Source organism: Hemiscyllium ocellatum, chromosome 2, assembly GCF_020745735.1.
Source record: "Hemiscyllium ocellatum isolate sHemOce1 chromosome 2, sHemOce1.pat.X.cur, whole genome shotgun sequence".
Taxonomy (NCBI): Eukaryota; Metazoa; Chordata; class Chondrichthyes; order Orectolobiformes; family Hemiscylliidae; genus Hemiscyllium; species Hemiscyllium ocellatum.
The window spans coordinates 8177082-8451980 of NC_083402.1; the positions used below are offsets into that span (position 1 = coordinate 8177082).

At 44.5% G+C, this 274899-nt stretch overlaps 2 protein-coding genes and 1 long non-coding RNA gene across 6 annotated transcripts; 1 reads left to right on the forward strand and 2 right to left on the reverse strand.

Annotated features, from left to right (window-relative positions):
- Positions 1–102100: 102100 nt before the first annotated feature.
- LOC132821696 (sialic acid-binding Ig-like lectin 15) lies at positions 102101–158165 on the forward strand. 2 transcript variants are annotated; one of them, XM_060834405.1, is made up of 4 exons: positions 102101–102481; positions 148891–148992; positions 150289–150328; positions 151495–158165. In XM_060834405.1, exons 1-4 carry the CDS (start codon positions 102118–102120, stop codon positions 151619–151621), a joined length of 633 nt encoding a protein of 210 aa, XP_060690388.1. In that variant the 5' UTR covers positions 102101–102117; the 3' UTR covers positions 151622–158165. The 2 variants fall into 2 exon arrangements, with proteins under 2 accessions (XP_060690388.1, XP_060690395.1); XM_060834412.1 differs by lacking the exon at positions 102101–102481 and adding an exon at positions 131594–131885.
- Positions 158166–168790: 10625 nt separating this feature from the next.
- LOC132826572 (uncharacterized) lies at positions 168791–243398 on the reverse strand. 3 transcript variants are annotated; one of them, XM_060842539.1, is made up of 11 exons: positions 243296–243398; positions 229559–229945; positions 218583–218930; positions 197008–197130; positions 194515–194554; positions 188973–189034; positions 184823–184870; positions 184694–184729; positions 170457–170510; positions 170326–170361; positions 168791–169803 (listed from the first exon to the last, which is right to left on the reverse strand). In XM_060842539.1, the coding sequence occupies exons 1-11, from the start codon at positions 243354–243356 to the stop codon at positions 169766–169768; spliced, it is 1233 nt and encodes a 410-aa protein (XP_060698522.1). In that variant the 5' UTR covers positions 243357–243398; the 3' UTR covers positions 168791–169765. The 3 variants fall into 3 exon arrangements, 2 of the variants coding, with proteins under 2 accessions (XP_060698522.1, XP_060698515.1); XM_060842532.1 differs by having other exon boundaries at positions 170317–170361; XR_009645892.1 differs by lacking the exons at positions 168791–169803; positions 170326–170361; positions 170457–170510; positions 184694–184729 and adding an exon at positions 211971–212031 and having other exon boundaries at positions 184853–184870.
- Positions 243399–256639: 13241 nt separating this feature from the next.
- Positions 256640–258241, reverse strand: LOC132826593 (uncharacterized). Its single transcript, XR_009645893.1, has 4 exons — positions 258184–258241; positions 258054–258095; positions 257516–257552; positions 256640–257353 (listed from the first exon to the last, which is right to left on the reverse strand). It is a non-coding gene; the product is annotated as an uncharacterized LOC132826593 (long non-coding RNA).
- Between the last annotated feature and the right edge of the window lie 16658 nt (positions 258242–274899).

Consider the following 274899-nt stretch of genomic DNA (forward strand, 5'->3'; position numbering starts at 1 on the left):
TATTTTCAGATATTGTATCAGTGAATAGTTTTGGGTACAATGACAAAACTTTATGTTGCTTTAGAACTTACAACAGTGTTGTGACATTAATGGGATTATACTTGTATGTTTAAAAATCTTTGAATTTTTGTGAGAAGTAGATAGATTAAAAAAAACTATTTTATTTCCTTTTTATTACAAATAAACTTCTGTTTTACTATTAAAGCAATATGTGCAGCATAGTGTGTTTAACTTTCACAGAGAGACCATTTCATAATAATCCAACAAAAATCTAAAGATGATCCAGCAAGCCAGGCTCAATATCTGAGATTTGACATGTCCAGTCATCAGCTGGAGTTATATTAATATTTTTATAAAAATATTATTAATATTTTTCTCTCTTACTTTGTCTCTGCTGTTTGACATTTGACCCCGAGTCCCCACTCATTATTCTAAAACACTCTAATCTGACTTGGTCACTGACTGATCTTGGACTGGGCTATGTAGGACACTGCTGAGTAAAGTGTTCAGATATCATATAACATTCTAGAGTTCCCAGTATCTAAGTGTGATATGTATATATTGTTGATAAGAAATGACATTGCTTGAGACACTTACAATATGAAGACAATGTGGCAAATTTGTCTATAGTTCAAGAAAATATTTCCTAATCAATTTTGCTCCCTTAGGGTGTTCACAACAAATCAGGCAGACCACATCTTTGTAAAGGTAAGAAAATTATTGGTTGAGTTGAGTGTGATGCTGGAAAAGCACAGAAGGTCAGGCAGCATCTGAGGAGCAGGAAAATTGACATCTCGGGCAAAAACCCTTCATCAGGAATAAGGTGGATAGATAAATGGGAGGGGGGAGTGGGGCTGGGGGAAGGTAGCCGAGAGTGCAATAGGTGGATGGAGGTGGGGGTAAAGATGATAGGTCAGAGGGGAGGGTGGATTGGATAAGTGGGAAGGAAGATGGACAGATGCGACAGGTCATGAGGACGGTGCTGAGTTGGAAGGTTAGAACTGGGGTAAGGATGGGGAAGGCGAAATTAGAAAACTAGTGAAATCTACATTGATTTGATGCCAAGGGCATTCTTTCTCCAGGCATCAGGTGGTAAGGGAGTGGCAATGGAGGACGCCCAGGACCTGCACATCCTCAGCAGAGTGGGAGAGGGAGTTAAAGTGTTCAGCCACAGGGCAGTGGAGTTGATTGGTGCAGTTATCCCAGAGATGTTCTTTGAAGTGCCCTGCGAGTAGGCGTCCTGTCTCCCCAATGTAGAGGAGATGACATCGGGAGCAATGGATACAGTAAATGACATGTTTGGATGTGCAGGTGAAACTTTAATGGGTGTGGAAGGTTCCTTTTGAGGCCTTGGGTGGAGGTGAGGGGGAGAGGTGTGGGAGTAGGTTTTGCAATTCCTGTGGTGGCTGGGGAAGGTACCAGGAGGGGGTGGTGTGGGGTGTTGGGGGACATAGACCTGACGAGGTAGTCGCGGAGGGAACGATCTTTACGGAATGCGGATAGGGGTGGGGAGGGAAACATATCCCTGGTGGTGGGGTCCATTGTCTTGGTTGTAGAAATGTTCTAGTTCAGAATTACATTGAATACCCGTTGCTCACAGACAGAATGAGGCCCCCTGCTGATAAGCTGCTGATGTGATTTTTCCTTTTAAGAAGCTGCTCAAACACTCAGTGTGGGATGGTGATGTCAATTTACCAAGAGGGAAATGACCGAATAATTGTTTCTATAAGTAGAAAGTGTCTATTTTCAGCTATTTGTAAATCTCCAGCTCCAGAATCACCTGCAATCTGCCTTCACTAAATTAACCTGCAATTCACCCACTAAATTGTTCCTCATTTTTATCACAGAGAACACTTTCAGCTATAATGAAGGTTTTATGGAGGAAAAGATTGAAATGTTATCACTAGCAGTCAGTGCTGAGGATAAAATGAAAGTTTTTGTCAGTCCTATTATTTTTTCCCTTGCTCCCCAAGCAGCTGAATTATCAATGGGTGGGCATGAGATCATTCTCAACTTTTGCAATATTTCCAAGCCTTGTAACTTCCTCCAAAGTTCCAACAGATGAGAAGCTCCTCCTGCAGGAATTTTCCTCTCACCTCCAATACCCTCCCTCTCTGCCCTGTGAGTAGTTGCTCAAAGCTGAGCCAGAGCTGCCTGGAATTATCTGTCACTGTGATTCCTGACAGTTTTGACAGCCATCCCTGTGTTACAGCTGTTGACTACACCTTGGGCTATGAGTGCCAGCTATATTCTGGTGCCAAGGCAACATTGTTTCTGATGATGACTTAGTCAAAGGTGATTAGTGTCTAAATCTGAACATGTTTTTTATTCATTTGTGAGATATGGTCATCTCTGCTTGGGCCAGAATTCATTACCTGACCTTAGTTGGCCTTGAGAAGGTGATGGTGAGCTGCTTTCATGAACTGCCACAATCTGTGTGTTGTAGATAGAGCCACAAAGCCCTTAGGGAGGGAATTTCAGGATTTTGATCCAGCAACAGTTCCCCACCACCTTCTCATGGACATCTAGGAGCAGCCAGCCAGACCCATGACCTGCGAGAGGATAAGCAAAAAGATAGGATTCTTGTTACTGTGGCCTGAGATTATGCCATTAACTTCCACTGAATATTTATGTTCCTTGTATATTGTTCAGGAATGATCCAGGGTCGTCCAGCATTCCCAAGACTAATCAGGCCCAGCAGCTGGCTGGACTTAAACTGGCCAATCACCATCCATTTCAGACATTGTAACATAGAGTGTGTGAATCATCAACACATTGGACAGACATGCAGTGACAGAGTATCACCATCCCTGTACAGCCTGACCACTTTGATGGACTAACTTTCTCCCCATTCAGTGTGATCTAGTGAAAATCAGCATGTTTCCCACTGAGAGCATCACTACTTTTGTTTTGGTTTGCTCACTTTTTTGGTTTGGAACTGTGATTTTAAAGTCAAGAATTAAAGCTTGAAAAACAGGTTGTTTGACGAAAGGTGAGAGAACAAAAGGGAAATATTTGCTGTTGGAATATGGTCTGGAAAAGTAACGCAGATTAATTCAAGGTCATTGTCGTTATCAGTGATTAATCACTAATGAATGTTATCATCCACTGAGAATATTTGTGCCACTGGTAATGGGTTCTGTGGCTTTTTATGTGGATCCTAGAGCTACATCTCCAACCAATATATTTGATAGGTGTTTCCCAGATGTGGAGCAAAGAACAAAGAAAATGTACAGCACAGGAACAGGCCCTTCAGCCCTCCAAGCCTGTGCCGATCCAGATCCTCTATTTCCTAAGGATCTGTACCCCTCTGCTCTCTGTCATTTCATGTCTCTGTCTAGATACATCTTAAATGATACTATAGTGCCCACTTTTACCACCTCCGCTGGCAACCCGTTCCAGGCACTCACCACCCTCTTGAGTAAAGAACCTTCCGCACATATATCCCTTAAAGTTTTCCCCTCTCACCTTGAATTCATGATCTCTTGTAACTGAGTCCCCCACTCTGGGAAAAAGCTTCTTACTGTCCACCCTGTCTTGACCTCACATGATTTTGTTGACCTCAATCAGGTCCCCCTCAACCTCCATCTTCCTAATGAAAATAATCCCAATCGATTCAAAGTCTTTTCATAGCTAGCACCCTCCATACCAGACAACATCCTGGTGAACCTCCTCTGCAACCTCTCCATAGCATCCACATCTTTTTGGTAATGTGGCAACCAGATCTGTACACAAGATTCCAAATGAGGCCGAACCAAAGTCTTATATAACCATAACGTGACCTGCCAACTCTTGTACTCAATACCCCATCTGATAAAGGAAACCATGCCTTTTACCTTCTTGAGCACTCTATCTTCCTACCTTCAGGGAACAATAGATCTGAACACCCAGATCTCTATGTCCATTTACCATATAGTTCGCCTTTGAATTGGAACTTCCAAAATGCATCACCTCGTATTTGCCCAGATTAAATGCCATCTGCCATTTCTCTGCTCAACTCTCCAATTTATTTATATTCTGCTGTATTCTCTGAAAGTCTCCTTCACTATCTGCTACTCCACCAATCTCAGTGTCATCTGCAAACTTACTAATCAGCCCTTCATCAGGAGAGCCATGTACCATAACATTCCATAAAGGGAGTTGACTGGATTCTTTCGTTTATTGTCCAAGCAATGGAGATGAAAATACTCTCCTCAGTCACTAGCTCTGGATGGATTCATGGACAGTAATTATTTCTGATTTCCTGAATCATCTGGCTGAGTGACTGACTAGGCCATGTCCTTGCTGTCTCGAGCTGTTCAAGGCCAGTCTGTGTGCTGCTTCTGTATGGGTCAAGGACAAGAGACCAGTTGGGTGTCATGCATTCCAAACTACTCTAAGTAGCTGAGATTTTGAGGGAAGCCTGAAGATCAGGTTCATGCTCTGGGGAGAGGGATTCAATTCTCACCATGGCAACTTGTAGAATTTGCATTTAATTAATAAATCTGGAATTGGAATCTGGTGACCATCTGAACTATCATCAATTGTTACGTTAAAAAAAAATCTGCTTCACTAATATCCTTCAGGGAAGCAAATCTATCATCTTTCCCCCATCTGCCTGATGGGTGATTTCAGATCCCCAATTCAGGACAGATTGCATGCAATGTGTTTGACTCTGTCCTTGTCTCTGAAATGGCCAAGCAAGCCTCTCAGTTCAAGGGTAACAAGAGATGGGCAACAAATGCTGGCCTTGACAGTGAGACCCACATGGGTCGAAAGATTGAAAAACATCTATCTCATCAATTCTCACTTTCTTCTCAGCTCCTGCACGGTTTAATATTTGCCCCAGCCTCATCTCACGCTCTCTATCCTTGTTTCCCTTCAACTGTCCCTGAGCATCCAATATCCCACCTGCTCCAATCACATCTCTCCCGAATGTTTCAAACAGTCTGTGAGGCCTTACCCAGAATGAAACATATGACCATAAGAAAAAGGGGCAGAGGTAGACCATTCAGCCCTTCAAACCTGCTCCAACCTTTAGGAAGACCACCATTGAACATGATGAGCTTGTGATCTTTAGGTCATCTTGCAGGACATTTTATAATGTTTCAATTTACAAACACATTGGTAAATACAGATGAATCTGAGGCTCAGAGCTCATCAATACTCTGTTCCAGTCTCTGATGGGTACAGATCACAGTTAACTCTCATGTATCACACATGTCTCTTCTGGAATGTCTGTGACACCATTCACCTGCACTGAGTGTGTCAAGAAATATACACAATCATCCCAGCTGCTGAGCTTACTATGATGAGAGACCTTTTAAAAGTTCAAACTGTGGAAAATGCTTTAAAAGGACTTGATATTCCATCAACTTGTTCACTCTGATGAGAGAACATTGAAATGCTCAGATTGTGGAAAATATAATAAACATTCTCATCATCTGATGATTCATCGACGTGTTCAGGCAATCATCTCACCTCACTGCACACCAACAAGCTCACATGAGGGAGAGACCATTTACTTGCTCAGAGTGTGAGAAGGGATTCAATGTCCCATCCCCCATGCTGAAATATCAATAAGTTCACTCTAATAGGAAAATTTTAAATGTTCAAATGGTAGCAAGTGTATTAAGTGTTCCAGATAACTGATTTCCCATCAATCTGTTCACTCTGATGACAAACATTGAGACAGCGAGTTCACAAGTAACTACAAAGACTGGATTTTGAAATGAGTCCATTTTTTGAATGGAGTCTTTTTCATCAGAATCTGTTTTTGATGCAAGGTCTCTGCTACATCCCTCACTTCCACTAGCTCACTGGGCCAAACCCCTTCACATGTTGCTCCTTGTCTTAATCTTGAATTTATTTAAGTTTCTCTCTGATCTTTCACTATGTCTCATCTAGGAAATGTTGACCAATTCTCATTTAATTTCAGATTATGCAAATCACCAATACTAACTGATAATGTGAATAATATTTTATCTCTCTCCTGATTTTGCTTTTTATTTACATTCACCACTGCATGGCGGCACGGTGGTTAGCACTGCTGCCTCACAGCGTCAGAGACCTGGGTTCAATTCCTACCTCTGGCAACTGTCTGTGTGGAGTTTGCACATTCTCCCCGTAGTGTCAGGTGAAGGGGTAAATGTAGGGGAATGAGTCTGGGTGGGTTGCCCTTCAAAGGGTTGGTGTGGAGTTGTTGGACCGAAGGGCCTGTTTTTACACTGTAAGTAATCTAAATCATCATGCATCCTGAGAGAAAATCACCTTTGACCCACTCAAAGTCCTGTTCCATCTCCATCCTTGTCCTTCTACTTAGTGTCCCTTGGTGTTCTATTCATCACCCTACCTATTTCTCGTCCACACTCTGCCACCTTGACATATATCATGTTGGTTTTCACATGTGGATAACACTCAGCTTGATGTCATCACTGCTCCTCTGTATTCTTTCACAGTCAATAAATTGACAAACTGCTTACCTCATATCCAGAAGGCCATTTCATTCAGTCACCATTACAAATTTTGCTCCCTGAATACCAACTCCATCCTGCTCCCTGGGAACAGTTTGATGCTAAACTAATCTCTTCACAAACTTGCTGTCATTTCTGATCCAAGGCGCGCTTCCAATCACATATCCATGCAATCACTAAAATCAGAAAGTTCAATCTCCAAGAAGTTCTACCACCTCACTCCAGTTTACCAGTGTATCTGCTGCTGAAACCCTCACCCGTGTCTGTGTTGCCTTTGACTTAGATCCAATACATTACCAGTCCTGCTCACACCTGGAAGCAGGTGATCATCCACAGCTCTGCTGCCTGTGTCTCGCACAAAATTCCCTGCATCCATCACTCTGGTCTTCACTGACAGACTTTGTCTTCAGTCAAAAGGTGTGGTACTGGAAAAGCACAGTCGGTCAGGCAGCAACCGAGGAGCAGGACAGTCGACGTTTCAAGCATAAGCTCTTCCTCAGGAATGAAAATTTTGTCTTCTGGGCAAGTAATAACTCAGATTACTAGGTAACAAAACGTCTGGAAATGAACCTTTCAGCTCAGCGAGCAAACCTACATCCAAAATCTCTCAGATTTAATTACTGAACCAGTGCATCCATACCTGGGTGTGAAGCTCTCAATTTCCTTTCCCAAGCCTCTCCTGTTTAAAGAGACATTTAAAAAATTGCCTCACTGACTAAGCTTCCTTTCTCATGTCGCCCTCTCCTGATGTATAATATTTCTTCAGGAAACTACTCCGAATCACCTGTATTAAGCCTGTTAAGTAAATCACGTTGTGAATGTCATGACACGGGTAAATGTATAGCAAGATTCCAAAACACATTCATCCAAATTGAAACTGACAATACCAGTTTTAGATTAGATTAGACTTACAGTGTGGAAACAGGCCCTTCGGCCCAACAAGTCCACACCGACCCGCCGAAGCGCAACCCACCCATACCCCTACATTTACCCCTTACCTAACACTACGGGCAATTTAGCTTGGCCAATTCACCTGACCCGCACATCTTTGTGACTGTGGGAGGAAACCGGAGCACCCGGAGGAAACCCACGCAGACACGGGGAGAACATGCAAACTCCACACAGTCAGTCGCCTGAGTCGGAGAATTGAACCCGGATCTACAGGCGCTGTGAGGCAGTAGTGCTAACCACTGTGCCACCGTGCTGCCCACTGGAGGGAAATAAAGGGTAGAATATCTTTTGGTGACTTTGGTTTTAAAATGAATGTTGATCGCTGTACACCAGAGAACTCCCCTGTGGCCAGTGTGTGCAGTTGAAGCCAGCTTTCAAAGAATGGGGACAAACTCCTGCGTGAAGATAAGGAGATGATTGGGCTCTGATAGTTCCCGGTATCTGCAACACTGGCGTCCCTATGAGGCAGATTCCCAGCCAATGAGAAAGCCCCAGGCACAGTCCCGCCCCCTTACACTCCCATTGGTTGGACTGATTGATTGATGGCCTTCAATGCTTCAGGAAGACTCAGTTGTGTTCGAGCATGCGCTGATCACCCAGAAAAACGCCAGGCCTAAAGATAGAGTGATTCCGGAATTTCATGGAATTGTGGGTATTACAATAGCCATTGGAGTACATAGCTCGGATGTGTACAACTGAATGGAAAAACAGTTATTGAAGATAAAGAATGCAAAATGAGAAAAGATTTAAAACGCAGCACTCTGCGTTTATGGTTCTGTTCACCAACTAAGCAATTCAATTAGTCTGTACCAGTTCTGAAACATAAAAGAATGTGCTGGAGAAACACAGCATCAGGAGAAAAAATACAGAGAAACAGCTTGGGAAACAAACATCATGGTGTCTGTTCTCCATGTTTCCTCCAGTCTCCATGCACCTTCCACTGATGTTTCATGAGGATTTAATATTAGTGACAGGAAAGATGGCATACTAGGGTGGCATGGTAGCTCAGTGATTCACACTGCTGCCTTACAGTGCTAAGGTCTGGTTTGATTCCTCCCTTGGTTGACCGTATGTCTGGAATTTGCACATTCTCCCTGTGTCTGTGTGGATTTCCACCATGTGTTTCAGTTTCCTTCCACAGTCCAAAGAAAATCAGCAATAAACATGGAAACCAGGAACAACAGGGATAAGATTTATGAACATCTAGATAGGAATAACGTGATCAAGGATAGCCAGCATGGTTTTGTGAAGGGCAGGTCGTGCCTCACAAACCTTACTGAGTTCTTTGAGAAGGTGACTAAGGAAGTGGACGAGGGTAAAGCAGTAGATGTTGTGTATATGGATTTTAGTAAGGCGTTCGATAAGGTTCCCCATGGTAGGCTAATGCTAAAACTACGGAGGTATGGCATTGAGGATACATTAGAGGTTTGGATTAGGAATTGGCTAGCTGGAAGGAGACAGAGGGTAGTAGTTGATGGACTATGTTCATCTTGGAGTGCAGTTACTAGCGGTGTACCACAAGGATCTGTTTTGGGACCATTGCTTTTTGTTATCTTTATAAATGATCTAGAGGAAGGGCTTGAAAGCTGGGTGAGCAAGTTTGCGGATGACACAAAAGTCGGTGGAGTTGTGGATAGTGAGGAAGGAAGTGGTAGGTTACAGTGGGATATAGATAAGTTGCAGAGCTGGGCAGAAATGTGGCAAATGGAATTCAATGTAGCTAAGTGTGAAGTCATTCACTTTGGTAGGAGTAACAAGATGATGGATTACTGGGCTAATGGTAGGCTACTTGGTAGTGTGGATGAGCAGAGGGATCTTGGTGTCCATGTACACAGATCTCTGAAAGTTGCCACCCAGGTAAATAGTGCTGTGAGGAAGGCATATGGTGTACTGGGCTTTATTGGTAGAGGAATTGAGTTCCGGAGTCCTGAGGTCATGTTGCAACTGTATAAGACTCTGGTGCGGCCTCATCTGGAGTATTGTGTGCAGTTTTGGTCGCCATACTATAGGAAGGATGTGGAGGCATTGGAACGAGTGCAGAGGAGGTTTACCAGGATGTTGCATGGAATGGTAGGAAAATCTTATGAGGAAAGGCTGAGGCACTTGGGGCTGTTCTCATTGGAGAAGAGAAGGTTTAGGGGAGATTTGATAGAGGTGTATAAGATGATTAGGGGTTTAGATAGGGTTGACATTGAGAACCTTTTTCCGCTAATGGAGTCAGGTGTTACTAGGGGACACAGCTTTAAATTAAGGGGTGGTAGGTATAGGACAGATGTTAGGGGTAGATTCTTTACACAGCGGGTTGTGAGTTCATGGAATGCCCTGCCAGTAGCAGTGGTGAACTCTCCTTCTTTATGGTCATTTAAGCGGGCATTGGATAGGCATTTGGAAGTTATTGGGCTAGTGTAGGTTAGGTAGGATTTGGTCGGCGCAACATCGAGGGCCAAAGGGCCTGTACTGCGCTGTATCTTTCTATGTTCTATGTTCTATGTAACAGTAGGTATCTGCCCCTTTGAAATTGCAGCTGATTAATATTCTTTCAACCTGCCATGCCACCTTCAAGGAACAATGAACCTGCTCAGTAACACTCCCCTCGACCCTACCATAAAATATATAAGTCCAAACCTGGATTGCCTTGCTAATATGTAACATCACACATTTATCTAAATTAAACTTTATTGACCACTCGTCAGCTCATTGGCTCATCTGGTCAAAGTTCTCCTGTACTGTGTGATAACTTTCTTCACTGCCCACAACCTCACCAGTTTTGGATGACCTGCAGACTTACAACCATTCCTTCCATATTCACATCAAAATCACAGTGGACCCAGCACCAACTGTTGTGTTGCACCACTGGTCACAGGCCTCCAGTCTGAAAAACAATCCTCCATCACTACCCTCTGTCTCCTATCTTAAAGCTAATCTTTAAGATAGCTTTCCCTGGATTCCATATGATCTAACCTTCCTAACCTGCCTACAATTCAAAACTTAGTCAAACAACTAGCTGAAGTCTATACATACAATATTCACCAATCTGCCTTCATCAACCTTCTTTGACATTTATTCAAGAAATTCCAGTCAAGTTTGTGATGCATGATTTCCCACGTTGACTATCCTTATTCAATACTTTCCTTTCCAAATACATGTCGACTTCTGAACTCCAGTGAGTAGAGTCCCAACATTTTTGCCTTGGCTCATAAGGCATTCTCTCCATATTGGAATCATCTTCATGAATATTCTCTAAACTACCTCCAATGAAATTATATATTCCCTCATCTGAAGAGATGAAAACTGCTCACAGTACTCCAGATGTGCTCTCAGCAATACCTTGTATAGTTGCAGTCGGACTTCCCTACTTTGTACTCCAACCCCTTGAAACTATGAATGGTATAGTTAAGGTGAATATCAAAGGTATTTTCCCTTGAGTGGAGGAGTTCAAAACTAGACGGCATATTTTTAAGATGAGAGGAAAAAGATTCAAAATGCTTCTGAGGGGAAACTTTTTCATACAGAGATTGGTTCATACATATGTGATGAAGCTGCTCCTTTAACAATATGATGTTGTTCTTAGCTTTTTAGAGGGAGGTTGTAAAAGATACAGACTCTGAAACATCTGGGGTTGAAGGGCTGCAGGGCCAATTTGTTTGTAGCCAACAGATAATGCCCCAGGCAGAAGGCTCCCAAGTTACAAAAACACACTTGTACAATGAAAGGGAAGTTACCACTTCCCTGAGCTCAGCTGTTCTCGGTTTGATTTGGTTTGGAAACTGCTGGACCTAAAGAAGCAGGTCCATGCTGGTATTCTCTCTGACATCGTTCCTGTCAGACTCTGTATTTGACTTTTCCTTTTGTGTCAAGGGATTTTTATGGGGATTGTTGCAAGTATTTGGAACAGCATCTTTAGAACAAAGAGAGCAAAGAACATTACAGCACAGGAACAGGCCTTTCAGCCCTCTATTACTGCTCTGATCCATATTCTTTATCTAAATCTGCTGTCTATTTTCTAAGGATCTGTATACCTTTGGTCGCTGCACATTCATGTGTCTGTCTGGATACATCTTCAATGATGCTATTGATCCTTCCCCTACCACAACCACTGGCAATGCATTCCAGGCACCCACCATCCTCTGTGTAAAGAACTTTCCATGTATATCTCCCCTAAACATTTCCCCTCTCACTTTTAACTTGTGATCCCTAGTAATTGAGTCCTTCACTCTGGGAAAAAGTTTCTTGCTATCCTCCCTGTCTACACCTCTCATGATTTTATTGCCTCAGTCAGGTCCTCCCACCACCCCCCCCCCCCCCCCCCCCACCAAAAACCTTCTTTCCTATGAAAATATTCCTATTCAACTCAACCTCTCCTAATAACTTGCTCCCTTCATACCAGGCAACATCTTGGTGAGCCACCTCTGCACCCTCTCCAAAGAATCCATATTCTTTTGATAGTGTGGTGCCTAGAACTGTATGCAGTATTCCAGATGTGGCTGAACCAAAGTCGTATACAATTGTAACATGACCTGCCAACTCGTACTCAATACCCCACCCGGTGGAAGAAAGCATGCCTTCTTGACCACTTTACTGACCTGCATTGCCACCTCCAGGGAACAAGGGCTCTGAAAATCCAAATGTCTCTGTACACCACTTTTCCCGGGACGTTTCCATTTGCTGTTGAGTTCACTCTGGAATTGCATCTTCCAAAATGCATCACCTTGCATTTGTCCAGGTTGAAATCCATTTGCCATTTCTCTGCCCAACTCTCCAATCTATCTATTTTGTGCTGTATTTTCTGAAAGTCCACTTGACTACCTGCTACTCCACCAATCTTCCTGTTATCTGCCAAAATAACTGATCAGGCAACCTACACCACCCTCCAAATCATTTATGTGTATCACAAACTTCAGTGGTCCCAGCATGAATTCCTGTGGGACACCACTGGTCATAGGTCTCCATTTTGAGAAGCTCCCTCCCACACCTACTCTCCGCCTCCTGTTGCCCAAACAGTTCTGTATCCATCTAGCTAGAACACCCTGGACCCCATGTGACTTCACCTTCTTCATCAGCCTACCAAGGGGAATCTTATCAAACACTTTTCTAAAGTACATTTAAATGACATCTACATTCCTTCCCTCATCAATCAACTTTGTCACCTCTTCAAAGAATTCTATTGGGTTTGCATGACTTGACCTTTCTGCACAAAGCCATGCTGCCTATCACTAATCAGCCCATTTTCTTCCTATCCCTTGGTATCTTCTCCAGTAACTTCCCTACCACTAATGTCAGGCTCACAGGTCTGTAATTACCTGGATTATCCCTGCTACCCTTCTTAAATAAGAAGACAATATTAGCAATTCTCCAGTCCTCTGGGACCTCTCCCATTTTCAAGGATGCTGCAAAGATATCTGTTAAAGCCCCAATTATTTCCTCTCTCATTTCCCATAGTAACCTGGGATAGATCCCATCCAATCCTGGGGACTTGTTCACCTTAATTCCTTTTAGAATACACAATACGTTCTCCTTCGTTATGCTGACTTAACCTAGAGTAATCAACGATCTATCCCTAACCTCAACATCTGCCATGTCCCTCTCCTCAGTGAATACTGATGCAAAGTACTCATTAAGAATTTCACCCATTTTCTCTGACTCCACGCATATCTTTCCTACTTTGTCCTTGAATGGCCTAACCATTTCCCTTGTTACCCTCTTGCTCCTTTTATATGAATAAAAGGCTTTGGGGTTTTCCTGAACACTGCACGGTAAGGATATCTCATGACCTCTTTTAACCCTCTTAATTCCTCATTTCAGATATTCTTACAAAGCTTCGTCTGACTTTAGACACTAAGACCTTATGTACGCATCCTTTTTCCTCTTAGCTAGTCTCACATGATTCATGATTCCCTAATCATCCATGATTCCCTAATCTTGCCATTTATATTCCTAATTTTCACAGGAACATATCTCTCCTGAACTCGAATTAACCTCTCTTTAAAAGTCTCCCATATATCAAATGAGGATTTACCTTCAAATAGCTCCTCCTGCTGAACTTTGGTATAGTTGGTCTTCCCAATTTAGCACTCTTCCTTTAAGATCACTCTCATCTTTGTCCATAAGTATCATAAAACTTGTGGAACTGTGATCATTATTCCCAAAGTAATCCTCCACTGAAACTTTAACCACCTGGCTGGGCTCATTTCCTTGCACCAGGTTCAGTATGACCCTATCATGAGTTGGACTACTTACATACTGCTCGACAAAACCCTTATGGATGCTCCTGGGTCATTTAGTTGCCAATCATGCCCTTCACTCAACCAAGTTTTAGTAATAGCTGTAACATCATACTCCCAGGTACTAATCTAAGCCTGAAGTTCATTTGCCTTACCTACTATACTTATTGCAGTAAAACAAATGCACTCAGACTACCTGTCCCTTTGCTTTTGTCTATCACTTCCTGCCTACTCTACCCCTTAGTCACGCTGAATTCATTATCTAGTTCCTAGCAGGCTATATTACTACTTCCTTCCTGTCCACTAACCTTCTCATTTAGCTCCCATCCCCCTGCCACATTAGTTTAAACCATCCCCAACAGCATTTGCAAAAGCACCTCCAAGGACTTAAGTTCCTGTCCAGCTCAGGTGTAGACCATCCAATTTGTAATAGTCCCACTCAACCAGAACAGGTCCCAATATCCCAAAAATCTGAACTCCTCCCTACTGCACCATCTCTCAAGTCATGCTTTCATCCTGAATATTCGATCATTCTTAATCTGACTTGCACGTGGCACTGGTAGCAATCCTGAGATTACTACCTCTGAGGTCCTACCTTTTAAACTTGGTTCCTAACACCTTAATTTCTTCATGTAGGACCTCATCCCATTTTTTACCTGTATCATTGATCATCAAGTTTATTCAGTATTCTGTTCTCTTTTGTTTGTATTTTATTTGGTAATCTTGTAAATAAATTCTGCTTTGTGGTTCGACCAACTGCATCCCTCTTGGAATATCCACGTTACACCTGCTTAAAACAACTGGCAAAGTTAGGGTCTGGGCAACTTTCGTGAAATATTTTGAGGGAGTGTGGCCTGGTCATAACATAGTGGGGGCTCTTTGCAAGATTTATTCTATAGTTCCTTTTTGGGATTAGAGTTGTTGGACTCAGAAGCAGTGAATGGTAGGTATTAGTGATTTTCGTTCCAGGTGTTGAATTCGGTTGGTTTAAACAATATTTAGGATAGCAATGGCTCTTTCAGTCACTAAGAGTTTTCTTGGGGTGGAAGAAGTGACTTTGGGAGTTTTGCAAAAGGTGATTAAAGACAAGCTGCTAGAATTAGCAGACAAACTGGGGTTGGAGTTGTCTCCTTCTGTGAAGAAAGGAGAGATAATTACAGCAATACCTCAGCATTTAAATTTGGTGTAAACGCCACCAGTATCTTTAGAGAGAGCTAAAACCCAGTTGAAAATGAAGCAACTTGAGTTAGAGCCAAAAGACAAGGAATGGGCAACAGAAATGAAAGAGTTTGAATTGTGATTAAAAGCAGAGGAAAGAGAAAAAGAGAGAGGGAGAGAGAGAGAGAGAGAGAGAGAGAGAAAGAGAGAGATAGAGAGAAGAAAGGAAGAGGGAGAGGGAGCCTGAACCTCATAATTTGGCACTGAGACAGGAAAGTCAGCTTAAAAGGGGGAGATGAAGGCTAGAAGTATGTTTAATGAGGAAGAGAGTGAGGATGAGCAAACCAATGGTAGCCAAAGGGCTGGTGAAAAACTGTTTAAATATATTCAAGTATTGCCTACATTTGATGAGCAGTTGCGAAAGCCTTTTATATCTCATTTGAAAAGCTGGCTAAACAAATGCAGTGGCCAGTCACCATAAGGGTTTTATTTATCCAAGCGAACTTGTAGTTAGAGCTAGTGAAGTATTCACATCACTATCAGAGGAGGGATCTGGGGCATATGAGGAGGTGAAGAAAGCCATCTTAAGTGCACATGAGCTTGTGTCAGAAGCCCACAGACAATGTTTCAGGAATCTAAGGAGGGACCCTGGTCAAGCTTACATTTAGTTTGAAAGAATCAAACAAAATAATTAGTGGGCGGCACGGTGGCACAGTGGTTAGCACTGCTGCCTCACAGCGCCTGTAGACCTGGGTTCAATTCCCGACTCAGGCGACTGACTGTGTGGAGTTTGCACGTTCTCCCCGTGTCTGCGTGGGTTTCCTCCGGGTGCTCCGGTTTCCTCCCACAGTCCAAAGATGTGCGGGTCAGGTGAATTGGCCAAGCTAAATTGCCCGTAGTGTTAGGTAAGGGGTAAATGTAGGGGTATGGGTGGGTTGCGCTTCGGCGGGTCGGTGTGGACTTGTTGGGCCGAAGGGCCTGTTTCCACACTGTAAGTCTAATCTAATCTAATCTAAAATTTTGAATGGTGGATAAGGGCATGAGGGTCTAGATTAGAGTGGTGCTGGTAAAGCACAGCAGTTCAGGCAGCATCCGAGGAGCAGTAAAATCAACGTGCCGGGCAAAAGCCCTTCATCAGGGATACAGGCAGCGAGCCAGAAGGGTGGAGAGATAAGTGAGAGGAGGGTGGGGGTGGGGAGAAAGTAGCACAAAGTACAATAGTGAGTGGGGGAGGGGATGAAGATGATAGGATGGAGTGTGGGGGGGGGGGTGGGGAGGGTGGAGTCGATAGGTGGAAAAAAAGATAGGCAGGTAGGACAAGTCATGGGGACAGTGCTGAGCTGGAAGTTTGGAACTGGGGTGAGGTGGGGGAAGGGGAAATGAGGAGATTGTTGAAGTCCACATTGATGCCCTGGGGTTGAAGTGTTCCGAGGTGGAAGATGAGGCTTTCTTCCTTCAGGCGTATGGTGGTGAGGGAGCGGTGGTGAAGGAGGCCCAGGACCTCCATGTTCTCAGCAGAGTGGGAGGGGGGGTTGAAATGTTGGGCCATAGGGCGGTGAGGTTGATTGGTGTGAGTGTCCCGGAGATGTTCCCTAAAGCACTCTGCTAGGAGGCATCCAGTCTCCCCAATGTAGAGGAGACCGCATTGGGAGCAACAGATACAATAAATGATATTGGTGGATGTGCAGGTAAAACTTTGATGGATGTGGAAAGCTCCTTTCAGGCCTTGGATGGAGGTGTGGGCGCAGGTTTTGCAATTCCTGTGGTGGCAGGGGAAGGTGCCAGGATGGGAGGTTGGGTTATTGGGGTGCGTGGACCTGACCATGTAGTCACGGAGGGAACAGTCTTTGCGGAAGGTGGAAAGGGGTGGGGAGGGAAATATATCCCTGGTGGTTGGGTCTGTTTGGAGGTGGCGGAAATGTCGGTGGATGATTGGATTTATGTGAAGGTTGATAGGGTGGAATGTGCGCACCAGTGGCGTTCTGTCCTTGTTACAGTTGGAGAGGTGGGGTCTGAGGGCGGAGGTATGGGATGTGAACGAGGTGCATTGCAGGGCATCTTTAACCACGTGGGAAGGGAAATTGCAGTCTCTAAAGAAGGAGGCCATCTGGTGTGTTCTGTGGTGAAACTGGTCCCCCTGGGAGCAGATACAACATTAAAATGGAGAAAACCTATGATGCTCTTAGAGAGACAATTATTTTGTAGGAGTTGAAAAATTCACTTCCTGAAGTATGGGAACTCATGTGGAAGAGCAGAGAGTTAAAACAGCAAGATTAGCAGGTGGAATGGCTGATGATAATAGAGACATACAAGATAATCAGAGGGTTAGATAGGGTGGATAGGGAGAGCCTTTTTCCAAGTATGGGGACAGCAAACATGAGGGGACACAACTTTAAAGTGAGGGGAGATAGGTATAAAACAGATGTCAGAGGTAGTTTCTTTACTCGGAGATTAGTAAGGTTATGGAATGCTTTGCCTGCAGCGGCTGTAAATTTGCCAAGTTTAAATGCATTCAAGTCATCATTGAACAGGCAAATGAACGTACATGTAATAGTGTAGGTGGGATGGGCTTCCAATTAATATGACAGGCCGGCGCAACATCGAGGGCCGAAGGGCCTGTACTCTGTTGTAATGTTCTATATGTTCTATATGTTCTGTATGATTATGAATTGGTTGATAAATGAAAGTTTGGCTTCCAAAATTAATTTCAGTCTGTGAGGAATAGAAATTGGGGAAAAGAGAGAACCCCACATGGAAAGGGAAAGGGAGATCTTGGTGAAGATCATAATGATAACTTACCACAGGGCAAAAAGAAAACCCTTGAAGGGGACAGGAAAGTCTGGTGTTTTCACTGCAATAAAGTATGCCATATGAAATCACACCATTGGTGCGTTAGGAAAGGCACTAGGAAGCCAGATGTAGCAAAACAGGATAAGCCAATGAATTTTTTCGAGGGGAACAGAAAGCACAGTGGATGCTAGAAAGCTGCACCAGAATGTACAAGCTGGTCAGAGATTGGTTCAGGAGAAAATGCCAGATTTTCTTAAACTATATACCTGCCAAGGTAAAGTAAATGTACCGGCATTGGCCAGGAACAAAGGGTAAGGAGATTATGATCTTAAGAGACACTCTCAATTTGTGATGCTGAAAGATGAGGAGATATGTACTTCTGAAGAACTATTGCCAGAAAAGGTACTAGTAATGGGAATTCACAGTGAGACAAGAAGCATTCAATTATGTAAAGTGAGGTTAGAGTATCTTGTGAAGTGTGGTGAAGTCATGGTTGGTGGATTGGATAAACTCTCAGATCCAGGAAAATAATTTGACCTTGCTAATGATATAGCAGATTCACAAGTAGGAATGCTGCCTAATGTGTTGAAAAGCCAGTGGAAATTCAGGCCACTGAACTAATGCGGGATCCATATCTTGGGATTTTTCCTGATTGTGTAGTAATGAGGTCACCAAGCCATCAGTTGAAGCAAGAGAGCTTAAAGAGTACAGATAAGAAAGTTGAAGTGGAATTAACAGAGACCCTGTTTGATCATATGGTTGAGAAAAACCAGGAGCAGACAGATGACAATGCAGACATGTTTAGCTCAGATAAATTAACTGAGTTACAGCAGAGGATCAAAATTTAAATCAATTTAATCAAAGGGCATACACAGAAACAGAGTCCAGATGTATCCCTGTGGGAAACAAAGATCTGCCATTCCACCCACCCACAGCATTGCCATTTAAAAACACAGAAGCTGGTCTGTGAATTACAGAAATCAAGTCTGCCAACACATACAGAACACACCCACAATGTCCCTGTCTTGGTCAAACAGGCTAACAAGGAAACCAGACATGGCCAAGCTATTCCCAGACCAGAGAATAGACTTCCAAACAACTTTCACAGTAAATCTCCTAGCCCTGATGAACTATTGGGTATTGGGTCCCAATACCCAAAAGGCAGGCTCAATTCCCATTGAAACCAATAAATAAACAGGCAAATCTAGAGACCCCGGAAGACTTCACTCACAGGAGGAAAGCAATGTACACACCTGAATGCCAGGAGAAAGGAAATTTACAAATATTCATGCAGATGGGAAATATAATGAAGAATCCACTAGACAACAATTTCACTCATTCACTGATATGGTTAGAATCTCCTGTGTCAATTACAAATGAGTTGCTACTGCTGGACACTTGATTAACTTCCATCCAGTTTATTATTGTTTTAATCACTTTACAATTCTCACCATTGTCCTGTAACTGCTTTACAATTATGACCTTTGTATTGTACCCCTATAAAGCATGCCTGCACCTTCAGTTCTGGGAAGAACATTCTGGCCATCTGTGCAGAGAATCAGGTCTGTGTCAGCCTGGTCAATTTCTCTTCCATGATATTATTTTGTTTCATAAACTGCCTGTCAATTTCACTGTGATTCACATTTGTGTTCACTGAATCATTGGTCAGAATTTCTCCGACGGTGCGGCATGGTGAGCAGGATTCAGACCTGTGCGGGGAAGCATTCTGGCAAAGAGTAACACAGTCAATATCTGCACAGACCCCAGATATGCCTTTGGAGTCATTCATGACTTTGGCACAATACGGAAGCAGAGAGGGTCCGTCACCTCGCAAGAAGACCACTCCAACATGCTGCACTCATTGCCAACCTCCTAGAAGCAGTCCTGCTAACCTCTGCTATAGCAATTATAAAATGTACCACCCAGACATCTGCCACTGATCCCATCAGCCAAGGAAATGACTCAGCTGATGCAGCAGCCCAGGAAGCTGCACTACACCCGGTCACTAATGTCATGCATATCCCTCCAGTGTGACAAAACCTCCGGAGTCCCCTGACCCTCTCAATGTAGTCCGAGCAGCTCAGCAAGCTGTCCCACCAGAACAGAGGGCCTCTTGTACCCACATTGGGGCCATACAGTCACCCTCCCTACAGGTTCTTATCCACCCTGATGGCTGTATCATCTGCCCAAAAGCCCATCTGTACTTACTGGTCCTGGTGGCACATGGAATCAGACACACAGGCAAGAGAGGCATGATACATGTTGTCAGCTGTTCCTGGTGTGCACCGGGATTCACTGCAGTTGCCCAAGCCCTGCTGTCACAGTGCCTCCACAGTGTCTACAGAACAACGCAAGGAAGCCTGTGGCCAAATATAACCACGTACCAGTTCCTGAGGGGCCCATTCACCCACCTGAAGACTTATTTTGCCCACATGACTCAGAAACAGGTATACAAATATGTCCTAGTTATTGTAGACATGTTTTTAAAATGGGTTGAGGCATTTCCCACCAAAAAGATGAAGCCCAAACATGGCAAAGTGTCTTCTGTTGGATGTTATTTCAAGATTTGGGATCCAAGGGAACATAGAAACAGACAGGGGGACCCATTTTACCATGAAGCTCATTACTGCAGTCCTTCCTAATGGAAGGATGTTGTGAAATTTAAAAGGGTTCAGAAAAGATTTACAAGGATGTTGCCCGGTTTGGAGGATTTGAGCTATAGGGAGAGGTTGAATAGGCTAGGGCTTTTCTCCCTGGAGCACCAGAGGCTGAGGGGTGACCTCATAGAGGTTTATAAAATCATGAGGGGAATGGATAGGATAAATAGACAAGGTCTTTTCCCTGGTGTGGGGGAGTCCAGAACTAGAGGGCATAAGTTTAAGATGAGAGGGGAAAGATATAAAAGAGAACTAAGGGCAACTTCTTCACTCACAGGGTAGTATGTGCATGGAATGAGCTGCTAGAGGAAGTGGTAAAGGCTAATACAATTGCAACATTTAAAACGCATCTGGATGGGTATATGCATAGGAAAGGTTTGAGAGATATGGACCAGGTGCTGGCAGGTGGGACTAGATTGGATTGGGATATTTGGTCGGCATGGACAAGTTGGACTGGAAGGTCTGTTCCCATGCTGTACATCTCTATGACTCTATAAAGCCGTAGGGATACCCTGGAGACACCAGATCCCCAACCAGCCCGAATCATCAGGAATGGTGGAAAGAATGAACCACACTCTCAAAACCACCCTCCCCAAAATCACCCAGGACACAGGATTGACTTGGCCAGACACCCTGCCACTGGTGCTGTGTACAAGGGACAGGGAAACTGAATGACAGGACTTACACACTTTCAGGTGCTAATGGGAGGCCCATGCCCACAGAACCAGACCTCCAAAACTCGACACTGACACAGCACTGCCCTTAACACAGGAGGTTCTCTTAGATTATGTTCAAGCCCTTAATAGAAGGATCACTTTAAACCATGATTTGGTAAAAGCTGCACTCCCCACACCACAGCAGGAACCACTTCACCCATTTAAACCTGGGGACTGTGTAATGACACAGTCACTGCTGAAAGATGCTCTCTCCCCAAGGTGGAAAGGACGTACACAGGCTTGGTCTCAACCAGGACAGCAGTCAATCTCCAAGCGAGACTGGAATGAACGCATGCGACCCAGTGCAAGAGGGTTGCACCTCCACAGAAGGATGACCAAGCCGGACAGGATGCAGCTCCGGACACCGTGGCAGGATCTAGCTGCTCTCCACAGCCATCGGGATCATCACCGTCTGACATGCACATCACCACAGATCAGTAACAGGGGACACGGAGCGGAACACTTAATCCACCGTGAGCTGCGGATGAACACTTTCCTTCACATGACCCACAGATATGCCCAGAAGGTGAACCAGACCGGCTGCTGGGTCTGTGCGCACGTCCCTGCCCATTTCCTCTGGGGCATTCCTTTTAACATTGCAGAGATGGCAGAATGGTGGCTGGACCCGGACAGGTCCTCTGGGGTCACAACATTCAGCTGGGTAACCTCCTGGCTGGGCTCATGGGGCACAGCCCTGCTGCAGGGTCTGATATCCCTTACTGACATTCTTGTGGGTATTGTAGTCCCGGTCATGGCCCTCCATGTGTGCTGCTCCTAGTTGTGTACAGCATTGTTATCCCCTGCCCCCCTCACCACCCAGCTAATACAAGTCCACTGGAGTGACATCCAAACCCCTGACACAGTCTCCACCCTGCCAGATTTAGACACACTGACAATCCCCCTGGATCTGGTACATTGCCCCCTTTTCAACCCATCTCAAAAAAATAGGGCATTGTGGGAACAAGATCTGCCAACCTGCCCACCCACAGCACAGCCACATAAAAAGCACAGAAGCTAGCCTGCGAATCACAGAAATCAAGCCAGCCAACACATACAGAACACACCCACAATGCCCCAGCATTGGCGAAACAGACTAACAAAGAAACCGGGCATGGCCAAGCTACTCCCAGAGCAGAGATTAGGCTCTGAAGGGCTCTGGCCCGAAATGTCGAATTTCCTGTTCCTGGCATGCTGCCTAACCTGCTGTGCTTTAACCAGCAACACATTTTCAGCTGAGAATACATTTCCCAAACAACCTTCACAGTAAAGCTCCCAGCCCCGGTGAGCACTGCGGTCCCAATCCCCGAAGGGCAGGCTCAAATCCCATTGAAATCGATACCGCAGAAACAAACAGGCAGACCGTGAGAACCAGGATGACTTCACTCGCAGGAGGCGCACAACGGACACACCTGAGTGCCAGGAGAAGGGACATTTATACATATTCATGCAGACGGGAAATACAATGAAGACATTCTCACCTACTCACGGAGATGGCTGGAATCTCCTGTGTCAATTACAAATGAATTGCTACTGAGGGATGCGTGATTAACTTCCATTCAGTTTATTCTTGTTTAAATCGCTTTTTAATGTTCACCATTGTCCTGTAACTGCTTTACAGTTATGACCTTTGTGTTGTACCCCTATAAAGCATGCTGCATCTTCAGTTCTGGGAGTAGCATTATGGTCATCGCTTCTCGGCCTTTTGGCTAAGATCAAGTGTCTGTTCTTATCAGGACAGGTGTCGAGGTGCGAGTCATCAGAGCTAGTAGAGATCATCGCTGGATCATGATCGTGATTGGACGTTGGAGGATCGCTTCTCGGCCTTTTGGTTCGGAAGATGTGTAGTTCCTGAGGACCAGAGGAAGAGATTCTGCGCGAGAGTTGCAGGTTCGATGCTGCGGATGTGCGCTGGCCGGGGAGAAACCATGGGGATCGTGTTGCGAGTCGTTGGAGCTGCTGGAGTCCATCACTGGATTGTGATTGGACGCTGGAGGATTGTTTGGTTGTGCTGACCTGCTCTTGGTGGATCTTTATGCTGGCTTCGGCCTAACGCCAATTCAGGTATCAGCCAACCTTAGAGCTACGGCCTCAGCAGACGCTCACAGCCCTGGCCAGGGTATTCGCAACACAGTCAGGGTGACTGTGAAGAAGGTGGAGGAACACACACCAGTCGATCAGACAACTGTTTGTGAAGAAGATTTTGCTGGAGTGTTGTGGGTTTGTAGCTGCCCTCGAAGCCGATGTTGGGGGGATGAGACTGTCACACCCCTCCTTCTGGAATGTGCCTATGCAGAGGAAGTCTGGAGAGGAATGAAGTGGTATTTGTCGAGGTTCGTCCCGAGCAGCGCTGTGACGCGGGACTCCGTGTTCTACGGCCTGTTCCCCGGGATGCACACCGAGACGAACATCAACTGCGCCTGGAGGATCATCAACTCGGTGAAGGACGCTCTCTGGGTGGTCCGAAACCTGTTGATCTTCCAGCTGAAGGAGTTGACCCTGACTGAGTGTTGCAGACTGGCACATTCCAAGGTCCAGGACTACGTGTTGAGGGACGCGCTGAAGCTTGGGGGAGCTGCCGCCAAGGCGCGGTGGGGAAAGACCACCATATAACATCTGCCTGCCTAAAGAAGATGCGGGGGCCCTGCAGTCATTTGGGCTCTGCTGATGCCAGCTCAATATGTGAGTGAGAAATGCACAGATCTGTATGTAATAATGAAAGCTGTGTATGTAAATGTTGACATATGTATGGCATTACCAAATGTACAAGGTATCAAATATTTTATGAATATTTTATGAATAAAGTATATTTTTGAAATAAAAAAAAGAAGATGTGTGGTGCCTACAGGATTTCCCTGGGGCAGGCTACTTCGACGTGACCTTCAGGAGTGTGAAGCATTGTGAGCAGCTCCTGAAGGTCTTCAAGGAGAAGGAAGGGGAACCTCTGTTCTCCATCTTGTCGGTGGTCCCGTTGTGCGTGCTTCCTGTGCAAAGGAATAGGATTGTTACAATCCAAATGTACAACCCTTACATCCCAGCGGCAGATGTTCTCACCTTCTTGAAGAGGTATGTCCAGGTGGAAGGAGAAAGCACCGATGTGGTCAATCCTTTCGGGATCTGGACCAGCAAAAGACAGGTCAAGGTAACCCTGAGGGTCGATGGCAGCGGGAACATCCTCCACCCATTCTCCAGCTTCGCCATCAGAGGAAGCAGAGGCTACCTGACGTACGCAGGGCAGCCGAAGGTATGCCGAACCTGCGGGAGGTCAGGCCACATGGCGGCCGACTGTCAGGTGACCGTATGCCGAAACTGCAAACAGGAAGGCCACCCGACCAAGGATTGTAAGGAGGCCAAGAACTGTAACCTGTGCGGAGAGGTGGGGCACATGTACAAGGCCTGCCCAAGACGAGGAGCTGCCACCTACGCACAGATGGCCGGAGGTGGCAACACGAGCCGTGGACCGACAAAGACCAGCAAGGTACCACAACATAGCACGGAAACGGTGTCTGGAGGCACCCAGAAGGAGGAGCAGGCAGTAGCGGAGCAGACGGCAGACAGCAGGGAGGTGCAGCAGCTGATCCAAGCTCCGTCAAGGCAGATGGAGGAAATGGAATAGGAGGAATCAAAGGAGGCAGAGGATTGGATCACAGTCAAAAACAGGAAGAGGAAACCTCTCGGGGGCCCCAAAGCTACACAGAGAAGGGGGAAACGACACCTACCAGTCAAGGATACAGGCAGCTCTTTCGATGGTGAGGACGGGCGCAAGAAGGGTCGCCACCAGAGGAAGAGACAGAGCGCCGTAGGGAGAAAGGAGGGCAGCACCACCCAAGAAGGGAAAGACAATCCCTCTGTGGGGATGGGTAAAGGCCTCCTCCCACCCAGTGAGAACCAAGAGTTACCCACCAGCCCACAGCTCCAGGTAACTGGGAGAAGCGGTCCTTTGACAGCCCTGCTGTCAGATGGAGAACTGGACGGTGTCGACCCTGGGCTCGACACAAAGACACCAGAGCGGGGAAATGGTTCCAGCATGGAGGCGGACAGCTACCTCAGACATGGGATGGTCCAGCAGTTTGCCGTCACCACGGGGACGCACACAGCTACCCCAGAGGAGCAAGACCAGCAGCAAATGGACACTGTTAACCTTGTAAACAATTAAAATGGGGTTTAAAATTGCCAGCATCAATGCGTGTAGCATCAAATCGGCTACGCGACGTGTATCTACAATGGCCTTCCTGGCCAGCGTTAAAGCCGGCCTCCTGTTTCTGCAGGAGTGTGGGATACCGCACCTCAGCAGCTACAGGAGATGGTCAAGCTTGTGGGCCCATGGGCCGTCAGTTTGGTTGGGGGGCAACGATAGCCGCTCCTCCGGCCTGGGTATCCTGTTGCGAGGAAGCAACTTCACCATCTCCGAGGTTAAGGAGGTGGTGGGCGGGCGCCTCCTCGTCGCTGACGTTATGTACAAGAATGCTCCCCTGAGACTGATCAATGTATAGCCCCAGTGGGTAAGAGTGAACGGTTGGCCGTCCTGCAGCAGCTTCCACTGTTGCTGGCTACGTCCAGGCCGGTCATTCTGGCCGGAGACTTCAACTGTATCATTGATGCAGATGGACAAGCCAGACCATGCAGCAGAGACAAGGAATAAAGTGTCTTGACAAAATGATAAAAAAGTAAAATGGAAGTCTTTACAAAAAACGATGCATTCACGGAGAGGATTCATGGAGAGGAAAGACTGAGCAGAATTTCAGAATCTGCTCCTGAATCAGGAAGGCTGACTGATGGGGACGGTGAAAGTTATGAGATGTCAGATAGTACAGACAAGCAGGAAATGTGGAGGGACCTGAAACCAGGAAATATAAATATTCTAGTCACCACCAAACCACCAAGAGATTCAGGAAAACACAGGGAGTGGTTAGAATGTGGAACCTGCTCATACACCAAGTGGTTGACACAGTGACCATTGTTGTACTGAAGGGGAAGCTTGATTGACACTTGAGGGAGGAAGCAACAGAGGGAAGTGCTATCAAAGTGAGAAAAAGAAGGGTGGGGGAGGTGAACTTGTGCAGAACATGATCACCACCGAAGACCAACAGAATTCTTTAAGTTCCATTTACATGAGCCCTAATTTACTGTTCAGATTACTTCATATAATTCTCAACATGCTGAACATTTATTCGCTCATGGGGTGTAGGTGTTGTGAGCGGGTGTTACCTGTCCCACATTGTTGTCACAAAGGTACTAGCGAGCTGCTGCAGTCCATGATGTTATAACCCTCACTAATACTTCATTATTTTTATTTCATCAGTTTTACTTTGGAGCTGGGAATTAAAAAGATGTGAGCTGAAGGTGACAAACAAGTTTTGGTTTCTTTGTGAGGCCAGGCCTGGGAGTTATTTGCAGATTGCTTCTTGATCAGAACCATTCCATAGAACAGCTGTGAGCTGGGAGAGCAGTCTGTTTAAACAGATAGGAGATCTTGATCAGTAATTTTTTGTCATTACCTCGGTCAATCCGCTCTGGGGGAGACCTTCTGCTCAAGCTGATGGTAGATGTTGAATGGTAACTGGAACCTCGTGGGGAGATGGTCAGGGTGAGAGCGAAAGTGCACAGTCTTGAACTGGATTTTGGTCTGTGTTTTCAGGGAGCAGGAGTTTTGATGCAAAAACATGAAGTTTTGAAAGGTCCCTGATTAACCTTCCATTGGCACCGATTGGAAGCTCAGAGAATAGAAATTCAGTTCCAAGTATTACTGAATTCATCGGAGTGAGCTGAAACTTTGGCCCTGATTGATATCTCCAGAAAGTCAAACTAAGAAATAATCATCTCTGCCTGTGGAACTAAAGTATCATGAGAACCACTTGCATGATCTGGCCAGTTTTGTTATTGTATTTTATTTATCCCTTAACTGTGTTTTTCCATCCGTCAGTATTTTGTGTGATTGGGGCTGAAATGCAAAAAATTTGAAAATGGACACCGCCAACTATTTTGCTCTTTACTTTTGTTGAAATTTCACTCTGCTACAGTCACTGTATTGTTCATAAATTGCTAAGTATTTTGTTTAAGCTACAAATCAGTGTCACTTGGGTCAATTCTGAAGGTCTTTGAAGACAAATGGAATTGAGAAAATTGGAGATGTGAATTCCAAAGAACAGAGAAAGAGATAGAAAGGGAGGAGAAAGAAATAAATTTCAAAGAGCATTAAAGCTTAAAAAATTGGAACAAGAGTGGCAAGAGAAAGAAAAGTAACAGAAATTGAAAATGATGCCATTTCGGAGCAGTGGATCAGTGGTTAGCACTGCTGCCTCACAGCATCAGCAACCCAGGTTAGATTGCACACTTGGGACTGTCTGTGTGGGTTTGCTCCGGGTCATCTAGTCTCCTCCCACAGTCCAGAGACATGGGACATGCTAGGCAAGTTAAACCAAATGTTTGGAAGAGACTTAAAGAGGAAGGTTTGAGCCGTAATTCACAGTTCAGTCAGGAGATTTTTCAGATTGTGCAGGTGAAATGATTGCACAGAGGCCAGGATCCTATCACCAAGACACATTTTATTTTCATGGGCCAGCTCAGAACCAGTTCCAAGAATGAGGAGACTCTTTGAATCTCCTGTTTATATCTGTTCCCCAGTGCCTCCTGGCCCAGGTAACAACCCAATCAAGGACCTTCTAAAATTTGCAGCACGGTGGCTCAGTGGTAAGCACTGCTGCCTCACAGTGCCAGGGAACCAGGTTCAATTCCCACCTGAGGCAACTGTCTGTGTGGATTTTGCACATTCTCCCCGAGTCTGCTTGGGTTTCCTTCCAGTGCTCCGGTTTCCTCCCACAGTCCAAAGTTGTGCAGGTTAGGTGAACTGGCCAGGCTAAATTGCCTGTAGATCACCGGAGGATCTGAGCTACAGGGAGAGGCTGAACAGGCTGGGGCTGTTTTCCCTGGAGCGTTGGAGGCTGAGGGGTGACCTTATAGAGGTTTACAAAATTATGAGGGGCATGGATAGGATAAATAGGCAAAGTCTTTTCCTGGGGTCAGGGAGTCCAGAACTAGAAGGCATATGTTTAGGGTGAGAGGGGAAAGATATAAAAGAGACCTAAGGGGAAACTTTTTCATGCAGAGAGATTGGTACGTGTGTGGAATGATCTGTCAGAGGATGTGGTGGAGGCTGGTAAAATTGCAACATTTAGGAGGCATTTGGATGGGTATATGAATCGGAAGGGTTTGGAGGGAAATGGGCTGGGTGCTGGCAGGTGGGACTAGATTGGGTTGGCATATCTGGTCGGCATGGACGGGTTGTACTGAAGGCTCTGTTTCCATGCTGTACATCTCTACGACTCTCTGACTCTATACACCTTCTTGACCACCCTATCCACTTGTATTGGCACTTTCAGGGATCAGTAGACCTACACAACTAGATCCTACTGTGTGTTAATGCTTCGAAGGGTTCTACCATTTACTGTACACTTCCCTCTTGCATTAGACCTTATGCATCACCTCATATCTCTCCAAATTAAATTTCATTAGCCATTTCTGTGCCCTAGTCTACAGCCTTTATATGTCCTGCTGTATCCTTTGTCAATCTTCCTCACTATCCACAATTCCCCCAATCTTTGCGTCTTCTGCAAACGTACTAATCAGACCCTGACATTATTCTCCAAAATATTTATAAATGCTGTGAACAGCAGGGATCCCAACACTGATCCCTATGGAACAGCAATGGTCACAGATTTCCAACCAGAAAAACACCCTTTCACCACTACTCTCTGTCTTCTATGATTAAGCCAATTATATCTCCATCTTACCAGCTCTCCACGGATCCATGCGGCTTCAATTTTAGTATCAGCAAGCCACAAGGTACTTTGTCAAATACCTTACGAAAGTCCATGTGGACAACATCTATCGCCCTCCCCTTGTCAATCATGAAACCTGCTCAAAAGACTGAATGACTTTGTGAGACATAACCTTCCTGCAAGAAGCCATGCTGCCTCTTGTTAATAAGAAGATTTTTTTTTCAAAGGGGAGGAAGTCCTGTCAGTAAGAATCTTCTCCAATATTTCCCCTACCACGGATGTAAGGCTCACCAGCCAGTAATTTCCTGTCATTTGCTGCATTATCCCTGTTGCCATTAAACAAAGGAACAATGGTGGCTCTTCTCCAGTGCGCTGGGACCTGTCCCGTCAGGAAACAGAATCCAAAGAACCTTTCCAAGCTCCAAACAATATGTTTCCTCACCTCGAGGAGTGAGGGGAGACAAACCTCTGTTTCTTTATATGAAAATATCTGTTTCCGTACCCTCCATTTACCAAAGTAAATGGAAAATCATCCTGTACAATGTTTCTAAATGCATATTTGCTGCAGTGCAATCTTTGAGACTGGCTGCTGCTTTCCATCACTTCCTGATGACATTGGCTTCCTCTTTGAGCATGTGGCACCTTGTAGCTCTGTATAAATCTGCTCACTGACAGCCCCTCCCATTCTTCAACAATTACTGTACCTTACAGCAGTGTCCTTTTGTGGGACTGGAGTCACATGTCGGCCAGACCAGGTATGCAATGGGATGCATTGAAGAAGGAAATAAGGAGAGTACAGGGCTAAAGGGTGGGACCAACAAATCCAGTGAACCTTGAATACTGAGGAATACACAGCATGGGATGATGGGAAAAGGGAGGCTTATGGCAGATGCTGAGAATTCAAAACGGTTGCAATTTCTGGAGGATTATAAAATGTGCAAGTGGGAAATTAAAGTGGAGATTCGAAGTGCTAAAAGAAAATATGAAAGTATATTGACAGGTAATATAAAGAAACATCCAAAATGTTTTAAAGGAATATTAATCATAAAAGGACAGCAAAGACTATGGTTGTAATTGAAACTTGAACCCAGAGAATGTATGTCAGGCTGTAAATGAGTACTTTATGTTGGTGTTCAACAGTGAGAGGGATGATTTTGGTGTCGAAATCAGGAAGATAGTCTGTGACAAAGTTGAAGAAATGAACATAGACAGGGAGGAGCCGCTGAGTGGTATGAGCAGCTTAAAAGTAGATAAATCTCCAGGGCAGGATGAAATGTATCTCAGGTTGTTGAGTGAGGCAAGGGAAAAAATAGCAGGTGCTTTGGAAATAATTTTCCATTCCTCTCTGGCTGCAGGAGAGGTGCTGGAGGACAGGAGGCCAGCCAGTGTGGTACCTCAAGAAGGGAACAAGGGATAAACCAGGAAACTTCAGGCTAGTCAGTCTAAACTCTGTGTCAAAACGTGTAGCAGGTCAGGTTGATGAAGGGCTTATGCCCAAAACATTGTCCCTCCTGCTCCTCAGATGCAGCCTGAGCTGCTGTGCTTTTCCAGTGCCACACTGTTCAACTCTGACTCTCCAGCATGTGCAGTCCCCACTTTCTCTCAGTCTATACTCAGTGGTGTGGAAACTGTTCGAAGTAATTCTGAGGGACAGAATGGATCTGCAATTGGAGGAACAGGGATCAATCACGAACATGGATTTGTTCAGGAAGTTATATTGTAACAACTTCCATGAAGTTTTTCGAAGAGTTGACCAGATATGCAGATGAGGGGAATGAACTTGATACCATCGTTCTAATGCAAAGGGAGATAGATTTTAAATGAGATCTTATTGAATGAGGGAGCAAGTTCATAGATTCTCCTGCACCTTGGATGCTGCCTGACCGGCTGTACTTTTCCAGCTCCACACTCTTCGACTCTGATCTCCAGCATCCGCAGTCCTCACATTCTACTCGAGGGGTCAGATAGCCCTGCTCCTATTTTTATATTCTGTGTCTTCTTGGACTTCAGCAAGGCTTTTGAACAAGTTCCACATGGAAGAATGACAGCAAAGGTGAGAGCCCATGGGATCCAAGGAAATTTGGTAAATTGGATGCACAATTTGCTGACTGGCAGGAAACAGAGGGTGATGGTCAAGGGGCATTTTTGTGACTGGAACTGTGTGTCCAGTGGGATCCCACAGGGGTCACTTTTGGGGCCCTTGCTGTTTATGGTTTGTCGTAAATGATTTAGACTTGAATGAAGAGGGGTTGATCAATATGGTCCCAAATGATAAACAAGTAGTAGGGCGAGTAAATATTATATTAGATTTTTTATATTGGATTCCCTGCAGAGTGGAAACAGACCCTTCAGCCCAACTAGTCTACACGGACCCTCCAAACAGCAACCGACCCAGATTATTTCCCCCTGACTAAGCATCCAAATCAATGGGCAATTTAGGATGACCAATTCACCTAACCTGCACATGTTTGAACTGTGGGAAGAAACCGACACAGACACGGGGAGAACATGCAAACTCCACACAGACAGTTGCCCGAGGCTGAGAATCAACCTCGCGTCCCTGGCGCTGTGAGGCAACAGTGCTAACCACTGAGCACTGTGCCAGCCTGCACGGTGGATAGCTTTAGACAGCGAGAGGGTCCATACACACTGGTCAGATGCACTGACCAGTAGCAAGCAGTATTCAAACTGGATAAGCATAAAGTGAAATCCCTGGGGAGGACAAAAAGGGCAAGGGAACACATAACATACAGTAAGACTATGAGAAACACCAAGGATCAGAGCGACATTGGTGTGCATATACACCAGTCCGCTTAATGTATCAGGACGGGTGGATAATGTGGATAAAAAGCCCTATGGGATACTTCCCTTTATCAGCTGAAACATAAAGCTGAAGTAAGAGCAGTGAGGTTATACCAGAACTGTATGAAAAATTGGTTAGGTCACAGCTAAAGAATTGTGTGAAGTTCAGGAATCCACATTATGGGTTGGACCTGGAGAGGGTACAGAGCAGATTTGCCAGGATGTTTCCTGGGCTGGAGAGTTTCAGTTACGAAGAGAGTTTGGAGAGATTATTTTCTCAAGGGAAGAGGAGACATGATTGAGATGCATAAAATTATGAGGGACATAAATACGGCTGAAAGGAAAATCTTTTCACCATGATGGAGTGATCAGTGACCATGGGACATTAATTTAAGGTGAGGGGCAGGGAGTTTGTTTTTATTCTTTCATGAAATAAGCATGTCACTGGCTGGCCAGCATTCTTTGCCCATCCCTTGCTGGTGTCTTCAGAAGATGGTAATGAGCTGCCTTCTTAAACCGTTACAGTCCACGTGCTGGAGGTAGACTCATAATGTCTTTAGGGAGTGAATTCCATGAGTTTGATGCAAGAAGAGTGAAGCAATGATGATATATTTTCAAGTCAGGATGGTGAGTGCCTTGGAAAGGAATTTGCAGGTGGTGGTGCTCCCATTTATCTACTGCCACTGAATGTTTAGCTGGAGGTGTTAGTAGGTTGGGAAGGTGCTGTCTGAGGATTTCTGGTGAATGTTAGAGGTTTATCATGGATATGGGGGAAATCTTTTTTCATTCAGAGGATGGTAGGAATCTGGAACTCATTGCTTGTTGGGGGTGACACAGACAGAAACTCTCATAAGTGCTTCAATGTGCACTTGTAATGTCGATGTATAAGGAACTATCGCAAGTGCTGGACAATAGAATTGGAATAGATAGATGGTTGGTTTTGACCAACATGGACTCAGTGGGCCAAAGGGCCTTTTACTGTGCTCTAGATCTCTATGACTCTATGATTAAGACCATTGTGGAACAGTGGTAATGTTCCTCCTGCAAAGCCAGGAGTCCTAGGTGAAGTCCCACCTGATCCAGAGGTGTGTAATAATATCTCTAATCGCGTTGATTGGAAAATATCTCCAGGAAAATATTACTTGAAATACATGATAACGGGCTTCAAAATGCCACATCTTAGCATGGTGAGGGGATGGTAAGTGGGTTCTGGAAGCGGTGGCATTAAAGGCATGCCTTAACAAGGGGCACACTTCTAATTTAACACCCAATAAGTTCCCTCATGTAAACTGTGATCCCCAATATCTCTGAGACACTGTGAACCGTGATTCTTTAAAATCATGGTCCGCCTGGATGTACATTGTGGAGGAGCAGGATGTGTTTCCCTCTGCAATGGAGGGGATTGGCTCAGAGTGCTGGGTGCAGGGTTTGTAACCTGAACCATGGGACTGTGAGAAAATTTGAAAGCCTGGGATTGGGTTGGGAATCATGGAATCAGGAATCTCCATGGGAAGGCATCTGGGACTTCCCGGCTTGGAGAATGTGGAAAGATCGTTTATGCTCTTCTTTTCTTGAGAACTTCAAACAAATCATTCCGAAGCCTCCAATGCAAACATAATTTGTGTTAGAACATGCTGTAATTTAACTCTGTGAGACCTGATGTCATCATCCCACACCACATTATTTCTCAGGTCAGAATATCCTTCCCAAGGTGTGGTGCCCAGAACTGCTCGTGAATTGAAAAAGAAATAAAATGAAAGATTATCCTCCTCAGGTTCAAATTCTTCCACAGCATTGGGTCTGTCATCTTCATATACTCACAATATTTCCAAATCTGGCCCCTCCATATCCCTTATTGTAAATGTAAACTCACCATAGTCCCAGGGGGCATCGGGCTGTTCTCTCATTAGCAAGTGATGTGTGGTGGTGGTTTCACCAGACTGTAATATTAACATCACTGGTGCCTAACTTTCAATCTCCAAGACTGAGAATTCCTGCCCAAACCTCTCCAACTCTCTTTCCCTCTTTTAAGTCACTCTTTAAGACATGGAGCACCACCTGTCCAAATAACTCGGAATATGGTTTGATGTCTGATTCTCATGCAGTTCATCCAACATTTTCCAATGGTAAAGCTGTGATGTGAATCCAGGATTGTGTATGATTGTTTGATTCTAGAGTCAGAAAGCGAATGCAGTAAGGCAGTTTCAGAGTGAATCCTGTTTGTATTACAGCTCAGCCTGACTCCTGTCCCTATGCCAGCATCGTGTTTGACAGCAACAGAAAAGGTAACCAGCTACATATCGTTTTCCACATAGTGGTATTTCTAAACATTAAAAACATTTAAAATCCTCACTAACAGGCTGTTCTCTTTTCGTTCAAGGTGGCAAGATTCTCCTGGCTGCAGATTCAGAAGAGAGCGAGTCAGTTTTGTCCTTTCAAAATCCTAATCCTTACCTTAATCCTTTCTCATTTCCCAATCCCTAAAGCCCATTCTCCCATGTGTGGGGCAATGCTAGTTCGGCCTGTGTGATCCATTTCATTGTTATTTGAGACCCCAACTCTGTTTCGCAGCATTATGGAAATTTAATCACATGATGTTTGGGTAAATGTGCCCCATTCCTATAATTACCCTCAAACTGAAATTATAATTATCATCAGCTCTAATTTCTGTAACTTTCTAGCCGATGTAACCTATGCAGCTGTGGTGAAAACACATTAGGAGCAAATAAGAACTGAACCTGTGTAACTGAGGTTGCACTGTTTCCCAGATCAAATTCAAGCTTCATCATGGAATTCACCAGTTCATAACCATGACATTATTATTCTTCAAAAGTATTTTTTTTCAATTTTAGTCTTTGTATCTTTGTGTTTTTAAATGGGGAGTGAAATTGATCAGAATTGTTTGAAAGTCAGGGATTGTTTAAGGGTGACTGCATGTTTTTGAAAGCAAGTAACCTGACACTCATTGTCAGTGTTGTTTACACAGCTGCTGGGTCATACAGTAGCAGAAGGTGCAGTCGAGCTGGAGACATGCTCATGTACAAATGAAGATTCAGCTGGAAACAAGTATCTGATTGGTGTATGGACTAATGGCCAGTAAGCATTAAATTTTCTGATTCATTATATCGAAGTGCCTACAAGAAAAGGTGCAAAATTTGACCTAATGTTGGGAAATAAGACAGAGCAAGTGACTGAGGTGTCAGTGGGGGAGGACTTTGCAGCCAGTGACCATAATTCTATGAGTTTCAAATAGTGATGGAAAAGATCTAAAAATTGAGGTTCTAAATTGAGGAAGGCTAATGTTGACAGTATTACGGAAGAACTTTCAATAGCTGATTGGGGGCAGATGTTTGCAGGTAAAGGGATGGCTAGAAAATGGGAAGCCTTCAGAAATGAGATAACAAAAGTCCATAGATATTATATTCCGGTTTGGTGAAAGGAAAGGCTGGTAGGTATATGGAATGCTGGATGACTAAAGAAATTGAGGGTTTGGTTCAGAAAAAGAAGGAAGCATATGTCAGGTACAGACAGGATAGATCCAGTGAATCCTTAGAAGAGTATAAAGGAAGTAGGAGTATACTTCAGAGGGAATCCAGGAGGGCAAAAAGGGGACATGAGATAGCTTTGGCAAATAGAGTTAAGGAGAATCCAAAGGGCTTTTACAAATACATTAAGGACAAAAGAGTAACTAGGGTGAGAATAGGACCCCTCAAAGGTCAGCAATGCAGCCTTTCTATGGAGCGGCAGGTGATGGGGGAAATACTAAATACTAATTTTGTATCAGAATTTACTGTGGAATAGGACATGGAAGATAAAGAGTGCAGGGAAATAGATGTGACATCTTGCAAAATGTCCATATTACAGAGGAGGAAGTGCTGGATGTCTTGAAACACATAAAAGTGGATAAATCCCAAGGAGCTGATCAGGTGTACCCGAGAACACTGTGGGAAGCTAGAGAAGTGATTGCTGGGCCGCTTGCTGAGATATTTGTATCATCATTATTCATAGGTGAGGTGCCAGAAAACTGAAGGTTGGCTAAAGTGGTGCTACTGTTTAAGAGAGGTGGTAAGGACAAGCCAGGGAACTTTAGACCTGTGAACGTGACATTGGTGGTGGGCACATTGTTGGAGGGAATCCTGAAGGACAGGATGTATATGTATTTGGAAAGGCAAGGACTGATTATGGATAGTCAACATGGATTGGTGTGTGGTAAATCATATTTCACAAACTTTGATTGAGTGTCTTGAAGATGTAACAAAGAGAATTGATGAGGGCAGAGCAGTGGATGTGGTCTATGTGGACTTCAGTTGAGGAATTTGATAAGGCTTTGGACTGGGTGTGTTTAGCAAGGTTATATCTCATGGAATACAGGGTGAACTGACTTAATGGTAGAAGACAGAGGGTGGTGGTGGAGGGTTGTTTTTCACACTGGACGCATGTGACCTGTGGAGTGCCACAAGGATCGGTACTGCATCCACAACTTTTCATCATTTATATAAATGATTTGAATGTGAGCATAAGAGATATAGTTAGTAAGTTTGCAGATGACACCAAAATTGGAGATATAGTGGACAGTGAAGAAGGTTAACTCAGATTACAATGGGATCTTGATTAGATGGGCCAATGGGCTGAGAAGTGGCAGATGGAGTTTAATTTAAATAAATGTGAGGTGCTACATTTTGGGAAAGCAGATCTTAGCAGGACTTATACACTTAATGGTAAGGTCCTAGGGAGTGTTGTTGAACAAGGAGTCCTTGGAGTGCAGTTTCAGAGCTCATTGAAAATGGAGTCGCAGGGAGATAGGATAGTGAAGAAAGCATTTGGTATGCTTTCCTTTATTGGTCAGAGTATTGAGTACAGGAGTTGGGGAGGTCACATTGTGGCTGTACAGGACATTGATTAGGTGAATTTTGGAATATTGCATGCAATTCTGGTCTCCTTCCTATCGGAAGAATGTTGTGAAACTTGAAAGGGTTCAGAAAAGATTTACAAGGATGTTGCTAGGGTTGGAGGATTTGAGCTAGAAGGAGAGGCTGAACAATCTGGGGCTGTTTTCCCTGGAGCGTCAGAGGCTGAGGGGTGACCTTACAGAGTTTTATAAAATGATGAGGTCTCTTCTATGGGGTGGGGGGTTCCATAATGAGAGCGCATTGTTTTAGGGTAAGAGGGGAAAGATATAAAAGAGATCTAAAGGGCAACTTATTCATGTAGACGGTGGTTATTGATGGAATGAGCTGCCAGAGGAAGTAGTGCAGACTAATACGATTGCAACATTTAAAAGGCATTTGGGTAGGTATATGAATAGGAAGGGTTTGGAGGGATATGGGCCGGGTGCTGGCAGGTGGGACTAGATTGGTTTGGGACGTCTGGTTGGCATGGACTGGTTTGACCCAATGGTCCGTTTCCATGTTGTATATCTCTATGACTCTATGACTCTTTGACAAAGACCTTCTTGGTGCCAACAACTATGTGATTGGCTCCCAGGTAACTGAATAGCTTGTGGATATGAAAAAATAGGGAGAAGTCATCTGACCTCCACCATCTGAGGAACTGTTTATCATCAGCTCCATTCCCTGAGGTAAAAGCTACTTTAACTTGCAGGAAAACCAACTGACCTTCCTTTACATCAGTAGTTATAGTAAGCTCTAACCTTTAGTGAATAAGTCTGATCAGTTATAACTCACCCTGTATCTCTTGTAAACCAATGGCAGCACCTGGAGAAGGAACACTAAGAATCAGCATTCTGATCTGCACGAGAATCATTTCAACAGATCCTGTGTGCAGGACCACTGAACCTGTCTTGTGCATATGTTTTTGAGGATCTTAGAGTTGTGATGAGTAGTTGTCAATGGGTTGTCATTATTTCTCTGGAATTAGAGTTAATTTATTTCTAACAAATAGTAAGCCTTGTAAGTACAGAAAGCTGGTCGGTACTTTCTGTCAACTTGGGGCTAAGACTCAGGTAAACTGGAAAGTTTTGTGAACTTCGAAAAAAAAATTCACCATTTTTGATGACCCCATGAAGAGTGAGGCTTGATTTCCAATCTGCTACCTCAGTGAGGTGTAACCATCTCCATCTGTATGTAATATGGTATTGACATATGTGTGTGGTGTATCAATAAATTCTATATACATTTTCTGTATCTTTATCAATATCTTTTCCTTGATGTGGGGCAGCTTTTATTGCTTATTCCTTGGGAAGATTGTGCTGAACGCCCAGCTGTGTCGAGGGTGTTATTAATAATGGTGTTGTGGATCATTCAGTGAATATGAAGAAATGGAAAGATGGCATTTATATCATGCTAATGAGGTTGATACTCAACCTCTCTGACCCAGAAAAGGAACAATTATAATAACTGAGTCATATTTTTCAGATTTGTATGGAACAATCCACATTTATAAACTTCAGATTTAAGTTTGAAAATACATTTATTCATTTCAATCTCGTTCTTCTGTTTTCATTCCCCAACAAACAGCAATGCGCTAACAACCAGATATTAGTTTTAGTGACATTGATTCATGGATAAACATTGAGCAGGTCACCAGGGAGAACTTTGAATAGTCACCATTGGATCATGTGGGCCCACCCCTGTTGTCACAGCTAATGCTGCTGTGATTATGGGTGGAATCTTACAGGTGCCTGAGTGATGAGCCAAGATCAAATTTGTGGTGGAATAAGATGAGACGTCCGCTAAGGTCTAACTCAGTATCACGAACATCTCGCTGCATGCTTTGAGAAGCCCACAAACCCACTAACACACTAAAACAGCAGTTAATGAACTTAAAAGACCCTATACAGTCAGCATGCAAAACTAATGTCATTTACAAAATACCGTGCAAGAACTATAACAAACACTACATTGGACAGATAGGCAGAAAGCTAGTCACCAGGATACATGAACACCAACTAGCCACAAAACAACATGACCCTCTCTCTCAAGTATCCTTACATACAGATAAGGAAGGACATCACTTTGACTGGGAAAACACATCCATCCTAGGAGAAGCCAAATAGAGACACACACAAGAATTCCTAGAAGAATGAAAATTCCAACTGGAACTCTATCAACAAACACATTGAGTTAGACCCCATCTACCACCCCCTGAGAAAAAAAACAGAAAATTACTGCACCACAGGAAATGGCATCACCAACCATGTCAGCGGTAGGGAAGCTGCTGGAGATGATACTGAGGGACAGAATCTATTCCCATTTGGAAGAAAATGCTTTTATCCTTAATGGGCATCATGGTTTGGTACAGGGAAGGTCATGTCTTACAAAATAATAGAATTCTTTGAGTAGGTTACAAAATTGATTGATGGAGGAAGGGCTGTGGATGTCATATACATGGACTTTATCAAGGCGTTTGATAAGGTTCCCATGGTAGGTTGATGGAGAAGATGAAGTTGTTTGAGCTCCAGGGTGTCCTAGTTAGATTGTTAGAGAACTGGCTGGGCAACAGGAGACAGACAGTAATAGTGGAAGGGAGTTTCTCAAAATGGAGATGTGTGACCAGTGATGTTCTACAGGGATCTGTGCTGGGACCACTGTTGTTTGTGATATGTATATGAATTATTTAGAGGAATGTATGAGTTACCTGATTAGCAAGTTTGCAGATGACACCAAGGTTGGTGGAGTAGCAGATAATGAAAGAGACTGTCAGAGAATAAAGCAGGATATAAATCGATTGGAGAGATGGGCAGAGAAATGGCAGATGGAGTTAAATCCAGGTAAATGTGAGGTGATGCATTTTGGAAGATCCAATTCAATGGTGAACTATATAGTAAATGGAAAAGTCCTGGAGGGGATTTATATACAGAGAGATTTGGGTGTCCAGGTCCATTGTTTCCTGATGGTGGCAACGCAGGTCAGTAAAGTGGTCAAGACAGCATATGGCATGCTTTCCTTCAATGAACCAGGTATTGAGTACAAGAGTTGGCAGGTCATTTTACAGTTGTATAAGACTTTGGTTCAGACATGTTTGGAATAATGTTTACAGTTCTAGTCACCACATTACCAAAAGGATGTGGATGCTTTGGAGAGGGTGCGGAGATGGTTCACCAGGTTGTTTCCTGGTATGGAGGGAGCTAGCTGTGAAGAGAGGTTGAATAGATTAGGACTATTTCCATTAAAAAGTCAGAGATTGATGGGGGACCTGTTTGAGTTCACAAAATCATGAGAGGTATAGACAGGATGGATAGCAAGAAGCTTTTCCCGTGAGTGTGAAACCCAATTACTAGGGGTCATGAGTTCAAAGTGAAAGGGGAAAGATTCAGGGGAGATATGCGCGGAAAGTTCTTTACACAGATGGTGGTGGGGGCCTTTAATATGTTGTTAGCAGAGGTGGCAGAGGCAGGCACGATAGTGTCATTTAAGATGTATCTAGACAGATATATGAATGGACAGGGAACAAAGGGATACAGATCTTTAGAAAGTAGGCAGCAGGTTTAAATAGATGATCTGGATTGGAAGGCTGAAGGGCCTGTTCCAGTTCTGTAATTTTCTTTGTTCTTTGCTCTTTGTTCTTTGTTAACCAATGATCAGATCTATTCTCCGCAGTCCTGCCACTGTAAATGATGGTGGACAATTAAACAACTCTTAGGAGGAGGTATCTCTATAAATATCTCCAGCTTCAATAATGGAAGAGCCCAGCACATCAGTACAAAAGACAAGGCTAAAGCTTTTACATGGGGTAAAAAATGAGGTCTGCAGCTGCTGGAGATCACAGCTGAAAATGTGTTGCTGGTTAAAGCACAGCAGGTTAGGCAGCATCCAAGGAATAGGAAATTCAACGTTTAGGGCATAAGCCCTTCATCAGGAATGAGGAGAGTGTGCCAAGCACGCTAAGATAAAAGGTAGGGAGGAGGGACTTGGGGGAGAGGCGATGGGGATGTGATAGGTTTTACAGCAATGTCTGGCCAGAGGTGCTGAATGGATGATCCATCTCAGCCTCCTCCAGTGGTCCCCAGCATCACAGATATCAGTCTTCAGCCAATTGGATTCACTTCATGTGAATCAAGAAATGGTTGGAGGCACTGGATGCACAAAATCCAGGCAACAGCCTCCATCTGTGTTCTCCATTCAACAATACAGAGGGATCTGTATCAAGTCAAACTCTCTATCTGATCTGGCACGATTCCTGCCCTGGGGGTGTTTGATGGGGACAGTGCATCATGGAAATAATAGTGTTCCTGGAGTGTGGAACTAGGCCATTTGGCCCATTAAGTCAACATTGACCCTCCAAAGAGCATCACACCCAGACCCAAGCACCTACTCCATTGTTGCATTTCCCACTGGTAATCCACCAAATCCACACAGCATTGGACAATGGGAGGAAACCAGTGCACCTGAAGGAAATCCATGCTCAGTGAGGATGTCCAAACTCCCCACACACAATCACCCAAGAGTGAATTTGAACCCAATTCCTTGGTTCTGTGAAGCAGCAATGTTACCTCCTGAGTCACTGTACTGGCCATGAAGTATAGAGGAGCTATACTCTGTATCTAACCCTCTACTGCCCAACGTTTGGAGTGTTTGATGTTGACACTGAGGATTTTGAGAAATGTATTGGAAGCTGATGCAACATTTTCTTTTCTCAACAGTTGTTGTGGTTGTTACTTCAACTTTATAACAGTTATGACATTTGCTCAGCGTAAGAAGGAGGAAGTTTTGGGTATTCTAAAAGGCATTAAAGTAGACTTGGATGGGATATACCCCAAGTTACTGAGGGAAGCTAGAGAGGAAATAACTGGGACTTTGGGAGACTGATTAGCAAGGTTAAAACTCATGGAATACAAGGAGAACTAGCCAGTTGGATACAGAACTGGTTCAATGGTAGAAGGCAGAGGGTGGTGGTGGTGGATTGTTTTTCATACTGGATGCCTGTGACCCCAGTGGAGTGCCACAAGGATCAGTGCTGGGTCCTCTACATTTTGTCATTTACATAAATGATTTGGATGCGAGCACAGGAGGTACAATTAGTAGGTTTGAAGATGACAACAAAATTGGAGGTGTAGTGGACAGCGAAGAAGGTTACCTCAGATTACAACAGGATCTTTCTTAATTGTGTGCAATTCCATTTACTGTATAGTAAGGCATTTGATAAGGTTCCCCATGGTAGGCTGATGGAGAAGGTGAAGTTGCATGAGCTCCAGGGCGTGCCAGCCAGATAGGTATAGAACTGGCTGGGCAACAGGAGACAGAGGGTAATAGTGGAAGGGGGCTTCTCAAAATGAGACATCTGACCAGTGGTGTTCCACAGGGATCACTATTGTTTGTGATATATATAAATTATTTGGAGAAATGTATCAGTTGCCTGATTAGCAAGTTTGCAGATGACACCAAGGTTGGTGGAGTAGCAGATAATGAAGGGGACTGTCAGAGAATAAAGCAGGATATAAATAGATTGGGGAAATGGGCAGAGAAATGGCAGATGACGTTCCATTTCGATAAATGTGAGGTGACGCATTTTTGAAGATTAAATTCAAGAGCAAACTATCCAGTAAATGGAAAAGTCCTGGAGAAAATTGATGTACAGAGAGATCTGTGTGTTCAGGTCCATTGTTCCCTACTGACCATACAAAACATCCCATTTTTGGTCCATTTCATGGATGATTGATCAACATTTTTCGGTCAGGCAGAGGAAGTCAAGTAACTTCTGTCTTTTTTCTGTAAAAGGCCAAGAGTAAGTGAGCGAGGAGGGTGAAACACTAAAGTCCTGATGATGAAATCTTTCTATGTTTGTCTTTCTGCAGTCCTCCTGTCAGTCTCGGTGCAGTTCTAATACTCATCTTTCAAATTGCTTTCTCGTTGATGAAGAGGAAGTAAGGACTGTAGATGCTCAAGATTAGAGTCGAGGGTGGGTGCTGGGAAAGCACAGCAGGTCAGGTAGCATCCGGGCAGCAGGAGAATCAATGTTTCATTCCTTATGAAGGGCTCTTGCCCAAAACATAAATTCTCCTGTTCCTTGGATGCTGCCTAACTTCTGTGCTTTTCCAGAACCACACCCTTGACTCCTTGTTGATGACCCATCCACTGTCTGGTATTTTGTTCCCAAAGCTGCTGCTGTTCAGCAGATCTGCCTTTTCCTTCAATGTGGCTCCTTCATCAGGGAGAAATCGTTGACTTTAAAAAAAATGAAAGCAAGATAACATCGCTTACTTGAAGTTGACAAAATGTTCCCAACAGAGCTCCAAGTGCGACAGAGCCCACAGGAACTCATGTGACCTTCCAGAGAGTGAGGGGAGGTACAGAATACTGCAGGCACACCCAGGTTTCAGACAATAATGAGACTAAAGGTATTTGTTGTTACTTCTTACAAAAAATACCACAAATACAGAACATACACAGGCAAAATTTGCTGTTGGCTGACCATTGAGATTGACTGAATAATGTGAACTTGCAACATTTCTTAGGTAGATAGAAACTAAATGCAGCACAGAATGTTACATCTTGTCTATGTCAGCCTCAATGCTAGTTTATCAATAGAATGAGTATTAATTACTGTCAATCAGTGACAATCAACTCTTCATAGTGTGAAGATTCATTCCTTCAAATTTTCATTATAGATTCATGGACAGCTGGACATTTACAGCATAGGAAGAGGCCACTTGGGTTATCATGTCTGTGTCAACAAAGATCTGACTCTATTTCTCCCACCATGCAGCTTTTGGTCCATTTGCCTTTTTACCAACTTATTAGGGCTTTAAACTAATTCATGGGGCAGGTGTAGGGGGTGGGGGTGGAAGGTGGGTTTCAGTTGGAGGAAAGTTAAAAAATCCAACATAAATGAGAAAGCAGAGATGCAAGCAACTGAAGTGGAAAATGGAAATGCAAATAAGTATGTAAATACTACTTAAATGTTACCAGCATTTCTGACTCAACTGCTGTTTAAGTCATTGTGTGTCAGACACTTATCAACCTCTATGTTAAAATGTATGTCAATTCTCCTCTTACATTCCTCAATAATTTAACTTTAATCTATATTCCCTGGTCACTGACCCCTGTGCTGATGAAAACGTGTTTTATTATGCATCTTATTTGTGCACTCCATTTTATCAGGTTCCCTCTCAACCATTGAAAAAGAAATGAGGGAGCAGAGAGCACAGATTAGTGAAGAGATGAATGATAAAGTTTAGTGGGAAAGGGTAGAGAATGTACACAGGAGGGTGTACAGTAGTAAAAATTGGCACCAGGCTAAGAAATGATATGGAAAACATTAGACCTTTGGATTCTTTATCTATTTGGAAAAATTGACATGAATTGAAAGGAGGTGGGGTTGCATTGTTAATAAAGAAAGGTATCAGACTGATATGAGTAGCAATATTAATACAACAGATCATGATGTGGAATTGGTTTGGTTGGAAATAATGGATATCAAGGATAAGAAATTACTGGTGGGAGTTGTAGGAAAGTTGCCTCACTGCAGGTTAAATTATAAACTAGGAAATAGTGGAGGTATGCAGCAAAGGCATGACAATTGTCATTGGTGATTTTAATCTCCATATTCACTCAACAAATTAGATAGGCAAAGCTAACAAGGAAAATGAATGTGTAAAATGCAGAAGGGTTTGTTTTTTAGAGAGCTTGTTGTAGAATCTGCCTGGTAATAGATTGTTTTAGATTTAATAATGTGTAATAAGAGACAATTATGAAGAGTTCCTGCAATTGAGGTTTTTGTAGGGCATAGCAATCACAACATTGCAGAATTTCAAATCATTTTGAGGGAGAATAATTTGTTCTAAAAGCAATGTTCTCAACTTAAATAAAGACAATTACAGAGGCATGACGAAAACGAGTTGTCTAAAGTAGGATTGCAAATGGCAAAGTAGAAAGTAGGATGAGCAATGGCAGACATTTAAATAGATATTTCCCAAAGCTTGGAATTATTTATTCTGGTCAAAAAGAAGGATCGAAGAGAAAGATAAACCACCTGAGATTAACAAAGATGGTCAAGGAGAGTATCCAAACAAAAACTATGAGGGCACCAAATCCAGAGTTCCATGGATGTCTGGAAATAGACAAGACTAAAACTAAAGGACATGAGAACTATACAAGGGGGATGAAGTGAGCAAATAAACACACACTCCGGAGGCCTCTTGCACAACATCTATTGATTCACTCTTGTCCACTCTACTGTTCGCATCTGCAAACAAATTCAGAAGATTTGTTGAGTCTGATTTCCCTACAGTGAATGCATAATGATTTCGACTGATTCTGTCTCCGCTTTCCAAATGCTCAGTTATTACATCCTCAATAATTGTTTCCGGCACTTTCTCCACCATTGATGTCAGGCTAACCAGACTATAATTCCTCATCTTCTCTCTCCCTCTGTTTTTTCAAAAAGTAGGGTTACATTAGTTACCCTCTGGTCCATTAGAATGCTTCCAGAATCTATAGAATTCTGGAAAATGATCACCAATGTATCCTCTGTTTCTAAGGCTACTTTCTTAAGTCCTCTGGGATTCTGAGCATCAAGCCCTGGGGCCTTATTGGATTTTATTCCAACCAATTTCCTCAATAACATTTCCTGACTAATAAGGATTTCCTTCAGCTCCTCCTTCATGCTTGACCCTCTGACCCCTTGCATTTCTGGAAGGTCATTTGTGTCCTCTAAAGTATTTGTTCAACTGATCTGCCATCACTTTGTTTTCCATTAAAAATTCACTTGATTCTAAATGTAGTTTTCACCAGTCTTTTTCCCTTCACATATCTAAAGACGCTTTTGTAGTCATAGAGTCATAGAGATGTACAGCACGGAAACAAACCCTTCAGTCCAACTCATCCATGATGACCAGATATCCTAACCCAATCTTGTCCCACCTGCCAGCACCTGGCCCATATCCCTCCAAACCCTTCCTATTCTTATACCCATCCAGATGTCTTTTAAATGTTACAATTGTACTAGTCTCCACCACTTCCTCTGGCTGTTCAGTCTTTAGATGTACCACCTTCTGCATGATAAAAGTTGTCCCTTAGGTCTCTTTTATATCTTTCCCCTCTCACCTTAAACCATGCCCTTTAGTTATGGACTCCCCCACCCCAGGGAAAAGGCTTTGTCTATTTATCCTATCCATGCCCCTCAAATAATTTTATAAAGCTCTATAAGGTCACCCCTCAGCCTTCATGTTCCAAGGAAACAGCCCCAGCCTATTTAACCTCTCTCTAGCTCAAATCCTCCAATCCTGACAACATGCTTGTAAATCCTTTCTGAACCCTTTCAAGTTTCACAACATCTTTCTAATAGGAAGGAGACCTATTGCACACAGTATTCCAACAGTGGCTGAACCAATGTCCTGTGCAGCTGCAACAAGACCTCCCAACTCAATAGTCTGACCAATAAACAAAAGCATACCAAATGCCTTATTCACTATCCTATCTACCTGCAACTCCACTTTCAAGGAGCTATAAACCTGCACTCCAAGATCTTCAGTCAGTTTTTATTTTCTAGAAGCTTACTCCTGCATTCTATTGTCCCAATCCTCAGGTTTGCTGCTTTTTCTGGCCAATTAATCTGCCTCAACTTTGGCTTTAACACTATCCTTGATTTCCCTTGTTAGCCATGGCTGAGCCACCTTCCCTCATCTAATCTTATGCCAGACATTGAGGCATAATTGCTGAATTTCATCTATGTGTTCTTTAACTAAATGCCATTATCTGTCCCTGCCAACCCTTGGTTAGCTTATCATAGCCAATGCACGCCTCATACCAACAAAGTTAGCTTTCTTTAAGTTCAGGACCCTAGTCTCAGATTTGATTATGTCACTCTCCAGCTTATTGAATAATTCCACCACATTAAAGTTATTCTTCCCCAAAAACTCTCACACCACAATATTGCTAATCCAATACCCAATCGAGGATAGCCTGCTGTCCATTTGGTTCCTGGACATGGGATGGTGGAGGTACCATCCCTCATACATTCCAGGAAATCCTTCTCCAACGCATTGCTACCTGTTTGGTTAGTCCAATCAATACGTAAATGGAAGTCACCCATAATAACTGCTGTCCCATCACTGCACGCATCTCTAAGTTTCTGTTTGATGCCATCCCAAAGTCACAAGTACTCTCTGGTGGTATAAGAGTGACCTTCACTGAGGCAGTAACAACTCAGAGTTGGAGTTCGTTCAAGCGAATCCAGCAATTTATTACAAGCAGTAACAGGGAGAGGGCTTCCAGATAGACGTGCAGGAATACCGAACTCACTCTGATTCATGAGCAAGAGCTTTTTATAGGCAGAAATAAACAACTTGTCTAGCAATTATCAGCAGTTTGTTTCCACACCCCTCTCCCGTCCCCCCCACCCCACCCCCCTTCTGGTGTGGTCACTCCCTCGAGCACAGAATTTGGTCTCATTTTAGTTTAGTAATTTAATCAGTTATCTACTTTGTCAGCTATACTTCCTCTAACTAATCTCGACAATCAGCTGCCTAACGGTTAGTGTATATCCTCCAGTGGTCTAACTGAAATGTCATCAAGGTGTCGGCATGGTCAGTAGACCACATTGTTCTATCCGTATAAGCCTTGCTTAAGCATTCTCAGTTAACTATTTCACGGCTATTCTACTGTACGTATGTGTGTGTGTGTGTGTGTGCGTGTGTGAGTGCGCGCGCACGTGCGGTTGGGTCTGGAAGTGGTGTGTGGAGGGGAATTCCACCCTCTCAGTCCCCACTGTTGGCGCATGGCCAACCCATGGCTCATGGACACAAGATATATTCAAATCACTATCCAATGTTCCTCCTCCGCAGTTGCTGGAGCTGATGGGGGATTGAAAATATCATTCTTAAGAAAGGCTCTGTTAACAAGGGGAATGAGCTGTTTCTTGGTAGCTGCCTGCTTCAGCATCTTTTTCAATACCACATTATAGATTATTAAAATTATTAGCACAAGCAATTGAAAAATAACGAGCACATTGCAAACAATACGAACTTATGGATGAATGTTGATATTTAGTCTCCAATCCCAAATCCAGGGCCACCAGGATTAAGATTATAAAACAGTTTTAACAGTGTCTTTAGCCGGATGGATCTTGATAGATGGGTTAACGCATTCATGTTCCAACTCATAGAGTTAAAGAGATGTACAGCATGGAAACAAACCCTTCGGTCCAACCCATCCATGCTGACCAGATATCCCAACCCAATCTAGACCCACCTGCCAGGGCCCGGCCCATATCCTTCCAAATCCTTCCTATTCATATATCCATCCAAATGCCTCTTAAATATTGCAATTGTACCAGTCTCCACCATGTCCTCTGGCAGCTCATTCCATACAATTACCACCCTCTGCGTGAAAATGTTTCCCCTTAGGTCTCTTTTATATCTTTCCCCTCTCACCCTAAACCTATGACCTCTAGTTCTGGACCCATCAACCCCAGGGAAAAAAAACTTTGTCTATTTATCCTATTCATGCCCCTCAAAGAATTTTGTAAACCTCTATAAGGTCACCCTCAGCCTCCGACGCTCCAGGGAAAACAGCCCCAGCCTTTTCAACCTCTCCCTATAGCTCAAACCCTCCAACCCTGGCAACATCCTTGTAAATCCTTTCTGAACCCTTCCAAGTTTCACAACATCTTTCTGATAGGAAGGAGACCAGAATTGCACGCAATATTCCAACAGTGGCCTAACCAATGTCCTGGACAGCCACAACATGACCTCCCAACTCCTGTATTCTGTACTCTGACCAATAAGGGAAAGCATACCAAACGTCATCTTCACTATCCTAACTAACTGCGACGCCACTTTCAAGGAGCTATGAACTTGCACTCTAAGGTCTTTTTGTTCAGCAACACTCCCTAGGACTTTACCATTAAGTTATAAGTCCTGCTAAGATTTGCTTTCCCAAAATGCAGCACCTTGCATTTATCTGAATTAAACTCCATCTGCCACTTCTCAGCACATTGGCACATCTGGTCCAGATCCTGTTGTTATTTGAGGTAACCTTCTTCGCTGTCCACTACACCTCCAATTTTGGTGTCATCTGCAAACTTACTAACTGTACCCCTTATGCTTGCATTCCAATCATTTATGTAAATGACAAAATGTAGAGGGCCCAGCACCGATCCTTGTGGCACTCCACTGGTCACAGGCCTCCAGTCTGAAAATCAACCCTCCACCACCACGCTCTGTATTGTACCTTTGAGCCAGTTTTGTATCCAAATGGCTAGTTCTCCCTGTATTCCATGAGATTTAACCTTGCTAATCAGTCTCCCACAGGGAATCTTGTCGAACACCTTATTGAAGTCCATATAGAACACATCTACTGCCCTGCCCTCATCAATCTTCTTTGTTACTTCTTCAAAAACTCAATCAAGTTTGTGAGACATGATTTCCGATGCACAAAGCCATGTTAACTATCCTGAATCAGTCCTTGTCTTTCCAAATACATATACATCCTGTCCCTCAGGATTCCCTCCAACAGCTTGCCCACCACCGAGGTCAAGCTCACTGGTCTATAGTTTCCTGGCTTGTCCTTACTGCCTTTCTTAAACAGTGGCACCACGTTTGTCAACCTCCAAGTGTTCCGGCACTCACCTGTGACTATCGATGATATAAGTATCTCAGAAAGAGGCCCAGCAATCACTTCTCTAGCTTCCCACATAGTTCTCGGGTACACCTGATTAGCTCCTGGGGATTCATCCACTTTTAACCTTTTCAAGACATCCAGCACTTCCTCCTCTGTAATCTCGACATTTTGCAAGATGTCACCATTTATTTCCCTACAGTCTATATCTTCCATATCCTTTTCCACAGTAAATACTGATGCAAAATATTCATTTAGTATCTCCCCCATTTTCTGTGGCTCCACACAAAGGCCGCCTTGCTGATCTTTGAGGGGCCCTATTCTCTCCCTAGTTACCCTTTTGTCCTTAATGTATTTGTAAAAATCCTATGGATTCTCCTTAGTTCTGTTTGGCAAAGCTATTGCATGTCCCCTTTTTGCCCTCCTGATTTCCCTCTTCCCTAGCATACTCCAACTTCCTTTATACTCTTCTAAGGATTCACTCGATCTACCCTGTCTATACCTGATATATGCTTCCTTCTTTTTCTTAACCAAACCCTCAATTTCTTTAGTCATCCAGCATTCCCTATATCTACCAGCTTTCCCTTTCACCCTGACAGGAATATACTTTCTCTGGATTCTTGTTATCTCATTTCTGAAGGCTTCCCATTTTCCAGCCATCCCTTTACCTGTGAACATCTACCTCCAATCAGCTTTCGAAAGTTCTTGCCTAATACCGTCAAAATTGGCCTTTCTCCAATTTAGAACTTCAACTTTTAGAACTGGTCTTTCCTTTTCCATCACTAGTTTAAAACTAATAGAACTATGGTCACTGGCCCCAAAGTGCTCCCCCACTGACACCTCAGTCACCTGCACTGCCTTATTTCCCAAGAGTAGGTCACGTTTTGCATGTTGTCTAGCTGGTACATCCATACACTGAATCAACATATTGTCTTCTACACACTTAAGAAATTCTTCTCCATCTAAACCTTTAACATTATGGCAGTCCCAGTCGATGCTTGGAAAGTTAAAATCCCCTACCATAACTACCCTATTATTCTTACAGATAGCTGAGATCTCCTTACAAGTTTGTTTCTCAATTTCCCTCTGCCTATTGGGGGTCTATAATACAATCCCAATAAGGTGATCATCTCTTTCTTATTTCTCAGTTCCACCCAAATATCTTCCCTGGATGTATTTCCGGGAATATCCTCCCTCAGCACAGATTTAATGCTATCCCTTGTCCAAAATGCCACTTCCCCTCATCTTTTGCCTCCCTTTCTATCCTCCCTGTAGCATTCGTATCCTGGAACATTAAGCTGCCAGTCCTGCCCATCCCTAAGCCATGTTTCCATAATTGCTATGATATCCCAGTCCAATGTTCCTAACCATGCCCTGAGTTCATCTGCCTTCCCTGTTAGGACCCTTGCATTGAAATAAATGCAGTTTAATTTATTAGTCCTATCTTGTCCCTGCCTGCCCTGACTGTTTGACTTACTTCTGTTCTCAGCTGTAGCCGTCTCAGATCGATCTCTTTCCTCACTATCTCCCTGGGTACCTTCCCACTCCCCTCCTCCCACAGACACCCCGCCTCCTCCCCCCCACCACCACCTTACTAGTTTAAATCCTCCCAAGCAGTTCTAGCAAATTTCCCTGCCAGTATAATAGTACCCTTCGATTTAGGTGCAATCCGTCCTTCTTGTACAGGTCACTTCTACCCCAAAAGAGATTCCAATGATCCAAAAATGTGAATCCTTCTCCCATACACCAGCTCCTCAACCATGCATTCATCTGTTCTATCCTCCTGTGCCTGTCCTCACTAACTCATAGCACTGGGAGTAATCCAGATATTACAATCCTTGAGGGCCTCCTTTTTAAATTTCTGCCTCATTCTCTGTAATCTCCCTCCAGGATCTCAACCTTTTCCCTTCCAACGTCATTGGTTCCAATGTGGACAATGACCTCCTGCTGGCCCCTGACCCCGTGAGAACATTGTACACCCTCTCGGAGACATCCTTGATCCTGGCACCAGGGAAACAACACACCATTCTGCTTTTTCTCTGCTGGCCACAGAAACATCTGTCTGTACCTCTGACTACAGAATCCCCTAACACAATTGATCTCTTGGAAGCCGACACACCCCTTGTTGCATTAGAGCCAGTCTCAATACCAGAAACTTGGCTGTTCGTGCTACATTCTCCTGAGAACCCATCATCCCCCACATATTCCAAAACAGCATACCTGTTTGAAATGGGTCCATCCACAAATGTCTCCTGCCCTCGGTGCCGATCTCTCTCACCCTTCCTGGAGTTAACCCATCTATGTGACTGTATCTGAGACTTTCTGCTTGCTTCCTCAGCCAATTGCTCCCATGAGATATGCCAATATGGAAGCTGGGGAATCCTGTCCTAGAGCAATGTGATGACATTCCTCAAGGCCGTCGGTGAGAACCGGCTAAGATATTCTTGCCTCTTTTAGCTGAGAATGGGGTCAATGATGGTACCACTGGACAGAGTGATGGGCTTGATCAGATTCCAGATGCACGGATTCTGGCCTGCTATGTTACATCCTTTGTACAGTTTGGTCTGTTGTAGTGACGTGGATGGAGTCCAGGGCATAAGCCACTTGCATGCCGTAGCTCTTGACCCATGTAATATCAGAGTTCTCATAATGATGCAGGCCACAGTCAGGGGTGATGCTAACAGCATCTTTGGGTCACAGGAGGATGTCTCGATGATTGCTGCAGAGCTGAATGTCAATGGCCCGTGTCTGATTGTGTCGATGAACGACAAACCGAGCTCTAACGTGGAGAATTGATGGGAGGGTTCATTTGGAATGTCCACATGTGGATGTTCACGAGGCTGTAAGTTACTTGTATGTTTTGTGGAATGTGCAAGAATAAGGCAATGATATTATTTTGACTTAAAAAGCCTGTTCTGTAGCCAGTAAGCATGAGAGACATCTCTGAAACCTTGGGTGCTTTTCGTATTTGCCTGATTAGCCAAATATTGATTGGTTATCTAAATGGGGACAATTTATTGCCAAGTGCAAATAGGTGCAGTTGAACATTAGCTAAGGCCTGTGCCATAATCAGGGAGCAAAACTCAGCCAGTCCGATCGCTCCGATGTTGTCCTTAACTTGGTCAATTCGCTGGTTGATAGACTGCTCTATAGGCTTGACCAGAGTGATGGTGCGGATGTCGACACCTGTTCCCTGTGTACTGAGGTTTGTGGAGAATTATTGAAGCTTGAGATTGTCTTGTAGTAGGTCACGGACTATTTGCTGGACTCTTCCATCATTGAAGATGGGGAGATAGTCTCCCTTGCTCCAGTGAGTTGGTTAATTGTCCACCACCGTTCAGGACTGTCTGTAGCAGGACTGCAGAGCCATCTGATCCATTGGTTATAGGGTGGCTCTGTTGTGTGCTGTTTCTGATGTTTGATAAGCAAGTAGTCCTGGTGGTTGTAGTTTGTGTGTTGGCATCACTTTTTCTGTTTCCTGGTGTTGCTCACAGCATACTCACATGCCTCTTTGATCTCCCAGTCTGATGGGAATGGTGGAGTGGGGGGTCGGCTTGTGGATCATGAGGTTACAGATTGTGGATGAATGGGCTGACAACTTTATCTTTAAGTTGGGGACTTCATGTTGGGGAATCCTGGAGCAAATCCCTGCTGACAGTATGCCACTGTGCCTCCAGCTCTTCTGGGTCTGTCCTGCTAATGGGACAGGGCATATCCAGGAATGTGAAGCTGGTGTTTTGGATATTGATGATGTGGAAGAGCGGGTGTTTGACTGGAGTGGACAAAGTTAAAAATCACATAACACCAGGTTATAGTCCAACAGGTTTATTTGAATGCACTAGCTTCCGGAGCACTGTGGAGCAGGATCATAAGACACAGAATTTATGACAAAAATTACAGTGTCATGCAACTGAAGTGATACATTGAACAAACCTTAGTTTCGGATGTTATGGTTCTGTGATTTTGACCATGTGAAGCTATTAGTTGACCAGTCTGTGAGACAACTCTTCAACTTTTTGCACAAGCTCTCAGGTGTGTTAGTAAGAAGGACTGTTGGCAGGGTTGAGTTTGATTGATTGATTTTTACTTATTGTCACATGTACTTGTGCATGTATTTGTCACAAATACAGTGAAAGATTTTGTACAATGTCCAGAGCCAGCTTGACTGCATCATGATGACCTGTAGTAATCTGGATAAAGTCCTGGACTCCCTCAATGGAAATGAGGGGGAGCTCGGTGAGGGGGCACTAAAGAATCCAAAACTTTGCTGGATATGGACTCCACGTCATCCCCTGCGCACATCACTAAGTCATAGTCTTCCTCCTGTCAGTAGTCCTCGACTGCTGGTACCTCCCCCACCGTGAGAGTGGGGGCTGCTCCCGGTGCCACCAGTTGACTCCCACCTTCAGGCTCCCTGGCAAGAACCTCCTTGAAGCACCCCAATGGGTCTCTTCTGGACCTTGGCCATTGGGCAGCTGAGACTTGGTGCCCTGCTCTTCTCCTGACATTGGGATGCCTCAGCTCCTTGGGGAAAAGGTCCTTCCCTAGGGCCAAGGCAGCTGGGAAAACCTAGGAGTGAGGAAATCACCTTCCTCATCTCCATCTCCTGATGACCAGTGAGGATAGCATTTACACTGTTCACACCTTGGCATGTGCAGGGCTTTGGCTCATCCCCAGGAACTGGTGAAAGGCCTATTACAACCTTTGAGATTCTGGACTGGCCATGAAGGTCCCATCTTCTCAACCTTGTCCCTTGTCTGAGGCATAGTGACCCTCAGGCTAAATCACCACCAGTCATCTCTCTCTAATGAGACTGTAGTTCTCTGGGACGATAATGAGTTTACTTTTATACTTCATTTCTCCTTTATTTCTGTGTCGCTTCCTGCTGTATCTTCACTGTGTATCCATCCCTCTGTTACAACTAATGATTGAGCCAGGTTGCTGAAGGCTGGCTCAGTAATAGAACAGAAAGTGCTGGGCAATAGAAAAGATTCTGCAGGGAGTTCCCTGAGTCTGCTCTTCAGATATCTCAGCGTCTCTTGGAAAAATGGAGAGTTCAAAAAACTTTCAGGCACCAAATCTGTCATCTCTGCAGTGCCATCTTTATAAACACAGAAAATAAAGCAAGATATAAAATATGAAGTTAGAAATAAATTTAATAAATAAAGTTTAAAATTCAACATTATACTCCTCCTTGTTAAGTGCCTTAGCCAACAACCTGGATCCGAACTCTTCCACCTCGGTGCTGAGACCATCACCAATACAAAGCTGGTGACCAACCTCGAGTCCCTTCATCATGCCACCACTAGAATGAGTCGCCATACTTTGGCAACATCTTGCCTCCAAAAATGGCACCACCACCATGGGACCGTGCTGCACTGATCTTGACAATACAGCTGCTGCTGAAGCTGCCAGGTCCTGCACCAGGCACTGGGCCCAAACTGTCTCCCCTGCTGTCTCTGTCACTGCCACAGGGCACACCAACTAGCCACTGGTGATGCTGTCTGAGATCTTCACAGAAGGTAAGCTTTAAAAAAAAAGATTAAGTGGGCAGAGCAGATGAGCCCTGGACTCAGGGGTGTAAACGCTGAGCTGCTTACTCTACTGCCATAGAGTCCTAGAGATATACAGCACAGAAACAGACCCTTCGGTCCAATTCACCCAAGTTGACCAGATATCCAAAATTAATCTGACAGCATTTGGCCCATATCCCCCTCAAACTTTCCTATTCATATACTCATCCAAATGCCTTTTAAATGCTGTAGTTGTACCATCTTGACTGTTCTTGTTTTTGGTGCCTCTGTTAATGTGGAGTAATCTGGTTCCATTCTTACCATATTGCCATTCCTTCAGTGTTGCTGGGTTAAAATCCTGGAACCCCATCCCTAAAATTACTGTGGGTAACTCCTGCACCTCAGGGCTGCAGCAGTTCAAGAAGGCAGTGTCTCCTGGGCAATCAGAGTGGATAAGAAATGCACATAATCTGAGCCAGTGACACCTATGGCAGAATAGAAACAAAATTAGAGGAGAAATTCATAAAACTAAGAAGATTCTGAGGGGGTTTGACAAGGTGTATTCTGAGGGGATATTTACTCTTGTCAGCAAAAGTCTCAGTGGGCTGTAAGTAAGGGATTCCCTATTTAAAGTGGGGAATTAGGAGACATTTCTTGTCTCAACTCACCTTTAAAGTTCATGCAGTGAAGAGCCACATAGCTGATATTCCCCCTCCGCCTGACCACAAAATATCATAACTGGAGCAAAATAACTAGGAGAAAGTTAGGACTGCAGATGCTGGAGATCAGAGTTGAATGTGTTGCTGGAAAAACACATCATGCAACATCCAAAGTGCAGGAGAATTGACATTTTGGGCATAGACCCTTCATCAGTAATAATAATTAGACTAGAATATGAGTTTAAATTAACCTATGCTCATTTCAAAGTTCATAATTTGGAACTAGTGAATGGTCATGTTAGGAATGATATCAGGGTTTCTGCTTCATACAGAGTGTGGTAAATACTTGGAATGTTATTGTTGGACCGGGAAAGGATGGAAAATCCTCACTGTATTTAAAGATTATTAACTTTGAGCGATGGACAGAGGCAACTACATGAATGGTTTCAGGAGCGTTCAATGGACTTCCTGATCTGGAAGCATCTTGTGATCAAGGTTCTCAAATCAAGACGTGTGGAGACATTTTGATCATTTGTAAGAGAATGTCTGGGACAGATCTGAGAGGCATGAGTAGTGTATTTAATTGGGGTAAAAAATGAGGTCTGCAGATGCTGGAGATCACAGTTGAACATGTGTTGCTGGTTAAAGCACAGCAGCTCAGGCAGCATCCAAGGAATAGGAAATTCGACGTTTCGGGCATAAGACCTTCCTAATGAAGGGCTTATGCCTGAAAAGTCGAATTTCCTATTCCTTGGATGCTGCATGACCTAGTGTAGTTAATTAGCCATTTTGTTGTGAAATTGAAAGAAATGCAACAAATTGAAATAAGAACTTCTGCACAGTGACCTCATCCATTCTGATGTTTGTCCTTTCCTCAGCTGCTCAAGGAAATGTCTTAGTGCTGAGTGGGACAGAGGGAGATTCAGTTACTTTACCCTGTATCTTCGGAACCAGGTCCTACCTTCCCCTGACCACTGTTACCTGGATGAGGAAGGAGCCCTACCAACACATCGTTACATTTACAGCCCAATCACAGGGAACTCGGACAACTGGACACGGTGGAAATCGGTACGAGCTCATCGGGAACCCAGAGGAGGGAACCGCCTCGACCAGGATAAACCAGCTGAGTGTGAGGGACAATCACACTTACCTGTGTCTGGTGGAATACAGGTCAGAACCTGATTCTCAGTATCTGATCCCGAAGGAGACTCGGCTGCAGGTACATGGTAAGAAACCATTCAAACATTAATCAGCTTGTCGAGGGTGTGCAGTGATAGTGTCACAGATTCATGAACTTTACATGATTTAATTTTCTGGTGAAAGTTCACTGAACTAAAACATTAACCCTGTTTCTCTCCACAGGTGTTGACTGGTCCGCTGAATATTGCTGCACTGTGATTTTCATTTCACATTTCAGAATCTGCAGTATTTCACTTTTGTATTTGTGATTCAATTTTTGAAATATTTAATGTAATTTAATCTGCTGGATCCAGTAGGTGCATTCTGATGTCAGTATTGAAAGACATTGACACGCACAGAACATTCCGTTCAATCTCCAAGTGACTCAAAGTTATATTGACATTGAGATCATCTCCTTGAGCAGGAAGATGAGACAGTCTAATGTGTTCCTCTTGGTACCAATGAAAGTGTTCACACCTTCATCAAGAATAGTTCAATCAATGCAAGTACATTCCCCAGTGTCCATCTGATTGTGTGAGGTATCACAACTGTGTGGGACCTACCCTAGCCATACATTCGTAGTTGGGAGATGGTGTATACTGCTCTTGTCACTGGGTGATTAATCCAGATACCCAAGTCTGGGGCATGAGTTCAAATCCCATCACAGCAGAAGGTGAAATCTGAATGAAATTTTTAAATATCTGGAATTTAAATGAAAAACTACCTTAATGGCTGAAAGTGATCATTGTTGAGAGTTGGAAAAGTCCATATGACTCAACCATGCACCTTTGGAAATGAAATCAGCCATCCTTACTTGGCTTGGTCTACAAGTAGGGCACAGAACAGGGATGGGTGGTACATCAGTGTTCAATAACCAGGGTACACTGTTTTGGTGAGTCAGCACCGGATCCAGGAATTACCCTATGGAATAATTTAAAGTATCCATCTAACCTTATATTCTGTGTCATTGATTAGCAACTGCCTCCTTCAGGAGTTGTTCTGATCTGCAATGCACTGCTTAAAAGGACAGTGGAAATAGATTCAATAGGGGAATCTTTCAAGAGATAATTGTGTAAGTATTTGAAGGTGAGCAAATTACAGAGCTGTAGGAAAAGGCAGAGAAGAGTAATGAACTGGATTGCTCCATTACAGAACATTGTGTTTGTACATTTAACCTTATGCTCCCTAACCCTGCTACAAGTTTCGCTGCAGCAACGTGGAGGTATTCCTGACCAAGTCTGTTCTTGCTGTTTTACAGTGAAGAGGACTTGGCGAACAGAACCACAACAACGAGCACCCGAGCTACAAATCTTCTCACAAACTTTTGAAGAGGACTGAGTCCACCACTGTATATCTGCTGGTCATTCCAATGCTTCTTGTCTTATCCTGCCCATCTGCTTCATAATCTTCATCAACTTCAGGAACAAAAGAGGTAGGTTTATGGAGAATGAGTTTTAATAAAACATCTTTCTGAGTTTGAAAGAAAAAGACTGGAGAGGGTGCAAAGGAAATTCACCAGGATGTCGCCTGGAGATGGAGCATTTTAACAATGAAGAGAGGCTGAATAAGCTTGGCTTGTTTTCTTTGGAGCAGAGAAGGCTGAGAGTGACCTGAGACTGATGGATAAGATTATGAGAGACTTGGCCAGTGGTGGATAGGAAGCACATGTTTCCCTTAGTTGAAGGCTCATTAACTGTTATGTATGCATTTGATGTGCTGCTCCTGTAAAAGAGTTAGTTGGGTGACTCACAGGGTAAGGAGCCTCAGGCTCAGACGAGAGCTGGCTGTAGAGGTTTGAGCTTCATCAATGCAGTGTTCCCATTCATGATTTTACCTGGGCCTCTCTTGTGTAAAATTCATGATTCACAGAGAATTACAAACGTTACAAGTGACAGCAAGTGTGGGTCTGACCCATAATCTGTCTGCAAACGCTGTTTCTCCAGAGGGGACGTTGTCTGGAGTTTGGAACTTTCAGTGTGGGTTTAAGGATGTAATATCAAGGGAAGTGGTCATGAGGGGATTTGGGCCTGAAGAATGGCATATACCGGAGGAGTGAGCCAAGGGCAGTGGTTGTGAGGGGTCTCGGAGACAGCTGAAGAAGAGAGTACGTACCTGGGAGCTCCCAAAATTGTCACGGAGAGCAGTCATGAGGAGACCCGAGTTGTGGATGATGCCAGGGCAGAATGGTAGACTAACACATCTGTAAGGGAACAGCTGGCACAGAGATCATTCACAGAGGGAACTCAGGCAGTGGACAGTTTTCACATTCGAGAACAATTCCTGCCAGTGGGAAAACAGAATGACAGCCAATTTGAAGTGATAGGATTGTTGATGAAGAGTCAGAAAATTAGACATTATACACAGAATTCATCCTTAAAGACAAACAAAATGGCCAAGGATATTATGGTACTGTTTTTTCTAAGATGAAACTTAGAAAACATGAAGCCATCCAACAGAAGCTTGTAACAAGGAGAGCCCTGGATTTTCAAGGAAGCTTTCAAAATTGCTATCTCAGTGGAGTTGGCTGTCAGTGAAGCAACAGCAGTGATGCATGACATGTGATAGTCTCGAGTAGCAGAAACCCTGCAGAGTGCAGCTGCTGATATGGCAAAAGTGGCCACGAGGGGTCAATGTGTTGGACATGAGAAACCCAGTGCTGCAGGTGTAAGGACTGGCTCATCCTGCCAGAAATTGAACTCTGCAATTCAAGCAAGAGAATGGGTGGCTGGAGGAGACAATGCAGAGTACAAGGCATTAGGTACATGCCACCAGCCAGGAATAGATCGGGAGTTAGCCAAGTCTGCGGGAGAAGCAGAAGGCCCAGGGTCAGCACAGCTTTGGTTAAACATCCTGTTGGGGTGAAACTGATCATTCCTGGGTTCTTCCCAAATTGGAGGGGAAGACTGTAAAGTTGGAAATGGATATGTGAACAGCCATGACTGCCAAATTCATATATTAGAAAAAGTCAAAGGCACTGCCATTGAAGCTAGGAATGATTGCACTATGGACATATAGAACAAGTGGTGCCACTGAAAGTACAGGTAAGGGGCCAGTGCATAGAATTGCCACTGTACATTGTAAAAGGTGAATACCCAGCAATATTTGGCTGTTCCTGGTTACAGATATTAAAGTTGATGTGATTAATAGGTTGACTGCCTCAAACATGAGTTTGTAAGAGATCTTGGACAAGAGCAAAGATATTGGGGGACATGAAAGGTGTTGAAATTAAATTACAACTGAAGCCAGAGGCTTGTCCTCAGAGCCTGAAAGCATGTCTGGTACTGTACGCCATGCAGCCTGAAGTGGAGGTGAGACTGGAATGGCTCATGAATCTGGGAACCTGTAACTTCCAGTGAATGAGCAACTCCCATCATTCCAATCTTAAAAACATATTTTGCAGTGAAGATTTATGGTGACTTTAAGGTACCAGTCAAGCCAGCCCTCACTGAGGACCTATTCAATGGACAGGATGAGGGAAAGAAATTTTCAGAAATATATCTGTCACAGCCCTACTTGTAGATGGGGTCACGAAGAAGTGACAATAGTGACAGCCAGGAGACTGCTCCACGACAAGCGACTTCCTTTTTGCATCAGGTCAGCACTAGCTCAGTTCCAGAGGGCAATGGATCAAATGATAATGGATCAAATATTAAATTGGGTGGCAGAAGTCAGTGTTATCTGGGTGACAGTTTGATTACTAAATCCTTCACAGAAAAGCATTTGATAAATAGAAAGACATCCCTAAAATGATTGTACGAGTATGGCCTTAAAGTAATTTTTTTTTAAAAAAGACGTTGATGTGATTAATAGGTTGACACATCCTATCTTGAGTGCATTCTATCACACTCCTGACTTGTGCCTTTGTTGAGAGTGGACAGGTTTTGAGGAATCAGAAGATAAGTTATTCATTACAATATTCATAGCCTCTGGCCTGCTCTTGCAGCCAATGTGCATAAGTGATGAATCCAGTTGAGTTTTTCCTAACCCTTAGGATGTTGACAGTGTGGGATTCAGTGATGATAATATTGAATGTCAAGGGACTTTGGTTAGGTTGTCAGTTATTGGTGATGGTCATAGCCTGGCATTTGTTTGACATAAATGTTACTTGCCAAGCATTTTAATATCTGAGAAGACACAAATGGTGCCAAACATTGTGCAATCTTTGACAAACATCCCCACTTCTGACTTCACAATGGAGGGAAGGTCATTAATGAAGCAGCTAAAGATGGTTGGGCCAAGGACATGAACCTGAGGAACCCCTTCAGAAATATCCTGGAGTCAGAGCTGCTGAGTTTTTCCAGAAATTGTTTTGATTTTGTTTCTGATTATAGTATTCAGAGTTCTTTTAGATTTTATTTTCAGTCTTTATGTAGATCACTAATTAGGATGGCAAGGTGGCTCTGTGGTTAGCACGCTGCCTCACAATACCAGGGACCTGGGTTCAATTCCAGCCTTGTCTGTGTGGAGTTTGCACGTTCTCCCTGTGTCTGTGAGGGTCTCCTCTGGATGCTCCAGTTTCCTCCCACAATCCAAAGATGTGCAGGTTAAGTGAATTGGCCATGCTAAATTGCATCATAGTGTTCAGAGATACATAGGTTAGGTGCATTAGTCAGGGGTAAACATACAGTGATAGGGTAGGGGGATGGGTTACACTTCAGAGGATTGGTGTGGACTTGTTGGGTCAACAACCTGTTTCCACACCGTAGGGATTCTATGATTCAGTCAATTAATCCCATCTTGAATATTCTGCTTTCGTTTTGGCTCCAGAATGTGTTCTTTGAAGAAACTATTCACTGTATATTCACTGTACTCCTCATCTAGACTACCTTTACCCATCTATATTTATCTAAGATTTCCCACCTGGGGAACTCCATATGACTGCTCACTGGTTCTGTGGGTCATTGTGTGGCTGATGAGCCTAATCCCAGACTCACTTCTCCAAGCAATGTGTTTCCAGGAGGTGGAATTGGTTCTTGGCCATGGGTCGCTGGTATTCCTTTCCTTGATTCCTTTTCCATACTTTCTCTTTTTGATAGGTGTTTTCAAAGAATTGTATCCATTCACACAGGAGCTGCCCCCAAGTTGGTTGAATATATTTTCTGCTTGAATCATACTTCAGTGCATTTGCACACTCACTGAACTTGTACAAATTGCACTGAAGTATATCTCTGTATTCCTGACAGTTCACCCTCTCACCCAGCTTGGTGTATTTAATATTATTCATTCTAAGTTGGGTTTTTGTTTTTTAAGTTAGTAACATATAGATTTTCTAAGGTTAATAATTGGCATGTTAGAATGCTGTAGCCATGGTGATTTCTTCTAAAAACAATTTTTGAGGCCTAGCTTTAGAATTGATGCATTTTTGTTTATCTGTTTTATGGCCCAGCAAGATAATAATAGGCCCTCAAGGTTTGTTAGATATCTCAGGAATTTTTTTTTAAAGCTGAAGAGAAATATCAATAGTATGAAGAAAGCGTTTTTGCTTGTAAGTTTTACTCTGGGTTTGAGCAAACCTGTGAAATCCTTGGATGAATACGGTGGTATACAGCTGTGTTCCTGAGGAGGAAAGGATATAGTGAACTACTTTACCTTAAAGTGAAGGGTTACTGTTAGTCACAGACCAGAAAGATTGTGACAAAACTCTGAAGAGGTTACTTCAAACTGAGTGCACTTAAACTCCGCTATAAATAGTCCCAGGAAGAATCCATGTGCATGATTGTCCATAAGTTTTAAACCACAATGGCTGAGATCCACCAAAGCAATGGAGACATGTATTCTGGTGTGAATATTGCACAAATAGTGGTTTTGTGAATGGTACAAAGTGTGTATTTTCAGGTATTGTACCAGTGAATAGTTTTGGGTACAATGCCAAAACTTTATATTGCTTTAGAACTTACAACAGTGTTGTGACATTAATAGGATTGTACTTATATGTTTAAAAATCTTTGAATATTTGTGAGAAGTAGATAGTTTTGTTTATTCTATTTTATTTCCTTTTCATTATAAATAAACTTCTGTTTTACTATTAAAGCAATATGTGCAGCATAGTGTGTTTAACTTACACAGAGAGACCTTTTCATAATAAACCAACAAAAATCTAAAGATGATCCAGCAAGCCAGGCTCAATATCTGAGATTTGACATGTCCAGTCATCAGCTGCAGTTATAACAATATTAATATTTTTCTCTCTTACTTTGTCTCTGCTGTTCGACATTTGACCCCTAGTCCCCACTCATTATTCTAAAACACTCTAATCTGACTTGGTCACTGACTGATCTTGGACTGGGCTTTGTAAGACACTGTTGAGTAAAGGGTTCAGGTATCATATAACATTCTAGAGTTCCCAGTATCTATGTGTGATATGTATATATTGTTGATAAGAAATGACATTGCTTGAGACACTTACAATATGGAGACAATGTGGCAAATTTGTCCATAGTTCAAAAAAAAATTTACTAATCAATTTTGCTCCCTTAGGGTGTTCACAACAAATCAGGCAGACCACATCTTTGTAAAGGTAAGGAAATTATTGGTTGAGTTGAGAGGGTGATGCTGGAAAAGCACAGCAGGTCAGGCAACATCTGAGGAGCAGGAAAATTGACATCTCAGACAAAAACCCTTCATCAGGAATAAGGTGGAGAGATAAATTGGAGGGGGAGTGGGGCTGGGGGAAGGTAGCTGAGAATGCAATAGGTGGATGGAGGTGGGGGTAAAGATGATAGGTCAGAGGGGAGGGTGGATTGGATAAGTGGGAAGGAAGATGGACAGATGCGACAGGTCATGAGGACGGTGCTGAGTTGGAAGGTTGGAACTGGGGTAAGGATGGGGGAGGCGAAATTAAAAAACTAATGGAATCTACACTGATTTGATGCCAAAGGCATTCTTCCTCCAGGCATCAGGTGGTAAGGGAGTGGCGATGGAGGACGCCCAGGACCTGCACATCCTCGGCAGAGTGGGAGAGGGAGTTAAAGTGTTCAGCCACGGGGCAGTGGGGTTGATTGGTGCAGTTATCCCAGAGATGTTCTTTGAAGTGCTCTGCGAGTAGGCGTCCTGTCTCCCCAATGTAGAGGAGATGCCATCGGGAGCAATGGATGCAGTAAATGATATGTTTGGAAGTGCAGGTGAAACTTTAATGGGTGTGGAAGGTTCCTTTGAGGCCTTGGGTGGAGGTGAGGGGGAGAGGTGTGGGGGTAGGTTTTGCAATTCCTGTGGTGGCTGGGGAAGGTACCAGGAGGGGAGGTGGGGTGTTGGGGGACATAGACCTGACAAGGTAGTCACGGAGGGAACGATCTTTACAGAATGCAGATAGGGGTGGGGAGGGAAACATATCCCTGGTGGTGGGGTCCATTGTCATGGTTGTAGAAATGCTCTGGTTCAGAATTACATTGAATACCTCTTGCTCACAGACAGAATGAGGCCCCCTGCTGATGAGCTGCTAATGTGACTTTTCCTTTTAAGAAGCTGCTCAAACACTCAGTGTGGGAAGGTGATGTCAATTTACCAAGAGGAAAATGACCGAATAATTGTTTCTATAAGTAGAAAGTGTCAATCTTCAGCTATTTGTAAATCTCCAGCTCCAGAATCACCTGCAATCTGCCTTCACCAAATTAACCTGCAATTCACCCACTAAATTGTTCCTCATTTTTATCACAGAGAACACTTTCAGCTATAATGAAGGTTTTATGGAGGAAAAGATTGAAATGTTATCACTAGCAGTGAGTGCTGGGGATAAAATGAAAGATTTTTGTCAGTCCTGTTATTTTCTCCCTTGCTCCCCAAGCAGCTGAATTTTCAATGGGTGGACATGAGATCATTCTTAACTTTTGCAATATTTCCAAGCCTTGTAACTTCTTCCAAAGTTCCAGCAGATGAGAAGCTCCTCCTGCAGGAATTCTCCTCTCACCTCCAATACCCTCCCTCCCTACCCTGTGAGTAGTTGCTCAACGCTGAGCCAGAGCTGCCTGGAATTATCTGTCACTGTGATTCCCGACAGTTTTAACAGCCATCCCTGTGTTACAGCTGTTGACTACACCTTGGGCTATGAGTGTCAGCTATATTCTGGTGCCAAGGCAACATTGTTTCTGATGATGACTTAGTCAAAGGTGATTAGTGTCTAAATCTGAACATGTTTTCATTTGTGAGACATGGTCATCTCTGCTTGGGCCAGAATTCATTACCTGACCTTAGTTGGCCTTGAGAAGGTGATGGTGAGCTGCTTTCATGAACTGCCAAAATCTGTGTGTTGTAGATAGAGCCACAAAGCCCTTAGGGAGGGAATTTCAGGATTTTGGCCCAGCAACAGTTCCCCACCACCTTCTCATGGACATCTAGGAGCAGCCAGCCAGACCCATGACCTGTGAGAGGATAAGCAAAAAGATAGGATTCTTGTTACTGTGGCCTGAGATTATGCCATTAACTTCCTCTGAATATTTATGTTCCTTGTATATTGTTCAGGAATGATCCAGGGTCATCCAGCATACCCAAGACTAATCAGGCCCAGCAGCTGGCTGTACTTAAACTGACCAATCACCATCCATTTCAGACACTGTAACATCGAGTGTGTGAAGCATCAACACAGTGGACAGACATGCAGTGACAGAGTACCACCCTCCCTATACAGCCTGACCACTTTGATGGACTAACTCTCTTCCCATTCAGTGTAACCCAGTGAAAAGCAGCATGTTTCCCACTGAGAGCATCACTACTTTTGTTTTGGTTTGCTCACTTTTGGTTTGGAACTGTGATTTTAAAGTCGAGAATTAAAGTTTGAAAAACAGGTTGTTTGACAAAAGATGAGAGAACAAAAGGGAAATATTTGCTGTTGGAATATGGTCTGGAAAAGTAACGCAGGTTAATTCAAGGTCATTGTCGTTGTTATCGGTGATTACTCACTAATGAGTGTTATCATCCACTGAGGAAATTTGTGCCACTGGTCATGGGTTCTGTGGTTCTTTATGTGGATCCTAGAGCCACATCTCCAACCATGATATTTGACAGGTGTTTCCCAGATGTGGAGCAAAGAACAAAGAAAATGTACAGCACAGGAACAGGCCCTTCAGCCCTCCAAGCCTGTACTGCTCCAGATCTTCTATTTTCTAAGGATCTGTACCCCTCTGCTCTTTGCCTTTTCATGTCTCTCTCTAGATATATCTTAAATGATACTATAGTGCCCACTTCTACCACCTCCGCTGGCAACCCGTTCCAGGCACTCACCACCCTCTGAGTAAAGAACCTTCCACACATATATCCCTTAAAGTTTTCCCCTCTCACCTTGAATTCATGACCCCTTGTAACTGAGTCCCCCACTCTGGGAAAAAGCTTCTTGCTGTCTGCTCTGTCTTTACCTCTCATGATTTTGTTGACCTCAATCATCAATCTTCCTAATGAAAATAATCCCAATTGACTCAAAGTCTTTTCATAACTAGAACCCTCCATACCAGACAACATCCTGGTGAACGTCCTCTGCACCCTCTCCATAGCATCCACATCTTTTTGGTAATGTGGCGACCAGGTCTGTACACAAGATTCCAAATGAGGCTGAATCAAAATCTTATATAACCGTAACATGACTTGCTAACTCTTGTCCTCAATACCCCATCTGATAAAGGAAACCATGCTCTGTACCTTCTTGAGCACTCTATCTTCCTACCTTCAGGGAACAATGGATCTGAACACCCAGATCTCTCTGTCATTTACCATATAGTTCGCCTTTGAATTGGATCTTCCAAAATGCATCACCTCGCATTTGCCCAGATTAAATGCCATCTCCATTTCTCTGCTCAACTCTCCAATTTACTTATATTCTGCTGTATTCTCTGAAAGTCCCCTTCACTATCTGCTACTCCACCAATCTCAGTGTCATCTGCAAACTTACTAATCAGCCCTTCATCAGGAGAGCCATGTGCCATAACATTCCATAAAGGGAGTTGACTGGATTCTTTAGTTTATTGTCCAAGCAATGGAGATGAAAATACTCTCCTCAGTCACGAGCTCTGGATGGATTCATGGACAGTAATTATTCCTGATTTCCTGAATCATCTGGCTGAGTGACTGACTAGGCCATGTCCTTGCTGTCTCGAGCTGTTCAAGGCCAGTCTGTGTGCTGCTTCTGTATGGGTCAAGGACAAGAGACCAGTTGGGTGTCATGCATCCCAAACTACTCTAAGTAGCTGAGATTTTGAGGGAAGCCTGAGGATCAGGTTCATGCTCTGGGGGAGAGGGATTCAATTCTCACCATGGCAACTTGTGGAATTTGCATTTAATTAATAAATCTGGAATTGGAATCTGGTGACCATCTGAACTATCATCAATTGTTACGTTAAAAAAAATCTGCTTCACTAATATCCTTCAGGGAAGCAAATCTATCATCTTTCCCCCATCTGCCTTATGGGTGATTTCAGATCCCCAATTCAGGACAGATTGCATGCAATGTGTTTGACTCTGTCCTTGTCTCTGAAATGGCCAAGCAAGCCTCTCAGTTCAAGGGTAACAAGAGATGGGCAACAAATGCTGGCCTTGCCAGTGAGACCCACATGTGTTGAAGGAATGAAAAACATCTATCTCATCAATTCTCACTTTCTTCTCAGCCCCCGCACAGTCTGATATTTGCCCCAGCATCATCTCACTCTCTCTATCCTTGTTTCCCTTCAACTGTCGCCAAGCATCCAATATCCCACCTGCTCCAATCACATCTCTCCTGAATGTTTCGAACAATCTGTGAGACCCTACCCAGAATGAAACATATGACCATAAGAAATAGGGGCAGAGGTAGACCATTTAGCCCTTCAAACCTGCTCCAACCTTTAGGAAGACCACCATTGAACATTATTATCTTGTGATCTTTAGGTTTTCTTGCAGGACATTTTATAATGTTTCAATTTACAAACACATTGGTAAATGCAGATGATTCTGAGGCTCAGAGCTCATCCAGTCTCTGATGGGTGCAGATCACAGTTAACTCTCATGTATCACACATGTCTCTTCTGGAATGTCTGTCTTGCATGGCAGCAAAATAGGCAATATCTGCTTCCACTTTGGTAGTAACACACATGATAGGAGGAGCTGTTCAGCTCACTGTGCTCATGTTGGTTCTTTGAAAAAACAATCTAATTAGTCATACTCCCCATGTTCTCTCCACAGAGTCTGGTGCATTGACTTTGTCATGTGACCTCTGTACATTAGCACATTCACACTGAAGAGACACCATTCACCTGCACTGAGTGTGTCAAGAAATATACACAGTCATCCCAGCTGCTGAGTTTACTACGATGAGAGATCTTTTAAAAATTCAAACTGTGGAAAATGCTTTAAAAGGACTTGATATTCCATCAACTTGTTCACTCTGATGAGAGAACATTGAAATGCTCAGATTGTGGAAAATGTGATAAACATTCTCATCATCTGGTGATTCATCAACATGTTCACACTGGGGAGAGACTGCTCCAGTGCTCTCATTGTGAGATTGAGTTCAGGCAATCATCTCACCTCACTGCACACCAACAAGCTCACATTAGGGAGAGACCATTCACTTGCTTAGAGTGTGAGAAGGGATTCAATGTCCCATCCCCCATGCTGAAATATCAGTAAGTTCATTCTAATGTGAAAATTTTAAATGTTCAAATGGTAGCAAGTGTATTAAGTGTTCCAGATAACTGATTTCCCAATAATTTGTTCACTCTGATGACAAACGTTGAGACAGCGAGTTCACAAGTAACTACAAAGACTGGATTTTGAAATGAGTCCATATTTTGAAATGAGTCTTTTTCATCAGAATCTGTTTTTGATGCAAGGTCTCTGCTACATCCCTCACTTCCACTAGCTCACTGGTCCAAACCCCTTCACATGTTGCTCCTTGTCTTAATCTTGAATTTATTTAAGTTTCTCTCTATCTTTCACTATGTCTCATCTAGGAAATGTTGACCAATTCTCACTTAATTTCAGATTATGCAAATCACCAATACTAACTGATAATGTGAATAATATTTTCTCTCTCTCCTGATTCTGTTTTTTATTTACATTCACCACTGCACAGCGGCACGGTGGTTAGCACTGCTGCCTCACAGCGTCAGAGACCTGGGTTCAATTCCTACCTTTGGCAACTGTCTGTGTGGAGTTTGCACATTCTCCCTGTAGTGTCAGGTGAAGGGGTAAATGTAGGGGAATGAGTCTGGGTGGGTTGCCCTTCGAAGGGTTGGTGTGGAGTTGTTGGGCCAAAGGGCCTGTTTCTACACTGTAAGTAATCTAAACCATCATGCATCCTGAGAGAAAATCACCTTTGACCCATTCAAAGTCCTGTTCTATCTCCACCCTTGTCCTTCTACTTAGTGTCCCTTGGTGTTCTATTCATCGCCCTACCTATTTCTCGTCCACACTCTGCCATCTTGACAGATATCATGTTGGTTTTCACATGTGGATAACACTCAGCTTGATGTCATCACTGCTCCTCTGTATTCCTTCACAGTCAATAAATTGACAAACTGCTTACCTCACATCCAGAAAGCCATTTCATTCAGTCACCATTACAAATTTTGCTCCCTGAATACCAACTCCATCCTGCTCCCTGGGAACAGTTTGATGCTAAACTAATCTCTTCACAAACTTGCTGTCATTTCTGATTCAAGGCGGGCTTCCAACCACATACTGCAAATGTGTTGCTGGTCAAAGCACAGCAGGCCAGGCAGCATCTCAGGAATAGAGAATTCGACGTTTCGAGCATAAGCCCTTCATCAGGAATAAGAGAGAGAGCCAAGCAGGCTGAGATAAAAGGTAGGGAGGAGGGTCTAGGGGGAGGGGCGATGGAGGTGGGATAGGTGGAAGGAGGTCAAGGTGAGGGTGATAGGCCGGAGTGGGGTGGGGTGAGGAGGAGCGCCTCATCTTCCGCCTGGGAACCCTCCAACCACAAGGTATGAATTCAGATTTCTCCAGCTTCCTCATTTCCCCTCCCCCCACCTTGTCTCAGTCGGTTCCCTCAACTCAGCACCGCCCTCCTAACCTGCAATCCTCTTCCTGACCTCTCCGCCCCCACCCCACTCCGGCCTATCACCCTCACCTTGACCTCCTTCCACCTATCCCACCTCCATCGCCCCTCCCCCTAGTCCCTCCGCCCTACCTTTTATCTCAGCCTGCTTGGCTCTCTCTCTTATTCCTGATGAAGGGCTTATGCTCGAAACGTCGAATTCTCTATTCCTGAGATGCTGCCTGGCCTGCTGTGCTTTGACCCGCAACACATTTGCAGCTGTGATCTCCAGCATCTGCAGACCTCATTTTTTACTTCCAACCACATATCCATGCAATCACTAAAATCAGAAAGTTCAAACTCCAAGAAGTTCTACCACCTCACTCCAGTTTACCAGCGTATCTGCTGCTGAAACCCTCACCCGTGTCTGTGTTGCCTTTGACTTAGATCCAATACATTACCAGCCCTGCTCACACCTGGAATCATGTGATCATCCACAGCTCTGCTGCCTGTGTCTCGCACAAAATTCCCTGCATCCATCACTCTGGTCTTCACTGACAGACTTTGTCTTCAGTCAAAAGATGTGGTGCTGGAAAAGCACAGCCGGTCAGGCAGCAACCGAGGAGCAGGACATTCGATGTTTCGAGCATAAGCTGTTCCTCAGGAATGAAAATGTTGTCTTCTGGGCAAGTAATAACTCAGATTACTAGGTAACGAAATGTCTGGAAATGAACCTTCCAGCTCAGGGAGCAAACCTACATCCAAAATCTCCCAGATTTAATTACTGAACCAGTGCATCCATGCCTGGGTGTGAAGCTCTCAATTTCCTTTCCCAAACCTCTCCTGTTTAAAGAGACATTTAAAAAATTGCTTCACTGACTAAGCTTCCTTTCTCATGTCGCCCTCTCCTGATGTATAATATTTCTTCAGGAAACTACTCCGAATCACCTGTGACATTTTCTTGCATTTAGCCTGTTAAGTAAATCCACGTTGTGAATGTCATGACACGGGTAAATGTATAGCAAGATTCCAAAACACATTCATCCAAATTGAAACTGACAATACCAGTTCTTTTGGTGACGTTGGTTTTAAAATGAAAGTTGATCGCTGCACACCAGAGAACTCCCCTGTGGCCAGTGTGTGGAGTTGAAGTCAGCTTTCAAAGAATGGGGACAAACTCCTGCGTGAAGATAAGGAGATGATTGGGCTCTGATAGTTCCCGGTATCTGCAACACTGGCGGAACAATGAGGCAGATTCCCAGCCAATGAGAAAGCCCCAGACTCAGTCCCGCCCCCTTACACTCCCATTGGTTGGACTGATTGATTGATGGCCTTCAATGCTTCAGTAAGACTCAGTTGTGTTCGAGCATGCGCTGATCACCCAGAAAAACACCAGGCCTAAAGATAGAGTGATTCTCGATTTTCATGGAATTGTGGGTATTACAATAGCCATTGGAGTACATATCGCAGATGAGTACAACTGAATGGAAAAGCAATTATTTACGATAAAGGATGCAACATGAGAAAAGATTTAAAATGCAGCGCTCTGCGTTTATGGCGCTGTTCGCCAACCAGGCAATTCAATTAGTCTGTACCAGTTCTGAAACATAAAAGAATGTGCTGGAGAAACACAGCATCAGGAGAAAAAATACAGAGAAACAGCTTGAGAAACAAACATCATGGTGTCTGTTCTCCATGTTTCTTCCAGTCTCCATGCACCTTCCACTGATGTTTCATGAGGATTTAATATTAGTGACAGGAAAGGTGGCATATTAGGGTGGCATGGTAGCTCAGTGATTCACACTGCTGCCTTACAATGCTAAGGTCTGGTTTGATTCCTCCCTTGGTTGACTGTATGTCTGGAGTTTGCACATTCTCCCTGTGTCTGTGTGGATTACCACCATGTGTTTCAGTTTCCTTCCACAGTCCAAAGAAAATCAGCAATAAACATGGAAACCAGGAACAACAGTAGTTGTCTGCCCCTTTGAAATTGCAGCTGATTAATATTCTTTCAACCTGCCATGCCACCTTCAAGGAACTATGAACCTGCTCAGTAACACTCCCCTTGACCCTACCATAAAATATATAAGTCCAAACCTGGATTGCCTTGCTAATATGTAACATCACACATTTATCTAAATTAAACTTTATTGACCACTCGTCAGCTCATTGGCTCATCTGGTCAAAGTTCTCCTGTACTGTGTGATAACTTTCTTCACTGTCCACAACCTCACCAGTTTTGGATGATCTGCAGACTTACAACCATTCCTTCCATATTCACATCAAAAACACAATGGACCCAGCACCAACTGTTGTGTTGCACCACTGGTCACAGGCCTCCAGTCTGAAAAACAATCCTCCATCACTACCCTCTGTCTCCTATCTTAAAGCTAATCTTGTCTCCAAGTGGTCAGCTTACCCTGGATTCCATATGATCTAACCTTCCTAACCAGCCTACAATTCAGAACTGAGTCAAACAACTTGCTGAAGTCTATACATACAATATTCACCAATCTGCCTTCATCAACCTTCTTTGACATTTATTCAAGAAATTCCAGTCAAGTTTGTGATGCATGATTTCCCATGTTCACTATCCTTATTCAATACTTGCCTTTCCAAATACACGTCGACTTCTGAACTCCAGTGAGTAGAGTCCCAACATTTTGCCTTGGCTCATAAGGCATTCTCTCCATATTGGAATCATCTTCATGAATATTCTCTAAACTACCTCCAATGAAATTATATATTTCCTCATCTGAAGAGATGAAAACTGCTCACAGTACTCCAGATGTGCTCTCAGCAATACCTTGTATAGTTGTAGTCGGACTTCCCTACTTTGTACTCCAACCCCTTGAAACTATGAGTGGTATAGTTAAGGTGAATATCAAAGGTATTTTCCCTTGAGTGGAGGAGTTCAAAACTAGACGGCATATTTTTAAGATGAGAGGAAAAAGATTTAAAATGCTATGAGGGGAAACTTTTTCATACAGAGATTGGTTCATACATATGTGATGAAGCTGCTCCTTTAACAATATGATGTTGTTCTTAGCTTTTTAGAGGGAGGTTGTAAAAGATACAGACTCTGAAACATCTGGGGTTGAAGGGCTGCAGGGCCAATTTGTTTGTAGCTGACAGATAATGCCCCAGGCAGAAGGCTCCCAAGTTAAAAAAAAACACACTTGTACAATGAAAGGGAAGTTTCCACTTCCCTGAGCTCAGCTGTTCTCTGGTTTGATTTGGTTTGGAAGCTGCTGGACCCAAAGAAGCAGGTCCATGCTGGTATTCTCTCTGACACCGTTCCTGTCAGACCCTGTATTTGACTTTTCCTTTTGTGTCAAGGGATTTTGTGGGGATTGTTGCAAGTATTTGGAACAGCATCTTTAGAACAAAGAGAGCAAAGAACATTACAGCACAGGAACAGGCCCTTCAGCCCTCTATTTCTGCTCTGATCCATATTCTTTATCTAAATCTGTTGTCTATTTTCCAAGGATCTGTATACCTTTGGTCGCTGCACATTCATGTGTCTGTCTAGATACATCTTAAATGATGCTATTGACCCTTCCCCTACCACAAACACTGGCAATGCATTCCAGACACCTACCACCCTCTGTGTAAAGAACTTTCCATGTATATCTCCCCTAAACATTTCCCCTCTCACTTTTAACTCGTGATCCCTAGTAATTTAGTCCTTCACTCTGGGAAAAAGTTTCTTGCTATCCTCCCTGTCTACACCTCTCATGATTTTATAGGCCTCAGTCAGGTCCACCCCCCTCCCCCCAAACACCTTCTTTCCAATGAAAATATTCCTATTCAACTCAACCTCTGCTAATAGCTTGCTCCCTTCATACCAGGCAACATCTTGGTGAACCACCTCTGCACCCTCTCCAAAGAATCCATATTCTTTTGTTAGTGTGGTGCCTAGAACTGTATGCAGTATTCCAGATGTGGCTGAACCAAAGTCTTATTCAATTGTAACATGACCTGCCAACTCGTACTCAATATCCCACCCAGTGGAAGAAAGCATGCCTCCTTGACCATTTTACTGACCTGCATTGCCACCTCCAGGGAACAAGGGATCTGAAAATCCAAATGTCTCTGTACATCACTTTTCCCGGGACGTTTCCATTTGCTGTAGAGTTCACTCTGGAATTGCATCTTCCAAAATGCATCACCTTGCATTTGTCCAGGTTGAAATCCATTTGCCAATTCTCTGCCCAACTCTCCAATCTATCTATTTTGTGCTATATTTTCTGAAAGTCCACTTGACTATCAGCTACTCCACCAATCTTCCTGTTATCTGCCAAACTTGCTAATCAGGCAACCTACACCTCCCTCCAAATCATTTATGTGTATCACAAACTTCAATGGTCCCAGCATGAATTCCTGTGGGACACCACTGGTCATAGGTCTCCATTTTGAGAAGCTCCCTTCCACACCTACTCTCCACCTCCTGTTGCCCAAACAGTTCTGTATCCATCTAGCTCGAACACCCTGGACCCCATGTGACTTCACCTTCTTCATCAGCATACCAAGGGGAATCTTATCAAACACTTTTCTAAAGTACATTTAAATGACATCTACATTCCTTCTCTCATCAATCAACTTTGTCACCTCTTCAAAGAATTCTATTGGGTTTGCATGACTTGACCTTTCTGCACAAAGCCATGCTGCCTATCACTAATCAGCCCATTTTCTTCCTATCCCTTGGTATCTTCTCCAGTAGCTTCCCTACCACTAATGTCAGGCTCACAGGTCTGTAATTACCTGGATTATCCCTGCTACCCTTCTTAAATAAGAAGACAATATTAGCAATTCTCCAGTCCTCTGGGACCTCTCCCATTTTCAAGGATGCTGCAAAGATATCTGTTAAAGCCCCAATTATTTCCTCTCTCATTTCCCATAGTAACCTGGGATAGATCCCATCCAATCCTGGGGATTTGTTCACCTTAATTCCTTTTAGAATACACAATACGTCCTCCTTCGTTATGCTGACTTAACCTAGAGTAACCAACGATCTATCCCTAACCTCAACATCCGCCATGTCCCTCTCCTCAGTGAATACTGATGCAAAGTACTCATTAAGAATCTCACCCATTTTCTCTGACTCCACGCATATCTTTCCTACTTTGTCCTTGAGTGGGCCAATCATTTCCCTTGTTACCCTCTTGCTCCTTTTATATGAATAAATGGCTTTGTGGTTTTCCTGAACACTGCACGCTAAGGATATCTCATGACCTCTTTTAGCCCTCTTAATTCCTCATTTCAGATATTCTTCCAAAGCTTCATCTGACTTTAGTCACTTAGACCTTATGTACGCATCCTTTTTCCTTAGATAGTCTCACATGATTCATGATTCCCTAATCTTGCCATTTATATTCCTAATTTTCACAGGAACATATTTCTCCTGAACTCTAATTAACCTCTCTTTAAAAGTCTCCCATATATCAAATGAGGATTTACCTTCAAACAGCTGCTCCTGCTGAACTTTGGTATAGTTGGTCTTCCCAATTTAGCACTCTTCCTTTAAGACCACTCTCATCTTTGTCCATAAGTATCATAAAACTTGTGGAACTGTGATCATTATTCCCAAAGTAATCCTCCACTGAAACTTTAACCACCTGGCTGGGCTCATTTCCTTGCACCAGGTTCAGTATGACTCTATCATGAGTTGGACTACTTACATACTGCTCGACAAAACCCTTGTGGATGCTCCTGGGGCATTTAGTTGCCAATCATGACCTTCACTCAACCAAGTTTTAGTAATAGCTGTAACATCATACTCCCAGGTACTAATCTAAGCTTGAAGTTCATTTGCCTTACCTACTATACTTATTGCAGTAAAACAAATGCATTCAGACTACCTGTCCCTTTGCCTTTGTCTATCACTTCCTGCCTACTCTGCCCCTTAGTCACGCTGAATTCATTATCTAGTTCCTAGCAGGCTATGTTACTACTTCCTTCCTGTCCACTAACGTTCTCATTTGGCTCCCATCCCCCTGCCACATTAGTTTAAACCATCCCCAACAGCATTTGCAAAAGCACCCCCAAGGACTTAGGTTCCTGTCCAGCTCAGGTGTAGACCATCCAATTTGTAATAGTCCCACTCACCCAGAACAGGTCCCAATATCCCAAAAATCTGAACTCCTCCCTCCTGCACCATCTCTCAAGCCATGCATTCATCCAGAATATTCTATCATTCTTAATCTGACTTGCACGTGGCACTGGTAGCAATCCTGAGATTACTACCTCTGAGGTCCTACCTTTTAAACTTGGTTCCTAACACCTTAATTTCTTCATGTCGGACCTCATCCCATTTTTTTACCTGTATCATTGATCATCAAATTTATTCAGTATTCTGTTCTCTTTTGTTTGTATTTCATTTGGTAATCTTGTAAATAAATTCTGTTTTGTGGTTCAACCAACTGCATCCCTCTTGGAATATCCACGTTACACCTACTTAAAACAACAGGCAAAGTTAGGGTCTGGGCAACTTTCATGAAATATTTTGCAGGAGTGTGACCTGGTCATAACAGAGTGGGGGCTCTTTGCGAGATTTGTTCTATAGTTCCTTATTGGGATTAGGGTTGTTGGACTCGGAGGCAGTGAATGGTAGGTGTTAGTGATTTTCATTCCCGGTGTTGAATTCAGTTGGTTTAAACAATACTTAGGATAGCAATGGCTCTTTCAGTCACTATGAGTTTTCTTGGGGTGGAAGAAGTGACTTTGGGAGTTTTGCAAAAGATGATTAAAGACAAGCTGCTAGAATTAGCAGACAAGTTGGGGTTGGAGTTGTCTCCTTCTGTGAAGAAAGGAGAGATAATTACAGCAATACCTCAGCATTTAAATTTGGTGTAAACACCACCAGTATCTTTAGAGAGAGCTAAAACCCAGTTGAAAATGAAGCAACTTAAGTTAGAGCCAAAAGACAAGAATGGGCAACAGAAATGAAAGAGTTTGAATTGTGATTAAAAGCAGAGTAAAGAGAAAAAGAGAGAGAGAGAGAGAGAGAGAGGGAGAGAGAGAGAGTGAAGAAAGGAAGAGGGAGAGGGAGCCTGAACCTCATAATTTGGCACTGAGACAGGAAAGTCAGCTTAAAAGGGGGAGATGAAGGCTAGAAGTAAGTTTAATGAGGAAGAGAGTGAGGATGAGCAAACCAATGGTAGCCAAAGGGCTGGTGAAAAACTGTTTAAATATATTCAAGCATTGCCTACATTTGATGAGCAGGGTGCGAAAGCCTTTTATATCTCATTTGAAAAGCTGGTTAAACAAATGCAGTGGCCAGCCACCATAAGGGTTTTATTGATCCAAGCAAACTTGTAGTTAGACCTAGTGAAGTATTCACATCGCTATCAGAGGAGGGATCTGGGGCATATGAGGAGGTGAAGAAAGCCATCTTAACTGCACATGAGCTTATGTCAGAAGCCCACAGACAATGTTTCAGGAATCTAAGGAGGCACCCTGGTCAAGCTTACATAGAGTTTGAAAGAATCAAACAAAATAATTTTGAATGGTGGATAAGGGCATTAGGGTCTAGATTAGAGTGGTGCTGGTAAAGCACAGCAGTTCAGGCAGCATCCGAGGAGCAATAAAATCAACGTGCCGGGCAAAAGCCCTTCATCAGGGATACAGGCAGAGAGCCAGAAGGGTGGAGAGATAAGTGAGAGGAGGGTGGGGGTGGGGAGAAAGTAGCACAGAGTACAACAGTGAGTGGGGCAGGGGATGAAGATGATAGGATGGAGTGGGGGGGGGGAGGGGGGAGTCGATAGGTGGAAAAAAAGATAAGCAGGTAGGACAAGTCATGGGGACAGTGCTGAGCTGGAAGTTTGGAACTGGGGTGAGGTGGGGGAAGGGGAAATGAGGAGATTGTTGAAGTCCACATTGATGCCCTGGGGTTGAAGTGTTCCGAGGCGGAAGATGAGGCTTTCTTCCTTCAGGCGAATGGTGGTGAGGGAGCAGCGGTGAAGGAGGCCCAGGACCTCCATGTTCTCGGCAGAGTGGGAGAGAGAGTTGAAATGTTGGGCCATAGGGCGGTGAGGTTGATTGGTGTGGGTGTCCCGGAGGTGTTCCCTAAAGCACTCTGCTAGGAGGCATCCAGTCTCCCCAATGTAGAGGAGACCGCATTGGGAGCAACAGATACAATAAATGATATTGGTGGATGTGCCGGTAAAACTTCGATGGATGTGGAAAGCTCCTTTCGGCCCTTGGATGGAGGTGAGGGAGGAGGTGTGGTCACAGGTTTTGCAATTCCTGTGGTGGCAGGGGAAGGTGCCAGGATGGGAGGTTGGGTTATTGGGGTGCGTGGACCTGACCATGGAGTCACGGAGGGAACAGTCTTTGCGGAAGGTGGAAAGGGGTGGGGACGGAAATATATCCCTGGTGGTTGGGTCTGTTTGGAGGTGGCGGAAATGTCGGTGGATGATTTGATTTATGCGAAGGTTGATGGGGTGGAATGTGCGCACCAGTGGCGTTCTGTCCTTGTTACAGTTGGAGGGGTGGGGTCTGAGGGCGGAGGTGCGGGATGTGGACGAGGTGCATTGCAGGGCATCTTTAACCACGTGGGAAGGGAAATTGCGGTCTCTAAAGAAGGAGGCCATCTGGTGTGTTCTGTGGTGGAACTGGTCCCCCTGGGAGCAGATACGACATTAAAATGGAGAAAACCTGTGATGCTCTGAGAGAGACTATTATTTTGTAGGAGTTGAAAAATTCACTTCCTGAAGTATGGGAACTCATGTGGAAGAGCAGAGAGTTAAAACAGCAAGATTAGCAGGTGCAATGGCTGATGATAATAGAGACATACAAGATAATCAGAGGGTTAGATAGGGTGGACAGGGAGTGCCTTTTTCCAAGTATGGGGACAGTAAACACGAGGGGACACAACTTTAAAGTGAGGGCAGATAGGTATAAGACAGATGTCAGAGGTAGTTTCTTTACTCAGAGAGTAGTAAGGGTATGGAATGCTTTGCCTGCAGCGGTAGTAGATTTGCCAAGTTTAAATGCATTTAAGTTGTCATTGGACAGGCAAATGGACGTACATGTAATAGTATAGGTGGGATGGGCTTCAGATTAATATGACAGGGCGGCGCAACATCGAGGGCAGAGGGCCTGTACTGCGTTGTAATGTTCTATATGTTCTATATGATTATGAATTGGTTGATAAATGAAAGTTTGGCTTCCAAAATTAATTTCAGTCTGTGAGGAATAGAAATTGGGGAAAAGAGAGAACCCCACATGGAAAGGGAAAGGGAGATCTTGGTGAAGATCATAATGATAACTTACCACAGGGCAAAAAGAAAACCCTTGAAGGGGACAGGGAAGTCTGGTGTTTTCACTGCAATAAAGTATGCCATAAGAAGTCACACCATTGGTGCGTTAGGAAAAGCACTAGGAAGCCAGATGTAGCAAAACAGGATCAGCCAATGAATTTTGTTGGAGGGTAACAGAAAGCACAGTGGATGCTAGAAAGCTGCACCAGAATGTACAAGCTGGTCAGAGATTGGTTAAGGAGAAAATGCCAGATTTTCTTGAACGATATACCTGCCAAGGTAAAGTAAATGTACCGGCATTGGCCAGGAACAAAGGGTAAGGAGATTATGATCTTAAGAGACACTCTCAATTTGTGATGCTGAAAGATGAGGAGATATGTACTTCTGAAGAACTATTGCCAGAAAAGGTACTCATAATGGGAATTCACAGTGAGACAAGAAGCACTCAATTATGTAAAGTGAGGTTAGAGTATCTTGTGAAGTGTGGTGAAGGCATGATTGGTGAATTGGATAAACTCTCAGATCCAGGAATACAATTTGACTTGCTAATGATATAGCAGATTCACCAGTAGGAATGCTGCCTAATGTGTTGAAATGCCAGCGGAAATTCAGGCCACTGAACTAATGGGGGATCCATATCCTGGGATTTTTCCTGATTGTGCAGTAATGAGGTCACAAAGTCATCAGTTGAAGCAAGAGAGCTTAAAGAGTACAGATAAGAAAGTTGAAGTGGAATTAACAGAGACCCTGTTTGATCATATGGTTGAGAAAAACCAGGAGCAGACAGATGACAATGCAGACATGTTTAGCTCAGATAAATTAACTGAGTTACAGCAGAGGATCAAAATTTAAATCAATTTAATCAAAGGGCATACACAGAAACAGAATCCAGATGTATCCCTGTGGGAATAAAAGATCTGCCATTCCACCCACCCACAGCATGGCCACTTAAAAACACAGAAGCTGGTCTGTGAATTACAGAAATCAAGTCTGCCAACACATACAGAACACACCCACAATGTCCCTGTCTTGGTCAAACAGGCTAACAAGGAAACCAGACATGGCCAAGCTATTCCCAGACCAGAGAATAGACTTCCAAACAACTTTCACAGTAAAGCTCCTAGCCCTGATGAACACTGCGGACCCAATACCCAAAAGGCAGGCTCAATTCCCATTGAAACCAATAAACAAACAGGCAAAGCTAGAGACCCTGGAAGACTTCACTCACAGGAGGAAAGCAATGTACACACCTGAATGCCAGGAGAAAGGACATTTACACATATTCATGCAGATGGGAAATATAATGAAGAATCCACTAGAAAACATTCTCACTCATTCACTGATATGGTTAGAATCTCCTGTGTCAATTACAAATGAGTTGCTACTGCTGGACACTTGATTAACTTCCATCAGGTTTATTATTGTTTTAATCACTTTACAATTCTCACCATTGTCCTGTAACTGCTTTACAATTATGACCTTTGTATTGTACCCCTATAAAGCATGCCTGCACCTTCAGTTCTGGGAAGAACATTCTGGCCATCTGTGCAGAGAATCAGTTCTGTGTCAGCCTGGTCAATTTCTCTTCCATGATATTATTTTGTTTCATAAACTGCCTGTCAATTTCACTGTGATTCACATTTGTGTTCACTGAATCATTGGTCAGAATTTCTCCGACGGTGCGGCATAGTGAGCAGGATTCAGACCTGTGCGGGGAAGCATTCTGGCAAAGAGTAACACAGTCAACATCTGCACAGACCTCAGATATGCCTTTGGAGTCATTCATGACTTTGGCACAATACGGAAGCAGAGAGGGTCCGTCACCTCGCAAGAAGACCACTCCAACATGCTGCACTCATTGCCAACCTCCTAGAAGCAGTCCTGCTAACCTCTGCTATAGCAATTATAAAATGTACCACCCAGACATCTGCCACTGATCCCATCAGCCAAGGAAATGACTCAGCTGATGCAGCAGCCCAGGAAGCTGCACTACACCCGGTCACTAATGTCATGCATATCCCTCCAGTGTGACAAAACCTCCGGAGTCCCCTGACCCTCTCAATGTAGTCCGAGCAGCTCAGCAAGCTGTCCCACCAGAACAGAGGGCCTCTTGTACCCACATTGGGGCCATACAGTCACCCTCCCTACAGGTTCTTATTCACCCTGATGGCTGTATCATCTGCCCAAAAGCCCATCTGTACTTACTGGTCCTGGTGGCACATGGAATCAGACACACAGGCAAGAGAGGCATGATACATGTTGTCAGCCATTCCTGGTGTGCACCCGGATTCACTGCAGTTGCCCAAGCCCTGCAGTCACAGTGCCTCCACAGTGTCTACAGAACAACGCAAGGAAGCCTGTGGTCAAATATGACCACGTACCAGTTCCTAAGGGGCCCATTCACCCACCTCCAGACTGATTTTGCCCACATGACTCAGAAACAGGTATACAAATATGTCCTAGTTATTGTAGACATGTTTTTGAAATGGGTTGAGGCATTTCCCACCAAAAAGATGAAGCCCAAACATGGCAAAGTGTCTTCTGTTGGATGTTATTTCAAGATTTGGGATCCCAGGGAACATAGAAACAGACAGGGGGACCCATTTTACCATGAAGCTCATTACTGCAGTCCTTCCTAATGGAAGGATGTTGTGAGGGATTTGAAAGGGTTCAGAAAAGATTTACAAGGATGTTGCCCGAGTTGGAGGATTTGAGCTTTAGGGAGAGATTGAATAGGTTAGGGCTGTTTTCCCTGGAGCATCAGAGGCTGATGGGTGACCTTATAGAGGTTTATAAAATCATGAGGGGAATGGATAAGATAAATAGACAAGGTCTTTTCCCTGGTGTGGGGGAGTCCAGAACTAGAGGGCATAAGTTTAAGATGAGAGGGGAAAGATATAAAAGAGAACTAAGGGCAACTTCTTCACTCAGAGGGTAGTATGTGTACGGAATGAACTGCTAGAGGAAGTGGTAAAGGCTAATACAATTGCAACATTTAAAACACATCTGGATGGGAAGGGTTTGGAGGGATATGGGCTGGGTGCTGGCAGGTGAGACTAGATTGGATTGGGACATTTGGTCGGCATGGACGGGTTGGACTGAAGGATCTGTTTCCATGCTGTACATCTCTATGACTCTATAAAGCCATAGGGATACCCTGGAGACACCAGATCCCCAACCAGACTGAATCATCAGGAATGGTGGAAAGAATGAACCGCACTCTCAAAACCACCCTCCCCTAAATCACCCAGGACACAGGATTGACTTGGCCAGACACCCTGCCACTGGTGCTGTGTACAAGGGACAGGGAAACTGAACAACAGGACTTACACCCTTTCAGGTGCTAATGGGAGGCCCATGCCCACAGCAACCAGACCTCCAAAACTCGACACTGACACAGCACTGCCCTTAACACAGGAGGTTCTCTTGGATTATGTTCAAGCCCTTAATAGAAGCATCACTTTAAACCATGATTTGGTAAAAGCTGCACTGCCCACACCACAGCAGGAACCACTTCAGCCATTTAAACCTGGGGACTGTGTAATGACACAGTCACTGCTGAAAGATGCTCTCTCCCCAAGGTGGAAAGGACATACACGGGCTTGGTCTCAACCAGGACAGCAGTCAATCTCCAAGCGAGACTGGAATGAACGCATGCGACCCAGTACAAGAGGGTTGCACCTCCACAGAAGGATGACCAAGCCGGACAAGATGCAGCTCTGGACACCATGGTGGGATCTAGCTGCTCTCTGCAGCCATCGGGATCATCACCGTTTGACATTCACATCACCGCAGATCGGTAACAGGGGACACAGAGCGGAACACTGAATCCACCGTGAGCTGCGGATGAACACTTTCCTTCACATGACCCACAGATATGCCCAGAAGGTGAACCAGACCGGCTGCTGGGTCTGTGCACATGCCCCTGCCCATTTCCTCTGGGGCATTCCCCTAGCCGCTGTCCCTTTTAACATTGCAGAGATGGCAGAATGGTGGCTGGACCCGGACAGGTCCTCTGGGGTCACAGCGTTCAGCCTGCCAATCAGACCAGCCATTCATGTAACTAATAGCCCAGATGGCTGGAAATCTAAAGGGTACTTTTGAGACAAATTCACAGGATGGTTCTACCCAGCCTATAACCCCTCACATGAACCCCTAACCTTGACCATCACTGACACCACCACACAGGGACCGACCAGAGGAACCATCTGCCTGACAAGAAGCCAGCCATCTGCCTAGGAGGCTGGTTGGAGCCGGTGCACAAAGTCCCTGCTCTTGATCCCTGTAGTGTACCGTCCCACAGCAGAGGGTAGCATCCTCAATTCACTTGCCCCCAACAAGTCTGCCCACAATTTCACTTTCACTACCATCTGGACAGGAACCCAAACCCACCACCTCAGAACATACAATGGCATTTATTTTATCTGTGGCCACAAAACATACCCTTGGCTGCCATTGTCATGGACTGTGAGCTGTTTCATCAGGTAAATGATACCATTAATTTACCACTCCCAATCCTCTCCTTTCCGGTAGCTTACCCCGGAAAGTAGCATAGAGTAAATGGCCTGGGAGTTGCAGTAGGAGAAGGACTCCCTGAGATTCTTGTAGAGAGAGGAGGAAAGCTTCTTCAAGGCAGGCATCCTTTCTACTTTCTCCCCACCCCCACCCTCCTCTCATTTATCTCTCCACCCATTAGGCTCTCTGCCTGTATTCCTGATGAAGGGCTTTTGCCCGAAACGTCGATTTTACTGCTCCTCGGATGCTGCCTGAACTGCTGTTCTCTTCCAGCACCACTAATCCAGAATCTGGTTTCCAGCATCTGCAATCATTGTTTTTACCTACTCTCCCTACTTGTGCCCACTTACGTAACCCTGTGCCTGGACATAGAGGCACATCAGCTGGCCACCACACTCAAGGAGATAGCGAATGCCACGGCTGAAGCGCTCGCCCAACTGAATATAGAGGCTGTCGCCATTTGCACTGTTGCCCTACAAAATAGAATGGCCCCGGATTACTTGCTGGCTGAAAAGGGAGGCACTTGCTCCCTCATTGGTGCAGACTGCTGTACCTAATTCCCTGATCCCAGCGAAAATATAACAGACCTGATGCGCCACATCCAACAGGCTACTGCTGTCTGACATGGCCAAGAATCCCGCTGGGACTTGTGGAGCTGGGTAACCTCCTGGCTGGGCTCATGGGGCACAGCCCTGCTGCAGGGTCTGATATCCCTTACTGCCATTCTTGTGGGTATCATAGTCCCAGTCATGGCCCTCCATGTGTGCTGCTCCCGGTTGTGTACAGCATTGTTATCCCCTGCCCCATCACCACCCAGCTAATACAAGTCCACTGGAGTGACATCCAAAGCGCTGACACAGCCTCCACCCTGCCAGATTTAGACACACGGACAACCCCCCCCCCGGATCTGGTACATTGTCCCCTTTTCAACCCATCTCAAAAAAAAGAGGGCATTGTGGGAACAAGAACTGCCAACCTGCCCACCCGCAGCACGGCCATAAAAAGCACAGAAGCTGGCCGGCGAATCACAGAAATCAAGCCTGCCAACACATACAGAACACACCCACAATGCCCCAGCATTGGCGAAACAGACTAACAAAGAAATCAGACATGGCCAAGCTACTCCCAGACCAGAGAATACATTTCCCAAACAACGTTTACAGTAAAGCTCCCAGCCCCGGTGAGCACTGCGGTCCCAATCCCCAAAGGGCAGGCTCAAATCCCATTGAAATCGATACCGCAGAAACAAACAGGCAGACCGTGAGAACCAGGATGACTTCACTTGCAGGAGGAACTCAACGGACACACCTGAGTGCCAGGAGAAGGGACATTTATACATATTCATGCAGACGGGAAATACAATGAAGACATTCTCACCTACTCGCAGAGATGGCTGGAATCTCCTGTGTCAATTACAAATGAATTGCTACTGAGGGATGCGTGATTAACTTCCATTCAGTTTATTCTTGTTTAAATCACTTTTTAATGTTCACTATTGTCCTGTAACTGCTTTACAGTTATGACCTTTGTGTTGTACCCCTATAAAGCATGCTGCATCTTCAGTTCTGGGAGTAGCATTATGGCCATCGCTTCTCGGCCTTTTGGCTAAGATCAAGTGTCTGTTCTTATCAGGACAGGTGTCAAGCTGTGAGTCATCAGAGCTAGTAGAGATCATCGCTGGATCATGATTGGACGCTGGAGGATTGTTTGGTTGTGCTGACCTGCTCTTGGTGGATCTTTATGCTGGCTTCTGCCTAACGCCAATTCAGGTATCAGCCAACCTCAGAGCTATGGCCTCAGCAGATGCTCGCAGCCCTGGCCAGGGCATTCGCAACACAGTCAAGGTGACTGTGAAGAAGGTGGAGGAACACACACCAGTCGATCGGAGAGGATTTGTGAAGGTTTTGCTGAAGTGCTGTGGGTTTGTAGTAGTGGATGTCAGATCCACTGATGTCCAGCCGGTGTTCTTCTCTGACCACTGCCTCCTGCTGGCTGGCTGTCACTAGCAGCGGGTGGGTAAGGGAACGTGGAAGCTGAACACCAAGCTGTTGACCCCGGGAAACATTGAGGAGCTCAAGAGGGACTACGCAGGTTGGAGAAATGTGAAGCCCCTCTTTGAGTCTCCAGTGGACTGGTGGGAAACAGTAAAAGGGAACATCAAGCGGTTCTTCATCCTCAAAGGTGTTCAGGAGGTGAGAGAGAAGCGGGGAAAACTGTCCCTGCTCCAGAAAACTATGCAGAACCTGCTCCTGCTGCAGACGATGGGGGTCGATGTCACGGAGGACCTCAAGGAGGTGAAGGGCCAGCAAGCCTCGCTCTTTACCTCAGAGGACTCCAACATAATCTTCCGGTCCAGGGTCCGCTCTGTGGAGCAGGACGAGATGTGCTCACGTTTCTTCTTCCAGAAGGTGCACAAAGAGAGCTCTGTGCTCAGCAGCCTGAAGGAAGAAGATGGCTCGACAACGTCATCTCAGGCTGACGTCATGAGGATCAGTAAATCCTTCTATGCCAGTCTGTATGACGCGAAGCCAACCGACAGCGTGGCCTCCCAGTCGTTCCTGTCGTCTATCACGGAGGTCTTAGACGACAGAACACGCGAGAGGCTGGACCAGCCGCTATCTCTGGACGAGCTGACCAAGGCCCTCGAGTCCTTCGAAAAGAATAAAACTCCCGGAAGCGATGGCTTACCGGTCGAGCTCTATTCCGCTCTGTGGGACTTGATTGGCCAGGACCTGCCGGAGGTGTATGTCAGTATGCTTCAGGCGGGTACCATGAGCGAATCCATTAGGAAAGGCATCATCACCCTCATCTACAAGCGGAAGGGGGAGAGGGAGGAACTCAAAAATTGTAGACCGATCACACTGTTGAATGCAGACGACAAAAATCCTGTCAAAGGTAATCGCCAACCGGGTCAGGTCTGCTCTGGGGTCGGTGATTCACCCTGACCAAACCTGTGCTGTGCCGGGCAGGAAGATCGCTGAGAGTCTCGCACTCCTCAGGGATACGATCGCCTACGTGCAGGACAGAGAGTTGGACGCCTGCCTGATCAGCCTGGACCAGGAGAAAGCCTTTGACAGGATATCACACAGGTATATGAGAGATGTTCTCTCCAAAATGGGCTTTGGGGAGGGAATCTGCAATTGGATCAGACTGCTCTACACCAACATCGTCAGTGCAGTCTCAATCAATGGATGGGAATCAGATAGCTTCCCAGTCACATCTGGAGTCAGGCAGGGCTGCCCTCTCTCTCCTGCCTTGTTTGTGTGCTGCATAGAGCCATTTGCCGAGTCCATCAGGAAGGATGCGAGCCTGAGAGGGTTGACTATTCCTGGCAGCGGGGGCCTGCAGGTTATGGCCTCCCTGTACATGGATGACGTCGCTGTTTTCTGCTCGGATCCGCTGTCCGTGCGCAGACTCATGTGCATTTGTGACCAGTTCGAACGGGCCGCGGGGGCCAAGGTAAACCGAGGCAAGAGCGAGGCCATGGTCTTCGGGAACTGTGCCAACCAATCCTCGATCCCCTTCACCGTCAGGACCGACCACCTGAAGGTGCTGGGTATTTGGTTTGGGGGGGATGGGGCGTGCGCCAAGTCTTGGGAGGAGCGTATCAGTAAAGTGAGGCAGAAACTGGGCAGATGGAGGCTGCGGTCGCTCTCCATCACGGGAAAAAACCTGGTCATCAGGTGTGAGGCACTGTCATTGCTGTTGTACGTGGCACAGGTCTGGCCTATTCCCAGAACCTGCGCCGCTGCAGTCACCCGGGCCATCTTCCAGTTCATATGGAGTTCAAAGATGGACCGGGTCCGAAGGGACTCACTATACAAAGATCTGGACAACGGGGGAAAAAATACACCCAATGCCACCCTCACACTGATGGCCACCTTTGTGTGTGGCTGCATCAAGCTGTGCATGGATCCCCGGTACGCAAACACCAAGTGTCACTACGTACTGAGGTTCTACCTGTCCCCGGTGTTGCGAAGGATGGGCCTGGCCTCGCTGCTGCGGAATGCTCCGAGTAGTTGGACCGTTCCGTACCACCCGTCCTTCGTGGAGAAATTTCTGAAGAAAAACACCTTTGACCACAAGTCCATCAGGAAGTGGTCACGTTGCATCCTTGAGACCCTTCGGGAAAAGGAGAGGGCGGATCATGTCGAGTGGTTCCCTGAGCAGACTGTCAAAGCAATTTGGCAGAATGCCTCATCGCCAGAACTTTCCAACAAGCACCAAGACATGGCTTGGCTGGTGGTGAGAAGGGCTCTACCTGTGAGATCATTTATGCACGCCCGGACTCTCAGCCGCACCGCACGCTGCCCTCGAAGCGGCTGCGGGGGGGACGAGACTGTCACACACCTCCTTCTGGAATGTGCCTATGCAGAGGAAGTCTGGAGAGGAATGCAGTGGTATTTGTCGAGGTTCGTCCCGAGCAGCGCCGTGATGCGGGACTCCGTGCTCTACGGCCTGTTCCCCGGGACGCACACCGAGACGAACATCAACTGCGCCTGGAGGGTCATCAACTCAGTGAAGGACGCTCTCTGGGTGGTCCGAAACCTGTTGATCTTCCAGCTGAAGGAGTTGACCCCGACTGAGTGTTGCAGACTGGCACATTCCAAGGTCCAGGACTACGTGTTGAGGGACGCGCTGAAGCTTGGGGCAGCTGCCGCCAAGGCGCGGTGGGGAAAGACCACCGTTTAACATCTGCCTGTCAAAAGAAAAGCAGGGGGCCCATGCAGTCATTTGGGCTCTGCTGACGCCTCAGCTCAATATATGAGTGAGAAATGCACAGATATGTATGTAATAATGATAATTCGGAGCTGTGTATGCAAATGTGGAAATATGAATGGCATTACCTAATGTACAGTGCATCAAATTATTCTATGCATATTTTATGAATAAAGTATATTTTTGAAATAAAAAAAAAGTGTACTGCCTGCAGGATTTCCCAGTGGTAGGGTATTTTGATGTGACCTTCAGGAGTGTGAAGCATTGTGAGCAGCTCCTGAAGGTCTTCAAGGAGAAGGAAGGGGAACCTCTGTTCTCCATCTTGTTGGCTGTCCTGTTCTGTGTGCTACCAGCGCAGAGGAGTCAGGTTGTAACAATCCAGATGTACAACCCTTACGTCCCAGCAGCAGATGTCCTGACCTTCTTGAAGAGATATGTCCAGGTTGAAGGAGAGAGTACCGATGTGGTCGATCCTTTCGGGATCTGGACCAGCAAAAGACAGGTCAGGGTAACCCTGAGGGTCGACGCCAGTGGGAATATCCTCCACCCACCCTCCAGCTTCGCCATCAGAGGAAGCAGAGGTTACCTGACATACGCTGGGCAGCCGAAGGTGTGCCGAACCTGCAGGTGGTCAGGCCACATGGCGGAGGATTGTAAGGTGACCATCTGCCGAAACTGCAAGCAGGAAGGCCACCCGACCAAGGCATGTAAGGAGGGCAAGAATTGTAATCTGTGCGGAGAGGCGGGCCACATGTACAAGGCCTGCCCAAGACGAGGAGCCGACACCAACGCACAGAGGGCTGGAGGTGGCAACACGAGCCGTGGATCAACTAAGACCAGCAAGGTACCACAACATAGCATGGAAACGGAGTCTGGAGGCATCCAGAAGGAAGGGCAGGCTGTAGCAGAGCAGACGGCAGACAGCAGGGAGATGCAGCAGCCGACCCAAGCTCTTTCAAAACAGACGGAGGAAATGGAAGAGGAGGGATCAGAAGAGGCAGAGGATTGGATTACTGTCAAAAACATGAACAGGAAACCTCTCTGGGGCCCCAAAGCCACCCAGTGAAGGGGGAAGCGACACCTACACAAGGAGGATACAGGCAGCTCTTCCGATGGCGAGGACGGGCGCAAGAAGGGTCGCCACCAGAGGAAGAGACAGCGCCGTGGGGAGAAAGGAGGGCAGCACCGCCCAAGAAGGGAAAGACGATCCCTCTGAGGGGATGGGTAAAGGCCTCCCACTACCTGGTGAAAACCAAGAGTTACTGACCGGCCCACAGCTCCAGGTAACTGGGAGCAGTGGTCCTGTGACAGCCCTGCTGTCAGATGGAGAACTGGACGGTGCTGACACTGGGCTCGACACAAAGACACCAGAGCGGGGTAATGGCTCCAGCGTGGAGCCGGACAGCTACCTCAGCCCTGGGATGGTCCAGCAGATTGCCATCACCACAGGGATGCACACAGCTACCCCAGAGGAGCAAGACCAGCAGCAAATGGACACTGTTAAAATTGTTAAAATGGGGTTTAAAAATTGCCAGCATCAACGTGCGTAGCATCAAATCGGCTACGCAATGTGTATCTACAATGGCCTTCCTGGCCAGCATTAAAGCCGACCTCCTGTTTCTGCAGGAGTGTGGGATACCGCACCTCAGCAGCTACAGGAGATGGTCGAGCTTGTGGGCCCATGGGCAGTCAGTTTGGTCGGGGGGCAACGATAGCCGCACCTCCAGCCTGGGTATCCTGTTGCGAGGAAGCAACTTCACCATCTCTGAGGTTAAGGAGGTGGTGGGCGGACGCCTCCTCGTCGCCGACGTTATGTACAAGAATGCTCCCTTGAGACTGATCAATGTGTACGCCCCAGTGGGTAAGAGTGAACGGTTGGCCGTCCTGCAGCAGCTTCCACTGTTGCTGGCTACGTCCAGGCCATTCATTCTGGCCGGAGACTTCAACTGTATCATTGATGCAGATGGACGATCCGGCAGGGGGGACAGTAAACTGGACGCCACGTCCAGAGCCCTGATGGACATGGTAAAAGATGCCAAGCTGCACGACGTCTTCAGCACCCCTGCAGACGGAGCGCAGCGTAGATACACCTGGTCACGGGCGGACGGGTCTATCCGCTCAAGGATAGATTACCTGTTTGTGTCCCAAACGCTCTTGGTCAGATCCTGACCAAACCTGTGCTGTGCCGGGCAGGAAGATCGCTGAGAGTCTCGCACTCCTCAGGGATACGATCTTCTACATGCAGGACAGAGGGTTGGACGCCTGCCTGATCAGCCTGGACCAGGAGAAAGCCTTTGACAGGATATCACACAGGTATATGAGAGGTGTTCTCTCCAAAATGGGCTTTGGGGAGGGAATCTGCAATTGGATCAGACTGCTCTACACCAACATTGTCAGTGCAGTCTCAATCAATGGATGGGAATCAGATAGCTTCCCAGTCAGATCTGGACTCAGGCAGGGCTGCCCTCTCTCGCCTGACTTGTTTGTGTGCTGCATAGAGCCATTTGCCGAGTCCATCAGGAAGGATGCGAGCCTGAGAGGGAGGAACTATTCCTGGCAGCGGGGAGTGCAGGTTAAGGCCTCCCTGTACATGGATGACATCGCTGTTTTCTGCTCGGATCTGCTGTTCATGCGCAGACTCATGTGCATATGTGACCAGTTCGAAAGGACCTTGGGGGCCAAGGTAAACCAAGGCAAGAGCGAGGCCATGGTCTTCGGGAACTGGGCCGACCAATCCTATATCCCCTTCACCGTCAGGACCGACCACCTGAAGGTGCTGGGTATTTGGTTCGGGGGGACTGGGTCATGCACCAAGTCTTGGGAGGAGCGTGTCAGCAAAGTGAGGCAGAAACTGGGCAGATGGAAGCTACGGTCGCTCTCCATCACAGGAAAAAACCTGGTCATCAGGTGTGAGGCACTGTCATTGCTGTTGTACGTGGCACAGGTCTGGCCTATTCCCAGAACCTGTGCTGCTGCAGTAACCCGGGCCATCTTCCAATTTATATGGTGGTCAAAGATGGACCGGGTCCGAAGGGACTTGCTATACAAAGATCTGGGCAATGGGGGAAAAAATACACCCAATGCCACCCTCACCCTGATGGCCACCTTTGGGTGTGTCTGCATTAAGCTGTGCGTGGATCCCCAGTACGCAAACACCAAGTCTCACTATGTACTGAAGTTCTACCTGTCCCCGGGGTAAGATAAAGGAACCTTAGATGACGAGCGCGGAGGATATTCTCGCCAAAAGAAAGAAGGGAGCTTACGTAAGGTGGAGGAAGCTCTAAAGGATTACAGTCAGGCGAGGAAGGAGCTCAAAAATGGTCTGAGGAGAGCCAGGAGGGGGCACGAGAAAGGCTTGGCAGGAAGAATTAGGGAGAATGCAAAGGCATTTTACATGTATGTGTGGAATAAGAGAATGATCAACGAAAAAGTAGGGCTGATCAGGGATAGCATAGGAAACTTGTGTATAGAGTCTGAGGAGGTTGGGGAGGCCCTAAATGAGTTTTATGCTTCTGTCTTTACTAACGAAAAGGACCTTGTAGTGAATGAAATCATTGAGGAGCAGGTACGCATGCTGGAATGGATAGAGATCGAGGAAGCTGATGTGCTGAAAATTTTGACAAACATTAAGATTGACAAGTCGCCAGGGCCAGACCAGATTTGTCCTCAACTGCTTTGGGAAGCGAGAAATGTGATTGCTTCACCACTTGCGAAGATCTTTGCATCCTTGCTCTCCACCAGAGTCATACCTGAGGACTGGAGAGAGGCAAATGTAATTCCTTTCTTCAAGAAAGGAAATAGGGAAATCCCTGGCAATTACAGACCAGTCAGTCTCACGTCTGTCGTCTGCGAGGTGTGAGAAAGGATTCTGAGGGATAGGATTTATGACCATCTGGAATGTCATGGCTTGACTAAATGCAGTCAGCACACCTTTGTGAGGGACAGGTCATGCCTCACAAATCTTATTGAGTTCTTTGAGGATGTTACTCGACAAGTTGATGAGGGTCAAGCGGTGGATGTGGACTTCAGTAAGGCATTTGATAAGGTTCCCCATGGTAGGCTCGTTCAGAAGGTCAGGAGGAATGGGATACAGGGAAACTTAGCTGTCTGGATACAGAATTGGCTGGTCGACAGAAGACAGTGAGTGGTAGTGGAAGGAAAGTATTCTGGCTGGAGGTGAGCGGTGTTCCACAGGGCTCTGTTCTTGGGCCTCTACTCTTTGTAATTTTTATTAATGACTTGGATGAGGAGATTGAAGGATGGGTCAGCAAGTTTGCAGATGACACAAAGGTTGGAGATGTCGTTGACAGTATAGAGGACTGTTGTAGGCGCAGCGTGACATTGACAGGATGCAAAGATGGGCTGAGAGGTGGCACATGGAGTTCAACCTGGATAAATGCGAAATGATGCATTTTGGAAGGTTGAACTTGAAAGTTGAGTACAGGATTAAAGGCAGGATTCTTGGCAGCGTGGAGGAACAGCGGGATCTTGGTGTGCAGGAACATAGATCCCTTAAAATTGCCACCCAAAGTGGACAGGATTGTTAAGAAAGCATATGGCTTTCATTAACAGGGGGATTGAGTTTAAGAGCCATAAAATCTTGTTACAGCTCTACAAAACTTTGGTTCGATTGCACTTGGAATACTGTGTCCAGTTCGGGTTGCCATATTATAGGAAAGATGTGGATGCTTTGGAGAGGGTTCAGAGGAGGTTTACCAGGATGCTGCCTGGAATGGAGGGCTTATCTTATGAGGAGAGGTTGACTGAGCTCGGACTTTTTTCTTTGGAAAAAAGAAGGAAGAGAGGGGACCTAATTGAGGTGTACAAGGTAATGAGAGGCATAGATAGAGTTGATAGCCAGAGACTTTTTCCCAGAGCAGAAATTATTAACACAAGGGGTCATAGTTTTAAGCTGTTTGGCGGAAAGTATAGAGGGGATGTCAGAGGTGGGTTCTTTATGCAGAGAGTTGTGAGAGCATGGAATGCATTGCCAGCAGTAGGTGTGTTAGCGACATCATTGGGGATATTTAAGAGACTGCTGGACATGCATATGGTCACAGACATTTGGGGGTTCGTACATTAGGTTTACCTTACATGAGGATCAATGGTTGGCACAACATCATGGGCTGAAGGGCCTGTTCTGTGCTGTACTGTTAAAAAAAAATCACATTCTTGAGATAACTTACAGTTTTAGAGTAAAAGGTGGCATCTTAGTTCAGTTAATACAATAAAGGTGTGAGGTTAGAGTCTGTCTGTATTCCAATTTTGAGTCAGACTAGTTCTATTTCCAAAGTAGGAATTTATAAAGTGTTACATGGATTAGCTGCCTGCATTGACTGCCTGCAGGTTGTGGACTTTTTGACAAAATGGAATGTTCCTACAATTTTGCAAATTCACATTCACCCAATATAAATGTGTGTGAGCATGTGAGGGACAGAGAGAGAGAGAGTGTGTGTATGTATGTGAGTGAGAGAGCGAGAGAGTGTGAGTGTTTGCACTTGAGTGTGTATGTGTGGATGTGAATGTGAGTGCTTGAGAGTGTGTGTTTGCGTGTGTGAGTACTTGGTAGTCTGTGTGATTGTGACAGTGTATAAGCCTGTGAGGGGATTTGTGCTTGGGTGTGAATGTGGGGAGTGTATGTGTGTGTGTCTGAGAGAGAGTGGGTGTATGAGAAAGGCCCTTTGGTCATCTCCCTGCACTAACTGCTTTTTACTTGAATAAACGTTGGCCACGTGCCTGGATCCTGTCTGCCTCCTGAGTCTTTGTACCCATTCGGGGGGACAATGTAAAGGTGCTTTCCTTCTGGTTAATTTCAATTTTAAAAAGTAGAAGGAGTTTTACTCTGGATCCAACCCTGAGCTGTGGCTGCCTGGGAGTGTTTGATGGAGACAGTGCTGAAAGAGCTTTACTCTGTCTCTAACACTGTCCTGCTCCAGCTCACAGAGTGTTTGATGCTGAAGCTGATAATTTTGAGAATTATGTTGGAAGCTGATAGAACATCTCTTTTTCTCAACGGTTGCTGTGGTTGGTGCTTCTGTTTTAGAATAGCTTTGTCATTCTCTCAGCTCCTACTGACCATACACAGACTTCCCGTTTGTTGTTCGTATCGTGTATGATTGCCTCACATTTATTTGGCAGGAAGTCAAGTAACTTCTGTAAAAGGACAAGAGTAAGTGAGTGAGAAGGATGAAATGGTGAAATATTAACGATGAGGTCTCTCTATGTTTGTCTTTCTGCATTCCTGCTGTCAGTCTCAGTACAGGGTCACAGTAAGTACTTTCTAATACTGACCTTTCAAATCCACTTTGTTCATCATGGAATTGCCTCCTCCTTGATGGTCTGTTTGCTGTCTGGTATTTAGTTCCCAAACTGTTACTGCTCAGCACGATGTGCCTTTTCCTTCACTGCGGTTTCTACATCAGGGAGAAATCATTTGTTTTATCAAAAATGAAAACAGTGACAATTGACTATTCCGAGCGTGATGATTTATTCCTTCATGTTTTCCTTGTAGATTCATCAACCTTAGACATTTACAGTGTAGAAGGAGGCCATTTTGGGTGATCATGTCTGTATCAGTCAACAATGATTTCACTCTACTTCTCCCATTTTGCAGCTCTCCATCTAAAAGCCTTCTTAACCAACTTATTGAGGGCTTTAATGTAATTAGTGGGGTGGAGATCGCGGTGGGAGGTGGAATTCAGTTGGAGGGAATTTTGAAAATCAGAAAGTGATGCTGTTCAGAGGGTCAATGTGGATTTGTTGGGTCAATTCTCCTGTTTTCACACTGCAGGGATTCGGAAAAATAGAAATGACAGAGCAGAGGTGCAGGCTACTGAAGAGGCAAATAGAAATGCAAATGAACATCGAAGTACAAATGTTACCAGTGTTTATAACTCAACTTCCCTTTCAGGCAGTGAGTTCCAGACTCTTATTAACCTCTACATGAGGAAGAATCTGTTAAGTCTCCTCTCACTCTCTATCTCCGACCTTAAATCTATCTTTCCTGTTAACTGACCCCAGTATGAATGAAGAAAGGACCTTCTTCCCTATCCTATCTGAGCACTCATAATTATCCATATTTTATTAGTTTTCCTGTCAACCAATCAAAAAAAATGAGAAAGCAAATAATGCAGGGTAGTGAAGAGGTTAATGATAATCAAAGTGTGATGGGAAAGAGTAGGAGATGTACAGAGAAAGATACAAGAGGCGAGGCCACATTGGATTCGGTACTGGGCAATAAACTGGGCCAGCTGTTAGATTTGGTGATAGTGACCACAATTCAGTTAAGTTTATTTCAGTGATGGAAAGGTGCAGGTATATACTGCAGGGCAAGAGTTATAGCTGGGGGAAAGGCAATGAGGCAAGATTTATGAAGCATAAGATGGGGAAAGAAACTGCAGGGAATGGTCATAATTGAAATGTGGAGCCTGTTCAAGGAACAGCTCCTACGTGTCCTTGATAAGGATGTACCTGTCAGGCAGGGAGGACGTGGTCATGCCTCACAAACCTTATTGAGTTCTTTGGGATGGCGACCAAACATGTGGATGAGGATAAAGTCGTTGATGTGGTATATATAGATTTCAGTAAAGTGTTTAATAAAGATCCCCATGGTTGGCTATTGCAAAATACAGGGAGGCATGGGATTGAGGGTGATTTAGCAGTTTGGATCAGAAATTAGCTAGCTGAAAGAAGAGAGGGGAAGGTGGTTGATGGGAAATGTTCATCCTGGTGTTCAGTTAGGAGTGGTGTACTGCAAGGATCTGTTTTGGGGCCACTACTGTTTGTCATTTTTATAAATGACTTGGATGAGGGTGTAGAAGGATGGGTAAGTGTATTTGCAGATGGCACTAAAGTCAGAGGAGTTGTGTACATTGCTGAAGGATGTTGTAGGTACAGAGGGACATAGATAAACCGCAGAGGTGGGCTGAAATGTGGCAAATGGAGTTTGATGAGGAAAAGTGTGAGGTGATTCACTTCGGAAGGAGTAATAGGAATACAGAGTACTGGGCTATTGGTTAGATTCTTGGTAATGTGGATGAGCAGAGAAATCTCGATGCCGATGTGCATTATCGCTGAAAGTTGCCACCCAGATTGATATTTTTTAAGAAGGCTTACAGTGTGTTAGATTTAATTGGGAGAGGGATTGTGTTTCAGAACAAGAGGTCATGTTGCAGCTGAACAAAACTCTGGTGCTGCCACACTTGGAGTATTGCATACAGGTCTTGTCAGTACATTATAGGAAGGATGTGGAAGCTTTGGAAAGGGTTCAGAGGAGATTTACTAAGATATTGCCAGGTATGGAGGGAAGATCTTATGAGGAAAGGCTGAGGGACTTGAGGCTGTTTTCGTTAGTGAGAAGATGGTTAAGAGGTGACTAAGAGAGAATACAAGATGATCAAAGGATTAGATAAGGTGGACAGTGAGAGTCTTTTCCCTCGGATGGTGATGGCTAGCACGTGGGGACATAGCTTTAAACTGAGGGCTGATCGATAGAGGACAGATGTCAGAGGTAGGTTCTTTACTCAGAGAGTAGGAAGGGCACGGAATGCCCCATCTGCAACAGTAATAGACTGACCAACTTGAAGGGGTATTAAATGGTTATTGGTAAATATATGGATGATAATGGAATAGTGTAGGTTAGATGGGCTTCAGGTTGGTGCAACATTGAGGGCCGAAGGGCCTGTACTGCACTGTATTGTTCTGTGTTCTACGTTTTAAAGATGTAGTAGAAACTACCAGCAGCTTAACAAATAAAGTTAAAAAATTTCAACTTTGGGCTCTTTATCCCTGTCCGGAAAAACATTCAAAAAATGAAAGGAGTTGGGGTCACATTGTTCATAAAGGAGGGTATCAGTGTGGTGATGAGGAGTGATACAAGTACAAGAATTCATGATGTGGAATCGGTTTAGGTGGAAATTCGGAATATCAGGGGAAAGGAATTACTGGTATGAGTTGTTTATTGGCCGCGGAAAAGTTGTTTCACTGCAGGATAAATTATAAACCAGGAAATAGGAGAGGGGTGCAACAAAGGTACGACAATGGTCATGGGTGATTTTCATCTGAATATTGACTTGACAAATCAGATCAGCGAGGATAACAAGGAGAATGAATGTGTAAAATGCAGAAAGGATGGTTTTTTAGAAAAGCCAGTTGCAAAATCTGCCTGGTAATAGGCTATTTTAGATCTACTAATGTGTAATAAGGGAAGATTATGAAGCATTTCTGTAATTGAGGATGCTCTCGGGCGATCACAACATTGTAGAATTTCAAATCAGCTTGGGTCTAAGAATTGTGTCCTCAACTTCAGTGAAGTCAACCACAGAGGTTTGAAGAAAAGGAAAACCCACAACTTGTAAAAATTATTTGGATGAAAACTTGTGGTGTCATAACATTCAAGGCTATTGGCCGAGTGCAGGAAAGTGGGACTTGTGTTGGTGGAATATATTTTGGTAGTCCAGTCTTAATGGGCTGAAGGGCCACTTCTGCACCGTCTGATTCTGTGATTCTAAACCAACTGCAGATGCCAATAAAGATCGTAAAGGTGGAGACAATTGGGATGACAGTAACTGGACAAGCAATAGGGAAACTAACAGCAATCGTTGCTCTGGGCATATACAGAGAAAGAAAATAATTGTGGAACTGCGTGAGGGAGAAAGTTGGGAATTTAAAACATGGAACAGGGAAATGGCAGATAATTTAGAGTTACATGGTGATCTGCTCATAGAATTTAACAGCACAGAGGGCCATTCTGTCCATTGGGTCTGTGCTGGTCACCTATCTATTCTAATCCGATTATCTAGCACTTGCCCTCATATACCTCATGACCAGCCTGTTGATATTTTCTTTCTGCCCAAGGCTATCCTCCTCATTATTTATCACCCCACCAAGTTGTTTAGACTCTGTGAACATGTTGATCAATCTGCCTACATATAAGTTTATATCATTGATATAAACCACAGACAGCAAGGGTCCCAACACCTACCCCGGTGGGCCTCCAGTGGACACAAACACCCAGTCGGAAAAAGGTCCCTCATCCTTCATCTTCTACTGCCTGCCAGTGAGAAAATTGTGGATCCAATTTCCCAAATGTCCTTGGATCCCATGGGCTCTGACCTTTGCTGTCAGTCTCCCATGTGGAGATTGATAAAAGCCTTGCTGAAGTCCAAGTAGACAACATCAAAATCACTGCCTCATCTGCACACCTGGTCTTGGCTTCAAACAAATTCAATTATGTTGGTCAGATATAAGACCATAGGATATTGGAGTAGAGCTAAGCCATTTGACCAATCAAGTCTGCTCTGTTTGCGATCATGGCTGATATGTTCCTCAAACACATTCTCTGCCTTCTCCCCATAACACACTTGAACCCCTGACTAATCAAGAACCCTGTCAGAAATACACTCAATGACTTGGCCTCCACAGCCCTCTGCAGCAATGAGTTCCACAGAATTCTCACCACAGGCTGAAGAAATTCTTCCTCATCTCAAATCTAATCCTGCACTCTGCGGCTGTGCCCCTGGGTCCTCATCTCTCCCCCGAGTAGAAACATCTTCACGTTCATGATATCCAGGCCTCTCAGTATTCTGTAAGTTTCAATCAGATCCCCCTCATCCTCCTAAACTCCCTTGAGTACAGACCCAGAATCTGTACTCATCATAACAAGTCTTCGTCCCCTGGATCATTCTTGTAACTTCCTCGATCTCTTCCAATGCCAACAGCTCCATCCTCAGATATGGGGCCCAAAACTGCTGTCAGTATTCCAAATGTAGTTTGGCCAGATATAGCCTTATACAGCACAGGCAATACACCCCCTAGCCTTGTATTTACACCCTCTCGAATGTTTTCTGAACTGCCAACTGAACTTAGAACTTAGAACATAGAACATAAAAAAGTACAGGACAGAACAGGCCCTTCGGCCCACAATGTTGTGCCAAGGTTTAATCCTAATTTAAATTATAATAACTTCACCTACACATCCCTCAACTCACGGCTATGCATGTTCATATCCAGCAGTCGCTTAAATGTCCCTAATGACTCTGCTTCCACCACCACCACCACTGGAAATGCATTCCATGCATTTGCAACTCTCTGTGTAAAGAATCTACCTCTGACATCTCCTCAATACCTTTCTGCTAATACCTTATAACTATGACCCTTTGTACCAGTCAATCCTGCCCTGGGGAGAAGTCTCTGGCTGTTCCTCTCATTATCTTGTACACCTCGATCAGGTCTCCTTTCATCCTCCTTCTCTCAGAGAGAAAAGTCTGAGCTTGTTCAACCTTTCTTCATAAGGCAAGCTCTCCGGTACAGGCAGCATCCTGGTAAATCTTCTTTGCACTCTTTCCAAAGCCTCTGCATCTTTCCTATAGTAGGCTGACCAGAACTGGACACAATATTCCAAGTGTGGTCTCACCAGGGACTTGTAGAGCTGTAGCAAAACCTTACAGCTCTTAAACTCAATCTCCCTGTTAATGAAAGCCGAGACACCATATGCTTTCTTAACAACCCTATCCACTTAGTGGGCGGCACGGTGGCACAGTGGGTGGGCGGCACGGTGGCACAGTGTGGGCGGCACGGTGGCACAGTAGTGGGCGGCACGGTGGCACAGTGGTTAGCACTGCTGCCTCACAGCGCCTGAAGACCCGGGTTCAATTCCCGACTCAGGCGACTGACTGTGTGGAGTTTGCACGTTCTCCCCGTGTCAGCGTGGGTTTCCTCCGGGTGCTCCGGTTTCCTCCCACAGTCCAAAGATGTGCGGGTCAGGTGAATTGGCCACGCTAAATTGCCCGTAGTGTTAGGTAAGGGGTAAATGTTGGGGTATGGGTGGGTTTCGCTTCGGCGGGTCGGTGTGGACTTGTTGGGCCGAAGGGCCTGTTTCCACACTGTAAATCTAATCTAAATCTAATCTAATCTAATCTAATCTTATCACTTGGGTGGCAACTTTGAGGGATCTATGTACTTGCACATCCAGATCCCTCTGTTCCTCTACACTGCCAAGAATACTGTCTTTAATCCTATTCTCATTATTTGAGTTCAACCTTCCAAAATGCATCACTTCGCATTTATCCAGGTTGAACTCCATCTGCTATTTCTCAGCCCAGATCTGCAGCCTGTAATAATGTTCAATATTATCAACGGCACCTCTAAACTTTATGTCACCTGCAAATTTACTAATCCACCCCTCAACCTCCTCATCCAAGTCATTTATAAAAACTGCAAAGTACAGAGCCCTGGGGGACCCCACTCATCATTGTCTTCCAGGCAGAATACTTTCCGTTGACAGCCACTCTCTGCCTTCTGTTAGCCAAACAGGGTTCAGAGACACTGTGCTCCTGTTAGAGTGAAAGGTAAGGCCAGTAAAATGAGGGAACAATGGATGAATAAATATATTGAGGCTCTGGTTAAGAATATGAACGAGTCATGTATTAGGTGTCGACAACTGGGATCAAGTGAATCTTTTGAAGAATATAAGGGCGATCGGGGCATTCTTATGAGGGATATCAGGAAGGCAAAAAGTGGACATCAGATAACCTCAGCAGATAAGGCTGAGGACAAGCCAAAGATATTCTACAACGTCATTAGAAGCCAGAGAGCATCCAGGGAGGGAAGAGGGCCTCTTCAAGATCAATGAGGTCATCTATGTGTAGAACCAGAGGAGAGGGGGAGATATTCTAAACAAATAGTTTGCATCAGTTTTGACTGTGGAGAAAGAAATTGACGCAAGGGAGATTAAGGGCTACGGGGAGAACGCTGGTAAGTGGAGTTGAAATGCCCATCAGCCATGATTGAATGGCGGAGTGGACTCGATGGGCCGAATGGCCTTACTTCCACTCCTATGTCTTATGGTCTTATGGTCTTAACTCGGGCAAATAAATATTGATGTCTTGAAAGCAATTCACTTTACTGAAGAGGAAATGTTGGAGGTCTTGAAAAACATAAAAGTGGCTTTGTGCAGGGGAAATCATGTGTCACAAACTTGACTGAGTTTTTTGAAAATGTAACCAAAAGACCAGTGAGGGCAGAGGGGGAGATATTGTTTACATGAACTTGTGTAAAGCTGTTGTCAAAGTTCCACATGGTGGACTAATTAGTGAAGTTAGGTGGCATGGGATTCAGGGAGAGAATACCAGTTGGATACAAAATTTGCTTGATGCTAAGAGACAGAGTGTTGTGATGGGGGTTTGTTTTTACATTGGACCATGTGACCTCATTTTAAGAACATTCTAAGATATCATCCATCTTATGTCAGTGAGTAACTCCTTCATCAATGTTGCAACACCCTCTCCTCTTTGACATTCCCCCTACCCCTACATGCCTCATCTCACAGTTCGATAGCCCAGAACATTGTGCTGTCAATCCTGTCACACCCTCAACCATGTCTGTGTGATAACAACAATATCTCATCCTCATTCATTAATCTACACCCTCAGCTCATCTGCCTGACTCACAAGTAAATGCCATCCAGCCATGCCTCACTCCCTTATGCCCTCACTTGACGATATTCACACTGCCTTCTGGATTTACTTGGATTGCCATCTCACCGTCAGTTAGCTCAGTTGGCTGGACAGTTGGTCTGTGATGTGGAGTGATGCCAACAAGGGATGTTTAATTCCCATATTGTCTGAGGTGACCATGAAAATCCAATCTTCTCAACCTTGCCCCTTGTCTGAGGCAGAGTGACCCTGAGGTTAAATCATTACCAGTCATAACTTCCTTTAATGAGACAGGAGTTCTCTCGCACAATGATGAGTTTACTTTTTTCCTTCAGTTTACTTTTTTCCATCTTCATGTCTCTCTGTATCCACCCCTGCCCCCCACTCAATGCTTCCACTGCATCCCCCATCCCTCTGCTACGCCTGATGAATGAGCCAGGTTGCTGAAGGCTGGCTCGGTAATAGAGTAGAAAGCGATGGGAAATAGAAAAGGTTCCGCAGGGAGGGCCCTGAGTCCTGCTCTTCAGATCACTCTGGGTCTCCTGGAACAATGGAGAGTTCAGAAAACTCTCAGGCACCAAACCCTCTCTTCAACCAACAGCAACAAACACCCACAGTCTCACCTCAGGATGTTTACAAACCACCTGAAGACCTGTGTTGTATCCAGCCCGGAGTTCATTCCACACTGTCACTAGTCTGTTCAGGAATCACAATTGTATCATATTTTATCTTTTCTCACAAAATAACAGATTCAGTGTTTTACCTCACTGTTTGGTGTCTGTGCTGTGTTCATATCCTCTCTCTCTCTCTCCTCCCACAGCGGATTCTGCTAATGGTTGGTCAATGACAATCGCGGATGGAGTGAGGGCTGAGGAAGGAGGCTCCGCTGTCTTACCCTGCAGCTTCACCCACCCTGACGCTCACCTCACACTTACCGGCTCCATCTTATGGCACAAGGCGGAAACACAGGCTTTAATCTTTAAGTGTACATATCCTGGTCCAGACCATTCCCAGGGTGAGCTGTGTGAGAATGTGAGACAGCGGGATGGTAGGAATCGATTCAGATTCGTGGGGAACCTCAGCAACAAAGATGCCTCAATAATGATGGAGGGACTGAACCAGGAGGATGCTGGTTCCTATCGGTGTCGTGTGGAGCTCAATATTAACAATTTTGGATCTGGAAAAGGAACACGCCTGGAAGTGGAAGGTGAGGAACAATGTTCGGATGGTGTCACTGTCCTGACAGCTCAATGGGGACAGGCTCCACCAGGTCCGGGAGCTCTCGGGTTGGGTCCTTCTCCTGGGCTCTTCCAGTTGGTCTCAGGCAGGAGGCAGTGAGAAGGACAGAGAGAGAGACACACACAAAGAGGGGGGGGGAGAGAGAGAGAGAGAGAGAGAGAGAGAGAGAGCGATGACTGGGATTTAGAGACCATTCCATCACCATTTTTGAAACCTCCCACAGTCACACTCATTCATTATCACGGTCAAACTGGCTTCATTGCTCTGGGATGGGGAACAGAGAAAACATCACTGACAATCCAAGCTCCAAGATCCCCATCAATGAGTGTCCAGCTTTATCAGCATTGGGTGAGGACAAGAGAGACCTGGCACCTCCTGAGCCCTCATTGGATGAGCTCATCTCAGGGTGAAGGAACCCTCAGCTCACATTGGCCAAGAACCTCACTGTTGCTATCCTCCACCTCTACTGGCTGAGGAGATAATGGGGGGAGCTGTCCTTGCCAGAGGCTAATGTCCTGGGGATTGTGGCAGATTGTGAAATTTGAAATTGAAAATATTTAGAACTGAAAACTAGTCTAATAATGACTGTGTAACCATCACCATTAAAAAAGAATCTGCGTTAATCATGTCCTTTTGGGAGGGAAATCGGCTAACCTTACCTGATCTGACCTAGATGTGACTCCATACCCACAGTTATGTGGTTAACTATTAACTGCCCCTCAGTTGTGGATAAAGAGTGAACCCAGGAGTGCAAATGAAACTGTGGCTACAAGAGCAGGTCACAGGCTAACAATCCTATGAATTAATACACCTCCTGACTCCAAAGCTTATTGGCCAGTCAGGAGTGTGATGAAATACTTCCCACTTGCCTGGAACAGTGCAGGAAAATATATCACTGTTCTGTCATTATTACTGGGTCAAAATCCTGGAAATCCCACCCTCATATCACTGTGGTAAGAAAAATAACTATAAAATGCACCGCAGCAAGACAGCAACATTTCTCCACCAGCACCTTCCAAAGTAGGGACCTTGAAGACCTCAGTGAAAAATAACATCAGATACAGGCCATCCTGATGTGGAACTATCTTTTCATTGTCCAAGGGGATGTGGGTGTTCCATGCACAGTCAGCCTTTATTGGCCAGCCCTGGAGAAGGGAATGGTGAGCTGCCTTCTTGAACTGCTGTATTCCCTCAGCTGCAGACACATTCATGATACGGTTGGTAAAGGATTTCCAAGGCTTTGTCCCAGTGACACTGAAGGAATGATGAAATATTCCCCAATCAGGATGGTGAGTGTCTTGGAGGGAAGCTTGTAGGTGGAGATGTTCTCCTGTATCCCATGTTCATCAGTGAACAACCATCCCCATTGCTGACCTGATCGTGGAGGGAGGGGCAATGATGATGCAGCGAAAGATGGTTAGACCAAGGACACACTAACCTGAGGAACTCCTGTAGAGATGTTCTGGAGCTGAGATGACTGAACTCCAAGAACAACAACAATTAGCGTTGAGGTTAGAATATAGAACATAAAACATAGAACAATATAACACAGAACAGGCCCTTCGGCCCTCGATATTGTGCTGATATGTGAACTATTGTCAGTTCATCCCCCTACACTATCCCATCATCATCCATGTGCTGATCAAAGGATTGTTTAAATCTCCTTTAGAATTGGATCTAACCAGGGACATGGGGAAGCTGAAATTGTAAGGGAGTTAGTCAAGCACTTTGGTGTGTCAGAGAAACAGAGAAGTGCAGGAGAGTTAGAAACATTTAGTTTACAAATGAGGAAAATGGAGTTAGAAGGTAAAGAAAAGGAAAGAAGAGCCATGAGAGAAGAAAAGAAGAGAGAGAGAAGAAAGAAACAAAGAGAGATAGAATAAATGGAGGGAAACAGACAGAGAGAGAGAGAGATAAAGAGAAGAAAGGGAGAGAGAAAGAGTGAAGAAAGAGAAAGGAAAAAGAAAGAGAGAGAGAGAGAGTGAAAAAGAAAGAGAGAGAATGTTGTTAGCAGAACAAAGAGAGAGCGAAGAAAGAGAAAGAGAAAGGGAGAGAGAATTTGAACTTTGGAAGTGGTGAATGAGTCAGGAAAGCCAAGTTAACAGGATGGAGATGAAGAGTGAAGATCGTGATATATACAAATACATCAAACCTCTGCTACATTTTGATGAGAAAGATGTGGAAGCCTTTTTAATTTATTAGACAATTTTGCTCGGCAAAGGAAGTGGTCAGGGAACCTCTGTGTAATGCTAGTTCAGAATAAGCTGGTAGGCAGAGCTAGTGAGGTATTTGCAGTGCTGTCAGATGAGGGGTCAAGAGATTATGAAGATGTCAAACATGCTACTTTGAGTGCTTATGAATTGGTACCAGAAATATATAGACAGTGGTTCAGAAATATAAAGAAGGAACCAAGTCAGACTTGTATTGAGTTTGAAAGAGTTAATCAGTCATTTTGATAGATGGGTACGTGCTTTAAAGATAGATAAGACCTTTGAGGCTCTAGGAGAGATTATTCTGCTGACGAGTTTAAAAACTCACATCACTCAACTTGCACCAGATTGTGTTGCTGGTAGCATACAGACAGGAGATGTTCCATGGAACACATGAACTACCAGTAGGAGGTCACCTCAGTGTAAGGAAGACTCAGACAAAGGTACATAAGCCGTTGTATTGGCCTGGGATGCACAAAGATGTTGTTAACTTTTGCTGTACATGTCAGACAAACCAAGTGGTTGGTGAGCCAAAGCAGTGAACCCAACACCTTTGTTGCCAGTTCCCACATTTGAAGAACCTTTCATGTGGGTTAAGATGATGTAGGTTCCCTCCCTATAACTATAAGTGGGAACCAGTACTTGCTAACCATAATGGGTGTATCTCCCAGATTTCCGGATGTAATTCCATTACGGAGCATGAAGGCAAAATGGGTGGTAGAGGAGTTAGTAGCTTTCTTCACTTGGTATGAGCTACCCAGAGAGATTCAGTCAGACCATTGTCTCATTTTATGGCTCAGCTGTTTAAAGAAGTCATGGATAGATGAGGCATACAGCACATTAAACCAAGTGCATATCATCCTGAAACTCAGGGAGCTTTGGAAAGGTGGCATCAGACCCTGAAGCCCATGTTAAGAATGTGCTGTCAGGATTACCTGAATGATTGGGATGAAGGTATCCCATTCATATTGTTTGCCATTAGAGATGGCTCAAATGAATCTACTCAGTTCACTCCCTTTGAGTTAATATTCGGACATGAAGTGAGAGGTAAATTGAAATTAATTAAAGAAAAATTGACAGGACTGAAGACGGAGGTCACACACATGGACTATGTATCAGGGATGAGAGAGAGATTAAATCAGGCAGGTGAGTTAGCTAAACAGCACTGAAAGAGGGTGCAGTGTAGATTGAAGCAGGTGGCAGCTAAAAACTCCAGAATTCAGTAATTTTCCCATGGGGATGATGTGTTAGTATTGTTACCGATGACAGGATATGCTTTCAAAGTCAGGTTCAGTGGTCCCTGACAAATTGAGAAAAAAGTTGAGTCAGGTAAACTATCTGGTAAAGATGCTGGACAGGAAAAACATTGTATTGGGTATGTCATGTGAATATGTTGAAACATTATTATAATAGAGAGGGGGAACTGGAGGATCAGGTGTTAGTTACTGCCCCACAGAGTGAGGAATCAAATCTCATGTTGTGCAGTTTGATTGCCTTAAAATACATGAAACAATGAAGAAGTCCTTGAGGAGGGGGATAGGTTAGTGAACAATCTGTCCCAGTAACAAAGAACCAGCTGAAAGGATTGGTGCAGCAATATAAGGACATATGCAGGAATAAGATGGAGAGGCCTGATCCTATTGTGCATGAGGTAGAAGTAGGGAATGCTGTTCCAATAAAACAACACACCTACAGGCTTAATCCTTTCAACGCCACACAGATCCAGAAGAAGTGGATGCAATGCTCAATGAAGCTATCATCAAACCGAGTCAAAGCAAGTGTAGTTCGATGATTGTGTTAGTTGCCAAACCTGATGGGATTCAACAATTTTGCATGGACCATTGGAAGGTCAAGTCCATTACAAAATCAGACTCAGACCAATACTAATACTCTCCTTCTTTATGGTCATTTAAGCGGGCATTGGATAGGCATTTGGAAGTTATTGGGCTAGTATAGGTTAGGTAGGATTCGGTCGGCGCAACATCGAGGGCCGAAGGGCCTGTACTGCGCTGTATCCTTCTATGTTCTATGTTCTATGTTCTATTTGAGGACTGTATGGAGAAAGTTTAACAAGCCCCTTACATCACAAAGTTGGACTTACTTTTTGGGTATTGTCATCCCTTTATCAGAGAAAGTGAAATAAATTCCTGCGTTTGTCACCCCAAATGGGTTCTGTCAATTCAAAGTGCTGCCCTTTGGAATGAAGAACACACCCAGCCACATTTAAAAAGCTCGTGAACAGAGGTGTGGCTGTGTTAACAAACTGTGCAGTATATCTGGATGTTGCAGTGATCTTTAGTGAGTCATGGAAAGATCACATGGTACAGTTGGCACACAGCTCTTTGAACGATTAAGAGAAGCAAAATGGTAATAAAATTAAAGAAAACACAATTTGCGAAGGCAGAGGAGACATTATTGGGAGATAACATCGGTCATGAAAGGTTGACCCTCAGGAATGCAAAGACAAAGACCATCGAGGAATTTCCACAAACAACCTCAAAGAAAGAAGTGCTTTGATTTTGGGGACTAAGTGGATTCTATTGGAAGTTTGTTCCAAATGTCAGCAGGGTAGTGACTTCACTCACGGATTTCCTGAAGAAGAACACAACAATTCGGTGGATGGAACAATGCCAGGAGGCACTTGACAATGTAAGAGTTGTATTAACCGTGGCTCCAGTTTTAGCTGCACCAAATATTGCACTCAAAGTAGCAATCGATGCTCATGATATTGGACTTGAGGCTATACTGCTACAGGAAGGTGATGGTGGAATTGAATAGACAGTTGGTTACTTTTCAAAGAAACTCAACACCCACCAGAGAAAAATATTCTACCATTGAAAAGGAATTATTGAGTTTGGTACTGGCTATACAACATTATCGCAAGTTTAATGGATAAATTTTAAATAAAATTGAACAGATACCAATGTTATACATATGTGTGAGGAAATTAATATGAACTTAAGTTAATATCCTATGTATTTCATTGTCATGGGGTTAAGAATTAGGCAAAAAATGGAGACATCTTTTCATTATGATGGTTCATTTTTTTTCTTTGGGGGTGTTTGTTATGAAGTTGAAGGTGCGTACTGTACCTTTAAGCGAGAGTGTAAGCTGTTCTGCACTGAGAACGTGCAGGCACCTGTCATGTGACTGACGAGCAGTCTCAGAGTGTACTGGAAAATTGAAAATATGTAACATTTAGCTGTAAACTAGATACCTCAATTGTTTTGTCCATAATTTGAATCTAATCAATCAGTTTAAATTATGCCCCAGGATACAAAATGAGTTTGAATTTATTGTTTTTGCCAACTTCGAAACAATGAAACTACCTGATGTTTGGGGTATAAAAAAAAGCAAACATTTTGAAAGTTAGACAGAAAGAAATTGCCATTCAAAACATTCTCGATCAAAGGGAGGTTTCTCATATGAAACATCTTTGCAGTGAAAGACAGAAGACAACTCAGGGAGATCTTGAGCTGAAAGAAGAAACACACCAATAATAACAGCCACTGTGTGGTCTTGTAATGAAGCTGATGTAATTTTAATACAGGTGCTTATTGGAACAGTAGATTGTTATAGAGTTGGAGACAGATAGCAAGCGGTTTAGGGAAAGGAGGCTAAGAGTTGGAAATAGTTGTTGTTTAAGGTACACTTTGAGAGTTAAAGAATCCATTTTTTATATAAAAGTGAATTTTGGGAGTTCTCTGTTCCTCATACTTTAACAGATGGCGATGTGAGGTGGGCTTTTCTGGGTGTTTGGTTTAATTAGCAGAAGGCTTCAACGCCGTCTCATAACAGCAGCTTCACCTGGGCAATCAGGATGGACAATACATGCACATAATCCGGGCCAGCGACACCCATGATGGAATAAAACAAAAGGAGAAATAAATGAAACAAAGAACATCCTGAGGAAAAACCGAAAACAAAGCTGCTGATGCTGCAAATCAGAAACAAAAATGGAAATTGCTGGAAAAGCTCAGCAGGTCTGGCAGCACCTGTGGAGAGAAATCAGAGTTAACATTTCAGGCAGAGTGACCCTTCCTCAAGATCCTGAGGAGCTTGACAAGACAGATTCTGAGAGGATATTTACTCTTGTGAACAGAAGGCAAACAGGGGAACAATTACAAAATAACAGATTACTGATTTAAATAAGAATGAGGGAACATTTAATCTCATAGCTCCTCTTTTAAGTTCATGCAGCAAAGAGCCACATGGCTGGTTATCCCCCTCCTCCTGCACCCAAATATTTTACTCAGTGTAGGAAAATGTAATATGGACTCTGAGTTTAAATTAACCTGTGCTCATTTCAAAGGTCACAGGTTGGAGCTGGTGAATGGTTACATTAGGAATGACACCAGGGGGTTCCCCTTCACACAGAGTGTGGTCAATACTTTGAATGTGTTTGAGCAACAGAGTGATGGGGGGAGGCTGTAAAATCCTTGACCTTGTTGAAAGAAAATTAACTTTGAGCAACGGGCGGAGGGTTCTGCATGAATGAATTCAGGAGGGTTCAATGGATCCGATCTGTAAGTACCTTCAGCGGTCACACGACACCAGGTTTTACTCCAACAGGTTTATTTGGAAGCACTAGCTTTTGGAGCGCTGCTCCTTCATCAAGTGATTGTGAAGTATAAGATTGTAAGACACAGAATTGACAGCAAAGGTTTATAGTGTGATGTAACTGAAATTACATGTTGAAAAAGATCTGGATTGTTTGTTAAATCTCTCATCCATTAGAATGACCATGTTGACTTCAATTCTTTTATATGTAAATCACAAAACTTTTTTTATAAAAGCTCCATTCTCAAGTGAACTTTAACAATTGGTGTCTGTCAGCCCAGATAATGTATTGAAGGTGTGAGCTCCCCTGGGTGATACTGTCTGTGCCACAATGTTTAGACTGATTCTCATCTAAAAAATTGAATTTATCGAATCTTACATGGATTCATGCAGTTTTTGTGCAATGTAAAATGCAACTCTGCAGTACAAATTCACCCCCACAAACTTATATGTGCATGTGTGCGCGTCCACGTGTGTGTGTTTGTGTGTGTGTGTGTGTGTGTGTGTGTGTGTGTCGGGGAGGGGGGGTGGGCAGGGGTGTGGAAGGGGGGAAGGGTGTGTTTGTGAGTGTCTGTGAAAGAGTGTGTGCATGTGTTTGAGTATAAAGGGGTATACGTCTGTGAGAGGGGCATGTGTGATTGTGGGAGTGTATGTGTGAGCATATGAGAGAGGGTCTGCCTCATGTGTCCGTAGGAGTGTCTGTGTGTGTATGAGAGAGAGTGTCTGTGTGTGTGTGTGAGAGTGTCTGTGTTTGTTTGTGTGTGTGTGTGTGTGTGTGTTTGTGTGTAAATGTGTGCGTCTGTAGGAGTGTCTCTGTGTGTGTTTAAGAGTGTCTGTGTGTGTGTAGGAGTGTGTGTGTGTGTGTGTCTGTGTGTGTGTGTGTGTGTGTGTAGGAGAGTCGGTGTGTGTGTGTGTGGAGGAGAGTCGGTGTGTGTAGGAGTCTCTCTGTGTGCGTGGAGGAATGTCTGTGTGTGTAGGAGTGTGTGTGTATCTGTGTGTGTGTCTGTGTGTGTAAGTGTGTGTGTGTGTGTGAGTATGTGTGTGGAATGTTTGTGTGTCTGTGTGTAAGTGTGTGTGTGAGTATGTGTGTAGGAGTGTGCGTGTGTGCTTGTGAGTGTGGAGGAGTGTCTATGTGTGTCTGTGTGTGTGTAGGAGAGTGAATGTGTGTTTGTGTATGTGGGCATGTGTGTGTGTGTGTGTGTGATCATGTTTGTAGGAGTGTGTGTGTATCTGTGTGTGTGTCTGTGTGTGAAGGAGTGTGTGTGTCTGTGTGTGTAGGAGTGTGTGTGTGTGAGTATGTGTGTGGAATGTGTGTGTCTCTGTGTGTGTGAGTATGTGTGTAAGTGTGTGCGTGTGAGTATGTGTGTAGGAGTGTGTGTGTATGTTTGTGAGTGTGTAGGAGTGTCTGTGTGTGTGTAGGAGAGTGAATGTGTGTTTGTGTATATGGGTGTGTGTGTGTGTGTGTGTGTGTGTGTGTGTGTGTGTGTGTGTGTGTGTGTGTGTGTGTGTGTGTGTGTGTGTGTACAGTGTGTTGGGGGTCACCTGTAGTGTGACATGAACCCAAGATCCCGGTTGAGGCCATCCCCATGGGGACCGAACTTGGCCAAGAGCCTCTGCTCGGCCACTTTTTGTTGCTGCCTGTCCCGAAGTCCGCCTTGGAGGATGGTCACCTGAAAGTCCAAGGTTGAATGTCCCAGACTGCTGTATGTGGCAGGTACTCATGCAACTCAGCCAACGTTGTCTATCCCATTCGCTGCAGGCAAGGATGCCCTGAGGCATGCTGCATTGGTGAGACCAAGCAGGGGCTATGGCAACGGATGGGTGGGCACCGTACAGCAATCAACAGACAGAGGTGTTCCCCTCACCCCCAGTCAGAGAACACTTCAGCAGTCCTGCATACACAGACATACACACACATATACAGAGACACACATACACACAAGACACATACACACACACACACACACACTCCTATAGACACACATACGGACGCAGATCCTCTCTCATACACTCCCACACTCACACATGCACCCTCCTACAGACTTATACCCCTTTATACTCACACTCACATACATGCACACACTCTTTTACAGACACTCACAACCACTCCCGCACAAACACACACACACATATAAGTTTGTGGGGTGAATTTGTACTTTCAGAGTTTCATCATATTTTGCTCAAAAAACTGCAGGAATCCATGGAAGTTTCAACAAATTCATTTTTTTAGATGAGAATCAGTCTAAACATTATGGCACAGACAGTACCACCCAGGGGAGCTCACATCTTCAATACATTATCTGGGCTGACAGACACCAATTGTTAAAGTTCACTTGAGAATGGAGCTTTTAAAAAAGAATTGTGATTTGCATATAAAAGCACTGAAACCAACATGGTCATTCTAATGGATGCGAGACTTAACAAACTATCCTGGTCTTTTTCAACATATAATTTCAGTAACATATAATTTCACACAATAAAAATTTGCTGTAAGTTCTGTGACTTACAATCTTATACTCCACTATCACTTGATGAAGGAGCAGCGCTCCGAAAGCTAGTGCTTCAAATTAAACCTTCGGACTATAACCTGGTGATGTCTGATTTTTAATCTTGTAATCAAGGTTTTCAAATTGAGTGGCGAGGAGACATTTTGATCAGGATGACTCTTGTTGGGGAATGTCTAGGACAGACCTGTTAGAGATGTGAGTGGAGTCTTTAATTGTTAATTTTATTGTGAAGTTGAAAGGAATATAACATATTGAAATAAGAACTTCTGCACACTGACCTCACCCATCCTGATGTTTGTCCTTTCCTCAGCTTCTCAGGAAAATGTCTCAGTGGTGAGTGGGACAGAGGGAGATTCAGTCACTTTACCCTGTATCTTCAGGCGCTGGGACTCCCACGTACTGACCAATGTTACCTGGATGAGGAAGGAGCCTTACCAACACATCGTTACATTTACAGCCCAATCACAGGGAAATTGGACAACTGGACACGGTGGAAATCGGTACGAGCTCATCGGGAACCCAGAGGAGGGAAACGCCTCGACCAGGATAAACCAGCTGAGTGTGAGGGACAATCACACTTACCTGTGTCTGGTGGAATACAGGTCAGAACCTGATTCTCAGTATCTGATCCAGAAAGAGACTCGGCTGCAGGTACATGGTAAGAAACCGTTCCCACATTCTTCAGCCTGTAGAAGGTGCACAGTGAGAGTGGAACAGATTCTGTGAATGTTTTGTGATTTGATTTTCTGGTGAAAAGACATGGAACTAAAACATTAACCCTGTTTCTCTCCATCGGTATTGTCTGCCCTGCTGAGTGTTTGCAGCATTTTGATGTTTATTTAAAATGTCCAGCATCTGTAGTATTTTAGCTTTTGGTTTCAAATTTAATTTTTTTCAATATTTAAAGTACTATGATGTGCTGATATTTTTAGGTGCACTCTGATGTCAGTATTGAAAGACATTGACACACTCAGAATATTTAGTTCAATCTCCAAATGACCCAAACTTATACTGGCATTAAGATCATCTCCTTGAACAGGAAGGTGCTACAGACTAATGTGTCCCTCTTGGTTCCAACCTTCATCAGGAATAGTTCCATCAATGCAAGTACGTTCCCCCAGTGTCCATCTGACTGTGTGAGGCATCACAGCCACGTGGGACCTATCCTAGCCCTGCATTCACACATGGGTGATAACAGGAGTTGGTGGTATACTGTTACTGTTACTGTTATGTCACTGGGTGACTAATCCAGAGACCCAATCCTCGGGCCATGGGTTCAAATCCCACCACAGTAGAAGGTGATTTGTTTTAAAATCTGGAATTTGAAAAAAAAGCTAACCTAATGGTTACATGTGCCCATTGTTGAGATTTGGAAAAGCCGATCTGATTCAATCATACACTTTAGGGAATCTGGGCTTTGGTTAGTTAGCTGGACGGTTGGTTTGCAAAGCAGTGTGATGCCAACAGTGTGGGCTCAATCCCCACATTGACTCAGGTGACCATGAAGCACCCTCCTTCTCAACTCTCCCCTCACTGAGGTGTGGTGGCCCTCAGGTTAAACCACCACCAGTTGTCTCTCTCTCTCTCTCTGTCTCTCACTGTCTCTATCTGTCTGTCTGTCTCTCTCTCTCTCTCTCAAGAGAAAGCAGCCCATGGTCTGGTAGGAATATGGCGACTTGATTTAGAGAATGAAATCTGCCATTCACACTCAGTGTCATGTGTTGCCATATGCACAATATTGAGCCCTCTCTCTCCATCAGCACCACCTCACGCAGGCTCAGGGCTGCTAATAATCCACCAACTCTGCACAGTCCACTTCTAACTCTGTATTGGGAAAGCAAAACACAGACTGGATGATTACTTTGCAGAACAGAAATGTTCTGCCCACAAAAATGATTCTCAGCAGCCAGTTGCCTGCCATTTCCACACACCACTTTTTGGGGACCCAGTGACCTTCTGGACTCAATATTGAGGTGAATAATTTTAGGGCCTCAGCACCTTCTCCTACCTCCTTCCCCAACCCCCACACACCAGGCCTTGTCATCACATGGGCTACTACCAAAACAATCCATTGTCAGTGACGAATGGTCCCCATCAGCAGCTGTTCACTCTCCCAGGCCGACCTTTCCCCTTTCGTTTGTCTGTCCAATTGTTTTTCTCTCTGTCTGGGGTCCCTTCCCACTGAGTGTTTACTCCTGCCTCCTCCCCCCTCCCCATCTTCAGCATCTATACCAACCTTTCCGCAGCTATAATCAGTTATAGAGTCATACAGCACAGGAGCAGACCCTTCAGTTCAACTAGTCCATATTGACCATAATCCCAAACTAAAGTAGACCCACCTACCTGCGCTTTGTACATATCCCTCCAAACATTTCTTTTTCATCCACCATTTCCTCTGGAAGTTCATTCCACATGAACCACTCTCTGTGCAAAATAAAAACTGCCCCTTAGAGGCATAGAGTCATAGAGATGTACAGCTTGGAAACAGACCCGCTGGTCCAACTCGTCCATGCCGACCAGATATCCCAACCCAATCTCGTTCCACCTGCCAGCACCCAGGCCATATCCCTTCAAATCCTTCCTATTCATATACCCATACAAATGCCACTTAAATGTTGCAATTGTACCAGCCTCCACCACTTCCTCTGGCAGCTCATTCCATACACGTACCACCTTCTGTGTGAAAACGTTGCCCCTTAGGTCTGTTTGCTATCTTTCCCCTCTCACCCTAAACCTCTGCCCTCTCGTTCTGGACTTCCCAACCCCAGGGAAAAGATTTTGCCTATTTATCCTATCCATGCCCCTCCCGTAATTTTGTAAACCTCTATCAGGTCACCCCTCAGCCTCCTTCCTTATGTCTTTTTAAAATCTTTCTCCTCTCACCTTAAAGATATGCCCCAGTCTTGAAATCTCCCACCTGAGCAAAAAGACACCTGCCATTCACCTTATCTATATTCCTCATGCTTTCATCGATCTTGATAAGGTCACCTCTCAACCTAGTACACTCCAGTGAGAAATGTCCCAGTCGCTCCAGTCTCTTCCGGTAACTCAAGGCCTACTTTCTCGGCAACTTCCTGGTAAATCTCTTCTGAACCCTCTCCAGCTAAATGATATCCTTGTAATAACAGGGTGACCAGAACTGGACACAACAGAGGCCTCACCAGCATCCTGTCTAACCTGAACATAATATACCAACTCCGATAATCAAAGGTCTGAGCAATGAAGGCAAGTGTGCTGAACCACCGTATATATAGATGATGCAAACTTGGAAGAATTCTGTACCTGAATCCCTAGGTCTCTGTTCTACAGCACGACCCAAGGCCCTACTTTTAATTGTGTAAGTCTTCCCTTTGTTTGTTTTTCCAAAATGCAATACCTCACACTTATCTTCAACTCTATCTGTCACTCTTCAGCCCATTGAGCCATTTGATAAAGATCTTTTTGTATTCTAAGATAACCTTCTTCACTGTTCAATATTCCATCAATTTTGGGATCAACCACAAACTTGCAAAACATGCTTTTTGTAATCTCATCGAAATTGTTCATATAAATCAGTGACAAAAGTGGGCCCAGCCCTGATCCCCGTGGAACCCTGCTGGTCACAGGCCTCCAGAACAAAACCCTCCCTCCACCGTCACTCTCTGTCTTCTGCCTTTCAGCCAATTGTGCATCCACTTGCCAAGCTCACCCGGAATCCCATGGGATCTAACTTCACTAATTAGTCTACCATGCGGAACCTTGTCAAAGGATTAACCAAAGTCTAAGTAAACAATGTTAACCCCTCTGCCCTCATCAATTTTCTTGTTTACTTCTTCAAAAAACTCAATCGAGTTTCTGAGACACAATATCCCTTGCACAAAACCATGCTGACTATCCCAAATCATTCCTTGCCTCTCCAAATGCATATAAATCCAAAATTTTGGAACAACTTACTCACCACTGAAGTCAGACTCACAGGTCTGAAGTTCCCAGGCTTCTCCTGACATCCCTTCTTGAATATTAGCCACTCTCCAGTCATTCAGCACCTGACTGTTATTCATGGACGATACAAATGTTCCTGCAGGGGGCCCAGCAATTTCCTCTTCACTTCTGACAAAGTCCTGGGATTGAGTAGATCACGTCTCAGAGATTTATATTTATATTTTCGAAGATCTCTAACAATTCCTCTTCTGTACTGCACGCTGTTTTCAAAATGTTAATATTTATTTCTCAGAGTTCTCTCACCTCCACTTGTTTCTCCACAGTAAAAACTGACACAAAATATTCATTTGATATCTCTCCCATCTCCTGAGTGGTGGCATGATGGCTCAGTGGTTAGCACTGGCACCGGGGACCTGAGTTCAATTCCAGCCTCAGGCAGCTGGAGTTTGCATGTTCTCCCTGTGTGGTGAGGGTTTCCTCCCACAGTCCAAAGATGTACAGGTTAGGTGAATTGGCCATGCTACGTTGCCCATAGTATTAGGTGTATTAGTCAATGGAAATGGGTCTGGGTGGGTTACTCTTTCGAAGGTCGGTGTGGACTTGTTGGGCCGAAGGGCCTGTTTCCACATTAGATTAGATTAGATTAGTTACAGTGTGGAAACAGGCCCTTAGGCCCAACAAGTCCACACTGACCCGCCGAAGCGCAACTCACCCAGACCCATTCACGTACATTTACCCCTTCACATAACACTACGGTCAATTTTAGCTTAGCCAATTCACCAAATGTGCACATTTTGTGGACTGTGGGAGGAAACTGGAGCACCCAGAGGAGACCCACGCAGACACGGGGAGAATGTGCAAACTCCAAAATGAGGCGTAGAATTGAACCCAGGTCTGTGGCGCTGTGAGGCAGCAGTGCTAACCACTGTGCAACCATGCCCCCACATTGTAGGGAATCTAAAACACAAAGACAACCTCTTTGCTTTTTAAGGAGGCTTACACTCTATCTCTTGTTGCTGTCTTGGTCTTAATGTACTTATAGAATCCCTTTGGATTATCCTTAACCTTATTTGCTGAGCCTATCCCATATTTTTTCTTTGATTTCCAGAACTCTCTCTTATGAATGCCCCGACACTCATTATATGGTGCAAGAGATCCAATTGGATCCAGTTGTTTGTATTTAGTATATGATCCTTTTTTATCCCTGACTGGAACCTCCATCTCTTTATTCACACATTGTTCCCGAAAGCAGTACAGTTGAAACCATCCTTTGTGAATGGTCTTTTCTGCCTCAGAAGAGATCGCAGTGATCCAAGAATCTGAATCCCTGAACATTACACCACCTCTTCAGCCATTGATTTGTCTCCTTTCTCCTTTTGTTCCCTCATTTGAGTTCGAGTCTGGGAGTAAATTAGAGATTAGTACTTTTGAGGGTCTGTTTTTTAAATTTTCGACCTAACCTCTGATATTCACTTTGTAAAGCCTTTATTCTTTCCCTAACCATGTCATTCCCATCAATATGTACAAAAACTTCCAGTATCTCACTCTTCCCTTGAACAGTATGTGTCAAACATTTTGCAGTGTCCTTAATCCTAGCACCAAGAAAACAGTATAATATCCAAGATTCATGCTCACTGCTGCAGAGTCTCCTGTCTGTGCCCTTGACAGGAGAATCACCTACAACAATTATTCTTTTAAAAGGAGACTTATCTATTTTCGCGCTCTGCAGGGTTTCTAATACCTCTTCCTTGTGAACCTCAATCCCACCTAGTCTAGTAGCCTGTATCTCAGTATTCTCCTTGACAACATTGTCGTTTTCGAGAGTGAATACTGTTGAAAAATATTCGTTTAGTGCTTCCCCTGTCGCCTCTGACTCCACACACAACTTCCCACTACTATCCTTGGTTGGCCCTTGATTGGGCAATGACAATCGTGGATGGAGTGAGGGCTGAGGAAGGAGGCTCCGCTGTCTTACCCTGCAGCTTCACCCACCATGACACTAACCTCACACTCACCGGCTCCATCTTATGGTACAAGGAGGAAACACGGGCTTTTATCTTTACCTGTACATATCCTGGTCCAGACCATTCCCAGGGTGAGCTATGTGAGAATGTGAGACAGCGGGACGGTGGGAATCGATTCAGATTCGTGGGGAGTCTCACCAACAAAGATGCCTCAGTAATGATGGAGGGACTGAGCCAGGAGGATGCTGGTCCCTATCGTGTGGAACTCAATATTGATAGTTTTCAAACAAAGTCTCCAACAAAGCTGGAAGTTGAAGGAAAGGAACAATGTTTGGATGGTGTCACTGCCCCGATAGCTCAACGAGAACAGGGTCTACCTGGGCCCGGAGAACTCGGGTTGGCTCCTTCTCTTGGGCTCTTTCAGTTGGTCTCAGGCAGGAGACAGTGAGAAGGAGAGAGAGAGAGAGAGAGAGATGAGGCTGGGATTATGGACCATTCCACCACTGTGTCTGAAACTTCCCACAGTCTCCCAACAACTCCCTAATTTGTTGTGTTCAAACTGGCTTCAGTGTTCTGAGGTAGGGACCAGAGAAAACATCACCAAGGATGCAAGCTCCAAGATCCACCTGGTTCCATGTTCCCTATGGGCAATATGGAGTCAATGACAGGGATCTCAAGGATGGATCTGGATAAAGGAAGTCGGGGGTCAGAGTGCATCGGTTTTTGAAGATGTCAGGACATGTTGAGAATGTGGTTGGAAAAGCAAATGGGATTTACAGGTTTCAGAAATGGAGGTGTTGAGAACTGAGGCAGGTAGCCCATAAGACATAGGAACAGAGGAAGGCCATTCAGCCCATTGAGACTGTTCCACATTCAATGAGATCATGACTGAGATGATAAACATCAATTCCCCATTCTTGCTTTATCTTCACAATCCCTGATTCCGTGAATGATTAAAAATTTGTCTATCTCAGCCTTGGCTATACTTAATGACCCAACATGACCTCCTCTCTGTAGTAAAGTAGTCCAGAGATTCACTACCCTCTTAGAGAAGAAATTCCTCTCATCTGAAATGTGTAACCCCTCATTCTGAGCTGATGCCCTCTGTTCCTGACAAGGGGGACAACCACGCTGCATCCACCTTATCAAGCACCCGAAGCATCTTTAATGTCTCACTTTGGTCACTTGTCATTCTTCTGTAATCCATCAAGCACAGGCTCAATCTTGTCAAACGCTGCCCATAAGACCGCCCCTCCCGACCTGGCATCAACTAATTGAATCTTCTCTGGACTGCCTCCAATGCCAGTTTCACTTTCCTTTGATAAGGGAACAAACCTATCCACAATATTCCAGCTGTGAGCTAACTAGTGTCTGGTAAAACCTCCCCACTTTAAAATTCGATTCCATTTGAAATAAAGGTCAGCATTCCATTGCCCTTCCCTACTCTCTGCTGAATGTTTTTGTGAATCTTCCATATTCTTCTGTTCTGGAACTTTCTGCAGGCTTTCTCTGTTTCACTAATATTCAGCCTCTCTATTCTTTGTGCCAAATGTATAACCTTACATTTTCCACATTATATTCCAATTGCCAAGTCTTTCCCACTTATTTAACCTGTCGACATCTCTCTGCAGCTTCTGTATTTCATCCTCATCACTTGCCTTCTCACCTACATTTTTGTCATCAGCAAACTTGGCTACAGTGCATTCACTGACCTCATCCAAATCATTAATGTATATTCTCATAAATGTGGCCCCATCTCAGATCCTGTGATACACCACTAATTACAGTTTGCAGGCTGAATATCACTCCCGTGTTATCCCAACTCTCTGTTTTCTATCAGTTGGTCAATTCTCTATCCATGTTCGTACACTACCACCAGCACCATAGAATCTAATCGCATTAAGGAGCTTAATGTGTTGCACCTTCTGAAATATCCGCCCCGATTCCCGCCCCCACGCCTAACCCCACCTCCACTCCCAGCTCCAGCCCCACACCAGGTCCTAGCTCCCAGCCCTGCCGTGTTTTCACCATCCCTCCAGACCGCCCACTCTCTGAGGATGAACGATCGGTCCTCGGCAGAGGCCTCACCTTCATTCCCCTACGCTCTCGGATTAACGAGTTCAACACGCGGCGAGACATCGGACAATTCTTCCGCCGCCTTCACCTCCACGCCTACTTCTTCAAACAGGATTCTCGCCCACCCTCTGACGTCCCCTTGTCCCGCCTCCAACACACCTCATCCACCTGGACACCCTGTGCTGGCCTCTTACCCGCCCTCGATTTCTTCATTGCCAACTGCCGCCGCAACATTAACCGCCTCAACCTCTCCACCCCTCTCACCCACTCCAACCTCTCACCCTCGGAATGTGCAGCCTTCCACTCCCTCCGCTCCAACTCAACCTCACTATCAAACCAGCAGACAAGGGAGGCGCGGGAGTAGTTTGGCGCACCGACCTTTACACCGCTGAGGCTAAATGCCAGCTCGCGGATACCTCCTCCTACTGCCCCCTTGACCATGACCCCACCTCCCACCACCAAACCATCATCTCCCAGACCATCCATAGCCTCATCACCTCAGGGGATCTCCCATCCACCACCTCCAACCTCATAGTCCCACAACCCCGCACCGCCCGTTTCTTCCTCCTGCCCAAAATCCACAAACCTGACTGCCCCTGGCCGACCCATTGTCTCAGCCTGATCCTGCCCCACCGAACTCATCTCCGCATGCCTCGACACAGTTCTGTCCCCCTTAGTCCAAGAACTCCCCACCTACGTTTGGGACACCATCCACGCCCTCCACCTCTTCCATGATTTTTGCTTCCCCAGTCCCCAAAGCCTTATCTTCACTATGGACGTCCAGTCCCTGTACACCTCCATCCCCCATCACGAAGGCCTCAAGGCCCTCTGCTTCTTCCTTTCCTGCCGTACCAACCAGTACCCTTCCACTGACACCCTCCTTCAACCGACTGAACTGGTCCTAACTCTGAACAACTTCTCTTTCCAATCCTCCCACTTCCTCCAAACCAAAGTTGTAGCCATGGGCTCCCGCATGGGCCCCAGCTATGGTTTCCTCTTCGTGGGATATGTGGAACAGTCCGTCTTCCGCAGCTACACTGGCACCATCCCCCACCTTTTCCTCCGCTACAACGATGACTGTATCGTTGCTGCCTCGTGCTCCCATGAGGAAGGTTGAACAGTTCATCCACTTTACCAACGCCTTCCACCCCGACCTCAAATTTATCTGGACCATCTCAGACTCCTCCCTCCCCTTCCTAGACCTCTCCATTTCTATCTTGGAAGACTGAATCAACACGGACATTAACTATAAACCGACCGATTCCACATCTACCTAGACTACACCTCGTCCCACCCTGCCCCCTGTAAAAACGCCATCCCATATTTCCACTTCCTTCGTCTCCGCTGCATCTGCTCCCAGGAGGACCAGTTCCAATACCGAACAACCCAGATCGCCTCCTTCTTCAAAGAACGCAATTTCTCCCCCAATCATGGCCGACAATGCTCTCGGCTGCATCTCCTCCGCTTCCCGCTCCTTCGTCCTTGAGCCCTGCCCCTCCAATCGTGACCAGGACAGAACCCTACTGGTCCTCACCTCCCACCCCACCAACCTCCATAAACATCATATCATCCGTCGTCATTTCCGCCACCTCCAAACGGACCCCACCACCAGGAATATATTTCTCTGCCCTCCCCTATCAGCATTCCGAAAAGACCACTCCCTCAGTGACTCCCTTGTCAGGTCCACATCTCCCACCACCCCAACCTCCACTCTCGGTACCTTCCCCTGCAAACGCAAGAAATGCAAAATTTGCGCCCACACCTCCCCCCTTACTTCCCTCTAAGGCCCCAAGATTTCCTTCCATATCTGCCACAGATTCACCTGCACCTCCACACACACCATTTACTGCATCCGCTGCACCCGATGTGGCCACCTCTTTCTTGGGGAGACAGGCCGCCTAATTGTGGAACATTTCAGAGAACACCTCTGGGACTGCCAGATCAACCAACCCAACCACCCTGTGGATCAACACTTCAATTCCCACTCCCACTCCACCAAGGACACGCAGGTCCTTGGACTTCTCCATCGCCAGACCACAGCAACACGACGGCTGGAGGAAGAGCGCCTCATCTTCCGCCTTGGAACCCTCCAACCACATGGGATAAACTCAGATTTCTCCAGTTTCCTCATTACCCCTCCCCCACCTTAAATCAGTCCCAACCCTCGAACTCAGCACCACCTTCCTAACCTGCAATCTTATTCCTGACCTCTCCACCCTCACTCCCACTCCAACCTATCAACCTCACCTTAACCTCCTTCCACCTATTGCACTTCCAACGCCTCTCCCCCAAGTCCCTCCTCCCTACCTTTTATCTTAGCCTGTTTGGCATACTCTCCTCATTTCTGGAGAAGGGCTCATGACCGAAACGTCGATTCTCCTGCTCCTTGGATGCTGCCTGACCTGCTGTGCTTTTCCAGCAACACATTGACACCTCTGCTGTCAATCTTGCCCCACCCTAAAGGAGCCTTTCACATCCATCAAAGATTTACCTGCGCATCCAGCAATATCATTTATTGAATCCGTTGCTCCCGATGCAGTGTCCTCTACATTGGGGAGACTGGACGCTCCTAGTACAGCACTTCAGGGAACATCTCCGGGACACCCATACCAATCAACCCCACTGCCCTGCGGCCCAAAATTTCAACTCCCCCTCCCACTCCGCTAAGGACATGCAGGTCCTGGGCCTCCTCCACTGCCGCACCCTCACAGGAAAAACACCTCATCTTCCGCCTCAGAACACTTCAACCCCATGACATCAATGTGGAGTTCACCAGTTTCCTCATTTCCCCTTCCCCCACCTCACCCCAGATCCAACCTTCCAGCTCAGCACCGCCCTCATGAATTGTCCTATCTGCTAATCTTCCTTTCCACCTATCCACTCCACCCTCCTCTCTGACCAATCACCTTCTTCTCCACCCCCCCATTCACCCATTGTACTCTTTGCTACCTTCCCCCACCCTCCTCTCTGACCTATCACCTCCATCCCCACCCCCATTCCTTTATTGAACGAGATGCTACCTTCTCCCCACCCCCACCTCCCTCTCATTTGTCTCTCCACTCTGCAGGCACCCTGCCTCGATTCCTGATGAAGGACTTTTGCACGAAACATTGATTTTCCTGCTCCTTGGATGCTGCCTGACCTGCTGTGCTTTTCCAGCACCACTCTAATCTCGACTCTGGTTTCCAGCATCTGTTTTTATCTGTTTATACCCACCCTCAACTACATCCCTGCAATAACAACTAAATCACATACCAATGTGTTAATCTACACCCTCAGCTCATCTGCCTTTCTCACAAGTAAATGCCATCCAGCCATGCCACACTCCCTTATGCCCTCCCTTGATGATATTCACACTGCCTTCTGGATTTCCTTGGATCATCTGTTGGATCAGTTAGCTTGGTTGGCTGGACAGTTGGTTTGCGATGTGGAGTAATGCCAACAATGCGGGTTTAATTCCCATCCTGCCTGTGGGGACCATGAAGGGTCTCAGGTTCTCAACCGTGTCCCTGTCTGAGGCAGAGTGGCCCTCAGGTTAAATCACCATCAGTCACCTCTCTCTAATGAGACAGCAGTTCTCTGGGATTATGACTGATTTATTTTTTTACTTCAGTTCTCCTTCTTCATGTCTCTGTGTATCACCTTCACCCTCTGCAATACTTTCACTGTGTACCCCATCCCTCTGCTACGCCTGATGAATGAGCCAGGTTGCTGAAGGCTGGCTCGGTACTAGAGTAGAAGGTGATGGGAAATAGAAAAGGTTCTGCAGGGAGGGCCCTGAGTCCTGCTCTTCACATCACTCTGGGTCTCCTGGAAACTCTCAGGCACCAAAAACTCTCATCAACCAACAGCAACAAACACCCACAGTCGAACCACAAACCCCCTGAAACCTCCTGTTGTGCTCCAGCCTGTAGCTCATTCCACACTGTCCCAGGTTAGTTTATAAACCACGACTGAAAAATGTTATATCTTTTCTCATCATACAACAGATTCAGTGTTTTACCTCACTGTTTGGTGTCTGTGCTGTGTTCATATCCTCTCTCTCTCTCCCCCCTCACAGCTTTGTCTGCTAATGGTTGGTCAATGACAATCGCGGATGGAGTGTGGGCTGAGGAAGGAGGCTCCGCTGTCTTACCCTGCAGCTTCACCCACCCTGACACTCACCTCACACTCACCGGCTCCATCTTATGGTACAAGGAGGAAACACGGGCTTTAATCTTTAACTGCACATATCCTGGTCCAGACGATTCCCAGGGTGAGCTGTGTGAGAATGTGAGACAGCGGGACGGTGGGAATCGATTCAGATTCGTGGGGAGTCTCACCAACAAAGATGCCTCAATAATGATGGAGGGACTGAGCCGGGAGGATGCTGGTTCCTATTGGTGTCGTGTGGAGCTCAATATCGGCAACTTTCAATCATGGTATGGAACAAGCCTGGAAGTGAAAGGTGAGGAACAATGTTCTGATGGTGTCAGTGCCCTGGCAGCTCAATGGGGACAGGCTCCACCAGGTCCGGGAGTTCTCGGGTTGGTTCCTACTCCTGGGCTCTTCCAATTGGTCTCAGGCAGGAGGCAGTGAGAAGGACAGAGAGAGAGGGAGAGACCTGGCTGGGATTTACAGACCAATCCATTTCCGACTCTGAAACCTCCCACAGTCACTCATTTGCTGTGGTCAGACCGGCGTCAGTTTTTTTTGGACAGGGAACAGACACAACATCATCAAGGATTCAAGCTCCAAGACCCCCTTCCCAATGACAGTCCTGCTCTATCGGCATTGGGTGAGAAAAAGAGATCCATAAATTCTGAGCCCTCATTGGATGAGCACGTCTCAGAGTGAGGGAACCCTCAGCTCGCATTGGCTGAAAACCTCACTGTTTCTATCTTCCCTTTCTATTGGCTGAACAGAAAATAGATGGATGGGGGGAGAAGGAATCTGCAGAGGCTAATGTCCTGGGGAATACTTTCCAATCCATGGCAGATTGTGAAATTTGAATTTGAAAGGAATCTAGACTGAAAAGCCAGTTTAATAAAGACCATGTAGCCACCTCCGACAAAAAAAAACCTGGTTCACTCATTTCCTTTAGGGAGGGAAATCTGTATCCTTAATGGTCTGACCTACATGCGGCCCCATACCCACTGTAATGAGGTTGACTCTTAACTGCCCCCTGAATGACTCACTCTGTTGTGGACAAGGAGTGAACCCAGGTGTGTAAATGGAATTGTGACTCCAAGAGTAGGCCACAGGCTGGAGATCCTGTAAATTAACACACCTCCTGACTCCAAAGCATATTGACCAGTTAGAAGTGTGATGGAATACTCCCCACTTGTCTGGAAGAGTGCAGGAAAATATATTGCTGCCCTGTCACTGTCACTGGGTCAAAATCCTGGAACTCCCACCCCAACAGTATTGTAACAATAAAAATAACAACAAAATACACTGCAGCAAGACAGCAACACTTCCTCCACCAGCACCTTCCAAAGTAGTGACCTCTATGACCTCAGTGTAAAAAATGGCGTCAGATACAGACCATCCTGACTGGGAAATATAGTTATCTTTTCATTGTTCAAGGGGACATGGGTGTCACATGCTCGGTCAGCCTATATTGGCTATCCCTAATTGCCCTGGAGAAGGGAATGGTAAGCTGCCTTCTTGATCTGCTGCATCCCCTCAGCTGCAGGGAATTCACGATAAGGTTGGTTAAGGATTCCAAGGGCTTTGTCCCAGTCACACTGAAGTAATGATGAAATATTCCCAAATCAAGATGGTGAGTGTATTGGAGGGAAGCTTGTAAGTGGTGATGTTCTCATGTATATAGTGGAGGGAAAGTCATTGATGATACAGCAGGAGATGGTTAGGCTGAGGACTCTACACTGAGGAACTCCTGCAGGGATGTTCTGGAGCTGAGATGACTGACCAACAACCACAATCATAGTCCCACAACCCCACACCGCCCGTTTCTACCTCCTGTCCAAAATCCACAAACCTGACTGCTCCAGCCGACCCATTTTCTCAGCCTGCTCCTGCCCCACAGAAAAAACTTCCCACCACCAAACTATCATTTCCCCAACCATCCACAACCTCATCACCTCAGAGGATCACCCATCCACCGCCTCCAACCGCATAATCCCACAACCCCACACCGCCCGTTTCTTCCTCCTGCCCAAAATCCACAAACCTGATTGCCCCGGCCGACCCATTGTCTGAGCCTGCTCCTGCTTACACAGAACTCATCTCTCCTTACCTCGACATGATCCTGTCCCCCTTAGTCCAAGATCTCCCCACCTATGTTTGGAACACCACCCACGCCCTCCACCTCCTCCATGATTTTTACTTCCCTGGTCCCCAACGCCTTATCTTCACAATGGACATCCAGTCCCTGTACACCTCCATCCCCCATCACGAAGGACTCAAAGCCCTCTGCTTCTTCGTTTCCCTCCATACCAACCAGTACCCTTCCACTGACACCCTCCTTTGACTGACTGAACTGGTCCTCACCCTGAACAACGTCTCGTTCCAATCCTCCCACTTCCTCCAAACCAAAGGAGTAGCCATGGGCACCCGCATGGGCCCCAGCTATGCCTGCCTCTTCGTAGGATATGTGGAACAGTCCATCTTCCGCAGCTACACTGGCATCACCCCCACCTTTTCCTCCGCTACATCGATGACTGTATCGGTGCTGCCTCGTGCTCCCATGAGGAGGTTGAACAGTTCATTAACTTTACTAACACCTTCCAGCCCGACCTCAAATTTATCTGGACCATCTCAGACTCCTCCCTCCCCTTCCTAGACCTTTCCATTTCTATCTCGGGCGACCGAATGAACACGTACATTTACTATAAACTGACCGATTCCCACAGCTACCTAGCCTACACCTCCTCCCACTCTGCCCCCTGTAAAAACGCCATCCCATACTCCCAATTTCTTTGTCTCCGCCGCATCTGCTCCCAGGAGGACCAATTCCAATACCGTACAAGCTAGATGGTCTCCTTCTTCAAAGTCCGCAATTTCCCCCAGACATAATCGACGATGCCCTCCTCTGCATCTCCTCCACTTCCCGCTCCTCTGCCCTTGAGCCCTGCCCCTCCAATCGCCACCAGGACAGAACCCCACTGGTCCTCACCTACCACCCCACCAACCTCCATACACATCGTATCATCCGTCGTCATTTCCGCCACTTCCAAACTTACCCCACCACTAGGGATATATTTCCCTCCCCTCCCCTATCAGCATTCCAAAAAGACCACTCCCTCATCAGATCCACACCCCCCACCAACCCAACCTCCACTCCCGGCACCTTCCCCTGCAACTGCAAGAAATGCAAAACTTGCGCCCACACCTCCCCCCTTACTTTTCTCCAAGGCCCCAAGGGATCCTTCCATATCTGCCACAAATTCACCTGCACCTCCACACACATCATTTACTGCATCTGCTGCACCCGATGTGGCCTCCTCTATATTGGGGAGACAGGCCACCTACTTGCAGAACGTTTCAGAGAACACCTCTGGGGCACCCGGACCAACCAACCCAACCACCCCGTGGCTCAAAACTTCAACTCTTCTTCCCACTCCACCAAGGACATGCAGGTCCTAGGACTCCTACATCGCCAAACCATAGCAACACGACGGCTGGAGGAAGAGCACCTCATCTTCCGCCTAGGAACCCTCCAACCACAAGGGATGAACGCAGATTTCTCCAATTTCCTCATTTCCCGTCCCTCCACCTTGTCTCAGTCAAATCCCTCGAACTCAGCACCGCCTTCATAACCTGCAAACTTCTTCCTGACCTCTCGGCCCTCACCCCAACTCCGGCCTATCACCCTCACCTTGACTTCCTTCCACCTATCGCACTTCCAACGCCCCTCCCCCAAGTCCCTCCTCCCTACCTTTTATCTTAGCCTGCTGGACACACTTTCCTCATTCCTGAAGAAGGGCTCATGCCCGAAACATCGATTCTCCTGCTCCTTGGATGCTGCCTGACCTGCTACGCTTTTCCAGCAACACATTTTCAGCTCTGATCTCCAGCATCTGCAGTCCCCACTTTCTCCTCCAACAACCACAACAATCTGGGTTTGATTCCAGTCTGAGGTAACAGTCTGTGTGGAGTTTACACATTCTCCCTGTGTCTGTGTGGGTTTCCTCTGGGTACTCTGGTTTTCTCTCACAATCCAAAGATGTACAGGTCAGGTGAGTTAGCCATGCTAAATTGCTCATAGTGTTCATGGATATACAGGTTAGGTGTATCAGTTCAGGGTAAATGTAGAGTAATAGGTTCGGGTTGGGAATGGGCCTGGGTGGATCACTCTCTTCAGACGGTTGGTGTGGACTTGTAGGGCCAAATGGCCTGCTTCCACAATGAAAGGATTCTATGAACCATCTTCCTCTGTGCCAGGTCTGACTGAAACCCATGGAGGTTTCTCCCCTCGGCTTCCCACTGGCTCAGGTTCCTTGATGCTACACTCGCTCAAATACAGCCTTGATGTTAAAGGCAGTCACTGATACCTTCAATCAGTTTAATTGGTCTGGTCAGACCCACCTTGCTTTTTGTGGACAGGGTATACCTGGGTATTGTTGGGTAGATGCCAGTGTCATAATTAGAAGAAGAACAAATAACAATACAGCACAGGAACATGCCCTTCCATCCCCCAAACCAGCGCTGACACATTTTGCCTTTCCATACTCAAACTGTCTTCACTTACAGGATCAGCATCCTTTCCTATTCATGTATTCATCCAGGTGCTTCTGGAATGCTGCTATAGTGTCTGCTTCCACCACCTCCACTGGCAGTGCGTTGCAGCCACTCACCCACCTTTTGTGTGAGAAACCTGCCTTGTACATCTCTTAATACCACCACCACCACCCTCCCCCCCACCCTCTCCAAACCCCAGCCCCATATCTTAAACCCATGTCCTCTAGTAATTGACCCCTCTACTAGGGGGAAAAAGCCTCATATATTCCACTTTATCCCTGCCATTCACAATCTTATAAACTTCGATGAGGTCACCCCTCAACCTCCTGAGTTCCAGTGAAAAAAAAACCAGTCTATCCACCCGTTCTTCACAGCTAAAATCCCCCATTCAAGACAATATCCTGGTAAACCATTTCTGTACTCTCTCCAAAGCATCCATATCCTTCTGGTAGTGTGGTGACTAAAACTGCACCTAATATTCCAAGTGTGGCCGAATTAAAGTTCTTTAAAGCTGCAGCATAACTTTGTCTGTCGTTATACTCAATGCTCCTTCCAATGAAGGCAATGATGCTGTGGGCCTTTTTCACTCCCTTATCTGTCTGCTTTGTCACCTCCAGAGAGCTGTAGACCTGCACACCCAGATCCCTCTGCATATTAATCCTCCTCAGGGTTCTGCCATTCAGTGTTTAATTTCCACCTGCACTTGACATTCCAAAATACATCAGTCACATTTGTCTGGATTAAACTCCATCTGCTATCGAACTGATCTGTATCCTGCTGAATCTTCTGATAATCCTTCTCATTATCCTTAATTCCACCAATCTTTACATCGCCTGCAAAATTACAAATTAGATCAGACACATTTTCCTCCAAATCATTGGATAGGCCATGAACAGCAGACGTCCCAGCACTGATCCCTGTGGAACATCACTTGTTACAACCCTCCATTCCATTGTTACCCTCTGTCTCCTATGACTAAGTCAGTTCGGTGTCCACATTGCCAGCTCACCCCGATACCATGTGACTTCACATTTTTACCAGTCTGCAGTGAGGGATCTTGTCAAAGGCTTGACTGAAGTCTGTCTATAGCAGGACTGCAGAGCCATCTGATCCATTGGTTATGGGGTGGCTCTGTTGTGTGCTGTTTCTGTTGTTTGATGAGCAAGTAGTCCTGGGGATGTTGTAGATTCAGTGTGTTGGCCTCACACATTTGAATTTGCCTGGTGTTGTACACAGTCAAGGTTAGAGTGGTGCTGGAAAAGCACAGCAGGTCAGGCAACATCTGAGGAGCAGGAAAATCAATGTTTCGGGCAGAAGCCCTTCATCAGGAATGTAGCTGATGAAGGGCTCCGGCCCGAAAAGGTGATTTTCCTGCTCTTGGATACTGCCTGACCTACTGTGCTTTTCCAGCACCACTCTAATCCTGACTCTGATCTCCAGGATCTGCAGCCCTCACTTTTACCTGGTATTGCATGCAGCAAAATCATGTGTCTCTTCATTGATCTCCCAGCCTGACGGGAATGTTGGTGTGGGGGGTGTTAATGTGGATTGTGAGGTTACAGATTGAAGTTCAATGGGCTTACAATGTAGTCTTTAACTTGGGAACTTCATACTGGGGAGTCCCTGGGCAACTCCCACCTGATGGTATACCACTGTGCCTCCACCTCTGCTGGGTTAGTCCTGGTGGTGGGTCAGGCTGTGTCCAGGGACAGTCATCGTGGTGTCTGTAATATTGTAAGTTATGGTTCTGTGAGTTTGACCATGTGAGGCTGTTAGTCGACCCGTCTGTGCACTAGCTCCTAGATGTTACTGAGGAGGCCTTTGCAGGGTTGACAGGGCTGGGACTGTTCTCACTGTTATTGGGGCCTTGGTCAATGCAGTGTAGTCTGAGTCTACTTGTAGTCTATTGGCATTCCTTCACTGTTGCTGGGTCAAAGTCCTGAAACTCAATCCCTTAAATTACTCTGGATAACCCCGACACCTCAGGGCTGCAGCAGTTGAAGAAAGCAGCTTCTCCTGGGCAATCAGGATGGGACAATAAATGCACATAATCTGGGCCAGTGACACCCACCAAATAAAACAAAAGTAGAAATTAATGAAACAGCGAACATCCTGAGGAAAATACAAACAAAAAACTGCAGATGCTGCAAATCAGAAACAAAAATGGAAACTGTTGGAAAAGCAAGTCTGGCAGCACCTGTGGAGAGAAATCAGACTTAATGTTTCAGGCTGAGTGACCCTTCCTCAAGATCCTGAGGAGCTTGACAATGCAGATTCTGAGAGGATATTTGCTCTTGTGAACAGAAGTCAAACAGGGGAACAATTACAAAATAACAGATTACTGATTTAAATAAGAATGAGAGAACATTTAATCTCATAGCTCCTCTTTTAAGTTCATGCAGCAAAGAGGCACATGGCTGGTTATCCCCCTCCTCCTGCACCCAAATATTTTACTCAGTGTAGGAAAATGTAATCTGGACTCTGAGTTTAAATTAGCCTGTGCTCACTTCAAAGGTCACAGGTTGGAGCTGGGGAATGGTTACATTAGGAATGACACCAGGGGGCTCTCCTTCACACAGAGTGTGGTCAATACTTTGAATGTGTTTGAGCAACAGAGTGAGGGGGAGGCTGTAAAATCCTTGACCTTGTTTAAAGAATATTAGTATTGAGCATCGGGCGGAGGGTTCTGCATGAATGAATTCAGGAGGGTTCAATGGATCTGATCTGTAAGTACCTTCAGCGGTCACACGGCACCAGGTTATAGGCCAACAGGTTTATTTGAAATAACAAGGTTCAGAGCACTACTCCTTAATCAGGTGAAGTCCTGGTGCAGTGTGACTTCTGACTTTGTCCACCGCAATGCAACACTGGCACCCCCACATCATGGAAGTATCTTGTAATCAAGGTTTTCAAATTGAGTGACGAGGAGACATTTTGATCAGGGTGACTCTTGTTGGGGAATGTCTAGGACAGACCTGTTAGAGATGTGAGTGGAGTCTTTAATTGTTCATTTTATTGTGAAGTTGAAAGGAATGTAACATATTGAAATAAGAACTTCTGCACACTGACCTCATCCATTCTGATGTTTGTCCTTTCCTCAGCTGCTCAAGGAAATGTCTCAGTGGTGAGTGGGACAGAGGGAGATTCAGTTACTTTACCCTGTATCTTCAGTCACTGGTACTACCCTCCCCTGTCCACTGTTACCTGGATGAGGAAGGAGCCCTGCCAACACATCGTTACATTTACAGCCCAATCACAGGGAACTTGGACAACTGGACACGGTGGAAATCGGTACGAGCTCATTGGGAACCCAGAGGAGGGAAACGCCTCGACCAGGATAAACCAGCTGAGTGTGAGGGACAATCACACTTACCTGTGTCTGGTGGAATACAGTTTCGAACCTGATTCTCAGTATCTGATCCAGAAAGAGACTCGGCTGCAGGTACATGGTAAGAAACCGTTCCCACATTCTTCAGCCTGTAGAAGGTGCACAGTGAGAGTGGAACAGATTCTGTGAATGTTTTGCGATTTGATTTTCTGGTGAAAGGACATGGAACTAAAACATTAACCCTGTTTCTTTCCACAGGTATTCTCTGCCCTGCTGAGTATTTGCAGCATTTTGATGTTTATTAAAAATTTCTACCATCTGTAGAGTTTTAGCTTTGGGTTTCAAATTTAATTTTAGTCCATATTTAATGTACTATGCTGTCCTGACATTTTTAGGTGCATTCTGATGTCAGTATTGAAAGACATTGACAGACTCAGAACATTCAGTTATATCTCCAAAAGCCCCAAAGTTATACTGACATTGAGATCATCTCCTTGAACAGGAAGGTGCAACTGTCTGATGTGTCCCTCTTGGTTACAACCTTCATCAGGAATAGTTCCATCAGTGCAACTACATTCCCACAGTGTCCATCTGACTGTGTGAGGCATCACAGCCATGTGGGACTTATCCGCGCCCTGCATTCACCCATGGGTTATAAAGGAAGGTGGTGGTATACTGTTACTGTTGCTGTAGTAAAAAATGAGGTCTGCAGATGCTGGAGATCACAGCTGCAAATGTGTTGCTGGTCAAAGCACAGCAGGCCAGGCAGCATCTCAGGAATAGAGAATTCGACATTTCGAGCATAAGCCCTTCATCAGGAATAAGCTTGTGGGAGTCAGTCGGTTTATAATAGATGTCTGTGTTGAGTCGGTCGCCCGAGATAGAACTGGAGAGGTCTAGGAAGGGGAGGGAGGAGTCTGAGATGGTCCAGGTGAATTTCAGGTCGGGATGGAAGGTGTTAGTAAAGTTGATGAACTGTTCAACCTCCTCGTGGGAGCACGAGGCAGCGCCGATACAGTCATCGATATAGCGGAGGAAAAGGTGGGGGGTGGTGCCAGTGTAGTTGCGGAAGATGGACTGTTCCACATATCCTACGAAGAGGCAGGCATAGCTGGGGCCCATGCGGGTGCCCATGGCAACTCCTTTGGTTTGGAGGAAGTGGGAGGATTGAAAAGAGAAGTTATTCAGGGTGAGGACCAGTTCAGTCAGTCGAAGGAGGGTGTCAGTGGAAGGGTACTGGTTGGTGCGGCGGGAAAGGAAGAAGTGGAGGGCTTTGAGTCCTTCGTGATGGGAGATGGAGGTGTACAGGGACTGGATGTCCATAGTGAAAATAAGGCGTTGGGGACCGGGGAAGCGAAAGTCCTGGAGGAGGTGGAGGGCGTGGGTGGTGTCCCGAACGTAGGTGGGGAGTTCTTGGACTAAAGGGGACAGGACCGTGTCGAGGTATTGGGAGATGAGTTCGGTGGGGCAGGAGCAGGGGATTCCTGATGAAGGGCTTATGCTCGAAACGTCGAATTCTCTATTCCTGAGATGCTGCCTGGCCTGCTGTGCTTTGACCAGCAACACATTTGTTACTGTTGCTGGTTGACTAATCCAGACACGCAAGTCTGTGGCTATGGGTTCAAATCCCATCACAACAGAAGGTGAACTGTGAATAAATGTTTTTTAAAATCTGGAATTTGAAAGTAAAGCTAACCTCATGGCTGAGATTTGGAAAATCTGATCTGATTCAGTTGTACACTTCAGGGAATCTGGAGTTTGGTTCAGTTAGCTGGGCGGTCGGCTTGCTAAGCAGTGTGATGCCAATCGTGTGGGTTCAATCCCCACATTGGCTCAGGTGACCATGAGGGACCCTCCTTCTCAACTCTCCCCTCACTGAGGTGCGGTGGCCCTCAGGTTAAACCACCAACATTTCTCTCTCTCTCTCAAGAGAAAGCAGCCCATGGTCTGGTAGGAATACGGTGACTTGATTTAGAGAATGAAATCTGCCATTCATACTCAGTGTCATTTGTTGCCATACGCACAATATTGAGCCTTCTCTCTCCATCAGCACCACCTCACGCAGGCTCGGGGCTGCTCATAATCCACCAACTCTGCACAGTCCACTTCAAACTCTGTATTGGGTAAACAAAACACAGACTGGGTGATTACTTTGCAGAACAGAAATGTTCGTCCACAAAAATGAGGCTGAACATCCAGTTGCCTGCCAGATTGACACACCAGCTTTTGGGGACCCAGTGACCTTCTGGACTCAATATTGAGGTCAATAATTTTAGTGCCTCAGCACCTTCTCCTATCTCCTTCCCCCAACCCCCACACACCAGGCCTTGTCATCACATGGGCTACGACCAAAACAATCCATTGTCAGTGACGCATGGTCCCCATCAGCAGCTGTTCATTCTCCCAGGCCGACCTTTCCCCTTTCGTTTGTCTGTCCAATTGTTTTTCTCTCTGTCTGAGGTCCCTTCCCACTGAGTTTTTACTCCTGCCCCCTCACCCACCTCCCCATCTTCAGCATCTATACCAACCTTTTCCCAGCTATAATCAGTTATAGAGTCATACAGCACAGGAGCAGACCTTTCAGTTCAACTAGTCCACACTGACCATAATCCCAAACTAAAGTACTCCCACCTGCCTGCACTTGGCCTGTATCCCTCCAAACATTTCTTTTTCATGAAATTATCTAAATGTCTTTTAAGCATTGTAACTGTACCCACATCCACCATTTCCTCTGGAAGCTCATTCCACATGAACCACTCTCTGTGTAAAATAAAAACTGCCCCTTATGTCTTTTTAAAACCTTTCTCCTCTCACCTTAAAGATATGCCCCAGTCTTGAAATCTCCCACCTGAGCAAAAAGACACCTGCCATTCACCTTATCTATATTCCTCAGGCTTTTATCGATCTTGATAAGGTCACCTCTCAACCTTGTACACTCCAGTGAGAAAAGTCCCAGTCGCTCCAGCCTCTTCCGGTAACTCAAGGCCTACTTTCTCAGCAACTTCCTGGTAAATCTCTTCTGAACCCTCTCCAGCTAAATGATATCCTTGCAATAACAGGGTGACCAGAACTGGACACTATAGAGGACTCACCAGCATCCTGTCCACCCTGAACATAATATCCCAACTGCTGCTGAACCACTGTATATATAGATGATGCCTGAATCCCAAGGTCTCTGTTCTACAGCACTACCCAAGGCCCTAATTTTAATTGTATAAGTCTTGCCTTTGTTTGTTTTCACAAAGTGCAATACCTCACACTTATCTTAAACTCCATCTGTCGCTCTTCAGCCCATTAACCCATTTGATGACGATCTCTTTGTATTCTAAGATTGTTCAATGTACCATCAATGTTGGTGTCAACCGCAAACTTGTAAAACATTCTTTCTGTGTTCTTATCTAAATTTTTAAAACAAATGACTGACAAAAGTGGGCCCAGCCCCGATCCCCGTGGAACCCTGCTGGTCACAGGCCTCCGAAACAAAACCCTCCCTCCACCGTCACTCTCTGTCTTCTGCCTTTCAGCCAATTGTGCATCCACTTGCCAAGCTCACCCGGAATCCCATGGGATCTAACTTCACTAATTAGTCTACAATGCGGAACCTTGTCAAAGGATTTACCAAAGTCTAAGTAAACAATGTTAACCCCTCTGCCCTCATCAATTTTCTTGTTTACCTCTTCAAAAATCTCAATCAAGTTTGTGAGACACAATATCACTTGCACAAAACCATGCTGACTATCTCTAGAGTCATAGAGCCATAGAGATGTATAGCATGGAAACAGACCCTTCAGTCCAACCCATCCATGCTGACCAGATATCCCAACCCACTCGAGTCCCACCTGCCAGCACCCGGCCCATATCCCGCCAAACCCTTCCTATTCATGTACCCATCCAAATGCCTCTTAAATGTTGCAATTGTACCAGCCTCCACCACTTCCTCCAGCAGCTCATTCCATACATGTACCACTCTCTGTGTGAAACATTTGCTCCTTAGATCTGCTTTATATCTTTCCCCCTCATCCTAAACCTATGCCCTCTAGTTCTGGACTCCCCGACCCCAGGGAAAAGACTTTGCCTATTTATCCTATCCATACCCTTCATAATTTTGTAAGCCTCTGTAAGGTCACCCCTCAGCCTCTGATGCTCCAGGGAAAATAGCCCCAGTCTGTTCAGCCTCTCCATTTAGCTCAAATCATCCAATCTTGGCAACATCCTTGTAAATCCTTTCTGAACCCTGTCAAGTTTCACAACTTCTTTCCAGTAGGAAGGAGACCAGAATTGCACACAATCTTCCAACAGTGGCCTAACCAATGTCCTGTACAGCTGCAACATGACCCCCCCCCCCCCCCCCCGGCTCCTGTATTCAATACTCTGATCAATAAAGGAAAGCATACCAAATGCCTACTTCACTATCCTATCTAACTGCGACTCCACTTTCAAGGAGCTATGAACCTGCACTCCAAGGTCTCTTTGTTCAGCAACACTCCCTAGGACCTTACCATTAAGTGTATAAGTCCTGTTAAGATTTGCTTTCCCAAAATGCAGCACCTCGCATTTATCTGAATTAAGTTCCATCTGCCACTTCTCAGCCCATTGCCCCATCTGGTCAAGATCCTGTTGTAATCTGAGGTAACCTTCTTTGCTGTCCACTACACCTTCACTTTTGGTGTCATCTGAAAACTTACTAACTGTACCTCTTATGCTCACATCCAAATCATTTATGTATATGACAAAAAGTAGAGGACCCAGCACCAGTCCTTGTGGCACTCCACTGGTCACAGGCCTCCAGTCTGAAAAACATCCCTCCACCACCACCCACTGTCCTCTCCCTTTGAGCCAGTTCTGTATCCAAATAACTGGTTCTCCCTGTATTCCATGAGATCTAATCTTGTTGATCAGTCTCCCATGTTGACTATCCCTATTCATTCCTTGCCTCTCCAAATGCATATAAATCCCAAATTTCAGAATTATTTTCAACAACTTATCCACCACTGAAGTCAGACACACAGGTCTGAAGTTCCCAGGCTTCCCCTGACATCCCTTCTTGAACATTAGTCACTCTCCACTCACTCAGCGTCTCACTCGTATTTATAGATGATACAAATGTTTCTGCAAGGTGCCCAGCAATTTCATCTTAACTTCTGACAAAGTCCTGGGATTCATGAGATCAGGGCTCAGAGATTTATATTTTCAAAGACCTCCAGCCCTTCCTCTTCTGTAATGCAAACGGTTTTCAAAACATCAATATTTATTTCTCAGCGTTCTCTCACCTCCACTTCTCTCTCCACAGTAAAAACTGACAACAAATATTCACTTAAGATCTCTTCCAGCTCTTGAGGTTGAATACAAAGGCAATCTCTTTGCCCTATACTCTGTCTCTTGTTGCTGTCTTGGTCTTAATGTATTTATAGAATCCCTTTGGATTATCCTTAACCTTATTTGCTGAGGCTATCTCATGTCCTTTCTTTGACTTCCTGATCGCCCTCGTATGAATGCCCCGACACTCATTATATGGTGCAAGAGATCCATTTGGATCCAGTTGTTTATATTTAGTGTACGATTCTCTCCTATCCCTGACTGGAAACTCAATCCCTTTGTTCACACATTGTTCCCGAAAGCAGTACAGTTGAAACCGTCCTTTGTGAATGGTCTTTTCTGTCTCAGAAGAGGACACAGTGATCCAAGAATCTGAATCCCTCTTCAGCCATTGATTTGTCTCCTTTATCCTTTTGTTCCCTCATCTGAGCTTGGCTTTGGGAGTAAACCAGAGATTATTACTTTTGTGGGTCTGTTTTTTAATCTTCGACCTAACCTTTGATATTACTTTGTGAAGACTTAATCTTTTCCCTAACTATGTCATTCCCATCAATGTGTACAAAAATATCTGGTTTCTCATTATTCCCTTTAACAGTATGCTTCAAACATTTTGCAATGTCCTTAATCCTAGCACCAAGAAAACAGTCTAATATCCTAGATCCATGCTCACTGCTGCAGAACCTCCTGTCTGTCGCCTTGACAGGAGAATCACCTACAACAATTATTCTTTTAAATGTTGTCAAATCCCTTTGAACATAAGGTTCATTTTTAGCGCCCGAGATCTGACTGTCCCTTCTAATTTCCTCTGAGAGATTATCCTTTCAACAGTCCGAGAGATTTCTGAACTACCTTCTTACCTTTCCTGACAGTCATCCTATCTGACTGATCCTGCTGTGTTATCACCTCTCGAAATCTACTGGCCATCTAACTCTGTGTCTCTTGTATGTCCTCAATGTCATTAAGTCAAAAAAGAAGCAACTTACACTGACATTTTAACTCTAAAATAAACTACATTTCTTTATCAAAAGAGCTAATATTAAGCACAAGTGGTCAGCAGACAGCTATCAATGTTCTGATTAAAAATAAAATCCCACTCCAGAGCCAACCACGTGTTAACCTGTCCAAGAGTTCTGTGACCACAACTTGGTTTGAAACAAAACTTCCCTCAGCAATGATTTTCCATCAGCAAAACTTCCCACAGCCCACATGTGGGCCTATCCAAAAAGTCCATTGATAGGACTCTGTTTGATAAAATAAATTGTGCCTGTCCATTTTGGGAATTTCTTTTGTGTTATTGAATATAAAATAACTAAAAGTGAATCAAACAAAAAGCTTTTCTGACTGAAATGTAATAAATGTAAGAAAGCTGGAAGTAAATTTGAAAATAAATCTGAATCTCAGGAGCAGCTGCAAGACCCACACTCCTCTCAGTCCACTGTCATTGATCATTTTATTTCTGAAGAAGTGTCACTGGACCCAAAACATTAACTTTACTTTCTCTCCACAGATGTCACCATACCTGCTGAGTTTTTCCCACAATTTCTGTTTTTGTCTCTGCCATCCTTACTTGGTCAGGTCTCTCCAGGACAGGGGTGGACAGTACATCAGGATTGAAGAAGGGTGTTCACTGTGTCAGGTCAGTGGAAGTGAGTGTATGTCCTGGAGGTTGGGCCAGGGGCTGTGTGAGGAACAGCACTAGATCCCATGATTTCTGTCCCTAGCCCTATCTACACGTGAATGCTGACCCACTGAATTATATTTGCCGCTGGGTAAGGAATCTTCTATGAAGCTGGGGACATCTTCTGGGTCAAGTTAGGTGTGAATGCCACAGCCCTATTATTTGCACTGATGAGCAGGGCCCCCCCTCATTGAGGATGGGGATATTTGTGGAGACTCATATTCCTGTTAGTTGCTTAATTGTCCTCACCCATTCATAACTGCATGTGACAGGTCTGCTGAGCTTATATCTGATGCACTGACAGTGGAATCACTTCCCCCAGAGCATCAATTGTGGTTTATGCTGTTTGACACAGAAGTAGTTTTAGAGCTGACATCTCATTTTCAGGTTTGCTGGTGATGTTCCTGGCATCACCTCCTGCATTGTTCATTGAACCAGAATTGATGTTCTGACTTGATTGTAATGGCTGAGTGGGGGAGAATTACATGCCATGAGCTTACAGATTGTGTTACAGCTCACTCTGCTGTACTGATGGCCCACAGTGTCTCAGGGATCCCAGTCTTGACTTGCTCGATCTGTTCAAAGTCTGTCCCATTTAACACAGGCCTAGTGCCATACATGATGGGGATGTACCTCAGTGTGAAGATGGGAATTTGTCTCCACGGGACTGTGTGATAGTTACTCCTCCCAATTCTATAATAGACAGATAGACGACTGAGGACAAGGTCAAGCTTTTCTCTCTTGTTGGTTCCCTCACCACCCGCCACAGACCCAGTCCAAGAGCTATGTCATTTCAGATTCCACCAGCTCAGGCAGTAGTAAAGCTGCTGAGTCTGTCTTGGTGTTGGACAGTGACGTCTCCCACCCAGAGTACATTCTGTGCCAGTGTTGACCTCAGTGCTTCCTCCAAGTGGTGATAAACATGATCAGAAGCCTGGGAGTGGGGGGAATGTGGCAGTGGGTAGTCATCCAGAGATTCCCTTGCTCATGTTTGACCTGATGTCATCGGACTTCATGATAATGTTTCGAGTTCAGAAAATTCTGCTCAGCAACTGCTGTCTGATTGGTTGAACTGTGCTGTTACAAAGTTATATATTCCTGGAGTCTCTGAAAGTGGAAAGTATCTGGGGCCTACAGAGAGAAAGCAGCCAGCTCTGCCTCTCCCCCATCACTGGAGAGAAAAGCAGAGAAAACACAAGTAATCTGGAAAGAAAGAAGTCACATGTGAAAAGTTCTAAGTTCTCCTGAATGGCCGTTGAATTTGAAGCATAACCATCACTGTCCGGAACACAGCATCTCATTCCTGCTACAAAAAACACAAGAACTGTGAGAGAGAACGATCCTTCCATCTTGTGGTCAGGACTTTTATTTTCAGAGTTTTGTTTACCCTGTTACCCTGTCTACATTCTTTTGTCACTCATATAAATCGTCTATCTTTTCTCTGTCTTAAGTGTGTGTGTGTGTGTGTGTGTGTGTGTGTGTGTACGTGGCTTTGAAGGGATGCTGTTTCGGAGCATTAATTAGGTATCCATTTCTTTCACTGCTCTTATTACTGGAATTATTCATTCATGGAATTATTTAACTGTTACTGAAGAATCCTGGTGTTGCTCAGTTCTGTCCTGAGTAACAGTCTGTCAGGCACTTTGGGTGTTGGGGTCATCCTATTGGGATTCTTGTACATTTGTGTAGCTCCTGATAATGTGTGGATCAGTAGGACATGTTCAGCCATAACATGAATCATTGAGTTTAGTAAGGAGTGATGAAGATGATTGATGAATGGAGAGTGGTGGACATGGCCTAAATGGACTTCAGCAAGGTATTTGACAGGGTTCTGCATGATAGACTGGTTAACAAGGTTAGATCACATGGAATACAGGGGGAACTAGCCATATAGATACCTAACTGGCTTGAAGATAGGACACAGAGTGTGGTGGTGCAGGATTGCTTTTTAGACTGGAGGCCTGTACCCAGCGGTGTGCTGCAAGGATCGGTGCTGGATCCACTGCTTCTTATCATTTATATAAATGGCTCAGATGTGAATATCAGAGAAATGGTCAGTAAGTTTCCAGATGACACCAAAATTGGAGGTGTAGTGAACAGCAAAGAAGGTTATCACAGAGAACAATGGGACTTTGATCAGATGGGCCAATGGGCTGAGGAGTGGCAGATGGAGTTTAACTTAGATAATTTTGAGGTGTTGCATTTTGTTAAGGCAAATCAGGGCAGGACTTATACACTTCCTGGTAAGGTACTGGGGAGTGTTGCCAAACAAAGAGACCTTGGAGTGCAGGTTCATTGTTCTTTGAAAGTGGAGTCAAAGGGTAGACTGGTTAATGAAGGAAGCATTTGATAAACTCACCTTTATTGATCAATGCATTGAGTACAGGAATGAGGAGGTCTTGTCATGGCTGTACAGGATGTTGGTTGGCCCACTTTTGGAATACTGCATTCATTTCTGGCCTCCCTGCTATAGCAAAGATGCTGTGAAACTCAAAAGAGTTCAGAAAAGATTGAGGAGAATGATACCAGGCCTGAAAGGCTTGAGTTGTGGGCGAAGCTGAATAAGCTGGGGCAAGATTCCCTGGAGTGTTGGTGGCTGACGGGTGACCTTAAAGGTGTTCATCAAATCGTAATTTAAACATGATAAATAGTCAAGGTCTTTTCTCCAGGGTACGGGCGTCCAAAACTAGAGGGCACAGGTTTAAGGTGGGAGGGGCAAGATTTAAAAGGGACCGAAGGGACACCGTTTTCATGCAGAGTGTGGTGTGAGAATGAAATGAACTGCCAGGGGATGTGGTAGAGGCTGGTATAATTATAACATTTAAAAGGCATCTGGATGGTATATTAATAGGAAGGGATCTGAGGGGTATTGGCCAAATATGGCAAATGGGACAAGATTTATTCAGGATATCTGATGGGCATGGGCAAGTTGGACTGAAGGGTCTGTTTCGGTGCTGCACATCTCTGTAACTTCCCTTTCACACTTTATACTGGTTTTGTCCAACTCAGGGTCTCCCTTTGCCATTGATGTGGGAGTTTTAGAGTTGAATCTGTTGCTGTGGGACTGGAGTCACATGCAGGTCAGACTGGGTAAGGACGGTATTTCCCTTTTCTAAAGAACATCAGTGAACCAGATGGATTTTTTCCAACAATTGATCATGGTTTCATGGTTCCCATTAGATTGGTGTTTAATTCCTGATGTAATAACTGATTTGAATTTCCAGCAGCTGCCATGGTGGGAACTGAAACTCTGTCCCCAGTGTATTGGATTGCTCATGAATTTACATTACTATTTGTTCACTCCCTCTCATTATAGCTGTTTAACCTGTTCTCACTAAATAACATACTCAGAATAGAGTCTCCAAGTTTCACTTCCACACACTGATGTCTGTGTTCAGACACTATCTCCCTCTCTCTCTCTCCCTCTTCCCTCACAGTGGTTTCTGTTAATGGTTGGTCAATGACAGTCGCGGATGGAGTGAGGGCTGAGGAAGGAGGCTCCGCTGTCTTACCCTGCAGCTTCACCCACCCTGACACTCACCTCACACTCACCGGCTCCATCTTATGGTACAAGGCGGAAACATGGGTTTTTTCTTTAAGTGTACATATCCTGGTCCAGACCATTCCCAGGGTGAGCTGTGTGAGAATGTGACACAGCACGAGGGTGGGAATCGATTCAGATTCGTGGGGGGTCTCACCAACCACAATGTCTCAATAATGATGAAGGGACTGAGCCAGGAGGATGCTGGTCCCTATTGTGTAGAGCTCAATATTGAGAATTTTCAAACAAAGTCTCCAACAACGCTGGAAGTTGAAGGTAAGGAACAATGTTAGGATGGTGTCACTGCCCCGATAGCTCAATGGGAACAGACTCCACCTGGACCGGGAGCTCTCGGGTTGGCTCCTTCTCTTGGGCTCTTTCAGTTGGTCTCAGGCAGGAGGCAGTGAGAAGGAGAGAGAGAGAGATGAGGCTGGGATTTATGGACCATTCCATCACCGTGTCTGAAACTCCCCATGGTATCCCATCAACTCCCTAATTTGTTTTTGAAGATGTCAGGACATGATAAGAATGTGGTTGGAAAAGGAAATGGGATTTACAGGTTTCAGAAATGGAGGTGTTGAGAACTGAGGCAGGTAGCCCATAAGATATAGGAACAGAGGAAGGCCATTCAGCCCATTGAGTCTGTTCCACATTCAGTGAAATCATGACTGTGATGATAAACGTCAATTCCCCATTCTTGCTTTATCTTCACAATCCCTGATTCCGTGAATGATTAAAAATTTGTCTGTCTCAGCCTTGACTATTCTCAATGACCCAACATTAACTGCTCTCTGTGGTAAAGTAGTCCAGAGATTCACTACCCTCTTAGAGAAAACATTCCTCTCATCTGAAATGTGTAACCCCTCATTCTGAGCTGATGCCCTCTGTTCCTGACAAAGGGGGACAACCACGCTGCATCCACCTTATCAAGCACTCGAAGCATCTTTAATGTCTCAATTTGGTCACTTGTCATTCTTCTGTAATCCATCAAGCACAGGCTCAATCTTGTCAAACGCTGCCCATAAGACAGCCCCTCCCGACCTGGCATCAACCAATTGAATCTTCTCTGGCCTGCCTCCAATGCCAGTTTCACTTTCCTTTGATAAGGGACCAAACCTATCCACAATATTCCAGCTGTGAACTAACTAGTGTCTGGTAAAACCTCCCCACTTTAAAATTCGATTCCATTTGAAATAAAGGTGAGCATTTCATTGACCTTCCCTACTCTCTGCTGAATGTTTTTGTGAAATTTGCATGTTCTTCTGTTCTGGAACTTTCTGCAGGCTTTCTCTGTTTCACGAATATTCAGCCTCTCTATTCTTTGTGCCAAATGTATGACCTTACATTTTCCACATTATATTCCAATTGCTAAGTTTTTCTCACTTATTTAACCTGTCAACATCTCTCTACAGCTACACTGACCTCATCCAAATCATTAATGTATATTATAATAAATGTGGCCCCATCTCAGATCCTGTGATACACCACTAATTACAGTTTGCTGGCTGGATATCACTCCCACCTTATCCCAACTCTCTGTTTTCTATCAGTTTGTGTAACCAACAGAACTGAGGTGTAATCTAGGTAGCTGTGGGAGTCAGTCGGTTTATAGTAGATGTCCGTGTTGATTCGGTCGCCCGAGATAGAAATGGAGAGGTCTAGGAAGGGGAGGGAGGAGTCTGAGACGGTCCAGGTGAATTTGAGGTCAGGGTGGAAGGTGTTGGTAAAGTGGATGAACTGTTCAACCTCCTCGTGGGAGCATGAGGCAGCGCCGATACGGTCATCGATGTTGTGGAGGAAAAGGTGGTGGGTGGTGCCAGTGTAGTTGCGGAAGATGGACTGTTCCACATATCCTACGAAGAGACAGGCATAGCTGGGGCCCATGCGGGTGTCCATGGCAACCCCTTTGGTTTGGAGCTGTGGAGCCATAATCTATCTTGTTACAAGTCTGCTATTGTTCCTCATCTGTTTTTGCTGCTAAACTGTTTCTGCAGCTCACTCCAGCCAGTTCTGCCCCCATTCCCTTCGATAAGCTAAGCACAGTAGCTGCCAACCCAAGCTCCTCCCCCTCAAACTGAATATTCAATGCTATCGTGTTATGGTGACAGATTCCAGGGTATCTTTCACTCTGTCATCAGTTATTAAGCCTGAATCATGACACATCACCAAACCCAAACTAGCCTGATCCCTGGTTGGATCCACATCACATTGTTCTCAGAGACTGCCTTCAATATGTCTCTGAATTCTTCCTCATGGCTCCCTCTGCTAATCTGACTATCCCAATGTGCACGAAGATTCAAGTCACCCATGATTAATGAACTGCCTCTGTTACATGCCTTTACTATCTGCTGATTTATTCCCTTCCCCACTGTGACAATACTGCTCCTTTGACAAGGATATTCTGTTCTTGGTTTATTGAGAGGGGTTGTAAACAGAGAAGTTTTAGGGCCTATTTGATTATAGATAACAGATACTGCCTCAGGAAATAGGCTTTCAAATTAAAACAGAAAAGAATTATGCAATGAAAGGGAAGTGGCCAGTTAACCCAGCTTAACTTTTTCTGGTTTGGTTTGGTTCAGCAAGCAGTCAGTTTTTGGAGGTTGCTGGTCAAAGAAACAGCTCCATGTTGATCCTCTCTCTCTCTGACATCTCTCCTGTGTGAACCAGGGTTTGACTGTAGCTTTTTTGCCAAGAGAGTGTTTATGGGGACGTTCCAAGCATTTGGAACAGCATCATTAAGTTGCAATCGAGGCGATTGGGTTTTTAAATAGTTCTGGGATTCAAATGTGTTTTTCTTTTGTTCATGTGTGAATAAATACTGTTTTGTTTAAAAGTGAGTGGTTGGGCCATATGCATCTCTCCTGGATTATCCAATCGACATTTGCATAAAACAACTCAATAAGTTAGGGTCTGGGCGAATTTCCTGAAGTGTTTTGAGGGGGTGTGGCCTGGTCCATGACACCCACCATTTAGCTACTGCTATGGGACCCATGGTTTACTCCCACAACATCTTATTTCCGTTTTTGTTCCTTATGGAAGGAACCATAAGGAAGGCTGATCCATACAATTATAGAATTAGACAGGATGGAAGAGGCCCTTGAGCCATACAGTCTACACCAACAAAAACATCACTGTCAGTCTGCACCTGTCCAACCTTCCAGCATTTGGTCCATAGCCTTGTATGTTACATAGAACACAGAACAGTACAGCACAGTATAGACCCTACAGCCCACGATGTTGTGCTGACCATTTATCTTAACCTTAGATCAAAATATCCTCCACACCCTCAATCTTCTGCCATTCTTGTGTTTGTCCAACAGTCGTTTGAATATCCCTAATGTTTCTGACTTTACTACCACTGCCTTCCACATATCCACCAGTCTCTGCATAAATAAACTACCTCTGACATCTCCCCAATACCTTCCTCCAATCACCTTAAAATGATGACTCCTTGTGACAGTCATTTCTGCCTTAGGAAGAGTCTCTGGCTATCTACTCTGTCTATGCCTCTCATTACCTTGTATACCTCTATCAAGTCACCTCTCTTCCTGCTTCTCTCCAGTGCAAAAAGCCCTCACTCACTCAACCTCTCTTCATAAGACAAGTCGTCCAATCCTGTGAGTATCCTGGCAAATATCCTCTGAACCCTCTCTAAAGCATCTACATCCTTCCAGTAATGGGACAACCCAGAACTGGACATAATATTCCAAGTGTGGTCTAACCAGGATTTTATAGAGCTGAAGCAAAACCTCGCGGCTCTTAAACTCAATTCCACCTGTTAATGAAAACCAAACACCATCCGCCTTCTTCACAATGCTATCCACTTGGGTGACAACATTGAGGGATCGATGTACATGGACCCCAAGATCCTCTGTTTCTCCACACTGTCAAGAATCCTGTCTTTAACCTTGTATTCAGCATTCAAAGTCGACCTTCCAAAATGCTCCACTTCACATTTATCCAGGTTGAACTCCATCTGCCATTTCTCAGCCCAGATCTGCATCTGCCAATGGCTTGTTGTAGCCTCCAACAGGACTCTACACTCACTACAACACCACCGGCATCGGCAAACTTACTAACCAACCCTGACAGGTCTTCATTCATGTCATTTATAATAACTACAAAGAGCAGAGGCCCAAGAACAGATCCCTGTGGAACATCACTGGTCACTGACTTCTCGGTGGAATACTTTCCATTCACTATCACTTGCTGTCTTCATTCAGCAAGCCAATTTTGTATCCAGACAGCCACATCTCCCTGTGTCTCATACCTACTAACTGTCTGAATTAATTGACTATCAAATGCCTTATTGAAATCCATAAAAACCATACCCAATGCTCAACCTTCCACAATTTATCTCATCACATCCTCAAACAACCCAATCAGGCTTGTGAGGCATCACCTGACCCTCACAAAGCCACGCTGACAATCTTTAATCAAACTATGTTCTTCCAAATAGTCATAAATCCTTTCCAGGAAGTTGCTTACCACAGACATCAGACTGACAGGTTTGTAATTCCCAGAGATTTTTCTATTCCTTTTCTCGAACAGAGGAATAACACTCGCCTCCCTCCAATCATCCATTACTACTCCCATGGAGAGTGAGGATTCAGAGATCATCACCAGAGGAGCAGCAATCTCATTCCTCGCTTCCCATAGTAACCTTGGATATATCTGATCCGGCCCTGGACACTTATCTCTCTTGATGCTTCCCAGAATTTTTACCATTTTGATGTTCGTCCTTCCTCAGCTGCTCAAGGAAATGTCTCAGTAGTGAGTGGGACAGAGGAAGATTCAGTTACTTTATCCTGTATCTTCAGGAGCTGGGACTCCCACGCCCCTGACCACTGTTACCTGGATGAGGAAGGAGGCCTCCCAACACTTCATTACATTTACAGCCCAATCACAAGGAACTTGGACAACTGTACACAGTGGAAATCGGTACGAGCTCATCGGGAACCCAGAGGAGGGAAACACCTCAAACTGATTCTCAGTATCTGATCTAGAAAGAGACACGGGTGTGGGTTTATGGTAAGAAATCATTCTGGATGGGAGACAACAATTGATCATATAATCGTTGGATGGTTAATCCAACACCCAGGTAATGTTCTGGGAGTAGGATTCAAATCCTACCATGGCAGATGGTGGAATTTGAAATTAATAAAATTCTCAAAGTAAGAGTCAAAAGCTGACTATGTGACCACTGTTTATTGTTGTAAAAACCCATCTGGTTCACTAATGATCTTTCGTGAAGGGAACTGTCATCCTAACCTGGCCTGGCCTACTTGTGACTCCAGACACACAGCAATGTGGTTTATTCTTAACTAATAGGGATGAGTAATCAATGCTGCCCTACCCAATGTCCTTCTCATCCTGTAATTTAATGAATATGAAGAAGTATTCCGTCTGTAGAGGGTGTACAGTGAGAGTGCAGCAGGTTCTGTGAATTTTTAATGATTTGGTCATTGAAACTAAAATATTAACCCTGTTTCTCTCCATAGGTGGGGTCTGGCCTGCTGAGTATTTACAGCATTTTGATTTTTATTTCAAATTTCCAACATCTGCAGTATTTTGCTTTTGTGTTTGAAATTTGACTTTTTAAACATTTAATGTAATTTGATGTGTTGATCCTTTTAGGTACATTCTGATGTCAGTATTGAAAGGCATTGACACACTCAGAATATTCAGTTCAATCTTCAAACGATCCAAAGTTAAACTGACAATGGGATCATCTCCTCGAGCAGGAAGGTGCTGCAGAGTAATGTGTCCCTCTTGGTTACAATGAAAGTGTTCACACCTTCATCGGGAATAGTTCCATCAGTGCAAGTACATTCCCCCAGTTTCTGTCTGACTGTGTGAGGCATCACAGCCACATGGGACCTATCCTAGCCCTGCATTCACACATGGGTTATAAAAGGAGATAGTGGTATACTGCTGCTGTCACTGGGCAACTAATCCAGACACTCATGTCTGGGGCCATGAGTTCAAATCCTACCACGGCGGAAGGTGAAAGATAAATGAAATTTTAAACATTTGGAATTTAAATGAAAAAGTAACCTTATGGTCACATGTGACCACTGTTGACAGTTGGGAAAGTTCATTTGAATCAGTCAGGTCCTTTACAGTATGAAATCTGCCTTCCTTACTTGGTCTGGCCTACATGTAGGACACAGGACAGGGTGGGATGGTAGATCAGTGCTCAGTAATGGGTGCCCTTGTGTTGGTGAGTCAAGACTGGGTCCAGGAAATACCCTGCAGAATGTTTTAAAGTATCCATCTAACCTTATATTCTGTATCACAGAATTAAGCAGTTGCCTCCTTCAGGAGTTGTTCTGAACTGCAATGCACTGCCTGAAAGGCCAATGGAAATAGATTTAATAGAGTGATCTTTCAGGCGATAATTGGGTAAGTATTTGGAGGGGAGCACATTCCTGGTCTGTGGGAAACAGCAGGTGAGAGTGTTGAACTGGTTTGCCCCATTACAGAACATCCTGTTTGTACATTTCACCTCTTGCTCTGTAACCCTGCTACAAGTTTCACTGCAGCAACATGGAGGGATTCCTGAATAATGCTGTTCTTGCTGTTTTACAGTGAACAGGACTGAGCCCACCACTGTATATCTGCCAGTCATTCCAACACTTCTCATCCTGCCCATCTGCTTCATAATCTTCATCAACTTCAGCAACAAAGGAGGTGGGTTCATGGAGAATGAGGTTTGATAAAACAGTATGGTTCTGTCATAACAAGAGGGAGGGGTGCACAGGAGATTCACCAGGATGTTGCCTGGGATGGAGCCTTGTTGTGAGTGATTTAACATTGAGGCTGTTTCACAAGGAGATCCATTTAAACCCATTCCATTGAACTCTGATGGATCAATCCCCATTCTCCTCCCATCACTGTTGAATCTCAATGCGCTAAAATATCTTTTCATTCACTCCCATTTGACAGAATCACAACAACCCACATCTTTTGCATTCATTCCCACTTTGTACAGACTCTCAAACAGAACAGAAAGGAAGTTGCAGTTCACCACATTATTCTTATGTGATTTATTGTTCAAGTGGCTTTTGAGAGTTTGCTGGATAAAGGCATAGACACGGTGGCTCAGATAGTCTGAGTAACAGAGCTATATTTGGGGAGGAATGGTAACATGGACTCCTCTTCTGGCCTGTGCAGTGAGTGCAATGTTCAGGCACTGATCTGTTTTGGGACTGCCCTCATTACTTGTCTTTGCTCTGGCTGAACAAATTGAACAGGCAGGATGTCTGAGGAATATTGAAGGCCTCAGAATCCTGAGCTCAGTTATGTCAGTGCTGAAGACCTTGAGACGTTTAAATTCTGATCCTTATCTTCATGGCCTCTCCCTCCGTTTCTTTGTCAGTTGCATTTTGGCTTCATAGAGAGAAGTTTTGATACAGGAGCAGGAATGTCTTGCTGTAATTGTACAAGGTCTTGGAGAAACCACACCTGGAGGACTGGGTGAGGTTCTGGTCCCCTTATGGGAGGAAGGATGTTCTGGCATTGGACAGAGTGCAATGAAGGTTTCTCAGACAGACTCCTGGGATTTCAGGGCTGATGTATGAAGAGAGATTGGATCGGTTCGGATGGTATTCACTGGAGTTTGGAAAAATGAGGGGGATCTCAGGGAAATGTGTGAAATTTCAGTAAAACTCGACGAGGTAAATGTAGGAAAGATGTTTCCAGTGACCGGGGAGACAAAAACCAATGGTCACTGTCAAAGGATATGGGGTAGACCATTCAGGATTGACATGGAGAGTAGTCCCTTTGGAGTTACTGTGATCCTGTGGAGTTCTCTGTCACAGAAAGCAGTTGAGGCCAAAGCAAAGAATGTTTTTAAGAAGGCGTTAGAGTTCTTGAGGATAAAGGGATGAAAGTGTATGGGGGGAAAACATTTCCAATTGTGGAGACAATGTGACAAATTTGTTCATAATTTTACAAAATATTTATGAAACTTTTTTTTCTCTTCAGGGTGTTCACAGCAAATCAAGAGAACGACACCTTTGAAAAGGTAAGGTAGTCAGTGACTGACACGAGAGTAGCGGTAGAAATTCTCTGAGTCGAGAGTGTGGTGTTGGAAAAGCACAGCAGGTCAGGCAGCTTCCGAGGAGCAGGAGAATCGATGTTTCGGGCAAAAGCTCTTCATCAGGAAGCTCTCACTTTTGCTCTAGTTCAGGGTTGTATTGAATATCTCCTTTTCAGAGACAGAATGCAGCCTCCTGCTAATGATCTCCGAATGTGTTATTTTCCTGCTTACAAGTTGCTCAAACACTCACTGGGAAAATGAGAGGTAAATGACAGAGAAATAAATTCTGAACAGAATTGGTCAATTTCTGGCTGTTTGTAAGTTTTCAGCTCCAGGTTAATCTGAGAGCTCTATTCTGCAAATCAATCTACAATTCATCCTTGTATAAAACGAAAGTGTTCCCCATTTTTCTCACAGTGGTCACTTTGAGTTGTCATGGCTGTTTCATGGAGGGAAAGATTGGAATGTTATCACTTGCAGTGAGTGCTGAGGATAAAAAGGACCTTTTTTGTGAATCCTACTATTTCTCCCTTGCCCTCCGAGCAGCTGAATTTTCACTGGGTGGGAACGTGGTTTCCTGATCATCCCCCACTTTCCAAGATTTCCATGTTCTGTAGCATCCTCCAAAGTTACAGCAGATGGGAAGCCCTTGCAGGAATTTTCCCCACATCTCCAACACCCTCCCTCCCTGCCTTGTAACCAGTTGCTCAAAGCTGACCCTTGGGTGCTTTGGTACATTCTGGTACCAAGGCAGAACTGTTTCTGGTGGTGAATTCTTCAAGGGTGACATGGGTGAGTTGTGTCTAAATCTGAACATTTTGTTTATTCATTTGCCGGTCGTGAGCATCTCTGATTGGGCCAGCATTGACTACCTGTCCACAGTTGCCCTTGAGAAGGTGGGGGTGAGCTGCCTTCATGAACTGCTCCAGTCGGTGTTCTGGAGGTAAGAGCCACAGAGCCCTTAGGGAGGGATTTCCAGGATTTTGATCCAGCAACAGTTCCCCACCACCTTCTCATGGACAGCTAGGAGCAGCCAGCCCGACCCATGACCTGTGAGGGGATAAGCAAAAAGATAGGATTCTTGTTACTGTGACCTGGGGATTATGCCATTAGCTTCCTCTGAATATTAATGTTCCTTGTATGTATTTCAGGAATGATCCAGGGTCATCCAGCATTCCTGAGCCTCATCAGGCCCAGCAGCCGTTGGCCTCAGGTACTGGCTGTACTCGAACTGACCAATCACCATCCATTTCAGACACTGTAACATCGAGTGTGTGAAGCATCAACACAGTGGACAGACATGCAGTGACAGAGTACCATCCTCACTGTACAGCCTGACCACTTTGGACTAACTCTCTTCCCATTCCGTGTGACCCAGTGAAAAGCAGCATGTTTCCCATTGAGAGCATCACTACTTTTCTTTTGGTTTCTTCACTTTTGGTTTGGAACTGTGATTTTAAAGTTGAGAATTAAAGTTTGAAAAATAGGTTGTTTGACAAAAGATGAGAGAAGAAAAGGGAAACATTGCTGTTGGAATATGGTCTGGAAAACTAACGCAGGTTAATTCAAGGTCATTGTCATTGTCATCGGTGATTACTCACTCATGAGTGTTATCATCTACTGAGGAAATTTGTACCCCTTTTCATAGGTTCTGTGGGTCTTTGTGTGAATCCTGGAGCCACATCTCCAACCACATATTTGTTGTGTGTTTCTTAGATGTGGAACAAAGAACAAAGAAAATTACAACACAGGAACAGGCCCTTCAGCCCTCCAAGCCTGTACTGCTCCAGATCCTTTGTCTAAACCCGTCACCTATTTTCTAAGGATCTGTACCCCTCTGCTCTCGCCCATTCATGTCTCTGTCTCGATACATCTTAAATGTATCATGCCCACCTCTACCACCTCCGCTGGCAACCCGTTCCAGGCACTCACCACCAATCTGCGTAAAGAACCTTCCACACATATCTCCCTTAATCTTAGAACATAGAGCATCGAACAGTACAGCACAGAACAGGCCCTGCAGCCCTCAATGTTGTGCTGACCTGTAAAATATTCTAAGCCCGTCTGCCTACACTATCACATCATTATCCATGTGCTTATCCAAGGATTGTTTAAATCTCCCTAATGTGGCTGAGTTAACTACATTAGCAGGTTGGGCATTCCACACCCTTATCACTCTGAGTAAAGAACCTGCCTCTAAAATCTGTCTTAAATATATCACCCCTCAATTTGTAGTTATGCCCCCTCGTACAAGCTGATATCATTATCTGAGGAAAAAGGCGCTCACTTTCTACTCTATCTCATCCTCTGATCATCTTGTATGTCTCTATCAAATCCCCTCTTAGCCTTCTTCTTTCCAATGAGAACAGACTGAAGTCTCTCAGCCTTTCCTCATAAGACCTTCCCTCCAGACCAGGCAACATCCTGGTAAATTTCCTCTGCTTCTTTTCCAATGCTTCCACATCCTTCCTGTAATGGGGCGACCAGAACTGTACACAATATTCCGAGTGCAGCCACACTAGCATTTTGTACAGTTGCAGAATGACATTGCAGCTCCAGAACTCAATCCCTCTACCAATGAAACCTAACACACGGAATGCCTTCTTAACAGCACAATCAACCTGGGTGGCAACTTTCAGCGATCTATGTACATGGACTCCAAGATCCCTCTGCACATCCACACTACCAAGAATCTTTCCATTGACCCATTACTCTGCCTTCCAGTTATTCTTTCCAATGTGAACCACCTCATATTTTGCTGCAGTGAACCCCATTTGTCACCTCTCAGCCCAGTTCTGCAGTTTATCCAAGTCCCCCTGCAACCTGTAGCATTCTTCCACACTGTTCACCACTCCACCAATTCAGTGTCATCTGTAAACTTACTAACCCGTCCACCTATGCCTGCGTCTGAGTCATTTACAAAAATGACTTCCAATTAACCCTGTTGGACTATAACCTGGTGTTGTGTGATATTTAACTTTGTACACCCCAGTCCAACACCGGCATCTCCAAATTATAAAAATGACAAACAGCAGTGGTCCCAAAACAGATCGTTGTGGCACACCACGAGTAACTGGACTCCAGGCTAAATATTTTCCATCAACCATCACTCATTGCCTCCTTTCAGAAAGCCAGTTTCTAATTCAAACTGCTAAATCACCCTCAATCCCATGCCTCTGCATTTTCTCCAACAGACTACCATGTGGAACCTTATCAAAGGCTTTACTGAAGTCCATGTACACCACGTCAACTGCCCTACCCTCACCTACATGCTTGGTCACCATCTCAAAACATTCAATGAGGTTTGTGAGACATGACCTGCCCTTGGCGAAACCATGTTGAATATCTGCAATCAAATTATTGCTAGCTAGATGATGATAAATCTTATCTCTTATAATCTTTTCCAAAACCTTTCCTACAACAGAAGTCAGACTCACTGGTCTATAATTACCTGGTCATCCCTCCTGCCCTCCTTGATCAAGGGCACAACATTTGCAATCCTCCAGTCCTCTGGTTCTAAACCTGTAGACAGTGATGACTCAAATATCAAAGCCAAAGCTTCTGCTATCTCCTCCATAACTTCCCAGAGAATCCTTGGATAAATCCCATCCAGCCCAGGGGAACTTGTCTACTTTCACACTTTCTAGAATTGATCTTGTATCTCTTTCATCTCCTCTACAATGTTCTCCTTATCCTGAGTGAAAACCGATGAGAAATGTTCATTTAGCACATCTCTGATCTCCACAGGGTCCACACTCAACTTCCCACTTCTGTCTTTGACTGGCCCTATTCCTACCTTAGTCATCCTTTTATTCCTCACACATCTCTAGAAAGATTTAGGGTTTTCCTTTATTCTACCTGCTAAAAACTGATCATGTCCTCTCTTTGCTCTTCTTAACTCTCTTTAAATCTTTCCTAGCTAATCTGTATCTCTCCATCACTTCATCTGAACCATCTTGTCTCATCAACATATAAGCCTCCTTTTTGCAATTAACAAGAGATGCAATTTCTGTAGTAAACCACGGTTCCCTTACCTTACAACTTCCTCCCTGCCTGACAGGGACATACCTATCAAGGACACGCAATATCTGATCATTAAACCAGCTCCACATTTCTATTGTCCCCATCCCCTGCATTTTGATAACCCATTCTCTGCATCCGAATTCTTGACTAATTGTGTTCTTCTTGCCCTTGCCCCATCGATAAACCTTGACTTGTGGCATGTACCTATCGCTTTCCATCGTTAAACTAAACATAACTGAATTATGGTCACTCTCTCCAAAGTGCTCACTTACAACTAAATCAAACACCTGGCCTGGTTCATTACCATGCACCAGATCCAGTGTGGCCTCCCCTCTTGTCGGCCCCTCGACATACTGTGTCAAGAAACCCTTCTGTACACATTGGTCAAAAACTGATCCAACCGAAGTACTAGAGTTATAGCATTTCCAGTCAATGTTGGGGAAATTAAAGTCCCTCTTAATGATCACCCTATTCCTTTCACTCCTACCCAGAATCGTTTTGCCAATCCTCTCCTCCACTTCCCTGGAGCTCTGCAGAGACCTATAAAAAAAAACTCCCAGCAGTGTGACCTCTCCTCTCCTGCTTCTAACCTTAGCCAATACTACCTCAGGAGTAGTATGGTGTCAAAAGTTCTTTCAGCCACCATTATACTTTCCTTGATGAACAAGGCTACACCTCCCTCTCTTTTACCGCCTTGCCTGTTCTTAATGAATGATCTGAATTCTGAAAACCTGCAACATCCATTCCTCACCCTGGTCTATCCATGTATCCAAAATGGCCACAACATCGAAATCCCAGGTACCCATCCGTACTGCAAGCTCACCTACCGTATTCCGGATACTCCTGGCATTGAAGTAGACACACTTCAAACCAGCTTGCTGTCTGCCAGCACACTCCTGTGACCGTGTAATCCTGCCCGTGTCCTCCCCACTCTCATCCTCCTGTCTACTGGAACTACACTTCAGGTTCCCATCCCTCTCTTTAAACCCACCCAATCAGCACCAGCAAATTTTCCACCCAGGATATTAGTACCCCTCTGGTTCAAGTGAAGACCGTCCTGTTTGTGCAAGTTGCACCTTCCCCAGAATGAGCCCCAATTATCCAAGTACCTGAAACCCTCCCTCCTACACCATCTCTGTTCCCCTGATATCTCTCCATATTCCTTGCCTTGCTATCATGTGGCACAGGTAACAAACCAGAGATAACAAATCTGTTTGTTCTAGATCTCAGCTTCCACCCTAGCTCCCTGAAATCCTGCCTTACATCCCTATCCCTCTTTCTACCTATGTTGTTGGTCCCTACATAGACCACGACTTGCGGCTGGTCACTCTCTCCCTTCAGGACCCCAAAGATACGATCTGATACATCATAGACCCTGGCACCTGGGAGGAACACACCAACTGTGAGTCTCATCAATTCCCAACAAAAAGACTTTTCCCCTGTCACTTTGAACTCATGACGCCTCGTAACTGAGACCCCACTCCGGGAAAAAGCTTCTTGCTATCCACCCTGTCTATACCTCTCATGATTTTGTAGACTCAATCAGGTGCCCCTCAACCTCTGTCTTCCTAATGAAAATAATCCTAATCTGCTCAACCTCTTTTCATAGCTAGCACCCCATTATACCAGACAATATCCTGGTGAACCTCGTTTGCTCCCTCTCCAAAGCATCCACATCCTTTTGGTTACATGGCGACCAGATGGGTACATAACATTCCAAACATGGCCGAACCGAAATCTTATACAACCATAACCTGACCTACCAACTCCTGTACTCAATACCCAGCCTGATAAAGGAAACCATGCTGTATACCTTCTCGAGCAATCTATCGAACTGCATTGTAACCTTCAGGGGACAATGGATCTGAACACCCAGATCTCTCTGTGCATTAATTTTCAGCAGGGCTTGTCCATTTACCATAATGTTTGCTCTTGAATTGGATCTTCTAAAATGCATCACCTCGCATTTACCTGGATTAAACTCCATCTGCCATTTCTCTGCTCAACTCTCCAATTTATCTATATTCTGCTGAATTCTCTGACTGTCCCCTTCACTATCTGCTACTCCACCAATCTTAGTGTCACCTGCAAACTTGGAATGAGCTGACAGCGGAAGTCGTTGAGGTGGATAGATTATCAACATTTAAAAGGCATTTGGGTAAATACGTGTCCAGGAAAGGATTAGAAGGATATGGGTCAAGTGCAGAGAAATGGGGTTAGTGTGGACAGACATTTTGGTGGGCATGGACCATTTGGGGCAAAGGGCCTGTCTCTGTGCTGTAGGACTCCATGACTCTATAGCTCTATCTGCAGAAGCGATCTGTATTGACCAGTGACTTTGGAATTCAAGCAAGAGGTACATCCAATGTACCTGGAAGAGAACTCATCATCCAAGGATTTCATAAAGGCCTGACGTTTATCAGTAAAATGGTCATCAAACTGGAAAATCACAATTCTTTTATTTTTCTCATTTATCTTAACTCTGCATGTGTGTGTATGTCTGCACACATATTTGTGAGAGATGTCTGATTGGATGTTTATAATCAATGAAGATTGGGCTTAGGTGGTCGATATTAATTAGATTGCCTTATAGTTTTGGATATTGGTTTGCTCAGATAACAAATCTACATCCAGAACCTTAACCTGAACTACAAATTGACTCAAAACATGCTATTGCCTTATAGTTTATCTGTGCTCAGTTTTGTTCTTCAGAATGAATTGTTAATTTTTGTTAAAATTGTAGACTTGGTGTCCAAGATGTGTTCTTTGTCATGTCTCAGTCAGAATCATTCAGTCATTTTGAGGATCATTGAATGTTTTCTTTTCATTGTGTTGTGTATCCAGTGATAGTGAGGTGGGTTTGGTTTGGCTTCTATCCCTGTTTCATAACATTCCAGAAAGGGATCTGATTGGTTTCTTTAGATTATTATCTGAGCAATGAAGATTAAAACTCCTTTCCTCGGTCACTGGCTCTAGATGGATTCTTGAACAATAACCATTTCTGATTTTCTGAATCGTCAGGCCCGTTCCTTGCTGTTTCGAACTGTTTATGGCCGGTCTGTATGGATCAAGGAAAAGAGTCCAATCACACATCCCAAATGACTCCCATAGCTGGGCTGTTGAGGGGGCTCTGAAGATCAGGTTTATGCTCTGTTGAAATGGGGTTCAATTCTCACCACGGCAACTTGTGGAATTTAATTAATAAATCTGGAATTGAAGCCTTGTTCTTCCTGATGGTGGCCATCTGAATTATCATCATATGTTGCTCAAAAAAAACCCTGTTTCACTAATGTCCTTCAGGGAAACAAATCCACCATCTTTCCCCCATCTGCCCTCCAGGTAACTTCTGATCCCACTTCAAACTTCAGTGTGACCTTTTCGGACAGATTGAATGCAATGTGTCTGACTCTGTCCTTGTCTCTGAAATGGCCAAGCAAGCCTCACAGTTCAAGGACAGTTAGGGATGGGGAACAAATACTGGCCTTGCCAGCGAGACCCACATGCCTTGAACGAATTTTAAAAATCTACCTAATCTGTTTTCACTCTCTGCTCAGTCCCTGCACCCTCTAACACCTGGCCCTGCCTCACTTCACTCTCTCTACCCTTATTTCCCTTTGACCCTCCCCTAGCAACCAATATCCCACTTGCTCCAATCTCATCTCTGCAAGTGTAGGAGGTCTGCTTTGTTGATGTTACCTTTGCCAAGTGTGTGCTTATGCGATGCTGCTGTATTGGAGCAGTTGATGAGCAGTTGTTAAATAATATATTATTTTGTTAAGTATTTTATTAAAGGTAAAGTAATGCCAATTCTTTTTTTTCATTTGTATTTAAATTGTGATGTCAGAATAAATTGAGTTTTGCTGAAAGGTGAATAGTTTGACCAATGGAATCACATCTCGAGTGCAATGCCTTGAACTTGCATTTAAACAAGAAAGAAATTAGGATCAAAGCTATCTCCTTGATATGTTTTGAGGTGGTTTGATCTGGTCCATTACACTACACTTCGGATCTTCATATTCCCTGCAAGTACTGAAATTCTGTCCTGTCCACTTGAGTCCAGGTCATACACACAGCTCAAAAAGAGCCTTGTTTCAGCACACGTCCCTCCAGTCTGAAATACAAACACTCGCCGCAGTGAATTGAAAAATGACAAAGAGCGGTGGATGTTGGAAATCAGAAACAAAAACAGAAATTGCTGGTGAAACCCAGCCCAGCACCTTCTGCAGGTGGGGGACACAGAGTCAGCACATGTTCCAGGATGGTCTAATCTGGTTAGTGAATACTTTGGAACACACATAGTCACACCAACATCTGACATCTTTTCTCTCACATACAGGGAAAGGACAATGATATTCATATACTAGTAAAAGGAATGACAGTCACATGTCTGTTTGAAGTTTCCTGTTTGTGAATGGTTCCCATTTCATATCCTCCCAACCCCTCAGTCACAGCAGCACTGTACCTGCAAGACACTGATGGGATGAATAGCCCACTTCATTTCCTGTGTCATATGGTCTTCTTCCTGAACAACTCACTCAGCTCCATCACAACTGGCCTTCAAGAGCCAGTTTTCAGTTTATTTCAGACTTTCAAAACAAATTATTCCAGGTATCACCGACCTGGAGAAGGAAGACCAAGGATCAGCATTCTGATCAGCACAAGGATCATCTCAGCAGGTCTTGTGAACAGAGAACCATTGAAAAGGTTTTATGTGGTTTCCTCCTCCCCAAAGACCAGAGCTTAGTTTGTGTTGTGTATCTGTGTGTGTCTGTGCGTGTCTGCATGTGCGTGTGTGCGTGTGTCTGTGTGTCTGTGTGTATATTGGTGTGTGTATGTGTCTGTGTCTATTTGTTTATGTGTGTATGTGTCTGTGTGTGGGGGTGTGTGTGCGTGTGTCTGTGGGTGTATTTGTGTGTCTGTGTGTGTGTCTGTGTGTCTCGATGTGTGTGGATGTGTGTGTGTGTGTGTGTGTGTGTGTGTGTGTTTTCTGACAAAAGGTCCTCTCCTACATGTTGTGTGACTCTATCACCATGCTAAATGTGACAGGTTTTAAACAGATCTAGCAACTCCTGCCTGCACATCCATGAGACACTGTGGGCCATCAGCAGCAGCAACATTGTACTCCAGCACATCTGTAACCTCATAGTCCGGCATCTCCCTCACTCAGCCATTACCATTAAGCCAGGGGATTATTCCAGGTTCACTGGAGAGTGTAGGAGGGCATGTCACAAGCAGCAACAGCCACACCTAAAACTGAGGTGTTAGTCTGGAGAAGTGACCATACAGGTGTACTTGTGTACCAAACAGCACAAGCAGCAAATGGTAGACGGAGCTAAGTGATCCCACAACCAATGGGTTTCCATGAAGGGAGCTGACCAGGCTCTTTAAATTATTATCTGAGCAATGGAGAAGGAAATCCACCTTTAAATTATTATCCGAGCATTGGAGATGGAAATCCACCTTTAAATTATTATCCGAGCATTGGAGATGGAAACCAACCTTTAAGTTATTATCTGAGCGATGGAGATGGAAATCCACTTTTAAATTATTATCTGAGCGATGGAGATGGAAATCTTCTCCTCAGTCCCTGACCCTGGATGGATTCTTGGACAATAACCATTTCCGATTCCCTGAATCATCTGGCTGAGTAACTGGCTCGGCCCGGTCCTTGCTGCTTCGAGCTGTTCACGGCCAGTCTGTCTGCTGCTTCGGTATGGGTCAAGGAAGAGTCCACTTGGGTGTCACACATCTCCAAATGACTCCCAGTAGCTGGGCTGCTGTGGGGAACCTGAGGGTCAGGTTCATGCTCTGGGGAGAGGGGTTCAATTTTCACCATGGCAACTTGTAGAATTTACATTTAATTATCAAATCTGGAATTGTAAACTCAACTGTGTGATGGTGACCATCTGAATTAACATCAATTGTTGTTTAAAGATAGAAACTGTTTCACTAATGTCCTGCAGGGAAGCAAATCTACCATCTTGACCCAAGCTGCCCAACAGGTGACTTCAGATTCCCATTTCAAGCCTCAGTGTGTCCTTTTGGAGCGATTGAATGCAATGTGTCGGACTCTGACCTGCTGCCCTCTGAAATGGCCAAGCAAGCCTCTCACTTCAAGGGTGTTCAGGGATGGGCAACAAACGCTGGCCTTGCCTGTGAGACCCACGTGCCTTGCACGGATATGAAAACGACTGAATCTGTTCTCATCATCTTCTCACTCCCTGCACCCTCTAATATTTGTTCCTGCCTTACCTCAACTCTCTCCTATCATCCAATATCGTCCCTGCTCCAATCACATCTCTCATGAATGTTTTGGACAGTCTGTGTGGTCCTACCCAGAATGAAACATATGACCAGAAGAAATTGGGGCAGAGGTAAACCATTCAACCCCTCAAGCCTGCTCCAACATTCAGGAAGATCTTGGCTGATTTGTTTGTGCTTCATATTCCACATTTTCACCTCGATTCCCCGGATTCACAAGAATCTGTCCATCACTACCTTTAAAAATATTCCATGACCCTACCTCCACGGCTTCCTGAGGCAAAGAATTCCAACATCACACAACTGTCCGGGAAAACAGGACACCAACATTGGTGATGGAGTGGACAGTGAAGAAGGTTATCTCAGAGTAAAATGGGAACTTGATCAGTGGAATGATGGGCCGAGGAATGGCAGATGGAGTTTAATCGAGACAAATGTGAGGTGTTACATTTTGGAAAGGCAAATCAGAGTAGGACATACACACTTAATGGTTAGGTTCTGGGGAGTGTTGCCAAGCAAAGAGACTTTAGAGTACAGACTCACAGTTCCCGAATGATGGAGTTGCAAGTAGAGCTGGTTAGTGATGAAGGTATTTGGTATGCTTGCCATTATTGGGCAGTGCATTAAGTATAGGAGTTGGGATGTCATACTGTGGCTATATAGTGCACTGATTTGGCCAATTTTATCATGCTGCATTCAGTTCTGGTCTCCCTGCTATAGGAAGGATGAAGGGAAACTTGAAAGGGTTCAGAAAAGATTTACAAGGTTGTTGTCAGGGTTGAAGGGTTTGAGATTTCGGAAGAGCCTGAGGAGGCCGGGGCTGTTTTCCCTGGACTGTTCAAAGCTGAGGGGTGACCTGAGAGAAGTTAAAATCATGAAGGGCGTGGATGGAGCTCCACCATAGTGGAGTTCAAAACTAGAGGGCATAATTTTAAAGTGAGAGGGAAAGATTTAAAAGGGGTAACGTTTTCCCGCAAAGGGCATTGCATGTATGTGATGAGCTGCCAGAGGAAGTGATGGAGGCTGGTACAATTGCAACATTTAAGAGGCATCTTGACGGGAATATGAACAGGAAAGGTATATCCATAGCAGGATATGGATGAAATGCTGGCAGATGGGACCAGATTAATTTAGGATATCTGGATGGTATAGAAGTGTTGGACTGAAGGGTCTATGGCCATGTTGTACATCTCTATGACTCTAAAAACATTTACGATATTATACATTTCAATCAAGTGATCCCTGTTGTGTGTGAATTACCACAAACTTCGTTTAATTTGGATACATATTAAGAAATCTTCGAGACAATGAAATATTGAACCATCTTCCCAAAGTTTATTGCATATAGCAATAAAATAGGACTCCTTAAAAAAAACAAGTTAAGCCTCACGATTCAACTTAGCTAGTCCCTGATTTTTGGTGGAATTTAGTCTACGATTCTAACCAATAGCATCTGTCTCTGGATATCCAAGGTCCAATCCTTTTGCTGAATTGTTCTCTGGAGTTCTGCTACTGTAAAATTCTGAAGGTGAATTCTTACAGGATTTTACTTCATGTGGAGTTTCTGATGTGACATTATTGAGTATCCGTTAGATAATTTCATCCACAAAATCCATGAGTGATCAAGTCTGTAACTTACCTTCTTATCAGGAGTAGCTTCCTTGTTCCTTGATACATTTGGTGTTAACTATCTCCTGTCTCCAGGAACAACATGTTGATGTTGTGTTGACTCTTTCTTCCTGGGGATGGATAATTATCATGTTGCTTTTAACTCCTTGATAACAGTTCCTGCTTGTCTCTTTCATCTCAGGACCAGTTTATTCCAGAGAGAGTCATTGTTTATTCGTTCATCCCCTGAATAGTTATTAAAGTTTGAAGGTTACATTCTCACAGCCCCTCATTATTCTAAACTCCAGGGGAAACAAACCAAACCTGTCCTCCCTCTCCTCATGAGACAACCTGCTTCTCAATCTCAGAAACCCCCTTTGAGCCAGCACCAATATCCTTCATTATGTACAGCATTTGAGATATGGTCTCAGAAATACTCTGTATAACTGAAGCAAAACATTTATACTCTGATACCAATTCCTCCTTTATTCTAGGATAGAATGCTGTTAACCTCCCTGATGACATGGTGCAAGTAAGGACTGCAGGACTTGATTCTCCTGCTCCTCGGATGCTGCCTGACCTCCTGTGCTTTTCCAGCATCACTCTCTTGACTCTGATTACAATGGTGCATCTGTTGACTAACCTACCTCCCATCACACCTCAGAATTCTGCAGTCCTACTCATTTAAATAATTCTCTACTTTTTCCCTGTGTTTAGTGTGTCTGCCCTGCCCAATGTGTACTCTGTGATCAATATAGGCGAATCCAACTCTCCTGTTCAGGCCTTTAACCAGATTATGGCAACATTATCACATTGTCTGTGACATCTTGCAGTAATGAATTAGTTGACTACCAATATAAAAATAGAGAGCTTCATCTGCTGTAAGGGGTGAGCGAGTTTGGAAGATTTGTAGCTCAGGCTGAGGACAGAGGACTCCTGTCCAAAGAAATGGTCACAGAGGCAAAGGCAACGGAAGAAGAGATCAACATCATGTCGTGTCTGAACCTCGGTGAGGTGGGAGTGCAAAGTGATTAAAACTGAGACCTTTGCTGAGTACAGAACATTCAGCATCGGAGAAGGGATAGTGAATGTCCAACAAGAGGTGGAGGGAGGAGAATGGGGAGAGACAAGTGGGACAGTGGGTGGAGGAAGGTTCCAGAGGGGTGGGGGTAACTCTGAATTGTTGCAGCTTGTGTTCATGCCTGAAAGGAAGAGAAAAAGTTTCATGTTATCTCAGTACTCCAAATGGGGCCTAACCAGAGCTTTATAAAGTCTCAGTAGCACATCTCTGCTTTTATATTCCAACCCTCTTGAGATAAGAGAAAACATTGCATTCGCTTTCTTAATCACGGACTCAACCTGCATGTTTACCTTCAGAGAATCCTCGACTAGCACTCCCAGATCCCTTTGTACTTTGGCTTTACTAATTTTCTCACCATTTAGAAAGTAGTCTATGCTTTTATTCTTTTTGCCAAAGTGCAAGACTTCACACTTGCTCACGTTAAATTCCATCAGCCATTTAAATGATTTAAATGGACAATGATTAAAGCATGCTGGGAAATCAAACCCAGCCTTGACTAAAGTGACTGTGCTAATCCACACGCTGCAGGATCCAGACAGGCTACAGCTGCTCACAGACGGTTTACAAACAAACCTGACAGCTACAGACCCTGCAATACACACCTGAAGCTGGACTTGAATGGGTAAATGGAATGTCACCCTGGGGACAATTGGGAGCAGGGAGTCATTCAATAGACATGGAGGTGCCCAGTACCCTTATTTGGAGGAGGCTACTGGCAGAGATATTCCTGATGAAGGGCTTTTGCCCGAATCGTTGATTTTCCTACTCCTCGGATGCTGCCTGACCTGCTGCACTTTTCCAGCACCACTCTGATCTAAACTCTAGTTTCCAGCATCTGCAGGTTTCACTTCTGCCTCATACAATATGTAGACGACCGACTTGTGTAAACAGAAACAAAGGAGGAGCACATTCAGCTCCGAGGTGACATACTCAATCTATTACACAGGCTAGGATGCAAAATTAATCTGAAAAAGACACAAATCTACAGCCTAGGGTCACATCCTTGTGAATGATAATCACCCACAGGAAAAGGGAAATAGACCAAATGCGATTAGAGACCACAGAACGACTCCCACTCCCCCGAGATGGTCTTGCACTTTGATCCTTCCTTGGGTTCGTGGGATAGTGCAGAAACCACATTGATGGGTTCACCATCAAAGCAGCCCCAGTCTCAGAGTTACTGATAAAGGACGCTGCCTGGAATTGGACACCTCAACACACAGAGGAGTAACTGAGTTACAACACGCCCTCACAACAGCACCTGCCTGACTAGTTCCCAACCCTGATTTACCATACGTCCTCGAAGCTGCAGCCACAGACCAGACGATAGCTGCTGTTCCACTGCAAGAGTGACACGGTAGGCAAGGGCCAGGAGCTTATGTCTCCAGGGTCCTACAGCCTGTGGAGCAAGGGCTTTCCATGTGGGAATGGCACCACCACACAGTCTTTTGGGCAGGCCAATACTTTGACTACATTATTGGTTGAAACCCACTGACCATACTGACTGAACATACACCAATCCAGCTCCTGCTGGACAGCCCAATCAAAGATGGCTCGGTGAGACAGATTTGAGCCACACAATGGACTCCACTGCTTCAGAGTCGGGACATCACGGTCAAACGTACCAAGGTGCCCAGCTTCCTAGCTGATGTCCTGAATTATGGAGGAGACCCACATGACTGCCAAATCACAGCCACAAAACACCCTACCGGCCCTTTTATGACCCAAACAGCAGGGAAAACGGTTAGGGATGAGACAAGAGAATAACCAAGCAGACACAGCCATCGGAATTTCTGTAGGTGGAGCCTCCACTGGACAGGATGGCATGTGGATCACCTGCTGTGGGATATACACGACCAACACTCAGGGACAGCTATTGGTTGAAATAGACTGAAAATTACCCAACCATCTCAGTGACCAGGCTGTGGAACTAGCAGCTGTGGCTTATGTAGTTAGCCACTCCAACCTGTTCCTCCACCCACAGATATATATTCTCTAACAGCATGTGTGTGTGCAACAGCCTCACTGAATTCTTACCACTCTGGGAAGCAAAGGTTTAATTTCTGCCAATGGGAAATCACTACCAACAGTCCCCTTTATTTCAGTACAGACTGCAGTCTGCCCGTGGAAGGCAATACAGTATAATTAAAGTTAAACACCACCACAAGACATCCCCAGAAGGTAACCACAGAGCAGGTGAATTCTCCAAAAAAAGGACTCATGTTGGAAATTGTGGCAGCTACCTATAGGTGAGCAGGCCAATGCAGTCATTGTAAGTCAGACTAACGTAGAAGACCTTAGACAAGAGCAACATCATGATGACCCGTTAAAACAGATTGTGGCAGGGATTTATCCAGATGGCTAAGCTAGGTGGAAAGATTCCCTGCAAGTACATGATGGGTTAGTTCAAATGCAGGAGTCTATGTAAGTCCTGACTCAGGACAGGAACCACATTATTTACCAATTCCATGATGGCATGGTCACCAGGGAATTGAGGCTGTGACAGAACACTTGAAGAACTGTGTTGGCACGCACGTCCAGTGGAAGGGCCCTGGACAAACCTCCAAGATGACTCTATAGGTGCCCTGCCTCCATGTGAAAACAGATACACCTACATCCATGACATCATCGACACTTTTACAAAACGGATCGATGCATTTCCCATTGGGGCAAACACAGTGAGAACAACAGCCCAGATCCTCACACAACAGGTGTTCACGAGATGGGGTTGACCCTGCAGTATCGAGTCAGATCAGGGAACCCCATTACACTAGCCGAGTAATGCAAAATGTGTTGACCATGTTTGGTATCAAACAGGAATTCCACATCACTTACCACCCCCAATCCAGTGGGATCACAGGCAGAATGAACCACGGACTGAAAGGGATGATGAGGAAAACAGTGCAACAGAATAACAAAACCTGGGAGACAGTGCTTCCATTTGTCCTCATGGTGAGGAGATACCACCCACCCCTCAACTGATGACAGGCTGACCCATGAAAGGGGTTGTCTCCCTGTTCGGACTTGACCTATCAGAGCCTGCCTCACTGACCTCCCCGACAAAAAGCTGGACAGCACCTCACCCACAATAGCAAAGGCACTTAGCTGGCAGTAGCCATCCAGTTAGGGACGAGAAAGAAACTAAGCAAGGCTTACTTCAATCGCAAAGTTAACCGTATCGAGTACCCCACTGGATAGCAAGTAATGCTCCAGGTCTATGAGCCAAGTTCCTTCCTTTCCCCTAAATATTCCAATCCACTTATGGTGGTGGATAAAGCTAGCCCCTCAGTCTATAAGATTCTACTAGCCATGGGTAAAACTGGCTGGTACCACAGAAACCAGTTAAAAGCCTTTGGCACACAACACAGCCACTCTCACCACCTTAGTATATGGAAGGCAGATGACACAGTTTCAGACCAAATAACAAGACCAAGGACACCCCATAACACATCCTCAGGGCACCCACCCCTGATGGAAATGATACACTTCCATCACTGTCACCAGTAGCAGATTCCATATCCAAGGGACCCCCGACCAGTTTAAATGACCCAATAGGAGAGTGTGCAACAGATTGGCATCACACATTACCCAGTGACAACACGGAAATGTCACAGATTCCCGAGAACCCCCTGACAGATCGGCAAACTGAACATTCCCGACTCAGTATAACTCAGACACTTAACGGTATCTCCGCACCATGGACATGAGACTCACTCAGAACAGACTCACTCAGACTGTCACGCAGCAGTTCCTGATGACTCCAATAGGGGGAGTGATAGTAAACCAACAGGGAAACCCAGAGCAGGCGAGCTCAGACTCCCAGACGGTAATTCCAGATGTCTCCAATAGGGGGCATGGCACAGCCCATGTCTGGGAACCGAGAGAATTACAGACTAAACAAAACTGACGTAAACTCCCAGGTGGCAATTCCACATTTCTCCAATAGGGGGACGGATAGCACACCAATAGGAGAACAGGGAGGATTTGATACAGACACCCCAGAGACAGAGGATTCAGACTCTCTGTTTGGTGTCTCTTTGACAAATGCACTGATTCAATGATCCAAGTGATGAAACAGCTCCTGACAGCCACTCAAGGGAAGATGCAACTGTTTCTGCTCATCAAAACTGTCATGCAGCTCACACCTCTTCCAGCTTTATTCCTCTGCACGCTGAGGAATTTAACCAAGTTATAATTCTTCAATTTTCTGCTCATTGGATAGAATCTCCAAGTCAGATTCTTCATGGTACCTTCACTTTCATCTTCATTTCTATGACCCACATTTAAAACTGGTCTCTGTCAGTCAGGCCAGCTTCATTTTCATTCATATTTCAATGATTGATCTCTTGCAAGCCCCGACACATTCACTCGTCTTTGAAACATTGATCTTCATGACCACTTCGTCTCAGATTTTGTTTTTCTCCTAACCACATCATGGTCAGCTCATTTAAACAGTCCTAATCTCTACCGCTAGAAACCAAGGTTGGAGCCTAATAATCATCGAAACCCAATCTAACATTCCACCTGGGATTCACATTACCATGTTCTGTTTTTGTTTTAAAAAAAAAGTAGGGGAGGGTTAGGTCATATACATCCTGAGCATATCCATTGTATTGTGTCAAAACAGTTCAGCTATTAAACAAGGATAACAACAGATCTCTCCCCAGGGTAACCACGGACCGCGAGCAAGAGCTATTTCATCACATTAAACAATCCAGGATGCACTTATCAATTCATTGCTGCTTTCAGTGGTTGGGATAGTTCATTTGTTTTTATCTGTAAAGTACTTAAACTGACCCATTAAGGCAAGTACTTGAGAATTCTTTGTTCAGTTAAGTAGATTAGAACAGTGTGGACATCCTGTGGTTACCCCCCTGCTGTGCACTCTGTGTGGTAGGGTACTTGAAACTGACCCTTTAAGGCAAGTCCCCAATGACTCTGCTTCCACCACCACAGCTGGCAATGCATTCCACGTATTCACAACTCTCTGTGTAAAGAACCTGCCTCTGACGTCTCCTTTACACCTAATGTCTTCAAACTATGACTTCTCGTACCAGTCAATCCTGCCCTGGGGAAGAGTCTCTGGCTATTGCTCTCATTATTTTGTACACCTTGACCAGGTCTCCTCTCTTCCTCCTTCTCTCCAGAGAGAAAAGTCCGAGCTTATTCAACCTTTATTCATAAGGCAAGCTCTCCAGTCCAGGCAGCATCCTGGTAAACCTTCTTTGCACCCTCTCCCAACCCTCTGTATCTTTACTATAGCAGGGCGACCAGAACTGGACACAATATTCCAAATGTGGTCTATTACATATGGATGGATACTGTTCTGCCTCACTGAGGTAACATGTTGGAAATCAAGTTGCATTATTCCCTGAATTGTCACAAAAGTTAGTTTCTCCTGAGTTTTAAACTAAAGATGACAGAAGGCACAGACTAGGTTTCGGTTCTTCACAAGGATAAATATTTATCACACATAAATAGACTCTAATTCCACACAAAAATGATGGACCATTGAGCTATAACAACATTAGTTAAAACTCTAAGATGCTCATGAATCAAGTCCCCTTAAAAGCAAGCACATATTGTATGCACACACACACACACACAGACACACACACACAGACACACACAGACACACACAGACACACACACACACACACACACACACACACACAGACACACACACACACAGAAAATAAACATCAATCACAGAAAACAGTTTCGTCAATCCCTGTTCGCGGGATCTGCTGAGATGATTCTTGTGCTGATCAGAATGCTGCTTCTCCAGATGCTGTCACTGGTTTACTAGAGATAGAGTGTGTGGTTTATAAAAGGTCTGACTTACTCATTAAAGGTCAGAACTTACTGCAACTGCTGAAGGAAAAGACAATCAGCTGGTTATCCTCAGATTTAAAGGAGATTTTCCTGCCGGAACAGAGCTGATGATGAACAGCTCCTCAGAAGGTGGAGGTCAGATGGCTTCTCCCTGTCATGTTCATATCCACAACCTGTTCAATTAGCTGGGAACCAATCACATAGTCATTGGTAGCAAGATGGTCTTTGTCATTGATTACTGGTCTTTAGTACAAAGACCAATCAGATACTTGTTTCTGGCTGAATCGCCAGTTGTACATGGGCATGTCTCCAGTTCGTCTGCACCTTCTTCTGTTGCTGTCTGACCCAGCAGCTGTGTAAACAACAGTTACAATGAGTGTCAGGTTACTTGCTTTCAAAAGTGTGCAGTATCCCTTAAACAATCTTTGGTTTTCAACAATTCTGATGCCTTTCAGTCCACAATTAAAAATACACTAAGATAAAAAGGCACAATTTTTAAAAAAATTTAAAAAACAATTTTGAAGAATAGTAATGCCAAGTTTTGAGCCGGTAAGTTCCATCACGTTCCTTGAATTTGATCTGAGAAACAACGCAACCTCAGTTCTTATTCGCTCCTAATGTGTCTTCACCACAGCTGCATAGGTTACATCCGCTAGAAAGAGACAGAAATCAGAGCTGATGATAATTATAAATTCAGTTTAAAGGTAAATGCAGGAAAGGGGCATATTTACCCAAATATCAGTCCCATCACTATCAGAGTAGTTACAGGAAAGGGAAATATTTACTCCATCAGTTGTACATTTTCCCCTCATTCTCTTGATGACGCTCACAAATACATTGGGAGAGACAAGCTTTTTGAGAGACAGTCAAGTATCATCCAATGGGATAGTGGAGAGACTGTTTGCTTTCTGATTGGTGGAGTAAAGGAACACTCTAATGAAGATGAATAGATTGACGGGCCAATGACAACAGCATCGTGGTGAGGGAATGGGGCTTTAAGGTCATGTGATTAAATCTCCATAATGGCGCCACCCAAAGTTGGGGTCTCAAATAACAAGGAAATGGATCACCCAGGCTCAACTAGCACTGTCCCACACATCGGACAATGGGCTTCAGGGATTGGGAAAGGAGAAAGAATTAGGATTAGGATTCGGAAAGGACAAACCTGACTCACTCTCTTCTGAATCAGCAACCCGGAGAGTTTTGTCACCTTGAAATGAAAGAGAATAGTCTGTTAGTGAGGAGGATGTATTTTAAATGTTTAGAAATACCACTATGTGGGAAAAAAAGTATGTAGCTGGTTACCTTGTCTGTTGCTGTCAAACACGATGCTGGCATAGGTACAGGAGTCAGGCTGAGCTGTAATACAAACAGGATTCACTCTGAAACTGCCTTACTGCATTAGCTTTCTGACTCTGGAATCAAAGAATCATACACAATCCTGGATTCACATCACAGCTTTACCATTGGAAAATGTTCAATGAACTGCATGAGAATCAGACATCAAACCATATTCGGAGTTATTTGGACAGGTGGTGTTCCAACACGCATGTCTTCAGGAGCGACTTAAGAGGGGGAAAGAGAGTTGGAGAGGTTTGGACAGGGATTCTCACAGTCTTGGAGATTGAAAATTAGACCTCAGTGATGTTACTATTACAGTCCGGTGAAACCACCACCACACATCTCTCTCTAATGAGCGTAGATTAGAGTGGTGCTGGAAAAGCACAGCAGGTCAGGCAGCATCCAAGGAGCAGGAAAATCGACATTTCGGGCAAAAGCCCTTCATCACTTTAATCTAGACTCTGATCTCCAGAACCTGCAGTCCTCACGTTTGCCTAGCTTTTCCTCTCTAATGAGAGAACAGTCCGATGCCCTCTGGGACTATGGTGAGTTTACATTTACAGGAAGCGACGTGGAGGGGCCAGATTTGGAAATATTGTGAGTGTATAAGGATGACAGACCCAATGCTGTGGAAGAATTTGAACCTGAGAAGGATAATCTTTAATTTTATGCCTTTTTCAATTCACGAGCCGTTCTTGGCAACACACCTTGGGAAGGATATTCTGACCTGAGAAAGGGTGTGGTGCAGAATGATGACATCAGATCTCACAGAGTTAAATTACAAGGTGTGGGATCACAAATTATGTTTGTATCCTGTTGCACTGGAAGGTTTGGGATGATTTGATTGAAATTCTCAAGAAAAGAAGAGCATAAACGATCTTTCCACATTCTCCAAGTCGGGAAGTCTCAGATGCCTTCCCACGGGTTTCCTCATTCCACAGTTCCCAACCCTATGCCAGGGTTTCCAATTTTCCCACAGTCCCATGGTTCAGGTTACAAACCCTGCACCCAGCACTCTGAGCCAATCCCTTCCATTGCAGAGGGAAACACATCCTGGTCCTTCACAATGTACATCCAGTCGGTCCATGATTTTAAAGAATCACGGTTCACAGTGTCTCAGAGATATTGGGGATCACAGTTTACATGAGGGAACTTATTGGGGGTTAAATTCAAAGTGTGTCCCTTGCTAAGGCATCCCTTTTATGCTCCCCCTTCCAGAACCCACTTACCATCCCCTCACCATGCTAAGATGTGGCACTTTGACACCCATTCCCAGGTATTTCAAGTGAGTAATACTTTCCTGGAGATATTTTCCAAACAAAATGATTAGTGATATTATTACACACCTCTGGATCAAGTGGGACTTCACGGAGACCTCCTGGCTTTGAAGGAGGGACATTACCACTGTACCACACGACCCCTAATGGTCTTGATCATAGAGTCATAGAGATGTAGAGCACAGTAAAAGGCCCTTTGGCCCATTGAGTCCATGCTGGTCAAAACCAACCATCTACCCATTCCAATTCTATTATCGAGCAGTTGTCCCAATACTTTATACATCAACATTGCACCTAAACAGACCTTAAACATTATGAGGGTTTCATGCCTGTGTCACCCTTAAAAGCAATGACTTTCAGATTCCCGTTCCTCCGAGTGAAAAGGTTTCCCTCACATCTCCGATAAACCTCTAACATTCATCAAAGATCCTGAGACATCACCTTCCCAACCCACGATAACATCCAGCTAAACATTCAGTGGCAGCAGATAAATGGGAACACCACCACCTGCAAATTCCCCTCCAAGGCACTCACCGTCCTGGCTTGGAAATATATCATCACTCCTTCACTCTTGTTCGGTCAAAATCCTGGAATTCACTCCCTAAAGGCATTATGGGTCAACCTCCAGCACGTGGACTGTCACGGTTTAAGAAGGCAGCTCATCGCCATCTTCTCAAGAGATCAACAAGGGATGGCCAATGAATGCTGGCCAGCCAGTGACATGCATGTTTCATGAATGAATAAAAACAAACACCCTGCCCCGTACATTAAATTAATGTCCCATGGTCACTGATCACTCCATCATGGGGAAATAATTTTCAATTCAACCGTATTTATGTCCCTCATAATTTTAAGCATTTCAATCATGTCTCCTCTCAATCTCCTCCTCCCTGGAGAAAACAATCTATCCAAATTCTCTTCAGAATTGAAACTCTCCAGCCCAGGTAACATCCTGGCAAATCTGCTCTGTACCCTCTCCAGATCCCTCCCATAATATGGATTCCTGAACTTCACACAATTCTTTAGCTGTGACCTAACCAATTTTTCATCCAGTTCCAGCATAACCTCACTGCTCTGAGTTAAGCTCTATGCTTCAACTAATAAAGGGAAGTATCCCATAGGGTTTTTTATCCACGTTATCCACCTGTCCCGATACATTAAGGGACTGGTGTACATGTACTGAAAATGTGTTGCTGGAAAGGCGCAGCAGGTCTGGCAGCATCCTATGAGCAGGAGAATCGATGTTTCGGGCATGAGCCCTTCTTCAGGCTCATGCCCGAAACGTTGATTCTCCTGCTCTTTGGATGTTGCCTGACCTGCTGCGCTTTTCCAGCAACACATTTTCAGCTCTGATCTCCAGTATCTGCAGTCCTCACTTTCTCCTGGTGTACATGTACACCAAGGTCACTCTGATCCTTGGTGTTTCCCATGGTCCTATTGCTCATTATGTCTTCCCTTGCTTTTTCTGTCCTGCCCAAGTGTATCACCTCACGCTTATCCAGGTTGAATACTGTTTGCTACTGATCAATCTATCTGAGCAGCCCGTATAGATCCTCTTGTTATCTAAGGCTATCCTCCTCAATATTTACCACCACAACTATTTGTTTATCATCTGGAACCATATTGATCAACCCTTCTTCATTCCAGTCACAAAAATGTCCCTCAACCATCATCCTCTGTTTCCTGCCAGTCAGTAAATTGTGCATCGAATTTGCCCCAAATTTCCTTGGATCCCATGGGCTCTCACCTTTGCTATCGTTCTCCCATATGGAACCTGGTCAAAAGTTTTGCCGAAGTCCAAGAAGACACAAGAACATCAGAAATCGGAGCAGGAGAGGGCTGTCTGATCCCTCGAGGAGAATGTGAGGACTGCGGATGCTGGAGATTAGAGTCGAAGAGTGTGGAGCTGGAAAAGCACAGCCGGTCAGGCAGCATCTGAGATGTAGGAGAGTCGTCATTTCGGGAAGAAGCCTTCCATCAGGAAGAAAGATCCTTCCTGGTGAAGGGCTTATACTCGAAACGTCAATTCTCCTGCACCGCAGATGCTACCTATCTGGCCCCTCGAGCCAGCTCCATCATTCAATAAGATCTCTTTTAAAATCTATCTCCCTTTGCATTAAAAAGATGGCATTAAATTCATTCCCCGCGTCTACACATCTGGTAACCTCTTCAAAACAAATTCAGGGAAGTTGTTAAGATATGACCTCCTGAGCAAATCCATGTTCATGATTGATCCCTGTCTCTCCAAATGCAGATCCATTCCGTCCCTCAGAATTACCTCGAACAGTTTCCACACCACTGAGTATAGACTGAGAGAAAGTGGGAACTGCACATGCTGGAGAGTCAGAGTTGAACAGTGTGGCACTGGAAAAGCACAGCAGGTCAGGCAGCATCTGAGGAGCAGGACGGTCGATGTTTTGGGCATAAGCCGTTCAATAACCTGATCTGCCACACATTTTGACACTAAGTTAAGACTGACTAGCCTGAAGTTTCCTGGTTTATCCCTTGTTCCCTTCTTGAGGTACCACACTGGCTGTCCTCCTGTCCTCCAGCACCTCTCCTGCAGCCGGAGAGGAATGGAAAATTATTTCCAAAACCCCTGCTATTTTCTCCCCTGCCTCACTCAACAACCTGAGATACATTTCATCCTGCCCTGGAGATTTATCTACTTTTTGCCGTCCATACCACTCAGCAATTCCTCTCGATGTTCATTTCTTTAACCTTGTCACAGACTATCTCCCTGATTTCTACACCAAAATCATCCCTCTCACACCTGAACAGCAACATAAAGCTGTCAATTACAGCCTGACATACATCTTCTGGGTTCAAGTTTCAATTACAACCATGGTTTTTGTTGTCTTTTTACCATGAATATTCCTTTAAATATTTTGAATGTTTCTTTATATTACCTGTCAGTATACTTTCATATTTCCTTTAAGCACTCTGAATCTCCACTTTAAGTTCCCACTTGCACATTTTATAATCCTCCAGAAATTGCTCCTGTTTTGAATTCTCAGTATCTGCCATAAGCCTCCCTTTTCCCTTCATCCAATGCTGTGTATTCCTCAGTATTCAAGGTTCACTGGATTTGTTGGTCCCACCCTTTAGCCCTGTACTCTCCTTATTTCCTTCTTCAATGCATCCCATTGCATACCTGGTCTGGCCGACATGTGACTCCAGTCCCACAAAAGGGCACTGCTGTAAGGTACAGTAATTGTTGAAGAATGGGAGGGGCTGTCAGTGAGCAGATTTATACAGGGCTACAAGGTGCCACATGCTCAAAGAGGAAGCCAATGTCATCAGGAAGTGATGGAAAGCAGCAGCCAGTCTCAAAGATTGCACTGCAGCAAATATGCATTTAGAAACATTGTACAGGATGATTTTCCATTTACTTTGGTAAATGGAGGGTACAGAAACAGATATTTTATTTTAAAGACACAGAGATTTGCCTCCTCTGACTCATCGAGGTGAGGAAGCAAATTGTTGGGAGCTTGTACAGAATCCTTGGATTCTGTTTAGTCACAGGACAGGTCCCAGAGCACTGGAGAAGAGCCACCATTGTTCCTTTGTTTGAGGGCAACAGGGATAATACAGGAACTTACAGGCTGGTGAGCCTTACGTCCGTGGTAGGGAAAATATTGGAGTAGATTCTTAATGACTGGCTATACTCAATTTGAAAAAAATATCTTCTTATTAACACGAGGCAACATGGTTTTGTGCAGGAAGGTCATGTCACAGAAACTTGATTCAGCCTTTTGAGCAAGTTTCATGATTGACAATGACAGGGTGATAGATATTGTCCACATGGACTTTCGTAAGGCCTTTGACAAAGATTTTCATGACAGGCTGATACTGAAATTGAAGCCACATGGATCTGCGGAGAGGTGGTAAGATGGATGCAGAATTGACTTAGTCATAGAAGACAGAGAGTAGTGGTGGAAGGGTGTTTTTCTGACTGGAAATCTGTGACCATTGGTGATCCACAGGAGTCAGTGTTGGGACCCCTGTTAGTTCACAACACTTATAAATATTTTGGAGAATATTGTAAGTGGGATGATTAGTAAGTTTGCAGATGACACAAAGATTGAGGGAGCTTTGGATCGTGAGGAAGATTGCCAGAGGATACAGCAGGACATATAAAGGCTGTCAACTTGGGCACAGAAATGGCTGTTGTAATTTAATTTTGAGAGACATGTGGTGATGCATAAGGTCTAATGCAAGAGGGAAGTATACAGTAAATGGTACAACCCTTAGAAGCATTGAAGAGATCTAGGGTAGCTTACTCCCTCCTGCTGCAGGCCTTTCCTCACTCTTGGTTCAGGCTTTCCCTCACTCCTGGTTTAGGCCTTCCTTCACTCCTGGTGTGGCCCTCCCTTAATTCCTGACATCTCACTGCAATTATATCGATCTTTGGTGAGATCCCACCTGGAATGTGGTGAACGGATTGGATTTCCATATCAACAAAAAGATTCACTTGTTACAGAGTGAGTGTCATACACTGTCTTGAACCAGGGAATACAGTCTCAGAATGAGGGATAGGTGGTTGGAACTGAGATGAGGGGGAATTTGTTGTTTCGAAGCAGTTAATCTTGGGAATTCTCTCATCAAAGAGCTGTGGAAGCTTAACCATTGAGTATGTTCATGAATGAGATTGATAGTTTCCCGGCATTAAAAACATTGAGGGGTAAAGGGATAGTGCAGGAAAGTGGTATTGAACTACAAGCTCAAACATGATCCTCTTGAATGGTGGAGCATCTTGTCCTTAGTGGAGAACGTCCTGATACACATTCTCCTGACTCTCCTACTTCCTGTGGCTGTGGGAATCCTTCCAAAGACACACTACAGCTTTAAACCTTCCAATAGAATCACCAACATGGCCTTTGTTGTCAGACAAATCCAAGTGAAATGTCAAAAACAACACCAGGAACTCTGTATTACATTTCTCAACCTGATCACAGCAGATGACTCAGTAAATCACTTGATGAATCATATTCTTAAAATTTGGAATGTCCAGAAACTTCTTCCAAATTCTGCAATTGCTTTGGGATGACTTGACATCTTCAGGAACGGATGTCTTCAAGGAATATGACCAAGGTAAAGCAACACTGTGTGATAGCTCCATATTATCTATAATCTACCAAACAGCAGCTTTGACTTCTGGTTTCAGGATTAAACACGGCCCAGACAGAAATCTCTTCAACCTCAGTCTCATCCATGCCAATGATAAAATGACCACAACAGACCAACATAAGATGCAGTACGCACTGATAACATCACTGTTGTTTTCACATTCTGCACCCGACTAGCAAGCCACCCTTGATCTCTTCAATGCTGCAAACAAGGGACTTGGCCAATGCTTGAGTGTTGCCAAACCAAAACACAAATCACTGGTCAGTTCAATATTCTACCTCTTGTACATGCTAAGACTCCGGGATACATTAAGCACTCTCGATAGCTTGGGAGCACCTCCGTCAAAAGGTTGCCCAGGGCTGACATCACTGGCTCTGCCCATCAGTGCCAGTCTCAGTCCAGCCCATAGGTGACCACGAGGGCACTCTGCTTCTCAATGCCCATTGGGGAAGAGATCCAACACTGGATCAGCTGAGACAGCTCAACCTTCCAGAAACTATGGCAGTGACTGTTTGACAACAAAGCTCTCCACAAGGCAGCAAAAAGTCCTTGCTTTCATCATCAGTCGGTGTAAATGTTGGGAGACCCACAATGCCACTGGGGAGGGAATTCCAGGAGTGTGACCCAGTGACAGTGAGCGAACGACAATATATTTCCATGTCAGTACAGAGTGGGTGGCTTGGAAGGGAACTTGGAGCTGGTGGTGATCCCATGTAACTGCAGTAACAAACAGGAATGCAGTGACTGCATCTTCACGGTCAGGAAACTGAACAGTGTTTAGACACATTCCCTGTTCTTCCAAAGACACAAACTTCAAAAGCTTTTGCCTCTATATTTTTGAAATCATTTCATTTTTTGTGTGTGTTTGGGACTTCTTCAATTCATTAACCAACTACTGCAGCTTGCAGGATGTTTTATAATGTTTCGATTCACAATCACCTTGTTAAATACAAATCGTTCTGAGACTCGGAGCGATTAAGGGGTGCCACAGTGGTACAGTGGTCAGCACTGCTGCCTCACAACACCAGGGATTTGGGTTCAATTCCCACCTCGGGCAACTGTCTGTATGGAATTTGCACATTCTCCCTGTGTGTGCATGGGTTTCCTCCAGGTGCTCCAATGTCCTCCCACAGTCCAAAGATGTGCAGGGTAGCGAATTGGCCATGATAAATTGCTTATAGTGTTTGGTGAAGGGGTAAATAAAGGGGAATGGATCTGGGTGAGTTGCTCTTTGGAGGGTCGGTGTGGACTGGGTGGGCCGAAAGGCCTGTTTCCACACTGTAAGTAATCTAATCAAAGTAACTGTTCCAGTCTCTGACAGGTACAGATCAGAGTTAACTCTGTTATGTCACACGTGTGTCTTATGGAATGCCACTCCAGTGTGGCAGCAAAACAGGAAATATTGTCTTCCCGTTGTACTGCATTATACATAACAGGAGGAGACCACTCAGCCCCCTGTGCCTGGGCTGGCCCTTTGAAAAAGCTATTGAAATTAGTCACACACCCCGTGTCCTTTCCTGGGTCTGCTGCATTGAGTCTGTCATGTGACCTCTGGTTCTTTCATCACCACCTTTACCTGGATCCATTTACTAACTGACTGTCCTGCCTTTGGAAACAGTTGCTCATGACTTGCTTTCGAAAGACTCTTCTTGAATTGGCACAGCCCAATCAAATCTCCCCTGAATCTTCTCTGTTGTAAAGACAATACCAGTTCCTCCAAAGAACTGAAGTCTCTCTTCTCTGGAACCATTCGATTCATCTGCTTTGTACAAAAACATCTTCCTTAAAGGATAGTGCACAGAATTGGTCATGTGTCTGCAGCTGGGCTCAAACTGATGTTTTGGAAATGTCCATCCTTGCTTTTCTACTCCATTTGGCATTCAATAAAAACAAACATTTCTTTTGCCTATTTTAATGCATTTCATTAAACCTCCAAGCTTCAAAGACTTCTCAATGTGCATTTCTGCTAACTTTCTGTTCCTGTAACCATTGTAAAATTACACCATTTATCACACCTCTCTTTGTTCTTCCTATCATGATGTGTCACTTCACTCTTCCCAGTGTTAACTTTCATTTGGCTAGCCATTTCACCAGCCTATATGCCCCAGAGCCTGTCAGCACTTTCCTCACTCTTCACTGGGTTTTGAATTTTGTGTCATCTGCAAACATTGGAGTTTGTCCTGTATCCCTGAGTGCAGATCACTCACAAAGATCAAGAAGAGAGTTATATCACCAGCGCTGCACACTTCCCTCCTGTCTGAAATAAAACCACAGACCACAGCGCTCTGCTTCCTGGCCCAAAGCCAATTCCCAAACCACACAGCCAGTAACTTTGAACCTCATCTGCTTCAATTTCAAGAAGATATGTACATCGTACTTCACAGCAGGGGCAAGCCCTATGGCCCATTGAGTTTTCTCCACAATTCATTAAGACCATAACTGATCTGGTTCTGGCTCAGTTCTGCTCTCCTACCTTGTCCCCACTCCTCTCGATAAGGCCAAAGGCTTGTGTTAGCACTGAGGCTATTGGGATGAGAGGGGTTGATGGGACGGGATGGGGTCATTCGTTGACATAAACAGTGAATGAGTTTCGTCCTTTGTGTTTTGAATCCACCCAGGATCACAGCTCTCTCCTCAGACAGCTGCTCTCACCACATCCAGAGACCCACCCTCAGTGCTATGTGCCATCATGTACACACTCTTGACCTCTCTCTCCATCAGCACCCCTTCAACTGTCTCAAAGCTGTCCTGAGCCCCAGTTCGACTTAATTCTCCGGCTCATTCACCCGATACCATGTACCCCCACCCCTCTAGAACCTTCCTCCACCCACTGTCCCACTTGTCTCTCCCCATTCTCCTGCCTCCACCTCTTGTTGGACATTCACTATCCCTTCTCCGATGCTGAATGTTCTGTACTCAGCAAAGGTCTCAGTTTTAATCACTTTGCACTCCCACCTCACTGAAGTTCAGACACGACATGATGTTGATCTCTTCTTCCGTTGCCTTTGCCTCAGTGCCCATTTCTTTGGACAGGAGTCCTCTGTCCATCCCACAGACCCCTTCACCCACCTCCAACTCTCTTCCTCCACCTGGACCCCTCCCTCTGGCCTTTAAGCCGCACTTGTCTCGTTCATTGAGAACTGACACTGGTCTTTGTATTTCTCTGCCCTCCTCCATTCACTCCTCTCTCCCACTGAACTGAATACTCTCAGGCTGTTCTGTCCACACCAGTCACTCATCTCATCTCAGATCTAGACAAAAGCTCAAAACCACCAACGTACGGCCATTTCCCTGTTCTGTTGCTGTCAATCTTGGCACAGAAGCTGGAACTGTCCTGATCTGTAACACAAACAGGAATGATAAGGGGATATTTATTGGTAGGTGTGTTGTTAGGTATCAGCAACAGCTCAGTGGACACCACATACCCCTCGGAGTTAGAAGGCTGTGGGTTCAATTCCCCATTCCAGTGATTACAACGTAAGATCAATGCTGAGACTTCGGAGCAGTTCGAATGGAGCGCTGCAATGTCTAAAGTGTTATCTTGTGGCTCAGATGTTCAAGGTTGCACTGGCCTGCTCTCTCAGGTGGAGGTGAACAATTCCACATGCATTACTTCAATGAAGAACAGAGGAGCTCTCTACCGTGTCCTTGTCACTCATCCCTCAACCCAGATCATTGTGTCCTCACCATCACTCATCCCTCAGGCTACATCATGAAAATACACAGGCTAACTGATTGAACACAGTGCTGTTTGTGGGACATTACTCTTCACAAACTGGTTGTTGCATTTCTCATTACCAGAATGAAAATAAATGCATTTACGCCTAACTTTTCATGATCTCAGGGCACTGAATAACCCCTTACAGCAGATGATGCTCTATTTTTATGTTTGCAGTCAACTAATTTCTTACTGCAAGCTGCCACAAACCACAATGTGATCATGATGTCATCATCTGGTTAAAGCACTGAACAGGAGAGTTGGATTCGCCTGTATTGATCACAGAGTACAGACATTGGGCAGGGCAGACACACTAAACACAGGGAAAAAGTAGAGAAATATGTGAATGGAGAACCACTGCAGAATTCTAACCTGTGGTGGGAATCAGGTCACAAAGGGAGGTACATTCTTACACCATGGAATCAGGAAGGTTAATAAAATGCTATCCTTGAATAAAAGAGGAATTGGATATAAACATAAACATGTTATTTTAGATATACAAGGCAGTTCTGAGATCACATCTCAAATGCTGTACATAATGAAGGATATTGGTGCTGGCTCAAAGGAAGTTTCTGAGTTTGAGAAGGAGGTTGTCTCATGAGGAGAGGGAGGACAGGCTGGGTTTGTTTCCCCTGGAGTTTAGAATAATGAGGGGCTGTGAGAATGTAAACTTCAGAACTTTAGTAATGATTCAGAGCTTAAACGAATCAACAATGACTTTTTTCTGAAATGCAGTGGTACTGAGATAAAAGGGACAAGGAGAAACTGTTATCAAGGAATTAAAAGCAACATGTTCATTAGCCATCCCTGAGAAGAAGGAGTCAACACAACATCAAGGATCTGTTCCTGGGATACAGGAGAGAGTTAACACTGAATGTAACAAGGAACAAGGAAGCTACTCCTGATAAGAAGGCAAGATACAGACAAGTGACTTGAAGAGTAATCAGTGTTGTGGTTGAACGGATTGAAATGATCATCAATCATCTCACACCGGAGATTTTACCTGTCCATCGAGAACTGCTAACATTACATGGATCATTTTATTTCTCTGCCCTCCACCATTCACCCCTATGTCCCCCAAACTGACTGGTGTCAGGCTGTTGTGTCCACAACAGTTACAAAGTTCATCTGATCCAGCATCTCCCCACCACCCCCATAGCCTCCAAGCTCACATTCCCACAATCCTGACTTGCCCACTTCTGCCTTCTTCCCAAAATCTATAGCTGGACTGCCCAGGCAGACCCAGGGTTCCTGCTTCTTCCTGCCTGAGGGAACTTATCTCTGCTGACCTTCACTCAATTTTTCCGCCCCTTGTCCAGCCCTTCCCAACTACATCCATGATTCTTTTGCCACTTTATGTCAGTGTCAGAATTATTGGTTAGTGAGCTCCAGCCACCTCCTCTTCATTGGTGTGGTCACACGTACCCACCTGGGCCCCAGTTATGCCTCTCTCATTGTGGGGCAAGTGGAACATTCCTCATTCCAGGCCTCCTCAGGCCACTCCCACAACTCTTTCTCCTGTATGTCGATGACATCATCAGTGCTGCTTCCCTCTCTCATCCAGAATTGGAAAAAGTGATCAATTTCACTTCCAATATCCACCCTGTTCTCACCTTCACCTGATCTCTGACACCTCCCTTCCCTTCCTTGACATCTCTGTTTCTATTTCTGGGGATAGGCTGGCCACCAATATTCATTCCAAACTCACTGACTCCCACAGTTACCTTGACTCCCCATCCTCACACCCTGCTTCCTGTAAAGACTCTGTTCCATTCTCCCAGTTTCTCCAAGCCCACCGCATCTGTCTGATGGGGCCACATTCTGCACAGGGGTCCTCCGAAATGTCAAGCTTTATCCTCAACCAAGGATTCTCCATCACCACGGTTGACAAGGCCCTCAGCCGTGTCCAACCCATCTCCTGCATTTCTGCCCTCATCACTTCCCTTCCCTTGCCTTGCCCTCATCTATCATCCCACCCACATCCACATCCAGAGGATCATTAACCACCATTTCCACAGCACTCCAGCGGTGCTCAGTGCAAGGTGGAAGAACAGCATCTCATTCTCCACATGGGCACCCTGCAGCTTCCTGGCCTCAGTATTGAGTTCTAAATACTTTTACAGCCAGAACACATCATTCCATGTGCTTTATCCATCCTCACACCTCAGGCCCTGTCATGACATGAGTTGTTTTCAGCACAGCCAAACCATTTTCACCAACTTATTGTCTCCACTATCAGCTTTTCATTCTCCCTGGCATCCTTTTGATGATCTGACTTCCATTCACTACCTCTGGGCTCCATCTCCCCCTATCTGCTCACTCCTTTTCCCCTCCTCCATCACCTGTCTTTACCATAGATACCATTTTCCTCCAGCTACAGACAGTTCTGAAGAAGGATCACTGGATTTGAAATTTTAACTCTGGTTTCTCTCCACAGATGCTGCCAGACCTGCTGAGTTTCTCCAGCATTTTCTGTTGATTTATATTGGAAGGCTTCCTGAACAAGAAGAGGAGGCTATTCAGCCCATTGTATATGTGTTGATTGATAAAGGGCTCTCTAGAACATCCCACTGCCCAGCTCCTGGTCCATAGCCCTGGAGACTCATGTTATTCAAATCCTCATCCAAGTGAGTTTTAAATGTCGAAGTCAAAAAGGGTGGTGCTGGAAAAGCACAGCCGGTCAGGCAGCATCCGAGGAGCAGAAGACTCATTTTTGATGAAGAGTTTATACTTGAAACATCGACTCTCCTGCCTCTTGGAAGCTGCCGAACTAGCTGTGCTTTTCCAGCACCACACATTTTGACTCTGATTTGCAGCATCTGCAGTCCACACTTTCTCCTGGGTTTTAGATGTGTTGACGGTTCCTGTCTCTCTAAACATAGACTACAGAACATGGAACAGGACAGTGCAGGAACATGGCCTTTGGTCCTCCATGTCAGTACAAACCATGATGCCATTCTAAACTAATCCCATTTCCCAGCACATGGTCCATCCCTCTCTATTCCTGTTGTTCATGGACCTGTCTAAATGGCTCTTAAATGTTGCTCACAGATCTGCTTCTAGCACCTCCCCTGGTAGCCTGTTCCAGACACCTACCATCTCTTTGTTAAAAGCTATCCTCACAAATCACCCTCAAATTTTTCCTCATTCACCTTAAATTTATGACGCTTGTATATGACATCTCCACTCTTTGAAAAAAAACTGACTGTCCCCCCTATCCCTGCCTCTCATAAATTTATGTATTTCTGTCAGGTCTCCCCTCACCCTCCAATACTCTCACAAATATAAATCCAGGTTTGACCAAGTTCTCCTGATAGTTAACACACACCAAATCAGGGAACATCCTGCTCAATCTCTTCTGCACCTTTGTTTTGTGCACAAGTGCCCCTAAGTCCCTTCATGTTGTAGCTTTCTTCCATTTCTTTTCTCCAGACCTGCTGAGTTTGTCTGTTTGTTTCTCAATCATGACTCCTACATACATGTCCAAACTTTGATAGAAGCTGAACACTGAGGGAACTAGTCCTGAGTGGCACTCGGAACAGCATCGCAGTCACAAAACTACCCACTCACAATAACTCAATGTCTCCTGCTTTGGATCAATCTCGCCACTTTCCCCTGGATCCCATGAACCTTTGATTCTGTGACCAGTCTGCCTTGTGGAACTTCACCAAACACCTTGCTAACATCCGCATTGATGGTCAATATCAAACACCCAATCAACCATCCTTCAATACTCCTTAAAAATTCAATCACGTTTATCAGACCCGACCACCCTTCAACAAACGTCTTCTGAGGGAATGGTACTGGGTCAGACTGGCATCATGAAGACCTCATCAGGGGAGAATTCAAGGTCAGTTAAAACTGAACTGGGGGTTCTCATTTGGGATGATTCTCTGACGGTGGCCAGGCACGAATTCTATGAGTTGACCAGTTTCCCACTGCAGCTTCAAACATCAACACTGCAACTCCTCCTCAGGAAACCAGACCCACAGTGAAATCAGCTCTTAAAGATATGGGGGAGTGGGAGTGATCTCAAACAATACATTTTCTCAATATAGAAACAAATGTTGACTCACGGCCTTCTGACAGACTGTTTGTGAATCTCTTGCCACCTTTAACAAAGACAAAATGTTCTCTTAGTTTGATTATAGAATCTGAATATCAATTAGACAATTGCTCAAAACCTTTAAGGTGCAGCCATTTACCTGTTCTGTTGCTGTCAATCTCAGCATAGAGGATGAAACTGTCCTGATCTGTAACACAAACAGGAATGATAAGGGGCCATGCATCAACAGGCTTGTTCTTAAATATCAGCAATGGCTCAGTGGAAACCACATCATTCTCTGAGTTAGAGATGTGATTGGAGCAGGTGAAATATTGGACTTGAAGCATGGGTTGGTACTTGGGACTTCGATGTTGTGACCATTTTGGAGATATAGGTAGAGTAGGGACATGGTTGGTTGTTGCAGTTCCAGGATTTAGATGTTTCAGTAAGAGCAGGGAAGATAGTAAGGTCGGGGGAGGTGGTGTGCGGTGGCATTGTTAGTCAAGGACAGTATTATGATTGTTGAAAGGACATTTGAGGACTCTCTACTGAGGTAGTATGGACTGAGGTTAGAAACAGGAAAGGTGAGGTCACTCTGTCGGGAGTTTTCTATAGGCCTGCAAATAGTTCAGAGATGTAGAGGAAAGGATAGCAAAGATGCTTCTGGACAGGAGCAAGAGTGACACAGTAGTTGTTATGGGGGTCTTTAACTTTCCAAATATTGACTAGGAATACTATAGTTCATCTACTTTAGATGGGTCAGTTGTTGTCCAATGTGTACAGGAGGGTTTCCTGACACAGTACACAGACAGGCCAACAAGGGACGAGGCCACGTCAGATTTAGTACTGGGTAATGAACCTGGCCAGGTGTTCAATTTGGAGGTAGGTGAGCACTTTCATGATAGTGACCACAAATTGGTTAAGTTTATTTTAGCAATGGAAAGGGATGGGTATATATTGCAGGACAAGAGTTATGAGTTGGAGGAAAGGCAACTACGATGTGATTAGGCAAGATTTAGGATGCATGGGATGGGCAAGGAAACTGGAGGGGATGGGCACAATTGAAATGTGCAGCTTCTACAAGGAACAGTTACTGTGGGTCCTTGATACATATGAGTAAAAAGTGAGGTCTGCAGATGCTGGAGATCAGAGCTGAAAATGTGTTGCTGGTTAAAGCACAGCAGGTCAGGCAGCATCCAAGGAAAAGGAGTGATTCCTGATGAAGGGCTCTGGCCCAAAACGTCGAATTTCCTGTTCCTTGGATGCTGCCTGACCTGCGGTGCTTTAACCAGCAACACATTTTCAGCCTTGATACATATGTACCTGTCAGGCAGGGAGGAAGTTGCTGAGCGCGGGAGCCGTGGTTTACTCAGGGAGTTGAATCTCTTGTCAAGAGGAAGAAGAAGGCTGATGTTAGGATGAGATGTGAAGGCTCAGTTAGAGCGCTTGAGAGTGACAAGTTAGCCAGGAAAGACCTAAAGAGAGAGCTAAGAAGAGCCAGGAGGGGACATAAGACATCATTGTCAGATAGGATCAAGGAAAACCCTCAGGCTTTCCATAGGGATATCAGGAATAAAAGAATGACAAGAGTAAGACTGGGGCCAATCAAGGATTGTAGTGGGAAGTTGTACATCGAGTCAGAGGAGATAGGGGAAGCGGTAAATGAATATTTTTCCTCAGTATTCACACAAGATAAAGATAACGTTGTCGAGGAAAATACTGAGATACAGGCTACTAGGCGAGATGGGATTGATGGTCATAAGGAGGAGATGTTAGCAATTAGGGAAAATGTGAAAATAGATAAGTCGGATGGGATTTCCCATGGGTTCTCTGGAAAGCCAGGGAGGAGATTGTTGAGCCTTTCACTTTGATCTTTATGTTGTCATTGTCGATAGGAATGGTGTCAGAAGATGGAGGAGAGCAAATGTTGTTCCTTTGTTCAAGAAGGGAGTAGAGAACAACCCTAGTACTTATTAACCAGTGAGTAACTAGGGTAATGTGTTGGAAAAGGTTATAAGAGATAAGATTTATAATCATCTGGAAAGGAATATGTTGATTAGGGATAGTCAACACGGTTTTGTGAAGGGTAGGTCGTGCCTCACAAACCTTATTGAGATCTTTGAGAAGGTAAACAAACAGGTGGATGGTGGGGAAAGCTGTTGATTTGGTGTATATGGATTTCAATAAGGCATTTGATAAGGTTGTGCATGGTAGGCTACTGCACAAAATACAAAGGCATGGGATTGAGGGTGATTTAGTTGTTTGGATCAGAAATTGGCTATCTGAAAGGAGACAGAGAGTGGTAGTTGCTGGGAGATGTTTATTTGGGAGTTCAATTACTCGTGGCGTACACAAGGATCTGTTTTGGGTCATGTTTGTGGATGACCCGGGTGAGGGATTTGATGGATGGGTTCGTAAATTTAGAGTTGACACTCGGGTTGGTGGAGTTGTGGATCATGTTGAAGGATGTTGTAGGTTAAAGAGAGACATAGATAAGCTGCAGAGCTGGGCTGAGAGGTGGCAAATGGAGTTTAATGTGTGAGGCGATTCACTTTGGAAGGAGTAACAGGAATACAGAATTCTGGACTAATGGTAAGATTCTTGGCAATGTAGGTGAGCAGAGAGTTCTCGGTGTCCATGCACATAGATCTCTGAAAGTTGCTCCCCAGATTGACACAGTTGCTAAGAAGGCATATGATGTGTTAGCTTGTATTAGAGAAGGGATTGAGTTTTGGAACCATGAGGTCATGCTGCAGATATACAAAACTCTGGTGTGGCTGCACTTGGAGTATTGAATGCAGATCTGGTCACCGTATTACAGAAAGGATGTGGAAGCTTTGGAACGGGTGCAGAGGAGATTTACGAGGATGTTGCCTGGTATGGATGAATGTCTTACAAGGAAAGGCTGAGGGACTTGAGGCTGTGTCCATCAGAGAGAAGAAGGCTGAGAGCTGACTGATTTGAAACATAAAATAATCAGAGCGTTAGATAGGGTGGACAGTGAGATCCTTTTTCCTCAGATGGTGATGGCTTTAAATTGAGGGGAGATCAATATCGGACAGATGTCAGAGGTAACTTATTTACTTAGAGAGTAGTATAAGCGTGGTAAACACTGCCTGCAACAGCAGTAGACTCATTAAATTGAAGAGCATTTAATGGTCATTGGATAAACATATGGATGAAAATGTAATAGTGTTTGATGGGCTTCAGATTGGTTTCACAGGTCGGCACAACATCGAGGGCCAAAGGGCCTGTGCTGCACTGTAATGTTCTATGTTCAATGTTGGACGCTGGTGGAGAGTTGAGGTGAGGTGGGGGGAGCATTGGAGAATGCGGGGATTGAGAAGAGAGTGAGAACAGATTCAGTAGTTTTCATATCCTTGCAAGGCACGTGGGTCTCACAGGCAAGGCCAGCGTTTGTTGCCCATCCCTGAACACCCTTGAAGTGAGAGACTTGCTTGGCCATTTCAGAGGGCAGCAGGTCAGAGTCCGACACATTGCATTCAATCGCTCCTAAAAAGACACACTGAGGTTTGAAATGGGGATCTGAAGTCACCTGTCGGGCAGATTGGGTAAAGATGGTAAGTTTGCTTCCCTGAAGGAGACTGGTGAACCAGAACTTTTTTGAAGACAAAAAATAACATTAATTCAGATGGCCACCATCACAGAGTTGAGTTTATGATTCCAGATTTAATAATTAAATATAAATTCTACAATTTGCCATGGTGAAAATTGAACCTTTCTCCCCAGAGCATGAACCTGATCCTCAGGTTCCCCACTGGGAGTCATTTGAGATGTGTGACACCCAAGTGGACTGTTTTCCTTGACCCATACCGAAGCAGCAGACAGACTGGCCGTGAACAGCTCGAGGCAGCAAGGACCGGGCCGAGCCAGTTACTCAGCCAGATGATTCAGGGAATCGGAAATGGTTATTGTCCAAGAATCCATCCAGGGTCAGGGACTGAGGAGAAGATTTCCATCTCCATTGCCCGGACAATAATCCAGAGTCTGGTCAGATCCCTTAATGGAAACCCATAGCTTTTCACTCATTTACATTGAATGGTGTGAAAGTTAAAAGGTTCATCTATCAAAGACGTCAATCTGTGCAATAAGTGTGAAGGGTTAAGGTTGGGGGTAGGGATAGTTTTCAACAGATGCAGACTCAATGGGCCGAAGGGCTTTATTCTGTGCTGGAGAACTGTTCAACTCAATGTAACAGTCTGCCCCTGAATATCTCTCCAGGATTCACACTCTCTCTGTTGGAGTCTCTGAAATGGACAATGATCGGTCAGTTAGAGTACAGACAGTACCTGGAGCAGTGAGCTGCTGGGCCTGATCAGTCCCGGGAATGCTGGATGAACCTGGATCATTCCTGAAAAATACACAAGGAACATGAATATTCCGAGGAATCTAAATGCATTCTGCCAGGTCACAGAAAGGAACATTCTGACTGAACATCAATCTCTTGCTTTGGTTACTCAGAGAACAGATTCCAAAGAGTGATAAACACCGTTAATGGAATGAACTTTGATAGAAATCACAGATACTCAGATGGAGACACAATCAGAAAAGCGACCCTTGAATAAATTGTCATGAGAAACAGTTTTGCCTTGGCATCAGAATATGGCTGGCCCCTATGGAACCCAAGGTGTAGTCAGCAGCTGTAACACAGGGAGGGCTGTGCAGACACTGTCAGGAATCACAGTGACAGATCATTCCAGGCAGCTCTGGCTCAGCTTGGAGCAACTAGTCACAGGGCAGGGAGGGAGGGTGTTGGAGATGAGGGGAAAGTGCTTGCAGGGGCTTCCCATCTGCTGTAACTTTGGAGGATATTACAGGGCATGGAAATCTTGGAAAGTGGGGAATGATCAGGAAATCACATTCCCACCCAATGGAAATTCAGCTGCTTGGAGAGCAAGGGAGAAAATAGTAGGATTCACAAAAACATCCTTTTTAACCTCAGCACTCACTGCAAGTGATAACAGTTTAATCTTTCCCTCCATGAAACATTCATTACAATTCAAAGTATCCACTGTGATAAAAATGAGCAACATTTCAGTTTTGCATGAGGATAAATTGCAGGTTAATTTGGGGACGGTGAATCAGGAGCTAGAGATTTACAATCAGCTGGAAATTGACAAATCCTGCTCAGAAATCATTAACCTGTCATTTACCTCAGTCTATTAATTACTTTCCAACACTGAGTGTTCCAGCAGCTTCTTAAAAGGACAAACCACATTAGCAGCTCATCAGCAGGGACCTGCATTCTGTCTGTGAGCAAGAGATATTCAGGATTCTGGGTAATCCAAGATGGAGACGGGAAACATTTCTGGCCGTAAGAGCTGCTCCTTTTTTGAGGTATTTTAGGTGCTGGAGGTAATTTCCTCAAATTCCAGGAGCAGCAATTACTGTTTTATCTGCTGTTGCATTGTTTTGGAACTTTAGGAAAAAAAGTCAAAACAACATCAGTTTTAAAAGGGAGAAGAACAGACAAAGGAAGCACATGGTGAGGACAGTGCAGGAGAGAGAGAGAGAGAGAACCTGCACAGTTACTGCCTTTGCTGTTTTTGAATTCATGTGTCGCCGGACATCGGAGTGCATTTGGGAAAATTAACAAACTGTGAATTTCACAACTAATCTCGGAGGAACCAGTTTGGGCGAAGTTCACAGCACAGAATCAGATAAGTTAATTGTTGTTTTATGTCTGTCCAAGAGAAAGGCTGTATTAGTGAGTACAGTGGGTTCTTTCTTGATTATGTGTTTTTGGAGATAAGTCTCTTGATTAAACTTAAAATATAAACCATAGCTATTAATTTAACCTGGGGCAGTGTTTTGCAGAGAAATAAGAAAATGTTATTTTCTGGGTCTGTAGATTGTGAAGGAGCAAAAATGGCCTTTGCAGTGATATGTACTTCTTGTCAGATGTGGGAGATTAAAGAGAGTTTTAGGGTTAATGCGGATTGTAGCTGCCATAAATGCTGTTGGATGCAAATCTTATCAGATCGAGTGGATCAGTTGGAGAGACAGATAGAAGCGAAGAGGAATTTGCAACAGCAACGCTATGTGATGGATGGCAGTTATCGGAAAGGGGGAAAGTCTCAGGTACAGTCACATAGATGAGTTAACTCCAGTAAGGGAAAGAAAGGTAGGCACCTAGGGCAGGAGTCTTTTGTGGATATACCTATTTCAAACAGGTATGCTGTTTTGTAAAATGTAGGGGTGTGATGGATCTCAGGGAACGTAGCACGAACAGCCAAGTTTCTGGTATTGAGACTGGCTCTAATGTAACGAGGGGTACGTTGGCTTCCAAGAGATCAATTGTGTTAGGGAATTCTGTAGTCCGAGATACAGACAGACGTTTCTGTGACCAGCAGAGAAAAGGCTGAAAGATTTGTTGTTTCCCTGGTGCCAGGATCAAGGATGTCTCCAAGAGGGTGCAGAATGTTCTCATTGGAGAGAGGGGCCAGCAAGAGGTCATTGTTCACATTGGAACCAATGATATAGGAATGGAAAAGATTGAGATTCTGAAGGGAGATTACAGAGAGTTAGGCAGAAATTTAAAAAGGAGGTCCTCAAGGGTAGTAATAGTAATATCTGGATTACTCCCAGTGCTACGAGTTAGAGAGGGCAGGAATAGGAGAATAGAGCGGATGAATGCATGGCTGAGGAGCTGGTGTATTGGAGAAGGATTCACATTTTTGGATCATTGGAATCTCTTCTGGGATAGAAGTGACCTGTACAAGATGGATGGATTGCACCTGAATTGGTAGGGGACTAATATACTGGCAGGGAAATTTGCTAGAACTGCTTGGGAGGATTTAAACTAGTAAGGTGGGCCTGGGGTTGGGGGGAGGGGTGGAACCTAGGGAGATAGTGAGGAAAGAGATCAATCTGAGACTTGTACAGTTGAGAACAGAAGTGAGTCAAACAGTCAGGGCAGGCAGGGACAAGGTAGGACTAATAAATTAAACTGTATTTATTTCATTGCAAGTGGTCTAACAGGGAAGGCAGATGAAGTCAGTACATGGGACTCGGATATCATAGCAATTACAGAAACATGGCTCAGGAATGGGCAGGACTGGCAGCTTAATGTTCCAGGATACAAATGGTACAGGAAGGATAGAAAGGGAGGCAAGACAGGAGGGGAAGTGGCATTTTTGATATGGGATAGCATTACAGCTGTGCTAAGAGAGGATATTCCCGAAAATACATCCAGGAAAGTTAATTGGGTGGAACTGAGAAATAAGAAAGGGATTGGGATTGCATTATAGACCCCCAATAATCAGAGGGAAATTGAGAAACAAACTTGTAAGGAGATCTCAGCTATCTGTAAGAATAATAAGTTGGTTATTGCAGGGGATTTTAACTTTTCAAACATCGACTGGGACTGCCATAATGTTCAAGGTTTTGATGGAGAGGAATTTCTTAAGTGTGAACAAGACAATTTTCTGATTCAGTATGTGGATGTACCTGCTAGACAAGGTGCAAAACTTGACCTACTCTTGGGAAATAAAGCAGGGCAGGTGTCTGAGGTGTCAGTGGCAGAGCACTTTGGGGCCAGCGAGCATAATTCTATTCATTTTAATATAGTAATGGAAAAGGATAGATCAGATCTAAAAGTTGAAGTTCTAAATTGGAGGAAGGCCAATTTTGACAGCATGAGGCAAGAACTTTCGAAAGCTGATTGGGGCAGATGTTCGCAGGCAAAGGGATGGCTGGAAAATGGGATGCCTTCAGAAATAAGATAACAAGAAAGTATATTCCTGTCAGGGTGAAAGGGAAGGCTGGTAGGTATAGAGAATGCTGGTTGACTCAAGAAATTGAGGGTTTGGTTAAGAAAAAGAAGGAAGCATATGTCAGGTATAGACAGGGTAGATCAAGTGAATCCTTAGAAGAGTATAAAGGAAATAGGAATATACTGAAGAAGGAAATCAGAAGGGCAAAAAGGGGATATGAGATAGCTTTGGCAAATAGAATTAAGGAGAATCCAAAGGGCTTTCACAAATACATTAAGGACAAAAGGGTAACTAGGGAGAGAATCGGGCCCCTCAAAGATCAGCAAGGCGGCCTTTGTGTGGAGCCACAGAAAATGGGGGAGATACTAAATGACTATTTTGCATCAGTATTTACTATGGAAAGGATATGGAAGATATAGACTGTAGGGAAATAAATGGTGACATCTTGCAAAATGTCCAGATTACAGAGAAGGAAGTGCTGGATGTCTTGAAACGGTTAAAGGTGGATGAATCCCCAGGAGCTGATCAGGTGTACCTGAGAACTCTGTGGGAAGCTAGAGAAGTGATTGTTGGGCCTCTTGCTGAGATATTTGTATCATCGATAGTCACAGGTGAGGTGCCGGAAGACTAGAGGTTGGCAAACGTGGTGCCACTGTTTAAGAAAGGCAGTAAGGACAAGCCAGGAAACTATAGACCAGTGAGCTTGACCTCAGTGGTGGGCAAGCTGTTGGAGGGAATCCTGAGGGACAGGATGTACATGTATTTGGAAAGGCAAGGACTGATTAGGGATAGTCGATATGGCTTTATGCGTGGGAAATCATGTCTCTCAAACTTGACTGAGTTTTTTAAGAAGTAACAAAGAAGATTGATGAGGGCAGAGCAGTAGATGTGATCTATATGGACTTCAATAAGGCGTTCGACAAGGTTCTCCATGGGAGACTGATTAGCAAGGTTAGATCTCATGGAATACAGGGAGAACTAGCCATTTGGATACAGAACTGGCTCAAAGGTAGAAGACAGAGGGTGCTGGAGGAGGGTTGTTTTTCAGACTGGAGGCCTGTGACCAGTGGAGTGCCACAGGGATCGGTGCTGGGTCCTCCAGTTTTTGTCATTTAATAAATGATTTGGATGTGAGCATAAGAGGTACAGTTAGTAAGTTTGCAGATGACATCAAAATTGGAGGTGTTGTGGATAGCAAAGAGGGTTACCTTAGATTACAATAGGATCTTGACCAGATGGGGCAATGGGCTGAGAAGTGGCAGATGGAACTTAATTCAGATAAATGCAAGGTGCTGCATTTTGGGAAAGCAAATCTTAGCAGGACTTATACACTTAATGGTAAGGTCCTAGGGAGTGTTGCTGAACAAGAGACCTTGGAGTGCAGGTTCATTGCTCCTTGAAAGTGGAGTCGCAGGTAGATAGGATAGTGAAGAAGGCGTTTGGTATGCCTTCGTTTATTGGTCAGAGTATTGAGTACAGGAGTTGGGAGGTCATGTTGCGGCTGTCCAAGACATTGGTTAGGCCACTGTTGGAATATTGCGTGCAATTCTGGTCTCCTTCCTATTGGAAAGATGTTGTGAAACTTGAAAGTGTTCAGAAAAGATTTTAAAATATGTTGCCAGGTTGGAGGATTTGAGCTATAGGGAGAGGCTGAACAGGCTGGGGCTGTTTTCCCTGGAGCGTCGGAGTTTGAGGAGTGACCTTATTGAGGTTTACAAAATTATGAGGGGCATGGATAGGATAAATAGACAAAGTCTTTTCCCTGGGGACGGGGAGTCCAGAGCTAGAGGGCATAGGTTTAGGGTGAGAGGTGAAAGGTATAAAACAGACAATGTTTTCACACAGAGGGTGGTACATGTATGGAATGAGCTGTCAGAGGATGTGGTGGAGGCTGGTACAATTGCAACTTTATGAGGCATTTGGATGGGGATATGAATAGGAAGGGTTTGGAGGGATATGGGCCAGGTGCTGGCAGGTGGGGCTAGATTGGGTTGGGATATCTGGTCGGCATGGACAGGTTGGACCGAAGGGTCTGTTTCCATGCTGAACATCTCTATGACTCTATGAGCCAGAGCATTTCTACAACCACATTTATATCAGTCACTGATGACCTTACCTTTCCAAAGCTGTGGTCAGATCCATTTGCTGTGAACCCCCTAAAGAGATAAAAATGATTCGTAAATATTTTGTTAAATTATGAACAAATTTGCCACATTGTCTCCACAGTTGGATGAGTCCCAAGCAAAACCATCCCTGACCAACAATATAAACATTTTGCACAGTTAGATGCAGTGATCTCTTGAATCTCATCTGATTGCTAAAGCTTTACTCAGGAGTGTCCTCCTCAGCCCAGTCCAATATCAATAATGGACCAACAACAAAAACAGAAGTTGTTGGAAAAAGCTCAGCAGGTCTGGCAGCATCTCTGAAGAGAAATCAGTGTTAATGTTTCAGGTCCGGTGACCCTTCCCCAGAACTGATGGTAGCTCAGAAAATATTGGCTTAAATGCAGAAGATAGGATGGGGGGAGGTGGTAAGATGAAAATGATAGTTGACCAAGTCAGATTAGAGTGTTTTACAATAATCAGTGGGAACAAGGGATCAGATGCAGGAAGATGTGTTCAGTCAAAGAGCAGAAACAAGAGACAAAGGTATTAATATTGTTATGATCCCAGTTGATGTTATTACTGGACAAGTCAGGCCCCAGACTGAAACAGGTTTGCTCGAGCATATTTTGAGTTGTTTTTGTTTTTGATGAAATGGTCTCTCTCCGAAAGATAAGCACACGATGCTGCAGAGTTTGCTGTCACACTATAGCAGAAGCTCATTCCCAAAAGAAATGAAGATAAAACATGTGTCTACTTAAGACATAAGTTCAAACAAGTTTAAAGATAGAGTCAAACGTTATCATATTAATGCCAAATTACTTTTTTATAAATCAAAAATAATAAAAGCTCTGTGTCAACCCCAGCACTCATCCCCAGTACAGTACTCAAAAATACATCTTGTTTTATGCTCAGAAAGACGACTTGGGCAAGACTAACCCCAGGGTCCCTGTTTCTAACACACTGGGAGATTTAATTTTGATCATAAGCGGTCAATGAGCTAAAGTTCACTTATAAATTATGTGAAGGGAATGGTCAAGAGATACAGTTACAGATATCTCACGAGGAGTAATAGTTAACTGTAAAAAAATTAATGACAGTGTCAAACTGAAAGAAAACACAAATATTTACACAAAATAAAGGAAAAGGTGAGAAAATTGGACAGGATATAAAAATCAAAGGCAACAAAATTCATAAGGAGGGAAAACTTACTGTCCAGAGAAAGTTAGGCAGTAATATAAGAGTGGATAATTAGAGTTTCTCGAGACATTTTGTAGGTATGTTGGTGAGACAGCTGACTAGTGATGTACAGCATGGATTCAATTACCACATTAGCTGATCTTACCACAAAGGTCCCAATTTTTCAACCTTCACCTCTTACTTGAGATAAGATGATTATCAGGTTAAACACACCACCAGTCATCTGTTTTTCTCTCTCTCTCTGATCAGAGAACACCACTGTGGTCCTCTGGGAATATGGCAACGTTACATTTAGATGGTTTAAAAACAACAGGAGTTTGTCGAATTAGTCATGGAAATGGCTGATGAATTTTGCATTAGTCTTCAGGATAAGGGATACAAATAACATTCCAGATCATTATAAATCCGGAAATGAAAATGAAGGAGGAACTCAAGAAAATTCCAAACACCAGAGAAGTGGTCCTGAGTAAATCATTGATGCTGTGGACTGACAGTTCCCTGAGTCCCTGATGGACTTCATCCCAGGGTCTTTAAAGAGGAGCTGCTGGGAAAATTGAACAATTGCTTTACATTTCCCACAATTCCCAATGTTCTGGGCTGGTCCCACTGCCTTCAACAATAGCGAATGTAACTCCTGTATTCAAAAAGAGACGATGTTTTTAATTTGACCAACCAGAGCAAAGGTAGGTCACGAGGTCAGCCCCAAACCAGATCAGTGCCTGAGCACTGCCCCCACTGCACAGGCCCGAACAGGAGCCCATGTTACCATCCCACGCCGAGATGTCTGTTACTCAGACTATCTGAGGCACCAGGTTGTCTTTTTGCAGCAAATCAATTTTAACAATAAAAACACAAAAAGGAATTGTTTCAAATTGCAGCTTCCTTTATGTTCTATCGAGATTCTGTACTGAGTGGGAATGAATGGAACAGATTTGGTCTGTTGGGATTCTGTCAAATGGAAGTGAATGAGAAGACATTTTGGTGCATTGAGAGTTGACAGTAATGGGGAGAAGAATGGGGATTAATCCATCAGAGTTTAATAGAATGGATTGGAATGGCCTTGCTTGTGAAACAGCCTCAATCTTCAATCACCCATGAGTCAGACATCAGACAGTGGGTGATGATGTTGAACAGGCCACCTTCACCCACCCTCCACCACCCATCAAAGACAAAGCCAGCATTTTCAGAGAATGTACTGAAGAGGAGAGAGTCAGTGAGGGAAAATTAATCCAGGGCCATTGTTTATTGCTGTTTCAAAAACAGAACCATATTGTTTTATTAACCTCATTCTCGACAGGACCCACCTCCTTTCTTCCTGAAGGTGATGAAGATGATGACAATGATGCTGATGATGAGGAGGAGGAGGAGGATGAGCAGTGGAATGACCAGCGAATATACTGAGACATACTGAGCAGGCTGAGTCTTCACTGTAAAACAGCAAGAACAACATTGGTTAGTAATATCTCAATGTTGCTGCAGTGAAACCTGTAGCAGGGTGATAGAGTGTGAGATTAAATGTACACATTGGGCATTCTTTGACAGAGCACTCTCGTTCATCCCCCTCCCCCTGTCCGTCCCTATAACCCTGTAACTTGCTCCTTTCCGAATACTTATCCCTTGTTTCTGAAAGATGCCCCTGTTGAATCTGTTTCCATCACCCTGTCAGGCAGTGCTTTCCAGATCAGGACAATTCTTGAAGGAGGCAGCTGCTTAATTCTGTGACACAGAATAGAAGGTTAGATGGATATTTTACATCATTCCACAGGGCAGTTGTTGGATCCGGTGCTGACTTGCCCGGTCTCAGCTGGGGAAATGGGAAGGACAGATTTAGCTCCAGCTCCCCCCGGACTGAGGGAGAGAAGAATTGGTAATAGTGACTGTCCTCGGGATTCCGGCACACCAGATGTTGTCATGAAGGAATCAGTAAGAAATATTGCTGGAGAAACTCTGCAGGTCTGGCAGCCATCTGTGGACAGAACCCAGAATGAAGGTTTTGAGTCCAGTGATCCTTCATCAGAACTGACAGCTGCTAAGGAAAGGTGGTATGTAAACTGTTGACAGGGGATTGTGGGACTGGGGTGGGAGTGGGGGAAATGAGTGAGAGGCTGTGTGGTGACTGAGCCCAGAAGGTGAGAAAGATAGTCACATAGACAAAGGGACACTGAATGGCCCTCCAGGGAGAAAGACAATGTGATAATGGGGACCAAGAGGTAGGTGAAAGCAGCTCATGTCATTACCAGGTCTGAGATGTGCTGTGGTGGGATTTGAACCCGTGATCTGGGTGTCTGAATTGGTCACCCAGTGACAGTAGCAGAAAACCACCACCTTCCTTTATAACCCATGTGTGAATGCAGGACGAGGATTGGTTCCACATTGTTGTGCTTCCTCACACAGTCAGATGGACACTGGGGGAACATACTAGCATTGATGGAACTATTCCTGATGAAGGTGTGAACGCTTTCATTGTAACCAAGAGGGACACATTAGGCTGTTGCACCTTCCTGCTCGAGGAGATGATCTCAGTGTCAGTATAACTTTGGTGCATTTGGAGATTGAACTGAATGTTCTGAGTGTGTCAATGTCTTTCAATACTGACATCAGAATGAACCTAAAAGAATCAGCTCATCAAATTACACTAAACATTTAAAAAATCAGATTTCAAACACAAAAGCAAAATCTTGCAGATGCTGGGAATTTGAAATAAAAATCAAATAGTCCGCAGGCCAGCTAATACCTGTGGAGAGAAACAGGTTCACATTTTAGTTCAATGACCTTTCACTAGAAAATCAAATTGTAAAATGTTCCCACAATCTGTTCCAACCACACGATCGACCCTTCACAGACTAAAGCCTTGATCATGGTCATTAAGTTATGAGGGTGTGACTGGCTCAGTCAGCCTTTATTGCCCATGCCTCATAGTTAAGAATCAGCCACATTACTGTGGGTATGGAGTCACATGTAGGCCAGGCCAGGTTAGAATGGCAGTTTCCTTCTCTAAAGGACATCAATGATCCAGATGGGGATTTACAACAATCAACAGTGGTCACACAGCCATCGCTAGATTCTTACTTTGACAATTTATTTGATTTCACATTGTACCATCTGCCAAGGTGGGATTTGAACCCTGGTCCCCAGAACATTACTTGGGTCTCTGGATTAATAGTCCAGCAATAATACCATCAGTTGTTGCCTTTTTTGCAGAATAATTTCTTACATGTACCAGTAGCCGGGTTTCCTTCGGGATCAGATACTGAGAATCAGGTTCTGACCTGTATTCCACCAGACACAGGTAAGTGTGATTGTCCCTCACACTCAGCTGGTTTATCCTGGTCGAGGCGTTTCCCTCCTCTGGGTTCCCAATGAGCTCGTACCGATTTTCACCGTGCACAGTTGTCCAAGTTCCCTGTGATTGGGCTCCAAATGTAACAATGTGTTGGTAGGGCCCCTTCCTCATCCAGGTAACAGTGGTCAGGGTGTGGGAGTCTCAGCTCCTGAAGATACAGGGTAAAGTAACTAAATCTCCCTCTGGCCCAGTCACCACTGAGACATTTCCCTGAGCAGCTGAGGAAAGGACAAACATCAGAATGGATGACGTCAGTGCCCAGAAGTTCCAGATTCAATTTTTTACATTTCTTTCAACTTCACAATGAAATAAGTAATTAAATACCCCACGCATATTTCTCATGGATCTGGGCCAGGCAATTATAGTTTCCTGAAGGACGCACCATGTTGAAAATCACTTATGCTCCATCCCATCATTTTGAGTTTCTCATTCGTGGGATAGTTACAGATTAGGAAATGGACTGAACCCACATGACTTCATTCATTCTGGGCACAACATCCCTCCCACCTTCACTAGAACCTTTTGTTTTTCATTCCACAGCCTTATACTTCAGTCTGTGCTCCTTCATTCTGTGAAGGGTTTGGGTGCGGGGGTGCTGTGTTTAGGAATTAGACCCACCCTGGATCACCTTTATACATTAATAATCCCATGAAAGAGGTAATTTCCCCCCATCTTCATCCTAATTTGAAATAAGTTTCAGATTCACCCACATCCTCTCAGCATTTCCTCCCTCAAGACCCCTCAGGATCTTGCAAGTTTCAATAAAGTCACTTCTTAATCTTCAGCAACGAGCAGCCCCCATCTGACTCTGAACCAATCAGGATGGGCAGGTAACAACACTCTGACATTCTCAGCCAATGGGAGGTAGGGAGGTGGGTCTTCACATATTCTTGGCCAATGAGACCTGAAGTTCCACAATGTGCTCACTCAGTGAGGGATTGGAAGATACTTGCACTATCTTGTCCTCAGTCAATGCCAATTATTGGATTGACTACAAGAAGGAGGTCATTTTACCCATTGGGTCCTGATTAGCTCCACATGGAACAATCTAGGTGAGATCCACTCATCTGTTCGATACCCCCAAGTTTTGCCAGTTCACTTCCTTCAAGGGCCTATCAGGTTTAATTCTGAGATCAATGACTGTTTCCACATGCCCTTTCGTTGATGTTGATGACTATCAGTCATCAGTACTCACTGTGTAAACATTTCTCTCTCACATTCTCTCTGGACCTCTGCCCCGAAATCTGAGGCCTGCATCCTTGTCCCAAAATAGATAGACCTTATGCTTGTTTACTTTCTCTTCGCCTGTCACTGTCTCAATCAAATCTCCCCTCAATCTCCTCAGCTCCGAGGAGAATGATGTTTTGCTTCTCAAAACTTACAATGAAAAACCAGTCTCCGATCCTCTCCCTGAAACACCCCAAGCCCATCCCTGGAATAATTCGGGTCACTCTGCACTCTCTCAAGGACTTTCACATTCCTCTTAATGGTGGTGACAGATCTGGGCACAATACCCTCATTGGGGCATAGTTGGAGAGTTAACAATGTCCACAGTTGTTCAGCCCCTGAACTGAAAAGTCAGGAATGATGGGACATAATTTCCATCTGAAAGCGAGTGTGAGGAGAGGGGCTTTGCGGAAACAGTGATGGGAGTTTGGAATGCTCTCCCTTGGGAGGGTAATAGAGGCGGAAAACCTGGCAACATTTAAAAAGTATCTGGATGAGCAGTTGAACCATCATAACATTCCTACGAGGGGAAAGGCATAGTGGCCAGGTCTCTGGCACTGAGCCTGGATCTGTGGCTCAGAAGGGAAGGGGGAGAATAGAAAGCGCTAGTGGTAGGAAACTCAATCACTGGAGGAATGAATTTAGATTTGAATTCAGGAGCTATGTTTAGTAAGTTTGCAGATGACAGCAAAATCGATGATGTCGTGAACAGCGAAGAGGGTTATCTCAGAGTACACAGGACTTTGATCAGATGAGATGATGGGCTGAGGAATGGCAGATGGAGTTTAATTTAGATAAACGTGAGATGTTACATTTTAGTAGGACAAATCAGTGCAGGCCTTATACACTTAATGGTCAGGTCCTGGGGAGTGTTGATGAACAAAGAGGTCTTGGAGTGAAGATTCATTGTTCTTTGAAAGTAGAGTCACAGGTAGGCAGGGTACTGAAGAGGGTGTTTGGTACGCTTGCCTTTCTTGGTCAGTGCATTGAGTATAATAGTTGGGGGGGTCATGTTGTTACTCAACAGGTCACTGGTAAGGCCACTTTTGGAATATTGCATTCACCTCTGGTTTCCCTGCTGTCGGAAAGGTTTTGTGATATTAGAAAGGGTTCAGGAAATATATGGGAGGATGTTGCCAGGGTTGGAGTGTTTGAATATAAGGAGAAGCTGAATAGGTTTGGGCTATTTTCCCTGGTGCATCAGAGGCTGAGGGCTGAGCTTTTAGAAGGAGCATGGAGAGGGTGATTTGTCAAGACATTTTCCCCAGGGTATGGGAGTCCAAAACTAGAAGGCATACGTTTAATGGGAGAGGGAAAAGATTTGAAAAGCGATCTTTTACATGAAGAGGGTGATGCCTGTATGAATAGGAGGGTTTAGAAGGAAATGGGCCAAATGCTGTCAAATGAGACTGGATTAATTAGAATATCTGGTTGCCGGGGACGAGTTGGGCTGCAGGGTCTGTTTCCATGCTGTACACATCTATACGGCTAATAACTATCACGAGAGAAAACCCGCAAAGGAAACTGATGGAGTTAAAGACCAATTAGTCCCCTGGACCTGACTAGATGCATCTAGGGTATTAAAGGAAATTATTGAAGAGTCAATAAAAGCACATGTGTTCACTTTCCAAGAATCTTTGGAAAGGTCCCAGAGAATTGGAAATCTCCCAAAGTAACAATCTTGTTTTCAATGGAAAGGAAACAGAAAATAAAAGTTAACCGATGTGTCCATCACTTGAAGTTCTGAAGCAATGTGGTCTCACTGGCAAGGGCGGATGTTTCCTTTCAAGATGGCAGGAAAAAAGAAGGGACTGCATCAGGCAGCAGGCTGGATATAGTTTACTGACACATTGCTACAAGGTTTCCATCAACTACAGTAACAAGCATCTGGTTAGATTTCTGAAGGTCACTGTGTGGATAGCGGAGTACAATACAGGATGGAATGCCCTGCAAATTGGGAGAAGAGTGAGAATTGGGGGAGTAATTTGAGATAAAGACATCAGCAAAAATGAAAGTGAAAAAATGGGGATGCAGAAAATTGGAAATAAAAAGAAGTTGCTGGAGAAACTCAGCAGGTCTGGCATCCTGTGTGGTGTCAGAAACAGAGTTAACATTTCAGGCCAATAACTTTCCATCAATGAGTAAAGCACAGATATGTTGCTCCAAGTGTTGTGTTTGAAGCAAATTAAGTATTTCCATGGCATAGTCCTGGCAATCTCATTGGGGAAATAGACAAGGCCTTTTTCCTGGTGTAGGAAAGTGTAGAACTAGAGGGCATAAGTTTAGGGTGAGAGGGGAAACATTTAAAAGGGACCTAAAGGGCAACTTTTTCATGCTGAAGGTGGTGCATGTATGGAATGAGATGTCCGAGGAAGTGGTGGAGTCAGGTACAATTACAAAATTTAAAAGGCATCTGGATAGGTATATGAATAGGAAGGGTTTAGAGAGACATGACCCAAGCACTGGAAAAAGGGACGAGATTAATTTAGGAAATCTGGTCAGCATGGATGAGTTGGACCGAAGGGTCTGTTTTCGTGCTGTACATCTCTATGACTCTGTAGACCAATTAGTTCATGTCTGTTATTGGGAAAATGTGAGATCAAAATTAAGATGTCTTGGCAGAACATTTAGAAATGTATACTATGATCAAGCAGAGTCAACATGACTTCATAAAGAGGAAATTATCTTGAATTCTTTGAGTTGGTTACAAGTTTGATAGATAAAGGGGAATTGGTGGATGTTTCATATGTTTTTGGAAGATCTTTCAGAAGGTGCAACACATTAAGCTCCTTAACGCGATTAGATTCTATGGTGCTGGTGGTAGTATACGAACATGGATAGAGAATTGACCAACTGATAGAAAACAGAGAGTTGGGATAAGGCAGGAGTGATATCCAGCCTGCAAACTGTAATTAGTGATGTATCACAGGATCTGAGCTGGGGCCACATTTATGAGAATATACATTAATGATTTGGATGAGGTCAGTGAATGTACTGTAGCCAAGTTTGCTGATGACAACAACGTAAATGAGAAGGCAAGTGATGAGGATGAAATACAGAAGCTGCAGAGAGATGTCGACAGGTTAAATAAGTGGGAAAAACTTGGCAATTGGAATATAATGTGGAATATGCAAGTTTATACATTTGGCACAAAGAATAGAGAGGCTGAATATTAGTGAAACAGAGAAAGCCTGCAGAAAGTTCCAGAACAGAAGAATATGGAAATTTCACAAAAACATTCAGCAGAGAGTAGGGAAGGTCAATGGAATGCTGACCTTTATTTCAAATGGAATAGAATTTTAAAGTGGGGAGGTTTTACCAGACACTAGTTAGCTCACAGCTGGAATATTGTGGATAGGTTTGGTCCCTTATCAAAGGAAAGTGAAACTGGCATTGGAGGCAGTCCAGAGAAGATTCAATTAGTTGATGCCGGGTCGGGAGGGGCTGTCTTATGGGCAGCGTTTGACAAGATTGAGCCTGTGCTTGATGGATTACAGAAGAATGACAAGTGACCGGATTGAGACATTAAAGATGCTTCAGGTGTTTGATAAGGTGGATGCAGTGTGGTTGTGGTTGTCCCCCTTGGCAGGAACAGAGGGCATCAGCTCAGAATGAGGGGTTACACATTTCAGATGAGAGGAATGTTTTCTCTAAGGGGGTAGTGAATCTCTGGACTACTTTGCTACAGAGAGCAGTTAATGTTGGGTCATTAAGTATAGCCAAGGCTAAGATAGACAAATTTTTAATCATTCACGGAATCGAGGATTGTGAAGATAAAGCAAGAATGGGGAATTGACGTTTATCATCTCAGTCATGATCTCATTTAATGTGGAACAGACTCAATGGGCTGAATGGCCTTCCTCTATTCCTATATCTTATGGGCTACCTGCCTCAGTTCTCAACATCTCCATTTCTGAAACCTGTAAATCCCATTTGCTTTTCCAACCACATTCTCAACATGTCCTGACATCTTCAAAAACCGATGCACTCTGACCCCCGACTTCCTTTATCCAGATCCATCCTTGAGATCCCTGTCATTGACTCCATATTGCCCATAGGGAACATGGAACCAGGTGGATCTTGGAGCTTGCATCCTTGGTGATGTTTTCTCTGGTCCCGAACTCAGAACACTGAAGCCAGTTTGAACACAACAAATTAGGTAGTTGATGGGAGACTGTGGGAAGTTTCAGACACGGTGATGGAATGGTCCATAAATCCCAGCCTCATCTCTCTCTCTCTTTCTCACTGTCTCCTGCCTGAGACCAACTGAAAGAGCCCAAGAGCAGGAGCCAACCCGAGAGCTCCCGGTCCAGGTGGACCATGTTCCCATTGAGCTATCGGGGCAGTGACACCATCCAAACATTGTTCCTTACCTTCAACATCCAGCTTTGTTGGAGACTTTGTTTGAAAACTATCAATATTGAGCTCCACATGACACTGATAGGGACCAGCATCCTCCTGGCTCAGTCCCCGCATCATTACTGAGGCATCTTTGTTGGTGAGTCTCCCCACGAATCTGAATCGATTCCCACTGTCCCGCTGTATCGCATTCTCACACAGCTCACCCTGGGAATGGCCTGTGCCAGGATATGTACAAAATCTGATTGAAGATTTGTAGCTCGGGTATCCGTTGTTGTGGTTCTGCTCGCCGAGCTGGAAGTTTTTGCTGCAAACGTTTTGTTCCCTGGCTAGGGAACATCATCAGTGCTATTGGAGCCTCGTGTCAGTGCTTCACACGAGGCTCCAACAGCACTGATGATGTTCCCTAGCCAGGGAACGAAACGTTTGCAGCAAAAACTTCCAGCTCGGCGAGCAGAACCACAACAAAGGATATGTACAGTTAAAGATAAAAGCCCGTGTTTCCTCCTTGTACCATAAGATGGAGCCAGTCAGTGTGAGGTGAATGTCAGGGTGGGTGAAGCTGCAGGGTAAGACAGCGGAGCCTCCTTCCTCAGCCCTCACTCCATCCACGATTGTCATTGCCCAATCAAGGGCCAACCAAGGATAGTAGTGGGAAGTTGTGTGTGGGGTCAGAGGAGACAGGGGAAGCACTAAATGAATATTTTTCAACAGTATTCACTCTAGAAAATGACAATGTTGTCAAGGAGAATACTGAGATACAGGCTACTAGACTAGGTGGGACTGAGGTTCACAAGGAAGAGGTATTAGAAACCCTGTAGAGTGTGATGGAATTTATCTTAGGCCGGATGGGATTTATCCTAGGATTTTCTTGAAAGCCAAGGAGGAGATTGCCGAGCCTTTGACATTGATCTTTAAATCGTCATTGTCTACAGGAACAGTGCCAGAAGACTGGAGGATAGCAAATATGGTTCCCCTGTTCAAGAAGGGGAGTAGAGACAACCCTGGTAATTATAGACCAGTGAGCCTGACTTCAGTTGTTGGTAAAGTGTTGAAAAAGGATATAAGAGATAGGATTAATATCATCTAGAAAAGAATAATTTGATTAGGGATTGTCGGCATGGTTTTGTGAAGGGTAGGTCATGCCTCACAAACCTTCTTGAGTTCTTTGAGAAGGTGACCAAACAGGTAGATGAGAGTAAACTGGTTGATGTGGTGAAAATGGATTTGAGCAAAGCATTCGATAAAGTTCCCCACAGTAGGATATTGCACAAAATGCGGAGGATGGGATTGTGGAAGATATAGCAGTTTGGATCAGTAATTGGCTTGCTGAAAGAAGACAGAGGGTGGTGGTTGATGGGAAGTGTTCATCCTGGAGTCCAATTACTAGTGGTGTATCGCAAGGGTCAGTGTTGGGTCCACTGCTTTTTGTCATTTTGACAAATGACCTGGATGAGTGCGTAGAAGTGTGGGTTAGTAAATTCACAGATGACACTAAGGTCGGTGGAGTTGTGGGTAGTGACGAAGGTTGTTGTAGATTATAGAGAGACATAGATAAGCTGCAGAGCTGGGCTGAGAGGTGGCAAATGGAGTTTAATGCAGACAAATGTGAGGTGATTCACTTTGTTCGGAGTAACCGGAATGCAAAGTACTGGGCTAATGGTAAGATTCTTGGTAGTGTAGATGAGTAGAGAAATCTCGGTGTCCAGGTACACAGATCCTTGAAAGTTGCCACCCAAGTTGACAGGGTTGTTAAGAAGGCATGCAATGTTTCAGCTTTTATTAACAGAGGTATCGATTTCCGGAACTATGAGGTTATGCTACAGCTGTACAAAACTCTGGTGCAGCCGCACTTGGAGTATTGTGTACAATTCTGATCGCCACATTATAAGAAGGATGTGGAAGCTTCGGAAAGGGTGCAGAGGAGATTTACTAGGATGTTGTCTGGTATGGAGGGGAGGTCTTACGAGGAAAGGCTGAGGGACTTGAGGCTGTTTTCATTGGAGAGAAGAAGGTTGAGAGGTGACTTAATAGAGACATATAAGATAATCAGAGGGTTAGATAGGGTGGACAGAGAAAGCGTTTTTCCAAGTATGGGGATGACGAGCACGAGGGGGCATAGCTTGAAATTGAGGGGTGATAGATATGGGACAGATGTCAGAGGTAGTTTCTTTACTCAGAGAGTAGTCAGGGTATGGAATGCTTTGCTTGCAACAGTCGTAGATTCACCAACTTTAAGTGCATTTAAGTCGTCATTGGACAAGTATATGGACGTACATGGAATAGTATAGGTTAGATGGGCTTCAGATTGGCATGACTGGTCGGCGCAACATCGAGGGCCGAAGGACCTGTACTGTGCTGTAATGTTCTATGTTCTATGTTCTAACCCTTAGCAGAAACCGCTGTGAGGGGAAAGACTGGGAGAGAGAGGATATGAACACAGCACTGGGACAGATATCAGTGTGTGGGACTGAAACTTGGAGACTCCATTCTGAGTGTGTTATTTAATGAGAACAGGTTTCGCAGCTATAATGAGAGGGAGTGAACAATTAGTAATGTAAATTCATGAGCAATCCAATACACTGGGGACAGAGTTTCAGTTCCCACCATGGCAGCTGCTGGAAATTCAATTCAGTTATTACATCAGGAATTAAACACCACTCTAATGGGAACCACGAAATCATGATCAATTGTTGGAAAAAATCCATCTGGTTCACTGATGTTCCTCAGAGAAGGGAAATACCGTCCTTACCCAGTCTGACCTGCATGTGACTCCAGTCCCACAGCAACAGAGTCAAATCTGAAACTCCCACATCAATGACAAAGAGAGACACTGAGTTGGACGAAACCAGAACAAAATGTGAAAGGAAAGTTATAGGTATGTGCAACATAGAACCAGACCCTTCAGTCCAACTTGTCCATGCCCATCAGATATCCTGAATATCTTTTCTGAACCATTTTGAGTTTTCCAGCAACTTTCCTACAGCAGGGAGGTCATAAATGAATGCAGTATTCCAAAAGTGGTCTAACCAGCATCCTGTACAGCCATGACAAGACATCTTCATTCCTATACACAGAGACTTCAACAATAAAGGTGAGTTTACCAAGTGCTTCCTTTATTCATCAGTCGACCCTATGACTCTACTTTCAAAGAACAATGAACCTGCACTCCAAGGTCTCTTTGTTTGGCAACACTCCCCAGTACCTTACCAGGAAGTGTATAAGTCCTGCCTTGATTTGCCTTAACAAAATGCAACACCTCAAATATATCTAAGTTAAACTCCATCTGCCACTCCTCAGCCCATTGGCCCATCTGATCAAAGTCCCATTCTACACTGAGATAACCTTCTTTGATGTCAACTACACCTTCAATTTTGGTGTTATCTGGAAACTGACTGATCATTTCTATGATATTCACATCCAAGCCATTTATATAAATGACAAGAAACAGTGGATCCAGCACCGATCTTTGCAGCACACCGCTGGGTACAGGCCTCCAGTCTAAAAAGCAATCCTGCACCACCACACTCTGTGTGCTATCTTCAAGCCAGTTATGTATCAAAATGGCTAGTTCCCCCTGTATTCCATGTGATCTAACCTTGTTAACCAGTCCCTCATGCAGAACCTTGTCAAATACCATGCTGAAGTCCATTAAGGCTATGTCCACCACTCTCCAGTCATCAATCATCTTCATCACTCCTTCCTAAAACTCAATGAGTCATGTCATGTCTGAACATGTCCTACTGATCCACACATTGTCAGAAGCTATACAAATGTACAAGAATCCCAATAGGATGACCCGAACACCCAAAGTGCCTGACAGACTGTGACTCAGGACAGAAGTGAGCCACACCAGCATTTTTCAGTAACAGTTAAAATAATTCCATTAATTAATAATTCCACTAATAAGAACAGTGAAAGAAAAGGATTTTTAATTAATGTTCCTGAACTGCGCTCCTTCAAAACCACACACACACACACACACACACACACAATCACAATTAAGACAGAGAAAAGATAAATGATTTATTTTTTTACTATGAGTGAAAAAAGAATGTAGACAGGGTAACAGGCTAAACAGAACACTGAAAATAAAAGTCCTGACCACAAGATGGAAGGATCGCTCTCTCTCACAGTCCTTGTGTTTTTTAGCAGGAATGAGATGCTGTGTTCTGGACAGAGATGGTCATATGTCAAATCCAACGGCCAATCAGGTGAACTTAGGACTTTTCTTTTCAGATTACTTGTGTTTTTTCTGCTTTACTCTATAGTAATGGGGGAGAGTTAGAGCTTGCTGCTTTCTCTCTGTAGGCTCTAGATACTTTACACTTTCAGGAACGTATAACTTTATAACAGCACAGTTCAACCAATCAGACAGCAGTTGCTAAGCAGAATTTTCTTAACTCGAAATATTATCATGAAGTCCAATGGCAAAAGGTCAAACATGAGCAAGGGAATCTCCAGATGACTACCCACTGCCACAATCCCCCCACTCCCAGGCTTCTGATCATGTTTATCACCACTTGGAGGAAGCACTGAGGTCAACACTGGCACAGAATGTACTCTGGGTGGGAGACGTCACTGTCCAACACCAAGACAGACTCAGCAGCTTTACTACTGCCTGAGCTGGTGGAATCTGAAATGACATAGCTCTTGGACTGGGTCTGTGGTGGGTGGTGAGGGAACCAACAAGAGAGAAAAGCTTGACCTTGTCCTCAGCCGACTATCTGCCTATTACAGGATTGGGAGGAGTAACTACCACACAGTCCCGTGGAGACAAACTCCCATCATCACATTGAGGTACATCCCCATCATGTATGGCACTAGCCCTGTGTTAAATGGGACAGTCTTTGAACAGATCGAGCAAATCAATTCTGGGATCCCTGAGACACTGTGGACCATCAGTACAGCAGAATTGGGCTGTAACACAATCTCTAAACTCGGCCTGTAATTTTCCCCCACTCAGCCATTAACATCAAGTCAGGACATCAATCCTGGTTCAATGAACAATGCAGGAGGGGATGCCAGGAACAGCACCATCAAACCTGAAAATGAGATGTCAGCTATAAAACAGGGTTACTTCCATGTCAAACAGCATGAGCAGCAATGGATGCTCAGGGGTAAGTGATTCCATTGTCAGTGCATCAGATATAAGCTCAGCAGACCTGTCACATGCAGTTGTGAATGGTTGAGGACAATTAAGCAACTAACAGGAGTGTGAGTCTCCACAAATAGACAATAGACAATAGACAACAGGTGCAGGAGTAGGCCATTCTGCCCTTCGAGCCTGCACCACCATTCAATTTGATCATGGCTGATCATCCTTAATCAGTATCCTGTTCCTGCCTTATCTCCATAACCCTTGATTCCACTATCCTTGAGAGCTCTATCCAACTCTTTCTTAAACGAATCCGGAGACTGAGCCTCCACTGCCCTCTGGGTCAGAGCATTCTACACACCAACCACTCTCTGGGTGAAGAAGTTTCTCCACATCTCTGCCCTAAATGGTCTATCCCATATTTTTAAGTTGTGTCCTCTGGTTCGGCACTCACCCATAGCGGAAACATCTTTCCTGCCTCCAGAGAGTCCAATCCTTTAATTATCTTATATGTCTCAATCAGATCCCCTCTCAGTCTTCTAAACTCAAGGGTATACAAGCCCAGTTGCTCCAGTCTATTAGCGTAAAGTAGCCCGCCATTCCAGGAATTGACCTCGTGAACCTACGCTACACTCCTTCAATAGCCAGACTGTCTTTCCTCAAATGTGGAGACCAGAACGGCACACAATATTCTAGGTGCAGTCTCACCAGGGCCTTGTACAGTTGCAGAACAATCTCTTTGCTTCTATACTCAATCACTTTTGTTATGAAGGACAGCATGCTATTAGCCTTCTTCACTACCTGCTGTACCTGCATGCTTGCCTTCATTGACTGGTGTACAAGAACACCCAGATCTCTTTGTACTTCCCCTTTACCTAACTTGACTCCATTTAGGTAGTAATCTGCCTTCCTGTTCTTGCCACCAAAGTGGATAACCATACATTTATCCACATTAAACTGCATCTGCCATGCATCTGTCCATTCACCTAACCTGTCCAGGTCACCCTGTAATCTCCTAACATCCTCCTCACATTTCACCCTGCCACCCAGCTTTGTATCATTATCAAATTTGCTAATGTTAATATGAATACAATCTTCTATATCATTAATATATATTGTAAAAAGCTGCTGTCCCAGCACTGATCCCTGCGGTACCCGACTGGTCACTGCCTGCCATTCCAAAATGGAGCCATTTATCACTACTCTTTGTTTCCTGTCAGCCAACCAACTTTCAATCCAAGTCAGTACTTTGCCCCCAATACCATGCACCCTAACCTCCAATGTGGGTCTTTATCAAAGGCTTTCTGAAAGTCCAGGTACACTATATCTACTGGATCTCCCTCATCTATCCTCAAAAAATTCCAGATTAGTCAAACATGATTTCCCCTTCATAAATCCATGCTGACTCTGACCTATCCTGTCACTACTATCCAGATGTGTCATAATTTCGTCCTTTATACTAGACTCCACCATCTTTCCCACGACTGCGGCCAGACTAACTGGTCTATAATTGCCTGCTTTCTCTCTCCCACCTTTCTTAAAAAGTGGTATAACATGAACCACCCTCCAATCCGCAGAAACTGATCCTGAATCTATCGAACTCCGGAAAATAATCACCAATGCATCCACGATTTCTCACGCCACCTCCTTCAGTACCCTGCGATGTAGACCATCAGGCCCCAGGCACTTAGCAACCTTCAGACCTAACAATCTCTCCAACACCAATTCCTGGCAAATATAAATTCCCTTCAGTTCAGGTCCTTCAGCCACTATTACCTCAGGGAGATTGCTTGAGTCTTCCCCAGTGAACACAGATCTGAAGTACCAATTCAATTCTTCTGCCATTTCTTTGTTCCCCATAATATATTTCCCTGCTTCTGACTTCAAGGGCCCAATTTTAGTCCTAACCAAATTTTTGCCTTTCACATACCTAAAAAAGCTTTTACTACCCTCCTTTATATTTTTGGCCAGTTTACCTTCGTACCTCATCCCCATCCCCATCCTCAATGAGGGGGAGCCCTGCTCATCAGTGCAAATGATCGGGCTGAAGCATTCCCAAATAACTTGACTCAGAAAATGTTCACAACATCATAGGTGATTCCTTACCCAGCAGGCAAATATAATTCAGTGGGTCAGCATTCACGTGTAGTTAGGGCTAGGGTCAGAAATCATGGGATCTAGTGCTGTTCCTCACACAGCCCCTGACCCAACCTCCAGGACCTACACTCGCTTCCACTGACCTGACACAGTGAACACCCTTCTTCAATCCTGATGTACTGTCCACCCCTGTCCTGGAGAGACCTGACCAAGTAAGGATGGCAGAGACAAAAACAGAAATTGTGGGAAAAACTCAGCAGGTATGGTGACATCTGTGGAGAGAAAGCAGAGTTAATGTTTTGGGTCCAGTGAGACTTCTTCAAAAATGAAATGATCAAAAACAGTGGACTGAGAGGAGTGTGAGTCTTGCAGCTGCTCCTGAGATTCAGATTTATTTCCAAATTTACTTTCAGATTTCTTACATTTATTAAATGTCAGTAATATTAACTTTTTATTTGATTCATTTTTAGCTCTTTTCTCATCAAAAATGCGAAAGAAACAAAACAAACTGACACAATTTTTTATGAAATGGAGTTTTATCAATGGAAGTTTTGGACAGGCCCACATGTGGACTGTTCAGTCTTTTTCCACTATGAAATTATGAGAGAGACGTTTTTAAACTCACTGAAGCAATTTTTTTAAAAATTGCTGAGGAATGTTTTGTTTCAAACCAAGTTGTGTTTACACACCTCTTGGACAGACTGACACGTGGGATTTTATTTTTAATCAGAACATGATAGCTGTCTGCTGGACCACTTGTGCTTAATATTAACTCTTTGGATAAAGAAAGGTAGTTTATTTTAGAGATAATATGCTATTGTAAGTTGCTTCTTTTTTGACTTAATGACATTGAGGGCATGCAAGAGACGCAGAGTGAGATGGCCAGTAGATTTCGAGAGGTGATAACACAGCAGGATCAGTCAGATAGAAGGATGACTGTCAGGAAAGGTAAGAAGGTAGTTCAGAAATCTCTCATACTGTTGAAAGTATAATCTCTCAGAGGAAATTAGACAGGACAGTCAGATCTTGGGCTCTAAAAATGAATCTTATATTTGGAGGGGTTTGACAAAATTTAAAAGAATAATTTTTGTCGTTGATTCTCCTGTCAAGGGCACAGACAGGAGGTTCTGCAGCAGTGAGCATGGATCTAGGATATTATACTGTTTTCTTGGTGCTAGGATTAAGGACATTGCAAAATGTTTGACACATATGTTAAAGGGAAAAGTGAGATACCGGAAGTTTTTGTACACATTAATGGGAATGACATTGTTAGGGAAAGAATAAAGGCTTTACACAGTGAATATCAGAGGTTAGGTCGAAGATTAAAAAAAACCCGACCCTCAAAAGTAGTAATCTCTAATTTATTACCAGAGCCAAGCTCAGATGAGGGAACAAAAGGATAAAGGAGACAAATCAATGGCTGAAGAGGTGGTGTAATGTTCAGGGATTCAGATTCTTGGATCACTGCGATCTCTTCTGAGGCAGAAAAGACCATTCACAAAATCCATCCTTTGTTTCAACGGTAGTGCTTTCGGGAACAATGTGTGAATAAAGAGATGGAGGTTCCAGTCAGGGATAAAAAAGAATCATACACTAAATACAAACAACTGGATCCAATCGGATCTGTTGCACTGTATAATGACTGTCAGGACATTCATAAGAGAGAGATCTGGAAATCAAAGAAAAGATATGGGATAGCCTCGGCAAATAAGGTTAAGGATAATCCAAAGGGATTCTATAAGTACATTAAGACCAAGACAGCAACAAGAGATAGAGTGTAAGCCTCCTTAAAAAACAGAGGTTGCCTTTGTGTTTTAGATTCCCTACAATGTGGGGAGCATGGTGGCACAGTGGTTAGCACTGCTGCCTCACAGCACCACAGACCTGAGTTCAATTCTACACCTCATTTTGGAGTTTGCACATTCTCCCCGTGTCTGCGTGGGTCTCCTCTGGGTGCTCCAGTTTCCTCCCACAGTCCACAAAATGTGCACTTTTGGTGAATTGGCTAAGCTAAAATTGACAGTAGTGTTACGTGAATGGGCCTGGGTGAGTTGCGCTTCGGCGGGTCGGTGTGGACTTGTTGGGCTGAAGGGCCTGTTTCCACACTGTAACTAATCTAATCTAATCTAATGTGGAAACAGGCCCTTCGGCCCAACAAACCCACACTGACCTTCGAAAGAGTAACCCACCCAGACCCATTTCCACTGACTAATACACCTAACACTATGGGCAACGTAGCATGGCCAATTCACCTAACCTGTACATCTTTGGACTGTGGGAGGAAACCCTCACCACACAGGGAGAACATGCAAACTCCAGCTGCCTGAGGCTGGAATTGAACTCAGGTCCCCGGTGCCAGTGCTAACCACTGAGCCATCATGCCACCCCTCAGGAGATGGGAGAGATATCAAATGAATATTTTGTGTCAGTTTTTACTGTGGAGAAAGAAGTGGAGACGAGAGAATTCTGAGAAATAAATACTAACATTTTGAAAACAGCGTGCATTACAGAAGAGAAATTGTTAGAGGTCTTCGAAAATATAAATATAAATCTCTGAGACGTGATCTACTCAATCCCAGGACTTTGTCAGAAGTGAAGAGGAAATTGCTGGGCCCCCTGCAGGAACATTTGTATCGTCCATGAATAACAGTCAGGTGCTGAATGAGTGGAGAGTGGCTAATGTTCAAGAAGGGAAGTCAGGAGAAGCCTGGGAACTTCAGACCTCTGAGTCTGACTTCAGTGGTGAGTAAGTTGTTCAGAAATCTTGGATTTATATGCATTTGGAGAGGCAAGGAATGATTCGGGATAGTCAGCATGGTTTTGTGCAAGGGATATCGTGTCTCACAAACTTGATTGAGTTTTTGAAGAAGTAAACAAGAAAATTGATGAGGGCGGAGAGATTAACATTGTTTACTTAGACTTTGGTAAATCCTTTGACAAGGTTCCGCATGGTAGACTAATTAGTGAAGTTAGATCCCATGGGATTCCGGGTGAGCTTGGCAAGTGGATGCACAATTGGCTGAAAGGCAGAAGACAGAGAGTGACGGTGGAGGGAGGGTTTTGTTCTGGAGGCCTGTGACCAGCAGAGTTCCACGGGGATCAGGGCTGGGCCAACTTTTGTCAGTCATTTACATGAACAATTTCGATGAGACTACAAAAAGCATGTTTTGCAAGTTTGTGGTTGATACCAAAATTGATAGAATATTGAACAGTGAAGAAGGTTATCTTAGAATACAAAAAGATCTTAATCAAATGGCTCAATGGGCTGAAGAGTGACAGATGGAGTTGAAGATAAGTGTGGGGTATTGCATTTTGGAAAAACAAACAAAGGGAAGACTTACACAATTAAAAGTAGGGCCTTGGGTCGTGCTGGAGAACAGAGACCTAGGGATTCAGGTACAGAATTCTTCCAAGTTTGCATCATCTATATATACGGTGGTTCAGCACGCTTGCCTTCATTGCTCAGACCTTTGATATTCGGAGTTGGGATATTATGTTCAGGTTAGACAGGATGCTGGTGAGTCCTCTATTGTGTCCAGTTCTGGTCACCCTGTTATTGCAAGGATATCATTTAGCTGGAGAAGAGATTTACCAGGATGTTGCAAATAAAGCAGGCCTTGAGTTATTGGAAGAGTCCGGAGCAACTAGGACATTTCTCACTGGTGAGTACAAGGTTGAGAGGTGACCTTATCAAGATCGATAAAAGCATGAGGAATATAGATAAGGTGAATAGCAGGTGTCTTTTTGCTCAGGTGGGAGATTTCAAGACTGGGGCATATCTTTAAGGTGAGAGGAGAAAGATTTTAAAAAGACATAAGGAAGGAGGCTGAGGGGTGACCTGATAGAGGTTTACAAAATTACGGGAGGGGCATGGATAGGATAAATAGGCAAAATCTTTTCCCTGGGGTTGGGAAGTCCAGAACTAGAGCGCGTAGGTTTAGGGTGAGAGGGGAAAGATAGCAAACAGACCTAAGGGGCAACTTTTTCACGCAGAAGGTGGTACGTGTATGGAATGAGCTGCCAGAGGAAGTGGTGGAGGCTGGTACAATTGCAACATTTAAGTGGCATTTTTTGGGTATATGAATAGGAAGGATTTGAAGGGATATGGGCTGGGTGCTGGCAGGTGGAACGAGATTGGGTTGGGATATCTGGTAGGCATGGACGGGTTGGACCAGCGGGTCTGTTTCCAAACTGTACATCTCTATGACTCTATGCCTCTAAGGGGCAGTTTTTATTTTGCACAGAGAGTGGTTCATGTGGAATGAACTTCCAGAGGAAATGGTGGATGAAAAAGAAATGTTTGGAGGGATATGTACAAAGCGCAGGTAGGTGGGTCTACTTTAGTTTGGGATTATGGTCAGTGTGGACTAGTTGAACTGAAGGGTAAAAAATGAAGTCTGCAGATGCTGGAGATCACAGCTGAAAATGTGTTGCTGGTTAAAGCACAGCAGGTCAGGCAGCATCTCAGGAACAGGAAATACGACGTTTCGAGCATAAGCCCTTCTTCAGGAATGGGAGAGAGTTTGCCAAGCAGGCTAAGATAAAAGGTAGGGAGGAGAGACTTGTGGGAGGGGCGATGGAGGTGGGATAAGTGGAAGGAGGTCAAGGTGAGGGTGATAGGCCGGAGTGGGTTGGGGGCGGAGAGGTCAGGAAGGAGGTTGCAGGTTGGGAGGGCGGTGCTGAGTTGAGGGAACTGACTGAGACAAGGTGGGGGGAGGGGAAATGAGGAAACTGGAGAAATCTGAATTCATTCCTTGTGGTTGGAGGGTTCCCAGGCGGAAGATGAGGCGCTCCTCCTCCAGTTGTCGTGTTGTTAAGTTCTGCCGGTGGAGGAGTCCAAGGACCTGCATGTCCTCAGTGGAGTGGGAGGGAGAGTTAAAGTGTTGAGCCACGGGGTGGTTGGGTTGGTTGGTCCGGGCGGCCCGGAGGTGTTCTCTGATGCGTTCTGCAAGTAAGCGGCCTGTCTCCCCAATGTAGAGGAGGCCACATCGTGTGCAGCGGATGCAATAGATGATCTGTGTGGAGGTACAGGTGAACTTGTGGCGAATATGGAAGGATCCCTTGGGGCCTTGGAGGGAAGTGAGTGTGGAGGTGTGGGCGCAAGTTTTACATTTCCTGCGGTTGAACTGAAGGGTCTGCTCCTGTGCTGTATGACTCTATAACTGATTATAGCTGGGGAAAGGTTGGTATAGATGCTGAAGATGGGGAGGGGGGAGGAGGCAGGAGTAAACACTCAGTGGGAAGGGACCCCAGACAGAGAGAAAAACAATTGGACAGACAAACGAAAGGAGAAAGGTCGGCCTGGGAGAATGAACAGCTGCTGATGGGGACCATGCGTCACTGACAATGGATTGTTTTGGTAGTAGCCCATGTGATGACAAGGCCTGGTGTGTGGGGATTGGGGGAAGGAGGTAGGAGAAGGTGCTGAGGCCCTAAAATTATTCACCCCAATATTGAGTCCAGAAGGTCACTGGGTCCCCAAAAGCTGGAGTGTTGATCTGGCAAGCAACTGGATGCTCAGCATCATTTTTGCGGACGAACATTTCGGTTCTGCAAAGTGGTCACCCAGTCTGTGTTTTGTTTACCCAATACAGAGTTAGAAGTGGACTGTGCAAAGTTGGTGGATTATTAGCAGCCCTGAGCCTGCGTGAGGTGGTGCTGATGGAGAGAGAGGGCTCAATATTATGCATATGGCAACACATGACACTGAGTGTGAATGGCAGATTTCATTCTCTAAATCAAGTCACCATATTCCTACCAGACCATGGGCTGCTTTCTCTTGAGAGAGAGAGAGAGACAGACAGATAGAGACAGAGAGAGACAGAGAGAGAGAGAGACAACTGGTGGTGGTTTAACCTGAGGGCCACCACACCCCAGTGAGGGGAGAGTTGAGAAGGAAGGTGCTTCATGGTCACCTGAGTCAATGTGGGGATTGAGCCCACACTGTTGGCATCACACTGCATTGCAAACCAACCGTCCAGCTAACTAACCAAAGCCCAGATTCCCTAAAGTGTATGATTGAATCAGATCGGCTTTTCCAAATCTCAATGGTCACATGTAACCATCAGGTTAGCATTTTTTTCAAATTCCAGATTTTAAAACAAATCACCTTCTACTGTGGTGGGATTTGAACCCATGGCCCGAGGATTGGGTGTCTGGATTAGTCACCAATGACAGTAACAGTAACAGTAACAGTAACAGTATACCACCAACTCCTGTTATAACCCATTGGTGAATGCAGGGCTAGGATAGGTCCCACGTGGCTGTGATTCCTCACACAGTCAGATGGACACTGTGGGAATGTACTTGCACTGATGGAACTATTCCTGATGAAGGTTGTAACCAAGAGGGACACATTAGTCTGTAGCACCTTCCTGTTCAAGGAGATGATCTTAATGCCAGTATAACTTTGAGTCATTTGGAGATTGAACTAAATATTCTGAGTGTGTCAATGTCTTTCAATACTGACATCAGAATGGACCTAAAAATATCAGCACATCATAGTACTTTAAATATTGAAAAAAATTAAATTTGAAACCAAAAGCTAAAATACTACAGATGCTGGACATTTTAAATAAACATCAAAATGCTGCAAACACTCAGCAGGGCAGACAATACCGATGGAGAGAAACAGGGTTAATGTTTTAGTTCCATGTCTTTTCACCAGAAAATCAAATCACAAAACATTCACAGAATCTGTTCCACTCTCACTGTGCACCTTCTACAGGCTGAAGAATGTGGGAACGGTTTCTTACCATGTACCTGCAGCCGAGTCTCTTTCTGGATCAGATACTGAGAATCAGGTTCTGACCTGTATTCCACCAGACACAGGTAAGTGTGATTGTCCCTCACACTCAGCTGGTTTATCCTGGTTGAGACGTTTCCCTCCTCTGGGTTCCCGATGAGCTCGTACCGATTTCCACCGTGTACAGTTGTCCAATTTCCCTGTGATTGGGCTGTAAATGTAACAATGTGTTGGTAGGGCTCCTTTCTCATCCAGGTAACAGTGGTCAGGGTGTGGGAGTCCCAGCGACTGAAGATACAGGGTAAAGTGACTGAATCTCCCTCTGTCCCACTCACCACTGAGACATTTTCCTGAGAAGCTGAGGAAAGGACAAACATCAGAATGGGTGAGGTCAGTGTGCAGAAGTTCTTATTTCAATATGTTCTCTTCCTTTCAACTTCACAATAAAATTAACAATTAAAGACTCCACTCACATCTCTAACAGGTCTGTCCTAGACATTCCCCAACAAGAGTCACCCTGATCAAAATGTCTCCTCGCCACTCAATTTGAAAACCTTGATTACAAGATTAAAAATCAGACATCACCAGGTTATAGTCCGAAGGTTTAATTTGAAGCACTAGCTTTTGGAGCGCTGCTCCTTCATCAGGTGATAGTGGAGTATAAGATTGTAAGTCACAGAATTTACAGCAAATTTTTATCGTGTGATGTCACTGAAATTATATGTTGAAAAAGACCAGGATAGTTTGTTAAGTCTCTCGTCCGTTAGAATGACCATGTTGGTTTCAGTGCTTTTATATGCAAATCACAATTCTTTTCTAAAAGCTCCATTCTCAAGTGAACTTTAACAATTGGTGTCTGTCAGCCCAGATAATGTATTGAAGGTGTGAGCTCCCCTGGGTGGTACTGTCTGTGCCACAATGTTTAGACTGATTCTCTTCTAACAAAATGAATTTGTTGAAACTTCCATGGATTCCTGCAGTTTTTTGAGCAAAATATGATGAAACTCTGAAAGTACAAATTCACCCCACAAACTTATATGTGTGTGTGTGTGTGTGTGTGTGTGTGTGTTTGTGCGGGAGTGGTTGTGAGTGTCTGTAAAAGAGTGTGTGCATGTGTGTGTGTGTGTTTGTGCGGGAGTGGTTGTGAGTGTCTGTAAAAGAGTGTGTGCATGTGTGTGAGTGTGAGTATAAAGGGGTATAAGTCTGTAGGAGGGCGCATGTGTGAGTGTGGGAGTGTATGAGAGAGGATCTGCGTGTGTGTGTGTGTGTGTGTGTGTGTCTTGTGTGTATGTGTGTCTCTGTATATGTGTGTGTAAAGTGTTCTCTGACTGGGGATGAGGGGAACACCCCTGTCTGTTGATTGCTGTACGGTGCCCATCCATCCGTTGCCATAGCCCCTGCTTGGTCTCACCAATGCAGCATGCCTCAGGGCATCCTTGCCTGCAGCGAATGGGATAGACAACGTTGGCTGAGTTGCATGAGTACCTGCCACATACTGCAGTCTGGGACATTCAACCTTGGACTTTCAGGTGACCATCCTCCAAGGCGGACTTCGGGACAGGCAGCAACAAAAAGTGGCCGAGCAGAGGCTCTTGGCCAAGTTCGGTCCCCATGGGGATGGCCTCAACTGGGATCTTGGGTTCATGTCACACTACAGGTGGCCCCATCACACTACACACACACACACACACACACACACACACACACACACACACACACAAACACACATTCACTCTCCTACACACACACACACACACACGCACAGACACTCCTACACACACACATAGACACACACACACACTCCTACACACACACAGACACTCTTAAACACACACAGAGACACTCCTACAGACGCACACATTTACACACAAACACACACACACACACAAACAAACACAGACACTCTCACACACACACACACACAGACACTCTCTCTCATACACACACAGACACTCCGACGGACACATGAGGCAGACCCTCTCTCATATGCTCACACATACATTCACACAATCACACATGCCCCTCTCACAGACGTATACCCCTTTATACTCACACACATGCACACACTCTTTCACAGACACTCACAAACACACCCTCCCCCCCTTCCACACCCCTGCCCACCCCCCCTCCCCGACACACACACACACACACACACACGGACGCGGACGCGCACACATGCACATATAAGTTTGTGGGGGTGAATTTGTACTGCAGTGTTACATTTTACATTGCACAAAACTGCATGAATCCATGTAAGATTCGATAAATTCAATTTTTTTAGATGAGAATCAGTCTAAACATTATGGCACAGACAGTATCACCCAGGGGAGCTCACACCTTCAATGCATTATCTGGGCTGACAGACACCAATTGTTAAAGTTCACTTGAGAATGGAGCTTTTAAAAAAGAATTGTGATTTGCATATAAAAGCACTGAAACCAACATGGTCATTCTAACGGATGAGAGACTTAACAAACTATCCTGGTCTTTTTCAACATATAATTTCAGTGACATCACACGATAAAAATTTGCTGTAAGTTCTGTGACTTACAATCTTATACTCCACTATCACCTGATGAAGGAGCAGCACTCCAAAAGCTAGTGCTTCCAAATAAACCTGTTGGACTATAACCTGGTGCCGTGTGACCGCTGAAGGTACTTACAGATCGGATCCATTGAACCCTCCTGAATTCATTCATGCAGAACCCTCCGCCCGTTGCTCAAAGTTAATTTTCTTTCAACAAGGTCAAGGATTTTACAGCCTCCCCCCTCACTCTGTTGCTCAAACACATTCAAAGTATTGACCACACTCTGTGTGAAGGAGAGCCCCTGGTGTCATTCCTAATGTAACCATTCACCAGCTCCAACCTGTGACCTTTGAAATGAGCACAGGTTAATTTAAACTCAGTGTTCAGATTACATTTTCCTACACTGAGTAAAATATTTGGGTGCAGGAGAAGGGGGATAACCAGCCATGTGGCTGTTTGCTGCATGAACTTAAAAGAGGAGCTATGAGATTAAATGTTTCCTCATCTCAATTTACATAGAAAATCCGTTATTTTGCAAATGTTCCCCTGTTTGACTTCTGTTCACAAGAACAAATATCCTCTCAGAATCTGTCTTGTCAAACTCCTCAGCATCTTGAGGAAAGGTCACTCTGCCTGAAATGTTAACTCTGATTTCTCTCCACAGGTGCTGCCAGACCTGCTGAGCTTTTCCAGCAATTTCCATTTTTGTTTCTGATTTGCAGCATCAGCAGCTTTGTTTTCGGTTTTTCCTCAGGATGTTCTTTGTTTCATTTATTTCTCCTTTTGTTTTATTCCATCATGGGTGTCGCTGGCCCGGATTATGTGCATGTATTGTCCATCCTGATTGCCCAGGTGAAGCTGCTGTTATGAGACGGCGTTGAAGCCTTCTGCTAATTAAACCAAACACCCAGAAAAGCCCACCTCACATCGCCATCTGTTAAAGTATGAGGAACAGAGAACTCCCAAAATTCACTTTTATATAAAAAATGTATTCTTTAACTCTCAAAGTGTACCTTAAACAACAACTATTTCCAACTCTTAGCCTCCTTTCTCTAAACCGCTTGCTATCTGTCTCCAACTCTATAACAATCTACTGTTCCAATAACCACCTGTATTAAAATTACATCAGCTTCATTACAAGACCACACAGTGGCAGTTATTATTGGTGTGTTTCTTCTTTCAGCTCAAGATCTCCCTGAGTTGTCTTCTGTCTTTCACTGCAAAGATGTTTCATATGAGAAAGCTCCCTTTGATAGAGAATGTTTTGAATGGCAATTTCTTTCTGTCTAACTTTCAAAATGTCTGCTTTTTTATTACCCCAAACATCAGGTAGTTTCATTGTTTCGAAGTTGGCAAAAACAATAAATTCAAACTCATTTTGTATCCTGGGGCATAATTTAAACTGATTGATTAGATTCAAATTATGGACAAAACAATTGAGGTATCTAGTTTACAGCTAAATGTTACATATTTTCAATTTTCCAGTACACTCTGAGACTGCTCGTCAGTCACATGACAGGTGCCTGCACGTTCTCAGTGCAGAACAGCTTACACTCTCGCTTAAAGGTACAGTACGCACCTTCAACTTCATAACAAACCCCCCCAAAGAAAAAAAATGAACCATCATAATGAAAAGATGTCTCCATTTTTTGCCTAATTCTTAAGCCCATGACAATGAAATACATAGGATATTAACTTAAGTTCATATTAATTTCCTCACACATATGTATAACATTGGTATCTGTTCAATTTTATTTAAAATTTATCCATTAAACTTGCGATAATGTTGTATAGCCAGTACCAAACTCAATAATTCCTTTTCAATGGTAGAATATTTTTCTCTGGTGGGTGTTGAGTTTCTTTGAAAAGTAACCAACTGTCTATTCAATTCCACCATCACCTTCCTGTAGCAGTATAGCCTCAAGTCCAATATCATGAGCATCGATTGCAACTTTGAGTGCAATATTTGGTGCAGCTAAAACTGGAGCCACGGTTAATACAACTCTTACATTGTCAAGTGCCTCCTGGCATTGTTCCATCCACCGAAATGTTGTGTTCTTCTTCAGGAAATCCGTGAGTGAAGTCACTACCCTGCTGACATTTGGAACAAACTTCCAGGAGAATCCACTTAGTCCCCAAAATCAAAGCACTTCTTTCTTTGAGGTTGTTTGTGGAAATTCCTCGATGGTCTTTGTCTTTGCATTCCTGAGGGTCAACCTTTCATGACCGATGTTATCTCCCGATAATGTCTCCTCTGCCTTCGCAAATTGTGTTTTCTTTAATTTTATTACCGTTTAGCTTCTCTTAATCGTTCAAAGAGCTGTGTGCCAACTGTACCATGTGATCTTTCCATGGCTCACTAAAGATCACTGCACCATCCAGATATACTGCACAGTTTGTTAACACAGCCACACCTCTGTTTATGAGCTTTTTAAATGTGGCTGCGTGTGTTCTTCATTCCAAAGGGCAGCACTTTGAATTGACATAACCCATTTGGGGTGACAAACGCAGAAATTTATTTCACTTTCTCTGATAAAGGGATGACAATGCCCAAACAGTAAGTCCAACTTTGTGATGTAAGGGGCTGGTTAAACTTTCTCTATACAGTCCTCCAATGTTAGTATTGATCTGAGTCTGATTTTGTAATGGACTTGACCTTCCAATGGTCCACGCAACTAACACAATCATCGAACTCCACTTGCTTTGACTCAGTTCGATGATAGCTTCATTGAGCATTGCATCCACTTCCTTCTGGATCTGTGTGGCTTTGAAAGGATTAAGCCTGTAGGTGTGTTGTTTTATTGGAACAGCATTCCCTACTTCTACCTCATGCACAATAGGATCAGGCCTCTCCATCATATTCCTGCATATGTCCTTATACTGCTGCAACAATCCTTTCAACTGGTTCTTTGTTCCTGGGACAGATTGTACACTAACCTATCCCATCTCCTCAAGGACTTCTTTATTGTTTAATGTATTTTAAGGCAATCAAACTGCACAACATGAGATTTGATTCCTCACTCTGTGGGGCAGTAACTAACACCTGTTCCTCCAGTTCCCCCTCTCTATTATAATAATGTTTCAACATATTCACATGACATTCCCAATTCAGTGTTTTTCCTGTCCAGCATCTTTACCAGATAGTTTACCTGACTCAACTTTTTTCTCAATTTGTCAGGGACCATAGAACCTGACTTTGAAAGCATATCCTGTCATTGGTAACAATACTAACACGTCATCCCCACGGGAAATTTTCTGAATTCCGGAGTTTTTATCTGCCACCTGCTTCAATCTACACTGCACCCTCTTTCAGTGCTGTTTAGCTAACTCATCTGCCTGATTTAATCTCTCTCACCTCTGATACATAATCCATGTGTGTGACCTCTGACTTCTGTCCTGTCTATTTCTCTTTAATTAATTTCAAAGTATCTCTCACTTCATGTCCGAATATTTACTTAAAGGGAGTGAACTGAGTAGCTTCATTTGAGCCATCTCTAATGGCAAACAATATGAATGGGATACCTTCATCCCAATCAATCAGGTAATCCTGACAGCACATTCTTAACATGGGCTTCAGGGTCTGATGCCACCTTTCCAAAGCTTCCTGAGTTTCAGGATGATATGCACTTGGTTTAATGTGCTGTATGCCTCATCTATCCATGACTTCTTTAAACAGATGAGCAATAAAATTAGACAATGGTCTGACTGAATCTCTCTGGGTAGCTCATACCAAGTGAAGAAAGCTACTAACTCCTCTACCACCCATTTTGTCTTAATGCTCCGTAATGGAATTGCATCCGGAAATCTGGGAGACACACCCATTATGGTTAGCAAGTACTGGTTCCCACTTATAGGGAGGGAACCTACACAATCATTATAACTAACATGAAAGGTTCTTCAAACGTGGGAACTAGCAACAAAGGTGTTGGGTTTACTGCTTTGGCTCACCGACCACTTGGCCTGTATGACACATACAGCAAAAGTTAACAACATCTTTGTGCATCCCAGGCCAATACAACAGCTTTTGTACCTTAGTCTGAGACTTCCTTACACTGAGGTGACCTCCTACTGGGAGTTCATGTGCTCTATGGAACATCTCCTGTCTGTATGCTACCAGCAACACAATCTGGTGCAAGTTGAGTGATATGAGTTTTTAAACTCGTCAGCAGAATAACCTCTCCCAGAGCCTCAAAGGTCCTATCTATCTTTAAAGCACGTACCCATCTGTCAAAATGACTGATTAATTCTTTCAAACTCAATACAAATCTGACTTGGTTCCTTCTTTATATTTCTGAACCACTGTCTATACATTTCTCATAAGCACTCAATATAGCCTGTTTGACATCATCATAATCTCTTGACCCCTCATCTGACAGCACTGCAAATACCTCACTCGCTCTGCCTACCAGCTTATTCTGAACTAGCATTACACAGAGGGTCCCTGACCACTCCCTATGCCGAGCCAAATTGTCAAATGAAATAAAAAAGTTTTCATCAAAATGTGCGGGTGAAAAAAGAGGTCTGCAGATGCTGGAGATCACAGTTGAAAATGTGTTGCTGGTTAAAGCACAGCAGGTTAGGAAGCATCCAAGGAATAGGAAATTCGACGTTTCGGGCATAAGCCCTTCATCAAGGTCTTATGCCCGAAACGTCAAATTTCCTATTCCTTGGATGCTGCCTAACCTCTGTGCTTCATCAAAATGTGGCAGAGCTTTGACATATTTGTATATATCACGATCTTCATTCTTCATCTCCATCCTGTTAACTTGGCTTTCCTGACTAATTCACAACTTCCAAAGTGCAAATTCTCTCTCCCTTTCCTTTCTCTTTTAGATTAGATTAGATTACTTACAGTGTGGAAACAGGCCCTTCGGCCCAACAAGTCCACACCGACCCACCGAAGCACAACCCACCCATACATTTACCCCTTACCTTACACTACGGGCAATTTAGCATGGCCAATTCACCTGACCCGCACATCTTTGGACTGTGGGAGGAAACCGGAGCACCCGGAGGAAACCCACGCAGACACGGGGAGAATGTGCAAACTCCACACAGACAGTCACCTGAGGCGGGAATTGAACCCAGGTCTCTGGCGCTGTGAGGCAGCAGTGCTAACCACTGTGTCACCATGCCGCGCTCTCTTTGCTCTGCTAACAACATTCTTTCTCTTTCTTTTTTACTCTCTTTTTCCTTTCTCTTTCATCTCTTTCTCTCTCCCATTCTTCTCTTTCTCTCTCTCTCTGTCTCTTTCCCTCTATTTATTGTCTCTCTCTCTTCATTTCTTCTCCTTTGGCTCTTCTTTCCTTTTCTTTACCTTCTAACTCCATTTTCCTCAATTGTAAACTAAATTTTTCTAACTCTCCTGCACTTCTCTGTTTCTCTGACACACCAAAGTGCTTGACTGACTCCCTTACAATTTCAGCTTCCCCATGTCCCTGCTTAGATCCAATTCTCAGGGAGATTTAAACAATCCTTTGATAAGAACATGGATGATGATGGGATAGTGTAGAGGGATGAACTGAGAATAGTTCACATGTCGGCACAATATCGAGGGCCGAAGGGCCTGTTCTGTGTTGTATTGTTCTATGTTTTATGTTCTATGTTCTAACCTCAATGCTAATTCTAAAAGTATGACCTTTTGCTGATTTTTCTAAACTTTCTTGGCAAATTTGGAACCATTTTCAAACTGCAGAACGTCTTCAGCAATTTTAAGAGCCATTTCTCTCACTTTTAATTTAACCAACCACAAATAACTGAAATTAAACCAATTCTCTCACCTACATTTTCTTTAAAGATCTCGGACACTAATCGGCAAGTGTTCAAATCTGCTGGGATCTTTTGTACCCAAATCTTTCCAAATCTCAGACTGGATCTGTCTGAACCCGTCCAAATCGCAGATGAGCCCCCAAACTGTAACGACATGGTGGTAAACCCCTCTGCTAATTAAACCAAACACCCAGAAAAGCTCACCTCACATCGTAATCTGTTAAAGTCTAAGTAATAGAGAACTCCCAAATTCCACTACTTAAACAAATAAATCAATTTATTCTTTAACTCTCAAAGTGAACATTATACAATAACTATTTACAACTCTAAGCCTCGTTTCCCTTAACTGCTTGCTATCTGCCTCCAACTCTACAACAATGTACTGTTCCAATAACCACCTGTATTAAAATTACATCAGGTTCATTACAAAACCACACAATGGCTGTCATTGTCAGTGTGTTTCTTCTTTCAGCTAAAGATCTCCTTGGGTCGACTTCTGTCTTTCACTGCAAAGATGTTTCATATGAAGAAGGTCCCTTTGATTGAGAGTGTTTTGTACGGCAGTCTCTCAATGGCAGTTACTCTCTGTCTAACTTTCAAAATATCTGCTTTTTATTTTATACCCCAAACATCAGATTGTCTCATTAGTTTGAGGATGGCAAAAACAATAAATTCAAACTCGATTGGGTTTTAGTATTCAGGGGGATAATTTAATCTGACTGTTTAGATTCAAATCATGCTCAAAACAACTGAGGTATCTCGTTTGCAGTGAAATGTTACATATTTTCAATTTGGCCAATTAAACTGTTGGAAGCTGTCAGTGACTGAATTGAATTGAATTGAATTGAATTTATTGTCACATGTACCGAGGCACGGCGAAAAGCTTTGTCTTGTGAGCAGTACAGGCAGATCACAGAGTTAAGTTGCATAGATAGTAAATAATAGGTAAACAACAGAAAAATCAAAAAGACAGGTACAGGCGAATGTGCCTGTTGTTAACATCAAGGCTGTATTTGAGCGAGTGCAGCATCAAGGAACCTGAGCAAAAGTGAATCCAGTGGGAAGCTGAGGGGGGAACCTCCATGGGTTTCTGTCAGACCTAGCACAGAGGAAGCTGGTTGTTGTTCTTAGCGATCAGTCATCTCAGCTCCAGAACATCTCTACAGGAGTTCCTCAGGTTAGTGTGTCCTTGGTCTAACCATCTTTAGCTGCATCATCAATCACCCTCCCTCCACCATAAGGTCAGCAGTGGGGATGGTTGTTCACTGATGAACATGGGATACAGGAGAACATCTCCACCTACAAGCTTCCCTCCAAGACACTCACCATCCTGATTGGGGAATATTTCATCATTCCTTCAGTGTCACTGGGACAAAGCCTTGGAAATCCTTTACCAACCGTATCGTGAATGTCTCTGCAGCTGAGTGAATACAGCAGTTCAAAAAGGCAGCTCACCATTCCCTTCTCCAGGGCTGGCCAATAAAGGCTGACTGTGCATGGGACACCCACATCCTCTTGGACAATGAAAAGATAGTTCCATGTCAGGATGGCCTGTATCTGATGTCATTTTTCACTGAGGTCTTCAAGGTCCCTACTTTGGAAGGTGCTGGTGGAGGAAATGTTGCTGTCTTGCTGCAGTGCATTTTATAGTTATTTTTATTCCCACAATGATGTTAGGATGGGATTTCCAGGATTTTGATCCAGTAATAATGACAGAGCAGTGATATATTTTCCTGCACTGTTCCAGGCAAGTGGAAGGTATTTCATCACACTCCTGACTGGCCAATAGGCTTTGGAGTCAGGAGGTATGTTAATTCATAGGATTCTGAGCCTGTGACCTGCTCTTGCAGCCACAGTTTCATTTGCACTCCTGGGTTCACTCCTTATCCACAACTGAGGGGCAGTTAAGAGTCAAATACATAACTGTGGGTATGGAGTTACATGTAGGTCAGATCGGGTAAGGATAGCAGATTTCCCTCCCAAAAGGACATGATTAACCCAGATTCTTTTTTAATGGTGATGGTTACACAGTCATTATTAGACTAGTTTTCAGTTCTAGATATTTTCAAATTCAAATTTCACAATCTGCCACAATCCCCAGGACATTAGCCTCTGGCGAGGACAGCTCCCCCCATTTTCTCCTCAGCCAATAGAGGTGGAGGACAGCAACAGTGAGGTTCTCGGCCAATGTGAGCTGAGGGTTCCTTCACCCTGAGATGAGCTCATCCAGTGAGGGCTCAGGGGGTGCCAGGTCTCTCTTGTCCTCACCCAAATGCTGATAAAGCTGGACCCTCATTGATGGGGATCTTGGAGCTTGGATTGTCAGTGATGTTTTCTCTGTTCCCCATCCCAGAGCAATGAAGCCAGTTTGAACGTGATAATGAATGAGTGTGACTGTGGGAGGTTTCAAAGATGGTGATGGAATGGTCTCTAAATCCCAGTCATGTCACTCTCTCTCTCTCTCTCTCTCTCTCTATCTTTCTCTCCCTCTACCTCTTTCTCGCTCTTTCTGTCTGTCTCTCTCTCTCTCTCTTTGTGCCCCTCTGTCTCTGTCCTTCTCACTGCCTCCTGCCTGAGACCAACTGGAAGAGCCCAGGAGAAGGAAAGAATCCAAGAGCTCCCGGACCTGGTGGAGCCTGTCCCCATTGAGCTGTCAGGGCAGTGACACCATCAGAACATTGTTCCTCACCTTTCACTTCCAGGCGTGTTCCTTTTCTAGATCCAAACTTTTCAATATTGAGCTCCACACGACACCGATAGGAACCAGCATCCTCCCGGCTCAGTCCCTCCATCATTATTGAGGCATCTTTGTTGGTGAGGTTCCCCACGAATCTGAATCGATTCCCACCGTCCCGCTGTATCACATTCTCACACAGCTCACCCTGGGAATGGTCTGGACCAGGATCTGTACAGTTAAAGATAAAAGCCCGTGTTTCCTCCTTGTACCATAAGATGGAGCCAGTGAGTGTGAGGTTAGTGTCAGGGTGGGTGAAGCTGCAGGGTAAGACAGCGGAGCCTCCTTCCTCAGCCCACACTCCATCCACGATCGTCATTGACCAACCATTAGCAGACAAAGCTGTGAGGGGAGAGAGAGAGGATATGAACACAGCACAGACACCAAACAGTGAGGTAAAACACTGAATCTGTTATTTAGTGAGAAAAGATATAATATGATACAATTGTGATTTCTGAACAGACTAGTGACAGAGTGGAATGAGCTCCGGGCTGGATACAAGACAGGTCTTCAGGTGGTTTGTAAACATCCTGAGGTTAGACTTGGTGGTGTGGGGGCGGGGGGTGGGGGGGGGGGCGGGTGCGGGGAGGACCCACAGTGATGTGAAGAGCAGGACTCAGGGCCCTCCCTGCAGAACCTTTTCTATTTCCTATCACCTTCTATTCTATTACCGAGCCAGCCTTCAGCAACCTGGCTCATTCATCAGGCGTAGCAGAGGGATGGGGGATGCAGTGGAAGTATTGTTGGGGTGTGGTGGGGGTGGGGGGGTGGGGAGCGGGGGTTGGATACAGAGAGACATGAAGATGGAAAAAAGTAAACTGAAGTAAAAAAGTAAACTCACCATTGTGCAAGAGAACTCCTGTCTCATTAAAGGAAGTTATGACTGGTAATGATTTAACCTAAGGGTCACTCTGCCTCAGACAAGGGGCAAGGTTGAGAAGATTGGATTTTCATGGTCACCTCAGACAATATGAGAATTAAACATCCCTTGCTGGCATCACTCCACATCACAGACCAACTGTCCAGCCAACTGAGCTAACTGACAGTGACATGGCAATCCAAGTCAATCCAGAAGGCAGTGTGAATATCATCAAGGGAGGGCATAAGGGAGTGTGGCATTTACTTGTGAGTAAGGCAGACGAGCTGAGGGTGTAGGTTAATGAGTGGGGATGAGATATTGTTGTTATCACACAGACATGGTTGAGAGTGTGACAGGATTGACAGCACAATGTTCCGGGCTATCGAACTGTGAGATGAGGCATGTAGGGGGAGGGGGAATGTCAAAGAGAAGAGGGTGTTGCAATATTGATGAAGGAGTTAATCACTGACATAAGATGGATGATATCTTAGAATGTTCCTGAAATGAGGTCACATGGTACAATGTAAAAACAAACCCCCATCACAACACTCTGTCTCTTACCATCAAGCAAACTTTGTATCCAACTGGCATTCTCTCCCTGAATCCCATGCCACCTAACTTCACTAATTAGTCCACCATGTGGATCTTTGACAACAGCTTTACACAAGTTCATGTAAACAATATCTCCCCCTCTGCCCTCACTGGTCTTTTGGTTACATTTTCAAAATCTCAGTCAAGTTTGTGACACATGATTTCCCCTGCACAAAGCCACTTTTATGTTTTTCAAGACCTCCAACACTTCCTCTTCAGTAAAGTGAATTGCTTTCAAGACATTAATATTTATTTGCTCGAGTTGCCTTGCGTCAATTTCTTTCTCCACAGTAAAAACTGATGCAAAATATTTGTTTAGGATATCTCCCCCCTCTCCTCTGGTTCTACACATAGATGACCTCATTGATCTTGAAGAGGCCCTATTCCCTCCCTGGATGCTCTCTGGTTTCTAATGACTTCGTAGAATACCTTTGGCTTATCCTCAGCCTTATCTACTGAGGTTATCTGATGTCGACTTTTTGCCCTCCTGATATCCCTCATAAGAATGCCCCGATCACCCTTATATTCTTCAAGTTGTCTATACCTAATACATGACTCTTTCATATTCTTAACCAGAGCCTCAATATATTTATTCATCCATTGTTCCCTCATCTTACTGGCCTTACCCTTCACTCTAACAGGAGCACAGTGTCTCTGAATCCTTGTTATTTCACTTGCCAATCATCCCTTCACCTGTTACCCTATTGTTCAAGGGTGGTAGTGATAAACCAGGAGAGTACAAGCCAGTGAGGCCAACATCAATGGTGGGGAAAATATCGGAAACAATTCTGAGGGACAGAATGAATCATTACTTGGAGAGACAAAGGTTAATCCAGGATATTTAGCATGAGTTTGTAAAGGAATTTGATTGAATTGGATTTGATGGAATTTTAGAGGAGGTGACTAGGTCTGAAAATGAGAATAATATAGTTGATGTTGTGTACATTGACTTCAGTAAGCTTCACTTAAGGATGTCTCACTCAACTGAATCTCAGCATTTTCACCAGATAGGATTCTCTCTGTCTCTCTATGAAATGCATTAACATAAACTAACTCATTGACTTTTTCTCTCCCTCCTCATTTGAGTACTGAAACAGCTTCAGACTTATTTTCAACGCTGAAGTTCTGGAGATTTTATTACAACTCTCAACCTGGAGACATTCGGAATTTTTTCAAACAACTATTCTTCCAACTTCTCTTCTTCTGAACTCAGCTGACTGGTGGTACTCAAGGATCTGTTTGTATCGACTGTAAACCTCACCTTGGTAAATATTCAGCAATGAACTCTCCAGGTCACTTATCTCCAGGACACTTTCTCAGTGTCTTTACTTCACTGTTCCAGATCACATTCTGACCCTTTGTTTCAAATGAACAAGTCACTTTCACAGAACTGAAACCAAAAACCTCTTTTCACTCCACTTTTGATTCCACATTCTGAATGAACAATAATATTTTTGTTCATCCCACTGTGCCCTCTAGTTCTTGATCCCTTCATGAGTGGGTACGGTCTCTATCTACCTACACTATCCTGAGCCTTTATGAGTGGGTACGGTACCTCTCTATCTACACTATCCTGAGCCTTCATGAGTGGGTATGGTGTCTCTCTATTGACACCATCCTGTTCTTTCATGATTTGGAACATCTCAATCAAACCTTCCCTCAGCCTTCCCTTTGGCCCAAATCCATTCTGACCTCAGTTATTCTGATGTCTCCAATTGTGAAATTCAAGGGGAAATATTCTATCCACTCTATCTAACGATTGCATGATTTGGAATATCTCTTTTCAATTATCCCTTTGTTATGTTCTTCTCTTCGATGCAAAAATAACAGGCACACACAGGATCAGTGTGTATGTGACACAATAATGTGTGTTTGTATATGAAGGGAATATTTTGATTGACTGGGATGTGATCTTTATTGTCAATCGGACTTTGATTTTGCTGCTTCAGACTGTCTAACAAGTCATGGGGCTGACCCATCATATGCTGATGAAGGATGTAATGATTGGCAGCAGTTTAAGGTGTATGTTGTCACAACATCTCCTATGTAATAAAGTGTTAGAATTGACTCTCAAACTTCTCTTAAAGGGCCATCCAGTGAATTAGGATCCATTAATGATGACAACCTCTCGTAGAGTCCTGTGTAGGCTGAAGGCGAAACCTAATGTGACTTGAACCCAGAGCTTCTTGAAGCAGGGACATTCCCCACTGCACCACAACAATGTCCTACATATTGAACAGGACATAAGCTCAATGTCAAGATCACTTAGCTCACCAAGACCATAATACTGACTCCCCGTGACAACCCAGCAATCCTCCCTCCCTTACGGCCCGATAGGTAACAGTGCTGAAGCCAGAGGCAGCTAAACCCAACGACATCGGAAAAGCTTCAAAAAAAGATTGACATGAATTGTACGAGATTGGAGTGGTTTACTAGGAGATTCCATGAGGGAAGATTATTGCTACAAAACCACATATTGAAGCTGTGAAGAAAGACCGGAACAAGGTCATTGCTCAGTATTGTACTGAAAAGTGAAGATTCTGTGTGATTCACTCAAAACAACTGACTGCCAATACTGGGGGTGCAATGGCAGAGTTGTCTTGTCAGGAGGCTATAAATCTAGAGATCCAGGTCATTTTCTGGGGTAATGGAGTTCAAAGCCCTCCATAGTAGAGTTTCATTTTTTTAAAAATCTGGAATTAAGAGTCTCATGATGACCATAAACTCTTGGGAAGGAAATTTGTTCTTCTTATCTGGTTGGTTCACATTGCTTAATGATGGAAAAGGAAACATTGCTATCAGCTCTTCAAAACTTTGAAATTTATGTCTGATATGGAATTAATGAGACAATAGTTTTTGCTAATTATAATCCGCTTATCTTTGTAGAAAAGCTTAAAGATAAGATTTCAGGTTATACAGATGGAGCTTAGATCTGCAGATGGAGAGGTGCCAGAAGACAGGAGGAAAGCCATGATTCAAGAAGTGAGCAAGGGATTAACCAGGTATCTACAGGCCAGTCAGTCTAACCTCGGTGGTTGGGAAACTATGGAAGCAATTCTGAGGGGCAGAATTCATCTACGCTTCAGAGGTGGAGATGGATCAAAAACAGACAGAATGGTTTTGTTAAGGAAAGCGAGGCAGAAAATGGGATACGATAGGCTGTTTAGCCTGACCTCGGTTATTTGAAAGATTTTACAGTCCAACATTAAGAACGAGATTGTGGAGAAGAACAAGTTCTTGAGGAGGTGATAAGACAGGTCGACAAAGGTCAAGCAGTTGATATGGTGTATATGGACTTCAGCAAGGCATTTGATAAGCTTCCACATAGTAGGCTCATTCAAAATGTCAGGAAGTATGGGATACAGGGAGATTTGTCTATTTGGATTCAGAATTGGTTGGCTAACAGAAGGCAGAGTGAGGCTGTCGATGGAAAGTATTCTGCCTGGAAGACAATGATGAGCGGCGTCCCACTGGGCTCTGCTCTTTGTAGTTTTAAAAAATGACTTGGATGAGAAGGTTGTGGGGTGGGATAGTAAATTTGCAGTTGACATAAAGTTTAGAGGTGCCGTTGATAATATTGAGGGTTATTGCAGGCTGCAGCGCGACATAGACAGGATGCAGATCTGGGCTGAGAAATACAAGGAGTTCAACCTGGATAAATGTGAAGTGATGCATTTTGGAAGGTCAAAATCGAATGATGAATATAGGATTAAAGACAGGATTCTTGGCAGTGTAGAGGAACAGAGGGATCTGGGTGTGCAAGCACAATGATCCCTCAAAGTTGCCACCCAAGTGGATAGGGTTGTTAAGAAAGCATATGGTGTTTCGGCTTTCATTAACAGGGGGATTTAGTTTAAGAGCCGTAAGATTTTGCTACAGCTCTACAAGTCCCTGGTGACACTTGGAATATTGTGTCCAGTTCTGGTCGGCCTACTATAGGAAAGATACAGAGGCTTTGGAGAGGGTGCAAAGAAGGTTTACCAGGATGCTGCCTGGACTGGAGAGCTTGCCTTATGAAGAAAGGTTGAATTAGCTCGGACATTTCTCTCTGGAGAGAAGGAGGACGAAAGGAGACCTGATCGAGGTGTACAAGATAATGAGATGATTTGGAGATGCCGGTGTTGGACTGGGGTGTACAAAATTAAAAATCATACAACAACAGTTTATAGTCCAACGGGTTTAATTGGAAGCACACTAGCTTTCGGCACGATGTTCCTTCACCTGATCACTTGATGAAGGAACGTCGCTCCAAAAGCTAGTGTGCTTCCAGTTAAACCTGTTGGACTATAACCTGGTGTTGTGTGATTTTTAAGATAATGAGAGGAATAGATAGAGTCAATAACCAGAGACTTTTCCCCAGGGCATGATTGACTGGTACGAGGGATCTTAGTTATAAGATGTTAAGAGAAAGATATTGAGAAGATGTCAGAGGTAGGCTCTTTACACAGAGAGTTGCGAAAGCAAGGAATGCATTGCCAGCAGTGGTGGTGATGGAAGCAGAGCCATTAGGGACATTTACGTGATTGCTGGACATGAACATGCATAGCCGTGAGTTGAGGGGTGTGTAGTTTACGTTAGGATTAAACATTGGCACAACATCGTGGGCCGAAGGGCCTGTTCTGTGCTGTACTTTGTTATGTTCTATGTTCTAAGTTCTAAGTACAGTTGGCAGTTCAGAAAACAAATGCAATGTTAACATTACATCCGAGAGGGTGTAAATACAAGGCTAGGGGGTGTATTGCCTATGCTGTATAAGGCTATATCTGGCCAGACCACATTTGGAATATTGACAGCAGTTTTGGGCCCCATATCTGAGGATGGAGCTGTTGGCATTGGAAGAGATCAAGGAAGTTACAAGAATGACCCAGGGGACTAAGACTTGTTATGATGAGTACAGATTCTGGGTCTGTACTCAAGGGAGTTTAGGAGGATGAGGGGGATCTGATTGAAACTTACAGAATACTGATAGGCCTGGGTATCATGAACGTGAAGATGTTTCTACTCGGGGGAGAGATGAGGACCCAGGGGCACAGCCACAGAGTGCAGGGTTAGATTTGAGATGGGGAAGAATTTCTTCAGTTTGTGCTGAGAACTCATTACAACTCATTGCTGCAGAGGGCTGTGGAGGCCAAGTCATTGAGTGTATTTCTGACAGGGTTCTTGATCAGTCAGGGGTTCAAGGGTGTTATGGGGAGAAGGCAGAGAATGTGTTTGAGGAACATATCAGCCATGATCACAAACAGAGCAGACTTGATTGGTCAAATGGCTTAGTTCTACTCCAATCTCCTACGGTCTTATATCTAACCAACAGAACTGAATTTGTTTGAAGCCAAGACCAGGTGTGCAGATGAGGCAATGATTTTGATGTTGTCTACTCAGACTTCAGCAAGGCTTTTATCAATCTCCACATGGGAGACTGATAGCAAAGGTCAGAGCCCACGGGATCCAAGGACATTTGGCAAATTGGATCCACAATTTGCTGACTGGCAGGAAGTAGAAGATGAAGGATGAGGGACCTTTATCCGACTGGATGTTTGTGTTCACTGGGGGCCCACCGGGGTAGGTGTTGGGACCCTTGTTGTCTGTGGTTTATATCAATGATATAAACTTATATGTAGGCAGATTGATTAACAAGTTCACAGAGGATAAACAACTTGCTGGGGTGATAAATAATGAAAAGCATAGCCTTTGGCAGAAAGAAACTATTTACAGGCTGGTCATGAGGTATATGAGGGCAAGTGCTGGATAATCAGATTAGAATAGATAGGTGACCAGCACAGATTCAAAGGGCGGAATGGCCTTCTGTGCTGTTAACTTCTATAAGCTGATCACCATGTAACTCTAAATTATCTGCCATTTCCCTGTTCCATGTTCTAAATTCCCAACTTTTTCCCTCACGCAGTTCCACAATTATTTTCTTTCTCTGTACATGCTCAGAGCAACGATTGCTGTTAGTTTTCCTAATGCTTGTCCAGTTACTGTCATCCCAATTCTCTCCACCTTTACGATCTTTATTGGCATCTGCAGTTGGTTTAGAATCACAGAATCAGACGGTGCAGAAGTGGCCCATTAAGACTGGACCACCAAAATATATCCTACCAACACAAGTCCCACTTTCCTGCACTCAGCCAATAGCCTTGAATGTTATGACACCACAAGTTTTCATCCAAATAATTTTTACAAGTTGTGGGTTTTCCTGCCTCAACTACCCTCTGAGGCAGTGCATTCCAGAGTTCCACCACACTCTGGGTAAAATAGCCTTTCCTCAACTCCCCTCCAAACCTCCTGCCTTCACTTCAAAATGGTGCTCCTTGTTATTGACCCTTCAACTAAGGGGAATAGCTGCTTTATATTCACCTGACCATACCCCTCATAATCTGAGAAACCTTGATCAGTCCCCCCTCAACCTTCTCTGTTCCAAAGAATACAGCTCAGGTTTATCCAGCCTGTCTTCACAGCTGGACTGGTCTATCCCAGGAACATCCTGGTCAGCCTCCTACAGTGCGGTCACATCCTTCTGATCATGTGGTGACCAGAACTGCTCACCCTATTCCAGCTGTGACTAAACCAAACTTCTGTACAGCCACAACATGACCTCAGTGCACCTATAATATATGCTACAAGTGATAAATGCAAGTCGCCCATATGCCTTCATAACTCCCTGTCAACCTCTCCTGCCATCTTAAAGGGATCTGCAGACAAACACAACCAAGAATTCCCTGGTCATCTGAGCTTGCTAGTATTCTCATTCATTGGCTACTCCCTTGTCTTGATCCTTCTTCTGAAGTGTGTCACCTCAAATTTGTAAGGGTTAAATTCCATTTGCCATTGATCTGCCCATCTTATCAATCCATTTGTATCCTCCCATAACCTAACAGCTCTCTCCTCACTGTCAACTACCCAGCCAATCTTTGTCTCATCCACAAATGTACAAATCATTCCCCTAACATGCCCATCCACATAAATTATGAACATCACAAACAATGAAGGACCCAGCATTGATCCCTGTGGTACACAAGTGCACACCAAGCTCTAGTCACACAAACATTCTTCAATCACCATCCTTTGTCTCCTGTCCTTGAGCTAATTTTGAATCCAACTTCCCAAATTACCTTGGATCAGACAAGTGTTTGCTTTCTTTATCAGTTTCCCAAGTGGAACTTTCCCAAAGACCTTGCTGAAATCCATATGAAAAACATAACTGCCCTACTCTCATCCAAACACTTGGTCACCTCCTCAAAATATTCCACCAGGTTTGTAAGGCATGCCCTCCCTCTGACAAACCCACACTGACTATCCCTGATTAAAACTTGTTTCTCAAAATGGAGATTAATCCCCTACTTCACTGTTTCCATCAGTAATTTCCCTAATACTAATGTTACACTCACTGTCTATAGTTCCCTGTTCTATCTCTGCCAGTCTTCTTGTCAAGTGGAACCACTGGCTGTTGTCCAATCCTCTAGTATCTCCCTGTCGCCAGAGACAATTTACTGTTTTGGATCAGAACCCCTGTAATTTCTTCCCCCATCTCCCACAGGAGGCTGATATACAACTGCCCTTGGTGATTTATCCACTTTTACAAAGCCAGAACCAACAATATCTCCTCACTTTATATATCAATCTGCTCAGGAGCTTCACAGTCAATCTTCTTGAATACTTTACTCCAGGGTAAGGTCAGATGTAAAATATTCACTTAACCCTCTACCATTGTCCTCCAGCTGCATGTACAGGTTGCCCCCTTGGTCCCTAATAGGCCTGACTCTCTCCCCAGTTATTCTCTTCCCCTTGATACACTTGTAGAATTCTGGGATTCTCCCTCATCTTTCCCGCCAGTGTTTTCACAGAATTCTCTTTGCTCTCCTATTGCTTTTTGAGACCCCCCTGAACTACCTGCACTCCCCTCGGGTCTGTGTTGTTTTACCCATTTCATACCTGTTGTACGGCTCTCTATTCCTTTTTATCCAGTTTTGAGTATTCCTTGGCATTTCTGGTTCTCTGGTCTTGTTATTCTTACATTTCACAATTTCTAAAACAATGTCTCGACCCTCTGGCCTCGCACTGGATTTTCTGTTTGACGTATGTTAGTTTTTGTTTGGATACTCTCCTTGACCATCTTTGTTCACCTCAGGTAGTTTCTCCGTCTCATCAACTTTTTCAGAATAAATTCACACTCAGCTTTGGGAAATCGCAATTTTAATGTCTGTCATCGGTCACCTTACTTTCTACTTTCCCCATTCCCTGAACTGATTCCACATCATGAACTCTTGTACTTGTATCACTCCTCATCACCACACTGATACCCTCCTTTATTAACAATGTGACCCCAACTCCTTTCACTTTTTGACTGTTTTTCCAGACAGAGATAAAGAGCCCAAAGTTGAAATTTTTTAACTTTATTTGTTAAGCTGCTGTTAATTTCTACTACATCTTTAAAACGTAGAACACAGAACAATACAATGACATACAGGCCCTTCGGCCCTCAATGTTGCACCAACCTGAAGCCCATCTAACCTACACTATTCCATTATCATCCATATATTTACCAATAACCATTTAATAGCCCTTAAAGTTGGTTAGTCTATTACTGTTGCAGGTGGGGCATTCCATGCCCTTCCTACTCTCTGAGTAAAGAACCTACCTCTGACATCTGTCCTCTATCGATCAACTCTCAGTTTAAAGCTATGTCCCCACGTGCTAGCCACCACCATCCGAGGAAAAAGACTCTCACTGTCTACCTTATCTAATTCTTTGATCATCTTATATTCTCTATTAGTCACCTCTCAACCGTCTTCTCGCTAACGAAAACAGCCTCAAGTCCCTCAGCCTTTCCTCATAAGACCATACCAGGCAATATCTTCGTAAATTTCCTCTGAACCCTTTCCAAAGCTTCCACATCCTTCCTACAATGTACTGACGAGACCTGTATGTAATACTCCAAGTGTGGCCGCACCAGAGTTTTGTACAGCTGCAACATGACCTCTTGTTCTGAAACACAATCTCTCTCCCAATTAAAGCTAACACACTGTAAGCCTGCTTAAAAAACCTATCATCCTGGGTGGCAACTTTCAGCGATCAATGCACATGGGCATCGAGATCTCTCTGCTCATCCACATTACCAAGAATCTTACCATCAGCCCAGTACTCTGTATTCCTATTACTCCTTCCAAAGTGAATCACCTCACACTTTTCCACATCAAACTCCATTTGCCACATTTCAGCCCACCTCTGCAGCTTATCTATGTCCCTCTGTAACCTATAACATCCTTCAGCACTGTACACAACTCCTCTGACTTTAGTGCCATCTACTTACCCACCCTTCTACACCCTCATCCAAGTCATTTATAAAAATGACAAACAGTAGTGGCCCCAAAACAGATCCTTGGAGTACACCACTACTAATTGAACACCAGGATGAACATTTCCCATCAACCACCTCCCTCTTTCTTCTTTCAGCTAGCCAATTTCTGCTCCAAACTGCTAAATCACCCTCAAGCCCATGCCTCCGTATATTTTGCAATAGCCAACCATGGGGAACTATATAAAACGCTTGACTGAAATCCATATATACCACATCAACCACTTTATCCTCATCCACCTGTTTGGTCACCATCTCAAATAACTCAATAAGGTTTTGAGGCATGACCTACACTTCACAAAAACAGTGTTGCCTATTCCTAATCAATTTATTTCTTTGTGGATGATTATAAATCCTATCTCTTATAATCCTTTCCAACATTCACTCACACCCAAAGTCAGGCTCACTGGTCTATAATAACCAGGTTATCTCTATTCCCCTCTTGAACAAGGGGACAACTGTTGCTATCCTCCAGTCTTCCGGCACTATTCCTGTAGACAATGATGACATAAAGATCAAAACCAAAAGCTCTGCAATCTCCTTCCTGACTTCCCAGAGAGTCCTTGGATAAATCTATCTATTTATCTATTTCCACACTTTCTCGCATTGCTAACACCTTCTCCTAATGATTTCCCAGTTTGGATCAGACATTGGCTCACTGGAAGAAGACAGAGGATAGTGGTTGATGGGAAATTTTCATCCTAGAGTTCAGTTACTAGTGGATGTACCGCAATGATCAGTTTTGGGGCCACTGCTGTTTGTCATTTTTATCAATGACCTGGATGAGGGCATAGAAGGATGGGCTAGTAAATTTGCAGATGACACTAATGTCAGTGGAGCTGTGGACAGTGCAGAAGAGTGTTGCAGATTACAGAGGGACAAAGATAAGCTGCAGAACTGGGCTGAGAGGTGGTAAATGGAGTTTAATGTGGAAACGTCTTGTCTAATAGTCTGCACCTCAGTATTCTCCTCGACAACAATGTCTTTTTCCTGTGTGAATACTTTGATTAGATTAGATTCCCTACAGTATGGAAACAGGCCATTTGGCCCAACATGTCCACAGCAACACTCCGAAGAGTAGCCCACCCATACACATTTCCCAACCCTATATTTACCGATGACCAATGCACCGAACACAATGGGCAATTTAGCATGACCAATTCACCTGACCTCTCCATTCTAAGAATATGAGAGGAAACTGGAGCACCCAGAGACAACCCACACAGACACGGGGAGAATGTGTAAACTCCACACAGGCAGTCGCCTGAGGTGGGAATCGAACCCAGGTCCCTGGCGCTGTGAGGCAGCAGTGCTAACCACTGAGCCACTGTGACACCCAGACGAAGCATATTAATTTAACGCCGCTCCTATCTCTTCAGATTCCACACACAACTTCCCACTACTGTCGTTGACTTGCCCTAATCTTTCTGTTGTCATCTTTTTATTCCAGATACACTGAAAGGAAGCTTTAGGGGTTCCTTGATCCTACCTGCCAAAGAGTTCTCATGCCCCCTCCTGACTCTTCTTAGCTCTCTCTTTTGGTCCTTCCTGCCAACATCAAGTAACAATCAAGTGCCCTATCTGAGTCTCCCATCACATCTTTCCATCAGTCTCCTTCTTCCTCTTGACAGGAGCTTCAACTTCTTTCATAAATCATGGTTCCTTCACTGAACCACGTCCTCCCTGCCTGACAGGGACATACTTATCAAGGACACGCAGGAGCTGTTCCTTGAACAGGCTCCACATTTCAATTGTGACCATCCCCTGCAGTTTCGTTCCCCATCTTATGCTTCATAAATCTTGCCTCATTGCATCATAACTGCCTTTACCCCAGCTATAACTCTTGCCCTGCAGCATATACCTGCACCTTTCCATCACTAAAGTAAACTTAACTGAATTGTGGTCACTGTCACCTAATCTAACAGCTGGCCCAGTTTATTGCCCAGTACCAAATTCAATGTTTCTCTGTACATCTCCTACTCTTTCCCATCACACTTTGATTATCATTCACCCCTTCAATACCCTGCATTATCTGCTCTCTCTTTTTTTTTGATTGGTTGACAGGAAAACTAATAAAACATGGATAATTATGAGTGCTCAGATAGGATAGGGAAGAAGGTCCTTTCTTCATTCATACTGTGGTCAGTAAACAGGAAAGATAGATTTAAGGTCAGAGATAGAGGGTGAGAGGAGACTTAACAGATTCTTCCTCATGTAGAGGTTAATAAGAGTCTGGAACTCACTGCCTGAAAGGGCGGTTGAGTTATAAACTCTGGTAACATTTGTACTTCAATGTTCATTTGCATTTCTATTTGCCTCTTCAGTAGCCTGCACCTCTGCTCTGTCATTTCTATTTTTCCGAATCCCTGCAGTGTGAAAACAGGAGATTTGACCCAACAAATCCACATTGACCCTCTGAACAACATCCCTTTTTGATTTTCAAAATTCCCTCCAACTGAATCCCACCTCCCAACGTGATCTCCACCCCACTAATTACATTAAAGCCCTCAATAAGTTGGTTAAGAAGGCTTTTAGATGGAGAGCTGCAAAATGGGAGAAGTAGAGTGAGATCATCGTTGACTGATACAGACATGATCACCCAAAATGGCCTCCTTCTGCACTGTAAATGTCTAAGGTTGATGAGTCTACAAGGAAAACATGAAGGAATAAATCATCACGCTCGGAATAGTCAATTGTCACTGCTTTCATTTTTGATAAAACAAATGATTTCTCCCTGATGAAGAAACCGCAGTGAAGGAAAAGGCACATCGTGCTGAGCAGTAACAGTTTGGGAACTAAATACCAGACAGCAAACAGACCATCAAGGAGGAGGCAATTCCATGATGAACAAAGTGGATTTGAAAGGTCAGTATTAGAAAGTACTTACTGTGACCCCGTACTGAGACTGACAGCAGGACTGCAGAAAGACAAACAGAGAGAGACCTCATCGTTAATATTTCACCATTTCATCCTTCTCACTCACTTACTCTTGTCCTTTTACAGAAGTTACTTGACTTCCTGCCAAATAAATGTGAGGCAATCATACACGATACGAACAACAAACGGGAAGTCCATGTACGGTCAGTAGGAGCTGAGAGAATGACAAAGCTATTCTAAAACAGAGGCACCAACCACAGCAACCGTTCAGAAAAAGCTTCCAACACAATTCTCAAAATCATCAACTTCAGCATCAAACACTCCGTGAGCTGGGGCAGGACAGTGTTAAAGACAGAGTAAAGCTCTTTCAGCACTGTCTCCATCAAACACTCCCAGGACAGCCACAGCTCAGGGTTGGATCCAGAGTAAAACTCCTTCTACTTTTTAAAATTGAAATTAACCAGAAGGAAAGCACCTTTACATTGTCCCCCCGAATGGGTACAAAGACTCAGGAGGCAGACAGGATCCAGGCACGTGGCCAATGTTTATTCAAGTAAAAACCAGTTCGTGCAGGGAGATGACCAAAGGGCCCTTTCTCATACACCCGCTCTCTCTCAGACACACACACACACATACACTCCCCACACTCACAACCAAGCACAAATCCTCTCACAGGCTTATACACTGTCACACTCACACAGACTACCAAGTACGCACACATGCAAACACACACTCTCAAGCACTCACATTCACACCCACACATACACACTCAAGTGCAAACACTCACACTCTCTCGTTCTCTCTCTCTCTGTCCCTCACATGCTCACACACATTTATATTGGGTGAATGTGAATTTGCAAAAGTGCAGGAACATTCCATTTTGTCAAAAAGTCCACAACTGCAGGCAGTCAATGCAGGCAGCTAATCCATGTAACATTTTATAAATTCCTACTTTGGAAATAGAACCAGTCTGACTCAAGATTGGAATACAGACAGACTCTAACCTCGCACCTTTAATGCATTAACTGAACTAAGATGTCACCTTTTACTCTAAAAGTGTAAGTTATCTCAAGAATGTGATTTTTTTTAACAGTACAGCACAGAACAGGCCCTTCAGCCCACGATGTTGTGCCAACCATTGATCCTCATGTAACGTAAACCTAATGTACGAACCCCAAAATGTCTGTGACCATATGCATGTCCAGTAGTCTCTTAAATATCCCCAATGACCTCGCTTCCACACCTGCTGCTGGCAACACATTCCATGCTCTCACAATTCTCTGCATAAAGAACCCACCTCTGACATCCCCTCTATACTTTCCGCCAAACAACTTAAAACTATGACCCCTCGCGTTAACAATTTCTGCTCTGGGAAAACGTCTCTGGCTATCAACTCTATCTATGCCTCTCATTATCTTGTACATCTCAATTAGGTTCCCCTCTCTTCCTTCTTTTTTCCAATGAAAAAGGTCCGAGCTCAGTCAACCTCTCCCCATAAGATAAGCCCTCCAGTCCAGCAGCACCCTGGTAAACCTCCTCTGAACCCTCTCCAAAGCATCCACATCTTTCCTATAATAGGGCAATCAGAACTAGACACATTATTCCAAGTGCAGTCTAACCAAAGTTTTATAGAGCTGCAACAAGATCTCATGGCTCTTAAACTCAATCCCCCTGTTAATGAAAGCCAAAACACCATATGCTTTCTTAACAACCCTGTCCACTTTGGGTGGCAATTTTAAGGGATCTATGTACCTGCACACCAAGATCCTGCTGTTCCTCCACACTGCCACGAATCCTGTCTTGAATCCTGTACTCAACTTTCAAGTATGACCATCCAAAATGCATCACTTCACATTTATCCAGGTTGAACTCCATCTGCCACCTCTCAGCCCATCTGTGCATCCTGTCAATGTCACGCTGCACCTACAACAGTCCTCTATACTGTCAACGACATCTCCAACCTTTGTGTCATCTGCATACTTGCTAACGCATCCTTCAATCTCCTCATCCAAGTCATTAATAAAAATTACAAAGAGTAGAGGCCCAAGAAAAGAACCCTGTGGAACACCGCTCACCTCCAGGCAGAATACTTGCCTTCCACTACCACTCGCTGTCTTCTGTCGACGAGCCAATTCTGTATCCAGACAGCTAAATTTCCCTGTATCCCATTCCTCCTGACCTTCTGAACGAGCCTATCCTGGGGAACCTTATCAAATGCCTTACTGAAGTCCACATACACCGCATCCACCGCTCGACCCTCATCAACTTGTCTCGTATCATCCTCAAAGAACTCAATAAGATTTGTGAGGCATGACCTTCCCCTCACAAAGCCGTGCTGACTGCATTTGGTCATGCCATGACCTTCCGGACGGTCATAAATCCTATCTCTCAGAATCCTTTCTAACATCTTGCAGATGGCACACATGAGACTGACTGGTCTGTAATTGCCAGGGATTTCCCTATTTCCTTTCTTGAAGAAAGGAATTTACATTTGCCTCTCTCCAGTCCTCAGGTATGACTCTGGTGGAAAGCAAGGATGCAAAGATCTTCGCAAGTGGTGAAGCAATCACATTTCTCGCTTCCCAAATCAGCCAAGGACAAATCTGGTCTGGCCCTGGTGACTTGTCAATCTTAATGTTTGTCAAAATTTTCAGCACATCAGCTTCCTCAATCTCTATCCATTCCAGCATGCTTACCCGCTCCTCAATGGTTTCATTCACTATAAGGTCCTTTTCTTTCGTAAATACAGAAACATAAAACTCATTCAGGGCCCTCCCTATCTCCTCAGACTCTATACACAAGTTCCCTATGCTATCTCTGATCGGCCCTACTCTTTCTTTGATCATTCTCTTATTCCTCACATACATGTAAAATGCCTTTGGATTCTCCCTAATCCTTCCTGCCAAGCCTTTCTCGTGCCCCCTCCTGGCTCTCCTCAGACCACTTTTGAGCTCTTTCTTCACCTGCCTGAAATCCTCTAGAGCTGAACAAGACCCTAGCTTCTTCCACCTTACGTAAGCTGCCTTCTTTCTTTTGACGAGAAGTTCCTCTGCTCTCATCATCCAATGTTCCTTTATCTTACCCCTTCTTGCCTGTCTCAGAGGAACACAGTTATGCATCACTCGCAACAACTGTTCCTTAAACATTCTCCACATGTCTGTAGTGCCCTTCCCATGGAACAATTGCTCCCAGTCCATGCTTCCCAACTCACATCTGATAGCATCATAGTTTCCTTTTCCCCAATTAAATATCCTCCCATTGTACCTGCTTCTCTCGTTCTCCATAGCTATGTAGAATGTGAGGCAGTTGTAGTCATTATCACCAAAATGCTCTCCCACCGCAAGATCTGACACCTGCCCCGACTCATTGCACCAAATCCAAAATGGCTTCTCCCCTCATTGGCCTGTCAACGTACTGAGTTAGGAAACCCTCCTGAACACACCTTACAAAAACAGCTCCTTCCAAACCATCTGCTCGAAGGAGGTTTGAATCAATATTGGGAAAGTTAAAGTCACACATTACAACAATCCTATGACATTCATACTTTTCCAAAATCTGCTGACCTATGCTTTCTTCAATCTCCCTGCTGCTATTGGAGGGCCTGTAGTAAACCCCTAATGAGATGACTGCTCCCTTACTGTTCCTAATTTCCACCCATACTGACTCAGTAGGCAGACCATCCTCGACAATGGTAGCTTCTGTAGCTGTGATACCCTTTCTGACTAACATTGCTACACCCCCTCCTCTTTTTCCCCCCTCCCTATTCTTTTTAAATGTTCTAAACCCTGGAACGTCCAGCAACCATTCCTGCCCCTGAGAAACCCACATCTCTGTAATGGCCACAACATCATAGCACCAGGTACTGGTCCATGCTCTAAGCTCATCACTTTTATTCCTGATACTCCTTGCATTAAAGCAAACATACTTGAACCAATCCTTTGGTTCTTTCCCAGGAAATTCCTTCCCACTGGCTCGCAACCTCTTGCTATTGCCTCATCTTCATCAACTCTCACCACCGGTATAAAGCTCAGGTTCCCACCCCCCTGCCATACTAGTTTAAACCCTCCTGAACCACTCGAGCAAACCTCCCACCCAGGACATTGGTCCCCTTCCAGTTCAGGTGCAACCCGTCCTTCATGTGCAGGTCCCACCTTCCCCAGAAGACATCCCAATTATCTACATATCTGAAGCGCTCCCTCCTACTCCAGCTGTGCAGCCACATGTTAAGCTGCGCCCTCTCCCTGTTCCTCGCCTCTCGTGTCACCAGTAGTAAACCTGAGAACACTACTCTGTTCGTCCTGCTCTGCAGCATCCACCCTAACTCCCTGAAATCACTTTTTATATCCTCAATCCTTTTCCTGGCTATATCATTGGTGCCAATATGCAACACAATTTCTGGTTGTTCGCCCTCCCCTTTCAGAATCATATACACCCAATCGGAGACATCCCGGACCCTGGCACCAGGAGGCAACATACCTTCCGGGAATCCCCATCCTGACCACACAATCTCCTGTCAATTCTCCTAACATTCGAGTCCCCTACCACTTGTGCTTTTCTATTCTGCCCCCCTTCCCTTCTGGGCTCAGTGCCAGAGAACTGACCACGATGGCTTTCCTCTGGTCGGTCATTCCCCCCCGCCAGCAGTATCCAAAACGATATACTTATTGCTGAGGGGAATGTCCACAGGGGATCTCTGCACTGTCTGTCTGTTCCCTTTCCTCCCCCTGACTGTAACCCATCTATCCTTATCCTGAGCCTCAGGAGTGACCAACTGCCGGTAACTCCTCTCAATTACCCCCTCAGCCTCCCGAATGATCCACAGTTCATCCAGCTCCAGCTCCAATTCCCTAACACAGTTTTCACGGAGCTGGAGTTGGGTGCACTTCCCGCAGATGTAGCCAGCGGAGACGTGTGTCATGTCTCTCACCTGCCACATTCTGCAGGAGGAGCAAGCCGCCTTGCTAATATATATGGTCACTTACTTTCCTTCCCAGCAGCCCCTCTGGTCCGTGTCACTTCCCCCACTGCTCCCACTCCTACCGTGGAGGAAAAACACCACCGGTCACTCCCGGTAAGTAATGTTAAACATCTCCTTTACCTTAGCTGTAGCCTTCCTGGTTCACCTTACCTCCGCTGCTGCTCCCACTCTAAAAGGTCGCTGGCGTCGAAGGGTAAGTACTTATAGTCACTCCTTTCCTTTGAGAGGAGTTCTGGGATTTACATAATAATGAACCTAAAACTGTAACACCAATCTAGGTTTGATCAATCTATTGTTTCAGTTGCATGATCTTTTGCTATAAATTCTGTGCCTGATGATCCTGCTCCACAGCGACCTGATGAAGGAGCAGCGCTCCGGAAGCTCCTACTTCCAAATAAACCTGTTGGACTCGAACCTGGTGCTGTGTGATTTTTAACTTTGTCCCATGTAAGACACTTCCAGTTTGCCGAGCTGTGCTTTCTTTGGTTTTATTTTTAATCCAGAAGCTACAATGGTTTTTAACGTTTTCAGTCCTGTCTTGTAGTGTTTTCCCTCAGCAGTAGAAGCAACCAGCATATCGTCAACCTATTGTCATCTTACACACTCTGTTTTGGGAACTTTTGCTATTACATCTGCCATTGCCTGGTGGAATATAGCAGAGCTAATGAGGAGCCCTTGTGGTACTCTTGTCCAGGTGTACTGTCAGTCACCTGTGGTAAAGGCAAATATATATTGGTGTTTGGGGTCTATAGGCAGAGTCCAGAACCCGTTTGCTATGTCTAGGATGATAAAGGTCTTGGTTTCTGACCCGATATTGTTTATTATAGTGTTGGGATCTGCAACACCAGGCTCCAGTTTATCTACATATTTCTTTAGACTGCTATAGTCAGTCGTTATTCTGTATGATCCTTCGGGTTTCTTCACTGGCCCATTTTCGGAGTTTGTGGTGGAACAAGTTTCTTTTATTATTCCCTGTTTCTCCAAACCGTTCGCAATCTCTTTAATTGCCTCAACAGCTTCAGGTCTGATGGGGTACTGTCTTTCATGTGGGTGTACATTCCCAGGAATTTCAGTCGGTGTTATGTCCAATCTCCCTCACTGGGTTTTGGGGGTTGGTCATAATTTGGGACACATCATCGCCAATTTGTGGTCGGGGTTCTCGGAATCCCATTCCCACTCTATTGTGACAGCACGGATACTCTTAAGGAGGCAGGCAATCCTTGTCTTTCCACATTTAAACTGGTGAGCCCATTTTGGCCTCTCGCACATCAATTATGGCTCCAAATTATTCCAATAAATCCATCCCCAGGACACCACCTTCAGTATTTTTACACACATAAATAGGAGAATTAATTACACAATCAGCTATTTTTATTTGAAGCAGTTGGCTGAGAGTGGCTGGTTGAATCCCACTACTCCCTCCCTGTACTTTTAAATTTTTATTTGATAATGGTAAATCCAAATCTGTAATACAGATAGAGGCTCCAGTGCCTATGAACATACTGAACGGCCGGCCCCCTAACAGCGTGCTTATATACACCTGGTTATCCCCTTCTACTTGTCCGAGCACCACAAGCCATCACCTGTTCACGATTAGTTTCGGCAGGTCTCTTGCTGTAAATTGTATGACAGTCCTCTCACTGCTGTTGCCATTGGCAACCGGCTGGGTGTTTCCGTGATTCTGCCTTGGTCCCTGTCCGTGCCTGCCTCCCCTGGGGAACCAGCAGTTCTCTCTGTTGTGTCCTCGTTCTCCACTACTCTCACATTTCTTATTGTGGCAGTTCTTGGTGAAGTTATTGCACACAAATCACTCTCGTTCCTTCAGCTGCTTCGGGCAGGCCCCCTGTCTGTGTGTATTCCCTGTCACTACTTCTCGTTTTTATTCATGCAGGGAATGAGAGCATCACTGACAGGGCCAGCATTGATTGTCCATCCCTAATTGCCCAGAGGGCAGTTAAGATTCTGGATTAGTGGTGCTGGAAGAACACAGCAGTTCAGGCAGCATCCGAGGAGCGGTAAAATCAACATTTTGGACAAAAGCCCTTCATCAGGAATACTACAGATTGTCTCACACCAAAGTACCTTTACAATGAGCAAATCTTATCATCTGGAATTAAAGATTCACTCATGTGTTGGAACAGTGTATAGAAGTTCATTCTGGCAAAAAACTGCAATCCCAAACATGGTAATTTCTGGAATGAAAATTTTACCCAAGTCCAAACACAGCACGGAGACAATTCCAAAAGCTTTTACCAAGCTTGACGAACCAACTCCTTAAATCAACATTTTGTCACAGACTTCTGCCATGCACAACCACTGATAGTTTCTTAAATGGACATTATATTAACCAGACTGGCTCACATATGGCATATATCACACTTCCAAAGCACCAAACATTTCTAAAATGCAAACTAACTTCAACATAACCCCAGATCTAAAGTTCCAAGAAACAAAAACACATAAATTGCCCAAGACAACATTTTGCAAACAACACTCGTGCATTCAAACCAAACCACAAAGAGTTAACCCTTCGACAAGGTTCAGTGAACCAGCCCTGTGCAGAAATTCAGTCTTCCCCTCTCACTTTTTCACGGATGAACACTGCAGCTATTTCAGATTAATTCTGTTCCTTTTTTGTATTCTGCTTAAACAGAGCCACAAAGATGATTAACCCATTGGTCCCTTTTTCTTTCTTTGACCCAGCCACCAAGCTTCCTGTTCTGATTCAGTTCCCTCCCTATTCCATCAGTCCTCTACCATATCTTTAATTAAGGTTTTATTTTTCTCAAACACAGACTGATCTGGAACCCACTGGGTTTTTCTTTTCAGTTCTATCCTGCCATTAACTCTCCCGGCTGTGTCTGATTCCATTTAGAGTCAGAGTCATACAGATATACAGCATGGAAACACCCTTCGGTCCAACCCGTCCATGCCGAACAGAGATCCCAACCCAATCTCCCTGGTAACCCAGATCCCCCTGTATTGCTGAAGGAACAGTGACTGGGGACACACATGGAGGCTGCTATCCTGGACTGTCCGTCCTGAGCACACATTGTGGGGATAAGGGGTGAGCCAGGGTCACAGATCTCTGCTGAGTTAATCACTAATCCGTGTGGAGAAAGATACAAATGCAGTGAGTCTGGTTTGACTTTAAAACCAAGCACAGGTCTTAATAGAATAAAGAAATCAGTTGTGGATGCTAAAGCCAGTCTGTGGTTTGCATGTTATTTCTTTAGTTTCCATACTTTCCTTCTCAGACCCCTGACGCTTTGGATTGTATCTTGTGTCTTTTTGGTAAGTCCAAGTAGCACTAAGTGTTTTGGGCATTGTTACCTGCCTCTCTCTCATTCCAGGAGAAAAACAGCCTGCAAAGGGGCAGAAAGAGTCAAGACAGAGAGTGTGCTGCTGATCATTTGGTTCCTCATCCCTTATATGGAGAGCATCCTGACTCTGACTGCCCCGAGCAGGGCCAGGACAGATCGGAGGCTGCACTCGGCTGGGTGTACCAGGGCCCCCTGAGAAAGGCTGTCTCCCTGACTCAACTGAGGATGACAGACAACTGTAACAAGCTTCCTGTGTCTGTGCTAAATGCTGAATGTGACAGGTGGGAAGGCACTATCTCCACCACAATGACATTACATTGATAATCTTAAAACAATGAGTATGAAGAGACACTGCAATACCTACAGCGATATGTCCAGCCAGCTTTGAACACTCGGCATTGCAGGAGCTGCAGTACATCATTCAGGGGATGACATTTTAATGATAACCAGCACACTTCCCTTGGAGATTTGATTTTTATTTTTACAACATTCTTCGGTTGTTACTTAAATCAATTTGATTTCATGGATTGTCAAAAAGAAAGAGCACAAAGATTAATTTGCTGAAAGTGTCTGGGTGTTCAGACTTTATGCTGTCCATGGGAAAATGCTGATATCCATTATTAAGGAGATGGGATCAGGATTTAGATAATCATAATGCAGTCAGGCAGAGTCAACGTGGTTTGTTAAAAGGGAAATAATGTTTTATGAATTTATTAGAGTTCTTCAAGGAGGTGACAATCAACATGGAGAAAGGGATCGCTGTAGAATACCAGGATTTCCAAAAAGTGTTCAGTAAATGTTTATCATGTGTTGATGGGATATTGGATGTGGGTTGGGCCAGCATTTATTGCCAATAGGTTCATGAATGTTCTTCAAGGAATGGAATCTGCTGTCTTTCCCAGGTCAGGCCTGTGTCTGGATTTGGTTCTACACAATGTGGTTAATTGTTTGAGGTGAATCTTGCATTGCTTTGTCGGTGTACAAATTGCCTCAGGATTTTTGGAGAGACTCCCGCTATGAGGACAAATGAGACTTTTCACTTAATCTTACCAAATGTACATCATTACCCACCCCGTTCCTGTGGCATTCCGCACATCCAATTCTATCCCTATTTTACCAAGGGCTATTCCTGAAACAGCTGCAAGTGTGTTGCTGGTCAAAGCACAGCAGGCCAGGCAGCATCTCAGGAATAGAGAATTCGACGTTTCGAGCATAAGCTTCATCATTCCTGATGAAGGGCTTATGCTCGAAACGTCGAATTCTCTATTCCTGAGATGCTGCCTGGCCTGCTGTGCTTTGACCAGCAACACACTTGCAGCTGTGATCTCCAGCATCTGCAGACCTCACTTTTTACCCTATTCCTGAAACAACTCACCACTCACCAGGAAACCACTGAAAGACCAGGATCCCATGTGCCCTCACCGCATTCAGTGCAGACGATTGTTAAATAAAAACTGAAAGAACTGTGGATGCTGTAAATCAGAAACAAAAAGGGAAGTTGTTGGAAAAGCTCAGCAAGTCTGACAGCATCTGTGAAGAGAAATCAGGGTTAATGTTCCGGATATGGTGACCCTTCCTCAGACTATTGTTACACTGACATGAGAGATGATGACAGCATCATTGGGTGTTGCACAAATAATGGTTCATCTTTGGCCAACATTCACCTCTTTCTAAGTCTGTGACAATAAGCATCTGCATCATTGAGGAGCCAGTGTTCAATTGGCATTACCAATGGCAAGGTGCCAATTACTCTGACCCAGCAGATGACCCCTCTCCATGTGTGCTCTGCATGGTTTGCAAATGGATGTTGAAATGACTGCAAATTAAATGTAACTGGAGTTTGCAAACACCTGCTTCATGTAATTTATCCTTCAATGTCCTGGCATTCAGTAGAGGTGGATCCCAGGCTTTTACTGTCAGATTGACATTGTCCCCATCTCTCCTGGGTCACTGGCCCAGCCATTTCCCAGTTCCATTTCATATTTAGAGAGTGGTAAGTGCTGGCAGGGAATGCAGTTCACGGTGGACACTGTCAGCATTGGGCTCTGCCAGATCACTAGGTACACGGTCTCACACCTCCATGTCCCCTTTATACCTCACACCACCTGACAGCCCCTGTCCACACATTTTCTGACGTGAATCCCCACCACAATGAACTTCACCAATGACTGTCCTCCCTGCCCCGAACCTTGACATTACACCTTAGTGATGTCTACTCTGCCCCTCGACATTCCCCCTGTGGAGACCATGATGGTGGTCACTGGCAATACGAACCACCACCCCACCCCATGGCCTGACATACCCTCCGGTCCTGTTCCATATTCATTCCCTTCCCCCCATACACCTTGAGATGCCATCGCTGATCATCATTCTTATCCCAAACTCCACAAGTCCCTCTGCCTTTCCCCACTTGGCCTCAACTCCCCCACCCCTTTTAGCAATGATTCCCTCACTGTGTCTCCTGAACAATCAATGGACCGGTTCCCAGGACCGTATTCACCCCAAATCTCTGAGTGACTTTGACAGACAGCCCCTGGAACATGACTGGTCAGACCCCTGACCACTCCTGGACTAACAACACGAGGTTCTCCTGACTGAAGCTGCTGGCCCCACAGCATTGACTGTCGCCCTCTCCCTGGGCTGCAGGCAGACAGATTTGCTGATGGTGCCTGGCCTGAGCTGGTGACCTCTTCATTTGCCTGGCCTGAGGTCCAGCCCCCACCCAGTTTCTGACAAGGCCATCTAGTTGAATAAACATGCAGTGTGTTTGCTTGTGTGGGCAGCTGGCACATGCTGCAGTTGTCAGAGTGAAATCTCCAATTGTGCCTTAAGATGTCATTGCATGTTGAATAGATCCTGTCAGACAAGTATGGTAAGGAGCCGGTCTGTGAACCTGTGCAGAAGACCCTGTCAAAACAGCAGTAGAGAGAGCCTTCAGCTCTGGCTAAAGCAGCAATGCACTAACTGGCATGGCCAGGAACAGCCTGGCAAGGTGAGGAAAGGAAAGGAATGGATACTGTGAGCATGCAGGTTGGTACTAACCGAGCAAGTGCTGAGAGAACAACAAGTGAGCAACCCTGAGATCAAAAACAAGCAAAGAATTGAGAGCGCTGGAAATCAGAAACGGAAGCAGAAACTTCTGGAGCTGGACTGGCAGCAGCTGTGGAGAGAAAGCAGAGTTAATGTTTCAGGGCCAGTGATCATTCTTCAGAACTGATTGCACATAGGAAAGGGTTGGTGTCTACACCAAAGAAGGGGTGGAGGGAAGGAGATGGAGTAAATGATAGCTGGAGATAGAACCCAGAGAGAGATTTGGTTGGGCAGATAAAAGAATGGGCAATGGTCAGCCTGAGAGAATCAAGAGCTGCTGATGGGGACCACTAGTGGCTGACAATGGATTATTTGAGGTTGCAGCCCACGTGGTGATAAGGCCTGGTATGTGGTCCCTGCTCCAATCTGTGAGCTGAGTACCTATTACTCTGCACAAACTGGCCCTGCAGTAAGCTTTCAATGTTAGTTGCCCCCAGTGTGGGTCTGTGCTTTCAAAGTGACCCATCAATGTATCGGAGAGCTGCCATGAAGATGGAGAGGGGCTGGTAAATGTCGGGATGCCAATGTCTGTGGATGATGGTGTGTGTGGACGATGCCTGTGGATCATTCCCTGAGACGCTGCTTGGTCCTGACCAGCGTGGAGGCTCCTCACAGCCAGCGGTGAGCTGAAGTCTCCAGGCACCTGCTCTGTCTTCCATGTTGAGGATTCACCATGTCTAACTTGATCAGCATGTTTGGTAAGACAGGAAGCTGAATGTTAGTCAGTAAGGTTTGGGCAGTAATAAGACATTTAAAAAGTTATAATGCCCCTTAATTCCCAATTTACTGCTGCCCAGTGAGTGACCTGCCTCACTGCTCAGCAAATCCATAAAAGATGCAGTGAGATGCTCCCGATACCGGGATAGACCTCAGCGCACTTCTCATCTGATTCCACCATAAAGTTGATCTTGGCTCATCACTCAGGCCCCTGTAAGATTCTGTGACACTGGGGGTAGACCTAAAAGAACCTCTGGTCACTATTCAAACTTCTCCCTTACATTTTGGTCAATGTTTATTCATGAACTGACATCAGTACCTGGTTGTTAGCACAATGCTGTTTGTTGGGAAATGAAGAGTGAAGCAGACTGAATGAATTAAATGTATCTTCAAACTTAAACAAGTCACAATCTGAAAAACAATAATTGTTCCTTTCTGTGTCAGAGAGATGGAGTGATCAACATCATTAGCAATGATATGATTAGATCACCATCAGTGTGGAAACAGGTCCAACAAGTCCACACTGACCCTCCGAAGAGTAACCCACCCAGACCCATTTCCCTCTGACTAATGTACCAAACACTATGGGCAATTTAGCATGGCAAGTACACCTGACCTGCACATCTTTGGACTGTGGGAGGGAATCGGAGCACCCGGAGGAAACCCATGCAGACACACGGTGAATGTGCAAACTCCACACAGACAGTTGTCTGAGGTTGGAATCGAACCTGGAACCCTGGTGCTGTGAGGCAGCAGTGCTAACCACTGAGCCACCATGCCATCCACATGAATGCATATTTTTTTGATTTCTTAATGTTTACTGAGTGATCCAGAAAACCATTATTAAAAACATTCTCAACGTACCAGGGTGTCCAGCTCAAAATGTCCAGGGGAAATAGGATAAGCAACGAAAGCTGAACCACATTAACAAAAAGACACCAATAGAGATACATAATATTTATGTAAACTATATCGATAGACCACAGACATACATCAATATCATATTACACCTAGATGGATCTTTTTACATCTCACTGAGGTAGCATTTTGGAAATCAAGCTTCACTATTCCCAAGGTCATCACAAAAGTTGGGAGATTTTATAGAAGTTCACAAAATTCTCCACTTCAACTGAGTTTTCGACCCAGATTGCCAGGAAGCACAGACTACATTTCTGGACTTACAAAGATTACTATTTTTCACAAATAAATAGACATGAATTCCAGAGAAATAATGACAAACCATTGACATATAACGCCACTCGTTAAAACTCTAAGATCCTCATGAACGAATTCCCCTTAAATCCGCACACATACACATACAGACAGGAATGAAACATTCATCATTGATTTGAAGGAAAACACAGAAAGCAGTTTCAGTGGTCCCAGTTCACAGGATCCGCTGAGATGATGCTTGTGATCAGAATGCTACTTCCTTCTCCTTCTCCATCTTCCATGTGCAGATGTTGTCACTGGTTTACACGAGACACAGGGTGGCTTATATTGGCCTGACTTATTAATCAAAGGTCAGAGCTTATTGCAACTGCTAAAAGAAAAGAAAATAAGCTCAGTGTCCTCAGAGTTAAAGTAACTTTTATTGCAGGTAACAGAGCTGATGATGATCAGTTCCTGAACTGGTGATGGTTTGATGGCTTCTCCCGATAGTGTTCACATCCACACAAGCTGTTCAGTTACCTGGGAAGCAATCAAATCATTGCTGGCAGCATGAAGTTTTTGTCATTGATTACTAGTCATTAGTACAAAGACCAGTCAGATACTTGTTGCCAGCTGAATCTCCATTTGTACACGCCCTTGTCTCCATCTCGTCTGCACCTTCTGCTGCTGTCTGACCCAGCAGCTGTGTAAACAGTACTTACAATGAGTGTCAGGTTACTTGCTTTCAAAAACATACAGTATTCCTTAAACAATCCTTAGCTTTCAAACAATTCTAATCCATCTCAGTCTAGAAAGATAAAAAGACATAGACTTTATAAAATATAAAAACTTTTGAAGAATATTTATGTCAATTTTAGGAGCTGGTGAATCCCATGATGCTCCTTGAATTTGATCTGGGAAGCAGTGTAGCCTCAGTTACACAGGTTCATTACTTCCAGTAAATACTCACTCCTAATGTGTGTCCATAACAGCTGCATAGGTTACATCTGCTAGAAAGATACAGAAATCAGAGCTGATTATAATTATAATTTCAGATTCAGGGTAATTACAGGAAAATGGCAAATTTACCCAAACATCATTCCCTTCAGTGTCAGCATAATTACAGGAAAGGGAAATATTTACTCCAACGGTTGAACATTTTCCCCCTAATTCTCATAAACACATCGGCAGAGACAAGTTTTCTGACTGACAGTCAAGTACCATCTAACGGGATTGGTGCAGAAAAGCAACACCCCAATGAAGACGGACAGGTTGACCAACCAATGACAGCAGCATTGTGGCGTGGGAATGCAGCCTGGGGGGGTCATATGATCAATACTCTATGAGCCAGCGACCTCAGGTTTGGACTCAAATAACAAGGAATAGAATTACCCAGTCCCAACTGGCACTGTCCCACACTTGGGAGAATGGACTACAGAGGCTAGAGAAGGTGGAAATGGAAAGGGAAGGGGAGAGGATTAGGATTTTGAAAGGAAAAACTGACTCACTCTCTTCTGATTCCGCAACTGAGAGACTCTTGTCATCTTGAACTGAAAGAGAACAGCCTGTTAGTGAGGAGGATGTATTTTAAATGTTTAGAAACACCACTATGTGGGAAAAAAGTATGTAGCTGGTTACCTTTTCTGTTGCTGTCAAACACGATGCTGGCATAGGTACAGGAGTCAGGCTGAGCTGTAATACAAACAGGATTCACTCTGAAACTGCCTTACTGCATTCGCTTTCTGACTCAAGAATCAAAGAATCTGACAGCAAAACAGAATCCTGCATTTACTTCACAGCTTTACCATTGGAAAATGTCTGACGAGCTGTTTGAGAATCCGACATCAAGCCATATTCGGAGTTATTTGGACAGGTGGTATTCCAACACGCATGTCTTAAGGAGCGACTTAAGAGGGGGAAAGAGAGTTGGAGAGGTTTGGACAGGGATTCTCACAGTCTTGGAGATTGAAAGTTAGATCCCAGTGATGTTACTATTACAGTGTCTGGCCAGACCAGATTTATCCTTGGCTGCTCCGGGAAGCGAGAAAGGAGGTTGCTAAGCCACTGGCAAGGATACTTGCCTCCTCACTCTCCAGAGGAGTCATACCAGAGGATTGGAAGGAAGCAAATATTGTTCCTCTTTTCAAGAAGGGGATTATGGAAACCCCTGGCAATTAAAGACCAGTCAGTCTTACGTCTGTGGTCAGCAAAGTTTTGGAAAGAATTCTGAAGGATAGGATTTATGACTATTTGGCAAAGCATAGTGTGACTAAAGGCAGTCAGCATGGCTTTGTGAGGGGCAGGTCATGCCTCACAAATCTTATTGAGTTCTTTGAGGAGATGTCAAGACAGGTCGACAATGGTCAAGCAGTGGATGCGGTGTATCTGGACTTCAGCAAGGCATTTGATAAAGTTCCCCATGGTAGGGTCATTCATAAAGTCAGGAAGTATGGGATACTGGGAGATTTGGCTATCTGGATTCAGAATTGGTTAGCTAACAGAAGGCAGAGAGTGGTTGTAGATGGAAAGTATTCTGCCTGGAGGACAATGATGAGTGGGGTCCTGCAGGGCTCTGCTCTTTGTAGTTTTTATAAATGACTTGGATGAGGAGGTTGAGAGGTGGGTTAGGAAATTTTCAGATGACATAAAGGATGGACGTGCCATCAACAGTATTGAGGGCTATTGTAGGCTGCAGCGTGACATAGACAGGATGCAAAGCTGGGCTGAGAAATGGCAGATGGAGTTCAACCTGGATAAGCGCGAAGTGATGCATTTTGGAAGGTCGAACCTCGGATGCTGAATATACGATTACAGATAGGAGTCTTGGCAGTGTGGAGGCACAGAGGGATCTGGGTGTGCAAGTATGTAGATCCCTCAAAGTTGCCACCCAAGTGGATAGGGTTGTTAAGAAAGCATATGGTGTTTTGGCTTTCATGAGCAGGGGAATCAAGTTTAAGAGCCGCGAGGTTTTGCTGCAGCTCTACAAGTCCCTGGTGAGACTACACTTGGAATATTGTGTCCAGTTCTGGTCGCCCTACTACAGGAAAGATACAGAGTCTTTGGAGAGGGTGCAAAGAAGGTTTACCAGGATACTGCCTGGAATGGAGGGCCTGCCTTATGAAGAAAGGTTGAATAAGCTCGGACTTTTCTCTCTGAGAGAAGGAGGAAGAGAGGAGACCTGATCGAGGTGTACAAAATAATGAGAGGATTAGATAGAGTCAATAGCCAGTGACCTTTCTCCAGGGCAGGATTGACTGGTACGAGGGGTCACAGTTTTAAGATATTAGGAGAAAAGTATAGAGGGGGCATCAACGGTAGGTTCTTTACGCAGAGAGTTGTGAATGTATGGAATGCATTGCCAGCGGTGGTGGTGGAAGCAGAGTCATTGGGGACATGTAAGCGACTGCTGGACATGCACATGGATAGCAGTGAGTTGCGGGTTAAGTTATTTTATTTTACATTAGGATTAACCCTCAACCCAACATTGTGGAACAAAGGGCCTGTTCTGTGCTGTACTTTTCTATGTACTCAGGAAATCAGAACCACAGTGAAATCAGCTCTTAGAGAGTGGGAGTGATCTCAAATGATACACTTTCTCAATATAAAAGCAGTCATTGATTCATGGTCTTCTGAAGCACTGATTGTGAATCTCTTGTTACCATTAACAAAGACAAAATGTTCTGTTGGTTTAATTATAGAATCTGAATATCAATTAGAAAATTGCTCAAAACTTTTAAGGTGCAGCCATTTACCTGTTCTGTTGCTGTCAATCTCAGCATAGAGAATGGAACTGTCCTGATCTGTAACACAAACAGGAATGATAAGGGGCCATGCATCGGCAGACTTGTCCTTAAATATCAGCAACAGCTCAGTGGACACCACATACCCCTCGGAGTTAGAAGGCTGTGGATTCAATCCCCATTCCTGAGGCTACAACGTAAGGTCTAGGCTGAGACTTCGGAGCAGTTCGAATGGAGCGCTGCAATGTCTAAAGTGTTATCTTGTGGCTGAGATGTTAAAGGATGCCCTGGCCTGCTCTCTCAGGTGGATGTGAACAATTCCACATGCATTACTTCAATGAAGAACAGAGGAGCTCTCTACTGTGTCCTTGTCACTCATCCCTCAACCCAGATCATTGTGTCCTCACCATTACTCATCCCTCAGTCTACATCATGAAAATACACAGGCTAACTGATTGAACACAGTGCTGTTTGTGGGACATTACTGTGCACAGATAGGTTGTTGCATTTCTACATTATAAGGAAAGAAATAACTTGCACTTAAATAATGAATAATCATAGAATCCCTGCAGTGTGGAAGCATGCCATTGTGCCCATTGAGTCTCATTGACCCTCCAAAGAGCATCCCACCTAAACCCACTCACTACCCTTTCTCTGTAACCCTGCATTTCCTTTCTCTAACCTACTTAGCCTGCGCACGACAATGCAATTTCCCATGGACAATCCACCCAACCTGCATATCTTTAGACTGTGGGAAGAAACCAGAGCACCTAAAGGAAACCCACACAGACACAGGGTGCGTCTTGCTACACTATTGAATCAGCTCCACCTTCCTGAGTCCCATAGCCATTAATTCTTTTTTCGATCAAAGGTCTATCTGATTCTACCTTGAATGGATTTGATGACTTACTCTCCATTGCTTTTTTGGAATCACAGACTTGTTAAACTGCAGAAGGAAGCCATTTGATCCATTTGATCTATCATGCCTACATCAGCCCTTCAAACCAGCATCATTACTCAGTGCCAATCTCCTGCCTTTTTGCCATATCCTTGTACACCATTTCTATCCAAATAATCATCCAATGGCCTCTTGAATACTTTAATTGAACCTGCCTGCATGACATTTACAGATAGGGCATTCCCACCTCCACCAACTTACTGGGTAAACATTCTGTGTTCATTTGTACATGACTTTAAATCTATCCCCTCTCAATCCTCTTCCTTTTCCAAGAGACAACAGATTCTCCCTATCTATCAATCCAGCTGTTTATGAATTTGGAAACCACTATCTAACCAAGAGAATTCCAAGGATCAATGGCAAAGACTTTTGTCTCTGAAACAGAATACCTTTTTTCTTATTCTGAAACTGTGTCCCCTATTTCTAGGATCCCCCTCAAGGGGAAACATCACCTCACCCTCTACTCAATCAAGTTCCCTCAGGATCTGATATGTTTCAATAGAATTGTCTCTTATCCTTTGAAATTCCAATTGTACTGGCCCTACCTGCCCAACATTGCCTCATTTTCTTTCATTTGTAGGTGTTGCTGACTGGGTCAACAGTTTTTACCTATCCCTAGTTACCCTTGAGAAAGTAGGGGCAAACTGCTTTCTTCAATCACTGCAACCCACCTGCTGTAGGTTGACCCACAATGCCACTAGGGAGGGAATTGGGAGGATTTTAACCCAGTTACCGTGAAGGAACTGTGATGTATTTTCAAGTCAGGATGGTGAATGGCTTGAAGGGGAACGCGAATGTGCTACCACTTTCCTTCTCGATGGAAGTTGTTGTAAGTTTGGAAGGTTCTGTCAGAGGAACTTTGATGAATTCCTGCAGTGCATCTTGTAGTTAGTGCACACTGAGTGTCAGTGGTAGAGGGAAGGAATGTTTGTGGATATAGTGCCAATCAAGCGAGCTGCTTTGTCCTGCATGGTGTTGAGGTTCCAGAATATTGTTAGAGCTGCACCCATCCAGGCAAGTGGGAAGTATTCCATCACACACTTGATATGTGCCCTATTGATGATGGACATGCTCTGGAGAGTCAGGAGGTGCGATTGTCAGAGCAGTATTCCTAGCCTTGAACATGCTTATGGGTCCACTATGTTTATGTGCAAGTAAGGTCAAATTTCTGGTCAAGGGTAACCTTAATGACACCAGGATATTGATACTGAGGGTTTCAGTGATGGTAACACAATTGAAACACTGAGGCCATTGGGACTGCCGAAGGGTATTACCTATTAGGGTAATACCTTATCCTAAATGAGTTGAAGCAATGTTTTTCTGAACTGCATCTAATGTGTTTGTACCCTTTTTCAAAGGAGACTATAATATACGATGTGATCTCACCCATGTCTTTCACAGCTGAAGGAGATGAGAGTGTAGAGTTGTGGTCTCAGCAAGGCCTTTCACTGCTGAAGAAAACTATAATGTACAGTTGTGGTCTCACCACAGCCTCTTATTACAGCTGAAGGAGACTATAATTACAGTTGTGGTCTCACCACAGCCTCTTATTACAGCTGAAGGAGACTATAATTACAGATGTGGTCTCACCACAGCCTCTTATTACAGCTGAAGGAGACTATAATGTACAGTTGTGGTCTCACCACAGCCTCTTATTACAGCTGAAGGAGACTATAATGTACAGTTGTGGTCTCACCAAGACCTTTTACAGCTGAAGGAAGTCATTCTTTTGTTAGTATTCTATTGCCTCGCAATAAACACTAACCATGTGATTCCTGTACCTAGATTCCTCCGAACCTCATATTTCTGCAATTTTTCTCCACTTCAAAAGTACACCGCTTTTTCATTCTTTCCGCCAAGGTGGGCAACATCACATTCTCTCACAATGTACTATAGTCTGCCATTTTTTTACCCAGTCAAGAGTGTGGCGTTGGAAAAGCACAGCAGGTCAGGCAGCATCTGAGGAGCAGGAGAATCGATGATCAGGATGAATCAGGATGGACGTCTTATGCCTGAAAAAAACATTGATTCTCCTATTCCTAGGATGCTGCCTCATCTACTGTGCTTTTCCTGGACCACACTCTCAACTCTGATCTCCAGCACCTGCAGTCCTCACTTTTTCCAAATATTTACCCATTCACTTAAACTACGGATACAGTTTGCAGATGCTCTAACTACTCTCAACAACTTGCATTCTTTCATATATTAATGTCATTGGAAAAAATGTAGTGTGCATTCCATGCATCTGGCCCCTGCATTCATTATCACTGACAGAGATTGTAAAACATTGAGGACCAGGCACTAATCTCTCATTACAGATTGCCAATCCAAAAGCGATCTATATTCACTGCTTTTTGTTTGCTAGTCAAATCTTTATTCATGTAAAAAATGATGTCTGCAGATGCTGGAGATCACAGCTGAAAATGTGTTGCTGGTCAAAGCACAGCAGGCCAGGCAGCATCTCAGGAATAGGGAATTCGACGTTTCGAGCATAAGCCCTTCATCAGGAATGAGAGAGAGTAGCCAAGCAGGCTAAGATAAAAGGTAGGGAGGAGGGACTTGGGGGACGGGCGATGGAGGTAGGATAGGTGGACCTGGGGGGTGCAGTGAGAGAGAGACTCACTGAAATCCTTGTAGAGGGAGGAAGAGAGCTTCTTCAAGGAAGGCATCCTTGCCAGAGGATTCGCAGTAGGTTAAAATCTTCGAGTAAAAAATGAGGTCTGCAGATGCTGGAAATCACAGCTGAAAATGTGTTGCTGGTCAAAGCACAGCAGGCCAGGCAGCATCTCAGGAATAGGGAATTCGACGTTTCGAGCATAAGCCCTTCATCAGGAATGAGAGAGAGTAGCCAAGCAGGCTAAGATAAAAGGTAGGGAGGAGGGACTTGGGGAGGGGCGATGGAGGTGGGATAGGTGGACCTGGGGGGTGCAGTGAGAGAGAGACTCACTGAAATCCTTGTAGAGGGAGGAAGAGAGCTTCTTCAAGGAAGGCATCCTTGCCAGAGGATTCGCAGTAGGTTAAAATCTTCGAGTAAAAAATGAGGTCTGCAGATGCTGGAGATCACAGCTGAAAATGTGTTGCTGGTCAAAGCACAGCAGGCCAGGCAGCATCTCAAGAATAGGGCTGAGATGCTGCCTGGCCTGCTGTGCTTTGACCAGCAAACCTTTATTCATGCCAACATGTTATCCCTGCCCATGTGCTCTTATCTCAATCTTTGATTGGATCTCAGTCTTTGAGTGGCACCACATTATAATACCTTTTGAACATTTAGGTACATCCTATCTACTGGTTTCTCTTCATCCATATTGATTGATACTTCCTCAAAAACATTAATAAATTAGTTAAACATTGTTTGCATTGACTGTGCTGACCTGATGTTGAGATACCCGACTATCACAGAGGTACAGAATCACAGATTTGTTGTGTGGCAGAAGTAAACCATTCAACCATCTTGTTCGAGTATTTTGACTTAGTGCCTAATTGCATTTTCCCTATAATTCTTTTTTCGCTTAGTCATCCTCAATGCCTCAATTGAACCTGCCTCCACCACACTTCCAGGCAATGCATTCTACACCCTAACTACCTGTTGTGTGAAAACATATTTTTCTCATCTCACCTTGCCTTCTGTTACAAACATTTAAAACTGTGCCCTTGGTTCCCAACGTTTCGGTCTATTGAGTTGTGATTTTTTTTGCATCCCACCACTCTTTAAAAAAGGTTTTAAGTTTGCTATTTCCCAATCTATTGGACTCTTTCAGAAGAAATTCTAGGAATTTCTAACTAACGCATCTACTATCTCAGCAAACATTTCCTTTAACACCCAGGGTTCAGATGATCTGGAATTGTCTGTCATAAGGGTTCATAGTTTGCCCCACACCTTCTCTTGGTCTGGTGGTGGTGATTTAATTTTTTAAGTTCTTTCCTCTCTGCTGTCCCGGACTATTTATCAGGACAAGAACAGAGAGAGCTGGATTAGCTAATTTTTATGGAAGTCCACTGCTTTCATTCTGTTGCTTTCAATGTTATGAAACAGTGTAACTGGATTATCACCTGGGTAGTGAAAGTGACAGTCTGCCCCTGAATATCTATCCAAGAGTGGCACAGCGGCTCAGTGGTTGGCACTATTGTCTCACAGCGCCAGGGACCTGGGTTTAATTTCAGCCTCAAGAGACACTGTGTGGAGTTTGCACATTCTCCCTAGGTCAGCATGGGTTTCCTCTGACAATCCAAAGATGTGCAGGTTAGGTGGATGGGCCTGCTAAATTGTCCATAGTGTTCAAGGGATGTGCAGGTTAGGTGGGTTACCCATGGGAAATGCAGTGTTACAGGGAGAGGGTGGAATGCTCTTCAAAGGGCAGTGTGGACTAGATGGGCCAAATGGTCATCTTCCATACTGCAGAGATTTTATGGATTTGCACTGTGTCATACTACCTCTGTTACAGAAATGGATATTGATCAGTCAGTTAGAGTACAGCCAGTACCTGGAATAGTTGTTTGTTGGACCTGATCAGTCTCAGGAATGCTGGATGATCCTGGATCATTCCTGAAAAACACACAAGGAACATGAATATTCCAAGGAAACTCTCCCAGATCACAGAAAGGAGCATTCTGTGCATCAATCTCCTGCTCTGGTTTTACCGGGAGTAGAGTCCAAACACAGTTAATCCATTGAACCTTGCTAAAGATCACAGATGGAGAAAGTGAGGACAGCAGATGGGGACCCCACCACCAGAGATATATTTCCTTCCCCTTCCCTATCAGTGTTCCGAAAAGATCACTCCCTCCGTGACTCCCTCGTCAGGTCCACACAACCCACCAACCCAACCTCCACTCCCGGCACCTTCCCCTGCAATCACAAGAAATGCAAAACTTGTGCCCACACCTCCCCCCTTACTTCCCTTCAAGGCCCAAAGGGATCCTTCCATATCCGCCACAAATTCACCTCCACCTCCACACACATTATTTTCTGCATCCGCTGCACCCGATGTGGCCTCCTCTATATTGGGGAGACAGGCCGCCTACTTGCGGAACGTTTCAGAGAACACCTCTGGGACACCCGGAACCAACCCAACCACCCCGTGGCTCAACACTTTAACTCCCCCTCCCACTCCACCAAGGACATGCAGGTCCTTGGACTCCTCCATCGTCAGACCATAGCAACACGACATCTGGAGGAAGAGCGCCTCATCTTCCGCCTGGGAACCCTCCAACCACAAGGGATGAACCTAGATTTCTCCAGTTTCCTCATTTCCCCTCCCCCCACCTTGTCACAGTCAATTCGCTCGAACTCAGCACCGCCTTCCTAACCTGCAATCTTCTTCCTGACCTCTCTGCCCTCACCCCCTCTCTGGCCTATCACCCTCACTTTGACCTCCTTCCACCTATCGCACTTCCAACCCCCCCTCCCCCAAGTCCGTCCTCCCTACCTTTTACCTTAACCTGCTGAACACACTTTCCCCATTCCTGAAGCAGGGCTCATGCCCAAAATGTCGATTCTCCTACTCTTTGGATGCTGCCTGACCTGCTGCGCTTTTCCAGCAACACATTTTCAGCTAAAGATCACAGATACTCAGATGTAGACACAATCAGAAATGCCACCCTTGAATAAATTGTCATGAGAAACAGTTTTGCCTTGGCATCAGAATATGGCTGGCCCCCAGGGAACCCAAGGTGTAGTCAGCAGCTGTAACACAGGGAGGGCTGTGCAGACACTGTCAGGAATCACAGTGACAGATCATTCCAGGCAGCTCTGAGTCAGATTGGAACAACTAGTCACAGGGCAGGGAGGGAGGGTGTTGTAGATGAGGGGAAAGTTCCTGAAGGGGCTTCTCATCTGACATTACACTCTGGGAAAGCTTGGAAAATGGAGCATTCAACACTCACTGGAGGTGTTTACATTTTGATCTTCCACTCCATTAAGCATTCATTGCAACTCAAAGAGTCCACAGGAATAAAAATAAGCAACAACTTCTGCCTTGCCCGAGAGCAAATTATAGATTGATTTGGAAAGGGAGATCTCAAATGAACCTGAAGCACAAAACTTACAAGCAGATGGCATTAGACAAATGATTATCGAAACAGAAAAACTAGGAGCAGGAGTAGGCCATTCGGCCCTTTGAGCCTGTCATATTATCCAATATGATCTCGGCTGATCCTCTATCTCAATGCCAAATGCCCTCTTTTTTCCTCATATCCCTAGATGCCTTTAAAATCTAAAAATGCATTTTTAAAAATATATTCAGTAACTTGGTCTCCATAGCCTTCTCCAGTACAAAATTCCACAGATTCATTATCCGTTCAAGAATGAAAACTTTCCTTCATCTCAGTCCGAAATGGTCTACCTCAAATTCTGAAACTCTGTCCCCAGTCTAGATTCCCAGCCAGGGGAAACATCACCCCTGCATCTAGTCTGTGCAGCCCTGTTAGAATTTTATATGTTTCAATCAGATCCCCCCTCATCCTTCTAAACCTTAGAGAATATAGGCCTAGTTGACCCAATCTCTCCACAATAGACAGACCTGCCATCCCCTGTGTCAGCTCAGAACTCTACATTCCCTCTATGACAATCATATCCTTCTTAACCAAGAGAGGACAAAACTGCACATAGAGCCATAGAGCCGTACAGCCCGGAAACAGACCCTTCATTCCAACCAATCCATGCTGAACATAATCCCAAAATAGTCTAGTCCCACCTGCCTGTTTCTGGCTCATATCCCCCCAAAATCTTTCCTATTCATGTATCTATCCAAATGTCTTCTAAATGTTGTAAATGTACCTATACCCAATACTTCCTCAGGAATTTTATTCCACATGCAACCCATCCTCTGTGGAAACAATTTGCTTTTTATGTCATTTTTAAATCTCTTTCCTCTCACCCTAAAAAATGTGTCCCTTTGTCTTGAAATCCCTCCTTCTAGGGTAAAGACAACTACCACATAATATGTCAGGTGCAGTCTCTCCAAAGCCCTGTACAACCGCAGTAAGCCATCCCTGCTTCTGAACTCAAATCATCTTGCAATGAAGATCATATATCAATTGCTACATTGTCTGTCTACTTTTGGGCTCATGCCCGAAACGTCGATTCTCCTGCTCCTTGGATGCTGCCTGATCTGCTGCACTTTTCCAGCAACACATCTTTCAGCTCTGTCTACTTTCAGTGACTGGTGTACAAGGACTCCCTTCGTACATCAATGTTTCCAATATATTACCACTTGAATTATACTCTACATTTCTGTTTTCACAAAGTGTGTAACTTCACATGTAGCCATGTTGTACTGGAACATCAACCTGTCATTTACCTCTTAGCTTGTTCAGATCCCTTTCCCACTCTGAGTGTTTGTTCAGATCCCTTTCCCACTCTTTTTCGTTTAAGCAGCTTCTTAAAAGGACAAACCACATTAATCAATTCATCACCATGGGGCTTCAGTCTGTCTGTGAACAAGAGGTGTTCAATTCAACTCTGAACCACAGCATTTCTACCACCATGTTTATATCAATTGCCGATTACCCCTACCTTTTCAACGATGTGGTGTGCTCTATTTTCTGTGTGTACCCTAAGGAGATTAAAAATAATTAATAAATATTTAGTTCAACCATGAACAAATAAGCTGCACAGTGGAAAGGTATTTTCAACAATATATAATCATTGCACACTTAATGTGTCTAGAATTTTATGACAGCTAGATTCTCTTAATCAAGAGTGACCTATGTATGTCAATCTGATATTAGACACACCAGATTCTCAATAGCAGGAAATTGACCCTAAACACCTAACGCCAGACCAGTTGGTCTAATGTCAGTTCACTCTATATTTATTGTTTTCTATTTTCTGCACACACTCCTTGAACTCTGATTTAAAAAGGCTTGTTCATTTCAAAAGAATCCTGTCACTCAGAAAGGGCTCATTCAGCATATTGTGTCAGTGTCAGCTCTTTGAAAGATCGAACCAATTAATTCTATCCCCTCAGCCATTCTCCATGATCCTCTAAAAATGTATGCTTTCATAGCTACTATTGAGTCAACATCTCTTTCAGGCAGTGCATTCTAGATCACAGTTTATAGAACCCTTTCTTTCATTCGTGGATGTGGACTAGGTCAGCATTTATTGCACTTTAACTGAGTGGTTTTCCAAGGCATTTCAGAGGCCAATCAAACATTGCATCTGAATTCACATGTAGGCCAGATTGGGTAAGCACAGCAAGTTTCCTTTCCTAAAGGACATTAGTGAGCCATTTTGGTATTAATGACAATTCTCATATACTCAGCATTAGACCTATTTTCAATTCAAATTCAAATGTGACCACCAGCCATAGTGAGACTCTCTAGATTACTAATTCTGTGCCAATACCAGTCTACCACTGTGTCCACAAGAGGCAGTAAAGAATAGATGGAAAGGGTACATCAAATACATCTATATAATAGAGATAGCAAATCAACAAACTAGAATCAAACAAAACACAGATATTTTCCTGATGATTTCAGACCTGATTTCTGCAGTGGGAGAAAGTGAGGACTGCAGATGCTAGAGATCAGAGTCGAAGAGTGTGGTGCTGGAAAAGCACAGCTGGCCAGGCAGCATCTGAGGAGCAGGAGAATCAACGTTTCAGGCATAAGCCCTTCATCAGGAATGAGCCTCATTCCTGATGAAGGGCTTATGCCTGAAACATCGATTCTCCTGCTCCTCGGATGCTGCCTGGCCGACTGTGCTTTTCCAGCACCACACTCTTCAACTCTAATTTCTGCAGTGTAAAATTTTAAGAACTGTAAAAGAACAGAAATCAAGAAGTGCAGAAAGGTGCAAAGGAATCCCTGCAGAAATGATTAATAGTGGTACAGTGAAAATGTCCCTGCACTCGTACAGTAATTCAGAAGCTTCAAGTAATTCAGCAGACAAGGTTTTGTATCGTACCATGGCAGATGGTGAAAATTTAATTCAATGAAATCTGAAATTAAAAGCTAGTCTAATAGTGACCATATAAGGACCGTTGGGTCTTGTAAAAAACCATTTAGTTCACTGATGTCCTTTATGGAAGGAAAACTGCTGATTTTACTTGGTAAGGCCTACATGTGATATTCTCCAGACTCAGGGCAATGTGATTAACTCTGAGCTGCAATCCGAAATGACTCAGCAAACCACTGGAAGCAAAACATTAACTCTGCTTTCTGCCCACAGATGCAGGCAGACCAGCTGGGTTTCTCCAAAACCTGCTTTTTTTTTAACAAGCCACTCAGATTAAGGGTAATTAGGGATTGGAAAAAAATGCTAGCCCAACCAGTGACATCCACATGCCATGAATGTACAAAGTAAAAGTGACTAACTCAAGTGGGTGGAAAGGAAAACAGCTGGAAGTGTTTTTGAGCACAGAGTATTACCAGTTGAGAAACAGGGACGGCTGCAACTTTGATTACTCAAACAACTAAGTGAATGAAAAAGACCTTGGCAGGGTGCTTTAGATTAGATTAGATTACTTACAGTGTGGAAACAAGCCCTTCGGCCCAACAATTCCACACCAACCCGCCGAAGCAGCGCCCACCCTTACCCCTAACCTAACATTACACGCAATTCACCTGACCCGCACATCTTTGGACTGTGGGAGGAAACTGGAGCACCTGGAGGAAGCCCACGCAGACACGGGGAGAACGTGCAAACTCCACACAGTCAGTCCCCTGAGTCGGGAATTGAACCCGGGTCTCAGGCACTGTGAGGCAGCTGTGCTGACCACTGTGCCACCGTGCCGCCCACAATTGGAAGCTAAAGAAAGTAATTACATCAGCTGTGATCAATTCAGTTTTAGGAATGATTGTGGAACTAGAGAGGTTATGATGGTGATGAGACTGTTCAGCAGATATGGACAGCTGCTTTGTGGACTGAAAAGGTTTTCTCCTGGTGAACTGACAGAAGTTAAAAATCACACAACACCAGGTTATAGTCCAACAGGTTTAATTAGAAGCACTAGCTTTCGGTGCGCTGCTCCTTCATCAGGTGATTGTCGAGTAAACAGTTGTAAGACACAATTTATAGTAAAAGTTTACAGTGTGATGTAGCTGAAATTATACATTGAAAAATACCTTGATTGTTTGTTAAGTCTCTTATCTGTTAGAATGACCATGTTAGTTTCATTTCTTGTATACATAAGTCGCAAAACCTTTTTTGGAGTTACGTTCTCAGGTGAACTTTAACAATTGGTGTCAGCCCAGATAACGTGTTGAAGGTGTTAGCCCCCTGCATGCTGTTGTCTGTGCCGTAATGTTTAGATCGATTCTAATCTAAAAAAATGAACTAACAGAACTTTCCATGGATTCGTGCAGTTTTTGAGCAGAGTACAATGTGACTCTGCAAGTACAAATTCACCTCACAAATTAATATGTGTGAGTGTGCAAAGTATGGCAGGGATGACAGAAATGATTCATAACGATGTTTCCAGAGATGAGGAATTTTGGTTATGAAGGTAGATTGGAGAATTTGCAACTGTTTTCCTTATAGAAAAGGAGAAGAACTTCGAAGTATTCAAAATCGCATCTAACAAGAAACTTTCCTCACATGAAAGGATGGTGAACAAAAGGGCACAGATTTAAACCAGATAATCAAAGATGCACAAGTGACGTGGAAAAATAACACACCGGAATGCAAAGCCTGAGATGTGGTGGAGGCAAGTTCAACTGAAACATTTAAAACAGTAGCAACTATCACCCAAATAGAAAGAATATGGAGTGTGACAGGGAGCAGGCAGGAGTGTGACACTAAGTGAGTTGCACATTTAGAGAACGAGTGTGGACACAATGGGCTGAATGACCACCCTCTGCCCTGTAAGGGTTCTGTGATTCTTCAAATTTTCAGAATTTAGGGTCTAGACAGCAGGAAGCACAGCCACCAATGATTGGGCAAAGAAAATGGATGTATAATTGAGTTGAATAAAGACAGCTTTGGAGGGTTGAAGGGCACAAAAGTGTTACAGATATAGGGATGGAGGAGCCATGAAGATAAGATAAGGCTCATCAGCACTGACATAATTGAACTCATGGGTCCGAGGCCTCTAATATGTCAGTGTGGACTTGTTGGGCCGAAGGGCCTGTTTCCACACTGTAGGGATTCTAAAAATTCAATTCATGTTCCTGCAGTCCTCACCTACTCCCATCCTGCATGATCAGTTTGATCAGGGCAAAGGAAGGTCATGAGGACAGCCCCAAAAATAAATCAGTGCCTGAGCATTGCACCCACTGCATCGACCTGAAGAGGAGTCTATGTTACATTGTAGGAGCAAATTACTACAGATGCTGGAATCTGTACTGCAAACAAAAAATGCTGGAAATCACAATGGGTCTGACAACATCCATGAGAGACAGCAAGCTACTGTTTCAAGTCTACATGACTCTTCATCAGAGCTGAAGTGAAGTGTGGAGGGGGCAGCACTTATGCTATAGTTGGGGTGGGGGGTGGGGGTTTGGTGGTGTGGGGTTTGTAATTCTGGAGGAGAAAGGATGTTGATAGTTCAGATTAAGTGATCAGAATGCGAATCAGAAGTATCAATATCCTTTATCTCCCAGCATTCCACTCTAATCCACCCCCACCACATATTGCATAAATGCAGCTCCCTCCTCAGTTCACTTGAGTTCTAATGAATAATCATCTAGACTTGAAATGTGAGCTTACTTTCTGTCCATGGATGTCACCTCAGCCGCTGTGATCTCCAGTATTTTCTGTTTTCAGTCCATGTTACCGTCCTACCCCTAGATACAGCTCTGTTACTCAGACTATCTGAGCTACAATGTCCATGCCTTTATCCAGCAAACCCTCTAACTCAATCTTAACAATAAAAACTCACAAGAGCATCATGCTGAATTACAGATTCCTTTCTGTGATACTGAGATTCTGTACCGGGTCTGTTGGGATTCTGTCAAATGGCAGTGAATGAAATTACGTTTTTGAAGAATTGAGATTTGACAATGATGGAAGTAGAATGGGGTTTGATCCATCATAGTTCAATAGAATGGGTTTGAATGGACCTACTTTGAAACAGCCTCAATATTCAATCACTCGAGAGAAAACTCAAACAGGAGTCGGACATCAGAGAATGGCTGATGCTATTGAACAGGCCACCTTCACCCACCCTCCACCACCCACCAAAGACAAAGTCAATATTTTCAGAGAATGAGTGGAAGAGGAGAGAGTCAGTGAGGGAAAATTAATTAAGGGTCATCGTTTGCTGGTTTCAACCAATAGAACCATATTGTATCATTAACCCTCATTCCCTAAAAGAACCCACCTCCTTTCTTCCTGTAGATGATGAACATGATGATAAGGATGAAGAAGATGAACAGGAGGCTGAGGAGTGAGATGATCAGTTGACATATCACAATGGTGGGCTCAGGCTCCTTCACTATAAAATGGAAGGAACAATGTTGGTCAGCCATATCTCAAACCTGGGACATGCTTCTCATTCAGGCATCCTCCAGATTGAACCACTTGGTGGTGCTCCTGTGTATTGGAATAAACAGGCCCCTGAAACAAAGACAATTCAAAGGAATCTTGGTCCCGAGCAGCTTTCATCCCTCATCTGCTGAAATAACACTCCACATTGGAGACCGGTTAGGGTAATTGTTTCTCAGAGTACAGGTTCCTTTGAGTACCTTAGGTACCAAGGTCACACTGTATATGTACATGGACTTGATGACACCACACCTGGAATATTGTATGCAGTTTTGGTCTCCTTATCTAAGGAAGGATGTTCTGCTCATGGAGGGAGTGCAATGAAGGTTGACCAGACTGATTCCTGGGATTGCAGAACTGACATATCTGGGATTCAGGATGAAGGATGGATGAGACTGGATCAATTAAGGCTATATTCATTGAGGTTTTGAAGAATAAAGGATACTTCACTGAAATGTCTAAAATTCTGACAGGAGTAAACAAGATAAATGTGGAACAGATGATCCTGATGACCAGGGAATCCAGAACCAGGAGTCACACTCTAATGATATGGGGTAGCCATTTAGGACTGAGATGAGGAGAAAATTTCTTCATCCAGAGAGTGGGAAGCCTGTGGAATTCTCTGCCATAGAAAATGGCTGAAGCCAAAACATTGAGTGTTTTCATGAAGGAGTTAGATACAGTTTTTAGGGTTAAAAGTCCTCAAAGAAATTGGGAAAAAAGTACAAGGTTGCATGATTGGCCATGATCATATTGAAGAAGAAAGGAGCATTCTCGAAGGGCCAAATGGCTCACTCCTGTTTCAAATTTTCTATGTTCCTCAGGAGAGTGCAGCCAGACACAGTTTGGTGGCTCATCAGATGGCGAAGCTGTACAGGAGTGTGAGTGGTAGGAAAAAGAATGGAAGAGCAAAAGTGATAATGAATTTCATAGTCAGGGATCAGACAGGAGCTTCTGTGGCCCTCAGTAAGCCTTCAGGATGACATGCTGTCTCAATGGTGCCAGGGGAATGAATTTCATGAAACAGCTATTGGATATTTTGATTCTTCATTGTTGTTCTTTACATTCTGCCCAATTTTCAGACCTGCCACCTACCTTTGTGGAATTAGATGCTTTTTCTTTCATGTTGATGTTGCCTTTAATCTTTCTGGTTAAACATGCTTGAACAGCACAGAGGAGATTTACAAGAATCTTGTAAGGACTTGAAAAATGCAGGTATCGGGAAAAAA

Bases quoted from the DNA above. Each gene is read 5' to 3' on its own strand.
- LOC132821696 (XM_060834405.1), top strand. From the start codon at position 102,118: ATGACAATCGCGGATGGAGTGAGGGCTGAGGAAGGAGGCTCCGCTGTC. The intron at 102,482-148,890 runs GTGAGGAACAAT...GCTGTTTTACAG, and splicing joins AACACGCCTGGAAGTGGAAG to TGAACAGGACTGAGCCCACC. The intron at 148,993-150,288 runs GTGGGTTCATGG...TTTTCTCTTCAG, and splicing joins CAACTTCAGCAACAAAGGAG to GGTGTTCACAGCAAATCAAG.
- LOC132826572 (XM_060842532.1), bottom strand. From the start codon at position 243,356: ATGAGGTCTCTCTCTGTTTGTCTTTCTGCAGTCCTGCTGTCAGTCTCA. The intron at 194,555-197,007 runs GTGGGTCCTGTC...TTATCTCTTTAG, and splicing joins CACCTTCAGGAAGAAAGGAG to GGGGTTCACAGCAAATGGAT. The intron at 170,511-184,693 runs GTGAGTCAACAT...TTTGTATTACAG, and splicing joins AAACAGTCTGTCAGAAGGCC to CTCAGCCTGACTCCTGTACC.